The sequence below is a fragment of the Somniosus microcephalus genome, unplaced genomic scaffold (assembly GCF_052327205.1).
Source record: "Somniosus microcephalus isolate GS21.2 unplaced genomic scaffold, FLI_Smic_1.0 unresolved_chr1, whole genome shotgun sequence".
Classification (NCBI taxonomy): domain Eukaryota; kingdom Metazoa; phylum Chordata; class Chondrichthyes; order Squaliformes; family Somniosidae; genus Somniosus; species Somniosus microcephalus.
In genome coordinates, this window is record NW_028225179.1 from 95,828,775 (window position 1) to 96,117,132 (window position 288,358).

Sequence of the window (288,358 nt, forward strand, 5' to 3'; positions counted from 1 at the left end):
AGCTCTATCCCACCGGAGTCCAGGATGGATCAGTGTACTACCTGCCACCAGCCCGATTCGCTGGAACACCATAGACAGGATAACCAAGCCCCGCACTCGAAAGCCTCTCCTTCAAATCTGCAAATCCAATGAATCAGAGGCGGTTGCCCACGGTCGACGCCCGTTTCTTCTGTTTTTTTTTTCTTTCTTCCTTCTTGCCTCGACCTCTGACAACTTCGCTTCAGGGATGGATCCCCATGAGGTGGTGCAGACTATAGGTAAGTTTGGATCTGCACATCGCCAGTATTTTGTCCATGTGTAATTGAGACACGGACTGCAGGAGTTGGTTACAACAGGTATTTACTGAGTGGAGACAAAACTGGAACTACTATGCAAAGTTACTGCACAGGCTTATATACAGGGGTGGTCACTACTGGTACTGCAGTATACAGGGGCTGCAGAATATAGTTCCTTCTGCAAAGTACATACACTACAAATCCCAAGAAGAGAGGCACTCACCGACCCTCAGGAAATATCACAGCTCAAAATTAATGTGTGGAACATACAGGGAGGGGATATTTTCCAACTGTACCTGGAGCTGTTTCTGGAAACAACTCCACACTTCTGTAAACACAAGATGAATTATGACAGGACTTTCTCAGTTTATCGAGAAACTCTGCATCACAATGAATCCAGCACATTTAAAATTATTGTAAGACACAAAAGGTTATTAGTTGGACGAATACGCTCGGACCATCAGTCTCCCAGAATCTGGTGCTTCTTTGAAATGGAGCGATGTGATAATTTACGTCCATCTGAGAGGCAGTAAAGGACCTCAGTTAACATCTTCATGCAACAACTTCTGCATGGTGCAGTGTCAGGTAGTGAGAGAACCAACACGAAGGAAAAATACAATTGACTTCGTCCTCACCAATTTACCTGTCGAAGATACATCTGACCATGAAAGTATTGGTAGCAGTGACCAAAGCGCAGTCCTTGTGGAGACAAAGTCCGATCTTCACACTGAGGACATCCTCCATCGTGTTGTGTGACACTAACACTGTGCTAAATGGGATAGATTCAGAACAGATCTAGCTGCTCAAAAGTGGGTATTCACGAGGCACTGTGGGTTATCAAAGGCAGCAGAATCCTACTTCACCACAATCTGTAAACTCATGGTCCGGCATAACCCTCATTCTACCATTACCATCAAGCCGGGCGAGCAAACCTGATTCAATGGGGAGTGCATGATAGCGTGCCAGAAGCAGCAGCAGGTGTAACTAAAAATGAGATGCCATCCTGGGAAAGCTGCAAAACAGGACTACCTACATGCTAAACAGCTGAAGCAGCATTTTATAGATAGGGCCAAGTGATCACACAACCAGCGGATCAGCTCAAAGTTCTACATTCCTGCCACATACAGTCGCGAATGGTGGTGGGCAATTAAACAACTATTGGGAGGAGAAGGCTTCATCACATCCCCATTGCAATGATGGCGATTCCCAGCAGATGAGTGAAAAAGAGAAGGCTGAAACGTTTGCAACCATCCGAGTGGCCAATCCATCTCATCCTCCTCCTGAAGTCCCCACTATCACAGAAGCCAGTCATCAGCCACATTGATTCACTCCAAGTAACATCAAGAAATGGATGAGCACACTGGATACAGCAAAGGCTACGGGCTCTGACTTGTGCTCTATAACTAGTCACCCCTCTAGCCAAGCTGCTCCAGTACAGCTATAACACTAGCATTTACCTGACAAAGTCAAAAGTTGTCCAGGTATGCCCTATCCACAAAAAGCAGGGCAATTCCAAACCAGACCCCTGCTCTGCACCTCGCCCCCGGTGCCTTTTGGGAAGCGGGCCCTCCCTCTGTGACACTTCCACCGGAGTTTGTCTGAGGGAGCAGTCCCCCGATCTACACACAAACCCCGGGTCTGTCTGGGGGGCCAGAACCACCCTCTATACCGCAACACAGGACTGTCTGTGCGAGCAAGTCCTCTCTTTACATCACTCCCCCGGGACTCTCATTTTCAACAATCCTACAACACCAACAGTAAAACCAATGAATGATTCGGCAGTGAGTCAGTCGTTAGCCTAGAATATGTTCGGATGAAGCAGAGCAGATCATAGCTCAAATCGTCCGGATTCAAAGACAGAAATTTTAGACATTTAATAATCTACAATCACCACAATACCAAGTACAGAGACAAAGATGTGGAGCCGCCATCAGTCACTCGCCGTCACCTGGATGAAATCAAACCATCACCGATATTCTCATCAACTCCTTCAGCTATTCTCTGTGAACTGAAGTCCCTGGAGTACTAGCCGGTTGCGGGAGGCCACTGGGGAAGAGGAACAAATAGATGGTTGCAGAGCGAGGAAAACCCATCAAACCCACCGCACCGCCACAAACACCAGCAGCAAACCCATCAGACCCAGCACGAACTCACAAGCACCAAAAGCAACACTCTTGAGACTCATTTCCACACAGGAGCAGCAAACCATTCAGACCCAGTACACCCCCACAAACACCTGCAGAAAATATCTTCGCATCCACTTCACCCCAAATTTGTCTGCAAATAACCTATCAGACGCAGCACACACCCACATAAACAAGCATTAAAACCCTTCAGGCACCCACCACAAAAAGCACCAGAATAAAAACCCTTCAGACACAACGCACCCCACAAACACCAGCAGCATAATCCATCAGACCCAGCACACCTCCACACACCAGAAAAAACAATCAAACCCAGCACAACCCCTAAAAAACCAGCTTCAAAACCCATTAGACACAGCACACCACACAAACACCAGCAGCAAAACACACCAGTCCTCCAAAAACAGCAGAATCACAATGCATCAGAAGCCCCACCTCCCACAAACAGCAGCAGCAAAATACACCAGACACTCCACCCCCACAAACACCAGCAGAAAAACCCATCAGATCAACAATTCAACACAACCAGCAACTGCAAAACTAGTCAAACCTATCACTTCCCCAGAAACACCGGCACTAAAACGCATCAGACCAAGCACTCACACATGCAGCAACAAAAACCAGTCAAACCCAGCACACCCTCTCAAACACTAGCACCAAAAACCATCAGAACCAGCACACCCTCACAAACACCAACAGCAAAACCCTCACAAACACCTGCACCATAAACCAACAAACCGCTACAAAATAAAACACCACCAACAACACCAATCAGGCCCAACCTCCACCCTGGTCTCCTCACCCAGCCCCCGGAGATACCGAGAGAGAGAAACGGGGCGATGGGGAGGAAGAAACAGAGAAAGAGACAGCGAGAGACAAAGAGAGGGAAGAAGACAGTGAGAGGGAGATAGAGAGAGAGCGAGAAAGTGGAAGAGAGATGAAGAGAGAGGGAGAAAACGAGAGAGAGAGCACGTGAAAGGGAGAGAGTGAGAGGGGGATGAAGAGACAGAACAAGACAGTGAGAGAGAGAGCATGAGACAGGGAGCGCGAGGGCAAGGGTGTGGAAGAGGGCGAGAGCGAGTGAGGGCGTGGGCATGTGAGAACTCGAGGGAAAGAGAGTGTGAAGGTGAGGGCGAGGGTGCATGCATGGGAGGGAGTGCGAGGATGAGATTGAGGGAGAGCGCAGGTGAGTGAGGGAGAGATTGAGAGAGATTGTGGGTGGCGGAGGGTAAGCATGAGGGTAAGGGTGAGGGAGTACGTGGGAGATGGAGAGGCAGAGGGCAAGGGATGGTGAAACTTACGGTGAGTAATGGCGAGGGTGAGCGCAAGCTCGAGTGAGGGTGAGGGATGATGAGGGCGGCAAGGTCTAAGGAGGGTGAGGGTGGGAGCGAGAGAGGGCGAGCAAGGTAAGATCGAGCGAGGGTGAGTTCGAAAGAGGACGAGGGAGATGGCGGGCGATTGAGGTGTGGGCGAGGGCAAGGAAGAGCATGAGGGAAAGAGCAAGGGTGAGGGTAAGTAAGTGTGTGAGGAAAAGGCCGAGGACACGTGAGAGGGAAGGTGAGGAGAGGGACAAGAAGGGCAAGGCAGGATGAGGGCTAAGAGGTGGCAGAGGCAGAGGGAGACGGAGATGCAGGGAGCTAGCCCATGCGGGAGAGGGTGTGCAGGAAAACGGGGAGTTAGGGAGAAGGCATGTAAGGGAGAGGGCTCTCCAGAGGTAAAGCGCATGATAGAAAAGGTGTGCGAGGGAGGTGGTGCATGGGGGAGAAGGCATGTGAAGGAAAGGGCACATGAGCGAAAGGCATGCAAATTAGTGGGCTTGCGCGAGAGAAGGCACTCAATGGAGAGTGCACATGATGGGCAGGGCACATGAGAGAGAAGGGGATTTTGGAATTGGCACATGAGGAAGAGGGCAAATAAGTGAGATGGCACACAAGGGAGAGGGTGCTCAAGAGGGGTTGTGCACGATAGAGAAGGTGCTTGAGGGAGGTGCTGCATAAGGGAGATGGCCCGTGACTAATGGGGCGAATAAGTGAGATGGCACATAAGGGAGAGGGTGCTCAAGAGGGGCAGTACACGATAGAGAAGGCAATTGAGGGAGGTGCTGCACAAAGGAGATGACCCGTGAGTAAGAGGGCGAATGAGGGAGATGGCACACAGGGAGAGGGTGCTAAAGTGGGACAGCACGTGATAGAATAGGTGCTGCCCGAGGGAGATGGTGCGTGAGGGAGAAGGCAAATGAGAGATAGGGCTTGCAAATTACTTGGCCTGCGAGAGAGAAGGCACGCAATGGAGAGTGTGCACGGCAGGTCACAGGTACGTGAGGGAGGGTTCGCAGTAGGAACAGGGCACATGAGAAAGAGTGCACATGAGGGAGGAGGGGAATGAGGGCAATGGTGCGTAAGGGAGATTTTGCTCTACTGGGCGAGTGTGCGATAGAGAAGGTATGTGGCTGAGATGGTGCACAAGGGGCAGCGCAATGGAGGGAGGAGACAAATGATGGAGAGGGCAAGCAAGGGATGGAGTGCATGAAGGACAGGGCACACAAGGGAGGGAAGATGAGCAAGGGAGCGGGCGCATGAGGGAGAAGATGCCTGAGGGAATGGGGACGTGAGGGATAGTGCATGTGAAGGAGGTAGAATGTCAAGTAAATCTTGAGAGGGAGAGACAGAGGCAGAAAGAGACAGAGAGAGGTAGGCATTGGTGGGCGAAGGCAAGGGAGAGGGCAAGGGAAATGGTGCGGTCAAAGGCGTGGTAGTAGCCGAGGGAGAGGGAGGTCGAGTGCAATGGAGAACGGGGGCAAGGGAGGTGGAAGGAGAGGGACAGGGAGGGAGCACAGGTATGTGTGAATAAAAAGGGTGTGCGCTCGAGGGATAGAGGCAAGTGTGCTTGGGTGTGCGGCTCACACCTGAGTGTGAGGGGGCGCACAAACGATGGAGAGAGTGTGCATGTGCGAGGGAGATGGAGCAAGCCAAGGGATAGGTGCATGCAAGAGGAAGTGGGGTGCATGCAATCTGTAGAGGGACTTGCGGGAGTGAGTGATGCATGTGCAAAAGAGGGATGGGTTGCACGGGTGATGGGCCACCCGCACGTGGGAGAGGGGGGCGTTTAAGTGAGATGGCTTGCGAGGGAAGGAGAGGGTGCACAATAGTAGGCATGGAAAGGAGGGGATGCACGAGGGAATGGGTGCATGAGTGAGAAGGTACACGAGGGATATGGCACACTAGGGAGAGGTCACTAGACAAAAATGGACCAGGAGGGAGAGTGCGCAAAAGAAAGAAGGCATGCGAGAGAGTGGGCACATGAGGGAAAATGCATCTGTAGGAGAAGGCTCAGGAGGGAAAGGAAACACAAGTGCGAGGGTGCACCAGGGAGAGGACACGATTTAGCGAAGGTGCATGAGGGAGAGGGTATATGACAGGGAACATACAAGAGGGTGAGGGCACATGAGGAAGTATTAGCATGAGGGAGATGGTATGCAACAGAGAGGGGAAGCAAGGGAGTGGGCGTGCGAAGAAGATGGCACACAAGTGGGAGTGTTCACGAGAGAGAAGGCATGCAAGAGCGAGAGTACCCAAGGGAAATCAACAAACATACCTGCTGTTCCTGGAGATAAGGAGACTTTCGCTCCTGGGCCTCTTCTGGAAATGCGCAGAGGCCCACATGGGCCAGCTCAACCAATTGAAGAAGGGAATCCTCCTTCATAACTTTGACAGTTCTGTTCGCACAAAACTGTCAAAAGTATGAATGGGGATGACTAGAAAAATGCACCAACACTCTGAATTAAATAAGGAAAAACATAACATATATAAAACTAATTAAAATGGCATTTAATTAAATATGTTCAACAAAAATTAATATTTTTGAATTTTTTGAATATATTTTAACGAGGCTTAATATATACTTCGCTTATTGGACAGGGTTTTTAATTTATAAGTGAGAGATAAAATCTTATTTTTCTATTTTTTTAAACTCTTATGCTGGTAAAAGCAGGCACTACGTTTTTACCAGGCGTAAATATTCTATGGCCTTTCAGTGGGTGAAGGTTGAGCAAATACCACAACTCTCCACCAGCAGAGGCATCTTTCTTGGGCATGCATTGGATCTGTCAAGATAATTCTGGACAGATTGCAGGTTTCGGGTTTCAGCGCATGTGTCTCGCATGCCTGATCCCGAAACTTGCGGGGCGCCTGTGGGTGCGTGGGCACCTCGTACGCACCCGTGTGGGTCCGAAAATATGGGCCCATGGCTGATTATCGACCTCAACTCCACGTTCCCGCCCGACCTCCATATCCCTTGAGTCGCCTGGAGACCAAAAATCTATCTATCTCAGCCTTGAATATATTCAAAAAGTCAGCATTCACAGCCTTGTAGGACAGAGAATTCCAAAGATTCGCAACCCTCTGAGTGAACAAATTCCTCCTTATCTCGGTCACAAATGGCCTACCCTATATCCAGCCAGGGAAAACATCCTCTCAGCACGTACCCTGTCTATCCCCTTCAGATTGTTTCAATGAGATCACCTCTCATTCTTCGAAACTCCAGAGAGTATTGGTCCATTCTACATAATCTGTCATCATAGGACAGCCCTCTCATCCCAGGAATCAATCTAGTGAACTTACGTTGCACCGCCTCCAACACAAGTATATCCTGCCTTAGCTAAAGTGACCAAAACTGTGCACAGAACTCCAGGTGTGGTCTTACCAAGGCCCTGTATAATTGTAGCAAGACGTCCTTACTCTTATACTCCAACCCCCTTGCAATAGAGGTCAACATGCCATTTACCTTCCTTTTTGCTTGCTGTATCTGCATGCTAGCTTTCTGTGTTTTTTGCACGAGGTCACCCAAATCTCTCTGAACAGCAATATTTGAAAGCTTCTCACCATTTTAAAAATTCTGTTTTTATATTCTTCCTACCAAAGTGAATAACCTCTCATTTCCCTATATTATACTCCATCTGCCACCTTACTGCCAATTCACTGTATCCAGCTATATCACTTTTCAGATCTTTGCGTTCTCCATACAGCTCACTGCCCCACCTAGCTTAGTATTGTAAAAAAAGTGGATACATTACACTCGGTCGCTTCGCCTAGGTCATTCATATAGATTGTAAATAGCTGAGGCACGTCCTTAGTTACAGACTGCCAACGTGAAAAAGATCCGTTTATCTCTATCTCTGTTTTCTTTCCGTTAATCAATTATCTATCCATGCCACTAAATTGCCCCCAACCCCATGAGTCCTAATATTTTATGTGGCACCTTATCGAATGCCTTATCGAAATCCAAATATGCTATATCCACTGGTTCACCTTTATCGACCCTGCTAGTTACATCCTTAAAAAAGCTCTAATAAGTTTGTCAAACAGGATTTCCCTTTCATAAAATCATGTTAACTCTGCCTAATCATGTTATGATTTTCTAAGTGCCCAGATACAACGTTCTTAACAATGGAATCCAGCATTTTCCCTACGACTGATGCCAGGTTAACTGGCCTGTAGTGCATTGCTTTCTCTCTCCCTCCTTCCTTGAATAGCGGTGTTACATTTGCGACCTTCCAAACGGCTGGGACCATTCCAGAATCTAGGGAATCTTGGAACATCAAATCCAATGCATCCACTATCTCTTCAGCCATCTCTTTTAGAACCCTAGGCCGTCAGGTCCAGCGGATTTGTTGGCTTTTCGTCCTATTAGTTTCTCTAGTACTTTTTCTCTAGTTATATTAATTACGTTTAGTTCCTCACCCTCATTAGACCCTTGGAACCCCACCATTTTTGTATGCCTTTTGTGTCTTCTATTGTGAAGACAGACACAAAATATTTGTTTAACTTTCCTGCCATTTCCTCATTCCCCATAATAACTTCAGTTATCTTAGCCTCTAAGGGACCAGTGTTTACTTTTGCTACTCACGTCCTTTTAACATACTTGTAGAAGCTCTTACAATCTGCTTTTATAATATTTGCTGGTTTACTCTCATTCTACTTTTCCCTTTGTATCCATTTTTGGTCATCCTTTGCTGGTTTCTGAAACTCTCCCAATCCTCAGGCTTACAACTATGCTTCACAACATTACAACTTTCTTCTTTCAAGCTAATGCTATCCTTAATTTCTTTAGATAGCCACTGTCGGATTGCTTTTCCTCTGGAGTTTTTGCTTCTCAATGGAATGTATTTTTGTTGAGAATTATGAAATATTTCTTTAAATGCTAGACATTGCTAATCTACTGCCATAACTTTTAATCTATTTTTCAAATCTACCTTAGCGAACTCGCACCTGATACCTATGTAATTTGCTTTAGTTAAGTTTACAAATTTAGTTTATGACTTAGGCATGTCACTCTCAATCTTAACGTGAAATTCTATTATATTATGATCAGTCTGGCCCAGAAGATCCTTTACTATGTGATTGCTAATTAACCTTGTCTCACTACATAATACAAGTTCTAAAATAACCTGTTTCCTGGTTGGTTCAATGACGTATTGTTCTCGTAAATTGTCCCGAATGCATTCCATGAACTCGTCCTCGAGACTAACTTTGCCAATTTGATTTGTCCTGTCTATATGAAGATCAACGTGACCCACGATTATTGAATTACCTTTGTTACAAGCTCCTACTATTTCTGATTATATTCTGTCCAACGATATTGCTACTGTTAGTGGGCCTATATACTGATCCTACCAGTGTTTTCTGCCCCTTGTTCTTCCTTATCTCCATCCATACTGATTCTACCTCCTGATCTTCTGAGCCTAGATCCTTTCTCTCTACTGTCCATATGACACCCTTTATTATCAGGGATTCACCCCCTCCTTTTCCATTCTGACTGTCTTTTCAAAACATCAAGTACCCTGGAACATTTAGTTCCCAAGCTTGGTCACCTTACAACATCATCTCTTTAATGGCTATTAGTACAAATCCATTTTGCTAATTGTGCAACTTTTTCATCTATCTTGTTTGGAATGCTTCATTCATTCACATAAAGAGCCTTTAATTTAAAATGTTCACCATTATTCCCTGCTTTGACCTTATTCTCTGCTGCACTGCTACTGTTAAGCTTTCCATCCCTTCCTGTTACACTCTGCATATTTTTACCCAAATCGCTACACTGCTGTATTGACTAGATCTTTCTCTTTAGATTTCTGAATGTCCCCTCACCTGAGCCCTCGCCCCCTTTTTTACTTTCAAGCTATATCTACAGCGCCTAGTTATTCAATTTGCCAGGACACTGGTCCCAGCCCTGTTTAAGTGGAGCCCGTTTCGAAGGAACAGCTCCTTCTTTCTCCACTGGTGCCCGTGCCCCATGAATTGAAACATCTTCTTCCCACAACACTCTTTGAACCACTCATCTAACTCTCTGATCTGCTTGACCTTATGCCAATTTGTACATGGCTCGGGTAGTAACCCGGAGATTATTACCCTTGAGGATCTGCATATTAATTTAGACCCTAGCTTCTCAAATTCGCTCAGCAGAACCTCATTCTTAGTTCTACCTATGTCGTTGATTCCTACATGGACCAGGACAACTGGATTCTCCCATCTCACTCCATGTTGTTCTCCAGCCACGAGGATGTATCCTTAACCCTCGCACTGAGCATGAAACTCTCTTTCACGGCAGCCGAGAACAGAATCTATCCCCCTGTCTATACTGTTCCCTACTACTAGCACATTCCTTCTTTCTTCCCCTAATTGGATGGCCCCCTGTACCACGAAGCCGTGGTCAGTTTGCCTATCCTCCTTGCAGTCCTTTTCCTCATCCATACAGGTAGAAAGTACCTCATACCCATCACTACATCATCCTGGGTACCCATAATTTCCTGACTCGTGGTCACACCCTTCTGTCCCTGACCACTGAAGAACTCTAATGTACTACTTAACCTAAAGGGTGGAGCACAGTGTCCAGGTAACTCACCCCTCCTTGAGGCATCGCAATGTCTGCAGCTCGTACTCCAGCTCAATAATTCTGAGCCAAAGTTCCTCGAGTGGCTGATATTACTGCAGATGTTGTTGCTCGGGATCACAATGCTCTGCACAAACATCTGCATACTGCATTCACGACACACCATCTGCCCTGCCATCGCTAAACTTGTTTTATTTATTAATTAATTAATTCGTTAATGCTTTTACTCAATCGATATTTTAGTTTTATTGTTTGATATTTTATCTAGTTTAAATCATTCATTTACTAATTGTTAGCAATTTACAGTTTCTCAGCTCTTAATTTAACCCCCTTCCCAAACTTAAGAGCAAGAAAAAGCTGTAATACTCACCAGCCAATCATCCACCTGCTCTACGGTGCCGTCACTCTTTGTTTTATTTTATTTGTTGTTTTTCAGTGGGAGCCTCGCAGCTGCTTTCATTAGGCTCTGCTCTCGTGTCACTCTTAATCCTCTCGCCACTGCCACTGCTTTAACTCAGGTCCGCTCTCGGTCGCTCTTTATCGTCTCGCTGCTGCTGCAGCTTTAATTCAGTTCTGCCCCTGGTCGCTCTTTATCCTCTAGCTGCTGCCGCTGCATTAATTCAGGTCTGCTCCTGGTTGCTCTTTATCCTCTCGCCGCTGCTGCTTCTTTAATTCAGGTCCACTCTCAGTCGCTCTTTATCATCTCGCTGCTGCCGCTGCTTTATTTCAGGTCTGCTCCTGGTCACTCTTTATCCTCTCACCACTGCCGTTGCTTTAATTCAGCTACAATCTCGGGTCACCCTTTATCCTCTTGCCGCTGCTGCTTCTTTAATTCAGGTCTGCTCTCGGTCGCTCTTTATCCTCTCACCGCTGCCGCTGCTTTAATTCAGGTCCGCTCTCGGTCGCTCTTTATCCTCTCACCGCTGCCGCTGCTTTAATTCAGGTCAGCCCTCGGGTCACTCTTTATCCTCTCACCGCTGCCGCTGCTTTAATTCAGGTCAGCCCTCGGGTCACTCTTTATCCTCTCACCGCTGCCATTGCTTTAATTCAGGTCAGCCCTCGGGTCACTCTTTATCCTCTCGCCGCTGCCACTGCTTTAATTCAGCTCCACTCTCGGGCCGCTCTTAATCCTCTCGCCACTGCTTTAATTCAGCTCCACTCTCGGGCCGCTCTTAATCCTCTCGCCACTGCTTTAATTCAGCTCCACTCTCGGGCCGCTCTTAATCCTCTCGCCACTGCTTTAATTCAGCTCCACTCTCGGGCCGCTCTTAATCCTCTCGCCACTGCTTTTATTCAGGTCCACTCTCGGGTCGCTCTTTATCCTCTCGCCACTGCCACTACTTTAATTCAGGTCCACTCTCTGGCGCTCTTTATTCTCTTGCCGCTGCTACTGCTTTAATTCAGGTCCACACTCGAGTTGCTCTTTAAATCACACCGGTGCTGCTGCTTTAATTCAGGTCGGCTCTCGGGTCGCTCTTTATCCTTTTGCCGCTGCCATTGCTTTAATTCAGGTCAGCTCTCGGGTTGCTCTTTATTCTCTCGCTGCTGCTTTAATTCAGGTCCGCTCTCGGGTTGCTCTTGATCCTCTTGCCACTGCTTTAATTCAGGTCCACTCCCAATTCGCTCTTTATCCTCTTGCCGCTGATGCTGCTTTAGTTCAGGTCAGCTCTCGGGTCGCTCTTTATCCTCTCGCCGGTGCTGCTGCTTTAATTCAGGTCCGCTCTCGGGTCACTCTGTATCCTCACGTCACTGCCGCTGCTTTAATTCAGGTCCGCTCTCGGATCGCTCTTTATCCTGTTGCCGCTGCCGCTGCTTTAACTCAGGTCAGCTCTTGGGTCACTTTTTATCCTGTTGCCGCTGCCGCTGCTTTAATTCAGGTCAGCTCTCGGGTTGCTCTGTATCCACTCGCCTCTGCTTTAATTCAGGTCAGCTCTTTGCCCACTGTTTAAGCTCTCACCGCTGCCACTGCTTCAATTCAGGTCCACTCTTGGGCCGCTCTTTACAATGAAGAGGCACAAAGGAGCGGGCGTGTGAGGGAACTGCATGCGAGGAAGAGGCTACATAAGGGAGAGAGGGAGTGAGATAGAGGGCACTTGAGGAAAAGGGTTTGCGAGGAAGAAGGCGTGCAAGTGTGAAAGCATGTGAGGGAGAGGGCACGCATTGGTGAGGGAGTATGCTGGTGAGGGCACATGAGTGATAGGGTGCACAAGGGTGTGAGGACATGCAAGGTAGAGGACATGCAAGGGAGAAGGCTCGTGTGGTAGTGGGCTTGCGAGTGATGAAGGGGATTGTGTGTGATGGATCAAGCATGCAAGGGACAGAGCACCTGAGGAAGAGGGTGTGCAAAGGCGAAGGCATGTGAGGGAGAGTGTGCACGAGTGAGCTAGAGTTTGAGGGGGAGAGCAGGTGAGGGAGGGACATAATGGAGAGGCAGAGAGAGTGAGAGGCAGAGACAGGTAGAGATGGAGAGTGCGAGAGGCAGAGACAGGGAGTGTGAGAGACAGACAGGGAAAGAGAGAGAGACTGAGACAAAGAGAGGCAGGGAGTGAGAGTTGGAGAGTCTGGGGGAGAGAGAGACTGAGGCCGATGGAGAAGCTTGTGCCCAGAGAGAGAGGATTAGCACCGTACTGGCTTTACCCAGCATCATACCCCATAGAGAGGTCACAAGGTTTTGTGCCGACCTGGGGGGCACATGGTGCCATGCCCCACCAGCTGGCCCATTCTTTGCAATGGGTTCAGATCAGTCACTATATGATATATTCTGTTTCTATATTTTTGTTAATTACGTCTCTTCTTTCGAATGCCATTATTTCAAGTCTAATTTGTGCAGTTATGCCACCTCCTTCGTCATTCCCTATCCTTTATAATTATGTTATAACCTGCAATATTTAAATGCCTTTCCTGGTCTTTCTCAGCCATGATTCAGTTATCCCTAATACACCTGAAACCTCACTCCAATTATTATCTCCAGTTCATCCATTTTATTCCAGATAGTTTACAGGCCATTTAATTTGTTTTTATTAGTCATTCCTCTCGCGTTATTTTTAAAAATCCTTTTATATTTCTGTGCTATAACTATATGTGTTCCCTTAATTTTTATGTCATCTTTATTCATTACCTTGGCCTGACCATTAACCTCATCTCCTCTTTCCTTATGTTACTTGTAGCATAACTCTCCCCCATCCTATTAGTTGGAAGCCTTATCCACGGCCCTATCGAAGCTTTCTGCTTGGATTCCAGTTGCATTCCGGTTCAGGTGGAGCCTACCCCAGTGGTACAGCTCCTTTTGGTTACTGTATAGAAAGTACAGATTGGCTGTTCATGGTTGATATCTGGAAGCACTTCTTCACACATAGGTTAGTAGAAAGTTGAAACTTTATCCCCCCAAAAGCTGTTGAGGCCAGCTGAAAATTTCAAAACTGAGATTGAAAGATTTTTGTTAGGCAAGGTTATTAAGGGATACAGGACCAAGGAGTACAGATGGAGTTAAGATACACATCAGCCATGATCTAATTGAATGGTGTGGAACAGGCTCGAGGGATTGACTGGCCTGTACCTGTTCCAACGTTCCAGTAATCCTGGAATATATCATTTTATGTGAAAGATTAAAAAAATAACTTAAAATATGATAACATATCAACATAAGAATTAAGAGCACGAGTATGGCATATGGGTTCCGAGCCTACTCCGCCATTCAATAATATTATGGCTGCTCTGCGGCCTCAACTCCACTTTCCCACCTGGTTCCCATATCCCTCGATTCCCCTAGAGTCCAAAATTATTTAGATCTTAGCCTTGAATATACTCAAGCACTGAACATCCCACAGCCCTCTGGGTAGATAATTCCAAAGATTCACTACCTGCTAAGTGAAGACATTTCTCCTCGCTTCAGTCCTAAATGGCCGAGCCCTTTTCCTGAGATGATGCCATCTAGTCCTAGACTCTCCAGCCATGGGAAACAGCCCATCAGCTTCTACCCTCTCAAGCCATTTGTTGAACCTTCGTGGCGCCTCCTCCAACGCAAGTATAGCCTTCGTCCTCAGGTACGGAGACCAAAACTCTACATAGGGCTCCAGGTGTGTTCTTACCTAAGCCCTGCACAATTGCACTTCCTTAGACTTGTACTCTAACCCACTTTCAATTAAGGCCAACATATCATTTGCCACCCTATTGCTTACTGTACCTGCACATCAACTTTCTGTATGTCATGTACAAGATCACCCAAATCCCTCTAAACACCAATATGTAATAGTTGCTCACCATTTAAAAAATATTCTGTTTTCTTTTCTTCCTTCCAAAGTGAATAAACTCAAATTTCCCCATATTATACTCCATCTGCCACCCCGTTGCCCACTCACTTAACCTATCTATATCAATTTGCAGCCTCTTTGCATCCTCCTCAAAGGTGACTTTCCCACCTAGCTTTGTATCATCAGCAAACACTGATATATTGCACTCGGCCCCTTCACCTAAGTCATTAATATAGAATGTAATAGCTGAGGTCCCAGCATTTATCCACTAGAAGCAGCCTGTAAACCTAAACATACACTGAGTATTTCTACACTCTGTTTTCAATATATTGCCCCCAACCCCATGAGCCCTTATCCTGTGCAACAACCTTTCGTGTGGCACCTAATTGAATGCATTTTGAAAACCCAAATATACTACATCAACTCGGTTTCCTTTATCTACCCAGACAGTTACATCCCCAAAAACACTAATAGATTTGTCAAACACGATTTCCCTTTCATAAAACCATGTTGACTAGGCCTAACCACATTATGATTTTATAAGTGCCCTGATACCACTTTCTTAATCATGGAATCCAGCATTGTGTTGATGACTGATTTCAGGCTAACCAGCCTGTAGTTCCCCGTTTACTCTCTCCGTCCTTTCTTGAATAGCGGTGTTAAATTAGCTACTTTCCAATCCACTGACATGATTCCAGAATCTAGGGAATTTTGGAAAATCACAACCAATGCATTCACTCTCTCTGCAGTCACCTTTTAGAACCCTGGTATGTAGGCCATCATGTCCAGGAGATTTGTCGGTATTCATGTTATATTGATGGCATTTGAATATTCGACTGTAGAAGTGGATCAGGGCGCACTTTTCCAGCAAAATCAATACAAAGTTCATTACGAATGTCTGTTTTAGAAACTACAACAGTATGGACAATCTTCGTGTAAAAAGTGTACATTATACAAATATAAACAACATAGGCAGCAACTGCTTCATTCCGGGATTTTGTTCTGAAACAGGTAATTCTTATTCCATAACGTTTTCAACAAGGAGCGGCTCCGGTTGCCCTTCTGACGCTTGCAGTTGGCCAGCAGCGTGTTAGCAAGTCTGGAAGCCGAGCTGCATCTAGCATTTCTTGTATGCAGAACACATTTTGGGTGTAAGTCGATGTTTTCAGTGTATTTACACCATAACCATATCCTATGGTATAGATTTTGGTCTGTACCACCTGGTCATTTGGAATCACCCTGGTGGAGCGCAGAGTGGTGCAGGAGATGTTAATGGAAATGTAATTTGGGTAAAATGTGATGCCAATTTTTTTTTCACCGGTTTTATGTCATTGCCCAAAGCAAATTTCACGCTCCAATTGTCACTAATCTTCCGATATGGGACTGGAACAATAAGTTATATCACTGCTACTGGCCATGGAAATCCGCCAGGCCAGGCAAGGTCATTGAGCTCAGGCAACAACTCGGTAATAGAGCTTATAGAGCAACCTGAAGCGCTTGATTCTGAAATTGTGCGATGTATTGTGTTGCTTTAATTTGGAGTCTGTTTGTATTCTGACGCAACAAAGCAAAATGGGACAAGTGCGATTAAGCACGTCCAGCTACTGCTGCACCGTTGTAATTCTAAATCCAAGTGGTCATTTCCCAAGTTACCATGGGATTGATTTTAGTCTTTACATCCGGGGTGTTCGGCATCGTCTGGGCCAAGCACAAAAAGCCAAGCATCCGCGGAGCATGGGCTTCCATAAAAACAGCGGATTGTCCTCAATTATTGACAATGGAAAAAATCCGGGCAGATTCTGTTAACACCAGTGGTCACAGCTGCCATATTTTCCTTTATGCATACAGAGGTAAAACGCTGCTATTCTGTTTGCCTCTTACTGTGTCTCACTTGTGTCAGACTTCAATAAAACTGAATATCAATTGAGGCGCATAACAGGCGGCCGATGCACTAACTCCTGTTCAGCGCTACTGCCCAAAACCAATTCCTACCCCACAGATTCGGCCGATGTTTAATGTCCAGGCAACAAATACTACCATCTATCCAAAGTTTCCTATGTCTGGCAGAAGTAAAGTGATTGGAATTATCATCCGTGTGGTAAAGCTGAAAGTACCCACTTTGCTACTGGTCCTTTCTTCACGCTTGAAAAATCAAGACAAAAATAGTTCAAATCAATATTGGCCCAGAAATTCGGGACTCCACGGTTGAGTACATACCGGATACGCACCCGTAAGCCCAATGGAAGTGCCAGTTTCCTGCATGTACTGCGCATGCGCTGGAAACCGGCACTTCCATTCCCCTGAATGAAGGGTTCAGTGGTCAAACACGTGCATGGGAGAGGCTGAGCATCTGCATTGAACTTCATTTTTTTTTACAGGTTTTCCCGGGAAGGTAAGTCTCGAGAAGTTAGACATGTAAAAAGCATGCGTAAGGCATGCTTTTTCCAAGGTAAGTGGTGAATTATTTCAAATTACAAAATTTTTTCTACCGGTTTATTATGTTTAATATTTTAAAGCAAGGTAAGTTTATTTTTAGCCCCGTTAGAAAATAAATTTATTTTTTTCAAAAATTTAAATTATTGTTTAAAATAGTTATTTCATGTAATTTATAGTTTATTTTAAAAATGTGATTTCAAAAAAAAATTATTTGGAGATTTAGTGATGTTTTGTGGCCGTAGTATTCTAATCCTGTCAATCTTATGAATGGAGCATTCCCTGCTCCGATTGGCTCCCCAAGACCCACGTGATCCCAGGGGCCGCACCGAAGTAACTGCACCCCTGGGATACACAAGCACTGTGCGCCGGCATCTGGAGCAGTCCCCGGATTGGAATTCCATGCGGGCCCACAGCTCAATGGTTTGCGCGCAAACTAAGTGCAGGTCGGGGGCTTGCACCCGCAGGAAGCCCCCGACCCGAATTTCTGGGCCAATAGCCTTTAAACCATCTGTTGGTAGATTGCTTTTACAAAAACTGGAGGAAAGAGAAATACAGTGTCACACATCAAGTGCAAAATAGGGAAAGGATAGATTGTGAGATGGTAATTATATAGGTTGTCCGTATAGTCACAGGGAATTCCAATTCTATATTCATACAAGCTACAGTTCCCAAAGTTAAGATTACACTCCTGACAGAGATTTGGATCTGAGACATAAACTGTTGGTTTTTATATCATAATCATAATCATAATCATAATCAACTTTATTGTCATTGTTAGTGCACAAGTGCACTACAACGAAATGTAGGCTTGCGGCTCCCGAGAGTGTACATTTTGATTCAGACATTTAACATTCAACATTTATTTGGCTTGTAATACATAAACATAAACATAATAAAGTGCATTGGCAGATATGCAGGCTTTAGAGTTTATTTGTGGAGTTCGGTAGGATGACAGCCCTGGGAAAGAAGCTGTTCCTAAACCTGGTCGTTCTGGTGCGAATGCATCTGTAGTGTCTCCCAGATGGCAGGGGGGCGAACAAACTGTGGCTGGGCGTCAAAGACACGTTTTTATGTCATCAAATGGGGACAATATTTATACTTGGATTCAAATACACAGCTTGAAATATATCTGGGAGAAATGTTGAGAAATTACTTAAGGAGAACTACTCATGTAGCAGCAGGTATCTGGTGTAGAAATCCTTGGGCAGAAAGGCACGGGCTGCCTGTTATCCGTCCTTGCCGATATTCAGCTCCAATGGTCTAAGAAACTGGACATCGAGCGGGCAGATAACGGGCCCGCGCATTACCATCCAAGACACTCCTGGTCCTGTTTGCAAAATACAGACATTCTTTCCAGAGCCTGCAGTGAGCCAGTTACCTAATCTGCTTGTTTAATTACTGTAACTAATGCCAATTATCCTGTAGACTTGAGATTTCTCTCTGATATGAAGGAAGATTTGACCTGAAGATGTTTGATCTGTGTGTCATCATGCAGACGGGCAACATTACCTTTCAGAGTAAATGGAGCGGCCAATAATTGGTCAGCTATCAGCAATTTACTATCCAATTCTGATAGTGGTTGGTTTCACTGGTAAATCACAATTGTTATCAACCTTTGTCTGTGTTAATTGTATTATAGCTCTTGCTGTTTGTCAAAATAATGTCATTTGTTTGTTTGATATCACCAGTTTCTGATATCAGTTCAAAGAGAAATTTGATCACAAATTCCAGCATGTTCTCAACATAATCCTTAGACTATTAACAGGATTTGTTTCTGAAGTTCCAAACAGTACAACCGCATCAATTTGTTCTAGTAATAACATTTGGGAAGTTTATTGCCTCTCTTCTTCCAGCATTCGACGGAAGTAGCCCAACTAAACAGCACTTTTGCTTTACAGCTGTGGAGTCGCCACGCATGGCTGTCAAGGCCGCCTAAATGATGTGTGGACATCACACAACAGGCGTGTCCCCGATGGGTAATACAAGACAAGAGAGTCCTGCAGGACCTGCAGGTTTCTGGCCGTCTGGATCAGCGCCACATAATACTGATCTCCACTAACAGCCTAGGGTTCTCGCTTAGGCTTCAGGATTCTGGCAAGGGAGTAGACTAACTTTAGAATACTAGTTTACAATCTTCAGTCTTTCGCCTTTATCCTGAGACTTGGGTCAGGAGGAATCTGAGGAAGATCATGGTGCCTCTTCCAGTGGTCCCACCACCCAATCCCCTGCCCTGTGTTGTGGCACAGCACATGAGGTATACCAGGTAAAGACAATCCCAGCCTCATTACCATAAAAGCCTTGGACATGTGCCAATTGAATGCTCATGACAGGCTGCCTGGCACATCCCTGAGCAGAACTAAAGTGGTTGGAACATGGCGGGCAATAGCCCTGAGAAGAACCATCGTTCTGGAGTGGGGCAGATGCAAGGATTTGGATAAACAGCTGTATTGAGGATCACGTTCACCTTCCCAAATAGCGCAAAAAGAATTAATTGCGGTAGTAATTCGGCTTAGCCTGTAGTTCCAATCCATCGCCCATATCCACCCGACCAGATAATCAGTCCCATTAAAGTCAACGGCACTGAATCTCGGATGAGGCTTATGACTTGCGACCTGCTCTATTTCATCCTCTTTGTGCTACCAGCTAAGACGGATTCCTACCTGGTAGTGAATTGTTGACCATGTGTTATCGTCCGTTTCCCGCTAACACCCAAGACGAATTTTACCCCCATGCAGCAGCGCAACACCATTCTAGTGGCTTCCGTCTGTTTCCTCAACCACTGCATCAAGTGTCACTTTGTGAGCCCTGTTATCACACAACTAAATGGTACATTGCTGTATCATTCAGGCTATGTGTAACAAAGGTAGCAGGTCTGTGTGGATGGTGCACATTCTCACTAAGGTTATTCATGATAAAGTCTCAGGGTAAGTATGGATGTTGCTCTAAAATATCTGTATTTCCTACAGCATTGTGTGAAGAGACATTTGCAACAAAAAAGATAGAGATTGAATTACGTCTGGGAAATCACTCGGAGCCATTCCAGCATTTATCTTTTTCTTGATGGGAATATATTAATGTACCTGGAAAAGTAATTGTTTTGTTCTTGAATTATTCTGTTAATTAACGAACAGACAGAACGGGTTGAGTGGAAGCAAAAACCATCCAACATAATCTGTTTTCATTTTAATACAATGATATACCTTCTCTTGTGAAAATCACTCTCTTCATTTTTTTCCTCTTTCCTGCAGCAAATTTAATGACAATTGTGATTCTTTCATGAGGAAAGTGTGGTCTGTCCAAATGCATCACTCGTTACCTGGTTGCCATTGACATAATAAAACTCACTGTGCACTTGGTTTGAGCATAAGCAAGGCTTTAATCAACTTGTTTCATAACATGGAGGTCTAGTTGTACTTCACTAGTTCCTTGTATTACAAAATGTCCTGGTCAAACTGGGGCCGACGCCCGAGTATTTATACTCTTGGGCGGCGCCACCAGCTGGCCATCCAGCATTGTTTCACAAGTAGTTTCTTGCTGAATGATGAGATTTATAACATTCATCCTGCCTAAAAAATTTGGTAGTCCGACGACTTCCTCGTAGCAGGTCAGGCAGACCACGAATAGCCGCAGTCCTTTTGATTTTAGTTTATGGCTGGAAGGCACAACTCCCTGGACCATGTCTTGGTCGCTGGGCCGCTTGATCCATACCGGTGGATCGACAGAAACCGTGTTGCTCTGATCGACCCGAGGGAATCTGGGGAGATCGTGACTCTGGGAGCGGGTCCACACAGGTGCAGAACTGGCTTCATCCTGTTGGAAAGCCAGGGATTGGCCGGCATCCTGGCCTCGGGTGGCCGTACCACGGGGAGCACTCAGCTCCCCGAGTGGATCCAGTGGGGCAGCTGGCAGATCTCTCGATGCCCCAGGTAAGGTGTCATCTTCGGGGGAGCACAGTGTGTCGGCATCATCCCCGTGGGTCCCTCTATTTGTTGGGTCCGTGGAACCGGCCGGAGAGGGAGCCAGGTCCCGGAGATAACTGGTGGACTCCCGGCCATCAGGGTACCACAAGTGTGCATACGTGGGTTTGACATCCGTGAGTTCTACATTGTCGATGAAAGGATCGGTTTTAGATGATTGGATGAATCTTCGGAGCAGCACGGGGCCGGGAGCTGCCAACCATGACCATGGAGACGTCCCATGGGTGGAGAAACGCTGGAAGCTGAAGAATCGCTGATGAGGTTTGACATTGGTAGATGTAGAAATGAGAGCCCTGATGGAATGCAACACGTCAGGGAGCATAGTATCCCACTGCTGGTCTGGTAGGTTGCGTGACCTCAGCACAAGACCAACAGCATTCCAAATGATAGCATTGTATCCCTCAACCTGTCCATTACTGATGGGATGGTACGGTGTCATTTTACTTTTGGCGATTCCCCGTTGGGACAGATAACTTTTGAGTTCGCTTGACGTGAAGGAGAGACTCCGATCAGAGTGGATGAAATTGGCCGTACTGCAAAGGGAAATGATTTGATCAAGGCTTTTGATCACAGTGGAAGTAAGCATATTTCGACAGCGGAAAGCAAAGGGAAAGCGTGAATATTCGTCCACTATAGTCAGTAAGTAGGTGTTTCATGTGGAGGAAGGCAATGGCCCTTTAAAGGCAATGCTGAGTCACTGCAGAGGCTGCATAGCGTGTATGAGCGAGCCATCCGATGGACGGAAGAATTGTGGTTTTAATTCTGCACAGACTCCACAGGAGGAGCACGTTCTTTTCACATTTTCCATAGAAAATGGGAGATTTTTATATTGCACAAAGTGCAACATACGGGTAACGCCAGGATGGCATAAGTCAGTATGAAAATCCACCAGAGTCGAAGAGCAGAAGAGCAGAATACCTGCGTGAGTGTATCCGGGGCCACATTCACTTTGATGGGTCGATAATGTATTGGGTATCCAAAGGTGGCCAATAACATCCTCCAGATTCGTATTTTTTTATTCTTGATCTTCGTGCGTTTTGGCTAATCCAGCATAAAGGCCATGGAGCGCTGATTGGTTATAAGTGTGAAATGGTGACGAGCGAGAAAATGACACCATTTATGTACCGCTTCGATGATGGCCATAGCCTCCTTCTCGGCAGGAGGATAATGGAGCTCGCTACTGTGCAAAGTTCTGGACAGCAATGCAACGGGTCGACCACCTTGATTCAAGGTAGCAGAGATTGCGACATCCGATGCATCGCACTCGACCACAAAAGGAAGATTTTCATCAATGGAATGATGCATGGCTTTTTCCAGTTGTCGCTTGAGGAGGTGGAAAGCTGGAATAGCCATTGGCTATAATGGAAATGACTTTGCGTGAAGCAGGGGCTGGATCTTGTCAGGGAAGTGGGGTATACATTTCGCAAAACAGGCGAACATCCCGAGTGCCCAACAAAGAGAACCGAGATTCGAAGGGGGAGGGAGCTCCTCAAGTGGAAGAATTCGCTCCAGATCCAGTTTGATGCCACCGTTGCTCACCCAGTAGCCAAGGATGTTGACTGATGGTGCTGATTTCACAGGTTTGGACTCATTCAAGTTTAAGTTGTGCCAACGGAGAATGTCAAAAAATATCTGTAGGTTGGCATCATGCTCCTTCTGCTCATGACTAGCAATGATGTTATTATCCAGATATGGAAAAGAGTCCGTTCAGTTCTCCTGTTTGACTCGGTTATCCATTGCCCGTTGAAAGACGGCCACCCCATTGGTGACCCCAAATGGAATGTGATAAAACTGGTAAAACCGACCATTGGCCTCAAAGGCCATATACTTCTTGTCAGATTCCTTTAACGGCAGTTGATGATATAGAAACATAGGAAGATAGGAGCAGGAGTAGGCCATTCGGCCCCTCGAGCCTGCTCCGCCATGTAATCAGATCATGGCTTATCATCGAAATTCAGTACCCTTTCTCTCCATATCCCTTGATACCTTTAGCCTTAAGAAATATATCCAACACCTTCTTCAATATATTTAATGAACTGGCCTCCACCGCCCTCTGTGGCAGAGAGTTCCACTGGTTCACCACTCTCTGGGTAAAGAAATTCCTCCTCATTTCTGTCCTAAATTGCTTACCCCTTATCCTTAGACTATGACCCCTGGTTCTGGATTCCCCGGCCATTGGAAATATCCTTCCTGCATCTAGTCTGTCCAGGCCTGACAGAATTTTATAGGTTTCGATGAGATCTCCTCTCATCCTTCTAAACTCCAGTGAGTATAAGCCCAATCGATGCAATCTCTCCTCGGCCATCATTCCTGCTATCCCAGGTATCAGCCTCGTGAATCATCGCTGCACTACTTCCATGGCAAGAACGTCATTTAAGGCGCCCAAAACTGCACACAATACTCAAGGTGCGGTCTCACCAAGGCCCTGTACAGCTGCAGCAAGACATCCTTGTTCCTGTACTCGAACCCTCTTGCTACGAAGGCCAATATTCCATTTGCCTTCTTAAACGGCTGCTGCACCTGCATGCTTACCTTCAGCGACTGCTGCACAAGAAAACCCAGGTCTCTTTGCACTTCCCCTTCTCCCAATCTATTGCCATTCAAATAATAGTCTGCCTTCCTGTTTTTGCCACCAAAGTGGATAACCTCACATTTATCCATATTATAGTGCATTTGCCATGTTTCTGCCCAATCATCCAACCTGTCCAAATCGTACTGGAGTTTCACGACATCCTCCTCACAGCATACCCTCCCACCCAGCTTTGTGTTGTCTGTAAATTTGGAGATATTACATCCAATTCCTTCGTCCAGATCATTAATATATATTGTGAATAGCTGGGGTCCTAGGAACGACCATTGCGGTACCCCACTAGTCACTGCCTGCCACTCGGAAAATTTACCGTTTATTCAAACTCTTTGCTTTCTATCCACCAACCAGTTCTCTCTGCAAGTCAATACCTTGCCCCCAATCCCATGTGCCTCAATTTTGCACGCTAATCTCTTATGTGGGACCTTATCGAAAGCCTTCTGAAAGTCCAAATACACCGCATCCACCGATTCTCCCTTATCTATTTTACCAGTTACAGCCTCAAAAAATTCCAGTAGATTAGTCAAGCACGATTTACGTTTTGTAAATCCATGTTGACTTTGTCCGATCCTGTCACTGCTTTCCAAGTGCATCGCTATTACATCTTTTATAATGGATTCTAGCATTTTCCCCACTACCGATGTGAGGGTTACCGATCTATAATTCCCCGCTTTTTCTCTACCACCTTTTTTGAATAGTGGGTTAAAATTAGCAATCCTCCAATCCATGGGTACTGTTCCAGAGTCTATCGAGTTCTGGAAGATGACCAGCAATGCATCTACTATTTCTAGAGGCACTTCCTATAGTACCGTAGGATGCAGATTATCTGGACATGGGGATTTATCAGCCTTCAGTCCCATCAATTTTCCTAACACCATTTCCCTACAAATAATGAATTCATTCAATTCCACCCTTTCATCAGATCTTATGTTCCCTGGCATCTCTGGAAGGTTATTTGTGTCCTCCTTTCTGAAGACAGAACCAAAATATGTTATCAGTTGGTCTGCCTTTTCTTTGTTCCCCATTATAAATTCCCCCGATTCTGACTGCAAGGGACCTACGCTTGACTTCACCAATCTTTTTCTCTTCACATATATATAAAAGCTTTAAAGTCAGTTTTTATGTTCCCTGAAAGTTTACACTCATATTCTATTTTCACTTTCTTAATTAATCCCTCTGTCCTCCTTTGTTGAACCCTAAACTGCTCCCAATCCTCAGGATTATTGCTTTTTCTGGCCAATTTATATGACCTCCCCTTGGATATTATGCTATCCCTAATTTCCCTTGTTAGCCACGGTTGAGTCACCTTTTTTGTTTTATTTTTATGCCAAACTGGGATGAACAAATTCTGCTGTTCATCCATTCGGTTTCTAATGTTTGCCTTTCCCTGTCCACCATCAACCCTTTGAGTGACATTCCCCAATCAATCCTACCCAACTCGCTCCTCAGACCAGCATAGTTTCCTTTATTAAATTTAGGACACTCGTCTCTGAGTCAACTATTTCATTCTCCATCTTATTGATGAATTAGATCATATTATGATCGCTCCAACCCGAGGGGCCTCGTATAACAAGATTGCTAATTAATCCTTTCTCGTTACATAATACCCAGTCTAAGATGGACTGATCTCTGGTTGGTTCCTCGACATATTGGTGCAGGAAACCATCCCGTAAACACTCCAGGAATTCCTCCTCCACAGTATTGTTACTAATTTGTTTAGCCCAATCTATATGTCGATTAAAGTCACCCATGATGACTGCTGTGCCCTTATTGCACGCTTCTTTAATTTCCCTTTTAATGCCATCCCCTACCTCTGCCTCACTGTTTGTAGGTCTATATACCACTCCCACTAATGTTTTCTGCCCGTTAGTATTTCTCAATTCTACCCATACAGATTCCACATCATCAGAGCTAATATCCTTCCTTACAATTGTTTTAATCCCTACTTTAACAAGTAAGGCTACCCACCTCCCTTTCAGTTTTGCATATCTTTCCTGAAGATCGAATACCCCTGGATGTTGAGTTCTCAGCCTTGGCCATCCTTGAGCCATGTTTCCGTAATCCCAACCAAACGATATTTGTTTACCTGTATTTGCGCAGCCAATTCATCCACTTTATTACGAATGCTCCTCACATTAAGACACCAAGCCTTCAGGCTTGTTTTTTTTAACGCTCTTAAACCTATTAGAATGATTATAAACTGTGGCCACGTTTGATTTAAACCTTTGATTTCCCTGACTGCCACTTTTGTTTTTCTCCTTCCTATCTTTGGCTTTTATCCTAGTTTCCCTTTTTTATGTCTCCCTCCTCAGGTTCCCAACCTCCTTCCGTTTTAGTTTAAACACTCCCCCAGAGCACTAGCAAACACTCCCCCTTGGACATCGGTTCCAGTCCTGCCCAGGTGCAAACTGTCCGGTTTGAACTGGTCCCACCTCCTCCAGAACCGGTTCCAATGTCCCAGGAACTTGAATCCCTCCCCATTGCACCATTCCTCTTGCCACGTATTCATCTGAAATATCCTTCTATTTCTACTCTGACTAGCACGTGGCACTGGTAGCAATCTTGAGATTACTACCTTTGAGGTCCTATTTTTTAATTTACCTCCTAACTCCCTATATCCTGCTTTTAGGACCTCATCCTGCTTTTTACCTATATCGTTGGTGCCTATATGCACCACGACAACTGGCTGTTCAGCCTCCTCTTCCAAGGTGTTCTGCAGCCGCTCTGAGACATCCTGGACCCTTGCACCAGGGAGCCCACACACCATCCTGGAGTCTCGTTTGCGACCGCAGAAACGCCTATCTATTCCCCTAACAATAGAATCCCCTATTGCCTATTACTATAACACCATTACTATAGCTCTACCCTTCTTTTTCCTCCCGTGCTGTGCACTCTTTATATCAAAATTTGAAAAAACTTATAGTTGGCAAGATTATTGACCAAGTGATCGATGTGTGGTAGTGGGTGTGCTTCCAGATCTGCATACTGTTTAGCAGTTTGCGAGTAATCGATGCAGAAACATTTCTTATGTTGCTTCAGAGGATTTTTAACAACGACGACTTGAGCCCGCCAGGAAGATAAGGATGGCTCAATGATACCATCAGCTAGAAGGCGAGAGATTTTTGTCTTGATAAAGGATCGATCATCTTGGCTGAAACGTCGTAATTTAGTTACTATGGGCTTATATCGGGGGGAAAGATTGGCAAACAAGGGGGGCTCATCGAGCGAAGCTGCAGAAAGCACACAAAATGGTACTTTGGAAATAGTAAGCTTCGGCTTTGACCCACCAAACTCGAAAGTGAGACTTTTGTGTTGTTTCTGGAAATACTGTCCCAGGAGCACATCACTGCATAGATTCTTGAGCACCCAGAGCCGGGTGGAGAAATAAGTGCAGCCATTGAGAATAAGGTCGACAAGACAAAGGCCAGAAGAATTGGTGGTCAGTGTCGTCAGAGCCATTGCAATTTCCATATCCGAGTTGTAAATACACAGTTTTATCTTACTGACAGCCCACTCACTAATGAATCTGTCAGAGCTGCATTAGTCGATTAGTGCGCTCAAAAAGTGTCCATTTACCGAAACGTTTGTGGCTGCATGGGACAGACTTTGGGGAAAAAAACTGTGATGGGAGCAGGGGCAGTTTTACCCTTAACAGCTGTAACCTTAGTAGTGGTTCTTGGGGGAGGAGCTGTTTTATAGATTGCAGCTCTAACCATAGTAGTGGCTCTTGCGGGAGGAGCAGTTTTATAGACAGTAGCTGCAAAACTGACAGGAGCTCTCGAGCGGTATACATTAGTAAAGTGGCCTTTCTTACGAACAGCAGCTCTTGACTGGCATACCTTAGAAAAATGACCTTTCTTGCTGCAATGATTGCAGGTCACATTACGAGCAGGACAAAATTTCCTATAATGGAACGCACTTCCATGGAAGATACACTTCCTTCCATATTGCCAAGATGCCGCTAGGGCGGGGTCATCATCAGTGTAGGTTTCTAGGGTTTCATTGTCATCACCCGGGATGCAGTTGTCATTCGTGAGGGCTTCCGCCCGAGGCCTATCGAAAGAGTCACTAAAAGAGATAGCAGCAGCCCGTCCACGTGGTGAAAGATAGGTGTCTGCATTCCTCTTTGCTATGTCCAGAGAACATGCCAGTTCATAGGCAGCCTGTAACTTGAGGGTTTTATTCTCCAACAGACGCTGACCTATGAAGGGAGCTTCATCCCATTAATAAAGGAATCACGAAATAACTCCTCCTGGTACTGCTCAGCTGTAACAGCTTTAAGATTACCATCCTTGCTGAACCTGCGAAGTTTCTGAAGGAATTCGCCAAGTGATTCCCCGAATTGTTGTCGAAGTGTTGCCAGTAGATGCCAAGCAAAAATTTCATTTGGGGACTTGGCATATAGCTGCTGTAGTATTTGGATAGCAGCATCATAGTCGACACAGTCTTCGATATAATGAAACACATGAGGGGATACATAATTAGCAAGCATTCGTAACTTGTTAGGAACAATCTCACCATACTCCTCAAGGAAGTTTCTAAAGGTACGATACCAGGGTTTCCATACCTTAGCGGCTGGAAGTGAATTCGGTCCAGGTCGAGACGGGTGGGTCTGAGTAGTTTCTCCATGATGAATCGATTACTTGTCTGAGTTCCCTTCTACGGTTCAAGTCATAGCTGGCTGTTCCCGAATCACCCAAAGTGTGGAGTCGATATCAAGTTGATTAAATTGACGTAATAAAACTCACTACGCACTAGGTTTGAGTATAAAGCAAGGCTTTAATCATCTTGTTTCAGATCATGGAGGTCTCGTTGTACTTCACTAGTTCCTTGTCTTAAAAAATGTCCCTACCAGCTGGCCGTCCAGCGTTATTTCACGAGTAGTCTCTTGATGAATGATGAGATTTATAACAGCCATGGCATCGGCAGATCTACAGTTCCTTTGATATTGTATGAGGTTAATAATAATTACGTACACAATTCATTATTGAACTACACTCCTGTCTGCACTCTCAGCTTCACCCTGGGTTTTGCTGCCAATGATTGTTCGGTCTCATTAACGGTCCCTTTCACCTTGGATCGATTTGTGGCCATTTGTTGCCAGAAGCTGAGAGTCAAATATTTCACCGAAAAAACTGCAGCCATCGTTATAGCAACAGTTTGTGGGCTAATCTTTGTAGAAAACATTCCAATTTTTGACCGTCGAGAACTAATTGAAAATGAATCGTGGTTCTGTGATGTAAAGTCCAGCTTCTATAAATCACCCGTGTGAATAACATTCCTCTGGTTTGACTTTGTTTTAACCCCGTTCGCTCCTTTGTTTTGATTATCATGTTCAATGCCCTGACCATCAGGCAAATTCTAGTGACCAGTGGAGTCAGGAGAGGATTCAGGGGCAATAACAATGCTGAGAATCACAATGATCCAGAAATGGCGAGCCGGAGAAAATCTATAATTTTACTGCTCGCCATCTCATGCAGTTTTATCCTGTTATAGTTTGTTCATTTTACACATTGTATCTGTATACAAATTACAGACATTCAATTTGTGCTTGCAAATCAGAGAGACCCTCTCAACATTATGGGAGAAATTGGGTATATGCTTCAGAGTTTGAGTTCCTGCACAAACACATGTATTTATGCAGTAGCACAGAATAAGTTTAGAGGGCAGCTGATGAATGTGATTAACTATCCCTTTGATCGAATTATTAAGTTAGTGCAACGGTTGAAATAACTGATCTCAATTCTACCTCACTGAGTCCTTAGACTGTACAATAGCAATCATCATTGATTGTTAATCTCATGTTTAATTTTGTGACACTTTAACATGAGTATCTATCTTTTTTTCTATCTATCTATCATCTATCTATCTATCTATCTATCAATCTGTCTCTCTTTATCTCTTTGTATCTCTCTGTATCTCTCTCTCTCTCTCTTTATATCGCTATCTCTCTCTCCATCTTTCTTTCTCTCTCTATCTCTCTATCTATCTCTCTCTTTACCTCTCTCTTTATCTCTCTCTTTACCTCTCTCTTTATCTCACTCTTTATCTCTCTTTATCTCTCTCTCTCTATCTATCCCTCTCTATCTATCTCTCTCTCTCTCTCTCTCTATCTATATCTTTATGTATCTATGTATTGGGCGCAATGTGAGGAACAGGCTGTGGACCCTCCGCTGACGGCCCTTCATCATTCGCTGTGATCTCAGCAGCCGCCATCACAAATGAGTGTTTAAAACGTTCCTGTGGAGCCAGGAGGAGAAGGAGTGCCCCTTCTGTCTGCACAGCACCTAACAACTTACAATCGCGGCAGGACAGCCTGTTTTCGAACCGCCCTCCAGGAGTTACAAGAGGCCAACCGCTCACAAGCCAGACTGCAGGAAAATGACATCCTTACAATTGACCAGCTGCCTCTGAAGACGCGATAGGCGCCGGCAGGGCGCCTATTTTTTGCTGTCTGCGCCCAGAAACGTGGCAAAATAATTATTTTATCCTAAGCTTTGCAAAGAGGTTGTGCATGTTGCAGAGCAGTGAGCATAGTCCGAGTTCAGTAGCTGCAGTACGGATTATCGTTCGATAGATTCCAAGGATGCAATGGACCGCCATTGGACTTTGCCGAAAGAGAGTTGAAAATGTACTGGTTTTAAACTTGGTGGAATATCTGTAGGTAGGATTCTGTAGGGAGAGATGTTTATAATGCTACAATTTCTGACATGTCCCCGCTACCAGATTCCCCTTATACTACCGATATACCCAATCTCACAGTAGATGCTATTCTTTATCAGAGGGTGGCTTTTTTTTCGACCTGGATGACCATCGTGTCCCACATGGCCCACGCAGCAGTCCACAACTGCTTTCTCGGACCTCAGCTGGCTGACATTCTAGACCTGACCCGCGCTGCCATTCCCTGCCTTGCTGTACCGTCATACACAAACTAACCACTGTTGCCAATTCAGAAAAAAATCACCAACTGGTATCTCCTTGTAGTTTAGCGATTTGTCATTGGTGCTGTGAAAATAAATAAAGATTTTCGACTTGATGAAAAATTTAGCCATGACTGCTTTAACAGAAAAATATTGGATGAATGTGGAAGGCTATTTAAGATGGTTAAATTATTTGATAGAGTAGGTAACGAAAATGTATTTCCTCTGGTGGACGAGTCGAGAACAAGGGACATAATCTTAAAACTGCATTGCTATCCATTCTGCTACATGTTCCCTGACTCCACATGCTCTGACCTTAATCATGAGTCCAGTACATGGTACCTTATCGAAGGTATTTTTAAAATCCAAATATATTAAATCGACTACCCTTGTCTATCACTTCTTCCAAAAATCAATATGTCTGTCCATGCATGACCTTCTCTAATGAAATCCGTGCTGACTAATCTTTTCTGTATATCCAGTTTTTTTCCTTTAACATCTATTAGTAAATATTTCATTATTTTTCTTAGTACCAATGTTAATCAATCTGGTTTATCATTCCCAGGACTTTTTTCTATTTTAATATAGCTATGACATTAGCTGTACGCCAGTCCTCTGGGACTATTTTTCTAATAATTCTTATACATAAGCAAAAGTGCCTCTTCTATGACTTCTGTGTGTTCTTTTAAATGCATAGATTCAATTAATCTGAATCAGGAGATTTATCGTCTGTAAGTTTGATTGTTCATCTATTATCTCTCCTCTTTCTTTCGTAAATGTATTTATATTTTTTTATCTCTTCTTCTTTTGTCATGTCCACTGTAGTCTCTCTGGTGAATACTGAGGAGAGGAAATTGTTCAATATCTCTGCCATTTCGCTGTCATTGACTGTGAATTTTTCTGGTGCATCCCGGAGTGGGCTTATCCCTATCTCGATTTTATTTTGTAACTTATGTGTATGTAGAATACTTTACTATTTCTTCTATATTCATTGATAATTTAATTTCGTACTTCATCTTTTCATGTATAATTGTTTTTTTGACTTCATAAAAGCAATGACAAACTAGTCAATAATGGCACACCGTGGGCGATTAAAGACATAAGAGCAAAATTTAAGCTAAATGAAAAGGGTTACAGTAGGTACAGAGAAAACAATTGAGAGGGTAACAAAAGGGAATACAAAGAGCTAGGAAAGAAGATTACGGATCATACAAAAAATGATAACATATTAAATAGTGAGCACGATAGTAGAAAACTTCAGGAGGACATAGACAGACTGGTGAAATGTGTAGATACATGTCAAATGCAATTTAATGTGGATAAGTGTGACGTGATGCACCTTAGCATAAACAACATGGAGAGGCAATCTATTCTCATTGGTAGAATTCTGAGGGGGGTTGCAAGTGCAGATAAACCTGGAGAGCAAATTGAAAAATCTTTGAAGTTAGCAGCGCAAGTTGTTATGGCATTTAGAAAAGCATATGGAATACTTTGCTTTTTAAATAGAGGAATTAAAAACAAAAACATTTGCTTAATATTTAGCTAGTTAAAAGCTTCTTTAATCCTCTAATGTTAAACAAGTGGTTAAAACCAGCTTCACATACAGAAATCATGCATCAGCTTTTCTTTGGACGCTTTTGTTACGAATGTTCGGTGTGCTGTTGGGCAATTTTTTTGTGGAAAGACACTCACTTCAGATTTGTTCAGGTATATTGCCATATGGCGGCTTTTGAATTTTAACAGAGGGTTCTTCAATTTCACGAAGAGTTCTGCAGGATAATCTCCACGGATTTAAATCAGAGGAAATTGCTACGATGGTTTCTAAAGAGGACAGTGGGCATATTCTGCCACTCCTGTGCCTGGATTAATTGGATAACCTGGGCACCGTGAACACAGGAAACCGGGCAGAGAGAGGAAAATGCCGAGAAAGCATCCTGCTCATTTTCTTGTTCATTTAATTCAATTAAATTTTTCGCTGCATAAGAAAAATAATTAAAGTGCTATTTTAACACACAAATTACAAACAAATATCTATGTTTTATAACACTAGGCAACTACACTAAAAAATCTTTGAACTTATTGCGGCTGTTTGCTTGTTCTATTAATGCTTCATAAATCTGTTTTAGAATTACCCGAAAACAATGTCCTGTGTAGTGTTATTTTGCCACTTTCCAAAGATAAGGAGGATTCCACAGATTCACAGGATAGAAAAATAAATATCTATGCCTCTCACTTTGTTCTTCTCATGAAAATAAGATCCTCTTGTCACCCACTGGGCAAAAAGAAGAAATCATTTTCCCGGTTTCATCTCATCCTAACTCTTCAGTATTTTGAACTTTTCCGATAATCACTGCTCAACCAGTTGCCTTAACTCCTCGTGTGAAAGGTCCAGCGCTATCGGTGGACAAAATCTGAGATACAGAGTTGTCCATCTCCCATGGCGTTACACATGGTGATGAAATTGGAGAGTGGCGAGGCCGTAAAACAGGTGGTAGCACATCAGTCGCCAGATATCCAGTTCTTTGGGAGGGTCAGACAACGGGCTATAAAAGTGATTCTGCATGTTTTGTTTCTCCACCCATTTCCAATTTCACCCCCTGACAGGCAAAATTAAAGGTTAGAAATTCGACTTGAATGATAGCGCAAAATGAGTGGTAACGCTCATAGGGCTAGCTTTTCAGTTGCTTGCGCCAGCAGTTAGCGCCTTAAGAGAAGTGATTTTCGGGCGCTATGCGTGTAGCGCCCGGGCGCAGCGCAGTTTGCGCCCCGCCCCAAATTAAGTTGCCCGTTAGCGCCGGCGCAAAGTTTAGCGGCCGCCCGGATGCGCACGCAGAAAATGACGTCACATCCTCGTGCAACGCCCTTTGGCCGCCCCGAATCCAAACTTCAGTCGGACCGCCCCATTGTGCGGCTGGCGTCCAGAGCGTTTGTAAAATGGAACGCAACACACCCTGGGGAGCGCAAATTAAAGGGCACTCCTCCTGCACTATAAACGGCAGTCTGCATGTGTTGTGTGGAAGGATGCAGTGTGTTGTTCTGAATGGCGTATTTATGTTTCCGGACACCACCACCACCACCACCTCCTCCTCCTCCTCCTCCTCCTCCTCCTCCTCCTCCTCCTCCTCCTCCTCCTCCTCCTCCTCCTCCTCCTTTCCCCCCAGACTCTGCCTTTGAAAACAACACATGCACCCTTCCCCTTTAAGAGCTCACTGGCACCAGAGTGTCTGCTGTGCGCTGCGCCCGAACTCAGGCGCTGCGCTCTGCACCGCCGGCTTAGCGCCTAAAGATAGTAGTGGAACGCCTCTTTTAGCGCTCCACCAACCTCTTAGGGCGAAGCCACTGAATTTCCGGCAACGGGGCGCTACTTTGGGGCGGGCGCTAACTTCGGGCGGGCGCTAAGGTTAGCGCCCCAAAACTGTCTATACTGAAAATCTAGCCCTTATACTTTCTGCCCAATATTCATTTCCATTGAAATCAGTGGAACTGTCTATCGGTTCGGGCATATAAATGGTGGCAGGTGTGGCATCACGCATCTTGCCTTAAAGAGAAAGATGATTTTTTACCGCAAATTTATTCTTCAGATGTAGCCGCGTTAGAGGAGAGTGATTAATTGTTCAGGGGATACAGACATAATAGACTCCCGACTGTAAAGACCTAGGGCTAGATTTTCAGTATAGACAGTTTTGGGGCGCTAACCTTAGCGCCCGCCCGAAGTTAGCGCCCGCCCCAAAGTAGCGCCCCGTTGCCGGAAATTCAGTGGCTTCGCCCTAAGAGAGTGGTGGAGCGCTAAAAGAGGCGTTCCACTCTTACCTTTAGGGGCTAAACCGGCGGTCCAGAGGGATAGCGCCCAGGCGGGCGCAGCACGGGTGCGGTCATTTTTGCACTGACAGCAGACCCCGTGGTGCCGACCAGCTCTTAAAGGGGGAAGGGACGAATTGGTCTGCTGCCACGCCCTGCACACTGCAGCCTTGCAAAGAGGCCTCAACACTGCTGCTCAGCCCCAGGGAGTCATGGCAACGCCAGAGAAGGCCCGTCAGCGTGCCCTGCGCTTCTCAGAGGGTGATCTGGACATAATGGTCACAGCTCTGGAGGTGAGGCGCAAAATCTTGTTTCCAGAGAGTGGGAGGAATCCAACCCATCATGACTACACCAAAGCCTGGAAGCAGATCGCCCAGAGGGTGACGTTCACCGGCGAGGCCCCCAGGACCCACAAACAATGCCGTAAGAAATACAACGATCTGACCAGGATTGTGAAGGTGAGTAGCCTTTCCAGTCTCCTCCTCATTCTTGCATGTACACCTGACATGATGGGCAAAGGGACCTGAAAGTCCTATTGGCCAGCCCTCAGCCAGCAGCATTGGGACAGTCATGAGCATCAAATGGCCATTCGGCACTCTACACTTTGGCCAAGCTATTCCACCATGGGAAGCAGTGCACACTACATCAGGGCTTCACTCTGTCCAAGCTATTCCACCATGGGAGGCAGTGCACACTACATCAGGGCTTCACTCTGTCCAAGCTATTCCACCATGGGAGGCAGTGCACACTACATCAGGGCTTCATTCTGTCCAAGCTATTCCACCATGGGAGGCAGTGCACACTACATCAGGGCTTCACTCTGTCCAAGCTATTCCACCATGGGAGGCAGTGCACACTACATCAGGGCTTCACTCTGTCCAAGCTATTCCACCATGGGAGGCAGTGCACACTACATCAGGGCTTCACTGCGCACTTACAGCCCGTCCTTTCTCTTGCAGGCTAAAGTAGCGTTTAATCACCAGTCCCGTGCCAGGGGTGGCTGCGCCAAGCTGCAGAAGCTCACTCGGCTGGAGGAGCGCATGTGTGTGCTCATGGGAGCCCGTGTGATTGTCCCCACAGCATGCGGTGTATCCGACCCTCCACTGCCCGGCAATGGTAAGGACTTCGCCTTTTGGCCCTCTCGCGTCGCACTGGCCCATCCGAGCTACCTCCTTTGCCACTGTCCCACCAATGCGCTGAATCCCACCAGTCCTAACTCCCTCGCTGACGCCGTCTCCTCACTCTGAAGCTACTCTTGTGCATTCCTGCTTTCAGCTGGTGACGACCAGGACCCTGAAGCTGCCAGTGACAGCACCTCCGACCAGGAGGAGGAGGAGGAGCAAGCCGGACCTTCGGGGGAACAGTCACGTCCCGCAGGAGAGGAGGAAATGCTTGACACCTCCTCACTGGACGAGTGCCTGGAGGAACTGTCGCAGGGCAATGCAGCTTCTGGGACCAGTGGCGTCCAGCCACCCAGCAGCCGTGCGCGTGGCCCGCGGCCTTCCCCCCAAAGGGGGGAAGGATCAGAGGGGAGTGCTGCTGCTCGGCACACTCGCCGTCACCAACGCGGCAAGGGTCCCCTAGTTCGGCCCCCTCCTCCCCAGCGGGAGAGTCGCGACTCCAGTCCGGACACCTTCACTTCGGAGGAGGTGCGGAAGCTGGATAAGATGGCCGACGACTCGGACCGGCGCCACACGGAGCTCATGAGTGTGGTGAGGCGCATGCCTGAGGCCATCGATTCGCTGGCGACCAGTGTGCGCGAGTTCGGGGCAGCAACTGCCGCGAGTGGTCGCATGCTGACTGATGCCGTCAAGACCCTGGCGGTTGTGATGCGCGCGCACACCAGGACCACAGGGCCACTCACTGCTGCCACACGCGCTGTCTCAGGCATGCATCGCCAGGGCAGGCGCCGCGCTGCACCATCCCAGCAAGCCGCCCGTCGGCTGATTGCTGCGGATCCTGCAGTGCGGGCCCGGCCGAGTGCCACCGGGCCACAGCACCAGCCAGCGCATCCCAGACGCCAGCTGGCCCACATTGCGCCATCCGTCGCTGCCATTCCCCCTCTGGGGCGTCAAGGGCAAGCGGCTGCAGCTGATGGTGGCCAGGCTCAGGTGCGCCACTGAGCAGACGGCCCCTCGAGGCCCAAACGCCGTGTAGGCCGCCCCCCAGTGGCATCTGGCGGAAGGGCATCTGAGCCTCAGGCGCCTTCCCCCAGCCTCGCAACAGCCACTGGGCAGAACTTGCGAAGGAGCAGCAGGCCGGGCAGGGGAGGCAAAATGCTGACAAGGTCTCGCCCTCGCGGGCCACTCAGTAGAGGGTGTGGGCAGCTTTCCTTTAATATGGCGGTGGCCATCTTTATTTTGCCCATGGTTGTGCTTTTGGAGGGCTTATTTTTTGCGTTAGGCCGACGTTGAGGCCCGGTTTGAATAAAGGTGGAATGGCTCCTCCCCAGTTTGTGGGAGTGAGTCGTTTGTTGGGCTTTTTGTGGGGCCCGTTTATTGTTTTTGGGGATTCATGTGGGAAGGGCTTTTCATTTTTGTGAAATAAAAAATTATCTTTATTCATGCAGTCTCCATGGTTGTTCTTCTTAGTGTTTGTTGGCTTCGCTGGCTGAGGGCTTGTGGAGCGGCTGCATTCATCTTCCCTCATGGCCCCTGGCCATTCCCTGACAGGGGGCTTAGAAGTACCGTGTAATAAGGTGGCGTCATGCGGCCCTTGGCCCTGGTCGCTCCCTCCTGGGAACGTACTCCTGCTCCTCCTCCTCCTCCTCCTCCTCATGCTCCTCCTGCTCCTCCTCCTGAGGTGCTGGTCCAACGTCAGGTGGCAGTGCCTGAGTCCTGCGGATAGCCAGGTTGTGTAGCATGCAGCAAACCACCACAAATTGGGAGACCCGGTCCGGCGAATACTGGAGAGCTCCTCCGGAGCGATCAAGGCAGCGGAACCGCTGCTTGAGGACCCCAATAGTTAGCTCAATGATGTTGCGGGTGGTTTGATGGCTCTCGTTGTAGGCCTCTTCAGCAGCGGTCCTGGGCGCGCGGAGCGGGGTCATGAGCCAGGTACACAAAGGATAACCTTTGTCCCCGATGAGCCATCCTCTTGGGGGAGGCTGTGCCGGGAACATGTCATGCACAGTACTCTGCCGCAGGATAAAGGCATCGTGGCTGATGCCTGGGAAGCTGGCATTGACTGCCATGATGCGCTGCTTGTGGTCACATACCAGCTGCACATTCAGAGAATGGTAGCCCTTCCTGTTGCGATACTGCTCGCCATGCTCCAGAGGGGCCCGCAAAGCCACATGCGTACAGTCAATGGAGCCCTGCACCAAGGGGAATTCCCCGAGTCTGGCAAATCCCAATGCGCGCTGATGCTTGCTCTCGAGGGCCATGGGGAATGAGATGAATTGGCTTCTCCTTCTGAACAGTGCTTCGGTCACGTGGCGGATGCAGCGATGCACGCCATACTGGGAGATGTTTGCCATGTCCCCAGCAGCGTGTTGGAAGGAGCCGGTGGCATAGAAGTTCAATGCCACCGTCACCTTCACTTCCACCGACAGAGACGTCCTGCACCTGAGCTTTGGCCGCAGATCTCGGCGAAGCAGGTGGCAGATCTCTGCAATCACCTCCTTTCGGAATCGGAGCCTTCTAACACATCGCGCGGCACTCATGTTTAGGTAGGAGCGCTGCTGGCGGTATAGCCTGACTGGGTAAGGCCTACGTGGCCGACGCCTGTAGCCCCTCTGCCTCTAGCCAGGGCTGCCCCTCTCACAATGCGTCTGCGAGCCCTACGGACATGGCGCTGCAGCTGCGCGTTGGCACCCCATGCAGCCCCCATCAAATCCTGGCAAACAGTCTAATTTCCAAATGGCCACTTGCAGCGCTATGGCCTGAGTCCAAAAATAACTGGCTCTTGCTGCTTGAAACCAGTTAGCTATCCTCCTTGTTGTGTCTCCAGAAATGCGTTGCACAAGACTGTTTTCTGAAAAAAGGATGGCCTTTATACTGGAGAGGACGTTCCCTTTAATTAGCGCCCCCCGGGGCCCGCGCTGGTTGTGTTGCGTTCCTTTTTCCAAACGCTCCGGCCGCCCGCCGCACAATGGGGCGGTCCGACTGAAGTTTGCAATCGGGGCGGCCAAAGGGCGTTGCATGAGGATGTGACGTCATTTTCTGCGCGCGCATTCGGGCGGGCGCTAAACTTTGCGCCGGCGCTAACGGGCAACTTAATTTGGGGCGGGGCGCAAACTTCGCTGCGCCCGGGCGCTACACGCATAGCACCCTGAAATCACTTCTCTTAAGGCGCTAACTGCTGGCGCAAGCGACTGAAAATCCAGCCCCTAGATTGTGCTCTTATTTCTATATATCTGATATATGTTTTGATGCCTACATTTGTAATAGAAACTATCTGTGCAAACTTGTCGTGTTGCAATTACATCCTCCAAGTCTCTAACTTTTACTTCCATTGCCTTCAATAGAGATGTTAATCAGGAAAAGTTGCTAATATGCAGCTGGTCCAATAGCACCTTTTTCACTCTAACACATAATGTTAAAATTATAAAAAGAACATGAGAAATAGGAGCAGGAGTAGATCATTCGGCCATTCGAGCCTGCTCCACCATTCAACAAAATCATGGCTGATCTCCTACCTCAACAATTCTTCCCTCCCTATCCATATATCCATTATCCCTTAAAATGCAAACATCTATCTAACCCCATTTTGAATATACTCAACGACGAAGCATCCACAGCCCTCTGGGGAACAGAATTACAAAGATTCATAACCGTTTGAGTGAAGACATTTCTCCTGATATCAGCCCCAAATGTCCGACTCCTTATTCTGAGACTGTGACCAGCAGTTATAGACTCCCCAGCCAAGGGAAACATCCTTCCAGAATTACTCTGTCGAGCCCCTGAAGAATTATGTAAGTTTCAATGATATCACCTCTAACTACTCTGAACTCTAAGGCATATAGACCTAGTCTACACAGTGTCACTATGTCAGGCTTTTACTTGAAGTGTCTGGAACTCAGGTTTCCGGACTTTGGCAGCCGGCCCCAGATGTTTAAGAGGAGCAGTAGGTATGGTACTCTAATGGTTAAGTTACTGGAGTAACAAGCCAAAGGTCTGAAAGTAATTGTCCACAGAACGCGAGTTCAAATACTACTATGGTAGTTTGTGAGTGTAATCTGTTTATTATTTTTAAAAAACGCTGGATTTAAAATGCTGGTAACAGTAAAACTGACCATGAAGCAGCCGAATTGTCAAAAAGCTATTGTCCTATTGGAAGGATAGCTTCTGCCCTTAACAGGTGTGGCCTAAACGTAGCATCAGTAAGCTCCCCGCTGGAGTGGAGCTAAGTTACAGAACAAACGGGAAACTGTTCACCCTCCATCGCCTCCAGTCCAGATCCAAGGTTGCACATCATCTGTCGTCGAATTACAGAATGCAGACATCAGTAACACATTAACGTGGCTGACAATTTTCTCCCTCCGCTGCTGATACAGCTTATCCATAAATGCCTCTATGCTACCTGCTTCAATTGTTCCTTGTGGCAGCGCTTTCCACCTTCTTGCCAATCTTTCCAGAAGTAAGTTTCTCCTGGATTCCCTTTTGGAATTTTAGTGACTATCTTATATTTATGCCGTACAGTTTTGGAACCGCCCCCACCCCACACACAAGTGGATACATTTTGTCAACATCTACCTTTCAAAACCTTACATTACCTTACAGGCGTCTATCAGGGAGACAACACAGGGAGCGAGTACTTTTTACATGGAATTTTCGCTGAAGCAGATTATCTTTCTTACCCAATAAATAAGTTGAAATAACTTTCCTGATCAATTAACTTTTGAACAGTTTTTACATTGATTTTCTTTCGAAATGATTTAATAAGATTATTGGTTATACACCGAGGAAACTAAAATTCAGCAGTTTGTAAACCAACCTGCCAGTGGCAAAACCGATGGTTTGGATCTACTGCCTGTTTACACCACGCCCGAATTACTTCCCAAGGGGCGGAAAGGGGCGGCCAATTCGATATCGTCAGTTTCCAATAGGTCGTGTTAAGTTAAATTTAACGGAATTTATTGTTAAACAATGTTGAATGGAAGCAGGTGCTCAGCTGGTCCAATCCTTCCACTGGACCTTATTAATTATTTTAACGTTCTCACTATGACGCCATAATGTGAGAATAACAAGCTATAATTGCTAACACATAGGGCTAGATTTTCAGGTGCTTGCGCCAGCAGTTAGCGCCTTAAGAGAAGTGATTTTGGGCGCTATGCGTGTAGTGCCCGGGCGCAGCACAGTTTGCGCCCCGCCCCAAATTAAGTTGCCCGTTAGCACCGGCGCAAAGTTTAGCGGACGCCCGGATGCTTGCGCAGAAAATGACGTCACATCCTCGTGCAACGCCCTTTGGCCGCCCCGAATCCAAACTTCAGTCGGACCGCCCCATTGTGCGGCTGGCGGCCAGAGCATTTGTAAAATGGAACGCAACACACCCTGGGGAGCGCAAATTAAACGGCACTCCTCCTGCACTATAAAAGGCAGTCTGCATGTGTTGTGTGGAAGGATCCAGTGTGTTGTTGTGAACGGTGTATTTATGTTTACCTCCACCTCCTCCTCCTCCTCCTCCTCCTCCTGTTTTCCCCCCCAGACTCTGCCTTTGAGAAAAACACATGCACCCTTCCCCTTTAAGAGCTCACTGGCACCAGAGTGTCTGCCGTGCGCTGCGCCCGAGCTCGGGTGTTGTGCTCTGCACCGCCGGCTTAGCGCCTAAAGATAGTAGTGGAACGCCTCTTTTAGCACTCCACCAACCTCTTAGGGTGAAGCCACTGAATTTCCGGCAAAGGGGCGCTACTTTGGGGCGGGCGCTAACTTCGGGCGGGCGCTAAGGTTAGCGCCCCAAAAATGTCTATACTGAAAATCTAGCCCATAGGCTTTTCCAGAAGGAGGTGCTGAGTTAATATTGGGCGTTAGTTAAAATGGGCAGAATGTAATTTTCTTACCATTATGCGTGTTGGCTGATTATTCTTTGAAGACTTCAATATAATGGCTGCTACTTTGATATCCTCCATTTAAATTATCGCCCATAACTGTGAAGTAATCTTGGGTGGAAATGGAAAAAAGACAATAGCCATTTGGTTGCAATTTTTCACTCTTTCCCATTTTCTGTTCCTTGACTTCAATTAAAACGAAAATCAGCGGGTATAAAAGTTTCGGTTTCAGCCAAAAAATGAAGATTCGTCCAATTGAACGTTTGTTAATTTTGTTTAAAGCTCTACTTATTTTAATGATTACTTCTTGAAATGCCCAGAGGATTTGTTCGAAAGGGCAGCCTGAGTAACCAGGATATTGACCTTGTTTTTCTTGTGTTTGTGATGAGTGGTGCCCTGAAGGGCCTTTGGGAACACAAATGTTTGACCTGCCTCCTAGGTCAAGACGGGCATTAATTCCTTATAAGCAGATACTTCCTGTGAGCACAATTTCAGGTATTCAGCTAATGTAAACCTCTCATTACATTGGCAACAATTCCCTTTAAATTAGCAATTTCAGATCTGCAGCAAAGACAGCCTGTGATAATCACTGCCACAATGCCCTTTAAATTGCCAATTGAAACATGCAGATGATAAGAGATGGTCCTGCTGTGTAACATTAAGCTGTTGGACCATAACCATATGGGTTGCATTTCTCGGGTGGGAAACCATATTAACCCCATTTGTTCCATTTGAGATGATTTTACTGCTCAATGCTCTGACCAACAGGCACATTATACTGCCAAATAGAATGAGGAAGCGTCACTGAGGAAACAAGAATGGTGAGAATCACAATGATTCAGAGCAGGCGGATCACAGATAATCCATCATTTTGCTTCTGTCCGCCTCTTGTAGTTTTATACTTTTATGGAATAAAGCTTATCCTATAGTGTGCAACTTACAGATGTTCAATATTTAGAAACAAATTTTTCTGATCCTCTCATCAACATGAAAGAAACTGGATATTAAGATTAGAAATTGAATTACTGCACAAACAAATGTATTTATCAGTGTCCCAGTGGAAATTCATAGCTGCATCAAAGTATATGATTAATCGTCTCTAGTTGCAATTTTAAGTCTATTAAATAGGTAATGAATTCATAGAATTAAATAAATTATATCTATTCAAGCTGAACATGGATTCTGCAGTACAATTAGTGTGCACACGCTCAAAGCTCACATGGCATGTAAAATAGTGCTTCCTCTTTTCCAAACATGCTTCATGGACGATGTTGTGCAGGAACCACCAAGACTTCATGCTTTCTTATACTCAAATTTGATTATCCCTTCCCTAAATGGGGTACCTATATGTATAATTTTACACTTTTTGGGTGCTTGAACAGCAACACGTATCAATATATTTTGTTTTTGTAAACAATTGCTGCACAGACTTGGTGGCTTTCCAGCAGAGACCGGAGGGCTCGCAGTTACATTTGGAGGTAATGCTCATGCCTCCCCCCTCGAGCACTCTGTCGTGGAACCTGAGATACGAAACTGAATTGGTTAAAACCGCTTCTTTGAGAAGCTAATCCTTGCTCCACCTTGTCACCAGACTGTGAGATTTGATGCTATTCCTCTGATAGCTGCCGAAAGCAAGAAAATCATTCGCATAAAAAAACCTGAGGCTGTCAACCTGACTTTTGAAGTTACAAAAATACTCTAATAGAATATGATCCCTTTACATTCAGCATTTTAACTAAGCAAAATTTTGAATAGTAAATATTCAACCTTAATGCCTTGAGAGAATAGAAGGAAGGGGTTAATTAATTCTTGGCTGCACAACGTTTGAGAAGAAACCTTGAGGTTGTACTCAGCTATCACAACAGCAGCTTCAGACTGGCTGGAAGAAAATTAATGAAGCAGTGATTTGAAGGAGTTCGAAAGAGTTTAAATCAACACATCATCCAATAACTGTAATTTTGTAATTCTCCACAGTTCCCCATTGTTTTATTTAACTCCTGTGCTTTTATTCATTGTATAACGCAACCTGTGTATTTATAAAAGCTGCTGCAATCAATTGAATGTAAAATAAAACTCCAGCAAAGATGAAGTTAAAGTCATAGATATGATGTATCCAATCAAAAAATAATTGTCGTCAAATAAATTTCAACCAAAAAGAATCTAGGCTAATCCATTTTTACTCCAAAATGTATAAGGACAATTTTCAAGCATTATCTGTGAAGGCACATACGTTTCGCAATCTCTACCATTGTTACCTCAAGTGACAATTTACGTGGTTTGACCCATATATTTCCTTCCTACAGCTCCCTCCCCCAGAATAAAGAAAAGAAAAAGGAAACAAAAGAAAAAGGAAAAGAAAAAATGCCTCCCCTGTGCCTTACATTTCATAACGTTCTTTGACGAAATCCCCAATGCCACATTCTCAGCAATGGGTGGAGTTTGGTTTGAAGCTGCTTAGTTGATTACCACACTTTTAGAAAGGCAGGAAAACGAGCAGAAAGGAATTTAAACAACACATATAATATTCACATGCTTTACTTTTAGCTTCCTCATTAAATCTAATAAGGAAAACAAATGCTGAACATCAGGAGCAGTTGATTGCCTTGACATCCAGAAATGTCTTGTTGTAAAAAGGATGATATCAGTTTAACCACTGATTATTAACTGCGTTCAATTTCCCTTTCTATTGAAGCCAATGGAAGGGGAAAGTGGGCGGTCCTATGAAGGGCGTCTAAGTCGATATCATCCATTTATATCATCGCCCAGAGTTAAATTACTCCATACATTATAATGCAGATGTTGGGGTTTCACTTCATCACACTGCACTTATAAAGGAGTATGGCCTTCAGCTGCAGCACAACTCGATAATACACCTTATTCTTAGCCAATCTGTATGCAATACAGCACCCGCATTGGAGAAAAAAGAATATGTCTCAGGACACCAAAAACATTAAAGTAGATAAAACATCCAAGACACCTGACAGAGGCTTAAAGAAAAGTAATAGCCAGGAGCCACAGCAGGTGATATTTAGAGGATTGTCGAAAAGCTTCATCGAGGTGGTGGGATTTAAGGAGGGTGCTACAGGAGGAGGGGGAGTAGAGAGAATGAAGGGATTGTAAAGTCCATTCCCGAGCGTGGGCTGTGGGCGGCCTGAGACAATGGAAAGTAAAGTCAGGCGGGTGCAAAACAGGCAGCCCAATCAATTTCTGCTGCGTTGGGTAGGTTAAAATCAGGGTTATGGGGCTACAATGATACAATCTAAACCAATTCAGTTACCTCCATTTTACACCGAAGCTTTAATTGTAATTTATTGTGGTTATGGATTCAATGCTGGAATATAACTCTCAATATTAGCAAATTAACAGTGAAAGCAACAAGTCAGCTGTTGTATATTTTTACAGTTTATTAATAATATTATACGAAATAACTTTGGCCGGTTGTGAATGAGAATAAGGACTCAAATGGACTGGACCTGTTTCTGGTTGGGGTGGATGTCACCAGTTGCAAAACGTAGTTACTTTAGGAAATGCAGTGTCAGAGCGATCAATGGAACTAGTTTCGATCGCCGAGATGAGTCGGAGAGGAAATTCCCAGATTATTTCACCCATATTGGCCTGTTATTTGTTACCTGTTTTTTTGCCTATACCATTAGCTCATAATGGCCCAGATATTCCGTTTGTAAGCCTCGTGCGGGCGGAGGCCTGTGATCAGGAAATTTCTGCGCCCTTACCTGACGTCTCCTGTGATGCAAACAATTCCAGTACTGTGCCTCTTGAAACTGCCAGTGCGCAGGGCCCACATATTCCAGAGGTGCAGGCAGTTCGCAGCATCCCTGGAATCACGTGGGCCATGGGGAGCCAAACACAGAAGGTAATCTCCCTTCATACAATAGCAAAATACTGCGGATGCTGGACAACTGAAATAACAAGAAAAGTCGCTGTAAAAACTCAGCAGGTCAGGCAGCATCCATGGAGAGAGAAACAGAGTTAACGTTTCAGGTTGAAGACCTTTCGTTAGAACTGGAAAAAAGCAGGAAATGGAACAGATTGTAAACCAAATTTCGGGGCTTGGCAATGGGGGAGTGGAGGAATGCACAAAAGGGAAGGGTCTGTGATAGGATTGAAGGCAAGAGAAGTAAAGAGGCATTAAGAGATATTGAAGGCAAGAGGAGATGATAATGGGACAGGTTAAGGAACAAAGAATGGCACTCGATGAAGTGTGAATTGCGCTGGCAGAATGAAAGATAGCTGCAATGTGGGAGAGAAGAAAAAAAGGCACAAACAAAACGTGTGGCTGAAAATAATATAAAATGATAGGGGCCGAGGTTATGGTCTGAAATTGTTGAACTCTATGTTGAGTGGGGGCTGTAAAGTGCATAATCGAAAGATGAGGTGCTGTTCCTCCAGCTTATGCTGAGCTTCCGTGGATCAATGCAAGAGGCCGAGGACAGTGAGGTCTGAGTGGGAATGGAGCAGTGAATTAAAGTGACAGGCAACCAGAAGCTCGGGGTCCCCCTTATGGACTGAATGGAGGTGTACTGAAAAGCGGTCACCCAATCTGCGGTTGGCCTCCCCAATGTACAGGAGACTACATCGTGAACTGCGAATACAGTATGATAAATTGAAAGAAGTACAAGTAAATTGCTGTTTCACCTGGAATGGATGCTTGGGGCCCTGGACAGTGGGTAGGGGGAGGCATAAGTGCATGTGTTGCATCTCCTGCACGGGATGGTGCCAGACCAAGTGAACAAAGAAGGTTCACTCGGTTAATCCCGGGGATGAGGGGATGGACATATGAGGAGAGGTTGAGTAGTTTGGGACTCTACTCATTGGAGTTCAGAAGAATGAGAGGCGATCTTATTGAAACATAAAAGATTGTGAAGTGGTTGGATCGGGTGGATGCGGGGAAGATGTTCCCGATGATGGGTGAAAATAGAACTATGGGGCATAGTCTTAGAATAAGGGGCTGCTCTTTCAAAACTGAGATGAGGAGGAACTACTTCACTCAGAGGGTGGTAGGTCCATGGAATATGCTGCCCCAAAAAGCTGTAGAAGCTACATCATTACATAAATTTAAAACAGAAAGAAACAGTTTCCTAGAAGTAAAGGGAATTAAGGGTTACGGGGAGCGGGCAGGAATTTGGACATGAGTCTAGGTTCAGATCGGTCATGGCCCTGTGGGTAGCGGAGCAGGCCCGGTGGCCATGTAGCCTGCTCCTGCTCCTATTTCGTGTGTCTAATTCTGTTAGATTCAGGAGATGGTTCTGTGATAGTGGATTGGCGGTTAGGATCAGATCAGCCATGATCTTATTGAATGGCGCATCAGGCTCGAGGGGCCGATTGACCTACTCCTGCTCCTATTTCTTATGTTCTTATGTTCTTATGAAAGAGGTGCTAGGGGTGATAGAGGAGTGTACTATGGTGTTGTGGAGGGAGCAATCCCTAAGGAATGCTGAAAGGGGAGGTGAGGGGAGATGCGTTTGGTGGTGGCATCATGGTGGACGTGGCAGAGCTCTATTGTGGTTCTGGGAGGGAGGGCAGATGTGAGGGCAGAACTGCGGGAGATAGAGCGGACATGGTTGCCAGCCATTTCAACCACAGTGCTGGGGAAACCTCGGTTGAGGTGAGAGGAAGACTTGTCGGAACTACTGCTGTGGAAGGTGGCATCTTCAGAGCAGATGCGGTGGAGATGGAGAAACTGGGAGAATGGAATAGAATCCTTACAGTAGGCGAGGTGGGAGGAAGTTTAGTTCAGGTAACTGTGGGAGTCAGTGGGTTGTAGTGAATGTTTGTCAATAACATATCCCCAGAGATGGTTACGGAGAAGCTGAGGAAGGGAAGAGAAGTGTCGGAGATGGACCATGTGAAGGTGAGCGAAGGGTGGAAATTGGAGGCAAAGTGAATGAAATTTTCTAGTTCAGGGCGAGAGCAGGAAACAGCACCGATACAGTCATTAATGTACCCGAAAAAGAGGTGAGGGAGGGGACCCGATTATGATTGGAACAAAGAGTGTTACACATATCCCATAAAAAGGCAGGCATGGCTAGGACCTATGCGGGTTCCCTTAGCAACACCTTTGATTTAGAGGTATTGATTGGAGTCAAAGGAGAAGTTGTTCAATTTTAGTACAAGTTCGGCCAGGCGGGGGAGAGTGGTGGTGCACCTATCAAATATATGAATGGAGAGCACCCCTTTATATTGTAAAACTTTAAATACGTTTTTAAAAATAATCACATTTTTAATATGGCTTGAAATTATAATAAATTAACTATTTTAAACAAACGCTTCCATTTTTGAAAAAAATAATTAAAGTTTTTTAAGGGGCTAAAATAAACTTACATTTTTCTAAATAATTTAAATAGTAAATCAGTGGAAAAATATTAATAAATACTTTTTCCGCTCTTACCAGGCTCAAGAATTGTTTTCTGTGGGTGGAGAGTCTCCAAAAAGCTGAACTCTCCACCCGCAGAGGCCTTGCTGCAGTGCAGCAGAGGATCTGTCAAGAGCTTTCTTGACAGATCGGAAATGCCATTTTCCAGCGCATGCGCTGTGCATGACTGAAAGCGCCATTTCTGATGTCCCTGCAGAGCATACCCACCCATAGGGATTGGAATATCCGGCCCATTGTTTAGGCAGGGTGGAGGGTGCATATATTGTGATACACGAGTTATCACAATCGTGTGGGAAAGTAGAAATGGACTAGAACCTCTTCGCATGTCCATCATTCCTCGTTTGTTCCTATTATCTGAATGAAGGTGGATGTCACAGCACCTATTTCCAATAGCTCTCAATGCAGCGAGTTGTATGTAAGGTTGGGAGGTTTATCTTAAATTGCTGGGGACATTAATGAGACTGAGATATATCGAAGATGGTTGAATTTCCAAAACTAATCTTTGGGAAGTTTGGATAGCATGCTGTTGAAGATGAACCCTAGGAACAAGAGCTCTGAGTAACTTTTCGGTCGGGCATGGAGAACAGTACACTATCCCTTGGCATAACCTACCCTTCACAGGGCCCATATCAACCAGTAGTGCCCAGTCTTTCCCGACGTATCGATAGACTGGAGATGGGACTACACCTGAATAAAGAGAACATTTGACATGTCAGCCCTGTGCTTATTGTGGCCAACAAATAATCACACGAAGGCACTTAGTAAATGAAGCATAGGCACAGGATGTACAATTCACGCTACAGCACTAAAATCACACGCACGAGTAATAATAAAGTCTAAATCAGAATAAATCCACTGCTATTGGGTAAGTTAGTTATTCATAATCTTCCACATCTACCTCCATCACTGCAGATATCGCTGAAAGAATAATAACGTCGTGTCTGGAGGGTGATGTGCACCAAATGGTAACAAAAGAGGATTAGCTATGAAAAAAAAACCCACAGATTAACGGAACAAAGACAAAGAGAAATGGCGGGGGAAAAATTCTACTTCGGCAGGATCACAAAAAGTGCGGAGGAGGATCGGCCGTCAGTTATGCACTCTGTCCGACTTTCCTTTCCAGTGATAAGTGATAACAAAGTTAGGCGGGGGCTAGAGCGTTCGTTAATCCCTCTACCACCCACTTGTTGCCAAACACAGTGGAAATTAACCGCTATAAACTTGTAAAATAAAAAGCAGCATTTCCCAGCCTACAATGGGACATGGTTAACATTCAGATACAAGAATACAAGGGGCAGGCAACATACATGAAAATAGAGAAAGACTACCACCCTATGCTGACCTTCAATAATGCGAACATCACTGAGTCCTCCTTCATACACACCCTTGGCGTTAGCATTGATCAGAAGATGAATTGGAATGACATATTTACACCGTGGTTACAAGAACAAGACAGAGTGTTTACCCTGAATTGAGTCGTCCATCTCCTAACCGTTCAATTCCTCTCCACCATCTTTAATGCATAATTCATGAGTGTGATTGTACGCTCACATCTCCTGGCTGGCCTCCTATCTACCACACTACATAAATTTAAGCTCAACCAAGACTCTGCTTCCCGTATCCTCACTTGCACCAAGTGCCGTGCACCCATCACCAATCTGCTTGCTGACCTGGCTTCTGGTCCCGCAATGCCTCCATTGTCATATTCTCATACTTATGTGGAAATCCCTCCCCAGCCTCGCACCTCCCAATCACTGTAACTTCCCCCAGCCCTACAACTCTCCGTGACCTTTGTCCTCCTCCAGTTTTGGCCCCTTGTGCATCCCCATTTTAATCACTGCACCATTGACTGCCCTGCCTTCAGCTGCCGAGGCCCTCAGCTCTGCAATTCCTTCCCTTAAACTCTATGCATCTCCACCTCACTCTCCTCTTTTAAAATGCTCCTTAAAACCAAGCCCGTTGCCCAAACATTTAGTCCTCTCTGCTACTATCTCCTTATGTCAAACCTTTTTTATAACATGTTGTGTCTGTGTGTTGAAAGAGACACTGAAGACAGGAGTTCGTTTCATAGGTGTTTACTAAACAAAGTCTGGAGGGGAACTAACTGATACAACACAATATACAGGCTTATATAGCCCGAGTGGCCATTACCTGCATTACAGTACACATGGGGCTCTTAAAGGCACATACACTACAATTCCTCCCCTTTTAGCCAACCAGTACATAATATTTTAAGTAATTATTAATTACATGTTATAAGAAAAATAATCTACACATTGCTGCAGTTAATTAATTATAAGTCAGTCTCTCTGGAGGCTTCCTGACTCGGTCTGGATAATGCCTCGGTGGTTTAGTAGTTTCTGGTGCTGTAGTAGCTTCTTTTGGTAAGGCTGATTCGGCTTGAATGCCAGTGTCCGGTTCATCGGGTTCCAGTATCACGGGATCGGAGGTAGATATGGGTATATCTACTTCATCGTTAGGCATATAGAGTTGTGGTGTAGGTTGTCCCTTTTCGGATGACTCTATGATTTGGTCAGCATGGCGCCTTATTATTACTTTCTCCGATGTCCACGGTATACATCAGCAGTCCTAGTCGTGTGCAGATAGTTCCAGGCTGCCATTTCTCGGTACGGTATTCTCGGGCCAAAATTTGTTGACCTATCTGGAAGGTTCTAGTTGGCCTTTCATTCATGCCTTGAAATTGCCGGTTCTCCACGTCCCTCCTGATGTTGGGCTTGATCAAATCCAACTGGCATCTTAGGCTTCTATTGAAGAACATCATGGCGGGAGTTTGGTTTGTAACCATATGTCTTGCATTCCTGTATGCGAACAAGAAGTTATCCACCTTGTGCTGAAGTTTTATGTCTTCATTACCCATGGCCTTTATGGCCTTCTTGAAGGTCTGGACAAACCTTTCAGCCAATCCATTGGTGGCGGGATGGTATGGGGCGGACGTGTAGTGCTTAACCACGTTGTTTCTTAATAACTTCCTGAATTCTTCGGTCACAAATTGCGGTCCATTATTAGAACTGATCTGTTCCAGCAGCCCATGCCTGGCAAATATGGTCCTTAATACTGTGATGTTTTTTTCTGTGGTGGTGGAGGGCATCTTTATTACCTCCGGCCACTTGGAGTGTGCATCAACCGCGATTAAGAAAATTGAGTCCATAAATGGACCAGCAAAGTCGATGTGTACCCTTTGCCAGGGAGATGAGGGCCACTCCCATGGATGTAGAGGGGCTTGGGATGGAGCGTTTTGGACCTTCTGTCATCCTAGGCAGCTCTTGGTCATTTCTTCGATGTCTCCATCGATACCTGGCCACCATACTAACGCCCTGGCTAGGTTCTTCATTTTCACTCCACCCAGATGCCCCTCGTGATGCTCCTTTACAACTTTATCCTGGCGTTTGGGTGGAACCACCACTCTGGATCCACACATCAAGGTTCCTCAGCACACTTACAGCTGATCTCTTCTTTGTGAGAATGCTGGCAGCAGTGGTTCGCCATGTGCTGGCTATCCCTTCACTGTTAAATCGTACACTCATGAGTGAGTCGGGTCATTTCTAGTTTCCCTTTCAATGGCAGAATTTGTTTCTGGTAGACTTTCGATTATGGTAGAGTGGAAAATCTCCACTGGGTCTACGGTAGTTGCTTCTTCTACCGTTGATAACGGTAGGCTCCATAACCCGTCAGCATTCCCATGTTGTTTTGATCCTTTGCATTCTATGTTGTATTGGTGTGCCCCTAGAAAAAGGGACCACCTCTGTAGCGTTTGCGCTGTCATAATGGGAACACACTTTTTAGGGTTGAATATGGAGATGAGGGGTTGATGGTCAGTCAACAAGGTAAATTTTTGTCCGTGTAGGTAATGGTTGAATATCTTCACTCCCCATACCAACTGAGTGCTTCCCTGTCGAATTGGGCATAGTTACGGTCAGCTGAGTTCAATGAGCATGACGCAAAAGCTATCGGCCGTTCCGAGCCATCAGGGAATTTATGCGATAATACTGCTTCTACGCCATAAGGGGATGCATCGCACGCCAGTCTGATTGGCAGTGATGGGTTGTAATGAGCCAAAACTTCTTTGGACGTGATTAAGTCTTTGCATTTATGGAAGGCACGTTTAAAATCTTCGCTCCATTTCCAAATTACTCCTGTTTGTAGCAGTTCATTAAGAGGGTGTAGAAGAGTTGATAAGTTCGGTAAAAATTTATGATGGTAATTTATTAATCCCAGGAACGACCTTAATTGTGAAACATTTTCAGGTGCTGGGGCTTTTATGACCACTTTAATTTTTTCAGGTGACTTATGCAAACCTTCCTTTTTAATTATGTGGCCACCATATGATATTAGATTTTGGAAAAATTCGCACTTGGGGTGATTTGCTCGTAGGCCCCGTTCATTCAGCCTAGTGAGCACCTGCTCCAAATTGGCAAGGTGCTCGTTGTCGTTTTCGCTGTTACAAGGATGTCCTTTAGGTAGCATTGAGTCCCCGGAATCCCTTGGAGGACTTGCTCCATAGCTCTTTGCCAGATAGCTGGAGCGGATGCTACTCCGAAAACCAGTCGATTGTACTGGTACAGATCTTTGTGTGATTTATCGTGAGATATTTTTTAGAGGCCTCTTCAACGTCCATCTGTAGATATGCCTGTGCCAAGTCAATTTTGGTGAAACGTTTCCCTCTGGATAGTGAGGCGAAAATATCTTCTATCCTCGGAAGAGGATACTGTACCGTGTGAAGGACCGGGTTTACATTCATCTTGAAGTCTCCACAGATGAGAATTTTTCTCTGTTCTTCAGATTTATCATTATTCAATGCTTTCTTCTTGACTGGAATGATGGGTGTTGCCCACACGCTCCAATCTATTTTGGATAATACACCTGCCTTTTCCAAATTTTCCAGCTCTGCCTCGACTGCTGGATGAATTGCGTATGGCACCGGTCTTGCCATAAAAATCTTGGGAATTGCTGCATCTTCCACTTTTATTGAGGTGGTGATACCTTTCAAGGTTCCGAGTTTCTCTTGAAACACTTCTTTTGCGTTGGCCAAGATGTCTTTTAATCATTCAGGTATGACGTCATGATCGTTTTTTTTCTTACTGGTCACCGTCAGTGCCTAAATGGAGTGCCAGTCTAAACGTATTTTCCTGATCCATTCACGTCCCAACAGCGGTGGACCACCATCTTGTAGAATGTATAAATACAATGTTTGTATGTCCTTGCCGTTGTATACAACAGGCACCCTTATTTTTCCTTTGGGGTATACTTTCTGCCCCGTATATGTTTTCAAGATAATGGATGTGTCTTTTAAATGTATATGCGGAAATAACCACTCGTAATCCCCTCGATTTATGACGGTCAGAGCTGATCCTGTATCTAGCTCCATTTTAACTGTGGACCCTGCTATCGTGAGGGTAACCCAAATGGTCTGGTAAGCATCTTTGGCAATTACATTATGTAATTTGAGACAGCTTAGTCTCTTGTTTTCGGAGTCACTATCGTTCTTCTGGTCTTCAGAGCTACTGTCCATCATCATTTGTACCTTTCTGTACTTTTCTTTATTGATTTTTTTTTCCTGTCTGTGGATTTTTTTTGTCCAGATGGGCATACCCGTGCAATGTGTCCAATCTTTCCGCATTGCCTGCATGCTTTGTCCTTGAACCAGCAGTCCCACTGGTCATGGGTGGATCTGCCGCAGCGATAACATCTCTCGAAACCCTGTGTCATTTCATGGGTGCCGAAGTCCTGTGTCTCTTGTTGTATCTCTGCAGCTCCTCTTGCAGCTGCTTCGTATGATACAGCCATACTGAAAGCCTTGTCCAGTGTTAAATCTTTTTCAGAAAGCAGCCTTTTCTGTGTTCCTTCACTTAAGAGATCGCAGACGAATTTGTCGCAAAAATAATCTGCTAGTCCTGCCCCGAATTGGCAGTGTTTTGAAAGCTTTCTTAATTCGGTGATTTAATCAGTGTTACTTTCATTCTTGTGTTGAATCATCTTGAAGAATTTGAATCGTTCCGCTATCAGCAGCGGTGTTGGGTTTAAGTGCTCCTGTAGGGTATCAATAATTTCTTTAAAATTCTTGTCCTTTGTGTTGTGTATCTACCTTTAAGAGAATAACTGGTCTCAGACTGCAGTACCGGCAGTGACAACCCCTGTATAAAAGGCGCTAGAGAGCCTCTGTTTAGTTTCGTGTATGCCTTTCACCAGTAAAGTTCGTTTTGTTTTCTCTCCTGCTAGTCCGTGTCTCAATCATTCACGGACTTAACACTGGTGACGAGTTAGAAAGGAACTTACCTGCAACTCAGCAGCATCTCCGACGACGTTGTTGAAGGTCGGAGCCAGAAGAAAGAAGAAAAAAAAAAATAGGCCATTGAAACTCGAGAAACGGGCGTCGACCGTCAATCATCGAGTTCAAAACTTGCAGGAGAGACTCTCCAGAGCCAGGCTGGATTCCTCGGTCCGTGGTTTCCCAGCTAATCGGGCTGGTGGCAGGTAGTGCTCTGATCCTTCCTGGGCTGAAACGGGGCTGGGCAGCGAGTCGGGAAGCAAGGAGAGAGAGAGTGGGTGGAGCATACAGGGCGCGGCCGGTGTTTCGAAGCTGGGCAGAGTTCGGACCTCAGAAGAGGGAGGGAAGTGTCCCAGAGGGTCCGCTCCATGACGGGGAAATAATAAAAGAAAAAGAATATGCGCAAGAAACCGTGGAAAGCAGCGCTAACAACAGCGGGGAAGAAGGGAAAGCGCGGGAGGCGCCATTTTGTTAAATCGGAGAAGGAGGCAAAGCGCGGGAGGTGCCACTATAGATTTGCAAGATGCCGAAGACTGGCTGTATCACTGCTTCTGATAACATATTAGAGGACTGCACCACATATGTGGAAAGAGTCGAGGTATATTTCGAGGCAAACGAGATAGCCGAGGGGAAAAAGGCATCGATATTGTTAAACTTAATGGGCGCTAGAACGTACGGCCTATTGCGGGACGTGATTACTCCTGCCAAACCGAAGGCGGAGAGTTTTAACGAAATTGTTGCTGTTCTACAACAGCACTTAAACCCTGCACCGCTGTTGATAGCAGAAAAACTTAAATTCCACAGGAGAACTCAGCACAAAGATGAGAGAAATGCTAAGTATCTTACAGAACTACGCAAGCTATCAAAGCACTGCCAGTTCGGAGCAGGACTGGCAGATACCCTACGGGAAAAATTTGTCAGTGGACTCCTGAGTGGAGGAACACAGAAGAAGTTACTCACAGAAAAAGAGCTGACGCTAGATAAGGCTTTCAGCGTGGCAGTATTGTATGAAGCAGCAGCCAGGGGAGCTGCAGAAATTCAACAAAAACCACAGGAATACGGCACCCACGAAATGACACGGGGATTTGCAAAATGTTATCGCTGCGGCAGAACTAACCATGACCAGAAGGACTGCTGGTCCAAAGACAAAATATGCAGACAATGCGGGAAGATTGGACACATTGCACGAGTTTGTAGGTCTGGGAAGAAGACCAGCGACAACAAAAAGGCTACTAAGGAACCGTACAAGAAAGTACAAAAGATGACGGACATTTGTTCCGAAGACCAGATGAGCGATATTAAATCAGGAAACAGAAGACTAAGCTGTCTCAAACTTCACAATGTAATCGCAAAAGAGGATCACCGAACCATTTGGGTCACTCTCACGATAGCAGGGCCCCAAGTTAAAATGGAATTGGATACAGGATCAGCGCTAACCGTCATGAATCGACGAGACTACAAGCGGCTATTTTCACACATACCCTTGAGAGAGACATCCATCATCTTGACGACGTATACAGGGCAAAAAGTATACCCCAGAGGAAAAATAAGGGTGCCTGTCGAATACAATGGCAAGAAAATACGGAAATTGTATCTCTACATACTGCCAAATGGTGGACCACCGTTATTGGGATGGGAATGGATCAGGAAGATAAACTTAGTTTGGCATTCCATTCATGCAATGACGGTGGATGGTAATAAAGATGAAGACATCACTCCTGGACGAATGTCAACAATCTTAGCTTACGCCAAAGACGTATTTCAACAAGAACTGGGCACGCTTAAAGGCGTAACCACCTCGATAAAAATAGAAGAGAATGCAGTTCCCAAGTTTTTCAAAGCGAGACTGGTACCATATGCAATTCGCCCAGCCTTCGAGGCAGAGCTGGAGAATCTGGAGAAGGCGGGCGTGTTGTCTAAGCTTGACTGGAGCGAGTGGGCGACACCCATCATTCCTGTCATGAAGAAAACGTTAACCAATAAGTCCGGAGAGCCAAGGAAGATTCGCATCTGTGGGGATTTCAAGGTGACGGTGAACTCTATCCTTCGCACAGTACAATATCCTCTTCCAAGGATAGATGACATATTCGCCCCGCTGTCTGGAGGGAAGCGTTTCACAAAAATTGACCTACCACAAGCATATTTGCAGATGGAGGTTGAAGAGTCCTCTAGGAAGTATCTCACGATAAACACTCACAAAGGTCTTTACCAGTATCATCGATTGGTATTCGGAGTAGCATCGGCTCCGGCGATATGGCAAAGAGCGATGGAACAAGTCCTGCAAGGGATTCCGGGGACTCAGTGTTACTTGGACGACATCCTTGTAACAGGTTAAGATGACAGTGAACACCATAACAACCTAGAACAGGTGCTCACTAGACTACGGGAAATTGGGCAGCGAGCCAACCGCCCCAAGTGCGAATTTTTAAAGAAACAGATATTGTATTGTGGCCGCGTGATTAATGAAGAGGGGTTACATAAGTCCCCTGACAAAATTGAAGCGGTTGTTAAGCCCCCAGCGCCTGAAAATGTGTCGCAGCTGAGGTAATTCCTCGGGTTGGTGAATTACTATCATAAGTTTTTGCCGAATTTGTCGACAATTCTGCACCCACTGAACGCCCTGCTATGAACGGGGGTAGCATGGAAATGGAGCGATGATTGTAAGCATGCTTTTCAGAAGAGTAAGGACTTAATCACTTCAAAGGAAGTATTGGCTCACTACAATCCAGCACTGCCAATCAGGCTGGTGTATGATGCGTCTCCCTGCGGCATTGGGGCGGTACTGTCACATAAATTCCTTGATGGTTCGGAGAGGCCAATAGCTTTTGCGTCACGCTCGTTAACTTCTGACGAGCGTAACTACGCCCAGATTGACAGAGAGGCCGTCAGCCTAGTGTGGGGGGTGAAGAAGTTCAATCACTATCTGCACGGTCAAAAATTTACTCTACTATCCGATCATCAACCTCTTGTCTCCATTTTCAACCCTCAGAAGGGCGTACCAATAATGACAGCACAACGGCTGCAGAGTTGGTCCCTTTTCCTCGGGGCACACCAATATGACATCGAGTACAAAGGAACTAAACAGCATGGAAATGCTGATGGATTGTCACGTCCACCGTTGCCAACGGTGGAAGAAGCAGACCTTGCAGTGGATCCAATGGAGTTATTCCACTCGACCATAGTCGAATGTCTCCCTGTGACGAATGCATACATAGAAAAGGAAACACGGAATGACCCGACACTATCATGGGTCTATGATTTAATGGTGAAGGGATGGCCAGCACATGGTGAACCACTGCAGCCGGCATTCTCGCTGAGAAGAGAACAGCAGTCAGTGTGCAGAGGAACCTTGATGTGTGTATCCAGAGTAGTAACTCCACCTAAGTTGACAGATAGAGTGCTCAATGAGCTTCATGAGGGTCATCTGGGTGGGGTAAAAATGAAGAGCTTAGCCAGAGCGTTTGTGTGGTGGCCGGGAATCGATAGAGAAATCGAAGAGATGATTAAGAGCTGTGCAGGATGCCAGAAGGTCCAAAACGCCCCACCACAAACGGCTCTGCATCCATGGGAGTGGCCCTCATCTCCATGGCAAAGGGTGCGCATTGATTTTGCTGGTCCCTTCATGGACTCGATGTTTTTAATTGCGGTGGATGCACATTCAAAGTGGCCAGAGGTAGTAAAAATGTCCTCAACCACCACGGAAAAAGCTATCACAGTTTTACGAACCATATTCGCCAGGAATGGGCTGCCTGAACAGATTTGCTCTGACAATGGACCACAGTTTGTGTCTGAAGATTTACGGTGGTTCTTAAAGAACAATGGTGTTAAGCATTACACATCTGCCCCATATCATCCAGCCACTAATGGATTGGCCGAGAGGTTTGTCCAAACATTCAAGAAGGCTAACAAGGCAATGTGTAATGAAGATATACCCCTGCAACACAAGGTGGACAATCCTTGTTTGCCTACCGGAATGCGACACATGCGGTTACCAACCAAACTCCAGCCATGATGTTCTTCAATCGAAGACTACGATGCCGTTTGGCTTTGGTTAAGCCAAACGTCCAAAGAGATGTGGAGAACAGGCAGTTTCAGAATATGAATGAAAGTCCGACCAGGAGTTTTAAGATAGGTCAGCCAGTTTTGGCCCGGGACTACCGCACTGAGAAATGGCAGCCAGGAACGATTTGTACACGACAAGGACCTCTCATGTATACCGTGGATGTTGGGGAGAGCATTGTAATACGCCATGCTGACCAGATTCTAGAGTCACTGGAAAACGTCAACTCCACACCACGATCTGATACACCTGGTAATGAAATCGACGTTCCAATTGCAGCTACCGCAGAACCGGTAATATTGGAAGCAGATGAAACAAACAACGACATTGATTCCGACTCAACATTGCCAGAAGAACCTGATACCCCAAATAGGCGTTATTCAGACAGAATCAGGAAGCCTCCTCAAAGACTGAACTTATAATTGCTTAAACTTAACCAATGTATCTAGCAACAGTAATAATTCGTTATCATTAGTTGTTAAATGAATGTTATGTACTGTTTATCTAAAAGGGGAGGAATTGTTGTGTATGTACCTTTAAGAGAATAACTGGTCTCAGACTGCAGTACCGGCAGTGACCACCCCTGTATAAAAGGCGCTAGAGAGCCTCTGTTTAGTTTCGTGTATGCCTTTCACCAGTAAAGTTCGTTTTGTTTTCTCTCCTGCTAGTCCATGTCTCAATCATTCACGGACTTAACACTTTGGTTTGGCTGGAGTGATTAAATTTCGTAACAGCCCATATCTCTTTGGCCCATTAGATTTAGCAGTACTGAAGCTTTTTTTTCATCTTCTATTCCATTTGCGGTGCAATATACCTCCACTCTTTCCACATATGTGGTTCAACCGTCTATCTCGTTATCAAAAGCATCAATATTGCCAGACTTAGGCATCCTAGAAATAAAATGGCGCTTCCCGTGCTTTTCTTTCTTTTCTGCAGAAAAGATATGGTGCTTCCCCCACTTCCCCGCCGCTGCTGCCGATGACAATGCTGGTTCCCGCGGTTTCCGTTCTTTTTATTTACATATTTACAGTTGGAGACTCGTTCCCGCCGGACTCCCTCTCTAGGTCTGAACGCCGACCTGCTTGCAGCGCCGGCCAACTCCCGAGTGCTCCCTCCCCATCTGTTACTGCTTGCCTCCGCTTTCGCTTCTTGGCCCAGCTGTAGAGCCAGCCGCTGGAGCCACAGCCCGACGCCCAGGAAGGATTATTGCAGTAACTTCCACCAGCTTGGCTAGCTGGTGAAACCACAGCTTTTTCTTTTTCTTGATTTCTCTTCAACTTTGGACGCCAGAGGAATCGATCTCCGTGAGGTGCTGCCGAATTGCAGGTCAGTCCGTTTCCAATTCGTCACCACTGTTGTGTCTGTGTGTTGATAGAGACACTGAAGACAGAAGTTGGTTTCATAGGTGTTTACTAAACAAAGTCTGGAGGGGAACTAACTAATACAACACAATATACAGGCTTATATAGCCCGAGTGGCCATTACCAGCATTACAGTACACATGGGGCTCTTAAAGGCACATACACTAAATAACACTCGTGCAAAGCGCCTTTATTTACGATATTGAAGGCGTTGTGTAACCACAAGTTGTTGTTATTGTTGTTGTTGTCTGGGTGGGTGCCACTGTAATCACACTGAAGCTGATCATCACCATCCAGGCCAGAGCTGTTCCCTTTTTCCCGCTGTCGTTGTACCCAATATCCACCCCTCCACCATCAGCACCCTGTTGCTGCAGTTTATAGCATCTACAGGATGCACTGCAACAACTGACCAAATTACTATAACAGCACAATTATCCCATTCAACTTCAGCCTCCAAGAGGAGCAACAGCATCAATGTTGTTGGAACCCATCAGTTTCAGGAACCACCTCCAAGTCACACATTATTCTGATTTGGATGTATGTCAGAATTCCAGAATTCCCTACCTCTCCCCATTGAAGACGCGGCATCACCAGGGTATTCAGAGGTCCAAGAAACACCACCTCCTCAATAAATAGAAACACAGAAGGTAGGAGCAGGAGTAGGCCACTCGGCCTCTCGAGCATGCTCCACCATTTAATGAGATCATGGATGATCATCCAAACTCAGTACCCTGCCCCTGCCTTCTCCCCATATCCCTTGATCCCTTTAGACTTAAGAAATATATCTAACTCATTCTTAAATATATTTAAAGAATTGGCCTCAACTGCCTTTTGTGGTAGAGAATTACACAGGTTCAACACTCTCTGGGTAATGAGCTTAATTAAAGGAGACTATGAAGGTATGAGAGTAGAATTGACTAAAGTGGACTGGGAAAACAGATTAAAGTGTAAGGTGGTACAAGAGCAGTGGTCTACATTCAAGGAGATATTTCACATCTTTCAAGATAAATATATTCCACTGACGAAAAAGGGGAGTAAAAGAAAAGACAGCCATCCGTGGCTTAGTAAAGTAATAAAGGACAGTATTCGACTGAAAACAAGGGCATATAAATTAGCCAAATCGAGTGGGAGGATAGAAGATTGGGAAGTATTTAAAAGCCAGCAAACAATAACTAAAAGATTAATTAAGAAAGGGAAGATATATTATGAAAGTAAACTAGCAAAAAATATAAAAACAGATAGCAAGAGTTACTACAGCTGTATAAAAAGAAAAAGGGTGGCTAAAGTGAACGTTGGTCCCTTACAGGATGGGACTGGGAAACTAGTGGTGGGGAACATGGAGATGGCATAGACGCTGAACAAATATTTTGTATCAGTCTTTACAGAAGAAGAAACCAAAAATATTCCAACACTGGACAAACAGGGGGCAATGGGGGGAGGGGTGGAGGAGCTAAACACGATTAAAATCACTAAGGAGATGGTACTCAGTAAAATAATGGAATTTAAGGCAGATAAATCTCCCGGACCTGATGGCCTACATCCTAGGGTCTTGAGAGAAGTGGCGGTAGGGATTGTGGATGCATTGGTGATCATTTTCCAGAACGCCCTGGACTCAGGAAAGGTCACGGCGGATTGGAAAACTGCTAATGTAACACCATTATTTAAGAAGTGAAGTAGACAAAAAGCTGGAAACTATAGACCAGTGCGAGTCAGCAGAGAGTGCTGTGAGTTTGGGTATGTGTGTGAGTTCTTTAATTGTTATTTCTCTTTAAATCATTCTTGATAAGATTACTTAAGCAGTTTAAGGAAAGGGGAAAAGTTAAATATTTGGTATTCTGTTGGTTTAAGAAGAGTAAAACAAGGTTACACTGCAGTAGGAGTAAATTGGCACAGCAGGCAGTGGAAACCAGTTTTCTAACCAATCAGCAGGGGTGACTCAGTTGGCTGTAAACAAACAGACCGTAAAAAAAGACCAGGCTAGTGCGAGCAAGCACTGAGTGCGAGTCAGCAGAGTGTGCTGTGAGTTTGGGTAAGTGTGTGAGTTCTTTAATTGTTATTTGTCTTTAAATCATTCTTGATAAGATTACTTAAGCAGTTTAAGTAAATGGGAAAAGTTAATTATTTGGGATTCTGTTTGTTTAAGAAGAGTAAAACAAGGTTACACTGCAGTAGAAGTAAATTGGCACAGCAGGCAGTGGAAACGAGTTTTCTAACCAATCAGCAGGGGTGGCTCATTTGGCTGTAAACAAACAAACAGTATAAAAAGACCAGGCTAGTGCGAGCAAGCACTGAGTGCGAGTCAGCAGAGAGTGCTTTGAGTTTGGGTAAGTGTGTGAGTTAGGGTAAGTGGGGTGGTTGGTGCTCTTTTCAAACTTTAACTCTGGGTTCTAGTTAATAAGGCGTTTCTGGTGCAGAGTGACTGTTGGTAAACCATTTAACTGGTGTAATTAAAGGGATTGATTTAAATTAAATCAAATTAATTAAAGGGGATACTAGCATCTATAATCGAGCAGAGGGTGTCCATAACTAACAACAAAAATTTAATTAATTACATAGAATGGAGCAGGTGATGCGATACTGTTGCGAGATATGGGAGCCGGTGAACCCCATTGAGGCTCACGGTGATAAAGTCAGTGACAAGTGTCTGCTGCTACAGGAACTCCAGCTCCATGTTGATGAGCTGGAGTCTGAGCTTCAGACACTGTGACACATCAGGGAGGGGGAGAAGTACCTGGACTCTGTTTATCGGGAGGTGATCACACCTATGAAGTTAATTAACTCAGATGTAGCCCATGGTCAGGGACAGAACGGTGTGGCTACGAGTGAGTTAGGTACGGGGATCCAGGAGGTAGAGCTGGAGGAGCCGCGGCCCTTGCTCTTGTCCAGCAGGTTCGAGGTTCTTACTCCCTGTGGGGACGGGAGCAGGGACTGCAGCGAGGATGAGCAACCTGGCCACAGCACCGTGGAACGGGGGGCTATTAAAGAGAGGGGAGTATCTAGAAATGTTGTAGTGGTAGGGTATAGTATTATTAGGGGGATAGATAGAGTTCTCTGCAGCCGAGAGCGGGAGTCCCGAAGGCTGTGTTGCCTACCCGGTGCCAGGGTTAAGGACATCTCCTCTGGGCTGGAAAGAAACTTGCAGTGGGAGGGGTTGGATCCAGTTGTCGTGGTCAATGTTGGTACAAACGACGTAGACAGGACTAGGAAGCCGGTTCTGTTAAAGGAGTATGAACAGCTAGGAGTCAAATTAAAAAACAGAACCTCAAGGGTAATAATCTCTGGATTATTACCTGAGCCACGAGCGAATTTGGCTAGGACAAATAAAATTAGAGTGTTAAATGCGTGGCTCAAAGACTGGTGTGGGAGAAATGAGTTTTGCTTCCTGGGACACTGGCACCAGTACTGGGGCAGGAGGGAGCAGTTCCGTTGGGACGGGCTTTACTTGGCCAGTGCTGGGATTAGAGTCCTGGCGGATCATAAAACTAGGGCTGCAGAGAGGGCTTTAAACTAAATAGTGGGGGGAGGTCCCTAGAGAGCAAATCATAAAAATGACAACAGATATGGTAGCAGTGGGGAAATTAAAAACCAGAGCATGTCAGGAAGGGGCAGAATGTATGGAGTAAAAGGTAAAGTAATAAAAAGGACAAAAGCAGGAACTAAGTGTCACAAAACATATTTGAAAGTTCTCTATCTGAATGCACGCAGCATTTGTAACAAAATAGACGAGTTAATGGCACAAATAATTACATATGAGTATCATCTTGTGGCCATTACAGAAACATGGCTGCAGGGTGACAATGCCTGGGAATTAAACATAACAGGTTATTTAACGATCAGGAAGGACAGGCAGGAAGGAAGGGGAGGTGGGGTGACTATGTTAATAAAGGAAGGAATCACTGTAATACAGAGAAATGATATTGGGTCAAACGATCAGGATAATGAAACAGTTTGGGTGGAGGTAAGGAATAATAAGGGGGAAAAAAAACTAGTGGGCGTAGTCTATAGTCCTCCCAACAGTGGCAACAATGTAGGACGGAGTATCAATCAGGAAATAGTTGAAGCTTGTAATAAGGGAACATCTATAATTATGGGGGATTTTAACTACCATATTAATTGGACAAATCAAACTGGGCAGGGCTGCCTTGAAGATGAGTTCATTGAGTGTATTAGGGATGGGTTTCTTGAGCAGTATGTAACTGAACTGACCAGGGGGCAAGCAACCTTAGATCTGGTCCTGTGTAACGAGACAGGATTAATTAAAAATGTCCTAGTAAAGGATCCCCTTGGAAGGAGTGACCATAACATGGTTGAATTCCATATTCAATTAGAGGGTGAGAAGGTTGGATCTCAAACAAGCGTGCTAAGCTTGAATAAAGGAGACTATGAAGGTATGAGAGCGGAATTGAGTAGAGTGGATTGGGAAAATAGATTAAAGGATAAGACGATACATGATCAGTGGTGTACATTTAAGGAGTTATTTTACAACTTCCAAAAATAATATATTCCACTGAGAAGAAAAGGGTGTAAAAGAAAAGACAGCCATCCGTGGCTAAATAAAGAAGTTAAGGATAGTATTCGACTACAAACAAGGGCATATAAGGTAGCCAAATCTAATGGGAGGATAGAGGATTGGGAAAACTTTAAAAGACAGCAAAAAATAACAAATGGATTGATTAAGAAAGGGAAGATAGATTATGAAAGTAAATTAGCAAAAAATATAAAAACAGATAGTAAGAGTTTTTATACTTATATGAAAAGAAAAAGGGTGGTTAAAGTAAATGTCTGTCCTTAGAGGATGGGACCAGGAAATTAATGGTGGGAAATATGGAGATGGCAAAAACACTGAATGAATATTTTGTATCAGTCTTTACAGTAGAAGACACTAAGAATATCCCAAGACTGGACAAACAGGGGGCTATAGGGGGGGAGGAGCTAAACACAATTGAAATCACTAAGGAAGTGGTACTCGGTAAAATAATGGGGCTCAAGGCGGATAAATCACCTGGCCCTGATGGCTTACATCCAGGGGTCTTGAAGGAAGTGGCAGTAGGGATTGTGGATGCATTGGTAATAATTTTCCAAAACTTCCTGGACTCAGCAAAGGTCCCGGTAGACTGGAAAACTGCTAATGTAACACCCTTTATTAAAAAGGGCAGTAGACAGAAGGCTGAAAACTATAGAAAGGTTAGCTTAACATCTGTGGTAGTTAAAATTTTGGAGTCCATTATTAAGGAGACAGTAAATGACATTTGGATAATCATCATTTAATAGGACAAAGTCAGCATGGTTTTATGAAGGGGAAGTCATGTTTGACAAATTTGCTGCAGTTCTTTGAGGAAGTAACATATAGGGTGGATAAAGGGGAACCACAGGACATAGTGTATTTAGACTTCCAAAAGGCATTTGACAAGGTGCCACACAAATGATTATTGCTTAAGATAAAAAATTACGGGATTGGGGTAATATTCTGGCATGGTTAGAGGATTGGCTATCTAACAGAAGGCAGAGAGTTGGGATAAGTGGTTCATTCTCAGAATGGCAATCAGTAACTAGTGGTGTTCCGCAGGGGTCGGTGCTGGTTCCCCAACTCTTTACAATCTACATTAACGATTTGGAGGAGGGGACCGAGTGTAACATATCATAGTTTGCAGATGATACTAAGATGGGAGGGACAGTTGTGAGTGAAGAGGACATAAAAAACCTGCAAGGGGACTTAGACAGGCTAAGTAAATGGGCAGAGATTTGGCAGATGGAATACAACACTGGAAAGTGTGAGGTTATGCACTTTGGCAGGAAAAATCGTAGAGCAAACTATTATCTTAATGGCAAGAAACTGGAAAGTTCTGAAGTACAAAGGGATCTGGGGATCCTGGTGCACGAAACTCAAAAGGTTAGTATGCAGGTGCACCAAGTGATTAAGAAGGCCAATGGAATGTTGGCTTTCATTGCTAGGGGGATAGAATATAACAATAGGGAGGTATTGCTTCAGATGTACAAGGTATTGGTGAGGCCGCACCTGGAATAATGCATACAGTTTTGGTGTCCATACTTAAGAAAAGACATACTTGCTCTCGAGTCAGTACAAAGAAGGTTCACTCGGTTAATCCCGGGGATGAGGGGATGGACATATGAGGAGAGGTTGAGTAGATTGGGACCCTACTCATTGGAGTTCAGAAGAATGAGAGGCGACCTTACTAAAACATATAAATTGTGAAGGGGCTGGATCGGGTGGATGCAGGGAGGATGTTCCCGATGATGGGTGAAACTAGAAGTAGGGGGCATAGTCTTAGAATAAGGGGCAGCTCTTTCAAAACTGAGATGAGGAGGAACTGCTTCACTCAGAGGGTGGTAGGTCCATGGAATATGCTGCCCCAAAAAGCTGTAGAAGCTACATTATTACATAAATTTAAAACAGAAATAGACAGTTTCCTAGAAGTAAAGGGAATTAAGGGTTATGGGGAGCGGGCAGGAATTTGGACATGAGTCTAGGTTCGGATCGGAAATGGCCCTGTGGGTAGTGGAGCGGGCCCAGGGGCCGTGTAGCCTGATCCTGCTCCTATTTCCTGTTTCTAATTCTGTTAAATTCAGGAGATGTTTCTGTGATAGTAGATTGGCTGTTAGATCAAATCAGGCATGATCTTATTAAATGGCGGAGCAGGCTCGAGGGGCCGATTGGCCTACTCCTGCTCCTATTCCTTATGTTCTTATGTTCTTATGTTAGCCTAACATCTGTGGTTGCCAAAATGTTGGAGACCATTATTAAGGATACAGTAACAGAACATTTGGATAAACATAACTTAATAGGACAGAGTCAGCATGGTTTTACAAAGGGGAAGTCATGTTTGACAAATTTGCTCCAGTTCTTTGAGGATGTAACACACAGGGTGGATAAAGGGGAACCAGTTAATGTAGTGTATTTGGACTTGTAAAAGGCATTTGACAAGGTTCCGCACAAAAGATTACTGATCAAGATAAATAATCACGGGATTGGGGGTAATATACTGGCATGGGTGGAAGATTGGCTATCTAACAGAAAACAAAGAGTTGGGATAAATGGTTCATTCTTGGGCTGGCAATCAGTAACTAGTGGTGTTCCGCAGGGGTCAGTGCTGGGAGCCCAACTCTTTACAATCTATATTAACGATTTGGAGGAAGGGACCGAGTGCAACATATCCAAGTTTGCCGACGATCTAAAGATGGGAGGGAAAGCAGTGAGTGGTGAGGACATAAAAAACCTCTAAAAGGACAGAGACAGGCTAAGTCAGTGGGCAGAGATTTGGCAGATGCAATATTATGTTGGAAAGTGTGAGGTTATGCAATATGGCAGAAAAAATCAAAGAGCCAGTTATTATCTAAATGGAGAGAAACTGCAAAGTGCTACAGTACAAAGGGGTCTGTGGGTCCTGGTGCATGTAACACAAAAAGTTAGTATGCAGGTGCAGCAGATGGTCAGGAAGGCCAATGGAATCTTGGCATTTATTGCAAGGGGGATGGAGTATAAAAACAGTGAAATCTTCCTGCAGTTATACAGGGTATTGGTGAGGCCACACCTGGAATACTGCGTGCAGTTTTGGTTTCCATATTTTAAAAAATATATACTTGCTCTAGAGGCAGTTCAGAGAAGGTTCACTCGGTTGATTCCGGAGATGAGGGGGTTGACGTATGAGGAAAGGTTGAGTAGGTTGGGGCTCTACTCATTGGAGTTCAGAAGAACGAGAGGCGATCTTATCGAAACATGTAAGATTGTGAGGGGGCTTGATCGGGTGGATGCGGTGAGGATGTTTCCACTGATGCGTGTGATTAGAACTAGGGGGCATGATCTTAGAATAAGGGGCTGCCCTTTCAGTACTGAGATGAGGATATATTTCTTCACTCAGAGGGTAGTTAATCTATGGAATTTGCTTCCCCAGAGAGCTGCGGAAGCTGCAACGTTAAATAAATTAAAATGGAGATAGACAGTTTCCTTGCAGATAAGGCAATTAGGGGTTACGGGGAGAGGAAAGGGAAGTGGACGAGAGTCTAGATTCAGATCAGCCAAGATGCTATTGAATGGCGGAGCAGGCCCGAGGGGCTGTATGGCCTACTCCTGCTCTTATTTCTTATGTTCTTATGGGTGAAGAAATTCCTCCTTATCTCTGTCCTAAATGCCTTGCCGCTTATCCTTAGACAGTGACGCCTGGTTCTGAACTCCCGCACAAACGGGAACATCCTTCCTGCATCTAGTTTGTCTAGTCCTGTTAGAATATTATAAGATTCAATGAGATACACTCTCATTCTTCTAAGCTCCAGCGAGTATAGCCCAATCGACAGAATCTCTCCTCATATTTCATTCCTGCAATCTCAGGTATCAGTCTTGTGAATCTTCGCTACACTCCCTCCATAGAAAGAACATCCTTCCTCAGGTAAGGCGACCAAAACTGCACAAAATACTCAAGGTGTGGTCTCACCAAGGCCCTGTACAACTGCATCAAGGCATTCTTGTTCCTGTACTCGAAACCACTAGCTACGAAGGCCAACATACCATTTGCCTTCTTAACCGCCTGCTGCACCTGCATGCTTACCTTCAGTGACTGGTGCACAAGGACACCCAGGTCTCGTTGCACTTCCCTTTCTCCCAATCAATTGCTGTTCAGATAATAATCTACCTTCCTGTTTTTGCCACCCAAGTGGATAACCTCGCATTTATCCACATTATACTGTATAGGCGATGCATCTGCCCAATCACCCAACCTGTCCAAATGATACTGGAGTTTCTTGGTATCCCCCACACAGCACACATGCCCACCAAGCTTTGTGTTGTCTGCAAACTTGCAGATATTACATCTATGTCCCTCGTCTAGATCAGTAATATATATTGTGAATAGCTGGGGTCCTAGGACCGACCCCTGTGGTACCCCACTAGTCACTGCCTGCCACTCGGAAAAAGACCCGTTTATTCGAACTTTTTTCTTCCTTTCTGCCAACCAGTTCTCTATCCAAGTCAATACCTTGACCCAATCCCATGTGCCTTAACTTTGCACGATAATCTCTTATGCGGGACCTTTTCGAAAGCCTTCTGAAAGTCCAAATACAGCACATCCACTGGTTCTCCCTTACTATTCTATCAGTTAAATCCTCTAAAAATTCCAGTAGATTAGTCAAGCACGATTTACCTTTTGTCTTTGTCTGATCCTGTCACTATTTTCCAAGGGCTCTGCTATTATATCTTTTAAAATGGACTCTAGCATTTTCCCCACTACCGATGTCTGGCTTACCAGTCTATAATTCCCTGTTTCCTCTGTACCGCCTTTTTTGAATATGGGTTAACATTAGCGACCCTCCAATCCATGGGAACTGTTCCAGAATCTATAGAATTTTGGAAGATGACCAGCAATGCATCTAATATTTCTAGGGCCTCTTCTTTAAGTACACTAAGATGTTGATTATCAGGCCCTGGGGAATTATCGGCCTTCAATCCCTTCAATTTCCCTAACACCATTTCCCTACAAATACTGTTTTAATTCAGTTCTTCCAGCTCATTAGACCCTATGTTCCCCGACATCTCTGGGTGGTTATTTGTGTCCTCCTTTGTGAGGACAGAATCAAAGTATGTATTGATTTGATCTGCCATTTCTTTGTTCCCCATTATAAATTCCCCTGATTCTGACTGCAAGGGACGTACGCTTGACTTCACCAATTTTTCTCTTCACTTATCTATAGAAGCTTATACTGTCAGCTTTTATGTTCCCCACAAGCTTACTCTCATACTCTATTTCGCCCCTCTTAATTAATCCCTTCGTCCTCCTGTGCTGAACCCTAAACTGCTCCAAATCCTCAGGTTTGCTGCTTTTCCTGGATAATTTATATGTCCTCTCCTGGGATGTTATGCTATCCCTAATTTCCCTTGTTAGCCATGGTTGAATCACCATTTTTATTTCATGTTTATGCCAAACAGGGATGAACAAATTCTGTAGTTCATCCATGCGATTTTATAATGTTTGCCATTGCTTATCCACCGTCAACCCTTTGAGTAACATTCCCCAATCCATCCTACCCAAATTGTGCCTCATACCATCTTAGTTTCCTTTATTTAAATTCAAAACCCTAGTCTCTGAGTCAACTACTTCACTCTCTATCTTAATGAAGAATTCTATCATATTGTGATCGCTTCGCCCCAAGGGGCCTTGCAAAACAAGATTGCTAATTATTCCTTTCTCATTACATAATACCCAGTGTAAGATGGCCTGATCTCCAGTTGGTTCCTCGACGTATTGGTCCAGGAAACCATCCTGTATGGATTCCAGGAATTCCTCCTCCACATTATTGTTACTAATTTTGTTAGCCCAATCTATATGTAGATTAAAGTCACCCATGATAGCTGCTGTGCCCTTATTGCACGCATCTCTAATTTCCCATTTAATGCCATCCCCAAACTCCGCATTTCTGTTTGAGGGACTGTATACAACTCCCACTAACTTTTCTGCCCATTCGTAATTCTCAGCTCTACCTGTACAGATTCCATATCATCAGACCTAATATCCTTCTTTACAATTGTGTTAACCACCTCTTTAACCAGCAATGCTACCCCACCTCCTTTTCCCTCTTGCCTGTCTTTCTTGAATATTAAATACCCTGGATGTTGAGTTCCCAGTCTTGGTCACCCTGGAGCCAAATTTATATCATCTCACTCATATCATATCCGTTTAAAACTATTTGCGCAGCTAATTCATCCACCTTATTATGAATTCTCCTCGCATTAAGACACAAAGCATTCAAGCTTGTTTTTTTAACACTCATAAACCTGTTAGAATTATTATGCACTGTGGCCATGTTTGATTTAAACCCTTGATTTCTCTGACTGCCACGTTTGCTTTTCTTCTTCCGGTCTTTTGCTTCTATCCTTATTTCCCTTCCGTCTGTCTCCCTGCACAGGTTCCAAATCCCCTGCCATTATAGTTTTAACCCTCCCCAACAGCACTAACAAACACTCCCTCTAGGATATCGGTCCCAGACATGCCCAAGTGCAAACCATCCAGATTGTACTGGTCCCACCTCCCCCGGAACCGTTTCCAATGTCCCAGGAACTAGAATCCCTCCCCCTTGCACCATTCCTCTAGCAACGTATTCATCTGAAATATCCTTTTATTTCTTCTCTGATTAGCACATGGCACTGGTAGCAACCTTGAGATTTCTACCTTTGAGGTCCAATTTTTAATTTACCACCTAACTCCCTATATTCAGCTTTTAGGACATCATCCTGGTTATTAGCTATATCGTTTTGTACCTATATACACCACGACAACTGGCAGTTTACCCTCCCCTTCCAAAATGCTCTGCAGCCACTCCGAGACATCCTTGACCCTTGCACCAGAGAGGCAACATATCATCCTGGAGTCTCGTTTCCATCTGCAGAAACGCCCTTCTATTCCCTTTACAATAGATTCCCCTATTGCTATAGCTCTACCACTCTTTTTCCTTCCGTCCTGTGCTGCAGAACCACCCACAGTGCCAGGAAGTTGGCTGCTACATTCTTCTCCCAATAGGCAATCTCCCTCAACAATATTCAAAGCGGTATATCTGTTTGAGAGGGGGATGGCCACGTTGTAACCCTGCACTACACACCTGCGCCTACTACTCTGCCTGGCGGTCACCCATTCCCTTCCTGCCTGTGCTGCCTTTACCTGCGGTGTGACCAACTCATTACATGTGCTATCCACAATGTCCTCAGCATTGCGAATGCTCCAGTATGTATCCATTTACAGCTCCAGTGCCGCAATGCGATCTTCCAGTAGCTGCAGCTGGATACACTTCCTGCACACATGGTCGTCAGGGACACAGAAAGTGCCCCTGATTTCCCACATAGTGCACGAGGAGCATACCACGGCGCCGAGCTGTACTGCCATGATTATGCTTTAAGTAATTCAAATTGAATTAAGCCTAATCAATCCCACCAATTACAATACAATTAAATGATATACTCAAGGGCACTTGGTTACCAGCAGTCCCCCCTACACAAAAGAGACCTAGAAACTATAAACCACAACATTTAAGTTTGGAAAGAAGCAGGAAAGAGAGAAATACTCACCAACCAATCACTTACCTGATTTCTGGTGACGTCACACTTCGATTACCTTTAATTCTCCCTCTCCTCTCGCTGACACTGTGCCTCTCAAAGGTCCACCACTCAGCTTCGGTCCCAGGCCTCCTCTCCTCGCTCTTTTTATCCTCCACTTGCTGACTCTGTGCCTCTCGCAGATCCGCCATTCAGCTCTGGTCCTACGCCTCCTCTCCTATCCTCCTACTGATGATTCTGTGCCTCTCGCAGTTCCACCACTCAGCTCTGGTACAGCGAGAGATAGTCAATATGTGCAGCTTCACCTGTTTTGTTCTGCAACTCAGGATGTTTTTTTGCCCAGTCAGAGTAATAGACTTGTCTCCAGATCCAGGGCCTTTCACCGTAGGCTTCCTGCCTGCTCAATTCGAGTTGCACGAGTTGCCACAATAGTCCATGCATTCATTTTAATGGAGAGAGAATCAGGCAGAGCTCAATGTCGATTTTACACATGTCATTTCCAACAGACAACTCCTACTCCCGAATTTAATGGAGAAATGTTGGAAAAATAACTTCCATGATATCTCATGGTGCTTATTGGAGCATATTGTAAGAAGAAGTAAAGTCAAGTACCTAGATAAAACGAAGATAGTGCTAATCTAGCATCAATAGGCAAAAATATGTCATTAAACTCTTCAATACATCTTTGAAAATATGTGACATGCTTTGCTTGTGAGTCTTGTCCAGCAAGGATCTGCACCAACACTGCACAAAGACACTTCCTAGAATAGTTTATTTTCTACATAAATCAATGTCAAATGGTAACCTTTAATATTCTTGCTATGCCGCTGGTACCTGTGAGTGTGAAACAGTCCCCTCCTCTCTGGTGATTGGAGGAAGGGCAGCTGCCTAACCTGTTTGTTCAATAACTGTGACTAATGTCAGTAATTGGGAAATCCTGACTGCCCCCATGGGCTCTCACTAAGGTATAAAACAGTGGTTTCTGAGAAGCCATTTAAACTATTTCTCAATCAAACCAGCCGGTAAGATCACAGCTCCTAGAAAATGGGGTGGCCAATCATTGTGCAGATAGAAGAAATTTTATACCCAATTCTTGCATCGATTGGTGTTCCTGGTAATTCAATTTGATCAATTGTTATTTGCCCTTACTGATGGTTTGCAGTATTATTGTTCTTACCTTCTCGCAGCATTGGGGTAGATCTTGCTTTTGTGCGATGATGTGAAGCGGTTGATGGGGAATGAGTCGTTTCCTTCTCATCTCTCCTGGCTTTTATTTCTATTGACTTCAATTGAACTCAAAATCGAGTGATGGAAAACTGGCTGTCGATTCGGTATCGCCCGTTTTACACCAAGCACTAAGTCATAATCTGCCCCAATATCTATTTCTGTTCCGATGTGTTGAGGCAGTCATTAATTACAGCAACTGCTGCATTAAAGTCAATGGAAGGGGAATCGGACAAGGTGAATAATGGGAGGTGAATTGGGCATCCACCATTTTACATCATTGCTCAACGTTCAGATTACACCCTGTCTGATTTTAGTTTCCATTGGGTGGATTTTCGCTTTTAGGTGCGAAAGGGAAACAGACAGTAGTGCTTTGGCCACCCATTTTACAACTCGCTCGACGTTCGTTTACATTGAAGTCAGGGCTGTGTAAAACAGGCAGCTGATCACTACAAGCCTGTTTCTACCACACGGTATAACTGAAAAATCACCCCTGGTGAAGTCTATGGAACGTAAAATCGGGAGGGGTGCAAAACTGGCCGGTTCAGTTTCCCACTCGGCAAATTAACTTTTATTCAATGTCTCATTTGCAAAATTAGGAGATGCCACATCGTGATCTGTGGCACTACCCCTGTACGGGACAATCTGTGTAAACAGTAAAAATCCTACACTGTGTGACCATGAGGCGCTGTGGTTCACAGTAGCAGTGAAATTGTTTACCACCACAGTCTCTGGCCCCGTGGTCTGGCATATCCCTCAATCTTCCATTACTGTCCAGCCAGGGTACAAACCCGGGATTAATGCTGAGTGTTGATAAATGTGCAACATTTGATGAGAAGCAAATTTCTTAACGTTGTTGTTGGGATGGGGGTGACGCTGTCAAGTCCATATTTATTACCCAGTATTGGTTTCCCCGCAAAGGGGTTAATGCGTATCATCTTGGTAGTGATTTCAATGAGGGTTATTTCAATCTTGGGCATTAGTGAAAACATGAGCAATGTCGAATTGATCTCTCATTAAGTGCTCGCCTGATTTTCCTTCCATTGACTGCAATGGATGGGCAGTTGGAAGTGGTGTATAAAGTGGGGATAATTTGTTATCTTCAATTTTACACTATGGCCCAACGTTAAAATGAACCCCAATGTATTTGGTAATTCTAACAGATGGATTAATACACTTTGAATAGTCACGTTATTAGAGTTCAGAACATTATCAATCTGAATATTTGTAATAAAGGTATTTGTTCTGTGTAGCTGATCCACGACAATGATAGAGTGTAAACAGAGCTCGGCCCATTTTCCACTCCAGCGAGTCAGTGAAAAGCCAGAGGGGGAGAGGTATATAGCGGACCATGGATCGACTTTCCCCTGTTTCACACTATCGCCGCAATTAACATTATTCCCAATGTGTGTTCTCTGAATTGGTGGTGACGACCTTTGTAACAAGTGGATATAAACTGATGCATTCTGGAGAAAATCACTTCTTGCTACATCAGTTTATTTTTTCCTTGAACTAATTGCAGAATAAATTCGATAGTGTGTGAACATACTGTAATCGTGTTGACATGATTTGCGATTTTACACGCTGTGGAGAAAGCAAGAATTGAGCGACAGGATTAGAAAAATCGGTATGATTTTACACATGCTGCTCATCCCTGTCTTAAGTCTACAGTGAGTCACTTTCACTTATTTTTTTTATCTCTTGCAGCTAATTTATTGACGATTGTGATACTCTCCCATGGAAAGTGTGGTCTCTCCAAATGCATCACTCGCTACCTGATTGCCATGGCAATTGCGGATCTCCTGGTCATGATATTTGATGTGATACTCTATGCGATATACGATATTTATTTCCCATATTCATTCCTGAACTATACCTCCAGCTGCAGAATCAATCTCTCACTGATTTATTGTGTCATTGATTGCTCAGTCTGGTTAACGGTGACTTTCACCTTTGATCGCTTTTTGTCCATTTGTTGCCGACATTTGAGAACTAAACATTGTACCGAAAGGACGGCAGCTACCGTTATAGTGACAGCTTGTGGACTGAGCTTTTAGAAAATGTTCCAATTTATTTTACGTTTGAACCCCGGGAAATAATTGACAGTACCTGGTGGTTCTGCACTGTTCAGTCTAGATGCTATACCTCTCCCCCCTGGGTGGCCTTTCTCTTGTTAGACAGCATTTTAACACCATTTGCTCCATTTGTTTTGATTTTATTCCTCAATGCTTTGATCATCAGACATATTTTAGCAGCTAATATAATCCGCAGGAGAATGCATGTCAGGAATTGTGAGAGTTACAATGATCCAGAGATGAGGAATCGAAGAAAGTCGATCAATCTGCTGCTAGCCATATCTGGTAATTCTATACTGTTGTGGATGTTAACTCTTATTTTTTACGTTTGTATACAAATTACGGACGCGCAGTTATTTCAGACAGATTACTCCGACCCTTTCACCATCATGGAAAAAGCAGGGTATCTGCTTCAGCGGCTCAGTTCCTGCAACAACACCATTATTTATGCAGTGGCTCAGACCAAATTCAGAGAGGAGTTATTCAACATGGTTAAAAGTCCCTTCACTCTAATCATTATTTCAATTAAACAGTGATGTGCACAAGAGTGTTCCATAGCTGACTAGAACCCACATTGGTTCATAATGTTACTTTAAAAAAAAGGGAGAATTGCACAACAATGGGGAGATTTTCAATCAGTCCGGTTCGATACTGGGCGGGTGATCAGCTCCATCACTCATCACCCACGGGTGAAAGGGTAAATCTACACCAAGGAGCCACATTGAAGCTTCAGATTGTTGCTCTTTTCAGAAGGGGTGATGGAAAATCTGCTCCTATTTTACATCGTGACAGATTCTCCTTTTCACGGCAACTGGGCACCTGTATCACCTGCCATTCACTACTGCCCATTTGGATTTACCGGAAAAGTCCAATCTCATCCCCCAAGTTTGTGTTCACAATATATTCCTCTCTGCAGAAATTTATCAGTGGTATCAATCTCTGCACAGTATCTCCTTCCTCTCATTCAACTCGTCATAAGCTCTTGATGAACAGGAATGACACAGGACGGGATTTGCGCTCCCTGCGTTGTAAAATGGAATTTGGTTGGGACGAAGGATTTTGCAGAGATGACTCAATTATAACCTGCCTCCCCTGGTGGGTAGTCCACGGCATCAGGTGGAACACTGGGTTTACAACCTGCTCGATATTACTCTCTGCTGACTCTAATGGAGAGCTTTTAACCCAATTCGATCAGTTTCCCGATGGGCGGGTCAGGTTAAATTGCAGTTGAAGCCCAGACTCGGAGGTGCGCTGCCAGTTTCACATCAGTGACTCGCATCGATGCCAAAGGTCCGATGTAAATGCAGTTTTAGAAATGTCCTTACAACTAGACCCTTAAAAACAAATGCATTTCGCAGCATTCTTATTATTCCTTTCTTCCAGGTGAAGCTTTATTCAGTAAATTGTTATTTGTTGAACCCACAGTTAAAGTTTAATGGATGCTCTGAGAAATCCGTCAATGGGATAGTACAGTTTATTTCAAGATTTGTTTCCACTTCAACTTGTCTGGGAGTAAAAGTAAGTTTGACTCAGGTGGATGAGTAACCCTGGTCTGGATATTAAACTTACACAAGGCATTAGCAGCAGTATGTGTCGTGCTGTCAACAACAGGACAGAAAAGCAAGGAGGATAATTTCCCCTTCTGACAATAATGTATAGCTGTTGATATGGCACGCCACGTTATATATATTGGCCGAGCTTCCTTCTGATTGAATTCCATGGAATATAAATTTGGGAGGATTAATGAGGAGCAGCCGATCACATATAGCCTGTTTAATATTATTGCCAACAGTTAAACATTGCCCAAATTAATGGAGAGCATAAAATGAAAGACATAGAAATTGGAACCTGCGTCCTTTTTATAAGCGCAAGTTGGGCCAACTTCAGAGAGCAAAGTCCTGCCTCTGATCAGCACCAGAGTCAGTGGCGCTGCTATATTTGCATAGTCAGCTGCCCAGGCGCCCGTTGCACCAGCCTAAATCAGTCATTCGGCTCGGTATATAGGTAAATGCAGGCCTGACGTCTGTTTGAGGACCCCTTAACAACATTGGGCGCAATGTGAGGAGCAGGCTCTGGAACGTCTCCGCTGACGGCCCTTCATTAGCTGCTGCGGCCTAAGCAGATACCATCAACAACAGCAGCAACAACAACAACATGCATTGTTATGATGCTTTTAACGTAGCAAAACGTCCCAAGGTGCTTCACAGGAGCGATTTTCAGACAAAATTTGACACGGAGCCGCAAAAGCAAATATTAGGTCAGGTGACCAAAACACTTCAAAGAGGTAGCTTTTAACGAGCGTCTTATAGGAGGAGAGAGAGAGAGAAGTGGAGAGGTGGCGAAGTTCAGGGAGGGAATTCCAGAGCTGAGGGCGTCAGCAAAAAATGTGCTTTTTAAACCGTTCATATGGAACCAGGAGGAGAAGGATTGCTCCTCGAGCCTCCACAGCACCTGAAAATTTACAATCTCGCCAGTTCAGTTATTTATGACCCGCCCTCCCAGGACTTACATCAGGGCAGCTGCTCACGAGCCAAACTGCAGGAATGTGAAATCCTCACAATGAATGATCTGCCTCTGATGATTCGACAGGCGCTGGCTGTTCGCCCATTTTGCACCTTGCGACTGTTTGCTCTCTGGGCCCAGAAACATGCAATAACCAATTTTTGGCTCAAGGCTTGGCAAAGAGCTTGTGAATATTGCAGAGCAGTGCATGTAGTCTGAGATCAGTAGCTAGAGTTGGGATTGTGGTTTGGTGGGTGCAATAGATGCAAGCGACAGCCATTTGACTTTGTAAAAGAGGATTGATGCTGATGTTTCCTCCAGAATTTTTGTACTGAGCATTCCATGAACTCCTTTGCGCGTGATCATTCTGTTGTGGCGAAATTAAATAATTAAGTCCGCACACTGGTCTGTAAATGGTAAAGAGATAAGTAGTTAATTTCAAACACAAAGTTATTCAAATGTACAATACAAACAGTCCTCTGAGGAATCCGAAGGCTGATCAGGGAGTACAGCTTAGAGCTCCTGCAACTCGTTCCTGACTGACTCGCCGATTGACTTTAGTTTCCGTTATTTAAGTGTACAAAAGCCGTGGATACCTCATGCAGAGCTCATGACATTGTTCTAATTGGCATGAAGCCCACACACAAAATTTGTTACATTGTTTTAATTGGCTTGAAGCCCGCATGCAGAATGGCTGATTATCACATGATCTTTATGATCACATCTGTTGTTCCCCACGTGGATTTACTTCCGTAGTTCGTGGCTGGTGATTCTCTCTCCGCTGTCACCCTGTGTGCAAGCTGCACTGTTAACCCCTTAATCCTGAAGGGCACCCATGTTACCCTTCACTAAAAATCCACTTCACCTTCCATCCGTGAGCAAATTTTACAGCGAGAACAACGTTTACATCAACAACTTTTACAAAAGTGGCAGCAACAGCAACCACATAAATGAATATATATCGTAATGCCTTATTGCCACCCTACAGTCTCAAATCATGAGACAATCAGACAAGGTTCTATTAAAGTTTAACATAACTTCTCTGCTTTTGAATTCTATTCCTTCAGAAATGAACCCCAGTTCTTCATTTGCACTCTGATGGCTTTTCTAACCTGCGTTCCTTCTTTTACTGATTTATAAATCAATACACCGACATCCCTTTTTATCTCTACTGCAGTTAGACTCTTATTTTCCAAGGAGTAGCTAACCTTTTTATTACTCGTACCAAAATGCTCCATCTCACGTGTACTTATACTGAAAGCCATCTGAAATTTGCATGCACATTTTACAAATTTTCTTACGGTTGAATTAATTAAAAGCTTTTAGTTCCTCAAGTAGAAACGCTATTAAAAAAAATTACTTGTCAGAAATGATATAAAAGAACTGCATAATAATGAATTAACACTTCAGACATGTCACTTATTTTACACAGTTATGTATCGACAAACATACCAAAAACCCAAGATGAGCTGAAAGTGGCATTTATTTTTGTACAATTTGTATTAATTTTAATGTTTTCAATTTTTTAGCCCATCCCTCATATTGCTATAGCAAAGGCTGCACAGCCAGCAGGAGCAGCGGCTTTCCTATGGGGCTGACCTGCTGTATGTCCAGATAGATAATTACAATATATATCACAATGCAACCAGACAGCCAACAAATATAAAGTGAGGACGTTCTTTAGTTGACTGTATTAAAAAGTGAACAAAACAGTATTTCGAAATTCAATCAGTTCTAATGAACGTGGTCTTCTTGAACCAGCACACCCCCATGTATCATGTTCGAAATGCACTTTTTTTAACAAGAGCAGAAAATACATACGCGATTTGCATCATTTAATTAAAAAGAAAAAGCAGGAAAAGCTATGATTTAACGGAAGTAGACATCCACCTTTCTTCCTGGACATGAGAACCAATCAGACTGCAACAGAAAATACTGGAAAACTCAGCAGGCTAGGCAACATCCGTGGAGAGAAATAGAGTCAACGTTTTGGTAAGTATAGGAATGGGAGGATAAAGCAGATGATTGCGTGGCTAAAGAGTTGGTGTAGGGGGGAGGGTTTTACTTTCCTGGATCACTGGGCCTGCTTCTGGGAAAGGTGGGACTTGTACAAGTCGGACGGGTTGCACCTGAACCAGAGCAGGACAAATATCCTTGCGGGGAGGTTTGCTAGCACTGTTGGGGGGGGTTTAAACTAACTTGGCAGGGGGACGGGATACAGAGGGGAGCTGAAGTAGGGGGTGATGTGCTGCCAAATATAGAGAAAAAAACAAGTCAGCTTGGTAGACAGGGCAAATATATAAGGGCAAGGCTGGATGGCATCTATTTTAATGCAAGGAGTCTTGCAAATAAGGTGGATGAACTGAAGGTGTTGATAAACACATGGGAGTATGATATTGTTGCTATCACGGAGACATGGTTGAGGGAGGGGCAAGACTGGCAGCTCAATATTCCGGTGTACAGAATCTTCAGGTGAGACAGAGGGGGAGGTATAAAAGGAGGGGGTGTCGCAATATTAATTAAGGATTCAATTACTGCAGTAAGGAGGGATGATATATTAGCAGGTTCCTCTAATGAGGCCATATGGGTGGAGCTGAAAAACAAAAAGAGGGCAAGCACTTTGCTGGGAGTGTACTATAGGCCTCCAAACAGTCAGGGGGAGATAGTGGAACAGATATGTAGGCAAACCTCAGAGAAATGTGCAAATAATAGTGAAATAATAATGGGGGATTTCAACTTCCCCAATATTAACTGGGATAGTCAGAGAGTGAAAGGCTCAGAGGGTGTAGAATTCTTAAAGTGCATCCAGGAGAGCTTTTTGAGCCAGCATGTAGAAAGTCCTACAAGAGAGGGGGCGGTACTGGACCTAATTCTAGGGAATGTGGCCGGCCAAGTGGAAAAAGTGCTAGTAGGTGAGCACTTTGTTGATAATGACCATAATATGATAAGATTTAAGGTGGTCATGGAAAAGGACAGGGATGGGCCGGAAATAAAGGTTCTAAACTGGGGGAAGGCTGATTTTAATAGGATAAGGTAGGATCTGGCCAAAATGGACTGGGATCAGCTACTTGTAGGGAAATCCGCATCGGAGCAATGGGAGGCTTTCAGAAGGTAGATTGAGATCATAGAATGGCAACATGTTCCCGTAAAGGTCACGGGTGGTTCCAAAAACCACAGGGAACCTTGGATGTCAGGGGATATACGAGAATGGATTAGGAAAAAAAGGAGGGTTTTTGGTAGATACAAAAGGCTAAAGACGGAGGAAGACCAAGAGGAGTACAAAAAGTGCAGGGGGATAATTAAAAAAGAAATTAGGAGATCAAGGAGGGGACAGGAAATAACACTGGCGAGCAAAATAAAGGAAAATCCTCAGATGTTTTATAAGTATATTAAGGGTAAGAGGATAACTAGGGAAAAAATAGGGCCCATTAGGGACAAAAGTGGCAATCTATGTGTGGAGCCGGAAGATGTAGGAGGGGTTCTAAATGAATTTTTTGCATCTGTTTTCACTATGGAGAAGGACGATTTAGACATAGAAATAGGGCGGGGGGACTGTGATATGCTCGAACATATTAACATCGAGAGGGAGGAGGTATTGGCGGTTTTAGCTGGCCTAAAAATGGATAAATCCCCAGGCCCGGATGAAATGTATCCCAGGCTGCTGTGTGAGGCAAAGGAAGAGATTGCGGGGGCTCTAACACATATATTCAGGACCTCTCTGGCCACAGGGGATGTGCCAGAGGACTGGAGAACCGCTAATGTAGTACCACTATTCAAGAAGGGTAGTAAGGAAAAAACGGGGAACTACAGGCCAGTGAGCCTAACATCAGTGGTAGGAAAATTATTGGAAAAAATTCTGAGGGACAAAATTTGTCTCCACTTGGAGAGACAAGGATTAATCAGGGATAGTCAACATGGCTTTGTCAAGGGAAGATCATGTCTGACTAATTTGATTGAATTTTTTGAGGGGGTGACTAGGTGTGTGGATGAGGGTAACGCAGTGGATGTGGTATACATGGATTTCAGTAAGGCCTTCGCTAAAGTCCCGCACAGGAGACTGGTCAAGAAGGTAAGAGCCCATGGAATCAAGGGTGCCTTGGCACATTGGATACAAAACTGGCTTAGTGGCAGAAGGCAGAGGGTGATGGTCGAAGGTTGTTTTTGTGACTGGAAGCCTGTGGCCAGTGGGGTACCACAAGGATCGGTGCTGGGCCCCTTGCTGTTTGTGGTCTACATTAATGACTTGGATATGAATGTAAAAGGTATGATCAGTAAGTTCGCGGATGATACAAAAATTGGTAGGGTGGTAAATAGCGAGGAGGGTAGCCTCAGTCTGCAGAACGATATAGATGGGTTGGTCAGATGGGAGGAGCAGTGGCAAATGGAATTTAACCTGGAAAAGTGCGAGGTGATGCACTTTGGGGGGACTAACAAGGCAAGGGAATACACAATGAATGGAAAGACCCTAGGCAAGACGGAGGGTCAGAGGGATCTGGGTGTGCAAGTACACAGATCCCTGAAGGTGGCAGAACAGGTGGATAAGGTGGTAAAAAAGGCATATGGGATACTTGCGTTCATTAGCTGAGCCATTGAATATAAGAGCAAGGAGGTTATGATGGAGCTGTATAAAACACTGGTTAGGCCACAGCTGGAATACTGTGTGCAGTTCTGGTCGCCACACTACAGGAAGGATGTGATCGTGTTAGAGAGGGTGCAGAGGAGGTTCACCAGGATGTTACCAGGGCTGGAACACTTCAGCTATGAAGAGAGACTGGGCAGGTTGGGTTTGTTTTCCTTGGAGCAGAGGAGGCTGAGGGTGGACATGATTGAGGTGTACAAAATTATGAGGGGCATAGATAAGATGGATGCTGAGGCGCTTTTTCCCTTAGTAGAGGGGTCAATAACTAGGGGGCATAGAGTCAAGGTAAAGGGCGGGAGGTTTAGAGGGGATTTGAGAAAGAACTTTTTCACCCAGAGGGTGGTTGGAGTCTGGAACTCACTGCCTGAAAGGGTTGTGGATGCAGCAACCCTCACAACATTTAAGAAGCATTTGGATGAGCACTTGAAATGCCATAGCATACAAGGCTACGGACCAAATGCTGGAATATGCGATTAGATTAGACAGGGCTTGATGGCCGGCGCGGACACGATGGGCCGAAGGGCCTCTATCTGTGCTGTCTTACTCTATGACTCTATGGATCAAAACCCTTTGTCAAGACTGACTTGTAAATGTTTACTAATATGTTGACGTACAGATGTTAATTTACGAATTTTGCGTCTAATATTTTTCTCTCAAATATTTTCCAAATTTTTTTTCCTGCTCTTGTCAAGAAAAGTGTCGAATTACTTGAGATACATCGCAATGGAATAGCGGGCAAAATGTTTCATTGTATTCTCAAATGTTAATCTATTTTTTCAAACATTTATACCAAATCGAAATAGTATATTATCAGTTTAATCGCAGTGTTTTCTGTGTCTCTCTCAATGAACAAATAATAGTATCTTCTAAAGTAGCTTTCTGAAATTTTTATACGTCGTTACATAATTCTTCTTTCTATTAACACTCCACTAAATGCTTAAGAGGAAATCTATATTACATTATCCCTGAGACATGTTCGGATTATGGAACAACAGTCTGTAAGACGTTCAGATTGTTGTAAGGATGTAAGAACATAAGAAATAGGAGCAGGAGTTGGCCATTTGACCCTTCGAACCTGCTCCGCCATTCAATAGATCATGGCTGATTTTGTACCACATCTACACTTTCCTGCACTATCCCCATATCCGCTTTTCCCTTAATATTCAAAAATCTAACGATCTCTGTCTTGAATATTCTCAAAGGCTAATCCCCCAGAGCCCTCTGGGGAGAAAATTCCAAAGATTCACCAACCTCTGAGTGAATAAATTGCTCCACAGCTCAGTCCTACATGGCCGACCCTTTATTCTGAGACTGTGACCCCTGGTTCTACATTCCTCAGCCATGGGAAGCATCCTCCCTGCATCTAACCAGACGAGCCCTGTAAGAATTTTGTATGTTTCAATGAGATTACCTCTCACTCTTTTAAACTCTGGAGATTATAGGCTACATCGACTCAATCTGTCGTCGGAGGACAATCCTCACATCCCAGGAACCAGTCTGGTAAACCTTCGTTGCACTCCCTCTATGGCAAGTATATGCTTCCTTAGGTAAGGAGATCAAAACTGTACAGAGTACTCCAGGTGTGTTCTCACCATGTCCCTATATAATTGCAGTAAGACGTCTTCACTCTTATATTCAAATCCTCTTGTAATAAAGGCCAACAAACCATTTGATTTCCTAATTGCTTGCTGTAACTGCATATTTCAGTGATTCGTGTACAAGGACACCCAGGTCCCTCTGAACACCAACATTTCCGAATCTCTCACCATTTAAAAAATGCTCTGATTTTCTGTGTTTCTTACCAAAGTGGATAAACTCATATTGCTCCACTTTTATTGCATGTGCCATGTGCTTGCCCACTCACTTACCCTGTTTATATCCCAAGAAGCCTCCTTGCATCCTCCTCATAACATACATTCCCACCCAGCTTTGCATCATCAACAAACTTGGATATATTATACTTGGACCCCTCATCCAAATCATTGATGTAGATTGTGAATAGCTAAGGCGCAAGCACTGATCCTTGCGGTACACCACTAGTTACAGCCTGCCAACCCGAAAAAGAGCCGTTTATTCATACTCTCTGTTTTCTGTCTGTTAACCAATCCTCAATCCATGCAATATATTATCCCAAATTCTATGAGTCCTAATTTTGTTTCATGTGCTCTTGTGTGGCCCCTTATCGAATGCCATCTGAAAATCTAAATACAACTCATCCACTGGTTCCCCCTCATCTATTCTGCTAGTTACAATCTCAAAAAACTCTAACAGATTTGTGAAGCACAATTTCCCTTTCATCAATCCGTGTTGACTCTGCCCAATCCTGCTATTATTTTCTAAATGGCCTTTTTACCACGACCTTAATAATAGAGTCAACAGGTTCCCTACTACTGATGTTAGCCTAACTGGTTTGTCGTTCCCTGTTTTCTGTCTCCGGCCTTTCTTAAATAGTGGGGATACATTTGCTACCTTCCAATCCGCGGGAACCATTCAGAATCTACGGAATTTTGTAAAATGTCAACCAATGCATCCACTGTCTCTATAGCCAACACTTTCAAACCCTTGGATATAGACCATCTGGCCCAGGGGATTTATTGGCTTTCATTCACATTAATAACTTCAGCACTATGTTTTAACTAATACTATTGGCCCAGAAATTCGGGTCGGGGGCTTCCCACGGGTGTAAGCACCCGACCTGCACTTACCTGCCGCGCTGGCGCTTGAGCTGTGGGCCCCCGTGGAATCGCCGTGCAAACCTGGGCCTCCTCGAACTGATGACCTGTCAAACCTATAAATACTATACGCCCCAAAGCATCAATAAATCTTCGAATAAATTTTAAAAAAACGTCAGATTTTTAAAATAAACTAGAAATTACATGAAATAACTATTTTAACCAATAATTTAAATTTTTAAAAAAGTAATTTTATTTTCTAACGGGGCTAAAAATAAACTTACCTTTCTTTGAAGTATTTAAAAATAATAAACCTGTGAAGAAATGTTTTAATTTTTATTAATTCATCATTAACTTGTAAAAAGCAGGCCTTGTGACTGCATTGTACATGTCTAACTTCTGGAGACTTACCTTCCCGGGAAAACCTGCAAGAAATACGTAAGTTCGATGCGCACATGCAGCCTCTCCTGTGCACGCATTCGGCCTCTGAATTCCTTCTTCCAGGGGAACGGAAGTGCCGGTTTCCCGCGCATGTACAGAGCATGCATGAAACCAGCACTTGCATTGGGCTTACGGGTGAGTACCCCATGCGTACTCACCCGTGGAGACCCGAATTTATTACAATTCCTCATTCTCGCTAGACCCTTGATTGTAAACTATTTCCTGGAATTCTTTTGCGTCCCCTTCCATGAAGACAGACGCTAAGTATTTGATTAATTTCTCTGACATTTCCTCATTCTCTATTATAATTGCTCCTGTCTCAAACTATAAGGAACCTACATTTACTTTTGCTAATCTTATCCTTTTTACATACCTATAGAAGCTTATATTGTCTGCTTTTATGCCTCTCGCTAGTTTATTATCACATTCTATTTTACATTTCGCTTTCAATTTCTTGGTCCTCCTTTGCTGAATTCTAAAATCCGCCCAATCCTCAGACTTACTACTCGTTTTGGCAGCATCAGAAGCCTCTTCCTTTGATCTAATACTAACGTTAATGTTTCTTGTTAATCACCGTGAGACCACTTACCTGTGGGGTTTTTGTGCCTTAAAGGAAGGTATAGTTGTTTTGAATTAAGTATTAATATTTTAAATGTTATCCATTGCTCCTCCATTCACTGTCGTTTTCCAATCTACCTTAGCCAACTCGCCCCTCATACCTACGTAGTTTGCTTTGTTATTAAATTGTATGAAAGTTTTAGAGTTCAGACCCGTGGAACAGACAACTCGGGACAAAGATTCAGGGTAAACTATTCTTTACTTAAAATCAGCAAGAGGTTACAAGTAAGCACATAAATATTACATGAGACCCTGTACTCAAGTACTTTACTTATTACAAGTAAGCATGCACGGATCTAATCATTTACTTTAAGTTCAAGTCATCATAAGCAGACACATACCTACTCACACCAGTGAGAGGACGGCTCGACCGTGACTAGGCATATGACATTAACTGGCAACTGAACAAGTTGCCCTCGACTGCAGCCTCGAATGTCTTCTTGCAGTGCTTTTTAATACCAAAAACTTGGGAACTCGCCCACCGCATTCATGTCCCGAACCATGTGAATAGCGTTGTTTTCTCACTCACTCACTTTCCTATTTGTTTTGACGCTTGGTGAACCAAGGCCTGAAGAAGTCCTTATTTTTGCACCTGAATGTTGACTCCTTGTTCTCATGGAATTTTCAAGGTCTTATCTTTTGGAGAAAAACAACAGCTTGCAAGAGCATCGCTTAGTTTATATATGTTTAACCAAGAATTCACTTGCCCACAAAGCCTTGTTGGTACATTAAATTTGATCACATTTGGTTCAGTCAAGTTTACCGTGATCAGTTTATTCTTACAGAGTCCACCCTCAAGTGGCTGTGTACCAAAATTTAAGGTCACAGGCACTTATACCACATCGTCATCTTATTCTTTCCGTGTCTTCTGTAACAGCTTGATCAATGCTTGCTGCTTGCGGCATCTGTTGACTCAACAAGTTATTATCAGAAAGTAAAAGAAAATTACAATCACCAACTGAACAATGACTAAATCATGGGAGATATTTCTTATCCAGGGGTGAACCTCGATATTCATTCCGATATTCCACCAAACGAATCATCGCCAAACTTTGATATTTTTTTGCACAGGTTTTGGTTCTTCTGGGTCAAGGTATAAAAGCGCTTTTGGGACTGACTAACGTGTTTCATTAACACTACCAAGTTTTCTGGCAGATGTGGAATGTCGTAGCCGAACTGAGTTATGTACTGATGAAATTTCTCTTTTAACTTACAGTTGTATCTACTTGCCTATGGGAATGGTTGTTTAATAAATCCGGTGCCCCAAGTCTCACAGGTCGGACTGGGGTAAAGCACAAATTTCCCGCCACAATGGGACAAGTCAGAAAGATTCCTTACTGGTATTCCGGGTACTTTGTACTGACCCAATATACACCTTTCCCTCGATAAGCAGATCGTATGGGGAAATGCTGTTCCTCGATCACTTTCATGATGCAGTTCCATGTTATAACATCCCAATCAAACCTGCAAGCTGGGGCTGCAAGTTTTACCACGTCATAAGGACAGATGAATGTGTCCCGAGCTTGAGCGCCCCCGGAAAGATCTAGGCCACCCACCTGGTCTCATTACTCGGGTCACATACTGTGGGAGTTCGTCATACCTCATTAATTCATCTCGCTGGCGCACCCCTATATTCTTCACGCGGAATAGAGGATTTGGGGTCGCCCTTTCCTGCAGCATTGGATAGTACAATACCATCCCTAACAGGGTGTGTTGTTCTGTCTTGCAAAAGGCATTCACGATTCACCGGGTACACCTGCAACGACATGGTAAATTGCTAAGTGGACATTGCCCTCAGGTGTCGATCAGTCACCCACGCAGGTAGCTTCTCCTCAGCAATGCTCTGCACGTTTTCACGGTTATTTTCCGCTAACCAAGATCCATACATTACACACACATCATTTTCTGCGGCCTTATTAGAGGCCTTCACATCTTCCTTTATAATCTGATTTATATTTTTAGCATGGGATTACAAGAACTTGACTACATCTTGCAAATGGATCGTTATAATTTGGTCCTCTTTCACTTCCTCATTTTCCAGCACATTCATTTCATCCAGAATTTTCTTTAAACGTTTTATGACTTCCTTTATAGATTGAAATAAGCTAGCCAAATCAAGGTTATTACTCAGGGTATTTCCAGTGTAGCATCATTTATCAAAATCCGCCGCTTTCTGATATGATTTTCTTTAATACATTCGGTAATTTTATTATGTGCACCGTTTAACACATCAGTCTCCCTCGGGTCTATGTGATATAAAGGCTCGAATTCTAACTCTGCTATTGATGTACTCCTTTTGCACCCAATATCTCTCTGTTAATTCCTGCATCATTCTCCCATATAAATGCGCTGTCTCTGGCTTCCACCAATTCGGCAATCCCACCTCGGGCAGATTTAATTTTACAGGTACCATCTCATTACGCACATCATGGTACTATATCCTCCGAGTTGGGATTACCACTAACTCATTTGTAGGCCCCGGAGTATGTTTGGGGCAGACAACCTGGTTTCCTATTTGTTCTTCCTGCGGTTGTGTTTTATTCATAGGGATGGGAAATTAAGGCCAGACTTTCAATTCTACCTTGTGTATTATTCTGTTTTTACATTCCTGCACATGATAATGTGTGCAACCCTTGGAATCCCTACACGTTCTTCCCACCCTGTCCACGAACGATTGGGAGGGATCCCTGTCATCTATTCTAGTCACTTGGATACCTTTTCCACCATCCAGAGGACTGGAGCTCCATAAAGCGGCGCTGTGGATAGAAATGTATGTTTAGATGGCGACTCTGAAGGGTTTACACACCCATAGATTGCATCATGCTCGTTCCACCACAGTGGCCAAAACAACACGGTTTCCCCATGATCTTCTGATTGAGTTGGGCTCCCATTATTCCGCAAAGGATCCCCTATCTGTTCATAACTAGTATTGTCTCCCGCTTTGGCCTGAAATAACCATATACATGACTGACTTATAGTACCACTCTTACACTTTACACATATTCCCATCCATTCTCGGGCCGCATATGTGCTTACCCATACCATTCCTGAACAACATGTCTCGCACGTGCCCTTGATGGATCGGAGGGTAACCTCCAGATTGGCGCCTCGGGGCGAGTTACGGGGGCAATGGTAATGATAATTTGAATCACTGGATGCTTCCCCAAGTGCTGGTGCTGCCCTTACGAGATGCAGCGCTATGCCACACAGCAATCAAATTAGCCTCTCCATCTTTCTCTGCCTTGCTCTGGCCTGTGGGAGCGGGTACAAAACGGAGTGTTTCTCCCGGTCCCGTCTCCCTGCACCCTGCCATTGTCTGCTTAGGCTCTGTTCTGATTATTCACTATACGGCTTTGGCCGTTTCCGAGGTCGTTGCCTCATATTGTAACCATACTGTACCTGGGGAGGTGTCTCATCATTTTGGGGTGCCTCATTGGTTGGGGGCGCCGCATTAGGCACCCCTTCTCCATCGCCCCATTGGAGTGGATGAGTCTGTCTCACCATGATCATGACCATGGCTTGCTCTATTCTTCTGCAACCACCTCCTTAATTGGTTTATCAATCTTGAGGGTGGACCAACAGGTGCATGGGATTTGCATGGGTCTCCCCATTACCAATTCATGAGGGGAGTGACCCGATCCTTTAGACGCTTTATTATGGATCACCTTAAGAAGTAGGAGAAGTACCTCATCCCACTTAGTGTCCTGTTCGTATAATTCCTTTTGCAGGGCCAACTTGAATGTACAATTAACTCTTTCCATAATCCCCAATGATTGTGGCTTGTGGGTCAAATGCCATTTCACTTCAATTCCAAGCAATTTCAGAGTGGCTTGCATTTCTCGCCCTGTAAAATGTCTTCCCTGATCTGACTATACCACGCAACGAAGACCCCATCAGGAAGATACCTCCCTAACTAGGGTCTTGGCCGTCCATAAGGCTGTGGCCGACTTGCACGGAAGGCCTCTATCCACTTGGTATTCTTGCACCATCAATATGCATCTGGCCCCCTGTTTCAAAGAAAAAGACCAATCAATTGCGACTATCCTACCAGCCCAATGGATTAATTCATCAATTCCTGATTCCCTTCTGTCACTGTGGGGAATCATCCACTCAAATTAAAATCCTTAAATTTAATAATGCCCAATATCCTTCAGCAACAATAATTGTTTGTTGAATTAACAAAAACAGCTGTCAGTGGACAGGGTTAACTCATTTCCATATTTTAAGAAGGCGGGGCAAATTGTCAAATGCACGCAATTTCATCACTTCAAGTAATTTAAATACACTTTCCCGATCGTAAAAAACAGTTGGGTTTTCACAATTTAATAGGTTAGTTTAAAACACAATTTAATAGTAAATTTAAAACTCGTCAATAAAAAAACTGTTACTTTTGCAAAATCTTTGCGTCTTTAAAATTTGCAAAGATTCTGATCAAGTCAATTCAGCAGGTACAAACATCAGACATCATAAACATGTTGTGAAGCAACTCTACACACAAGTCAATTGGATTCAAGGGGAAAAATCTCCATTGATTGGAATCATACCTAGCACAAAGGAGGTTGGCTGTGGTTGTTGGAGGTCATTCATCTCAATCACATGACATCACTGCAGGAGTTCCTCAGGGCAGTGTCCGAGGCCCAACCATCTTCAGCTGTTTCTTCAATGACCTTCCCTCCATCATAAGGTCAGAAGTGGGGATGTTCGCTGATGATTGCACACTGTTCAGCACCATCTGAGACTCGCCAGGTACTGACGCAGTCCGTGTCCATATGCAGCAAGACCTGGACAACATTCAGACTTGGGCTGAAAAGTGGCAAGTAACATTCGCACCACACAAGTGCCAGGCAATGACCATCTCCAACAAGCGAGACTCTAACCATCTCCCCTTGACATTCAATGGCAAAACCATCGCTGAATCCCCCACTTTCAACATCCTGGGGGTTACCATTGATCAGAAACTGAACTGGACCAGCCATATAAATATCGTGGCTACAAGAGCAGGCCAGAATCTGGGAATACTGTGGCGAGTGTCTCACCTCCTGACTCCCCAAAGCTGTTCCACCATCTCCAAGGCACAAGTCAGGAGTGTGATCGAACACTCTCCACTTGCCTGGATGAGTGCAGCTCCACCAACACTCAAGAAGCTCGATACCATTCAGGATAAAGCAGTCCGTTTGATTGGCACTCCATCCACCACCTTCAACATTCACTCCCTCCACCACCAGTGCACTGTGGCTGCAGTGTGTACCATCTACAAGATGCACTGCAGCAACTCGCCAAAGCTCCTTCAAAAGCACCTTCCAAACCCACGACCTCTACTAATTAGAAGGACAAGGGCAGCAGATGCATGGGAACATCTCCACCTACAAGTTCCCCTCCAAGCCACACACCATCCTGACTTGACCTGTATCACCGTTCCTTCACTGTCACTGGGCCAAAATCCTGGAACTCCCTTCCTAACAGCATTATGGGTGTACCTACACCATATGGACTGCAGCGGTTCAAGAAAGCGGCTCACCACGATCTTCTCAAGGGCAATTAGGGATGGGCACTAAATGCAGGCCTAGCCAGCCAGCGACGCCCACATCCCATCAATGAATAATTAAGAAAAATAGCAAATCCTTGTTCTTGCCTTGGTCACACATATTTGAACTTGGTAAGAAATCTTTAAAATATCAATTATTGATGTGATTACCTCATGTCCGGAACGAGAGGCCTTCACACAATTTACATCAACCAGAATTTCACAATAAAAGTCTGGTTAAAACAGGTTATTTAAGCTCAATAAGTCCACTTCAATTCAAACCTGTATCATTAACTAAGTAGTACCACTTGAAAAAGACTGAGGATTTTCCCACAGACTGTAGCTTCGAAACGTTCATTCAACTTTTTTTCAGACATCACTACACTGAAGGTAGAAAAAGCGACAGAATCTTTCCTTTCCTTTTTCTTTATTTCACCATAGGCTACTTGTCACAAACTTAGAAAGTGGGCGCCTTGGACTTGCAATAGCCAGATTAAGAAGACAGTGCTTTGTAAACGTTCAAATTGATTTAAAATAAAATCAAACAATATCTATTTTTAGTAATTCAATTAAATCAAAATACCTTCAAAAATTCCAGCTTCATTTTCTACCAGACTCGATCAGACACCATGGTAATCGTAACTTCAAGGCTGAAGCTTATCTTTTGTAAAACAAACTGCCTCTGATTTATAGTTTGCTGTCTAAGCCTTCCCCGTAAAAATATTTCCGCAGCAGTGTCTTTAACTTAAAATGCAAATCACAAAGTTTCTCACATCTCTAAGTGCACAATCTTAAATTGATATTAACAAATTTAACACACTTAAAACGTCCAACGTCCAACAAAGGGTTAAACGGCTTTTCGCTCCATGCAAAAAAAGTGGGTGGAGCTAAAACAAACACAACACACTCTTTCATTTTCAGACAAAAGAAATACTGTAACTCCTTAAAATTTATAGTCAGGAAATCTTCCACACTTCATCACACACATTCACACAAACTGACATTCCAACATACTTTAACGTTCCTTTCAATCAGCAAATCTTGTGTTTTATTTGTCTCGGCACAGAAGGTGATAGCTTCCACGTTGGTAAAACTTTTAAGATTCTCGTTTTTTACCTTATTATAAATCGTCATCTCAGCAGCTTTTCCTGGCTCCCCAAATCCTTGTTTTTTTCCCTTCCTATGCTGAGTTTTCCGACTGGGTAGCCTGCAACTTAGAACTTTTTCACTCTTTATCTACCACTCTCTCTCTCCTGCTCTTTATGTTTCAATTCCAGTTTCTTAATCCACTTATTACATTCAGTGTGGACCCCACGAGCACTCCGTTCTGCTAGAGCATATTTATGAGTGACCTTAAATGCAACATTCAGGTCCTCAGTGACATTTTTCTGCATTTTCTGCCCGCTGCCCCTTTCTGGATAATTCTTTTGACAAGTCATCGCACTGATCCTGATTATTTATACTTTGGTTTTCTTGGTATTGTTCCTTATTACACCTCAACTCCACCTGTTCCAACTTTTCCTCAACCCTTTTCCTACTTTCCCTTTCTTCCTCTGTTTCTTTCCTTAACTATATCTTTACCATTTCATCAGATATAACCTGCCTCTGGTATGCCAATAATCAAACTGATTTCCTTACACTTGCCCAACACATGGACCCTTGTGTCCACTGTTCAGCCTCCAACACTGGATAATCACCATCAATAATGAATGGTATCAATCCTTCTTTGAGGGGTACCTTCCCTGTAACATATGTCTTGACTAATTAATCCATCGTCTTTGCCATTGTTTGTTCTGAACTGGACCCAGTTCGGGCGACAAAATCTGTAGGACCTTCAGGTTGATTTTACCTTCTGTCTGACTGTATATAGTGGAACAGACAAATCGAAAAAAAGATTTCAGGGTAAACTATTCTTTACTTAAAATCAGTAAGAGGTTACAAAGAAGCACACAAAATATTACATGACAACCCATAATTTTTCCTTTTCATATTACAAGTAAGCACGCACGGATCATATAGTAAAACATCTCTTACTCAAGTTATTTACTAACTACAAGTAAACAAGCACGGATCTAAATATTACATATAGTAAAACCACCCACACGCAAGTCATTTACTTATTACAAGTAAGCACACACGAATTGAAACATTTACTTTAAGCTCAAGTGAGCGTAAACAATCACATACCTACGCACACCAGTGAGTGGTCGGCTCAGCCGTGACTAGATGCATGACTTTGACTGGCAACTCACCAAATTGTCCTCGACTGCAGCCTTGAATGTCTTTTAGTAGAACCTTTTAATACCAAAAACTTGCCAATTCGCCCACAGCATTCATTTCTCTAACCGTGTGAAGAGCGCTGTTTTCTCACTCTCTCACTTTTCTTTCAGTTTTGATGCTTGGTGAACCAAGGCCTGAAGAAGTCCTTGTTTTTGCACCTGAGGGTTGACTCCTTGTTATCACTGAATTTTCAAGGTCTTTTCTTTTGTAGAAAAACAATAGTTTGCAAACACATAATTTCTTTTAGAAATATTTTGCCAAGAAGTTTCTTGTGGTCAAAGCCTTTTAGTACAATAAATTTGTTCAATTTAAATTCAGTCAAGTTTACCGTGAACGGTGATATTCTTACAAGTCATTGCAGCATTGAGCAATATGCAGAAACTCTCTGTGCTGAGGAGATTCTTGATCACCAGTACCACAGGCTATCCAGGCACATGAAAATTACATGTGGATAAATAGGTTCATGAATTCTCCTCCGAATCTCACATGGAAGCTTTGGGCTTCCCCTAACCTGGCCTTCACCCCTTTCCTGAACACGTTCTCTGTCCATCCACTTACCTTGTGCCAGGAACCAACTCCTTGAAGGTCCCAGGCTGCACCCTCCTGACACCCGACTTTAATGGCCTGACAGCATCTTACAACAGATTTCCAGGGGATACTGCAAGAACGTAGAGTTAAGGTAGAAGATCCACCTTGATCTTAATGATGGGCTGAATGGACTACTCCTGCTCCTATTTCTTTTGTTCTTTCTGGCTGGGAATTCAGCAGGCTGCAGGCTAATCATTCCTGCCCATTAATATCGTCGGAGTTTGCCCACTGCTTCTCCCTAACACGCGTGCCACTGATTCTCCCGCCCTAGAATTAAAGTGCTTCCTACAAGAGATGTTATTTTCCACTTCTGCTCGGCAAAATCATTACTTGCTCTGTCATATGTGTCCAGCATTTAATATCCCCAGTCAGAAGCAGATTTATGAAAAACCTGAGACGTGATATGTGTCATTGAAATCGTCAAGCAACAGTGAATCCCTTGGATTCAACAAAATGAATGGTCGACAGACTTCACAGTTTATGAGATATTGTTTTAATGTCTAAATATTGGCTCCTTCCAATAAAAGATGTTTTAATTGTTCCCCATTCAGAGACGTTGAATCCACCGATTGTCAATCCATGCGCATTAAAATTCCATACAAGCTGTCTTTTCAACACACAAATGGTTACTTTTCTGCTTAATTTATTTACAAACAAAGGCACGGACAAAGACAAAGAAATTCCAATAAAGATTATATGACGTATATTTGTACACAGACTGATGGTCTGCACAATTAACGTCATCACTACAATAGGAAAAATGGAATTGAATGAAATTTCATGCTCACGTATAGCTATGCGTTTTAGAGGGTTTATTGGAATGACATTCGAGTGGACAAGCTGCCCAGATAACTGTTAATCCCTCTTTTACCTCCGCTCAAGGTCTGTTAATACCTCCATAAATCTAAAATGTCTGCATTTCAGCGAGGCTGCTCAGCTGTATACAACTAACTATATCGCTTTCTGTGTGTATCTGAATGTTCTTCAATCGCAACTGTAGCATTGAGGTCCCGTAATATAAATTATAACTCGCATTAATTAGAACAGCTAGGGAAACTTATTAATGCAACTAAGATCTAGAGATAGCAATCCATCATAAGTATGCATAAGTATTTCCTCAAATGCCTCAAATGTATTGCAATAATCTGTAAATGAATATCCTCGAATTAAGGAGTGTTTTACCATGACTGAAAGAATGGAGATGTGGAAAAAAAAATTTTGGAACGTATGATGTTAATAATATTGTAGAATCCTTATTCTTTCAGTGGACAAAATCATTGCAAAACATATCTGATCATTAGCAGTGAATATGACTCGCTTCAATCTGTTTGTTCAAATAACTGTAGCTAATGCTAGTCATTATGTAATGCTCATGTGTCACTTGAGGTTTCTTTCAGGTATTAATATGAGTTTGCTTTGAAAGCAGAAGTTCTGCGAGTCCACAGCACTAACAAGCAACGTTGCTTCTCTCCGAACATGGGACAGCCGGTGATAATACAGTTAGAAAACATTTATTATCCTATTCTTGCAATAGTTGGTCTTCCTGGTAAGCCGCTTATAATCTTTAACAGTGCTTCACTGTGTCACTATTCCTGCTGTCTGTGTAATGATGTTATCTGGTTGTTTTGATGAGCTTTATTTGGAAACACTGATTATCAACATCAAAGAAATAACTAAAAATGATCCAAGTATCTGTCATATTGTTAATGTAACAACCAGAGAAGAAGCACAGTTTACTCTGGCTATTAAAGTTCTGCAATTGAGCGGGAATTCCTTGTCCTTGATAGACAGTCTTGTAATTCTTTGTCAGGTCAAATTATTAGTATTGCATCGAGTAGCCAAACCAATAATTCTGAAAGCGATTCCCAGAGGCTGCTCAAGAAAAGGCAAAGGATATTTTTGTTATATATTTGTGAATCCAAGAGAAATAGAACAGATCCTCCCGCACCCACAATAGATGCTGGTGTATTGTGGCCTCCCTGAGATTGACTGCCACCCGTAGACCTAGTCGGCTGCCAGATCAGCGTCGGTGTTGACTGATTCCCCGCGCTTCCCACCCAGGAGCAGCGCCGGGCTCCCTCTGCCATATGCAGTTGGACAGCAGCGTGTAAACAAGGCTGAAAGCCAATCCTCAGGCACTGAAATTGGTCTTCTTCAGCAGTGCGAGATGGGCTGAGAGGGAAGGGGCAGCACATTTTACACCCAGTCTGATGTTCGTTATGAATGAGGTCAATGGAAGGGAAATCAGGCGCATTGTAAAGCAGACTGCCTGTGCACTATGAGCTCATTTCACGCTGCTGGCGAAGACCAATTTCACCGCTAAATCTGGCAAGTCTTGTGTCCTGAACACATTTTGGTGCAACTCCAATTGTCCATTCATTTTGAATCACAATGGTACAGTGCAGAGCAGTGCAGAGGAAGTCAATGGAATTGCAATTTGTGCATAACAGGCCACGAATTCGCTATCGCCAGTTTTACGCAACTGCCCAAGACCAGTGTCACATCCATGTTCACTAAAGTTCCAAGTTGCGACAGGAGCAATGAGTTTTAACACTGCTGCTGACTATCAAATCCATGGGCGTATGTGTTGGTGCCAGGCCCGGTCATTGGTCGCCTGTTACTACTCGGCAATAGAGCTTATACAGCAGCCTGATGTGCATCATTCTGAAACTGTGATTTATTATGTTGCTTTAAGCTGAAGTCAGTTAGAGTTCTGAGGCCGCAAAGCAAAATGAGAAAAGTACTACTAAAGCACGTCAAGCTACTGCTGTGCAGTTGTAATTCTAAATTCAAATGGTGAATCCTCCAGTAACCAAGAGATAGATTTTAATCATTACATCCGGGGTGTTCTTCGTCACCTGGGCCAAGCACAATAAGCCAAATCCTCCACGGAGCATGGGTTTCCCTAAAAACAGCAGATTGTCCTCCACTACATCAATGGAAGAAAATTGGGAGGGTTCTGTTAACACTTATGGTCAGAGCTGACAGATTTTTCTTTCTACACATAAGGGCTGCAATCTATCCCAATTTACTCGGCACTGTAGAAGTAGAGTGACTGAAATAGAATTTCAATTTGTCAGCTCCCTAAATCCCACCACGGCTTCGAACAAAGTTCTTTGTAATCCGGGAGAAACCGTATAAAGAGTTGAAATTACCACAGGAGATCGACAGATCGCTCACCAGTTATTGTATTCAATAGTGCTGCTGCAGACACTAAATCCCTGATGCAGGGGTCATTTCCACCATCAAAAATGGGATGATGGTCGGGTGGGCTTTACAATGAGCAGGTCACCCGTTCTTCACATTATCCTCCAGGTGGTAAAGGTGAAAGTTGCCGTCTTTACTGGTCCTCTCGTTCGTTTCGATAAACCAAGAGATAAATGATTCAAATCCATAATAGAATTCAATTTATCTGTTGGTAGATTTTTTTCAAAAACGTTTATTAGTTACGAAAACTAGAGGAAAGAGTAATATGGCATCACACATCAAGCACAGATGGATTATAGATAATTTGGGATATGTTAATTATATAAGATGTCCATAAAGTCATGGGGATTTCCTATGCTATGTTTATACAGCTAAGGTTCCCATAGTTTATGTTTCCACCTTTGACAGAGATTTGGATATGAGACAAGAGCTATTGCTGTTTACGTTATTCCTCTTAGATTGGATGCCAAAGGACCGTTTTATCTCGTCAAATGGGGGACGATAATTAGTTTGTCGGATATTGATGGGCCTGAAACGTTAATTCTCTTTCTCTCCCCACAGCAGCATTTTCTGCTTTTATTCCATTTCCGGGATCCACACTTTTTGCTTATGGCAATAATTATACTTGGATTCTAGTATACAGCTTAAAATATATTTAGGATAGTTGAGAAATTATTTAAGGAGAGTTTCTCATGTCGCAGCAGCAGAAATTCCGCCCCTCCCGACATTCAGTTCCATTGGCCTAAGAAACTGGACAGCGAGCGGGAAGATAAAGGGAGGCCTGCGAATTACCGCCCAAGACAATCCTGGTCCTGTTTGCAAGGTACAGTCATTGTTTCCATAGCCCCGCTTGATATTAAAAATATTGAACATTATTAAGGAACTACATTCAAATGCGTTTTAATCGTTTGCATCTGAGTCAAACCAGCGTCCACATTTCTAAGAATAATTAATATATCATACAATTCCCTCTGCCCATCCTCAGTCCCCACGTATCGCTGGTCCTTTAACTGGTTACTTTGATGTGTAAGCAATTCGAGTGGTACATAGTTGGTACACAATCCATAATGAAATGTTTGTCATTATATTGTGCACATGAAACAATGTATCACTGAGAAATTTCCTTTGCTCGTCATTTGCTGAGGAAAAGCACCTGCTTCCAGAAGACTAAACGAAACAATGGGCCAGAAATTCCAGGCCAGAAGCGTGAGTGCGGTCGGCTTACTCACGCTTCTGGCCGTTGGAAATGCCGGCGTTCAGCATGAACAGCGCATGCGGGGAACGCCGGCATTTCCAGACCTCTAGCGCGTGCGACTGCACAGGCAGCGCTTGCGCAGTGAACTTCGTGGATTTCATTCATGAAATCCGTGAGGTTAAGTCCTTAGAAGTTACACTGAAAAAAAGCAAGTGTAAAGTGGTTCATTGGCTGCGGAGGAAGATATATTTTATCGTGGAGTTTTTGAAATGCAATATTTTTGTTTCGGAAAGGGAGGGAAGTTATTTTAAGAAATTTTAAGTAAGTTTTAAAGTTAAAAATTTTTTTTTTTTAAAGGGTTTTCAGAACGTTAGTTAGAAGGAGCAATTGTGGCTGTGTGAATGGAATGTGAGAATGAGTTATGTATGTATGTCCACATATATTCCTTTACGTGTATGTATGTTTTATATTCCTTTACTATGAATGTATGTTTTTAATTATGATTTTCCAATAAGTTACTTTCTCTGAAAGTCATAATTAAATAATACATTCATACACATAAGCAAAGGAATATATACATAACATGCAAAGGAATATATACAGACATACATGCTTTCAGAAGCTCCACGATAAGAAATATCTTCCTCCGCAGCCTCTGTAGCAACTGTACCCATGCTTTTATCATGTGTAAGTTGTAGTGACTGGACCTCACTGAAAGCATTAATGAAAGCGGCGAATTATACTGCGCACGCGCTGCCTGTGCAGTCGCACGCGTTCTGCCTCTGAACCCCTTCGTTCAGAGGACAGTAAATGCCGGTTTTCCCCACATGCACTGTGCATGCTGAAAACCGACATTTCATCCGGCCAGATGCGTAAGTACCCCGACCGTACTAGCACATTTGGAAGGGAATTATTGGGCCAACATTTTACATGTCAATAAAATAACAAATTTAACACTTGCACGACTTGCCCCCTCGCATCTGCGACTGAGGGTCCAAGGAGGTGCATTGCGCAAGAGGTCATCATCGCACGTATCCTCACACTGTTCCCTTTGGGGAACTGTATGAAGTGGTGGAAGGACTTATGGCCGTGGTTAACGCTCATTCCGTGACCGTAACCATCTTTGAACCAGCCATTAGGGTGGTTAGTCCTATGGCGGGAGGGTTTTACGGGCTCCCACAACCCATCTGAGGGGGGGGGGGCACCAACACCCACGGACGCAAGTATCCCGCTGGATGTCCACCCAGAATTTAAAGTTGGAGCTCCGACTCCACTTGCCGGGACTGTCTGGAATGGGGTTCAAAACCCTACTCCTTCTGGCCCAGCAGCGGGGATGCTTACTGCTACGCAAAAGGCCCACTCCGCACAAAAGGTGACACCCATACATTTCCTGCGCCTTTTCCCTCCCCGTGACTGGAGCCCTATGCTGCCATTTCACGTTGCTAATCGGATTGGGCGTTTGTCATAGCGGTAGGATCCCCGCCGCTGGGCCAGATTAGGGTTTCGAACCCCGCTCCAGACAGTCCTGGCAAGTGGAGTCGGAGCTCCGGCTCCAAATTCTGGGTTGACATCCAGTGGGATATTTGCGTCCGTGGGTGTGGGTGGCCCCCCTCCTTGTATAGCTTGTGGGAGCCCGTAAAACCCTCCTGCCTTAGGACTAACTGCCCTAATGGCTGGTTCAAAGATGGTTACGGTCACGGAATGAGCGTTAATCACGGCCATAAATCCTTCCACCACTTCATACAGTTCCCCAAAGGGAACAGTGTGAAGACACGTATGACGACGACATTGCTAAATAAATAAATGGAATTTAAAAAATTCTTTTAGGGGTTTTAAAAGTCTTTAAATTGCTTTAATTCTCTTTAAAACTACTTCAGATTACTCAAAATAATGTAAACATTTTAAAAAGTTTATAAAAGTTACCAAAATCTTCAAAAAACTTCCAAAAACCTATTTAAACTGCTGCTTTGCATGTAAAAAAGCAAAGCAGCTTGACAGAAACATTGGGGGCGTGTCCAGTGAAAGTGAGACCTCAAGGGGCGTGTCTCAATTACACTGCACGCTCCTGGGTCCGCGCTGGCTGCACTCCTGGGCGGCGTGACGTCATACGCTGCCCGGGAATGTGCTTTCTATTTCTCCAAGTTCAGGCGTCCCTGGAGCTGATCGGCAGGAGCGCGGGGTAAGTGCAAATACGGGGCTTGCACGCGCTGCAAGCCCCGTTCTGGAATTTCTGGGTATTGCAATCAGAATCGTATTATGACGTTGAATACTATAATGCATTATAATTGAGGATATTTGAAATGAGATACTGAGTACATTTTCAATCAAAAGCTTTGCTTCAGTCTGGTGTTGCAGTACACCTGTCTGTTATTATCTGTTAGTGGATCCGCAACACCGATTTACACCAGGAAAGACAGATGGAAAGCTACCCCATGATGTGTATGGAGGGACAATGATAAGCAAATCAGCCGCGCTTTTGGATTTTTGCACCTAGCCGAAATTTCCTTTCTGTTGAAGTGAATGAAAATGAAAATAGGCCGGATTCAATTGTGGCCACCAGTCGGAAAAGCTAATTTTCGGTTCAGTGCAAAGTTGAAAATCCAACCAGGTCAGTCACTGCAACATTGCTTTTTTTTTGAAGTAACTCAGAATTAGTTAGTGACGTGTATGCATAAAGAAATGCATTATTTTATATAACTCGGCTCATCTGATCGATTGGAGGAAATAAAGAGAGAGAGAGATGTTTGAGTGAAACGAAAATATTCCATGAATTTCACACGTAGAATTGTCGACTGTTCATCCTCTCAGTGTAAGAAGAGTTATTAATTTAATACCTTCTTTTTTGCAACTAATTTGGTGAAAATTGTCATTCTCTCCCGTGGAAAGTGCGGTATCTCCAAAAGCATCACACGTGATCTGGTGGCCATGGCAGCAGCTGATCTAATGGCCCTGATATTTAATATAATTCTATATCGGATTAACGATGCTTATTTCCCATATTCATTGCTGAACTATACTCCGATTTGTAGTTTCAATATCGCCTTGTTTTATGCATCAATCTTTTCTGTCACCTGTTGCCAGCTGGCACTTCTGCTCTCACCCCTTCCCCTCCCTCCCAGAACCACCATAAGGGTTCCCCTTGATCTCACCTTTCACCCCAACAGAATCCACATTCAATGGATCATCCTCCACCAATTCCGGCACATCCAAGGTGTTCCCACCAGCAAACACATCTTCCCCTCACCTCCCCTTTCAGCATTCTGAAGGGGCCAATGCCTCCGCGACACCCTGGTCCACTCCTCAATCACCCGCAACAGCCCTTCTCCTTCACCTTGCTCCTTCCCATGCAAGCGCAGGAGATGCAACACATGCCCTTTTACCTCCTCCCTTCCTACTGTCCAGGGCCCTAAATAGCCCTTCCAGGTGAAACAGCGATTTACTTGTACTTCTTGCAATTTAATATACTGTATTCGCTGCTCACGATGCGGTCTCCTCTACATTGGGGAGACCAAACGCAGATTGGGCAACCACTTTGCAGAACACATCCATTCAGTCCGGAAGGGTGACCCTGAGCTTCCGATCGCCTTTCACTTTGATACACCGCTTCCCTCCCACTCCGATCTCTCTGATCTCGGCCTATAACATTGTTCCAGTGAAGCTCAGCGTAAGCTCGAGGAACAGCACCTCATCTTTCGATAGGGCACTTTGCAGCCTGCCGGACTCAAATTGAGTTCAACAATTTCAGATAATTATCCCTGCCCCCATTATTCTTTTAGTATGATTTTTGCCATTCCCATTTGCAACATTTTATCTTTCCTGCCTATTACAAAAGTACAGGGTGTTCTTTCAATTCCTTCCTCCCCTCCTAACCACCCCCACCCGTCTCTGCACCTGCTTAATATCTATTACATCTCCAGCTTTTTCCAGTTCCGATGAAGTGTCCCAGACCTGAAATGTTAACTCTGTTTCTCTCGCCACGGATGCTTCCTGGCCTGCTGAGTATTTCCAGCATTTTCTGTTGTTATTCTACAAACAGGAATCTCTAAAGCAAATGGAAGCGTCCATCTGTTACCCATATTCGATGTCAAAATGTAGGAGATGAAATGTTCTTGGGGTATTATATACTTTTGCTGATAATGTAAGTCAGGCAATATCGGATCGCACAACACACACAAGATTTTTTCAGATCCGAAATTAAATCAATTAGACAAACATATCTGTCGTTTTCACTGATCTAAATCCAACTCTTCTTTCCTTAACATAGCCCAGAACCCCTACTCCCGTCAGCATTACATGTTGAAGCAACCAGCTATTTTCATCATTGGATTAATTTTGTAAATGATCCCACTTGCGTTTGATTCTTACCGTGAATATGTCCTGCTGATCCTGCCCTTTTATTCACAAGTTGCGAATTTGCCACTTGTGTTCACAATTTATATTAACTATTTAGAAATTGGAACCATAAGCAGAATTTCTAAATTTGCAGAGGGCACCAAATTGTGCAGGGGAGGAAGGGGTTCTGGTGGCGAGGAGGTAGTCAAGTCTGTGGGGAACTGCAATAAAATACAAGAAGGCATCTACCAATTTGCAGAATTGCCATTCAATTGGCAAATTAATGTTAACATAAGTAAGTGTGAGGTATTGGCCCAGAAATTCGGGTCGAGGCTTCCCGAGGGCGCAAGCCCCCGGCCTGCACTTACATAGCACACCTGCCGTAGTGCTGTGGGCTGGCATGAGATTCCAATCCTGGGCCTCCTCCAGCTGCCGGTGTGCAGTGCCCCGCGTATCCCAGGGGCGCAGTTAATTCGCAGCATCCCCTGGGATCACGTGGGCCATGGGGAGCGAATCAGAGCAGGGAAACTCCATTCAAAGACTTGACAGGAAGACGTGTCAAATCTATGAATAGAGATCAGCCCCAAAACCTAAGTAAAATTTCAAATACATTTTTTAAAAATTACATTTTAAAATTAACAATAATTACATAAATTAACTATTTTAAACAAAAATTTAAATTTTTGTAAAGAATAATTAAAGGTTTTAACGGGGCTAAAATGAACTTATCTTTCTTTAAATTATTTAAAAATGATAAACCTGTGGAAAGAATGTTTCAATTTTACTTAATTCACCTCTTACCTTGATAAAAGCAGGCCTTGCGCCTACTTTTTTCACACACAGCTGCTAGGGACTTAACCGCATGGATAAACCTGTAAAAAAAGCAAAAGTTCCAGGTCTATGCGCTGACTGTCCAGCGCTCACGTTTGACTGGTGTACCCCTTCCTTCAAGGGAATGGAAGTTCCGGTTTCCATGGCATGCGCAGTGCATTCGTGAACCCGTCAGTTCTATTGGCCCTACGGCTGAGTACAAACATGTATTCACCCGTGGGGACCAGAATTTCTGGGCCATTACATTTTATTGAGAAGAATTAGCACCTACATATTATTTGGAAAATAAGAATCTTAACGGATCTGGGAATACAAATGCGCAAGCCATTAAGAGTTGCGACACAGGTCAATAAGGCCATAACAAAAACAAATCAATCACTTGGGTTTGTTTCTAGGGGGATGAAATTGAAAACTGGAGAAGTTACACTCAACTTGTATCGAAACATGTTTCGACCACAATTGGAGAACTGTGTATTGTTTTGATCGTCATGTTATAAAAAAGGATATAGAGGCACTGGAGAGGGTGGAATAAAACATTACTAAGATGATACCAGAACTGCGAGGATATACAGATCAGGAAAGGATGAACAATCGGCATCTCCTTTCACTTGAAATGAGAAGCACGAGGACTTACATAATAGAGGTCTTTGAAATTAGGAAATGTTTTGATGCAGTAGATATGGAGAGTTACCAGTTGTGGGGAAAACTAAAGGCCTTCACAAAGAAATACACTAAGGAATTCAGAAGTAACTTCTTTAGCCAGAAAGTGGTGAGAATAAGGAACTCGCTATCACAGGAATTACTGGAGGTGAATAGTATAGATGCATTTTAGGGAAAGCTAGCTAAGCATATGAGGGAGAAGGATATAGATGGTGATGCTGATGCATGTAAATGGGGCAGGATGAGAGGAGGCTCGATTGGAGCATTAACGCCGACATGGACTGGTCTGACTGAATAGCTTATTATGTGCTTTTTACTCTATGTAATTCTATATAAACCCAGATATAAGATGTCCAGTCAGCACGAAAGACAAGGCGAAGCTTAGACTTGTTACAGTAGAAATTAATCCGGCGTCAGAAATTCATTTGAAGTCAACAAAACGGGAGGTCATCCGACCCCTAGCTATTGAGGCAATGTCAAATGTATTGGTTCCTTCCACTGAAGTTGCCTGAAATGATCCAGAATTAGAGAGCTTAAAACCGCCAGCTACATTCGTTCTCAGTCCATGTTCATTCACTTCACAACTAGGCTGATCACTTCACTAAACATCATTTCCCCCTTAAATTTATTTCCAAAAAAAGGCACAAACAAAGCAAACAAACCCCGTCAGATTCGCTGTTTCTTTTTTCTCAGACTGACAGATCCGCTCAGTTCACGTCATCACTGTCAGGTCATCAATGGAACTCTGATAATGATGCAGTTTGCTCAATCTATCTATCAGTCATATTACCCATCCTACTTCAAAGCATGCAACTTAAAACACATAATCGTCTCATTTTGTTACAGAATCACGGAAAACACATCCCATCGAACATTCCCAACATGCACACTTTATGAGGGGCAGCTAATATGAATTTGGAGAGGGAATGGAGTCATTTCCCAAAATAATGGAAGGGATCTGAGGCGAATTGTAATGGCTGAAATCGCTGCCCTGACTGCGATCAGCGACCTCAGTTACTACTGAGGATGTACCTTTCGGGAAAATATTTGGATCGGACTTTTGGAAAGATAATGCAAATAGCATTCAAGCAGTATAAAGTGGGCAATCTAACTTTCATATACAAAACTTGCAGCTCGTCTCGCCACCCTTCCTCCCCAACTGCTCCCACCCAATCCCAGAACCTGTTGCTGTGACAATCGTAATCCCTTTGGGGAACAATCTGACTGTACATCATAATTTTAATATACATAGAAATATAGAACATAGAAGATAGGAGCAGCAGTAGGCCATTCGGCCTCTCAAGCTTGTTCTGTCATTTAATCAGATCATGGCTGATTATGCAAATTCAGTAACCTGTCCCTGCTTTCTCCCCATATCCCTTGATCCCTTTTGCATTAAAAAATATATGTAACTTCTTCTTGAATACATTTAATGAATTGGCCTCAATGGCCATCTGTGGCAGCTAATTCCGCAGGTTCACAACTCTCTGGGTGAGGAAAGTCCTCCTCATCTCTGTCCTAAATGGCTTACCACTTATCCATAGATTATGACCCCTGGTTCTGGACTCACCCGCCATCGGGAACACCCTTCGTGCATCTAGTCTGTCTAGTCCTGTTAGAATTTTATCAGTTTCAGTGAGATCCCCACACATTCTTCTAAACACTAGCGAATACAAACACAATCGACGCAATCTCTCATCATACGTCATTCCTGCCATTCCAGGTGTCAGTCTGGTGAATCTTCGCTGCACTCCCTCCATGGCAAGAACATCCTTCCTCAGATAAGGCGACCAAAACTGCACACAATTCTCAAGGTGTGGTCTCACCAAGGCCCTGTACAACTGCAGCAAGACATCCTTGCTCCTGTACTCGAATCCTCTCGCTATGAATGCCAACATACCAATTGCCTTCTTAACCACCTGTTGCACCTGCCTGCTTACCTTCAGCGACTGGTGCACAAGGACACCCACGTCTCGTTGCACTTCCCATTTTCCCAATCTATTGCAGTTCAGATGATAATCTGCCTTCCAGTTTTTGCCACCAAAGAGGATAACCTCGCAATTATCCACATTATACTGCATCTGCCATGCAACTGCCCAATTACCCAACCAGTCCAAATCATACTTGAGTTTCAGTGCATCCACCTCACAGCACAGACGCCCACCCAGCTTTGTGCCGTTTGCAAACTTGGAGATATTACATCTAGTTCCCTCGTCTAGATCATTTATACATATTGTGAATAGCTGGGGTCCTAGGACCGATCCATGCAGTACCCCACTAGTCACTTCAAAAATCTTCATTGTCCTAAAGGTGACATTTTGAAAAAGGTGATGAGCGTTAGGGGAATGTGCCATATATCTAAGATAACTGAGTTTCAGGCAGGTCCACTTGCCATTGACCGGAGGGGCTTAACCGTGTTTTGCTCCCAATTCCGACTACACCATCAGCGTGAAGTCTGCAAAGCCTTAGAATCTGACGTCCATAAACTCCCATAGCGCTTCCAAACAGTTAGTGACATGGTTATCCACATTTATCTTACTCACACCTGATATATATCGGACCAGACCCTGTCACTTTCCCCTCCTCCCAACGGCTGTTATTGCTGAAATCCAAATTCTCAGCATATCTGCGGGGCTGTTCAGCTGTATACAACTGACTATCTCACATTCTGTGTGTATCTGTGAACGTTCTTCGATCTAATGGGCACCACCTTATATTGATATTATATGGAAAAAAAATTTAAAAATAAAAATGCTGATGCGCCTATAATGTATATGGTGCTAATTTAACACTAATGCGGTAATCTACAAAAATCTTCTACAAGCCTATAAACAGTAAGCAGGTAGTCAGAGGCGGCGTGATGCCTATTTGGGACAAATAAGGTGATATATGATTAGAGGTGATTGGCAAGGCTGGAATACTCAATGGGTATTTTTATCGGTGCGTACTAAGGAGGTGGATGCTGCCAAAATATCGGTAGAATTGGAAAAGGTAGGAGCAAGGGAAGGGGTAAAAAATGATAGACAGGATGTACTAGGAAGACTGGGTATCCTTAGAGTGGATTAATTGCCTGGTCAGATTGTTTGCATCCCAGGTTGCTAAGGGAATTGGGGAGGAGATAGTAGAAGGGCTTGCCATAATTTTCCTATCTTCCCTAGATTCGGGTGAGGTGCTTGAGGATTAGAAAGAGGCAAATGTGACACAACTGTTCAAGAAAGCTTGTAAGGAAATGCTAGTAACTACAGGCTGTTCAGTTTACCATCAGTGGTGGGTATAGTTTTAGAAACAATAATCAAGGAAATAATTAACGGGCACTTGGAGAGGATTAAGCTAATTAAGGCTGGCCAACACGGATTTGTAAAAGGCAGATCGAGCTTGACTAATGTATTATAATTCTTTGAGGAAGTAACAGGTGGATTGATGAAGGGAATGCAATGGATGCTGTCTACTTTGAATTTATAAATGCTTCTGATAAAGTACCACATAGAAGGCTGGTTAACAAAAGTGAGGCTCATGGAATACTTGGGTCAGTGGCAGCCTGAATAATGAATTGGTTTAAGGGCAGAAAGCTGCGAGTTGTGGTAAATAGCTGTTTTTCAGACTGGAGGATGGTAGGCAGTGGTGTTCCCCAAGGGTCAGTGCTGGGGCCACTGCTTTTTTTGATGTATATAAATGACCTGTATATTGGTATACAAAGTAGAATATCTAAATTTGCCAATGCTACGAAACTTGGGGGTGTGGCAAATAGTGAGGATGATACCAATTGACTGCAACAGGACATAGAACGGCTAGGAGAATGGGCAGACAAGTGGCACGTGAAATTTTATGCCAAGAAGTGTGATGTAATGCATATTGGCAGAAGGAACAGTGCGAGGCAACATACACTTAATGGCACAGTTTTAAAGACTGTGCAGGGACAGAGGGACCTGGGAGTTAATATGCATATGTCCCTGAAGGTGGCGGGACATATTGAGAGAGTGGTTAGCAAAGCATATCGGATCTTGGGCTTCAGAAGTAGAGAATTGAGTACAGAAGTAGATCAATTATGCTGAAGCTTTATAAAGCGCTTTTAGGCCACAACTGGAGTATTGAGTCCTGTCTGGTCACCACGCCTTAGGAAGGATGTGAAGGCACTTGAATGGGTAAAGAGGAGATTTACCTGAAAAATTCCGGGGATGGGGAATCTTAGCTGCATGAACAGGTTGGAGAAGCTGGATTTATTTTCATTTGAGCAAAGAAGAATTAGGAGTCATTTGATAGAGGTGTACAAGATTATAACTGGTTTGGATAGGCTAGACGTGGAAAGGCTGTTCCCAATGATTGGTGGTGCAAGGACTAGGGAAACAGATGTTAGGTTCTGGGCAAAAGATACAGTGGGGATGTGAGGAAATACTTTTTTATGCAGCGAGTGGTGAGGACCTGGAGCTCGCTACCGACGATAGTGGTGGAAGCGGAGACACTCAATGTTTTCAAGGGGGGACTGGATAGGCACTTGAGGGAAATAAACTTACAGGGCTACGGGAATAAAGGGCAGGAATGTGACTGACTGGATTGTGCTACAGTGAGCCGGCACGGGCTTAATGGGCCGAATTGCCTCCTTCTGTGCCGTAATGACTCTGAGTCTATGGCTCAAATGCACAGTTATTTCATCAAAAGCATTCCATGAACCTAATATTGAATGTCCTCAGCTTCAGGAGTCTGTAACTTTACAGTAAAATATTTTATTTTACATCATTATTAAAGTAATATTTCGATTTTTTTTGGAATGTTAAATGTCCTGCTCCCTGGTCAGTAGGAGCAAATACGGCTCAGCTAAATGTGTTTGCTTAAATTACTTTAACTGATGTTGAATATGTAATGCACTTTTATCAATTGAACTTTCTCTCAGGGCTAAATAGGACCTCATTTTGAAAGCAGAATATCTGTGTGTCCATAACACTGAAAATAGCATCGCTTACTCCGTAAATAGGACAGTCGGTAATAATGATACAGATATAAAGCATATACTACAGTATTGTTCCAAAAGTTGGTGTTCAGAGTAAGCCGCGTACATTCAGTTAATGTTGACCTTTAGCTGTATATGACTGCATCACTGCTCCTGCTGTCGGTGTAATAATATTGGGCCTGATGTTCCGATCGCAGGCATCCCGTGGAAGGAAGCCTCCGACCACCAAATAAGATCCGCACCTACCTTCAGTCTCTGCACGCATGGAGAGTTGCGCTCTCATTCTGAGGACTCCAGGGCAGCGTATGATGTCACTCCACCCAGGAGCGCAGCGTGAGTGGAGCCTCGGCCTCCATTCGTAGGTGTGACCCCTCCACAAGACTTGTCAATCTTTGAAATAAAAACAGAGAATGCTGGAGATACTCGGCAGGTTCAGGCAGCATCTGTGAAGAGAGAAACATAGTTAATGTTTAAGGTCGATGACTTTTTGTCAGAACTGGAAGAAAGCAGGAAATGGAACAGCTTTTTAAGCAAGTGTAGAGGCTGGGAAAAGGGGAGAATGAAAGAACAAAATGGAAGGTCTGTGATAGTATAGAAGGCAGAAGATGTTAACAGACATTAAGAGATATTCAAGGCAAAAGGTTTTGGTAATGGGACAGGTTAAGAAACAAAGGATGGCTCTAGATGAAGTGTGAATTGCGCTGGCAGAATGAAAGACAGCTGCCATGTGGTAGATAAGAAAAAAATAGACAAAGAGTGTGGATAAAATATATATGTATATATATGATAGGGGCCGTGGTTATGATCAGAAATTGTTGAACACTATGTTGAGTCCAGAAGGCTGTAAAGTGCATAATCGAAAGATGAGATGCTGTTCCTCGAGCTTATGCTGAGCTTCCATGGAACAATGCAAGAGGCCAAGGACGGCGACGTCTGAGTGGGAATGGGGCGGTGAATTAAAGTGACAGGCAACCGAAAGATCGGGGTCACCCTTACTGACTGAACGGAGCTGTTCTGATAAGCAGACATCCAATCTGCGTTTGGTCTCCCCAATGCAGGGGAGACCACAAGTGAGCAGCGAATACAGGATACTAAATTGCAAGAAGTACAAGTAAAATGCTGTTTCACCTGGAAGGGGTGTTTGGTGCACCGGACAGTGGGAAGTGTGGAGGTATAAGGGCATGTGTTGCATCTACTGCACTTGCACGGGAACGTGCCAGACGAAGGGGAAGGCTTGTTGGGGGTGATAGAGGTGTGGACTATGGTGTCGCCGAGGGAGCAGTCCCTAATGAATGCTGAAAGGGGAAGCGAGGGGACGATGCGTTTGGTGGTGGGATCACATTGGAGGTGGCGAAAATGGCGGAGGATGATCCGTTGAATGTGCAAGCTGGTGGGTTGAAAGGTGAGGACAAGTGGAACTCTGTCATGGATCTGGGAGGGAGGGGTACGGGTGAGGGCAGAAGTGCGTGAGATAGATTGGACACGTTCAAGGACCATGTCAACCACTGTAGAGGGGAATCCTCGGTTGAGGAAAAAGGAAGACATGTCAGATGCAATGGTATTGAAGGTGGCATCATCACAGCAGATGTGGCAGAGATGGAGAAACTGGGATAATGGAATAGATTTATTACAGGAGGCGGGGTAGGAGGAAGTGTAGTCCAGGTAGCTGTGGGAGTCCGTGGGCTTGTAGTGAATATTTGTCACTAACTTATCCCCAGAGATGGAGACGCAAAAGTCGAGGAAGGGAAGGGAAGGGTCGGAGATGGACCATGTGCAGGTGAGGGAAGGCTGGAAATTGGAAGCAACGTGAATGAAATTATCTAGTTCAGGGTGAGAGCAGGAAATGGCACTGATACAGTCATCAATGTACCGGAAAAAGTGGTGATGGAGTGGACCTGCCTATGACTGGAACAAAGAGTGTTCCACATATCCCACGAAAAGGCAGGCTTTTCTAGGACACATGCGGGTTCCCTTAGCAACACCTTTGATTCGGAGGAATTCAGTTGGGTCAAGGGAGAAGTTGTTCATTTTGAGAACAAGTTCAGCCAGGCAGAGGAGGGAGGTGGTGGATGGGGACTGGTTGGGTCTGTTTAAGGAAAAAGCGGAGCGCCCTCAGGCCATCCTGGTGTCAGGTCGAGGTGTAGAGGGATTGTACGTCCATAGTGAAAAGGAGACGGTTCGGGCCAGGAGACTGGAAACTGTTAAAGTGGTGGAGGGCATCAGAAGAGTTGCAGATGTGGGTGGGAATAGGCTGGACAAGGCGCAAAAAAATAGAGTCGAGATAGGAAGACAGCTGCCAAGTGGGGCAGGAACAGGCTGAAACGATGAATCTACCATGAAAGTCCTGTTTGTGGATCTTTAGAAGGAGGTAGAAGCGGGCTCTGCGTGGTTGGTAAACTATATGGTTGGCGGACGTGGGGGGAAGATCTCCAGAGGAGATGAGGTCAGTGACAATCTTGGAAACGGTGGCTTGGTGTTCGGTGGTCTGGTCGTGGTCCAGGCGGAGGTAGGAGGAATTGTCGGAGAGTTGGTGCTCAGGGTATGCTAAGTAGAGCTCGGTTCGCCAAACAACAACAGCATCACCCTTATCAGCAGCTTTAATGACAATGTTGGGGCTGGATCTGAGAGAATGGAATGCTACAAGTTTTAAAGCAATCTAAAGATTTTTAAAAGCCTTGAAATAATTTTCATTAATTTTAATTAAACAGCAAAGTAAAATCGAAGGATCAAGCATAATTTGACGATGAAGAGAGCTCAGAATATTTTATATTTGCATAGGCCACGCCGCCGATGTTTTTTTACCTCTCCAGAGCCTTCGCCATTCAACGTAACTGTTAATGTTCATGGTAAGTACATTCTTTTTAATTTTTAAAAATATGTGTAAACTTTTAGAAATACTTTTCCATGGATTTGAAGAATTTTAAACAGTTTTAAAGAATTCTAAAGAGTTTTAAAGCAATCTAAAGAGTTTTAATTTAACCGCAAAGTGAAATGGAAGGAGCAATCACAGTTTTGAAGATGAAGAGAGCTCGGAATTTTACTGATGATGACATCAGCATGCTCCTCAATGAGGTTGAGGTGCGGCACCTGCAGATCATTGGGATGGCAAAGTCCAGAGTGCCACGCAAAAAGGGCTTGGCAAAAAGTTGCCCAGGCCATTCGCGCTAACACCACCATTCCATGGACATTGGGAAAATGCCGCAAAAGATTGAATGATTTGATGCAATCTGTAAAGGTCTGTAATTTATTGGAAATGTCAACTGTAAAATTTGTTACAATTAAACTTTACTATTTTAAAACATGTTTAGTTGCATAGCTGTTGTAAAGTGACTTCATTATCCAGGCATCTGAGCTAGTCGTAAAAGACAATGGGCCGCATTTTCTTATCGGAGGCCTCCTGCGTGCGGAGGCCTCTGACCTGGAAACAACTACGAACATACCTGAGGGCTCCCAGAGCGATTACACTTCCGATCCTGGGCTTCTCCAAACTCCAAATGCGCAGAGACTTCGTATCCCAGGGGCACATGCGGTTCTCAAGCGTCCCTGTTATCACGTGTGCCAGGCCAGTCAACAGAAGAAGGGAATCTCACTTCATACACTTGACAGAGACCTGTCAGATATATGAATGGAGTTCAATGAAAAAACATAGTAAAACTTTAAATATATTTTTTAAAAATCCATCACCATTTTAAAATTAGTTGAAATTCCAATAAATTAAATATTTTATACAAAAATTTTATGTTTTGATAAAAATAATTAAAGTTTTCTACGGGGCTAAAATTAAACTTACTTTTTTTTTTAAAGTATGTTAAAATGATAAATGACTGAAAAATCTTTTTTACTATTTCAAATCTTAATGTGGTAAAAGCAGGTCTTACCAGGCTTAAGGGTTTTCAGTGGGTGGAGGGTCACCAGAAATCAGAAGTATCCGCCCACAGATGCCCTTCTCTGGGGCAGGTGTCTGATCTGTCAGGAGCATTCTTGACAATCAGAAATGCTGCTTATCAGCTCATGCACTGTGCATGCCTGAAACCGGCATTCCTGATCTCCCTACGGGTGGGTACACAGCACGTACCCACCCGTAGGGACCAGAATATGTGGGCCATTGGCTTTTGAGCACGTATGTGTCATAGATTTTATTTGTAAACATCTTATGTGTACTTCACAGATTAGAGTTGAGAAATTTCAATTAATGAACAATACCCTGCCTCCAAAGCAGCATCTGGTCCTGTTTCCAAAGCAGGTGGGTGGCTGGGTTGATGGTCTCTGCAGGAAAAATGGAAGTATCATTTTCATTTCTGTTTTCAATTTAGAGTAAAACGGCACCCTCAGGCACAGATGCGAGGGGGTATATCTGTCAATTCTTAAGTGTTTGATATTATTTAAATGCTGGCGTTGTATTATTTCTTGTAATGTATATTTGTGACTGCTAGTGTAACTGATCATTTCGTTTCATATGTGTAGCCTGTCATCACTTTAAAATGTTTTTCAACTTTCTTTTATTAACAACCAATTGAACATAACAACTGTTTAAAAGTATAAAATAGCTTGTTTACATCTTGAATGTCATTATTGCACTAAGAAACCCAAAAAGTCACTTTAATCCGTTTACATTTTTTTATCAAACAATTTATCTTTGCAAATGTTTACAAGGTAGAAAGTAACTAGAAAACAATTAGTATTTAAAGACTTCGAACAACCAAATATTACATCAAATGTCTTTGCTGCTGCAAGAAAAGTTCAGTGTTTCACTTTAAATTGTCTGTGTTCTTTTCTGGGCGAGGGGGAGGGGGAGGTGCAAGGCGAGACTCTCATCACCTCGTAAACGCATTGGCTACTAACTGTTCCTGGCAGACTTGCTTTCAGCAGCACTTGGATTCTCCAATATCAGGCCAGGCCACAGGCGCATTGACATCGTCCTTGTCCTCCATTTCAGCAGGAAGTTCCTCTGCAGGGTTAACGGTCAGTCCTTCCAGCAGGGCAAAGTACTGCAAAGCGCAACAGGCCACCACAATCCTTTACTCATTCAGAGGATAGTACTGCAAGGTCCCCCCTGACCTGTGCAGGCCTCGGATGCATGATTTCAGAAACCCGATTGTCCTCTCCACCACTTGCCATGTAGATATCTGTGCTTGGTTGTATCACCCCTGAACCTCATTATTCATCCTGCGTTAAGATGTCATCAGCCACAGTTTTAGCGAGCCGCTCTCGTCGTACAAAACCCATGCCAATCCTGGAGGCAATGTGTTGAGGGCGCCATATAAGTCCGAGTGAAGGAGGACGAAGGAATCATGAGCACTTCCCCAGTAATCTGCATTCACCAGTAGGAGCCTGAGTTGCGCATTACAGACTATCATAACATTTAATGAATGAAATCCCGTCCTCTTGATGTATGTCACAGGTGCATCAATTGGTGACTTCAATGCAACATGAGTTCCATCGATGTGCCCAATCACTTTGGGGAAGCCAGCAATCCTATAAAATGCAAGGGCCCTCTCCTTTTGCTGCCGAGTGGACAAGTCGAAGTCAATCAACTCTGAAGCCCTGTGGAAAATGGCAACTGTGCCCTGGTGAATGCAGGCCCTCGCTGCATTCTGGGTGATGTTTGAAATGTCACCGGTGCCGGATTGAAATTATCCGCATGCAAAGTTCAATGCTGTGGTTACCTTCATGGACACTGTCAAGGCAGTGCAGGCCTTCGAGAGTGTTTGAGGGTCGTCCTTTAACATGTCACCTAGTCAACCGATTGCCTCTTTACTAAAGCGCAGCCTCCTCACACAGAACTCCTCCAACAGCATTTCAAGTGTCAGCCTCTCCCTCTACACTCTCTGCGATGGGTAGTAGTTCCACCTGGTCAGGCGACGGTGATGATTCCTCAGTCTTCTTTGTTGTTCCCTGGCGTTTCCGATTCTATGTGCCTGAATCACACAGAGCTTCTGGGCAACATTCGCATGAGGCATGTTTCTCCCTCACAGGCTTCCTCTTTATACAAATGAATTACATGTAGGGAAATAATGGAAAGAGTTGTAAAAGTCATTTTAATAAAGTGAGTGAGTAGAAATTCACGTCAGGCTGTGGTGCGAAACGGGCGGTATCGGATCGGGCACCCATCATAACCGGGTGACGAATACCACCACCCGAGATGAATTTCTGAGAACTTTAAAACTTTCACAAAGTCATACATAAAATTTTTAAACGGCATAAATAATTTGTCATTTAAATGATTCATATATTCTGGCATAATTAATTTAATACTAGTAAGTGTGGAATAAATCATTTAAAAAAAGTAATTTTTTAAATTTAAAGAAATGAAAACTAACTGAATAGAATGTTTACCTTGCCCACAACGAGAGTTCTTCTTTAAATATTTAACAAAGTAAATTTGTTAAAAACTTATATCAGGCATTGTACAAAGAACTTTGTTCACTCTCACAGCTAAAAATGTCCCGTTTCACAGCCCCCCCTCCTGCTTTCTTCAGATAGAATGCCGGCTGCACGGCTGCCTGTGTCTGTCACACCTGTTTTGTATGTAGCTGAAACGCAATAGTTGTCAAATTCTTGCAAGTCTGTGCCAGCTGTGCGACCTCTCCTGCGCATGTGGAGGATTTGTCCAGATGATTTTTGACACAGAAACAGAAAATGCTGGAAATACTCAGCAGGTCAGGCAGCATCTGTGGAAAGAGAAACAGAATTAATGTTTCAGGTCGGTGAACCTTATTCAGAACTGGAAACAACTGGAGATAGAACAGGTTTTTAAGCAAGTGCAGGGGCAGGGAAAGGAGGGTGGGGAGGAAAGAACATAAGATCTATGATAGATTGGAAGGCAAGAGTGATTAAGAGACATTAGAGAGATTAAGAGATGGTGCAAGGCAAAAGGAGATGGTAATGGGACAAGTTGAGAAACAAAAGCTGGCTCTAGATGAAATGTAAATGGCACTGGCAGACTGAAAGACAGCTGCCATGTGGGGGAGAGGAAAAATGTATAATAAATAAAATAAATGGAAAGAAAGGGTAGGAGCTGAAGTTATGGTCTGAAATGATTGAACTCGATGTTGAGTCCAGAAGGCTCTAAATTGCCTAGTCGAAAGATGAGTTGTTGTTCCTCGAGCTTACGTTGAACTTCCTTGGAACAGTGTTAGAGGCCGAGGACAGAATGGCCAGCATGGCAGTGGAGATGAGCATTAAAGTGACAAGCTCGGGGTCACTCTTACGAACTGAACTGAAGTGTTCCGCAAAGGGGTCACACAATCTGCATTTGGTTTCCAATATGTAGAGGAGAACGCATCGTGATCAGTGAATACAGTATACAAACTTGCAAGAAGTACAAGTAAATCGTTGTTTCACCTGGCAGGAGTGTTTGGGGCCCTGGACACTGGGACCGGTGGAGGTAAGAGGGCATGTGCTGCATCTACTGTGCTTGCGCGGGAAGGTGCTGGGCGAAGGCGTGTTGGGGGTGATAGAGGAGTGGACCAGGGTTTCGGGGAGGGAGCGGCTCCTTCGGAATGCTGAAAGGGGAGGTGAGGGGAAGCTATGTTTGGTATGGGCTTAACGCTGGAGGTGGTGCAAATGGTGAAGGATGATCCGTTGAATGTGGAGGCTGGTGGGGTGAAAGGTGAGCATAAGGGGAACCCTACATTGGTTCCAGGAGGGAAGGGGTGGGGTGAAAGCAGAGTTGCCAGAATTAGAACGGACATGGTCAAGGGCCGTGTCAACCACAGTAGAGGGGATTACTCAGGAAAAAGTTTGATCTGATTTTTGACAAATCGCAAGTGTGGGGTTTCAGCACAGGTGCTTTGCCTGCCGAAATCCGGCACTTGCACGGCCTCTACGGGTGCGTGCTCACCCGTGGGTGTCGCAAAATATGGGCCAATATCAATGTAAGAAGGCTCCATTGTCCACGTTAGATCGAAGAGCGTTTACACATACACACTGAACGTGAGATAGTCAGCTGAATACAGCTGAGCAATCCTGCGGATATGCTGAGATGCAGGATTTCAGCATCAACAGGCATTGGGAGGAGGGGAAGGAGACAGCGTCTGGTCTGACACATACCGGGACTGAGAAATAAAAATGTGGATAACCATCTCAGTAGTTGCTGGGAAGGCCTATGAGAGTTTATGGAGGGTAAAAGCGGTCTTGTCACTGGGTGTGTAACCAGAATTTGGAGCGGGACCCGGTTACACCTCTTGTGACAATGGCAAGGAGCCGATTTATTTTGGAAATACAGCACAGTCCCTAATGACTGTTACATTTTTGGATATTTCACCATTAGATCAACGTTGCATTTCATGTGATTTATATTAAAATTATGACGTACAGTTAGATTGGTCCCATAGTGATTGTGATTGTCACAGCAGCAGAGACTGGGAATTGGAGGGGGTGTTGGGCGGGTGGCGGGATAAGCTGCCAGTTTTGTTGATGAAAGTTAGACTATCCCCTTTGTGCTAATTGAATGCTGTTTTCATAAACTGTACAAAAGTCCTCTCCAAAATTGATCCCGAAAGTTGCATCACCAGTTAGAACTGAGGTCACTGATCCCAGTCAGAGCAGCGATTTTAAGTCTTTACATTCCGTCTCACCTCTCGTCGATGATTTTGGAAAATCTTCTCTGTGTCCTTCTCCGAATTGATATTAATGGCCCCTCATAATGTGTGCATGTTGGGAAAGTTTTTTTCAGTGATTCTCTGATTCTGTGATGACGTAGTCTGAGCGCATCTGTCAGTCTCAGCAAAAAGATTCATCGAACCTGATGGGATTCCTTTCATTTGTTAGTGATTTTGTTTGGAAATAAATTAATGGGGAAATGATGTACAGTGAAGGGAACAGCCTAGTGGTAAAGTAAATGCAGATGGACTGAGACGCAGTGCTTTTGTCATTTTTAAGCTCTCTAATTGTGGATCAATAATGCCACTTTTAGTGGAACGAGCTAGTCCATTGACTCAATAGCAAAGGTCGTCATCAAGGTAATTTCTGTAGTTGGGTTAATTTCCTCTGTAACAACAAGTCCCACTCTTCCAATGTTTTTAATGCTGACTGGAGATTTGAACTCTGGGTTTATATAGAACTACTTACAATACGCAGCACAGAAATGGAATATTCGTTCCGACCAGTCCATGCCGGGGTTATTGCTCCATTCAATCATCCTCTCATTCTTCTGTATCTACATCTATCAGCATAAATCTCTATATCCTTCTCCCTCATATGCTTTTCTAACTGTCCCTGAGATGCATCTATACTGTCCCGAAGGCTGTGTTGCCTACCCGATGCCAGTGTTAAGGACATCTCCTCTGGGCTGGAAAGAAACATGTAGTGGGAGGGGATGGATCCAGTTGTCGTGGTCCATGTTGGTACAAACGATGTAGATAAGACTAGGAAGCCGGTTCTGTTAAAGGAGTATGATCAGCTAGGGATCAAATTAAAAAACAGAACCTCAAGGGTCATAATTACCTGAGCCACGAGAGAATTTGGCTAGGACAAATAAAATTCGGGAGTTAAATGCGTGGCTCAAAGACTGGTGTGGGAGAAATGGGTTTTGCTTCCTGGGACACTGGCACCAGTACTGGGGCAGGAGGGAGCTGTTCCGTTGGGACGTGCTGGACTTGGCCTGTGCTGGGACTAGAGTCCTGGCGGATCATATAACTAGGGCTGTAGAGAGGGCTTTAAACTAACTAGTGGGGGGGAGGTTCCTAGAGAGCAAATAATAAAAATCACAACAGAGAAGGTCATAGACTTAGGTAGCAGTGGGGAAATTAAAAACCAGAGCATGTCAGGAAGGGGCAGAAGGTATGGAGTAAAAGGTAAAGTAATAAAAAGGGCAAAAGCAGGAACTAAGTGTCACAAAACATATTTGAAAGTTCTCTATCTGAATGCACGTAGCATTCGTAACAAAATAGACGAGTTAATGGCAAAAATAAATACATATGGGTATGATCTTGTGGCCATTACAGAAACATGGCTGCAGAGTGACAATGCCTGGGAATTAAACATACCAGGTTATTTAAAGATCAGGAAAGACAGGCAGGAAGGAAGGGGAGGTGGGGTGGCGATGTTAATAAAGGAAGGAATCAATGTAATACAGATAAATGATATTGATCAAAAGATCAGGGTAATGAAACAGTTTTGGTGGAGGTAAGGAATAATAAGGGGAAAAACGCAAGTGGGCACAGTCTATAGGCCTCCGAACATTTGCAACTCTGTTGGACGGAGTATCAATCAGGAAATAGTTGATGCTTGTAATAAGGGAACATCTATATTTATGGGGGATTTTAACTATCATATTAATTGGACAAATCAAATTGGGCAGGGCTGCCTTGGGGATGAGTTCACTGAGTGTATTAGGGATGGGTTTCTTGAGCAGTATGTAACTGAACCGACCAGGGGGCAAGCAACCTTAGATCTGGTCCTGTGTAAAGATACAGGATTAATTAAAAATGTCCTAGTAAAGGATCCCCTTGGAATGAGTGACCATAACATGGTTGAATTCCATATTCAATTAGAGGGTGATAAGGTTGGATCTCAAAGAAGCGTGCTAAGCTTGAATAAAGGAAACTATGAAGGTATGAGAGCGGAAATGAGTAGAGTGGATTCGGAAAATAGATTAAAGGGAAAGACGATACATGATCAGTGGTGTACATTTAAGGAGTTATTTTACAACTTCCAAAAAATATATATTCCACTGAGAAGAAAAGGGTGTAAAAGAAAAGACAGCCATCCGTGGCTAAATAAAGAAATTAAGGATAGTACTCGACTAAAAACAAGGGCATATAAGGTAGCCAAATCTAGTGGGAGGATAGAGGATTGGGAAAACTTTAAAAGACAGCAAAAAGTAACAAAAAGATTGATTAAGAAAGGGAAGATAGATTATGAAAGTAAATTAGCAAAAAATATAAAAACAGATTGTAAGAGTTTTTATAGTTATATAAAAAGAAAAAGGTTGGCTAAAATGAATGTTGGTCCCTTAGAGGATGAGACCGGGAAATTAATGGTAGGAAATATGGAGATGGCAAAAACACTGAATGAATATTTTGTATCAGTCTTTACAGTAGAGGACACTAAGAATATCCCAACACTGGACAAACAGGGGGCTATAGGGGGGGAGGAGCTAAACACGATCAAAATCACTAAGGAAGTGGTACTCGGTAAAATAATGGGACTCAAGGCGGATAAATCACCTGGACCTTATGGCTTACATCCTAGGGTCTTGAGGGAAGTGGCGGTAGGGATTGTGGATGCATTGGTAATAATTTTCAAAAACTCCCTGGAATCAGCAAAGGTCCAGGCAGACTGGAAAGCTGCTAAAGTAAAGCACTTATTTAAAAAGGGCAGTAGACAGAAGGCTGGAAACTATAGACCAGTTAGCCTAACATCTGTGGTAGGTAAAATATTGTAGTCCATTATTAAGGAGACAGTAACAGGACATTTGGATAATCATAATTTAATAGGACAAAGTCAGCATGGTTTTATGAAGGGGATGTCATGTTTGACAAATTTGCTGGAGTTCTTTGAGGAAGTAACATAGAGGGTGGATTAAGGGGAACCAGTGGACGTAGTGTATTTAGACTTCCAAAGGGCATTTGACAAGGTGCCACACAAAAGATTATTGCTTAAGATAAACAATCACGGGATTGGGGGTAATATTCTGGCATGGCTATCTAACAGAAAGCAGAGAGTTGGGATAAATGGTTCATTCTCAGACTGGCAATCAGTAACTAGTGGTGTTCCGCTGGGGTCAGTGCTGGGTCCGCAACTCTTTACAATCTATATTAACGATTTGGAAGAGGGGACCGAGTGTAACATATCAAAGTTTGCAGATGATACTAAGATGGGAGGGAAAGTAATGAGTGAGGAGGACATAAAAAACCTGCAAGGGGACATAGACAGGCTAAATAGGAGGGCAGAGACTTGGCAGAAGGAATAAAATACTGGAAAGTGTGAGGTTATGCACTTTGGCAGGAAAAATCGTAGAGCAAGTTATTATCTTACGGCAAGAAACTGGAAAGTAATGAAGTACAAAGGGATCTGAGGGTCCTGGTGCACAAAACTCAAAAGATTAGTATGCAGGTGCAGCAAGTGATTAAGACGGCCAATGGAATGTTGGCTTTCATTGCTAGGGGGATAGAATATAAAAATAGGGAGGTATTGCTTCAGTTGTACAAGGTATTGGTGAGACCGCACCTGGAATACTGCATACAGTTTTGGTGTCCATACTTAAGAAAAGACATACTTGCTCTCGAGTCAGTACAAAGAAGGTTCACTCGGTTAATCCCGGGGATGAGGGGATGGACATATGAGGAGAGGTTGAGTAGATTGGGATTCTACTCATTGGAGTTCAGAAGAATGAGAGGCGATCTTATTGAAACATATAAATTGTGAAGGGTTTGGATCGGGTGGATGCAGGAAGGATGTTCCAGATAATAGGTGAAACTAGAACTAGGGGGCATAGTCTTAGAATAAGGGGCTGCTCTTTCAAAACTGAGATGAGGATGAACTATTTCACTCAGAGGTTCGTAGATCCATGGAATATGCTGCCCCAAAAAGCTGTAGAAGCTACATCATTACATAAATTTAAAACAGAAATAGACAGTTTCCTAGAAGTAAAGGGAATAAAGGGTTATGGGGAACGGGCAGGAATTTGGACATGAGTCTAGGTTCGGATCGGTCATGGCCCTTTGGTTAGCGGAGCGGGCCCAGGGGCCATGTAGCCTGATCCTGCTCCTATTTCGTGTGTCTAATTCTGTTAGATTCAGGAGATGGTTCAGTGATATTATATTGGCGGCTAGGATCAGATCAGCCATGATCTTATTGAATGGCGGAGCAGGCTCGAGGGGCCGATTGGCCTACTCCTGCTTCTATTTCTTCTGTTCTTCTGTTCTTATGTTCACCTCGCTTGTCCCTGTGATAGCGAGCTCCTTATTCTCACCAGTCTATGGGTAAAGATGTTCCTTCTTAATTCCCTCTTTGATTTCTAGGTGACTATCTTATGATGACGGCTTTTAGATTTGTTCTTCACCACAAGTGGAAACATAAACACACTCTCTCTGTCTACTGTAGCAAAACCTTTCAAAGCTTCAAAGATCTCCATTGTGTAACCCCTCAGCCTTCTATTTTCAAGAGAAAAGATACACAGCCTGTTCATCCTTTCCTGATATATACAACCTCGCAGTTCAGCTATCATCCTTTAAATGCTTTTTGCACCATCTCAAGTGCCTCTATAACTTTTTTACATAATATGAAGACCAAAATTGTGCACAATACCCCATGGGTGTTATAATCAAAGTCCGGTACATGTTTAGCATACTTTCACTACTTTTCAATTCTATCCCCTATAAATAAACCCTTGTGCTTGGTTTACATTTGTTATTAAATTTGCCTTATTGACCCACGTCACAACTGTTAGTCATTTGGGTTTTTAAACTCCCTGAGCCCTTTGCTCCTGTAACCCACTTAGATTATTTTTTTACAAATCATATGTATCCTCCTAATTCTTCTTACAAAAATGTGATACCTCACACTTACCTATGTTAATATGAATTCTCCAAATGTAAGACAATTCTGCAAGTTCATTAATGTCTTCTTGAAATTTGTTAAAGATACCCTCTTTATTGACTAACCTCTCTCCCCAATTTGGTGCCCTCCATAAATTTAGAAATTGTGTTTTTGATTCCGAAGTATGAATTGCTAAAATAAATTGTGAACAATTGTCGTAAATTCACAACTGGGGAACAAACTGGCAGGACAGGAAATAACTTTTTACTGAAAGAATCATACATCGGGGGCTCATTTGCAAAATGAATCCCTTGATGGGAATAGCTGGCTGTTTCAGCAGATGTGTTACTGACGGGAGTAGGGCTTGTGGGATATGTTAAGAAACCGGTGTTGGGTTTAGATCATTTAAAAGCAACAGATATGTTTGTGTAATTGATTTTATTTCGGATCTCAATACTTATTATGCGTTTGTTCAGATCAAATGCTTGTCTTACACTTTCGACAAAAGTTAGTAATATCCCAATCATCTTTGATCTCCTACAATATAACATCTAATATGGGTCAGATGGCAGCTTCCATGTCCTTTAGAGGTTCCTGTTTGTAGATGTCAATTGAACAACTTCTGGTCGCTTCCTATGGATCGAATTGCATGTTAGTTCTGTGAATCCATTTAACTGATTTGATTAAACTAGTAATGACAGACATGGGCGATTAATCACATTCTTCAATTCCTCTCTGAATTTCCTCTGAGAAACTGCATAAATAAACATATTTGTACAAGCACTCAAACACATTAGCATATACCCGGATTGTTCCGAAATGTTGAAAGAGTCGTTGTAATTTGCTTCTAAATATTGTGTATCTGTAAATTGCACGCATAACAGAAATATGAAATTTACCATCTATAACAGTATAAGACTGCCAGATATAGCGAGCAGTAAAATTATGGATCTCCTTCGGTTCTCCATCTCTGAATCAGTGTGATTCTGAAACTTGTTTTTCATCAGAGACCATTCGTCACTCCATTGGCCAGTACAATATACCTGATGTTCAGGGCATTGAGCAGCACGATCAATATAAATGGTGCAAATGGGATTAAAATGGTTTCCATCCACAAAAATGCTACCCATATGGGTGAGATATAGAAGCTTGCTTTTAAATAGCAGGGCCATGAGTCATTGTCAATTATTACCCGAGGTTAATATATAAAGCAGATTGGAACATTTTCTAAAATGCTTAAGGAAAACACCACTGCTTTCACCACAGATGCAGTTTTGTTGGTGCAATATTTTGTTCGCAGTGTTTGGTAATAAATAGCGACTAATCGATCAAATGTGAAAGGCACAGTTAGCCAGACAGAGCAGTCAAGGAAAACATATTGCAGGACGGTATCGATATTACAAATAGGAGTGTAATTCAGGAATGAATATAGGAAATAAGCAACATTAATCTCACACAGAATACCATCAATAATCAGGAACATTAGGTCAGCCGCTACCATAAACACCAGGTAATGGCTGATGCATTTGGAGAGACCGCACTTTCCACAGGAGAGCATCACAATTGTCACCAAATTAGCTGGAAAAGGAGGAAATTAAATTACTAACTCTCCTCACTCTGACAGTTCAACAGTTCTTTGTAAGAAATTCAAGTAATGGTTTCTTTATGCTCAAATCTCTCTCTCTCTATTTCCCCCAAACTTGCCGATAAGCCTAATAATTCTACAAAGATACGTTTTTATATAGCTACATGTAGCTAACTTATTCTGAGTTACTTCAAATGAAACCGATGCTGCAGTGAATGCCAGACCTAAAATGGGGTTACAGATTGGTGGCCGCAATTGAATCCAGCTGATCTTCATTTTCATTCACATCAACAGAAAGGAATGTCCGGCTAGGTGCAAAAAAGCTAAAAGGGCGGCAGATCGGCTATCCCTCTGCATTCATGCACAGTGTTGGGTAGCTTTTTATCTGTCTTCCTTGGTGTAATCCGGCGTTACTGATCCACTAAAAGATAATGGGCCAGAAATTCGGATCAGAGGCTTCCCGCAGGTGCAAGCCCCCGACCTGCACTTACCTAGTGCATCTGCCATTGTGTGTGGGCCCACGTGGGATTACGATCTTGGGACTCCTCCAGCTGCCGGCGCGCTGTTCTTGCGTATCCCAGGGGCGCAGTTAGTTCAAAGCGTCCCTTGGGATCTCGTGGGCCATGGAGAGCCAATCGTAGCAGGAAATCTCCATTCATAGATTTTACAGGAAGACCTGTCAAATATATGAATAGAGATCGGCCCCAAAACCTAACTAAAACTTGAAATAAATTTTTAAAAATCACATTTTAAAAATAACTATAAATTATATGAAATAACTATTTTAAGCAATAACTTAATGTTTTGAAAAAAATAATTACAGTTTTAACGGGAATATAAATAAACTTACCTTTCTTTAAATATTGCAAAATAATAAACCTGTGGAAAAAATGTTTTAATTTTACTTACATCACCAGTTACCTTTTTAAAAGCAGGCCTTGCGACTGTTTTCTTCATGTGCAGCTGCTGGAGACTTAGCTTCCTGGATAAACCTGTTAAAAAATTTGGAAGTTCCGGGCTTACGTGCTGCCACTCTGGTGCATGCGTTTCACCTCTGCACTCCTTCCTTCAAGGGAACGGCATTTCCTGTTACCAGCGCATGCGCAGTGCATTCATGAAACCTGCACTTTCGTTGGCACTACGCATGAGTAGACAACGCATACTCACCCGTGGGGACCCGAATTTCTGGCCTGACGGTCGAACCTCAACATCAGGTTTAGCCCAAACGTTCGTTTGAAATGTACCCCAGTATCTCCTCATTTCAAATACCCTCACTCATGAAACATTGTCCGTCTGAGTTGGATAACACGACTCTGACTGTAATATTCTACCAATTTGTCCTCTGGAAGCAAGTGAACATTCTTACGTGGTATCCTTCCCGTGCCTTTCTTCTGCAAATGACAAGGAAAGAAAGAATTCTCAGGGATACATTGTTTCATGAGTACAATATAATGGAAAACATTTCATTTTGGATTGTGCCCCAACTATGTAACGTCCGATTTGCTTACATCAAAGCAGCCAGTTAGACGACCGGAATTATGTGGGGTCTGAGCATGGGCAGAGGGAATTTTATGATATATCAGTTATTATTATGAGCGTGGATGCTGGTTTGCCTCAGGTGCAAACAGTTAAAGTGCATTGAAATATTGTTTATTCATAACGTGCAATAGCTATTACTATCAAGCAGGGCTCTGGAAAGAATGACTGTGCTTTGCAAACAGGACCAGGATTGTCTTGGGTGGTAATGCGTGGGCCGTCCATTATCTGCCCGCTCAATATCCAGTTTCTTAGACCAATGGAGCTGAATATCGGGAGGGGCGTACAACAGGCAGTCCATGCCATTCCTCCCGTGAATTTCTACCCCAGATAGCTGCTGCTACATGAGAAACTCTCCTTAAATATTTTCTGAATAATTGCCCTAAATGTATTTCAAGCTGTGTATTTGAATCCAAGTGTAATTATTGCCAAAAGCAAGACACTGTGGATGCTGGAAATCTGAAATAAAAGCAGAAAATGCGCGAAATACTCAGCAGGTCAGGCAGAATCTATGGAGAGCGAAGCACAGTTAATGTATCAGGTCGATCACATTTCGACAAAATAATTATTGCCCCCCATTTGTCGGCATAAAACGGTTCTTTTGCCTCCAGCCTGAGACGAATCATGTAAAAAGCAAATATCTCTTGTCTAAGATCCAAATCTCTGTCAAGAATGGGAACGTAAACTTTGGGCACTGCAGCTTGTACAAACATAGCACAGGAAATCCCAGTGACTGTACAGACATCCTATATAATCACCATATCCCAGTTTATCGATCGTCCATCTGTGCTTGATGTGTGACATGGTATTACTCTTTCCTCCAGTTTTTGTAAATTATAAAAGTTAAAAACACTCCCAACAGGTGTCTATTATTGATTTGAACGATATTTCTCTTGGTTTATCGGAAGTTACGATAGAACCAGTAAAGAGGGTAATTTTCTCCTTTACCACATGAATGATAATGTGAAGAACGGACGACCTGCCCATTGTAATCCCCGCCCGACTTTCAGCCCATTGTTGAAGGTAGAAGTTATCCCAGCATCAGCGGTGTCGTATCTGCAGGAACACTATTGAATACAATTCTGGGGAAGGGTCTGCCGAAATTCTGTGGTAAATTCAACTCTTGATTCGATTTTTCCAGAATGACAATGATCTTTTATAGACATTGTGGTGGGATATCGGGAGAAGACCACTGAAAATTCTACTGCAGTTACTCTACTTCTACCATGCATAGGAATCTTTTGATAGATTGTAGACATTATCACCTGGGCATTAAACATCGGCCGACCTGTTGGTGAGAAATTTGTTTTGGGCAGTGGTCTGAACAGGAGGTAGCTCATGGGCCGCCTGTTATATGCCTCGCTTGATATTGAGGTCTATTGAAGTTAATTTAACTGAATATCAGACGGGGAGTGAGAGGCAGACACGATAGCGCCGTTCTACCCCGTATGTAGAAAGGAGAATGTGGCAGCTCTGACCGCAGGTGTTAACAGAACCCGCCCGAAATTCCTTCCTTTGACAATAATGGAGGATAATCTGTTTTTGGGGAAGCGCGTGCTCTACGGAAGATTTTGCTTTTTGTTCTCAGTCGGATGTAAGGACTAAATTCTATCCCATGGTTACTGGAGGAATCATCACTTGGATTTCGAATTACAACAGTGCAGCAGTAGTTGGACGCACTTTAGCAGCACTTGTCTCCTTTTGTTTTGTGGCCTCAGAACACTAACTGACTCCACCTTAATGCAACCTAATATATTGCACAGTTTCAGAATCAAGCGCTTCAGGTTTCATTACAAACCTTATTACTGAATATTTGCCAGCGATCTATCACCTTGCATGGTAAAAACACATACACCCACGGATTTGCATAGTCAGTAGCAGTGTTAAATCTCATTTCCCAGTCACAACTCGGAAAATTAGTGACCATGGACGTGAACTTGGTCTTGGTCAGTGGCCCAAAACTGGCGGTATCAATTTGGCGGCTCGTTTTGCACATTTCCATTGACTTCCCTGCAACACTCTGCACTCCAACAATGTGAATCAAAATGACCAGCTGGTGAAGACTTAAATCTATACTATAATCTATAGTTATGGAATAAATACACCATAATATTTGAGTTGTACCCAAGATCTGTCCTGCACGCAAGACATCCCAGATTTATAAAAAACCTGCAAAAGGACATAGACAGGCTAAGTGAGTGGGCAGAGATTTGGCAGATGAAATATATAATGTTGGAAAGTGTGAGGTTTTGCACTTTGGCAGAACAAATCAAAGAGCAAGTTATTATCTAAATGGAGAGATACTGCAAAGTGCTACAGTACAAAGGGATCTGGGGATCCTGGTGCATGAAACACAAAAAGTTAGTATGCAGGTGCAGCAGGGGATCAGGAAGGCCAATGGAATCTTGGCTTTTATTGCAAGGGAGATGGAGTATAAAAAAAGGGAAGTCTTGCTGCAGTTATACAGGGTATTGATGAGACCACACCTGGGATACTGCGTGCAGCTTTGGTTTCCATATTTAAGAAAATATATACTTGCTCTCGAGGCGTTTCAGAGAAGGTTCACTCAGTTGATTCCAGAGATGAGGGGGTTGACGTATGAGGAAAGGTTGAGGAGATTGGGACTCTACTCATTGGAGTTCAGAAGAATGAGAGGCGATCTTATCGAAACATATAAGATTGTGAGGGGTCTTCATCGGGTGGATGCGGTGAGGATGTTTCCATTGATGAGTGAGATTAGAACTAGGAAGCATAATTTTAGAATAATGGGCTGCCCTTTCAAAACTGAGATGAGGAGAAACTTCTTCACTCAGAAGGTAGTAAATCTATGGAATTTGCTACCCCAGAGAGCTGTGGAAGCTGCAACATTAAATAAATTTAAAATGGACATAGACATTTTCCTAGCAGATAAGGGAATTAGGGGTTACGGGGAGAGGGCAGGGAAGTGGACGTGAGTCTAGGTACCGATCAGCCATGACCCTATTGAATGGCGGAGCAGGACCGAGGGGCCGTATGGCCTACTCCTGCTCCTATTTCTTATGATCTTGTTCATATGAAATTGGTCTTCGCCTTTAACGTGAAATGAGCTCATGGCGCACAGCCAGTCTGCTTTACAATGCACCTAATTTTCCATTCCATTAACCTCAATAGAAAAGATCTTCAGGCTGGGTGTAAAATGCGCTGCCCATTCCATCCGAGCCCCTCTCGTGCTGCTGAGGAAGACCAATTTCAGCGCCTGATACTCGACTTTGAGCCTTGTTTACACACTGCTGGCCAGCTGCATGAGCCAGAAGAGCGCCCGGAGCAGCTCCCAGGTGGCAAGCGCGGGGACACAAGCAGCGCCGATGCTCAGCTGGCAATGGGCAGTTATCAATACCGGGGAGGCTACAACACGGCTACTGATCAGGGGTATTTTTCAATGATATTGTCCGTAGAAAGAGTAAGGACTCTGGAATATTATTGTCATCATACGTTGCAAACAAAATATTTCGACATCTCCATTATTGCAGTCATGGTAAAAGACTCCTGAAGCTGAGGATATTAATTTATAGATTCATGCAATGTATTTGATGGAATAATCGTGCATTATTTTGATGGATTAGCTTTCTATAGATCTTAGTTACATCACGAATGGTCTCTACATGCTTAATTTATACTATACTAGCTGGAGTGCCCGGCGGTGCCGAGGCTTTTCGAGGGGATGTTGTTGTTGGAAGAGAGAGAGAGCGCGACTGGGGGGGGGGAAGAGAGAGAGCGACTGGGGGGGGGAAGAGATAGAGCGACTGGGGGGAGAAGAGAGAGAGAGAGCGACTGGGGGGAGATGAGAGAGAGAGAGCGGCTGGGGGGAGATGAGAGAGAGAGAGCGGCTGGGGGGAAGAGAGAGAGAGAGAGAGAGAGCACGACTGGGGGGGGAAGAGAGAGAGAGCGACTGGGGGGGAAGAGAGAGAGAGCGACTGGGGGGGAAGAGAGAGAGCGACTGGGGGGGAAGAGAGGGAGCGATGGGGGGGAAGAGAGAGAGAGAGAGAGAGAGCGACTGGGGGGGAAGAGAGAGAGAGAGCGCGACTGGGGGGGAAGAGAGAGAGCGATTGGGGGGAAGAGAGAGAGAGAGAGAGAGAGAGAGAGCGATGGGGGGGTAAGGAAGGAGAGCGCGATTGGGAGGGGGGAACGGAGGGAGGTGATTGTGGGTGACCCAGGAGTGATATCACAAAGTTTCAGTGTGAGTTGAATAGCAAAATAAAAGATTTTATCTCAGTCATTTAGAGGTCAGTTTAGAAATCTACAGTGAACATTTATGCCAATAATAATGTAGAACAATAGAACATTTTACAAAATGGTGGAGTTACAACCAAAGACTGAGTGAATACTTGTTCTGGTAAAGTTTTGCAAACCCAATGGATTTGGTATTATACAGTGATTTTAGAATCAATATAAAAGTTTTCAACATTTCACTGTTAAATGTGTTATCTTGTAGTAGGTTTGCAGCCTCTCATGTCTTGTAGAGTGCTTGTGAGTTCTTCAAGTGCCCTCTTGTGGGTCTTTGTACACTCATCCCACACAATGACTTTAGACTTTGGAAGCAGCTCAGCAGTTGCTGTGCTAATCTTACACACTGGGTGTTGTTGTCTATTCAGATCCAGAGGTACAGGAAAGTTTGAGTGGGCAGTGCGACCTCCTTCCAGAAGAGTTGCAGCAATTCCTGATGAGGCAACAGCGAGTGGAATGAATCACTTAGAGCAAAGGATCACCACAAAGAGATGTCGTAGCCTTTTCCGGCGGGTAAGACAGAGCAGCTTCTGTGATCGTTGGATGCCAACGAGTGTGATCCTGAAGGAGTGCTCTGCTGCTGCAAGCTTTTACAAAGCAGGCACAGAGATGGCTAGTGAGAGTTTTGAGGTAATTAAATGAGGTTCAGTCAGCAACCTGATGGGAGGAGTAGCTGAAGGTGGGAGCACTCCGTTATTCGAGAGCCTGTGGATAGACAACATTGTCTGTTTTTCCTGACGGGGTTAAAATGAACAGATTCTTGGGTGCACCAACTCTGGAACATGCCACGTACAACTGGCCATGTGAAAAGCAGGGCGTGAGTAAGTGGATGCCAGCAACCTTCAAAGTCTGCCCCTGGGCCTTGTTGATGGACATAGCAAAATAAATTTTCACAGGGAACTGTTGCCTTCTGAATTGAAAGTGTAAGTCAGTTGGTATCATAGGAATTGGAGGAAGGAGAACATCCTCCCCCCTGGCACAGCCTGACATGATGGTAGCCTCAATCCAATGATCCATGAGCTTTTTGACTGCCAGTCTGGTTCCATTACACAACTTTGGTGGAGATAAGTTTCTTAGGAGCATGATGGGGGTGCCTTCCTTCAGTACCAGTTTGTGAGGAGGCGTTCCTGAAGCCTCCATTTTGTTGAGGAACTCAATGGGGTAATTTACCGCATCATCAATGTCATAAACAGTATCAATGCTTTTGTAAATGTGCTCTTGGCCAGGCAGTTTTTCAAGAAGGATCTCGTTTATCTTGTTGACAATATGATTCCTGGGTGCAAGTATTGACCGTTCACACAGCCAGTTGTGATCTTTGAAGTTATTCACAAGGTTTGGATACACGTTTGATATCAAGTCATCAACTGTATTTACTTGAGTGCCAAAGTCTGGAGGAATTGTGATTTGTCGACTGCTGTCAATGGGCAACTTCGCTTCTCCCAATTGTAGTAGAAGTCGCGCAAACGATTCTGACATCTCATCACCATGCATATGAACACGCATGTTTGTCGTCAAATGGACTGTTTGCACACCTTGCCACAGATGGGATTTCTTGAGACATGCATTGATTTCATCCGCTGCTGTTCCTCTGGGGACAACTGGCAGGATTTGACAGAAATCACCTGCCAGCAACAAGGTGATGCCACCCATCAGGATATCGTTGCCTCTCAGGTCTTTAAGAGTTCTGTTGAGTGCTTCAAGTGCCCTCTTGTGGGCCATTGTACACTCATCCCACACAATCAATCGAGACTTTTGAAGCATCTCAGCAGCACCAGTTCCTTTGCTAATGCGACACACTGGTTCTTCTTGTCTTCTCAGATCCAGAGGTAGAGCAAAGGTTGAGTGGGCAGTGCGACCTCCTTGCAGAAGAGTTGCAGCGATTCCTGATGAGGCAACAGCCAGTGCAATGAATCCCTTAGAGCGAACCGTGGCCAGCAAAATATTGATCAGGAATGTCTTTCCTGTTCCACCAGGGGCATCGAGGAAGATAATGCCAGGAGTGTTGTTTTGCACCATATCGAGGAGCAACCTGTAAGTCTGCTTCTGCTCTGGAAGCAATTTAGGCTCAGTGACTGTAACAAAGGAAGTCAGTTCCTCAACATTGTAGGTGGTTTCTCTGAGGACCTCTCTGCTGAGACCTGGAGAATCATTCCTATTGGGAGATGGAAGGTTCAACTGAGTCAGGGACTTGCCAGACAATTTTAAAGTCTGGTCCTCCAAAAGGATCAATGCCTGATTGTACATCGAAGCAGTGTAGTTGAGTGCCATTGTGGGGTTGGCTCTGGCGTGTTGGCGTAAGATGTCTTCTGTGAGGCAGTCTTTGTGATCTGCCCACAATTGATTTGGGTTGGAAGGTGTGCAGAAGGCAATTATAAGGGCAAAGAGTTTCCGTAGGCGATTGGCGGGGTAACACAGAGCAGCTTCTTTCATCGTCGCATCCCAATGACGGTCACCCTCAATGAGTCCTCTCATGTGGCAAGCTTCTTGAAAAGACTCACAGAGATGGCCATCGACAGTCTTGAGATCATTAAATGATGTGGGGCCAGCAACCTGATGGAGGAGTAGACGAAGGTGAAAACACTCTGTGTTGTTTGGATGCACCGTGTAGACTCTGCCAAGTGCATCTGATGAGTACACGCCTGTATGACCAGGAACTTCCTTCTGACCTGCTCCACAGCGCCGAGGCCGCCATGTTTTGTTTGTCTGCCATGTGTAGTACTTCGGCACCTGAGGATAGAGAAGTGTCTTAGCAAAGTCTTTCGTTTGGCACAACTGAAAGAATGCTGTAAGTTTTGTCTTTGGAGGTTGGTCGGCACGTTGGCTGGCATATTCAGGTCAGAATAAAACCCTTTCTCCATTTTCCAAATGAACATCCAATTTCGTGACAGTGGGGTAACGGTTGTGGATGTCAAATCCAAAAGTTCGCCAGGCTGCCTCATTGCTGCAGATGTAACGGCCCATCAAATGTGTGGTGATCTCATCATTTGGTTTCTGCTGTCCAGCCGCTTCAAGATCAAAGACAGCCTGGTCACTGCCCTTATGGAGGTACTTGCACACATATTTGATAGACTTAACTGAGTGGCAGTACTCCACATTGATGTGACATTTGAAGAGCCTGGATAGGAGTGGACGGTAAGGAACAATCCAACGGTTGTCAACTTCAAATGTCTGTCTTTGCTGTGTTGTCTGAGTTGACGGACCAGGTTGACTCGAGCGGCTAGATTTTTTAGTTCGCATTCTTATCTCAGTGCTGAAACCTCCACTCTCTTTGCCCCTTCTCCTGTACAAAGGATAGCCATCATCCCCATGCTGAGTTTCTTCACGGAGTGGCTTTGGGTGCCGTTATGTACATGCATTGTTTTTCATGCAGGGCGAAAAAGGGTTGTGTCGCCCACAAGGACCGTGAATCATATGTTTTGCAACAACATCAAACAGTGCTGGATCCTGGTCCTTATCGGGTGGCTCTGCAGAAATGAAGGAATCAACTTGATTGGGGCGAGTCTTTGCCTGAAGCCAGAGTAACAGATGAACATGAGGAAGTCCTCTCTTCTGCCACTCAATGCTGTACATGTAGCAATTGTGTGCACCAAAAAGTTTGCCCACAGTCAGCAGTCTGAGCAGTATTTTAACTTTGAGGTTGAAGACCCGTGCTATGAGGTCATGCCTTTCAGTACCAGCTTTGTGTGGGAACTCCTGCCATTGGGGATTGCAAGTCATGGTGATGAAGAGGTCAGGACTGCCATAGTTTCTGACATAGGTCATGGCATCTTGCGTGTGCTCATGCATGTACCTAGGACCTCCAACGAAGGTGGATGGTAGGATGACCAGTTGACCAATGTCCTCAGTGTTGCCATCATTGACCACAGCATCTCGTAAGTGTATATAGTCTGCGACTCTCAAATGATTTGTGTTATGCCGGAACCAATTAAGCCGCTCTCCTTCTATTTCCACAAACATGTCAGTGAGGAACTGCTGCAGAAGTGGTGCACACTGAAGCAGGGGGTTTGAAGCAGTTTGTCGTTCCATCAGCCTGTATGAATAAAATTCCATGGCAGAAACCATCTTTTGCCTTTGGGCTGTAGGTGGCACACCAGTTTCGGGGTCAACATATGGGATCTTGTTATAGACATCGTATCCATCTCCCCCATGGCAAAACAAAAGCGGGTATTGCAGAGGATCATATGACCTGTGAAGCTCAGAAATTCTTTTGAGTGGACCACCTCTGAAATGCAAGACAATGTCCCGTTGTTCAAATTCTTGGCCCACAATGACAATGGCTACCTCATTGGTGGTCGGAGCATTGAAGCGTCGCTCATGTTCACCTGCAGGAGTCTTGCTTCGACCCAATGATTCAAAATGTCAGATGTGGCAATAGCCCTGCGTCTACTATCGGATTGGCGACGTGCCTGACTTTGCTGCGGAGTCTCGGAGGCTCTGGCTCGGGTATGGGTGGCCCGATCAGAATCTTGGCGTGCCTGACGCTGCTGAGGAGTCTCGGAGAATTTAGATTGGGTATGGGCCACCAGATCAGAATGTTGACGTGCCTGAGTCTGCCGAGGAGTCTCGGAGGCTCTGGCTCGGGTATGGGTGGCCCGATCAGAATCTTGACGTGCCTGAGTCTGCTGAGGAGTCTCGGAGGCTTTAGATTGGGTATGGGTCACCCGATCAGAATGTTGATGTGCCTGAGTCTGCTGAGGAGTCTCGGAGGCTCTGGCTCGGGTATGGGCCACCCGATCAGAATGTTGACATGCCTGACTTTGCTGAGGAGTCTCGGAGGCTCTGGCTTGGGTATGGGCCTCCAGATCAGAATCTTGGCGTGCCTGAGTCTGCTGAGGAGTCTCGGAAGCTTTAGATTAGTTATGGGCCACCCGATCAGAATGTTCACGTTCCTGAGTCTGCTGAGGAGTCTCGGAGGCTCTGGCTCGGGTATCGGTGGCCCAATCAGAATCTTGACGTGCCTGAGTCTGCTGAGGAGTCTCGGAGGCTTTAGATTGGGTATGGGCCACCCGATCAGAATGTTGACGTGCCTGAGTCTGCTGAGGAGTCTCGGAGGCTCTGGCTCGGGCCTGGGCCACCCGATTAGTAGCTTGACGTGCCTGACGAGTCTCGGAGGCAGTGGCTTCGGCATGTCTTTGTCTGTCAGCAGTAAGGCATCCCTCAGAATGTTCAGAAGTGTCAGCTGATCTAGCAGCAGCATGTCTGGCCTGATCAGCGTGAAGGCGAGCCTGTCTCTGCTGCGCAGTTTCAGCAGCTCCCTGCTCCTTTTTCTGGGAAGCATCGGAAGGTTTGCGTCCAAGTCTTGTACGTTTTCTTGGGGGCATTCTGTTATGAAAAAAGAAAAAATAAGTTTTCTATCTAGAATTATTAAGTGTGTGTGTCTGTCTGTCTGTGGGGGGGTGGGAGAAACGGAGAGACCTGTGGGAGGGCGGGGGGCAGGGAGAGAGGGGGGGCAGGGAGAGGGGGGGCAGGTAGAGAGGGGGGCCAGGGAGAGAGGGGGGGCAGGGAGAGAGGGGGGCAGGGAGAGAGGGGGTGCCAGGGAGAGAGGGGCGGTGCCAGGGAGAGAGTGGTGCAGGGATAGAGGGCGGGGAGGGAGGAGGGGAGTGGGAGTCAGGGAGGAGGAGGATCAGGGAGGGGGAGGAGGGGGAGTGGTGGGGAAGAGGGAGAGTGGGGGGGGGAAGAGGGAGAGTGGGGGGAGGGAGGCGGTGGGGGAGAGGGCGGAGGTGGGGGACGGGGGAGGTGGGGGGAGGGCAGAGGTGGGGGGAGGCGAGGAGGTGGGGGAGGGAGGAGGTTGGGGGAGGGAGGAGGTGGGGGGTGGGAGGAGGTGGTGGGGGGGAGGGAGGAGGTGGTGGAGGAGGGAGGAGATGGTGGGGGGGAGGGAGGAGGTGGTGGGGGGAGGGAGGGACGAGGTGGGGGGGAGGGATGAGGTGGGGGGAGGGGGGAGGTGGTGGGTGGAGGGAGGGAGGAGCTGGGGGTGGGGGGAGGGAGGGAGGAGTTATGGGGGGAGGTGAGTGTGGGGGGAGGGAGGAGGTGGGGGGAGGGAGGAGGTGGTGGGGGAAGGGAGGGAGGAGGTGGTGGGGGGAGGGAGGGAGGAGGTGGGGGGAGCGAGGGGGTGGGGGGAGGGAGGGAGGAGGTGGGGGGAGGGAGGAGTGGGGGGTGAGGCATATTGGGGGAAGAGGTGGGGGGAGGCAAGGTGGGAGGAATAGGGGGAAGCGAGGAGAGGGGGTGGGGGGAAGCGAGGAGGGGGGAGAGGAGAGGGGGGAGAGGAGAGGGGGGAGAGGAGAGGGGGGGAGAGGAGAGGGGGGAGAGGAGAGGGGTGGAGAGGAGAGGGGGGAGAGGAGAGGGGGAGAGGAGAGGGGCGGAGCGGAGAGGGTGGAGAGGAGGGGGGAGAGGAGAGGGGGAGAGGAGGGGGAGAGGAGAGAGGAAGGGGGAGGGAGGGAGGAGGTGTGGGGGCAGGCGAGGGAGGGGGGAGGGAGGAGGTGGGGGGAGGGAGGAATGTGGTGGGGGGAGGGAGGAGGTGGTGGGGGAGGGAGGGAGGAGGTGGGGGGAGGGAGGAGGTGGGGGGAAGGAGGGAGGAGGTGTGGGGGAGGGAGGAGGTGGGGTGTGAGGCAAGGGGGGAGGAATTGGGGTAAGCGAGGAGAGGGGGTGGGGGAAGTGAGGCGGGGGAGAGGGGGGAGAGGAGAGGGGGGAGAGGAAAGGGGGAGAGGAGATGGGGGAGGAGAGGGAGGTAGAGGAGGGTGGAGAGGAGGGGGGAGAGGAGAGAGGAGGGGGGAGAGGAGGGGGGAGAGGAGGGGGGAGCGGAGGGGGGAGAGGAGGGGGGTAGGAGGAGGGGGGAGGAGGGGGTGGAGAGGAGGGGGGAGAGGAGGGGGGAGAGGAGGAGAGAGGAGAGGGGGGGAGGGTGGAGAGGGAGGGAAGGAGAGGGAGGGGGGAGGGAAGGAGTGAGAGGGTGGAGGGAGAGGGAGAGAGTGGAGGGACGGAGAGGGGAGGAGGGAGGGGGAGGGAGGAGGTGGGGGGTGAGGCAAGGGGGGAGGAATGGGGGTAAGCGAGGAGAGGGGGTGGGGGAAGTGAGGCGGGGGAGAGGGGGGAGAGGTGAGGGGGGAGAGGAGAGGGGGGAGAGGAGAGGGGGGTAGGAGAGAGGGGTAGAGGAGGGGGGAGGAGGGGGGAGAGGAGGGGGGAGAGGAGAGAGGAGGGGGGGAGAGGAGGGGGGGAGCGGAGGGGGGAGAGGAGGGTGTAGGAGGAGGGGGGGAGGAGGGGGTGGTGAGGAGGGGGAGAGGAGGGGGGGAGAGGAGGAGCGAGGAGAGGGGGGAGGGTGGAGAGGGAGGGAAGGAGAGGGAGGGGGAGGGAAGGAGTGAGAGGGAGGAGGGAGAGGGAGAGAGTGGAGGGACGGAGAGGGGAGGAGGGAGGGGGAGGGAGAGGGGGGAGGGAGGGGGGCAGAGGGGAGGGAGGGAGGGGGAGGGAGGAGGTGGGCGGAGGGCGGGAGGAAGTGTGGGGGGAGGCGAGGGAGGAGGGAGGGAGGAGGTGGGTGGGGAGAGAGGAGGTGGTGGGGGGAGGGAGGGAGGAGGTGGTGGGGGGAGGGAGGGAGGAGGTGGGGGAGGGAGGGAGGAGGCGGGGGGAGGGAGGAGGTGGGGGGTGAGGCGAGTGGGGGGAAGAGGTGGGGGGAGGCAAGGTGGGAGGAATGGGGAGAAGCGAGGACAGGGGGTGGGGGGGAAGCAATGAGGGGGGAGAGGAGAGGGGGGAGAGGAGGGGGAGAGGAGAGGGGGGAGAGGAGTGAGGGGGAGAGGAGAGGGGGGAGAGGAGAGGGGGGGAGAGGAGGGGGGAGAGGAGAGGGGGGAGAGGAGGGGGGAGAGGAGAGAGGAGGGGGGAGGGAGTGAGGAGGTGTGGGGGAGGCGAGGGAGGGAGGAGTTGGGGGGGAGGGAGGAGGTGGGGAGGAGAGAGGAGGTGCTGAGGGGGATGGAGGAGGTGGTGGGGGAGGGAGGGAGGAGGTGGGGGGAGGGAGGAGGTGGGGGGAGGGAGGGAGGAGGTGGGGGGAGGGAGGAGGTGGGGGGTGAGGCAAGGGGGGGAAGAGGTGGGGGGAGGCAAGGTGGGAGGAATGGGGGGTAAGCGAGGAGAGGGGGTGGGGGGGGAAGCGAGGTGGGGGAGAGGAGAGGGGGGAGAGGAGAGGGGGAGAGGAGAGGGGGAGAGGAGAGGGGGGAGAGGAGAGGGGGGAGAGGAGAGGGTGGAGAGGAGAGTGGGGAGAGGAGAGGGGGGAGGAGAGGGGGGGAGAGGAGGAGGGAGAGGAGGGGGGAGAGGAGGGGGGAGAGGAGAGAGCAGGGGGGAGAGGAGAGAGGAGGGGGGAGAGGAGGGGGGAGAGGAGGGGGGGAGAGGAGGGGTGGAGAGGAGGGGGGAGAGGACGGGGGGGAGAGGAGGAGAGAGGAGAGGGGGAGGGAGGAGAGGGAGGGAAGGAGAGGGAGGGAGGAGGGAGAGGGAGAGAGGGGAGGGACGGAGAGGGGAGGAAGGAGGGGTGAGGGAGAGAGGAGGGGGTAGGGAGGGGGGGCAGAGGGGAGGGAGGGGGTTAAGAGAGAGGGGGGAAGCAGAGAGGAAGGAGGAAGAAACTGGGCAGCCCAGACTAAAGATGGCGCTGTTCGGGCTCACATTGAAGTTCCGCCATGATCAAAGATGGCGTCACGAGGAAATTGTCATGCCACCAGGATTAAATATGGCGCTGTGGTGTCGCTGCAGTGAACTGCTGCCAGGATGAAAGATGGCCGGGCCCAGTTGCCGGGGTAACCCTCCTCCCCTCCCGATCTCCAGAGCCGGTTGCCGGGTTAACCCTTGAGAGGGGCGGGGCGGGGGGGAGGGGATAGGGGGCGGGGGCAGAAAGAAAAAGCTGTCTGCGAGCCTTCAGGGCGGGTGCAGAAGGTGCATGAAGAAGCCGGCGGCCATTTTCTCATGTTGGTTGGAAGCAAAATTTAATTAAAAACTGCAAAATCTGTTTACTTTTAAAAAGCTGCAAGGTAGAAAATCGGAAATCTAACTTTATATCTTCTTTCCAAAAATCGGAAATGTTGTTTACTTTTAAGAAAAGTAGCTCCAAGGTACAAAAATCGGAAATGTAACTTTATATATTCTTTCCAAAAATCGGAAATGATCTTTACTTTTAAAAAAAGTAGCTCCAAGGTACAAAAATCGGAAATCTTCTAACTTTATATCTTCTTTCCTTAAAAAACTTTCGCCTTTTGAAAACCGAAAGTGTTTAAAGGAAAGAAGATACAAAGTTAGAAGATATACAAAAGCCGAAAGTTAATAAGCAAAGAAGATTTTAGCCCGGCCGAAACGTAAATATGCTTAAAACCATCTCGGAAGCGTAAGCTTTCTTTGGAGGTAACGCGCGCATAGGTATGCCCTGTAACTTTCGAGCGCATAGCGTGCCAGACGCACACTCAATGACAGACAGAATGACAGAATGACAGATAGACAGAATGACAGAAGGACAGACAGACAGATTGACCGATTTATATATATAGGTATAATTTGTATTAAGGGGTCTCGATGCTCCTTGTGAGATCGAAGAACATTCAGAGACACAAAGAAAGTGATATAGTCAGTTATATACAGCTGAGCAGCACCACGGATCAGCAGAAATGTCAGATTTCTGGATGTATTAACAGACCTTGCACAGAGTTAAAAGAGGGATAAACAGTTAGATAGACATATGTCCAATCGAATGTCGTTTAAATGAACCCTCTACAACACTTGGCCGTACATGATCAGGAAATTGCATTAAAATCCATTGTTCCCATAGTAGTGATGACGTTAACTGTGCAGATCTCTCACTCTGTGTAAAAATATACATCATATAATCTTGATGGTGTTTTCTTTGTCTTTGTCCGTTCCTGTGTTTGCAAATTAATCAAGCAGAAAATTAACAAGTCGTGTGTTGAAGAGGACTGTCTGGTTGGAATGTTGATACACATGGATTGATAATCGGTGATTCTAATCTACCTGATTGGCGAACAATTAAAGCATCTTTTATTGGAAGGGACAAGTGTATAAAGACATTAAAACAATGTCTCAGAAACTCTGAAGTCTGTCAGCTTTCCACTTTATTGAATTCGAGAGATGCACTTTTACCTGTTGATATTCCCTTACACACATGAAAGCCTGGTTTTTCATAACTTTCGTTCTGACTGGAGATCTGAAATCCTGGACACAGACCGAAAGAGCAAGTAATGGTTGGGCCAGAGCGTTAGGGGAACATGGCATCTCTCCTGGGGTCTATTTTAACTCCAGGGAGGGAAACTGAGAGGTGCACATGGCTGGGAGCATCAGTAGGCAGGCTTCGCCGATTTTACGGGTACAGTAGCATCGTGGTTACCTTACTGGAATAGTAATCCATAGTCCTGGACTAATGATCAGAGACGTGATTTCAAAACCCACCACGGCAGCTAAGAATTTAAATTCAGTTAATTAAATAATTCAAGATGAAAAGCTTGTATCAGTAATGGTGACCATATAGCTATCGGTTTCCCAGGCCAGTCCTCCTCACTAACATCTGTGTACTTGTGCCAAATTTGGGATGAGTCAAGCAAAAGCCTGACAGCGTCGTACTCACAGAATCATGTCTGTCAGCCAATACCCCAAACTCCCCCTTCATCATGTCCTGGTGAAGCCCTGTACCACTGGCAGGCGAGACCCACCAGGAGTGGTGGCATTGTGGCATACATTCGGGAGGGAGTGGCCCGGGGAGTGATCAACATTTACTCCGAACCCCATGAATTCTCATGGCTTCAGGTCAAGCAAAGGAATGGGCTATGTTAGCATAGTGGTTGTGTTACTGGACTATTAATAAAGAGGCCTGGACTAATAATCTGGAGACAACACAAAAACCCACAACGGCAGCTGGGAACTTAGATTCAATTAAATAAATCTGAAATAAAAACTAGTAATGATCATGAAACTACGGGATTGTCGTAAAAACCTAATTGTTTCACTAATGTCCAGTCGGGAAGGATTTCTGACGTCCTTAACCTGTCTGGCCTATGTATGACTCCAGACCCAAAGCAATGTGGTTCACACTTAACTGCCCTCTGAAATGGCTGAGCAAGCCACTCAGTTATATTCAAGTGGGGAAATAAATGGCGGACCTGTTGGCGAATTACACATTCTGTGAATGAATAAAAAAAAAATATTCCTGCTGAATCCCAGCTACCACACTGCATCAGCTGATGAATCTGTATACCTTCATGTTGAAAAATACTTCGAGGAAGCACTGAGGGTAGCGATGGCACATAACATACTATGCATGCGGGATTTCAATGTTCATCACGAAGAGTGGCTCGATAGAACCAGTACTGACCGAGTTGGCAGAGTTCTGAAGGACATAGCTGCCAGTCTGGGCCTGCAGCAGGCGATGAGAGAATCAACACGAAGGAGAAACCTACTTGACCTGGTCCTTAGCAATCTACCTGTCGTAGAAGCATCTGTCCATTACAGTATTGGCAGGGTTGACGACCTCAAAGTCCTTGTGGAGATGAAGTCCCGTCTTCGGACTGAGGACACACTCCATCGTGTTGTGTGGCAATCCCAACTAGCGTTTCAACCATTTTCAGCCAGACGTGCCCAGTGGATGATCCATCTTGACCTCCACAATCACAGAAGCCAGTCTTCAACCAATTCGGATTTACCCCACGTGATATCAATAAAAAGCTGAATGAATTGGATGAGCACCGACAACATCTCAGCTATCGTACTAAAGACTAGGGCTCCAGAACTATCCACGCCTCTAGTCAATCTGTTCCAGTAAAGCTATGACACTGGCATCTCCGAATGTGAAAACTTGCCAGCTGTGTCCTGTCCACAAAAAGCAAGACAAATCAAATCTGATCAATTACCGCCTGATGATTCTACTCTAATTCATCAGAAAAATTATGGAAGGTGTCGTCGAAAGTCCCTTCAAGCGGCACTTTCTCACCAGTAACCTGCTCACTGATGCTCAGCTTGGCATTTTATAATAGGGCTCAAACACCATCAAAAAATGCACAATGTGCGGTTTTACTGAGTACAAACAGGTATTAGTCAGGATTGAGCTCTGAGTGTCATGGAGACTGTTCCACCATGTTAGCACCACACACTGATCGCAGTATAACTGCAACCAGATTAAAGGCAACTTAGTAAACCTCTTGCGAGTCCCTATCATGTTTTCAATGCCAGTAATGAGCTGAAAGGACAGTCCACACTTCGCAGAAACTAAACACTTTGACGACACTAAGAATGCGATGAATATCTTTAGATACATGTGCACCGTCCTCGGCTTCCCTAGTTTGACATTGGTGTGCAGTTGGCAGTATAACTCAGAGCTTTGTTTACAGATGTTACTGGGGTTACAGACAGTTGTTGCCAGGCACAAGTAAGGAGTGTGAGGGAATACTCCCCACGTGCCTGGATGAGTGCAGCTCCAACAACACTCAAGAAGCTCGACACCATCCAGGACAAAGCTGCCCACTTGATTGGCACCCCATCCACCACCTCAAACAGTCAGACCCTCCAATACAGGCTTACCGTGGCTGCAGCGTGCACCATCTACAAGCTGCACTGCAGCAACTCGCCAAAGCTTCTTCAGCAGCACATCCCAAACCCGCGACCTCTTCCACCTAGAAGGGCAAGTGCAGCAGGCGCATGGGAACACCACCACCTCGAAAATCCCCTCTGAGTCACACACCAAACTGACTTGTAAGTTTTTTGCCGATCCTTCATTGTCGCTTGGTCAAAATCCTTGAACTCCCTCCCTAACAGCACTGGGGGAATGCCTGCACCACACAGACTGCAGCGTATCAAGAAGGCGCCTCACAACCAGCTTCTCAAGGGAAATTGAGGATTGTTAATAAATGCTGGCATTGCCCGTGACGCCCAGATCCCATAGGCGAATAAAAAAAAAGCAATCACTGTGTTTCCCAGCACCTGGATATGAGAGTTTGAGTGAGGGAGAGATATTTACCTTGTCCGGTCACTCTAATCCTTACACTGTTATTACAAGCCACGCACTGCATATCAACATCGATCAATGCATCATCAATCGACTCACCATTCGAAAAACTCCTATATGTTACCATTGTTCTTTGTTCAGGTTAAAGTTGGTCTCCTCTCATTTCTCTCCCCTTCTCTCCTGTCCTGAAATGAGTGACAGGCTGGGGTACAGTCCCATTGATACTACCCTTTCTTTGCCCAAACACTGAGCAACAGTAGGTTACTTGACTGTGTGGAAATCACACTGAGCCTAATCCTGATGGCGCCTGATGTGGACACTGTTTAATTTTGCCCCAGCGCTGCCTGGAAGTGTCCAGGAGCTGTTACAGAGGCTGCTGTCTCCCTTTCGAGGGGATGCTGAGGTTAGGTACAACACCACTGACCCCAGCTCAGGAACTCACAGACCAGGTTAAGCTCTGAGTTACTGGGAAAATAGAGACCAGAAATAAAAGGAACTGATCAGTGAGCCTTCAAAGTCTTCAGCAGCAGAGGAAACCGTGGCAAGTGTGTTTTGGGGGTAACGGGCGTGGTTTCACATCACTGCAGCCCGTCAGTGAAAACTCCACCCAGATCCCTTCACATTTTACTAAAACCACTGATTATACATCATCATGTTTGACAAACATGTTAGGGATTTTTGAGGTTGGAACTAGCAAGGTAGATAAGGGGGAATCAGTGGATATGTTGATTTACAATAAGCATTAAATAAGGTGCCACACAGAGCTTTTTGCACAAAATTGGGGCTCATGAGATTGGGGGTAATTTATTAGCGTGGATTCAGGATTGGATAACAGACAGAAAACAGAGAGTAGGAATAAACTGGGTATTTTCGGCTTGGGTTATAGTGGGGTCACTCATGTAATTAGTGGGGCACTGCAAGGATCAGTGCTTGGACCTAAGCTACTTACAATCTATTTTAATGACTTAGATGAGGGTACAGAGTGCAATGTGTCCAAGGTTGCTGACGATGCAAAGTTAGATGGGAAAATAAGTTGTGAGGAGGATGCAAAGAGGCTGCAAGAGATAGCTTAGACAGGTTAAATGATTGGGCACGAGCACTGCAGATAGAATCTAATGTGGAGAAGTGCAATGTTATCCTCTTTGGTAGGAATAATTAAAGGGAGGATATTGTTTAAATAGTGAGAGATTGGAGACGTTGGTGTTCAGAAGGGCATGGGTGGCCTCATACACGAATCAAAGAAAATTAACTTGCAGCTACAACAAGTAATTAGGAAATCCAATGGATTTTTGGTTAGTAAGGGATTTGCGGATAGTGATTTAGACGATCCTCCATGATCTTGAAGAATGGCAGAGCAGGGTCTAAGGGCCGAATGGCCTACTCCTGCTCCGATTACTTATGTTCTCCTGTTTTTTTTAAAACATAAAGTCTCAATTGTACAATATGTTTATTGAAATGTTTCGTATTCCCTGTCTTGCATGAACAGAAAAAATTGAGAGAAACGTGAGTATCAAATCCAAACCCACACATGGTCTGGCACTGTGATCAGATTTTATTTCCTGCAGTGAGTGACTAAATCAATCCCATTCAAACAGGTACCTACTTAAGGCTGAGGAAGGTAAAGATGCAGAGAGAGGTGAAGATGAAGAGATCCTGGTGTCTGCAAGTCTGAAATACACAATGTTTCGATGGCCATTACTCTATGCAGTTTGGAAGGAAATGAAACACATCATCTCTCCACGTAAGAAACTTCACAGCTTTATGTCCTCTTTCTGTATTGCCCTGGTCTCTTTCCCCTCTCTTGAAGGTTCTGCCTGTTGCTAGTGCAGATCACTGGGGCAGCTGCCTCTGGGGCCTCACTCAAGGCAGCGTTCTTTAAGTGGGTCCTTAGATTGAGCGATTCAAGCATGATGGCTTTCCTGATGTTAATCCTGGATTGTGCGATAAGGTTACAAATTCTGCTCTTCTTTAAGTGCGTCATTTCGAATCGTAGGTTCCTATACTGATGTGCCAGTGTACAGTGAGAATGTGTCCACTGCTGGGTGAATATTGCACATCCCACAATATAACTTCCAGTCACAGCAGGAAAAACTGGGAAAGGGTCTTGGAAATAAATGGCGGGGTTGAGAGTGTTGGGCTGGTGAATTGTAAGTGTTCCTTGCACTGAGCTCTTGGGCTGTGATCACGGACTGTGATGTGTATTACTGTGCAGGGTGATGCAGTTAAAACGTGACCTCCTCGCTGCTCGCACTAGCTGTCCAATCTGGAACTCTTCACTCCTGGTCATTCCACCGTGAGTGGCCCTGCTGCTCTTTGTGAATCCAGGGTCCATGTTAACAATTCCAGCAGAGCCGCTCACCATCAGTAAACCGGAGTAACGGGATCCTGGAGTCACATTGCACTGTTCACACACACACAGGAGTTAGCAGTTGTAAAAATTCAAAAAATATGTAACAGTTTTATATAAATGTGTAACATTTTTTGCAGGCTGGTTGAAGCAACAATGGTTCGCTGAGTTACTCCTAATGGTTGTACTATGAGAAGAGGAACTTGCATAAAATGGCTCCAGACCAGCTGAAGATCGACATCATCTGGCCACAGACCAGGTGCTACAACACTACCAGGGGTCACTGAGATATTTTCAGGGCCTCGGCATGTCTGAGCCAACAATGTGCAGATATTGTAGGAACGGTAGTTCCTAGCGAAAAGACTGAGTTCTGCTCAGGCGATCAAACAAAATGAACTTCAATAAAACAAACTAGTTTTAACAAGAAACTGCAGGATAAATCAAATACAGGTCTGCTCTCTCCAGAGGCTCCATGAGGACTGCTGGGTCCGGCCCGTGGCTAACGTCATGACGCCATCACGTTTCCCGCCAGTTGGGAATTACGTGACGATGGTGTGACGTCATCACGTTTTGGCCGCGGTGTTACCGTAACTTCGCGTCGTACAGTTAAACAGCATAATTAAACATACAGACCCAGACTGTAGCTAACATGTTGTTAAAGGAATTATATACAAACGATCTGAGTCCTTTGGTGGTTCTGCCACATGCGCCCCCCCAGAATTGTCTTTAACAACAAAAGTGAGATGTCGAGGAGGCCTGACATGCCTATCCGAGCTACTTCGGTATCCCTGCGGAGGAAGCTCATGGACGGTGGTGGAGCTGGCAGGCAGCTGTGGATGAGCTGGCGCAGTGGGTGTGGTCGAGCTGGTGGACGGCAGTGGTTGGTCTGGCATGGCAGATGTGGGCGGTCAGCTCTGCTTCGGTGGTTGTGCGATGATAACTGGACGGTTAAGGTCCAAGTGAGCTGGCTTCAGCCGGTCTACCAAAATGTGATCTGTTTTTTCTCCGACATCGACTGAGAAAGATTTGCCCCCTGATTCGATGACGCGGAAAGGACAATTGTAAGGAGAATTTAGCGGGTCCCGGTGAGCGTCGTGATGAATGAAAATGTACTCGGAGCTCTTCAGCTCAGCCGGCACATGGAAGGTCTGTAGGCCGTGGTTTGATGTCGGAACCAGAGCGAAGCATCTGGCTGCTTCCTGATGACTGATGAGTTGCTGGGAGGTGGACCATGGCTCGGTGGAAGAAGGGAGGAAATCACCTGGAACTCAGTGAGGCTGGCCGTAAACGAGTTCAGCAGAGGAAGATTGCAGGTCTTCTTTGGGCGCTGTATGAAGACCCAAAAGGACCCATGGTAGCCTGTCCACCCATCCCGCACCTTGAAGACTGGCCTGTAAGGCGGCTTTAAGCGACCTGTGGAAATGCTCGCATAGGCCATTCACCTGTGGATGATAGGCGGTGGTGCGGTGAAGTTTGGTGCTGAGCCCATGAGCTACGGCGTTCCACAGCTTCGAGGAAAATTGTAGCCCACGATCCAAAGAGGTGTCCGCCGGAATCCCAAAACGAGCGACCCAGCAGGAGATGAACGCTCTTGCGACGTCTGCCGAAGTCGTGGAAACCAAAGGAATTGCCTTCGGCCACCTGGTGGTGCAATCCACTATGGTGAGGGGCAGAGTATAACCATGGGATGGCGGAAGTGGACCCACCAGGTCAACATGCACATGGTTGAAACGACGCTCCGGAACCGCCAACGTAGCCACTGGAGTTTTACATGAAGTTGGACCTTGGCCTTTTGGCAGACCGCGCTGGTGTTGGCCCAGACACGAACATCCAGGTGCATACCTTTCCAGATGAACTTCTTCGACATTAACCGCTGTGAAGCCTTCATGCCAGGGTGTGACAAACCCGTGTATGGTGTCAAAAACTTTCTGGTGCCATGCGACTGGCACGATAGGGCGGGGAAAACCCATGGAGACGTCGCAAAGGAGCGTGGTGCCTGCGGCCTGAAAACTGACGTCAGCCACTTGTAAAGTAGATGGTGCAGTTCTGTATGATTGGACCGTGGTGTCCGAAACCTGATCTGCAGCCATGAGGGCATAATCAGTCCCAAGATGAACCACCTGGACTGACGCACGGGAGAGGCAATCTGCTTCAAGGTGGTCTTTACCAGACACAGATTGGCTGTCCGTGGTAAATTCGGAAATAAACGTCAAATTACGTTGTTGATGAACTGACTATGGTTCGGTGGTCTTGGCCATGGCGAATGTCAGAAGTTTGTGGTCGACAAAGGCCGTGAAGGGGCGTCCTTCCAATAAAAACCGGAAATGGCGGATGGCGAGAAAACGGGTCAGCAACTTCCGATCGAAAGTGGTGTACTTTTGTTCCTTTTACTGTAGTTGACGGCTGAATAATTCCAGCAGTTGCCATGTGGCAGTGACCCACTGCTCCTACACTGCGCCGATGGTGCAGTCTGTCATATTGGTGTTAAGGGCGATGGTGGCACCTGGAAGCAGATGTGCCAGCATGATTGCATTGGCCTAGGCGCTCTTGGTGTGGATGAACACCTGGTCCATCTCGGCAGTCCAGCTGATGGGATCTTTACCGGACTTGCCCCTGAGGGCCTCGTACAAAGGCTGCATATGCAGAGCCGCCTTAGGGACGAATTGGTGATAGAAGTTGACCATCCCGAGGAACTCTTGCAGGGCCCTGATGGTCTGTGAGTGCCGGAACGAGGTAACAGCCTCCACCTTCGTCTGTAAGGGGACGGTGCTGTCTGACGTAATGCGGTTTCCCTAAAAATCGATCCGCTGCAGGCCGAACTGGCACTTGGCCGGGTTGATGATGAGACCATGCAGCTAACTCTGATGCTGATCGAATGCAGGACTTAGCTCAGTGAAATTGGCCCTCCTTGCACTTGTGAAATTGACACAGGGTCAAATTTCTACCTCTTTTTGTTTATTTTCTGCACTAATTTGGGCAATGTTTAACTGTTGACAATAGCATTAAACAGGCGATATCGGATCTGCTACACATCAAACACCCTCCCGATCTTCCATTCCACGGAAATCAACCGGAAATAAGCTCGGCCGAGTTGTATAGCCAGCATTAATTTAATGAAACATTAATGTGAACAAGAGGAAGGCCGATAGCACCAGTTCTACATTATTGTCAAAAGGGAAAATTATCCGCCTTGCTTTTCTGTCCTGTTGTAATGAGGGCAGGACATATATTGCTGCTAAAGGCTTGTGTAAATGTAATATTGATACCAGGATTACTCACTCGCCTGAATCAAAATTACTTTTACTCCTAGACGAGTTGAAGTGAAACTAATCTTGAAATAAACGATAATATCCAAGGGAAGGTATTTCCAGAGCGTCCATTAAACTTTCAATGCGGGTTCAACAAATAACAATTTAAGGAATAAATCTTCACTTGATAGAAATTAATTGTAACAAGGCTGCGAAATTCATTTGTTTTTAATTGTCTAGCTGTAAGGACATTTCTAAAGCTGCATTTACATTGGACCTTTGGTGTTGATGCGAGTCACTGATGTGAAACTGGCTGCGCTTCTCCGTGTCTGGGATTCAACTGCAATTTAACACAACCCGCCCGTCGAGAAACTGATCGAATTAGGCACAACGCTGGTTTTCACTCCTCATTTATAAAAACTCTACATTAAAGTCAACAGAGAGTAATATCGAGTGGGTTGTAAACCCGGTGTTCCCCTGATGCCGTGGACTACCCGCCAGGTGAGGCAGGTTAAAATTGAGCCATCTCTGCAAAATCCTTTGTCCCAACCCATTTCCATTTGACAACGCAGGGAGTGACACCCTGTCCCTGTTCCTCAAGAGCTTATGGCGTGTTGAATGAGAGGAAGGAGATACTGTGAAGAGATTGACACAGCTGATAAATTTCTGTGCGGTGGAATATTTTGCGAACACAAACTTGGGGGAAGAGATTGGTCTTTGCCGATAAACAGAAACGGGTGATAGTGAATGGCAGGTGATACAGGCACCCAATTTCCATGGGAAAGAAAATCTGTCACGATGTAAAAGAGGAGCAGGTTCTCTATCTGGAAAGAGCAACTTTCGGAGTCTACAATGTGGCTCCTCGGGTTAGATTTACACTTTCACGCATGGGTGATGAGTGATGGAGCTGATCAGCCGCCCAGTATCGAAGCGGACTTCCTTTTGAAATAAAATCTCCCTGTTGTGCAATTTACTCTGTTTTGTGAAGGAAACATTGTGAACCAATGTGGGTTCTAGTCCGCCATGGAACACTCTTGTTCGCATTAATGTTTCATTAAATTACTAATTAGAGTGAAGGGCCATTTAAAGATGTTCATTAACTTCTCTCTGAATTTGGTCTGAGCCATTGCATAAATCATGGTGTTGGTGCAAGAACTGAGCCGCTGAAGCAGATACCCTGTTGGTTCCATGACGGTGAAAGGGTCGGTGTGATCTGTCTGCAAAAACTGCGAGTCTGCAAATTGTACCCACATGTAACATATAAGAGTTAACATCCACAACAGTATAAAATTACCAGATAAGGCGAGCAGTAAGATGATCGACTTTCTTCGATTCCTCATCCCTGGATCATTCTGATTCTCACCATTGCTTCCTTGCATTCTCCTGCGGATTATATTAGCTGCTGAAATATTTCTGATGGTCAAAGCATTGAGGAGGAAAATCAAAATAAATGGAGCCAATGGGGTTAAAATACTGTCTAACCAGAGATAAGCCACCCAGACGGGAGAGGTATAGAAGTATGGAACGGAATAGTACAGAACCACCAGGTATTGCCAATTATTTCATGGGGTTCACACAAAAAATAAATTGGAATATTTTTAAAATGCACAGTCCACAAACTGTCACTATAACGATTGCTCCGGTCCTTTCGGTACAATATTCAGTTCTCAAATTCCTGCAACAAATGGCTACAAAGCGATCAAAGGTGAAAGTCACTGTTAACCAGACTGAGCAATCAGTGACTCAATAAAGCAGAGAGAGACTGATTCTGCAGCTGGAAGTAAAGTTCAGGAATGAATCGGTGAAATAAATATTTTTGATCGCATACAGTATCACATCAAATATCATGACCAGCAGGACCGCGATTGCCATGGCAACCTTATGGCGAGTGATGCATTTGGAGAGACCACATTTTCCCCGGGAGAGAATCACAATCATCTATAAATTCGCTGCAAGAGAGAAAAAAATAAGCGAAAGTGACTCACTGTAGGCTTAAGACAGGGATGAACAGCGTGTGTAAAATTACATCGAATTGTCTATTTCTGTTACTGTCGCAGCATCCCTGCATTCTCCATAGCTTATAAACACGCAAATCCTGGCAACACGATTACAGTATGGTCACACACTATCTAATTTATTCTGGGAATTAATTCAGGTAAACACAATCTGATGTGCCTTGAAGTGATTGTCTGCAGATTGCATCCATCTGTATCCACAGCGGAAAACATCGCCACCACCAATTCAGAGAACACACATTGGGGACAATGTTAACTCCGGTGATAGTGAGAAACTGGATCCGTGTTCTGCTATACACCCTCCCGATATTGATTTTCACTGATTCGCTGGAATGGAAAATGGGCCGAGCTGTGTTTGCATTCAATCATTGTCGTTGACCAGATACACAGAACAAATACCTTTATTACAAATAATCTGATTGATACTGCTCTGAACTCCAATAACGTCTGGATTCAAAGTGTAATAATCCATCTGCTAGAATTAGCAAACACATTGGGCTTCATTTTAACTTTGAGCCATAGTGTAAAATGGACGATATCAAATTAGCCCCCCTTTATACACCACTTCCAATTGTTCATCCATTGGAATCAATGGAAGGGAAATCTGACGAGCACATAATGTGCGGGCAATTCGATATTCCCCATTTTTTCGCTAATGCCCAAAGTTCAAATATCCCTCGTTGAAATCACTGTCAGGATGCTACCCAATAGCTTCTTTAAGGGGCAACTAGAGCTGGATAATAAATGTGTCCTTGCCAGCATCACGCACATTTCAACAACAAATAAACATATTTGTCTCATCAAATGTTGATAGTGTTCCTGACGTACATTTTTCAACACTCAGCATTAAACCCCGATTGGTCACCTGGTGGGATGGTGATGGAGGAGTGAGGGATGTATGAGGCCATGAGGTCGGAGGGTGGTGAACAATTTCACTGACACTGTGACCGACAGAGCCTCATGGACACCCAGCATAGGATTGTTATTGTTGTACCAAGACTGTCCCCTACAGGGGTAGAACCATAGATCACGTTGGGGCATCTTCTCATTTTGTAGAAGAGACTTTGGGTAAATGTTAAGTTAACATGCCAAGTGGGAAACTGACCCGACGAGGTTTTACCCCACCCGATTGTACTTTCCATAGACCTCACTAGGGATGATTTTTCACTTATACTGCCCGGCAGAAACCGGCTTGTGGCGATCAGCTGCCTGTTTTACACAGCCCTGGACTTTCATTTCCACTGACTTCAATGTAAGGGAAATTCCAGCGAGTTGTAACACGGGCGACCAATGCGCTCCTGTCTGCTTTCCATTCGTAACTAAGAGCGGAAATCCACCCAATGGAAACTAAAATCAGACAGGGAGTAATCTGAATTTTGAGCAATGTTGTAAAACGGGGGATATCCAGTTCACCTTCCATTATACAACTCGTCCAATTCCCTTTCCTTTGACTTTTTTTTGGAACGGTTGCTGCAATTACTGACTGTGTCTACACATCGGAAAAGAAATAGATATTGGGCCAGATTGTGACTTAGTGCGATGGTGTAGAATGGGCGATAGCAAATCGGAAGCCGATTTTCCATTTCTCGATTTTTAGTTCAAATGAAATCAATGGAAATAAAAGCCAGGAGAGATGTAAAGCACACGGTTCATTCCCCGTCACCTGCTTCACACCATCGCTCGAAGTCAAGATCTACCTCAGTGCTGCTAGAAGGCAAGAGCAACATTATTGTTAAACGTCAGTATGGGCAAATGACAAGGGATCACATTGACTTACCAGGAACACCAATCGCTGCAAGAATCGGGTATAAAATGGCATCTATCTGCACAATGATTGGCCACCCCATTTTCTAGGAGCAGTGTTCTTGCCGGCTGGTCTAGTTGAGAAATAGATGAAGTGGCTTCTCAGCAACCACTGTTTAATACCTGAGCGAGACCCCATGGGGGGCAATCCGGTTACCCAATTACTGACACCAGTCACAGTCATTGAACAAACAGGTTAAGCAGCTGCCCTTACTCTAATCACCAGAGAGGAGGGGGCTGTTTCACACTCATAGGTACCAGCAGCATAGCAAGAATATTAAAGGCTAGAATTTGACGTTGATTTAGTTAGAAAACAAACTACTTTAGGCTGTGTCTTTGTGCAGTAGTGGTGTAGATCCTTGCTGGACAAGACTCACCCTCAAAGCATGTCACACATTTCCAATGACGTATTGAAGAATTTGATGAAATAGTTGCGCCTCTTGAAAGTAGATTATAATTTCTTTCGTTTTATCTCGGTACATGTCTTTGCTTCTTCTTCCAATATGCTCCACAGTGTTTCAGCAGCATGAAGTATCATGGAAATAAATCTACCAACATTTCTCCACCATTATTGGGGAGTAAGATCTGTCTGTCGGGGATGCTTAGCGAAAAACTGTGCATGAACTATAATTGGTTTATGGAATATTGCGGCAACTCATGCCCGAATTTAGCAGGAGAGCTGCCCGCGGTGAAATGCCTGGGATCTGAAGAAAAGTCTATTACACTGACTGAGCTGAAATCCGTCCTGAGTGGCAGCGCAAAACAGGTGATAGCAAATCAGCAGTGCAATTTATACTCCACCTGATTTTCTTTCCCATTCAAATGGAGCAGAGAGTGAAATGCGTCGCTAATTCACTGTCACAAGCTTTGCACCACTGCACACTACAAATTCCAGCACAGCACCCGTGTTCCAATTGTGGTTGAACTCTGCGAGGTTAAAAGGCAGTGAGTTGAATCCATTACAAGAGAACTTCGAGCGTTTATTGCCGTCCATGAAGCCCATAGAGTACAAGGAGCTGTACTTCTACGTAGCTATAGTACTGACTGGAGGGATGCCCGAATATTACTGCAGTAAGGGACAAAGAGCTACTGGAAGCTGCATGCTGCCCTCAATCGTAATTAGCTGAACAGGCAGCTCAATAAATATAATGCCCTTTCATATGAACTTGGAATTGGAGACCTGATGATCTATCGCTCACTCTGGAGGTGCAGGAAAAGTGTTATTTCTGTCTTATTGCTTTTGTTTCAGTGCTTTCTTTTCGATGGGCTCTTAGCATTTCTTGGTAAAAGTCTGAAGTATCTAGGAGATCGGCGCTCCAGATCATGTTCTCTTTTCAGCTCTTGATATATGAGCAATACTAGTAAAGCTCCAAAAATTGACTAGCTCTGGCTTTATTGATAATGTGGTGGTGCTTGGACCACTGAAATCCGTGGTGATGGTGCACCCACAATGAGGTGTGTTAGGGAATTCAGGGATGATGAGACATGTCCATATCAGAGTAGTGCCAGACTTGGAACGGAACGTGAAAGTGATGGTTTCCAACACATTTATGCTTTTAGAACGTAATAACATAAGCATTAGGAGCAGGTGTAGGCTATATGGCCTACTGAACCTGCTTTACCATTCAATAATATAATGGATCATAATCTAACGCAACTCCACTGTCCAGTCCAATCACCATATCCCTTGATTCCCATAGAGTACTAATATTTATTAATCTCAGCCTTGAATATACTCAACGACTCCGCATCCAGAGCTCATTGGGGTAGAGAATTCCAAAGAATCACAACCCTATGAGTGAAGAAATGCCTCCTCATCTCAGACTTAAAGGCCAACCTCTTCTCCTGAGATTAAGCCTCTAGTTCTAGACTCTCCAGCCAGGGGAAACATCCTCTCAGCATAAATCTGTCAATCCCATTTACAGAACTGTATATATATCACGGAGATCATCTCTCATTCTTTTAAAATCCAGTGAGTATTTGCCCAGGCTATGCAATCTCTCCTAATAGAATAAACCTCTCATCCCAGCATTCAATCCTGTGAACGTTTGTTGCACTGACTCTAAGGCGTGTATATCCTTCCTCAGATAATGAAACCAGAACTGTGCAAAATATTAAGGGTGTGGTCTCAACAAAGCCCTGTACATTTTAAGTAAGACTTGCTTACTCTTCTACTTCAACTTGCTTGCAATAAAGGCCAAAATGCCATTTACTTTCCTGATTGATTACTCTACCTGCATGTTAGCTTTGTGTGTTTCCTAAATCTCTCTGAGCACCAACATTTAATGGTTTCTCACTATTTCCTAAATATTCTGTTTTTCTATTCTTCCTACCAGACTGAATAATCTCACATTTCTTCACATTATACTACATCTGCAAGCTTATTGCCCATGCACCTAACCAGTCTAAATCCCTTTTCAAGCTCTGCGTGTCCTCCTCAAAGCTTAATTCCCCACATAGCTTTGTGTCATCCGCAAACGTGGAGACAATATACTTGGCATCTTCATCAAAGTTATTAATATAGATTATAAATAGCTAAGGCCCAGGCATTGATCCTTGCAGCACCCCTTTAGATACAACTTGCAAAACTGAAAATGACCCATTTACCCCTAGTCTCTCTTTTTTGTCAGTTAACCAATGCTCTATCCATAGTAAGATATTAAACCCAACCTTATGAGCCGTTGCCATGCATAACAAACCTTTATGTGGCACCTTATCGAATGAGTTTGGGAAATCCAAATATACTGTATCCACTTGTTCCCCATTATCTGCCCTGCTAGTTACATCCTCAAAAAACTCTAATAGTTTGTTAAAAACGATTTCCCTTCCAAAGAACCATGTTGACTTTGCCGAATCATATTATTATTTTCTGAGTGCCCTATTACTACTTCCTTAATGATGGATTCCAGCATTTTCTCCATTACCACTGTCAGGCTACCTGGTCCGTAGTCCCCTGTTATCCATCTTCCTCCTTTCTTCAGTACGGGGCTATATTTGCTACCTTCCAAACCGCTGGGACCGTTCTAGAATCTATTGAATGTCGAAAGATCTCAATCAATGCATCTGCTATCTCTGCAGCCGCCTCTTTTAGAACCCTAGGATATAGCCATCATGCCCAGGGGCAGTGTTGTGTTTTTGTCCCAATATTTTCTCAAGTATAGCTTTTCTATTGATATTATCGGCCCAGAAATTCGGGTCTCCACGAGTGAGTTCGCATGGGGTACTCACCCGTAAGTCCAAAGGAAGTGCCAGTTTCCTGCATGCACTGTGCTTGGGTGGGAAACCGGCACTTCCGATCCCCTGAAAGGAAGGGTTAAGAGGTGCAATGCGTGCGCAGGAGAGGCTGCGCGTGCACACCGAACTTCGTTTTTTTTTTAACAGGTTTTCCCGGGAAGGTAAGTCTCCAGAAGTTAGACATGTAAAAAGCAAGCATAAGGCCTGCTTTTTACAAGGTAAGTGGTGAATTAATTAAAATTAAAACAGTTTTTCCACAGGTTTATTATTTTTAAATACTTTAAAGCAAGGTAAGTTTATTTTTAGCACCGTTAGAAAATAAAATTATCTTTTCAAAAACTTAAATTATTGTTTAAAATAGTTATTTTATGTAACTTATAGTTTATTTTAAAAATGTGATTTTTTAAAGATTTATTTGAAGATTTAGTGCTGCTTTTGGGACGCAGTATTTATAAGTTTTGACAGCTCTTCCTGTCAATCTTATGAATGGCGCATTCCCTGTACCGATTGGCTCCCCATGGCCCACGTGATCCCAGGGGCCGCATCGAACTAACTGCACCCCTGGGATAAGCAAGCACCGCGTGCCGGCAGCTGGACCAGGCCCCGGATCGGAAATCCACGGGGGCCCACAGCTCAACGGCCGGCGTGCAATGAAGTCCCCGACCCGAATTTCTGGGCCAATTACTTTATGTTCATCACTCTCAATAGCCCCTTGGTTCCACACTATTTCTGGTATGCTTTATGTGTCTTCTACAGGGAAGACAGATATAAAATATTTGTTAAATCCCTGCAATTAACTTATTCCCCATTATAATGTCTCCTATCACAGCCTGTAAGGGGTAAATGCTTACTTTTGCTACTCTTCTTTTTACATTCTTTTAAAATCTCTTAGATTCTGTTATATTTCTTGCAGGTTTACACTAATATTCTATTTTCTCCGTTTTTATCAATTTTTGGTCATCCTTTGCTGGTTTCTAAAGGACTTCCAAACCTCAGGCTTTCTGCTATTCTTCACAGCATTATAAGCCTCTTCTTTTAAACCAACACTATACGTATCTTCTTTACTTTGCCACGGATGGAACACTTTTCCCGTGGAGTTGTTAATTTGTCAGTGGCATGTATATTCGTTGAGAAATTTGGAATTGTTTTAAAATTTCCACTGCTTATCTACCGTCATACCTTTTGTTATAATTTGCCAATATATTTTATTCAACTCTCCCCTCAACCTACGTTATTGACTCTAGCTTCGTAATTAGGTATGTCACTCTCAAACTTAATGAGATATTCTATGATATTATCATTACTCTTCCACAGCGGATATACTATGAAATTACTAATTAAGCCAGTCACATTACATAACACAAGATCTAAAATAGCATGTTCCCTGATTGGTTCAACGACACGTTGTTCTAGGAAACTCTCTCAGATGCATTCCATGAAATTGTCCTCCAGACTACCTTTGCAAATTTGACTTTCTCAGTCTATAATATGTTTAAACTCCTCGTGATAATTGCAATACCTTGTTGCAAGCTCCTATTGTTTCTTGATTAATACTCTGTCCAACGATATAGCTACTGTTAGGTGGGATATAATTGCTCCCACCAGTGTTTTCTGTAACTTGTTGTTTCTTGTCTCCACCCATATTAATTATACTTCCTGATCTTCCGAGTCAAGATGCGTTCTCACTACTGTTCTTCTATTATCCTTTATTATCAAGGCTACCCAACTCTTCTTTCCAGTCTTCATGTCTATTCAAAACGTCAAGAGCCCTGGAATAGTTTGTTCCCAACCTTGGTCACCATGAAGGTCTTTTAATCGCTATTCGATCAAATCTAGATCTATATCTGTGCGACTAATTCACCGAGCTAATAACGAATGATGCTTGAATTCAGCTTAAGATCCGTTAATTTTATTTGTTTTACTGTTATTCACTGTTTTCCACTTTATTCGCTGATGCACTATTAACATGAAACTTTCTGTCCTTTCCTGTCACACTCTGCCTATTTTTAATCACATTATACACCGCTCTATGCCTTGACTTTTCTATTTAGATTTCTAAATTTCCCCATACCTGACCCGTCACCTTTAAGTTAAAGCTTTTGGTGGCTGTGGTTGAATGGGGCGAAGGTGCTGTCACAGTACAATTGTGAAATTAATTAAGTAGATCGCATATCCTGCAGCAACAGGCCGCTGATGGTGGAGAGGAGTCATAGAGTCATAGAGTCATAGAGTTATACAGCACGGATAGAGGCCCTTCGGCCCATCGTGTCCGCGCCGGCCATCACACCCTGTCTAATCTAATCCCATATTCCAGCATTTGGTCCGTAGCCTTGTATGCTATGGCATTTCAAGTGCTCATCCAAATGCGTCTTGAATGTTGTGAGGGTTCCAGCCTCCACAACCCTTCCGAGCAGTGAGTTCCAGACTCCAACCACCCTCTGGGTGAAAAAGTTCTTTCTCAAATCCCCTCTAAACCTCCCGCCCTTTACCTTGAATCTGTGCCCCCTAGTTATTGACCCTTCTACTAAGGGAAAAAGCTCCTTAGTATCCATCCTATCTATGCCCCTCATAATTTTGTACACCTTAATCATGTCCCCCCTCAGCCTCCTCTGCTCCAAGGAAAACAAACCCAATCTGCCCAGTCTCTCTTCATAGCTGAAGTGTTCCAGCCCTGGTAGCAACCTGGTGAATCTCCTCTGCACGCTCTCCAAAGCTATCACATCCTTCCTGTAGTGTGGCGACCAGAACTGCACACAGTATTCCAGCTGTGGCCTAACCAGTGTTTTATACAGTTCCATCATAACCTCCTTGCTCTTATATTCTATGCCTCGGCTAATGAAGGCAAGTATCCCATATGCCTTTTTTACCACCTTATCCACCTGTTCCGCCGCCTTCAGGGATCTGTGTACTTGCACACCCAGATCCCTCTGACCCTCCATCTTGCCTAGGGTCTTACCATTCATTGTGTATTCCCTTGCCTTGTTAGTCCCCCCAAAGTGCATCACCTCGCACTTTTCCGGGTTAAATTCCATTTGCCACTGTTCCGCCCATCTGACCAGCCCATCTATATCGTCCTGCAGACTGAGGCTACCCTCCTCGCTATTTACCACCCTACCAATTTTTGTATCATCCACGAACTTACTGATCATACCTTTTACATTCATATCCAAGTCATTAATATAGACCACAAACAGCAAGGGACCCAGCACCGATCCCTGTGTTACCCCACTGGCCACAGGCTTCCAGTCACAAAAACAACATTCGACCATCACCCTCTGCCTTCTGCCACTAAGCCAGTTTTGTATCCAACGTGCCAAGGCACCCTGGATTCCATGGGCTCTTACCTTCTTGACCAGTCTCCTGTGCGGGACTTTATAGAAGGCCTTACTGAAATCCATGTATACCACATCCACTGCCTTACCCTCATCCAAACAACTAGTCACCCCCTCAAAAAATTCAATCAAATTAGTCAGACATGATCTTCCCTTGACAAAGCCATGCTGACTATCCCTGATTAATCCTTGCCTCTCCAAGTGGAGACTGATTTTGTCCCTCAGAATTTTTTCCAATAATTTTCCCACCACTGATGTTAGGCTCACTGGCCTGTAGTTCACCGGTTTTTCCCTACTCCCCTTCTTGAATATTGGAACTACATTAGCGGTTCTCCAGTCCTCTGGCACATCCCATTTGGCCAGAGAGGTTCAGAATATATGTGTTAGAGCCCCCGCAATCTCTTCCTTTGCCTCACACAGCAGCCTGGGATACATTTCGTCCGGGTCTGGGGATTTATCCATTTTTAGGCCTGCTAAAACCGCCAATACCTCCTCCCTCTCGATGTTAATGTGTTCGAGCATATCACAGTCCCCCCGCCCTATTTCTATGTCTACATTGTCCCTCTCCATAGTGAAAACAGATGCAAAAAATTCATTTAGAACCCCTCCTACATCTTCCGGCTCCACACACAGATTGCCACTTTTGTCCCTAATGGGCCCTATTTTTTCTCTAGTTATCCTCTTACCCTTAATATACTTATAAAACATCTTAGGATTTTCCTTTATTTTGCTCGCCAGTGTTATTTCATGGCCCCTCCTTGATCTCCTAATTCCTTTTTAAATATCCCCCTGCACTTTTTGTACTCCTCTAGGACTTCCTCCGTCTTTAGCCTTTTGTATCTGCCAAAAGCCCTCCTTTTTTTTCTAATCCATTCTCGTATATCCCCTGACATCCACGGTTCCCTGTGGTTTTTGGAACCACCCTTGACCTTTTCGGGAACATGTTGCCATTGTTTGATCTCAATCTCCCTTCTGAAAGCCTCCCATTGCTCCGATGTGGATTTTCCTACCAGTAGCTGATCCCAGTCCATTTTGGCCAGATCCTGCCTTATCCTATTAAAATCGGCCTTCCCCCAATTTAGAACCTTTATTTCCAGCCCATCCCTGTCCTTTTCCATGGCCACCTTAAATCTCACCATATTATGGTCACTGTCACCAAAGTGCTCACCTACAAGCACTTCTTCCACTTGGCTGGCCACATTCCCTAGAATTAGGTCCAGTACCGCCCCCTCTCTTGTAGGACCTTCTACATGCTGGCTCAAAAAGCTCTTCTGGATGCACTTTACGAATTCTACACCCTCTGTGCCTTTCACACTCTGACTATCCCAGTTAATATTGGGGAAGTTGAAATCCACCATTATTATTACCCTATTATTTGCACATTTCTCTGAGATTTGCCTACATATCTGTTCCTCTATCTCCCCCTGACTGTTTGGAGGCCTATAGTACACTCCCAGCAAGGTGCTTGCCCCCTTCTTGTTTTAAAGCTCCACCCATATGGCCTCATTAGAGGAACCTGCTAATATGTCATCCCTCCTTACTGCAGTAATTGACTACCTAATTAATATTGCTACAGCCCCTCCTCTTATACCCCTCCCTCTGTCTCGCCTGAAGATTCTGTACCACGGAATATTGAGCTGCCAGTCTTGCCCCTCCTTCAACCATGTCTCCGTGATAGCAACAATATCATACTCCCATGTGTTTATCAACACGTTCAGTTCATCCACCTTATTTGCAAGACTCCTTGCATTAAAATAGATGCCATCCAGCCTTGCCCTTGTATATTTGCCCTGTCTACCAAGCTGACTTGTTTTTTTCTCTATAACTGGCAGCACATCACCCCCTCTTTCAGCTCCCCTCTGTATCCCATCCCCCTGCCAAGTTAGTTTAAACCCCCCCCAACAGTGCTAGCAAACCTCCCCGCAAGGATATTTGTCCCGCTCTGGTTCAGGTGCAACCCGTCCGACTTGTACAAGTCCCACCTTCCCCAAAAGCAGGCCCAGTGATCCAGGAATGTAAAACCCTCCCCCCTACACCAACTCATTAGCCACGCATTCATCTGCTCTATCCTCCTATTCCTATACTCACTAGCATGTGGCACTGGGAGTAATCCAGAGATTACAAACTTTGAGGTCCTGCTCTTTAATCTGTTACCTAGCTCCCTAAATTCTTGATGCAGGACCTCATCCCCCTTCCTACCTATGTCATTGGTCCCAATGTGGACCACGACCTCTGCCTGCTCACCCTCCCCCTTAAGAAAGCCCTGTAGCCGCTCAGTGACATCCATGATCCTGGCCCCAGGGAGGCAACAAACCATCCTGGAGTCACGTTTGCGGCCACAGAAACGCCTATCTGTTCCCCTTACGATAGAATCCCCTACCACTATTGCTCTCCCACTCTTTTTCCTCCCTTTCTGAGCAGCAGAAGCGTCCCTGGTGCCAGGAAGCTGGCTGCTGCTGCCTTCCCCTGGTGAGTCATCCCCCTCAACAGTATCCAACTTGGTATACTTGTTTGAAAGGGGGATGTCCGCAGGGGGCCCCTGCACTTCCTGCCTGCCTCTGTTGCTCCGCCTGATGGTCACCCCCTGTGCAGCCCTAACCTGAGGCGTGAACAACTCGCTAAACGTGCTATCCACGAGCCTCTCAGCATCGTGCATGCTCCAAAACTCATCCACCCGCAGCTCGAGCGCCACAATGTGGTCTACAAGTAGCTGCAGCTGGATGCAATTCCCACACACATGGTCACCAGGGACACTGGCAGCGTCCCTGACTTCCCACATAGAGCAGGAGGAGCAGAACACGGGTCTGAGCTCTCCTGCCATGACTTACTCCTTTAATTAATCTAAAAATTTATTCAATACCCCAGTTACAGGTATACTCTAGGGCGCTGTATTTACCAACTGTCCTCACTACAACACAGAGCCCCTAGAAATTTAACACCACAGAATTCAAGCTTGTAATGAAAAGAGAGAAATACTCACCAACCAATCACTTACCTGCTCCCTGGTGACGTCACACCCCGATTACTTTTTACCTCTCTGCAACTTCTGAGCTCGCAGACTGGAGTTTGGTATGCCTCTCCTGGCCTCGCTGCCGCTTTTATTGCCGCCGCCGAGTCTCCCACAGGTCCCGCCTCTCGCTGCCTGCCTGCCGCCGCTGCTCTGAGGCCTCTCCTGGCCTCGCTGCCGCTTTTATTGCCGCCGCCGAGTCTCCCACAGGTCCCGCCTCTCGCTGCCTGCCGCCGCTGCTCTGAGGCCTCTCCTGGCCTCGCTGCCGCTTTTATTGCCGCCGCCGAGTCTCCCACAGGTCCCGCCTCTCGCTGCCTGCCGCCGCTGCTCTGAGGCCTCTCCTGGCCTCGCTGCCGCTTTTATTGCCGCCGCCGAGTCTCCCAAAGGTCCCGCCACTCGCTGCCTGCCGCCACTGCTATGAGGCCTCTCCTGGCCTCGCTGCCGCTTTTATTGCCGCCGCCGAGTCTCCCACAGGTCCCGCCTCTCGCTGCCTGCTGCCGAGTCTATTGAGTCCTGTGGCAGCGGCATAATGGGAAGAGCTTTCGTCTGGATGGTGCAGCTCTGCTTGAATGTGATTACAGAGGCACTCATCCAAGCAACAGTAACAACAACAACTTGCACTTACACCGCATCTTAAATTTCATAGAAACAGGTGCTGCACAGGAGCGTTCTGAAATGAATTTTGCTACTGAGCGACATAAGGCAATATGAGGACAGCTTGGTCAAAAGGCATGTTTAAAAGAGTATAGAGTAGAGAGAGGAAGAGAGGTGGAGAGGTTTACTGAGGGAATGCCAGAGATGAGGGCCTAAGCAGCTGAAGGCATGACCACCAAATGTGGAGCGATTATAATTGGGAATAACCATCGGCCAGAATTAGAGGAGCACAGAGAGCTCAGAGGTTTATTGCGCTGGAGGAAGTTAAAGAGAGAGGGAGGGGCGAGAACATGGAGGGAACTAAAAACCAGGATGAGAATCTTAACGTCGATACAATATAGGCCAGTGAGCCAAGGGATGATGGGTGAAAAGGACTTAGTTCTTGTTAGGATATGGGAAACAGTGTTTAGATGAGCTGAAGTTTACGTATTGTGGAAGAAGGAAGGCCGGACTGGAGAGGTGAGCATTCCACCACACTCACAGATTAAGCATTACAGATGGTGGAGAGGCATTGAGATGTCAGGAGATGGACGACTCAATTCAGGATACACCCACTGTCCTGTTCTTGTAACCACGGAGTTAATCGATAATTCCAATTCACCTTCAGATAAATGCTAACGCCCAGGATATGTATGAAGGAGGATTCAGTGGTGGTCACACTACTGAAGGTCAGCAGAGGAGAGCTGGTCTTTCCCTTGTTTGAACGGTCATTGACATTCAAGTATATGGTGTATGTGTTGCCTGTCCCTTCCCTGGTGTATCTGAATGTTATCTTTGTTTCATTTTCGGCTGCAAAATGCTGCATCATTATTTCAGAAGTTTAGAAACATAGAAACATAGAAGATAGGAGCAGGAGTAGGCCATTCGGCCCCTCGAGCCTGCTCTGCCATTCAATGCGATCATGGCTGATTAGTCAAATTCAGTACCTGGTCCCTGCTTTCTCCCCATGCCGCTTGATCCCTTTAGCCTTAAGATATATATATCCAACTCCTTCCTGATCTTTTTAATGAATTGTCCTCTACTGCCTTCTGTGCTAGTGAATTGCACAGGTTCACCACTCTCTGGGTGAAGAAATTCCTCCTCATTTCTGTTCTAAATGGCTTACCCCTTATCCTTAGACTGTGACCCCTGGTTCTGGATTCCCCGACCATCGGGAACACCCTTCCTGAATCTAGTCTGTCCAGTCCTGTCAGAACTTTATAAGTTTCAATGCGATCCCCTATCATTCTTCTAAACTCTAGCGACTATAAGCCCAATCGACCCAATCTCTCCTCATACGTCGTTCGTGCCATCCCAGGTATCAGCCTGGTGAATCTTTGCTGAACTCCTTCCATGGCAACAACATTCTTCCTCAGGTAAGGCGACCAAAACTGCACACAATACTCAAGTTGTGGTCTCACCAAGGCGCTGTATAATTGCAGCAAGAGATCCTTGTTCCTGTACTCAAACCCTTTCGCTACGAAGGCCAACATACCAAAAGCCTTCTTAACCGCCTGCTGCACCTGCATGCTTGCCTTCAGTGACTGGTGCACAAGGACACACAGGTCTCGTTGCACTTCCGCTTCTCCCAATCTATTGCCATTCAGATAATAATCTGCCTTCCTGTTTTTGCCACCAAAGTGGACAACCTCACATTTATCCACGTTGTATTGCAAAAGCCATGCTTCCGCCCAGTCACCCAACCTGACCAAATCATCCTGGAGTATCTCAGCATCCTCCTCACAGCACACACGCCCACCCAGCTTTGTGTCGTCTGCAAATTTGGAGATATTACATCTAGTTCCCTTGTCTAGATCATTAATATATATTGTGAATAGCTAGGGTCCAAGGACCAATCCCTGCGGTACCCCACTAGTCACTGCCTGCCATTTGGAAAAAGACCCGTTTTTTCCAACTCTTCGCTTTCTTTCTGCCAACCAGTTCTCTATCCAATTCAATACCTTGCCCCCAATCCCAAGTGCCTTAACTGTACACGCTAATCTCTTATGTGGGACCTTATCGAAACCTTCTGAAAGTACAAGTACACAACCTTTACTGTTTCTTCCTTATCTATTTTAATAGTTACATCCTCAAAAACTTCCAGTAGATTAGTCAAGCACGATTTACCTTTTATAAATCCATGTTGACTTTGTCCGATCCTCTCACTGTTTTCCAAGTGCTCTGCTATTACACCTATTATAATGGACTCTAGCATTCCCCCCCCCCCCCCACTGATGTCAGACTTACTGGTCTGTAATTCCCCGTTTTCTCTCTACCATATTTTTTGAATCATGGGGTAACATTAACTACCCTCCAATACATGGGTACTTTTCCAGATTCCATCGAATGTTGGAAGATGATCAGCAATGCATCTACTATTTCTAAGGCAACTTCCTTAACTACACTAGGATGTAGATTATCAGGCCGTGGGGATTTATCGGCGTTCAATCCCATCAGCTGCCTTAACATCATTTCCCTACAAATACTGATTTCATTCAGTTCCACCCTCTCATCAGATCCTATGCTCCCCGACATCTCTGGGAGGTTATTTGTGTCCTCCTTTGTGTAGACAGAAACAAAATATGTATTTAATTGGTCTGCCATTTATTTGCTCCCCATTATAAATTCCCCTGATTCTGACTGCAATGGTCCTACGCTTGACTTCACCAATCGTTTTCTCTCCACATACCTATAAAAGCTTTTACAGTCACTTTTTATGTTCCCTGAAAGCTTACTCTCGTATTCTATTTCCCCCTTCTTAATTAATCCCCTTCTTAATTTATGGCAGTTAAATTCACTGTGGGAGCACTAAAATTTGTGGTATAGGTATTACCGCCCGTTCTACATCCCGCTTGACATGTTTTTTGATGCACAGGGCTGACATGACTAATATTCTCTTTAATGAGGTTGGAGGTCCATCTCCAAATTATCGATATGACGGGGAAGACTGCGCACTACTGGTGTTCTGGGCACTGTGAAGGGTCGATTATGCCAAGGGATATCGTACTTGCCTCAGTGCCCAACGGAAACGTTATAGAGAGCTGTTGTTCCAAGGATTCATCTTCAAAAGCACTGCAGTCCAACATCCCAAATAGTATGTTCTTTTGAAAATTCAAACATTATCGATATACCTCGCTCTGATCAATGTCCCCATTAACTTAAGTGACGTCTCCAAACCATCCACACACCTTGCTACATAGAGAGATATTGGAAGCAGTGGACTTTGCTGTGACATCTTCCTATATTCAGATAATATGAACAAACTAAAAATGACGGCCAGGTGAAGACCCACTGGTCTATTTCGACTTTCCCACAGGATTGTGTTACCTCGTTTATCACAATATATACACTCTCCACCCAGCCAAAGCAATGTAATCTAATGGTACAGGCGAAAAATCCAGAGGAAAAAAGCAGGACAATTTGGGAGAAATAATCTGGGAAATTCCTTTCTGGCCCATCTAGGTGATCGAAACTTGTTCCGTTGATTGATCTGACCCTGAAGTTCCTGAAGTCCGTTCCTTTTCTAAGAGGTGGCATCCGCCCCAATTAGAAACAGGTCCAATCCATTTGAGTCCTTATTCTCATTCACAACTGGGCAAAGTGAGTTCATATAATAGTATTATTAAGCTGTAAAAATATACAGCAGCTGACTTGTTGGTTTCAGTGTTAATTTGTCAGTATTGAGAATTATATTCCAGTATTCATTCCATAACCACAATAAATAACAATTAAAGCGTTGGTGTATAATGGAGGTAACTGAATTTCTTTAGATTGTATCATTACAGCCCGGTAGCCCTGATTTGACCTACCGGGCACGGCAGAATTCTGTTGGGCCTCCCGTTGTGCACCCTGCCAGACTTTACTTTCCATTGTCTCAGGCCGCCCACAGCCCACAATCTGGATTGGCCTCTCTCAATCCTTTCATTCTCTCTACTTCCGCCTCCTCCTGTAAAACTCTCCTTAAATCCCACGACATCGATGAAGGTTTTGGAATATTATCTGTATTTTTCTTCTGTGGCTCCTGATTATTATTTTTCTTTAAGCCTCTGTGAAGTGTCTTGGATGTTTTATCTACGTTAAAGGAGCTATGTAAAGGCAAGTTGTTGGTGTCTTGAGACATATTCCCTTTTCTCCAATGCTAATGCAGTATTGCACACAGATGAGCAAAGAATAACGTGTATTATCGATTTGTTTTGCAGCTGAAGGCCCTCCTGCTTTATATATGCGCTGTGTTGAAGTGAATTACCAACATACGCATTATAATGCAGGGAGTAGTTTAACTCTGGGATATTGACTACATGGAGATAAAAATTGAGCGTGGTTTATAATCGGTGGTTAACTCCATATCATCATTTTTACAACAAAACATGTCTAGATGTCAAGACGATGAACTGCTGCTAATGTTCATCTTTTATTTCCTTATTGGATTTAATGAGGAAGTTAAAAGTAAAGAATGTAAATATTTCTTGAGTTGTTAAAATGGCTTTCTGCACTTTTCCTGCCATTCTAAAAGTGAGGTTAGCAACTCAGCAGCTTCAAACCAATCTACAGCCATTGCTGAGAAGGTGCCATTGGTGATTTCGTCACAGAATGTTATGAAATGCAAGGCACGGGGGAGGGAGCTGAAGGAAGGAAATGTGTAGGTCAAACCACGGAGATTGTCACATGGGTTAACAATGTTAGAGATTGGGAAACGTATGTGCCTTCTCGGATAATGTTTGAAAATTGTTCTTATAAATTTTCAAGTAAACATGCATTAGCCCAAACTCATTTTGGCTGAAAATTATTTGACAACAATTATTTATTTGATTGGATAAATAATATGATCATTAAGATGGAGAATGAAGTAGTTGACTCAGAGACCAGGGTCCTCAATTTAAATAAAGTAAACTACGATGGTCTGAGGAGCGAGTTGGGTAGGATTGATTGGGGAATGGCACTCAAAGGGTTGACGGTGGATAGGCAATGGCAGACATTCAAATACCGAATGGATGAGCTACAGGATTTGTTCATCCCAGTTTGGCATAAAAATAAAACAAAAAAGGTGACTCAACCGTGGCTAACAAGGGCAATTAGGGATAGCATAAGATCCAAGGAGAGGACATATAAATTGGCCAGAAAAAGCAATAATCCTGCGGATTGGGAGCAGTTAAGGATTCAACGAAGGGGGACAAAGGGATTAATTAAGAAAGGGAAAATAGAATATTAGAGTAAGCTATCAGCGAACATAAAAACTGACTGTAAAAGCTTTTATAGATATGTGAAGAGAAAAAGATTGGTGAAGTCAAGCGTAGGTCCCTTGCAGTCAGAATCAGGGGAATTTATAATGGGAAACAGAGAGTTGGCAGACCAACTAAATTCATACTTTGGTTCTGTCTTCACAAAGGAGGACACAAATAACATCCCAGAGATGCCGGTGAAAATAGGTTCTGATGAAAGGGTGGAACTGAAAGAAATCAGTATTTGTAGGGAAAAGGAGTTAGGAAATTGATGGGACTGAAGGCCGATAAATCCCCAGAGCCTGATAAACTACATCCCAGGGTACTTAAGGAAGTGGCACTAGAAGTAGCAGATGCATTGCTGGTCATCTTCCAGAACTCGATAGACTCTGGAACAGCACTATGGATTGCAGGGTAGCTAATGTTACACCACTATTCAAAAAAGGTGGTAGGGAAAAAGCGGTAAGCCTGACATTGGTGGTGGGGAAAATGCTAGAGTCTATTATCAAAGATATAATAGCAGGGCACTTGGAAAGCAGTGACAGGATCGGACAAAGTCAACATGGATTTACAAAAGGTAAATGATGCTTGACTAATCCACTGGAATATTATGAGGATGTAACTGGTAAAATTGATAAGGGAGAACCAGTGGATGTGGAGTATTTGGACTTTCAGACGGCTTTCGATAAGGCCCCACAAAAGAGATTAGCGTTCAATATTAAGGCACATGGGATTGCTGGCAAGGTATTGACTTGGATAGAGAACTGGTTGGCGGACAGAAAGCAAAGAGTTGGAATAAATGGGTCATTTTCTGAGTGGCAGGCAGTAACTAGTGGGGTACCGCAAGGATCGGTCCTTGGACCCCAGCTGCTCACAGTATAAATTAATTGTCTGGACGAGGGAATTGGACGTAATATCTCCAAATTTGCAGATGGCACAAAGCTCGGTGGGAGGGTAAGCTGTGAGGAGGATGTCGTGAAACTCCAGTACGATTTGGACAGGTTGGGTGATTGGGCAGAAACATGGCAAATGCACTATAATGTGGATAAATGTGAGGTTATCCACTTTGGTGGCAAAAACAGGAAGGCAGATTATTATTTGAATGGCAATAGATTGGGAGAAGTGGCAGTGCAAAGAGGCCTGGGTGTTCTTGTGCACCAGTCGCTGAATGTAAGCATGCAGGTGCAGGAGGCGATTAAGAAGGCAAACGGTATGTTGGCCTTCGTAGCAAGAGGGCTCGAGTACAGGAACAAGGATGTCTTGCTGCAGTTGTACAGGGCCTTGGTGAGACCACACCTTGAGCATTGTGTGAAGTTTTGGTCGCCTTACCTGAGGAAGGACGTTCTTGCCATGGAGGGAGTGCAGCGAAGGTTCACCAGGCTGATACCTGGGATGGCAGGAATGACGGAGGAGGAGAGATTGTATGGATTGGGCTTATACTCACCGAAGTTTAGAAGAGTGAGCGGAGAATGCAGCGAAGATTCACCAGGCTGATACCTGGGATGGCAGGAATGACGTAGGAGGAGAGATTGTGTCGATTGGGCTTATACTCACTGGAGTTTAGAAGACTGAGCGGGGATCTCATCGAAACCTATAAAATTCTGTCAGGCCTGGACAGACTAGATGCAGGACGAATGTTCCTGATGGCCAGGGAGTCCAGAACTAGGGGTCATAGTCTAAGGATAAGGGGTAAGCCATTTAGCACTGAAATGAGGATGAATTTCTTCACCCAGAGAGTGGTGAACCTGTGGAATTCTCTGCCACAGAGGGCGGTGGAGGCCAGTTCATTAAATATATTCAAGAAAGAGTTGGATATATTTCTTAAGGCTAAAGGGATCAAGGGATATGGGGAGAAAGCAGGGACAGGGTACTGAATTTGGATGATCAGCCATGATCTCATTGAATGGCGGAGCAGGCTCGAAGGGCCGAATGGACTACTCCTGCTCCTATCTTCTATGTTTCTATGTTTCTATATCTATGACTTTAACTGCATATTTGTTCGAGTTTTATTTTATATTAAATTGATTGTAGCAGATTGTATAAATACACAGGTTACGCTTTACAACAAATAAATGCACTGGAGCTAAACAAACGTACTGGGCAGTTGTGGAGATTTATACATTTACAGTTACACGATGATGTCTTGCTTTCCAAATATTCAAACTCTTACAAATCACTGATTTTTTAAATTTTTTTCTAGCAAGTCGGAAGCTGCTGTTGCGATAGCTGACTGCAACCTCACGGATTAATTTTCAAAGGGGTCAATTTTCTGGCCGCCGTCGGGCGGTTTTCATTCGGCCAGGGGCCGAAAATCGGCGAAAAGCGGGTCAGGACCTCCCCCCTCCCCCCCGCCTGATTTCCACCCCGTCTTCAAGGCTTAGGCACAGCTGTGGAAGGTTGCAGCCTCACACACTTCACCAATGCAAACTCCTGGGAAGCCCCTCTCACAACTCTCACTCAGCGCTTCATCAGCAGAGCCATCTACGAGAAGCATGGGACACCTTTTTTTCCATCCCTTCTTGCCATTAGAGGATCTGCAGGAGCAGAGGCGGCAGCAGCAGAACCAGGAACAGCAGGATCAGCAACAGGAGCACCAGGCTTCTGCTCACTCACCTGAAGCTGCACAGGCCAGGAGGGGCCAGCGCTTGGAAGTGGCTTGAGATCACACTGCTGCGCTTTAGGTGGCCATGGGGACCCGTTTCTGCACTGGCAGGCCTACTCAGAAGGACTTCCATGAAGATCTGGTTTCTCTGTTGAACAGATGGCCAACGCTCCTCAAGAGATGCCATTCTCTTATGAGCACTCACCATGGTTTCTGTACCCTGGCGAGTTATCTCCTCCATGGAGGTTGCCAACCTTTCCATGGTGATGCATTCATGTGTCAATGACTCCACAAAGGTTCTACTCATGGTCGCTATGGACTCCTCCATTCGCTCCGCACTCGCAGCAACCCTGGAGACAAAACCTGCCAGAGACTCCTGCATTTGTGCATGGAGATCCATCACCTCTTCTCTTACGGATGGACCCAGAGGCAGAGGATCGACATGCAGCGCAGCTGAGCTGAGCTGGCAGAGTCCTGCGCACTCCGACGAGGACTCTCCACTGCTGTCCCTGTCTCCAGAATCTACTGATGCTCACTTGTAAGCTGTGAAACACCAGGTGACAACAGTATTCAATGTCCCGAAGGTCCCCCCGAGGTGTGAGTGTCTGCGCTGGTGCTGGGTGTGCTTACTTCTGCTGATGCTGCGCCCTCAGAAGTTGCAGCTTCCTCTGAGGAGTCTGGCTGCACAGCCTCTTACTCCTCCACCGTGAGGACGGGGGCTCTGAATGGTACAGTGGGGGAGTAAAGGAAAGAGTTAGAGCTATAATGCCACGGTTCTTCTGGTGAATCCCAGCTAGTTGGCATCTGCTGGCACCTGCATCCATGCAGCATTGGTCTCAGTGGGAGGCTTCTTCCTCACTGACCTTGGGAAGAGGACCTCCCTGTGGGCCCTAACCCCATCAAATAATGCCTGCAGTGAAGCCTCATCGAATTTGAAGGCAGCTCGAGTTCTGGTACTGGCCACAGCTGCTGCAGGCTCCTCTGCAATCCTTTATCGTTCGTTTGGAAGCCTTCAGAGGATGCAGTTCTTGCTATGGACCTTGAAAGCACCACGAATGATGACATCATACTGTGGGGATTTCTGACTGGAATTGGACATTTAGCAAGGCTTCCCACAGCTGGGAATTAATTGGCCACTTGAGGGAAAATTGCGTGGAGTGTGTCAGAAACCCCACATTCGGGGAAACCCGACCATTTCCCACACAAGCCGAAAATCGGGGCCAAAGTGTGCACAACCAAAAGCAATTAAACTCATACTTTTATTCTCTCAAGTTATTAAGCTTGAATATTTACGAATCAAAAATTTGATTAGTTGCAATGCTGAATGTAAAGACAACATAATCTATTAGATCTTTTATTAATTTCAGGACTCATGATGACTGAAGATTGATTTATGCTAACGAGTAAATTGCTTTCGGAAGATACCAGAAGAATATCATCAAATATGGCAGTATTGTGGCAAGGTGGAGCAAGGATTAGCTTCTCAAAGGCGTGATTTTAACCAATTCAGTTCCGTATCTCAGTTTCCAAGACAGAGTGCTCAAGGCAGGAGGTGTGCGAGTTACCTTCAAGCGTAACTGCGAGCCCTCCATTCTCTGCTGTAAAACACCAAGCCCGCGCATCTTTTGGTTACAAAAAAAACTATTGATATATATTTCTGTTCAAGCACCCAAAAAGTGTAATATTAAATATATAGGTTTTCAATTTAAGGAAGGGATCATCAAATTTATGTATAAGAAAGTGTCAAGACTAGTTGGTTCCTGGACAGCGTCGTCTATGAAGTAAGCTTGGAACAGAGGAAGCATTATTTTCCAAGCCACGTGATTTTTGAGAGTGTGCACGCTATTTCTACTACAGAACCTATGTTCAGCTTGGATGGATATAATTTATTTAATTCTTTGAAGCCACTAACTATTTAATTGACTTAATAATTGCAACCAGGGGTGATAAATTATGTTCTTCAATGCATCTCTGAATTTCCACGGGGAAATGATAAACAAACCTGTTTGTGCAGAAACTCAAAGTTCAAATCTTAATATTCAGTTTCTTAGTTGGTGTTGATAGGATCAGAATAATTTGTCTCTAAATATTGAGCATCTGTAAATTGCACACATATCTACAATAGCCGAAGTTATCTTCCATGAAAGTATAAAATTACAAGAGGTGGACTGAAGTAAAATGATGGATTTTCTTCTGTTCGCCAGCTCTGTATCATTGTGTTTCTTCACCATTCTTTTCTCCTTGGAGACTCATCCTCATTCTACTGACCAGTATAATGTGCCTGTTGATAGGAGCATTGAGTAGCACAATCAACACAAATGGAACCAGCAGGTATAAAATGGTTTCCAACCAGAAGAATGCTACCCATATGATACTGTCTGACAGCTTGATATTACATAGCAGGAACACTTCTTATGTTCTGCAAGTTCCAATTGGCAACGAAAGGGAATTGTGGCGCTGATTATCATAGATTGACATTTGCTGAATACCTGAAATTGTGCTCACAGGAAGTATCTTCTTATAAGGAATTACTTCCTGTCTTGAACCAGGAGACAGTTCAAACATTTGTGTTTCCAGGTGCCCTTAAGGCCATCAGTCGTCACAAACACAAAATAAATAAAGTCAATATCCTGGCTACTCTGGCTGGCCTTTCGAACAAATGCTTTGGTCATTTCAAGAGTTAAGCATTAAAAGAAATGGAGCTTTAAACAAAATTACCAAATGGCCAATTGAGCCAATCGTCATTTTCGGGCAGAATCCGAATCTTTTATACCCGCTGATTTCCGTTTTAATTGAAGTCAAGGAAATAGAAAATGGGAAAGAGTGAAAAAATGCAGCCAATTGGCTGCTGTCTGTTTTCCACTTCCGCCCAAGATTATTTTACAGCTTTAAAGGATAAATGGAGGATATCAAAGTAGCCAGTATTATATTGAACACTTTAAAGAAAAAATAGCCGACACGCCTAATGGCAAGTCAATACCATACCGTCCATTTTACACTAATGCCCAATGTTAACTCAGCACTTACTTCTGGAAAAGCCTGTGTGTCAGCAATTATAGCTTGTATGTCTCACCTTATTGCGTTATAGTGAAAATGGTAAAATAATTAATAAGGTCTAATGGAATGATTGCAATATATGAGCACCTGCTCCCATTGAAAATTGTTTAACAATAAACTCCATTAAACTTAGCTTAACACGATCAGTGGGACATGACCATATAGAATTGGCCGACCTGTACACCACTTTCGAAGTAAAATCGGGTGCAGTGTGAAACAGGCGGTCGTACCAAACCATCGGTTTCCCCTCTGGCCGGTTAATTTACAATCTGTTGAGTTGTAGTTTTCCCTGTGTATAACTAATGATTTTATAAATTATTTCGAAAATAAAATAACGTACAAAAGTTTGTGCAGCCAATTCATCAAGAAGGCAATGTCAACTTCCTTTATTGAGTAAGAAAGTTAATCTGGCTCAGAGAAAAAATTCTGTGTATAGTACTCGCTGACTGTGTTGTCTCCCTGGCTGTAGTTTTTAAGATAATGTATGGTTTTGATAGGGTAGACGTTGAGAAAATGCTTCCATTGTGGGTGGGGTGGGGAGGTTCCAAAACTATAGCTCATAAATATAAGATAGTCACTGAAATATCCAATAGGTAAGCCAGGAGAAACATACGTATGCCAAGATTGGTATGAATGTGGAAAGCGCTACCACAAGGAACCATTGAAGCAGGTAGCACAGATGCATTTAAGGGGAAGCTGGATATGCACAGGAGGGAGAATATTGTCAACTATGCTGATGGGCAATTGGCCTGAGTTATAAACCAGACCTGGTAATGTCAGAAGCTATCCTTCAAATGGACATTACTTATTTTGACAAATCGACTGCTTCATGTTCAATTGTACTGTTACCAGCATTTTAAATCCAGCGTTATTTTAAATAATAAATTAAGATTAAACTCACAAACTACCATTGTGCAATTTGAACTCGTTTTCTCTGAACCATCACTTTCACACTTCTTGGTTACTACTCCAGTAAAGTAACCACTGTGGTACCATACCGACTGTGCCTCATAAACATCTGTGGCCTGCTGCCAAGGTTAAGAGACCTGTGTTCCAGAGAAGTCCAGCAACAGCCTGACATCGCGAGATTGAGCAGACTAGGTCTATATTCCCTAGAGTTTAGAAGAATTAGAGATGAGCTCATTGAAACGTACAAAATTCTTAAGATGCTTGACAGAGTAAATACTGGAAGGATGTTTCCCCTGGCAGGGGAGTCTGGAACTAGCGGGTCAAAGTCTCAGAATAAGAAGTTTCATTTGGAACTGAGATCAGGAGAAATTTCTTAACTCAAAGGTTATGAGTCTTTGTAATTCTGTACCCCTGAGGGCTGTGGATGCTCCGTCGTTGAGTACATTCAAGAGAGGAATCAATAGATTTTGGGATGTTAATGTAATTAAGGGATATGTGGATAATGCGGGAAGATGCTGTTGAGGTCGAAGATGAACCATGACATTATTGAATGGTGGAACAGGCTCCATTGGCCGAATGGCCTACTCCTGCTCCTGCTCCTATTTCTTATGTTCTTATTATGATTGTAACATGTGGTGTTAGAGTGAAAAAAGTGATATTGAATCAGCTGTGCATTAGCAACTTTTCCAGATATTCATCGCTATTGAAGACAATGGAAGGAAAATCGAGAGACATGGAAGGATGTAATTACAACATGACAAGATTGCACAGCGAGTTTCCATTACAAATGTAGACATCAAAACTTAAGTCAGAAATATAGAAAGAAGAACACAATGTAGGTCTTTGCATTCAGGATTGAATTATGTCTTCTTCCCCTGAACAAATAATCCCTCTCCTCTAACCCGACTACACCTGAAGTACAAATGTGGGGAAAAATTCATCTATCTCTTCATGGAAAGAGGGGTGGTGCCATACCTGCCACGATATATATGCTCCAACCGATAGACAGTTTCACTGACTTCAATGGAAATGAATTAAGGGCAGACATATAAGAGGCCCAATATGCGATCACACTCGTTTTGTGCTAACAACCTAGTCTAATTTCTAACCTTTAGCTTTGTCTCTCTGGGGGTGAAATTGGACATGGGCAGACAAATAAAACATGCAGAATCGCTTTCGTAGCCCGTTGTCTGACCCTCCCAAGGAATTGGATATCAGGCGACCGATGTACTATCACCTGTTTTGCGGCCTCACCACTCTCCAATTCCATCCCCATGTGTAGCGCCATGGGAGATAGACAAGGCTGTAACTCAGATTTTACTCACCGATATCACTGGACTTATCACACGAGGAGTTAAGGCAACTGGTCGGGCAGTGATTATCAGAAAAGTTCAAAATACTGAAGAGTTAGGATGAGTTACACCCGGGGAAAATTATTTCTGCATGTTGCCCAGCAGGTTACAAATGGGTGTGATCATCATCAAAAGAACTAAATGAGAGGCTTAGCTGGTTGGGCAGTGATTATCAGAAAAGTTCAAAATACTGAAGCGTTAGGATAAGGTTAACCAGGGGAAATTATTTCCACATGTTGCCCAGCGGATTCTTAAAGAGCGAAAATGTATGACCATCATCAAAAGAATGAAGTGAGAGGTTTAGAGGTTCTTTTTATATTGTGAATCATTGAAATCCTCTTCCTCTTTGAAAAGTGACAGAGTAATACTACACAGGACATTGTTTCCTGCTTAATTCTAAAAGAGATTTATGAAGCATTAATAGAACCAGGAAACAGCAGCACCATCTTCAAAGATTTGTACAGTGGTTGCCTCGTGTTCTAAAAAAATAGTTATATGTTTGCAATTTTTGTTGTAAAATTGCACTGTAATTAATTTTCTTATGCAGCGAAAATGTTACTTAATTGAATGATCAGACAAGTGGGCAGGACCCTTTCTGGGCATTGTCCACTTTCTGCCCGGCTTCCTGTATTCAGGGTGCAAAGGTTATCCAATCAACAGAGGCACTGGAGTGGCAGAATCCGGCGGCTGTCCTCTCTAGACACGTCTTAGCAATTTCTTCTGATTTAAGAACCGCGCAACTGAAACTCCACAAGTCTTCGTGAAATTGAATAACTCTCTGCTACAATTCAAAATCGCTCTACAGCCATATACCTGAAGTGAGTGGCTTTCCTCAAAACCAATGCCTAACAACACACTGAACATTCACGACAAAATGGTCCTAAGAAAAGCTGATGCATGATTACTGTGCGTGAACCTGGTTTTAACCTCTTGTGTACCATTGCAGGATTGAAGAAGCTTCTAACAAGCTGAATCTTAGGCAAATGCAATGCTTATTTAGCCCACAGCAAACACTTACATCTGTCTAAATCTCTAGTGGAAGTTATGTAAAGATGACAATCTATTCCCCAATTGTCCATGTCTCTGTCTGAATCTGAGAGCAGCCTTTGGTTATTTAACGGCAGGACGCTAGTTCAGGCGAATCCAGAGCTCTTCAGAAGTGCACAGCTGCTTAGTTCTATTAGAACATGGAGCCCAGGTTGATTTCTCCCTCACTAACCCAAGGTTGCTGCTGCGTTTTATCTCATCCCAACAGCTGCCCAGGCTGTTTGTGAGATTCTGAGCAATACAAGATGGCGGTCTATAAAAGACACTCACTCATTATTGTTATCGAAGCATTTTGAGATATTTATCAGAAACATGATGGCCCAGAATTTGCGGAATTCTCGCGAGCTCTGTTGCGAGAAGTCTGCTTTTTTCGATGTACAACTGATTTCAGCGATCCGTAGTGGGAATCCCTCGTGCGATGCTGCTGTGTCAAAAAGCTGACTCAGCAGCTAATCACTTTGCAGAATTATCACTGACAGGGATCAAGGGAATGAGAAGCTGCTTGGATCCGGAATTTTAAAAAATGTTACAGGGAGAAAAACAAAGATTGGGATAAGGCAGAACATGAAATATCACGGAAAAAATTATTAAATAATAACATGGCAAAATGTACTGCAACCAGCGAATGAATGATTGCAGCGGTTCATTAGAATGCCCGATGTCCGTTAAAATTCCACGAGTTTTGCACAGCAACTTGCTGCAAGTGGGACATCGAAACGGCGCGGTGCTGTCTACCGGGCATCAGGGACTTTTGTGACCAGGGAAAGTCACTGTGCACCACATTAAGCAAATCAGATGGAAGAATTGTTAATGAGCAGCGCAGAGATTGAACCAAGAAGTGTAAGTCGGAAAAGGGAACTTAATGTCAAATCAGGTGCCGAAAAAGTAACAAAGAGAGAAGCAGAAATATTAGTTTAAAAGAGAGTGAGAGACAAGAACAAGTAAACCAAAACACATGTAATAATGTTTTTTAAATGCCCAACAATAATCAAAAGCTGAAGGAATGAAATCCACATTTCTAAAAGTTAATTTTCAGGGCCAGAGCGGTTGTTTGGCAGGAAGTAATACTAATGTTGCCGTTAAAAATTGTACTTAGAATGAAATGGACAAGCTCTCAATGTCTTTGGCGAGTTTAGACCGTATCTATGACGTTAAGCATGCCGTGCAATTCATTTCAATGGGGAGGCATGATGGCAAGGTGTCGTTTTCAAGCAGCTTACAGCAGAGCAGTGCACCTTGAACAACTTCCGCAATTTCCAAATTAACTCCGGATCTGCGCTCGCCTGAAATTGCTGTCTGATTTGCACATGAATAAAGGTGAGAGCCTTTAGCCTCGCCGTTATTTTGACGAATAATTCTGGTCCTTTTTCTTGTTTTAAATGAGGACTACTAATTCTGCTTCTTCATATTTTCTTCGAGCTAATCTGAAGCTTCTGTTGTGATACCTAACTCCACCCTGAAGGTTTAATTTCAAAGGTTGCAAGCCAACAAGTAATTAACCCCTTCCATATATTCTTTCAAGTCATTAAGCTTGGATAGTTACTAATCAAAATGTTCTAAGTGGCAATGCCGAATACAAAGGCTCAAATTGTTAGATTTTTTTTAAAGTTTCAATACTCAAGTTGAGTGTCTCAGGTTTTGTTTTTGGTAGTGAGTTAATTGTTTCGTCAGAGAACAGAAGAATATCAACAAACCTCACAGTATGGTGACAAGGCTGAGTAAGAAATGACCTCGCAGAAGCGCGGTTTTAACCTATTCAGGGCCTTTGCTCACTTCCCAAGTCGGAGTGCTCGAGGTGGGAGACATGGTCGGTACCTCCATAAGTAACTACGAGCGCTCCTGCGTCTGCTGTCAAAGCACTAAACCTGGGCATCATATTTTCTATTGATATGAGCCGTTGCTCAAGCACTTGAGAAGAGTAAAAATATACCTGAAGAGTTTTCATTTAAGGACATAGAATAACATATGTTTTAAGAGTCCAGTCGAGGTGGATCCTTCACAACGCTTTGTGTAATTTAATATTGGAACAGAGGAAGGCATTATTTCCCACACCACGTGAGATTTGCGTGTATGCACACTCTATCTAATCCTGGTCTAATTTGTTATAACTGAGGAAGTAATGACTTACTTGAATGACTTACTGATTAAAGCCAGTGGAAGCTTAGACATGTTCTTCAACAACTCTGTGAATTTCCTCCAGGACACTGCATAAATAAACGTTTTGTGCAACATCTCAAAGTCCTAATTATATATCCCGTTTCTCCCATAATGCTGAGATAATCCATGTAATTTGTCTCTAATTATTCAGCATCCGTAAATTACACTCATATGTAATGTAGGACATGTTCCATTCATAACAGTAAAACATTACAAGAAGTGGGCAGCAGAAAAATAATGGATTTCCCTCAGATCTCCGTCTCTGTATCAGTGTGATTCTCGCCATTGTTGTTTCCTCGGAGACTCTTCCTCATTCTATTGCCCAGTAGAACGTGCCTAATGATAAAACATTGAGCAATAAAATCAGTAAATTTGGATCCAATGGGGTTAAAATGCTATCCAATGGCAAAAATGCTACCCATGTGGGTATGGTATAGAAGGCTGATTTTACAGAGCAGTACCACCTAACTCATCCTAATGGTCTGCTAATAACCTTTGGCACTTTAAAGAGAATTGTTACAACGATTATCAAAGGCTTTGCCTTGCAGAAATTCTGTTCACAGGAAGTACCTCCTTATAAGGAATTGCTTCTCATCTTGACCTAGCAGGCAGGTCAAACATTTTTATTTCCAGCTATCTTTCAGGCCACCAATCGTCATATATACAGGGGGAAAAACCCAGTGTGTTCTTACTCAGAATACACTGGCTGTCCCTCAAACAGATGCTCTGGTCATTTTCGGAAGTAAGCATTAAATGGAAAAGGCCAATTGTTTGAATGATCATTTTCTGATTGAAACAGGATCCGCCGACTCGTTTATACACGCCAATTTTAGTATTCGTTGAAGTCAAGTGACAGAAAATGGGGAAGAGTTTAAAATGACATTATCTTTTTACTCTTTTTCCCTCCGCCTAAGAAAAATTCACTGCAATCAAGCCCTTGGGGCAATTTTCTCTCCCGAGGACAGTGTAAAATGGGAGATATAAGTTTAGTCTCCAATTTTACACGGGGCGCGATTTTAAATTTCATTGAAGTCCATAGAATATAAATCAGATGATGTCATAATGAGATGCCAATTCAATGCTGTCTATTTTACACTGACACCAATGTTAACTTAGCTGTTCATCCGGGAAAAGCCCATGTGTCAGCAACTGCTGCATGGTATTCCCACATTTTTATATCATAGAAGAAATGATCAAATAATTAATAACCTCCAATGGAGTGTTTGCATCGGCTGCGCCTTTGTTATCATTCAAATTTGTTGCTTTTTAAATATTTAATTAATTTTAACCCAACACGACCAGTGAAGTGACGGGGTCGGATCGGCCAACCCATTATATTCCATTATAATAGTGGGGTGCAAAACAGGCAGTCGGTCAACCCCTCAGTTTCCAGCCTGGCAACTCACTTTAAATTCTGTTGAAGTGTGTTTTACTCTGTGTATAACTGACCCACTTTTTCAAATTACGTTGAAACAAAATCAATGGAAGAAATGTTTTGAAGTTATTTCAACAGGAAAATATTTACAACTTATTTTATTAGGTAAGAAAAATAATCTGGCTCAGGGAAAATTCCCTGTATAAAGCATTTGCGGCCAGTGTTGCTTACGTTTGTATAGTTTATTATTTTTACACGATGATTATCTGTACAGTTCTTAAAACATTCTTTAATTTTAATAAAGGTTTTTGGTTGAATCTTTGAAATGAAATGATACCCTGATGATTATGTAATCATTCAATAATTGCATTTTTAAGCATTCATTTGTTGTTAAAGTCACAAAAGCTCGTCATTTTCAATGAAGCAAAGAGAATCTCTGACTTCATAATCTACAGAGAAATTTCTGAGAAAGTTCATTTCACATTCATGGCCAGCACCCGAAGGGCTGTCAGATCCTGGGATCCTCCCACTCCCACCCATGGGCTCAGACACTTCCTCCTCCTCCCCCCACCAGTAAACACATTCCAATCCCGCGTTCAAATATTTCTATTGAATTGTGCCTTATCGAGAATATCCCATCTGCAGCTCAAAACAGCAGAGCTGGGGAATTCAATTTGAGCGCTCTCGACCCCTCATCCCCTTTTATTCAACTTAATTGACAAAGAAAGCCTGATGAGCGCGGAAACACGAAGCACATGCTTCCACTGAGTGCATACAATTCGAGGGGAGTTTCCTGTGTGCATATGTCATTTCTATTGAAGTACTTCTCTTGCAGTTGGGGGATGGATTTGGTTAATTTCCTCTTTAGGCCGCAGTGTAAAATGGACGATACCGAATTCGCTCCCTTTATGCACCACGTCTGATTGTTCTTTCCATTTAACTCAATGGAAGGGAAAATTGGCTGAGGTCCCTCATGATCACACAGTTCCATAGGACCTGTTTTGCAAGATTTCCCAAAGTTAATATTCCCATTTTTTTATATCGGTGAAGCTATTTAACTTAGTTTAATGAATACGTAATTGAAGCCAGGGAACAGTTATTCATATTCCAAAGATCATCTCTGAATTTTCTCAATACTATTAACCAACCTAAACCAAGCTGCCATGCTAATACTTGTCTCCAAAAGAAAATTACAAGACTTTCTACGAATGTGACAAAATCCCCACTAGATTAGTTAATTTAAAACTTCTGAACAAATTGTACTGCCCATTCAGTTATCACATTAATAATATGGTGGAAACTGGGTTTACTAATTGTGATTTATTTGCCGGTGGTAATTAATGTCTACACATCAACAACATCAAAACAAAGAGTACTGTTATTAGACCGCTATGGAAACATAGAAACATAGAAGATAGGAGCAGGAGTAGGCCATTCGGCCCCTCAAGCCTGCTCCATCATTTAATGAGATCATGGCTGATCATCCAAATTCACTACACTGTCCCAGCTTTCTCCCCATACCCCTTGATCCCTTTAGCCTTAAGAAATATATCTAACTCCTTCTTGAATATATTTAATGAATTGGCCTCAACTGCGTTCTGTGGTAGAGAATTCCAAATGTTCACCACTCTCTGGGTGAAGGAATTCCTCCTCACCTCTGTACTAAATGGCTTACCCCTTATCTTTAGACGGTGATCCATGGTTCTGGACTCCATCGCCATCGGGAACATCCTTCCTACATCTAGTCTGTCTAGTCCTGTTAGAATTTTATAAGTTTCAATGAAATCCCCTTTCATTCTTTTAAACTCCAGCGAATATAAGCACATTCGACCCAATCTCTCCTCCTACGTCATTCCTGCCTGGTATCAGCCTGGTGAATCTTCGCTGCACTCCCTCCATGGCAAGAACATCCTTCCTCAGGTAAGGCGACCAAAACTGCACACAATACTCAAAGGTGTGGTCTCACCAAGGCCCTGTACAACTGCAGCAAGGCATCCTTGCTCCTGTACTCGAATCCTCTCACTACGAAGGCCAACATACCATTTGCCTTCTTAACTGCCTGCTGCACATGAAAGCTTACCTTCAGCGACTGGTGCAGAAGGACACCCAGGTCTCGTTGTAGTTCCCCTTCACCCAATCTATTGCCATTCAGATAATAATCTGCCTTCCTGTTTCTGCCTCCAAAGTGGATAAACTCGCATTTATCCACATTATACTGCATCTGCCATGCATCTGCCCAATCACCCAACCGGTACAAATCATACTGCAGCTTCTCTGTATCCTCCTCACAGCACACACACTTTCTGCCTCTCCCTCCACACTCGCCTTCCCCCTCCACTCTCTGTCTCCCCACCACACTCTCCCTCCACAATCCACTCTCTCCCTCCCCTTCACACTCTCCCTCCCCTCCACACTCTCCCTCCTCGCTCCACTCGTTCCTGCCCCTCCACTCTAACCTCCCCTCCACTCTCTCCCTCCCACTCCATTCTCTCCCTCCCCTTCCACACTGTTATTATTGAATAAAAGTCAAGAATATTACATTGATCAGATTTTAAAATATAATATTTATGAAATCTGCACTCCTAAAGTAAAGGTCCAGACTCCTGAAGCTCTGGTCATTCCATTATAGGTTCATGGAAGGCATTTGATGAAATAAGTGCATATTAGCGGAAGATAAACCCAAAATTATTTTAGGTGCATCTTCATTTTGTTTTGTTAATTTCTACTCTATATAATATCAGTATAAGGAGGCTCTATGGTGCACGTTAGATGGAAGAGCGTTCCCAGATACACATAGAAAATGATATAGTCAGTTGTATGCAGCTAAATTGTTCCCAAAAGTGATTACGATTCTCAAGATGCTGGGATTGGGGGCATGGTTTGGATGGCGGGAGGAGGGACCGGTTTTGTAAATGAAAGTTCGGTTCTCCACTTTGTGCTATAGGAATGCTATTTTCATAAACTTTCCTAAACTCGTATCCAAAATTGTTCCCGAAAGTTGCATCCCCAGTTGGAACTCAGCCGCAGATGCCAGTCAGAGCAGTGATTTCATCCATTACAATCCGTCTCAGCTTCCTATGATTCTTTGAGAAATCTTCTCTGCTTCAATCTCCGAATTGAAATTAGTGGCCTCTCATGAAGTGCGCATGCTGCAACAGTTTGATGGGATTTGTTTTCGGGGATTCTGCAACAAAATGTGCTTTTTTGTGTGTTTTAAGTTGCATGTTCTCAAATACGAAGGAGAAATATGACTTATATCGGTTGACCAAACTGCATCATTACTTGAATTTCATTGTTGCCATTATGAATTTTCGATAATCCAAAGATGACGCTAACCTTCATGTTGTGCAAGAAGAAACATCGAATCTGATGGAATTTCTTTGCTTTTGTTTCTGCCTTTGTTTGGATATAAATTAAGGGGAAATGATGATTAGTGAGGAGAACAGCATAGTTGTAAAGTGAATGCATAAGGACTGAGAACCAATGTAGTTGGCAGTTTTAAGCTCTCGAATTGTGGATGAAATATTGTCATTTTTAGTGGAAGGAGCCAGTACATTTAACATTGAATCACTAGCTAGGGATCAATTAGCCTCACAATTTGTTGACTTCAAGGTAATTTCTGTAGCTGGATTATTTTCCACGGTAACAGCACATCTCACGTTTCCCTTGTCGTTAATGCTGGCTTGGAATTCTGAACTCTGGGTTTAGATAGAATTACATAGAATACACAGCACAGAAATATTCGATCCGACCAGTCCATGCAGGAGTTAACGCTCCACTCGAGCCTCCTCGCATCCTTCCTTATCTATGTCTATCATCAGAAACCTCTATACCCTTCTGCCTCATATGCTTATCTAGCTTTCACTGAAATGCATCTATATTATTCACCTCAACTACTTCCTGTGAGAGTGAGTTCCTTATTCTCACCACTCTCTGGGTGAAGAAATTTCTTCTGAATTCCCTATTTGATTTCATGCTGATTATCTATGATGACTGCCTTTAGCTTTGCTCTTCCCCACAAGTGCAAACACTCTGTCTCTCTCTGCATACTCTATCAAAACCTTTCAGTATTTCAAATAAGGGAACACCACCAGCTCCAAGTTCCACTCCAAGTCACACATCCTCCTGATTTAGAAGTATGTCGCCGATCCTTCATCGTAGCTGGGTCAAATTCCTGAATCTCCCTCCCTAACAGCACTATGGGGGTACCTTCAGCACACGAACTGCAGCGGTTCAAGAAGGTGGCTCACAACAACCTTCTCAAGGGCAATTAAGGATGGGCAATAAATGCTGGCCTTCTCAGCGATGCAGACATCCCATAAACAAATACAAAAACCTCTGTTATGTAACCCCACAGGCTTCTCTTGTCAAGAGTAAAGAGACCCAGCCTGTACATCCTTTCCACGTACGTATAATCTCGCAGTTCCGCTAACAAATTTGTAAATTTTTTGCACCCTCTCCAGTGCCTCTATATCCTTCTTCATAATATGACGACCAAAACTGTACACAGAACTACAAGTGTGGTCGAATCAAGTTCGCTACAAGTTTCACATACTTTCTCTACTTTTCAATTATATCCCCATAGAAATAAACCCTAATGCTTGGTTTCCATTTGTTATGGCCTTCTTTAGCTGACCCACATCTGTTAGTGGTTTGTGTTTTTGTTCTTCCTGATCATTTTGCTCCTCTACCTTATTTAGATGGTTATTGTTCAAGTAATATGTAACCTCCTAATTCTTCTTACCAAAATGTGATACCTCACACGTAACTACGTCAAAATTACGTTGCAAATTGCATGCCAATTCTGCAATTTCAATAATGTCTTCTTGTAACTTGTTGCACTTTCCCTCAGTATTGACTCATTTGGTGCCCTCTGCAAATTTGGAAATTGTGCTTTTGATTCCAATGTCTGAATGGTTAATAAAAATTGTAAACAACTGTCGTAATTTTTCAACTTGGGAACACATTGTCAGGTCAGGCAGGATTCTTTCACTGAAAAAGCAGATGCCCGGGAGATCATTTACAAAATGAATCTGTTTATGGGAATAGATGGCTAGTTCAACAGTTAACTTCATGTGTTACTGACAGGCGTAGGGGTTTGAGGGGTATGTTAAGGAAACTGGTGTTCGGTTTGGATCTGTAAAAAACAACAGATATGTTTGTCTAATTGATTATATTTCGGATCAGAAAATGTATTAGCTGTTTGTTCAGGTCCGATATCGGCTGTCTTACATTGTTTGCAAAAATTAAGAACACCCCAAGCATATCTGATCTCCTACAATGTGACATTTAACACGGGGAACAGATGGCATCTTCCATTTCATTTAAATGTTCCTGCTTGTATATGTTAACTGATATACTTCTGCTAACTTACGATGGATGTAATTGCATTTGAATTCTGTGAATCCATTAATGGTGTTCGGGAAATTGATGGGACTGAAGGCCGATAAATCCCCAGGGCCTGATAATCTACATCCCAGGGTATTTAAGGAAGTGGCCCTAGAAAAAGCTGATGCACTGCAGGTTATCTTGCAGAACTCGATAGACTCTGTAACAGTACCCATGGATTGGAGGGTAGCTAATGTTACCCCACTATTCAAAAAAAGAGGTAGAGAAAAAACAGGGAATTATAGACCGGTAAGCCTGACATCGGTAGTGGGGAAAATGCTAGAATCTATTATAAAAGATGTAATAGCAGAGCACTTGGTAAGCAGTGACAGGATCGGACAAAGTCAACATGGATTTCCAAAGGTAAATCATGCTTGACTAATCTACTGGAATTTTTTGAGGATGTAACTGGTAAAAAAGATAAGGGAGAACCAGTGGATGTGGTGTATTTGGAATTTCAGAAGGCTTTCGATAATGTCCCACATAAGAGATTAGCGTGCAAAATTAAGGTACTTGGGATTGGGGGCAAGGTATTGACTTGGATAGAGAACTGGTTGGCGGACAGAAAGCAAAGAGTTGGAATAAATGGGTTGTTTTCCGAGTGGTGGGCAGTGACTAGTGGGGTACTGCAAGGATCGTTCCTCGGACCCCAGCTGTTCACAATATATATTAGTGATCAGGAGGACGGAATTGGATGTAATATCTGCAAATTTGCAGACGACACAAAGCTGGGTGGGAGTGTAAGCTGTGAGGAGGATGTCGTGAAAATCCAGTGCGATTTGGACAGATTGGGTGATTGGGCAGAAACATGGCAAATGCACTATAATGTGGATAAATGCGAGGATATCAACTTTGGTGGCAAAAACAGGAAGGCAGATTATTATTTGAATGGCAATAGATTGGGAGAAGGGGAACTGCAAAGAGAGGTGGGTGTTCTTGTGCACCAGTCGCTGAAGGTAAGCATGCAGGTGCAGCAGGCTGTTAAGAAGTCAAATGGTATGGTGGCCTTCGTAGCAAGAGGGTTCGAGTACAGGAACAAGGATGTCGTGCTACAGTTGTACAGGGCCTTGGTGAGACCACACCTTGAGTATTGTGTGCAGTTTTGGTCGCCTTACCTGAGGAAGGACGTTCTTGCCATGGAGGGAGTGCAGCGAAGATTCACCAGGCTGATACCTGGGATGGCAGGAATGACGTATGAGGAGAGATTGCGTCGATTGGGCTTATACTCACTGGAGTTTAGAAGATTGAGAGGGGTTCTCATCGAAACCTATAAAATTCTGTCAGGTCTGGACAGACTAGATGCAGGAAGGATGTTTCTGATGGCCGGGGAGTCCAGATCCAGGGGTCATAATCTAAGAATAAGGGGTAAGCCATTTAGAACTGAAATGAGGAGGAATTTCATCACCCAGTGAGTGGTGAACCTGTGGAATTCTCTGCCACAGAGGGCGGTAGAGGCCAGTTCATTAAATGTATTCAAGAAAGAGTTGGATATATTTCTTGAGGCTAAAGGGATCAAAGGTTATGGGGAGAAGGCAGGGACTGGGTACTGAATTTGGATGATCATCTCATTGAGTGGCGGAGCAGGTTCGGAGGGCCGAATGGCCTACTCCTGCTCCTATCTTCTATGTATCTATGTTTCTAGGTTTCATAGTGTGATGGAATGTCAAATTCAGTTGGAGGGTGAGAAAGTTGTTTCTCAAACCAGTGTCTTGATCTTAAACAAAGGCAATTACAATGGCATGAGGGCAGAACTGGCAGAAGTGGATTGGAAAAATAAATCAAAGGGTAAGACAGTTAAAATTCAGTGGCAGACATTTAATGATATATTTCATAACTTTCAACAATAATATATTCCAGCGAGAAACAAAGTTTTTTAAGAAACGGGAGCACCATCCGTGAATTACTAAGGAAGTAAAGGATGGTATCAAATTGAAAACGAAGACATACAATTTTGCCAAGATTGCTGGGAGGCCAGAGGATTGGGAATTGTTTAAAAACTAACGAAGGATGAATAAAAAATAGTAAGAGTGTGAAGATGAATTATGAGAGTAAACTGGCAAGAAATATTAAAACAGATGGTAAGAGTTTCTACAGGTATATATAAGTGATGGGAGTAGCTAAAGAAAACGTTGCTCCCTTAGATGATGAGACTGGGGAATTAAAAATGTGGAACGGGGAACTGGCAGAGAGTCTGAACAAATATTTTGTACCTGACTTCACGGTAGAACACAATAACAACATCCCATAAATGAATAATCAAGGGGCCACAGGGAGAGGGGAACTAAAGGCAATCACTATCACTAAGGAAAATGTGCTTGGTAATATAACGTGAAAAAAGACGTCAAGTCCCCTGGACCAGATGGCCTGCATCCCAGAGTCTTAAAGGAAGTGGTTGCAGAGATAGTGGATGCGTTGCTTGCAATGTACCGAAATTCCCTGGACTCTGGAGAGGTCCAAGCGGATTGGATAACCGCAAATGTAACACAATATTAATGGCCCAGAACTTCGGGTCTACACGAGTGAGTATGCACAGCGTACTCACCTGTAAGCCCAATGGAAGTGCCGGTTTCCTGCATTATCTGCACATGCACAGGAATCCGGCACTTCCATTACCCTGAAAGCAGGGGTTAAGAGGGTGAACACATGCGCAGGATAGGCTGCACGTGCGCATCGAACTTACATTTTTTTTGCAGGTTTTCCCAGGAAGGTATTTCTCCAGAAGTTAGACATTTAAAATGCAGTCGCAAGGCCTGCTTTTTACAAGGTAAGTGGTGAATTAATTCAAATTAAATCATTTTTTCCACAGGTTTATTATTTTTAAATAATTTAAGCAAGGTAAGTTTATTTTTAGCCCCGTTAGAAAATGAAATTATTTTTTCCAAAAATTTAAATTATTGCTTAAAATAGTTATTTCATGTAATTTATAGTTTATTTTAAAAATGTGATGTTCTTTAAATTTATTTGAAGATTTAGTGATGTTTTGGGGCTCGTAGTAGTTCTAATTTTGACAGCACCTCCTGTCAAACCTATGAATGAAGCATTCCCTGCACCCGATTGGCTCGCCATGGCCCACGTGATCCCAGGGGATGCATCGAACTAACTGCGCCCCTGGGATACAAAAGCACTGCGCGCCGGCAGTTGGAGCAGGCCCAGGATTGGAATTCCACAGGGGCCCACAGCTCAGTGGCCGGCGCGCTAGGTAAGTGCAGGTCGGGGGCTTGCACCCGTGGGAAGCCCCCGACCCGAATTTCTGGGCCATGAACTGCAGTTCTTTGAGCGTGTAACGATCAATGAATGTGGTGTATTTGGATTTCCAGAAGGCATTCGATATGTTTCCACATAAAAAGGTTACTGGATAAGATAAAAGCTCATGGAGTGGGGGGAAATATATTAGCATGGATAGAGAATTGGCTCACTAACAGAAAGTAGAGAGTCGGGATAAATGGGTCATTTTCCAGTTGGCAAACGGTAACTGGTGGGGTGCCACAGCGGTCGGTGCTGGTGCCGCAAATATTAACAATCTACTTTAATGGCTTGGATGAAGGGTCCGAATGTAATGTATCAAATGTGTGGAGGTTAAAAAGAAGGTGGGAAAGCAAGTTGTGCAGAGGACTCAACAAATCTGCAAAGGGATACAGGTAGGCTACGAGAGTGGGCAAACATTTGGCTGATGGAGTATTATGTGGGACAGTGCGAGGTTATCCCCTTTGGCAGGAAAAATAAAAAAAGTAAATTATTATTTAAATGGAGAGAGATTACAAAATGCTACAGCTCAGATGGACCTGGGGGTCCATGTGCATGATAAACAAAAAGTTAGCATGAAGGTACAGCAAGTAATCAAATGGACAAATGGAATCTTGGCCGTTATTGCAAGGGGATTGGAGTATAAAAGCTGTGAAGGCCTGCTACAACTGTGCACGGTATTGTTGAGACCACATCTTGAGTACTGCGTACGGTTTTGGTCTTCATATTTAAGATACGATATACTTGCATTGCAGGCAGTTCAGAGATGCTTCACTAGGTTAATTCCAAAGTTGAGGCGGTTGACTTATGAAGAAAGGTTGAGCAGGTTGGGCCTATACTCATTGGAATTTCGAAGAATGGGAGGTGATCAAATTGAATCTTAAAAAATACTGAGGAGGCTCGTCAAGGTGGATGCAGAGAGGATGTTTCCCCTCGTGCGGAAATCTAGAACCCAGAAGCATAGTTTCTGAATTATGGGTCGCCCTTTTAGAACTGAGATGAGCAGGAATTTCTTCTCTCAGATCTTCGTAAATCTGTGGAATTCTCTGCCCCAGAGAGCCGTGGCGGCTGGGTCATTAAATACATTTAAGGTGGAGATAGATATTTGCAAGATAAGGGTGTGAAGGGTTATGGGGAGCGGGCAGGGAAGTGCCTTTGAGCCCAGGATCAGCCATGACCTTATTGAATGGTGGAGCATGCTCGAGGGGCCAACTAGTCTATGCCTGCTTCTATTTCTTATGTTCTTAAGTCCCAATATTGCCAGGCTATCAGAAACATTATTCTTTCTGTAGCCAAATTATCAAATATCTCCAGAGGAAAACTGTCAATCAGTAATACCCACCTACACTTTCCCGACTTTCAATAGCATGTACATCGATACCAAATTGAAATCCTTTCAGGAATCATGCCCAAGTGATTTATGTTACTCAGGGATAAACTCAAAATTCTTTTCACTATGCTTTGCTAACACGATAATGCAAAGCTATCCTGTATATCTTGAATGAACTGTTGTTCCAGGATGCAAATAAGTTCGATTTTAACCCTTCACTCCCCAAGATGTCCAACATAAATCTCTCCAGGATGTCCAATGTTCATAATGCTTTTGTAAAACGAATATTATTTTTATTTCCACCCTGCCCAGCTTTGGCGACTACACTCTTCATTATTAATGTACTTCATCATACTTGCCTGTATGGTTGCTTCCGTGGCAGTATGTTCAGAGGGGATGGCTGATGCCTTGCAGCAGGAGCCGCCTGGAAATGAAATGGCCTTTGCCTCATGGCAGCTGTGAACCACAAGAGATCAGCTGGTGGTTGAATCTCCAGTGTCAAAGTAAAATCTGGAAAGTGGTGTGTGAATGGAGTCCTGTTGGAAAAAGCAGATATAAGGGCGAGGAAGCCGGTGGCAGTGGTTAAGGTATTACACTAAATGTCTCTGAAACTGATATCACATTAGTTAACACTTGCAGGCAGTGTCCAATAAAGCAGATGTCTATAAGAAGGAAAGACTTGAAATTATATAGCAACATCTGCGACCCTGTGACAGAATTTAGGGTGGCTTCAGGGATCATTTTCAATTCCAGCCCCCCCCCCCTTCCAGGACTGATAATCCACTTGAAATACGCAGCAGCCCAGAATTTTGGGCACCCAAAGTCTGATTGAAAGGCAAGCATGCCAACGACTGCACCAAGGTGGCCCTCTAGAGTGAGATTGATGACAGTTTGGGCCACTTGTTTGCTGTGGTCTAAAAGAGGAAGAGCCTCTCTCCGCTAAACCAAAGGAATCAGGGGGAAATACAAATTAATGTTAGAGCTGGGAACTGAGTTTGAGCTCTTAGTGAATCACTCCCACCTCTGAATTTTAATGCACTGAAAATAACTTTAAAAACTATACTTAACCATTGAGCAGTTTTATTGATGTACACGGGTCAGTTTCTTAGTAAATCAGTGTTTTTAACTAGAAACTTTTATACCGAGCCGACTGGTGCCTGTGCGCCTGAGAAATGCTCAATTAGAAGATCCTCCTGGAACGGACGCAATGGGCGGAAACTCGCCGAGCTCATTAGTTCGATCTGGGGGCGTGGCCAACTTTGTGGGCGGGACCGGCATCGGGCAAAATGACTTTTTAACCAGCGTTAACGATCGCGGAAAGTCTGTTTAGGCTGATGTAACTCACGAGATTTTGCATTGGTTCAGCTAATTTAACCCGGATTGCACTGATAAAACCAACAGAATCTCTCCTTATTTAAGTTTAAATTTGTGGTTCCTTTTGCTAATAAGGCACTTCAGGCATAACCCTTGGCTTTATAAAGAAAAGTGTGATTCATTATATAGCAGAAAAATGCCGCAAAAATATTAAACGATATCCACAATTGATGCGGGATTTAGAATTGTAGTAACAACAATAAGATCTCCCAAAATGGGTTCCATTATCTGACAACAAAGGCCAGTCCCAGAATAACATTTAATGAAAAATTTCCATCTACTCATGATTTGCTCAGACTTGCGCAGGCCCTCACAATATCTCGTTGAAACGGGGATGTGACGTGGCACCTGGTCTGGAGGCAGCTTATGGAGATCTTCAGCAGGTCTGGAGCCGGGTTATGGAGATCTTCAGCTGGTCTGGAGCCAGCTTATGGAGATCTTCAGCTGGTCTGGATCCACGTGATGCAAGTTTCTACGGTAATCTGTTCTTGTCATATTACAGCCACGAGAAGTAACTCAGCGACCCCTTGTTGCTTCAGCCAGTCTGGAATCAAGTTTACGCATTTATATAAAACTGTTGTATATTATATGTATTTTTTACTACTTCTAGCCCTTGCGTGCATGCAAACAGTGCAATGTAACTCCGGGATCCCGTTACTCTGGTTTGCTGACGGTGAACGGCACTGCTGGAATTTGGAACATGGTCCCCGGATTCACAAAGAGCAGCAGGGCCTCTCACGGTGGAATGACCAGGAGTGAAGAGTTCCAGATTGGAGAGCTTGTGTGAGTGGCCAGGAGCTCACGTTGGGACCTCTTCACCCTGCAGAGTAACACAAGTCCCAGTCCATGATCACAGCCCACGAGCTCTGCGCAAGGAACACTCACACATCATCAGCCCAACACTATCAAACCCACTATTTATCACCAAGCCTCTTTCCCAGTGTTGTTTCAGGCTGTGTCTCAAAGTTACTGTGTGAGATGTGCAATATTCGCCCAGCAGTGGGCAGATTCTCTCCGTACTCTGACACATCAGTTTAGGAACCTACGATTCCAAATGACGTACTTTGAGAGGAACAGCATTTGTATGCTCATCGCACATTCCAGGTTGCAAAAAATGAAAGAATTTACCGGTGAATGTTCCAGTGAAAATGTAGAGATTGGACAAATCATCAGCATTGTAAAAGGATACCTGTCCTCCCACGTATTCCAAGTAAACTGTGATGGCCCTGGGCTTCACACTCGGGGTCAGTGCGATTAATGAACTTTCAACTGCTCTATCTTCATTCCCATTTCACGGATGCAGAATCCAGTATCCATGTTCAGGCCCCAGCTTTAACTCTCCTTTCCAATTGGATGACTCTCTGCCACACCCAAAGTTCACTCAATCTTGTATCTGAACTCTACCGCCCAGTAATGTTTCCCTGATGTGAATCCCTATGACCCCAGGACACAGGCAGCTAAATTGAATCTCTCTGGGTTATCAGGAAGTAGTAATTCTCTCTCACCGATTCTCACTCTGGTCCGGTCCTCAGACAGGATAAGCTTACGACGTGCTGTATTTGGTTCCAGCGTCAGTGAGGCTGGGACTGGGGGAAATAAAAATGGCATAAAGTAAAATACTTCAGACAGAGGAAGATGGACGGGCACAAGTGATGTCTGATGTCTATTTTATTGGGCTCTGAACAAGCCATCTAGTGGCACTTTAGAATGACTTCCAATGTTAATGCAAACAGTGGCCTGGCACGGCTTGATGTTAAAACACCACATGGTGCTGGTGATCTTGTTCCCCGCAAATCACTCAAAATGCTATCTGAAAAGTGTTAAGCTGCAGTTTCCACTCAATAACTGAAATTTCCCAAATTAAGTTTTAAACAAACTGAAAAAATATATAATTCACAAAAAGATAAATATATGTATCCCATGTGTTGGTAAATGCCTTCATTAAAGTTTTTATTTGAAGGCCTCAGTGTCTCCCAAAAGCTGGGCTTGGAGTTGATAATTTTTGCCTGGAGTTTTGATTCTGATTGCTGAATTCATATTGCGTGGTATGCGCAGGCGCAGTGAACCCAGTTTCACAGCGAGCATCATTATCGTTCAGACAGGTCACTGGCTGAAATATTTTTCTGCAGCTCGAGCAGTTTCTGCTCTGCTGTGTCCTTTTTCTTCAAAATGATATGGCGAATAGCGAGCAGACAAATGTCAAATGCTTTAAGCTGAAGGTTATATTGAGTCAATTATAAGCTCACGCGAGTGACCGTGTTAAAGAAAGAGAGTGAGCTGCAGAGAAAATCCCTGAGATTCCTGAGCATGTGAGGGAAATTGCTGGCTTCCATAGGGAGAGGGAACATTGGAAATATCGGGAATGGTGTGAGCATCTGCCAGAAATATGATTCCCATATAGTTATTGAAGTTAAATATTGTAATAAAACTGATGATCATAATGTTATGTAAAGTAAATATTGTAATGAAATTGGTTCCCATATAGTTAGTTAATTTACATATTATAATGAAACTGATTTCCATATAGTTAATTAATTAATTTTACATTAAATAATTATAGGGAATAATGTTCATTGCAGCATTTAATTTAAATAATATAAGGAATCAGTTTCATTGCACTCTTTAATTTAATTAATTTTATGGAAATCAGTTTCATTACAATTTTTACAGTAAATAACTATATGGAAATCTGTTACATTACAATATTTGCAATACATGTCTATATGGGAATCTGGTTCATTGCAATATTTACATTAAATAACTATATTGGAATCAGTTTCTTTACAATATTTACGTTAAATAACAATATTGGAATCAGTTTCATTGGAATATTTACCTTAAATAACTATAATGGAATCAGTTTATTTACAATAGTTACGTTAAATATCGAAAAGAAAGCAGTTTAATTTCATTTGCCGGGAATTTGAGGACCTGATGATGGTGAACTGGCAGCGTTCGTCGTCTTTCCACCTTTGAAACCGACTGCAAATTCGAGGTTTGTTCATGTGAAAATCCTGAAGTTGTGGTTTGCTTTTCACTCCTCCGGCACAGGCTGGGCTGTTCCCACCACCACTTCCCATCCCAGCCCCCAACCCACAGAGCTGGGAATTAGTGTAATCTCTCAAATCAGGGAAAATGACAGAACCTTTGGCACTTCCGCAGTAATTACGCTGTTAAATTTGCCACTGAAAGGCAAACCCAAAGGGATTAGGTGTAACTGGGGTTTTAACAGTGTGTTGACTGTTAAACAAAGGTTATGGGCCTCAAAAAAAACAATTTAGTTTTGCACACTGTCAATATATCGAATTTAATAAATAATAATACTTTTTAAAAAATTGATAAAAAATTATATATTTTTTTAAGGTTGTTCATCTTTATATCAACTTTGCCTTTCCTTCATGTGAGCGCCCCAATCTTTGTTTTACTCACTCTAACTTTTTTAATAAGTTCGAATTTTAAGATTTTACCCACTTCCTTGCTTGCTGTCTTTGCGAATTAGACAGCTTGTTGAATTCACAGCAGCTCGCTCTAGGGGATAACTCACTATATGCTGTAGATTTGAATTATTCTTTGGAAAACCCCAAATTCTCAACACAGAGCGTCTGCCAGGCCGGTAAAACAACGTGGCAGAAGGATGCAGCTTGGGACCTTCAAGGAGCCGCTTCCTAGCACAAGGTAAGTGGATGGAAAGAGAACGTGTTCGGGGAAGGGAGGAGCCCAGGGCAGGGGAAATGCAAGGAATCCTTGAGTGACTCAGAGAGAATTCCTGCTCCTAATGATCCACAGGTAAGAGCAACTTTCAGGTGCCTGGATAGTCTGCGGTACTGTTCATCACAATTTCCTATAACAAAGGGACCTGTTGCATGTTACACAATGCTGCAAACACCTCAGTGATTCCGAATAGATCCGATATTATGCCCCAAGATATCATCGTCAGTAGACTGATGTCACAGAGCCAGGGTAGAAGGCTGAGCTTGTGGGACAAGTCTGGGATCCTGGTCATGCACAGAGGCAACAACAGCTGATTAGGAACAACTCCACCTGAATAATTTCCAAACCCTAAGCAGTAACAGTCCTAAAATTATAGTGACCCCCGTGAAAACAGTTTGGTCTAAGTCACACTCACACTGGTGGCTCTTTCAAACCAGTACGCTTTCAAAAGCCCATGTTATTAATCCCTTACATTAGATCAATCTCATTAATCACTTGCAACAAATGAATTTAGTGGTAAATGTTAGCATTCAACTACCGGCCTTCTATGATTCACAACAACACTTTTTGAAATAGCAAGAGACAGTTGATGAAGGAGTAGACAGAACAGATGTTATTGATTTACAGCACTGTGATCAGCCGAACTGTATACAGAGAGAGCAGTATTTCGGTTTCTCTGTCTTTCGAGCTCTCCGAAGAACTACTGAAAACCGTGCTCCTTTCTACACCATATTTTGCCTACGTCACATGTGCATGTCAAAGATAAGAGTTCACGTTATTTCTATTCTCAAATCCTTTAAAGACAGTCTATTCATTTAAACGGTTGCAGTTGCTTATTCAAAAGTTATTTCCCTCAACAAGATTTCCGGATGTGACTTTTCTTCTTCTCGCAGAAGAACAGGCGTCATTAATAGAATAATTATTTTTCTATACTAAAGCTAATGGATACATCTGCTTATGTTTATTATCCCATGCCCTAAAGTTAGAATTACTCACTCATGGCTGACGTCATTACTGTCACTTATTTCCTTACATAAGCATTGTACATATCGGAAGACAAACTATGCATTCCTCACAAGATACGCCACCCTGTATATCTTGGATGAACTGTTGTTCCAAGTTACAAAGAAGCTCGACTATTAACAATTAACTACTCAAGATATCCAACGTACAGCTTTTCAGGGTGTCCAACATATCCACCATTGATTATTTCTAATGATGCATGCTCATATAGTGAACTTGACTTCCTATATTGTATAATTCTAGTTCACTGTGTTGAACTATTTTTTAAACTCTCAGCCACCATTCATGATTTCCAAAGGTACATGCTCCATTTTCAACGCCAACACTACATCGTTTAATATACAACATCAGTCATTTAATATTAGGGTTTTTAATCTACAGAAATAAAACAAGATAATTGTTACCTTTACTACTCAACCTTAATCCACAGCAACTCCTGGCGGTCCCTCGTGGGCCTAGTTAAGGTTTAAATATTATTAGCCTCACATATTTATCTCGATCAATTTTCTCATCTAACGTAAGTTTCATTTGGATATCATCACACATCATAATACAGACAAAGAAAATCGTAACACATTGCACAGAACACTACAGTGTACCGAAATATTAAGAAATCAAGAACTTGAAAAATTATCCCGCTCCCCTTTTAACAGTATCCATCTCGTAGATATTCTTGCTAAGTGTTAATTTCCACTATTTATAATCATCTCAGCTTCATTGACAACTCAAAGGAATTCACCCCTGAATTTTAGAAATTTTAATTCTATGTCCCTCTTTACTTTAATTCCCATCCATCTACTTGGCACCAGTGTGTTTAGCGCTATATTGCTTCATTGAAAAGTTAGTTTCACTATGGAACTTATATCAGTGCCTTTAAAATGAAATGCTCACATTACTGGACCACATTAACCATTTCATGTGGCATTGTTATCAAGTAACTGAGCAGTTCTGAAAGTCACTCTTCAGTGCATCTTTACCTTTCATTAGCACATGATAGTTGCCTCTTGCACAATATATCAAATTTACACACACAGATATCATACCACACTTAAATTCGCATACAAGCCATTCCTGGGCTTTTAAATTATCTGAACAAAAGATCGGATTTCTTTCTCAGCACCCTTGCATGTTCCCATATTGATTGGACAAATCAAATTGGCCATGGTCGTCTTGAGGAGGAGTTAATTGCGTGTATCCGGGATGATTTCCTAGAACAGTATGTAATGGAACCAACCAGCGAGCAGGCTATCTTGGATCTGGTACTGTGTAATGAGACTGAATTAATAAATGATCTCATAGTAAAGGATCCTCTATGAAAGCATGATTGAATGTCAAATTCAGTTTGAAGGGTGAGGAATGTGAATCTCAAACCAGTGTCCTGATCTTAAACAAAGGCAATTACAAAGGCATGAGGGCAGAACTGGATAAAGTGGACAGGAAAAATAAATCAAAAGGTAAGACAGTTGAAATTCAGTGGCAGACATTTAAGGAGATATTCCATAACTCTCCACAAGAATATATTCCAGCGAGAAAGAACGATTTTAAGAGAAGGGAGCACAATACGTGGCTTTCTACGGAAGAAAACGATGGTATCAAATTGAAAACGAAGGCATACAATGTTGCCAAGATTGGTGGCAGGCCAGAGGATTGGGAAATATTTAAAAACTAGCAAAGGATGAATAAACAAATTATAAGAGAGAGAAAATGAATTATGAGAATAAACTGGCAAGAAATATTAAAACAGATGGTAAGAATTTCTGCAGGTATATAAAAATGAAGGGTGTAGCTAAGTAAAATGTTGCTCCCTTAGAGAATGAGACTGGGGAATTAATAATGTGGAATGGGGAAATGGCAGAAACTCTGAACAAATATTTGTACCTGTCTTCACGGGAGAAGACAATTAAAACATCCCAAAAATGGATAATCAAGGGGCCACAGGGAGGGGGGGAACTAAAGTCAATCACTATCACTAAGGAAAAAGTACTTGGTAATATAACGCGAAAGAAGACGACAAGTCCCCTGGACCAGATGGCCTGCAGCCCACAGTCTTAAAAGAAGTGGCTGCAGGGATAGTGAAAGCATTGTTTGTTATGTACCGAAATTCCCCTGACTCTGGAGAGGTCCCAGCGGATTGAAAAACCACAAATGTAACACCCTTATTTAAGAAAGGAGGGAGACAGAATACAGGAAACTATAGAGCAGTTAGCCTAACATCTGTAGTTGGGAAAATGCTGGAGTCCTTTGTTAATGAAGCAGTAGCAGGGCACTATGAAATTCATAATGCAGTCAAGCAGATTCAGCATGGTTTTATGAAAGGGAAATTATGTTTAACATATTAACTGGAATTCTTTGGGGATGTAACGAGCAGTGTGGACAAAGTTGAACAAGTAGATGTGGTGTATTTGGATTTCCAGAAGTCATCCGTTAAGGTTCCTCATAAAAGGTTATTGCATAAGATAAGAGCTCACGGAGTTGGGGGGAGTTTGCAGACTAGACAAAGCTGGGTGGGCGTGTTTGCTGTGAGGAGGATGCAGAGAAACTCCAGTACGATTTGGACAAATTGGGCGATTGGGCAGATGCATGGCAGATGCAGTATAATGTGGATAAATGCAAGGTTATCCATATCGGTGGCAAAAGCAGGAAGGCAGATTATCATCTGAACAGCGATAGATTGGGAAGTGGGGAAGTGCAACAAGACCTGGGTGTGCTTGTGCACCAGTCGCTGAAGGTAAGCATGCATGTGCAGCAGGCGGTTAAGAAAGCAAATTGAATACCTGCCTTCATAGCGACAGGATTCGAGTACAGGAGCAAGGATGTTTTGCTGCAGTTGTACAGGGCCTTGGTGAGACCACACCTTGAGTATTGTGTGCAATTTTGGTCGCCTTATCTGAGGAAGGATTTTCTTGCCATGGAGGGAGTGCAGCGAAGATTCTCCAGACTGATACCTGGGATGGCAGGAATGATATATGAAGAGAGATTGGGTTGATTAGGCTTATATTCGCTAGAGTTTAGAAGAATGAGAGGGGATCTCATTGAAACTCATGAAATTCTAACAGGACTAGACAGACTAGATGCAGGAAGGCTGATCCCGATGGTGGATGAGTCCAGAACCAGGGGTCACATTCTAAGGATAAGGGGTAAGCCATTTAGAACTGAGATGAGAAGGAATTTCTTCAGCCAGACAGTGGAGAACCTGTGGAACTCTCTACCACAGAAGACATTAGAGGCCAATTCATTAATATATTCAGGAAGGAGCTAGATATATAGCTTATGGCTAAGGGGATCAAGGGATATGGGGAGAAAGCAGGGACAGTGTACTGAATTTGGATGATCAGCCATGATCTTATTGAATGGCGGAGCAGGCTCGAGGGGCCAAGTGGTCTATTCCTGCTTTGTAGTCGAATAAACTTATATCTCCAGACGATACCTATCAATCAATGATTCCCACCTATACTTTCCCGACTTTCAATAGAATGTACATCGATACCAAATGGAAATCCTTTCAGGATTCATGCCCAGGTGATTTATGTTACTCAGGGACACACCCACACATCTTTCCACTATGCATTCCTCTCACGATATTTCAAAGCCATCCTGTACACCTTGACAGAACTGCTGTTCCAAGATGCAAAGAAGTTCGATTTAAACTCTTAACTCCCAAAGATGTCCAACATAAATCTCTCCAGGATGTCCAATGTTCATAATGCTTTTCTAAAACGAAAATTATTTTTACTTACAGCAAACACAGCTTTGGCGACTAAACTCGTCATTATTTAACGTCCGTCATCTTACTTCTCTGTATAGTTACGTCAGCGGTAGTATGTTCAGAGGGCATAGCTGATGCCTTGCAGCAGGAGCCGCCTGGAAATGAAAAAGCTTTTGCCTCATGGCAGCTGTGGACCTTGGGAGATCAGCTGGTGGCTGCATCTTCAATGTCAAAGAAATGTCTGGAAAGTGGGGTGTGAATGGAGTCCGGTTGGAAAAAGCAAATAAAAGGTGAGGAAGCCGGTGACAATGGTCAAGGTATTACACTAATAGTCACTGAAACTGATATTACATCAGCTAACACATTGCAGGCAGTGTCTAATAAAGCAGGTGTCTAAAGAAGGAAAAAAAACTTGAAATCATTTAGCAACTTCTGCGACCCTGTGACAGAATTTAGGGTGGCCCCAGGCTTAATTTCCAATTCCAGCACCCCACCCCCTTCCAGGACTGGTAATCCGCTTGAGATATGCACCAGCTCACGAAGTTTTGGCACCCAAAGTCTGATTCAAAAGCAAGCAAGCCACCGACTGGACCAATGTGTCCCTCTAGCATGAGATTGATGCTAATTTGGTCCACTTGGGTGCGTGGTCCAAACCAGGTAGAACCTCTCTCCTCTGAACCAAAGGAATCAGGGGGAAATACAAATGCATGTTGGAGCTGGGAAATGAGTTTAAGCTGTTAGTGAATCACTTCCACCTCTGAATTTTAATGAACTGAAAATAAATTAAAAAACTATACTGAACCATTGAGCAGTTTTATTGGTGTACAAGGGTAAGTTTATTAGCAAATCAATGTTTTTAACTGTGGAAACTTTTCTACTGAGCCGACTGGGGCCTGTGCACCCGAGAAAAGCCAAATTAGAAGAAGCTCCTGGAACAGACGCAGTGGGAAACTCGCGCGGCTTATTATTTCGATCTGGTAGCGTGGCCAACTTTGTGGTCGGGGCCGGCTTCGGGCTAAATGACTTTCAAACTAACGTTAAAGATCGCGGAACGTCTGTTTACGCTGATGTAACTCACGAGCTTTTGCACTGGTTCAGCTAATTTCACCCGGATTGCACTGATGATACCAACAGAACCCCTACTCCTTGTAATTTAAATTAGTGGTTCTTTTTGCTAATAAGGCACGTCAGGCATAACCATTGGCTTTATAAACAAAAGAGTGATTTATTATATAGCAGAAAGATAAAGCAAAATAATTAAATAATATCCACAATTGATGCAGGATTTAGAATTGTATTAACAATAAGAACTCCCAAAATGGATTCCCTTATCTGAAAACAAAGGCCTGTCCCAGAATAACATCTTAATGAAAAATGTCCATCTACTCATGATTGGCTCAGACTTGCGCAGGCCCTCAAAATATCTCGGTGACACCAGGTTGTGACGTAGCACCTGGTCTGGAGACTGCTAATGGAGATATTCAGCTGGTCTGGAGCCAGGTTATGGAAATCTTCAGCTGGTCTGTGGCCAGGTTATGGAGATCTTCAGCTGGTCTGGAGCCAGTTTATGAAATTTCTTACGATAATCTGTTCTTCTCTTATTACAGCCATGAGATGCAACTCAGCGACCCCTTGTTGCTTCATCAGTCCGGAACCAAGTTTACGCATTTATATAAAACTGTATGTTTTTACTATAGCTAGCCCCTGGGTGTGTGTGAACAGTGAAATCTGCCTCCAGGATCCCGTTACTCCGGTTTCCTGATGGGGAACGGCACTGCTGGAATTTGTAACATGGACCCCGGTTTCACAAAGAGCAGCAGGGCCTCTCACGGTGGAATGACCAGGAGAGAAGAGTTCCAGATTGGACAGCTGGTGCGAGCGGCCAGGAGCCCACTTTGGGACCACTTCACCCTGCACAGTAGCTCTCGTCCCAGTCTGTGGTCGCAGCCCAAGAGCTCTGCACAAGGAACACTCAGAAATCATCAGCCCAACATTCTCATCCCCACAATTTATCGCCAAGCCTCTTTCCCAGTGCTGTTTCCAGCTGTGTCTCGAAGTTACTGTGTGAGATGTGCAATATTCGTCCAGCAGTGGACACATTCTCTCCATACTCTGAAACATCAGTTTAGGAACCTACATTTCCAAATGACGTACTTTAAGAGCAGCAGCATTTTTACACTCATCGCACATTCCAGGTTACAATAAAGGAAAGTGTTTATCGGTGAATGTTCCAGTGAAAGTGTAGGGATTGGACAAATCATCAGCATTGTAAAAGGACATCTCTCCTCCCTCGTATTCCAAGTAAATTGTGATGGCCCTGGGCTTCACACTCGGGGTCAGTGAGACTAATGGATTTTCAACAGCTCTATCGTCGTTCCCATTTCAAGGATGCACAATCCAGTATCCATGTTCAGGCCCTAGCTTTAACTCTCCTTCCCTATTGGATGACACTCTGCCACACCGAAAGTTCATTCAGTCTTGTATCTGAACTCCACCACCCAGTAGTGTTTCCCTGATGTGAGTACCTGTTACCCCAGGACACAGACAGCAACATTGAATCTCTCTGGTTTATCAGGAAGTAGTAAATCTCTCTCACCGAATCTTACTCTTGTCTGGTCCTCAGACAGGATAAGCTTACGATGCGCTGTATTTGGTTCCAGCGTCAGTGAGGCTGGGACTGGGGGAAATAAAAATGACATAAATTTAAATATTTTAGACAGAGGAAGATGGATGGACAAAAGTGATGTCTGATGTCTGTTTTATTGGGCTCTGAACATGCCATCTAATGGCACATTAGTAGGACTTCCAATGTTAATGCAAACAGTGGCCTGGCACGGCTTGATGTTAAAACACCACATGGTGCTGGTGATCTTACTCCCAGCAAATCACTGAAAATGCTATCTGAAAAATATTAAGCTGCAGTTTCCCCTCAGTAACTGAAATTTCCCAAATTAGATTTTAAACAAACTGAAAAAATATATCATTCACAAAAACATAGATATATGTATCCCATGTGTAGGTAAATGCCTTCATTAAAGTTTTAATTTGAAGACCTCAGCCTATCCCAAAAGAGGGGCTTGGAGTTGAAATTTTTTGCCTGGAGTTTTGGTTCTGTTTGCGGAATTTATAGAGTGTGGCCTGTGCATGCGCAGTGAACCCAGTTTCACAGCGAGCATCAATACCATTCAGTCAGGTAAATGGATGGAATATTTTTCTGCAGCTCGAGCAGTTTCTGCTCAGCTGTGTTTTTTTCTTCAAAATGATATGATGAATAGTGAGCGGACAAATGGCAAATGCTTTAACTGAAGAATATATTGAGTCAATTTTAAACTCAAGCGAGTTAAAGAAAGAGAGTGATCTACAGAGAAAATCCCTGAGATTGCTGAGCATGCGAGGGAAATTGCTGGATTCCATAGGATGAGGGAACACTGGAAATATCGGGAATGGTTTGAGCATCCGCCAGGAATATGATTCCCATATATTTATCCAAGTTTAATATTGTAATAAAACTGATGATCATAAAGTCATGTAAAATGAATATTGTAATGAAATTAAGAACATAAGAACATAAGAAGTAGGAGCAGGAGTAGGCCATATGGCCCCTCGGGCCTGCTCCGCCATTCAATAGAATCTAGACTCACCTCCACTTCCCTGCCCTCTCCCCGTAACCCCTAATTCCCTTATCTGCTAGGAAACTGTCTATCTCCATTTTAAATTTATTTAATGTTGCAGCTTCCACAGCTCTCTGGGGTAGCAAATTCCATAGATTTACTACCCTTTGAGTGAAGAAGTTTCTCCTCATCTCAGTTTTGAAAGGGCAGCTCCTTACTCATAGATTATGCCCCCTAGTTCTAGTCTCACCCATCAGTGGAAACATCATCACTGTATCCACCCGATCAAGCCCCCTCACAATCTTATATGTTTTGATAAGATCGCCTCTCATTCTTCTGAACTCCAATGTGTCGAGTCCCAATCTACTCAACCTTTCCTCATAAGTCAACCCCCTCATCTCCGGAATCAACCGAGTGAACCTTCTCTGAACTGCCTCGAGAGCAAGTATATCTTTCTTAAATATGGAAACCAAAACTGCACGCAGTATTCCAGGTGTGGCCTCACCAGTACCCAGTATGACTGCCACAAGACTTCCCTGTCTTTATACTCCATCCCCCTTGCAATAAAAGCCAAGATTCCATTGGCCTTCCTGATCACCTGCTGCACCTGCATACTAACTTGTTGTGTTTCATGCACCAGGACCCCCAGTTCCTTTTGTACTGTAGCACTTTGCAGTCTCTCTCCATTTAGATAATAACTTGCTCTTTGATTTTTTCTGCCAAAGTGCATAACCTCACACTTTCCAACATTATATTGCATCTGCCAAATCTCTGCCCACTCACTTAGACTGTCTATGTCCGTTTGCAGGTTTTTTATGTCCTCCTCACTAACTGCTTTCCCTCTCATCTTTGTATAGTCGGGAAACTTGGATATGTTGCACTCGGTCCCTTCCTCCAAATCGTTAATATAGATTGTAAAGAGTTGGGGTCCCAGCACTGACCCCTGCGGAACTACACTAGTTACTGATTGCCAGCTGGAGAATTAACCATTTATCCCAACTCTTTGTTTTCTGTTAGATAGCCAAACTTCCACCCATGCCAGTATATTCCCCCCAATCCCGTGATTTCTTATGTTGATCAGTAATCTTTTGTGTGGAACCTTGTCAAATGCCTTTTGGAAGTCCAAATACACTACATCCACTGGTTCCGCTTTATCCACCCTGTATGTTACATTCTCAAAGAATTCGAGCAAATTTGTGAAACATGACTTCCCCTTCATAAAACCTTGCTGACTCTGTCCTATTAAATTATGTTTATCCAAATGCTCTGTTGCTGTTTCCTTAATAATGGACTCCAACATTTTGCCAACCACAGATTTTAGGCTAACTGGTTTATAGTTTCCAGCTTTTTGTCTACTTCCCTTCTTAAATAAAGGTGTTACATTAGCAGTTTTACAATCAGCCGGGACCTTTCCTGAGTCCAGGGAGTTCAGGAAAATAATCACCAATGCATCCACAATCCCTACCGCCACTTCTGTCAAGCCCTAGGATGTAGGCCATCAGGTCCGGGGGATTTATCCGCCTTAAGTTCCATTATTTTACTGAGTACCACCTCCTTAGTAGTTTTAATCATCTTTAGCTCCTCCCCCCCATTGCCCCCTGTTTGTCCAGTGTTGGGATATTGTTAGTGTCCTGTGCTGTAAAGACTGATACAAAATATTTGTTCAGCATCTATGCCATCTCCATGTTCCCGACCAATAGTTTCCCGGTCCCATCCTCTAAGGGACCAACGTGCACTTTAGCCACCCTTTTTCATCATATATAGCTGTAGAAACTCTTGCTATCTGTTTTTATATTTTTTGCTAGTTTACTTTCATAATCTGTCTTCCCTTTCTTAATTAATCTTTTAGTTATTGTTCGCTGGCTTTTAAATGCTTCCCAATCTTCTATCCTCCCACTAGATTTAGCTACTTTATATGCCCTTGTTTTCAGTCGGATAATTTCCTTTATTACTTTACAAGCCACGGATGGCTGTCTTTTCTTTTACTCCCCTTTTTCCTCAGTGGAATATATTTATCTTGAAAGATGTGAAATATCTCCTTGAATGTAGACCACTGCTCTTGTACCGTCTTACACTTTAATCTCTTTTCCCAGTCCACTTTAGTCAATTCTACTCTCATATCTTCATAGCCTCCTTTATTTAAGCTCTGTACGCTGGTTTGAGTTCCAACTCGTTCACCCTCATACTGAATTTGGAATTCAACCATATTATGGTCACTCATTCCAAGGGGATCCTGTACTAGGACATTTTTTATGAATCCTGTCTCATTACACAGGACCAGATCTAATATTGCCTGCCCCCTGGTTTGTTCAGTTACATATTGCTCAAGGAATCCGTCCCTACTACACTCTATGAACTCCTCCTCAACGTTGCCATGCCCAATTTGATTAGTCCAGTCAATATGAAAGTAATAATCCCCCATAATTATAGCTGTTCTCTTATTACAAACCCCAATTATTTCCTGATTTATACTCCGACAAACAGATTTGCAACTGTTAGGAGGCCTATAGACTATGCCCACTAGTGACTTTTTCCCCTTCTTATTCCTTATCTCCACCCAAACTATTTCACTATCCTGATCCTTTGACCCAATATCATTTCTGACTATTGCAGTGATTCCGTCCTTGATTAACATAGCAACCCCACCTCCCTTTCCTTCCTGTCTGTCCTTCCTAATTGTCAAATACCCTTGTATGTTTAGTTCCCAGTCATGATTATCTTGCAGCCATATTTCCGTAATGCCCACCAGATCATACCCATGTGTAGTTATTTGTACCGTCAACTCATGAGTTTTGTTACGAATGCTGCGTGCATTCAGATAAAGAACTTTCAAATATGTTTTCTGACAATTTATTCCTGCTTTTACCCCTTTTACTACTTTACCTTTATCATTATACTTTCTGTCCCTTCCTGACACGCTCTGGTTTTTAATTCCCCCACTGCTACCTTGCTCTATTGCCTTATCTGCTGTCATTTTTATTTTTCGCTCTCTTAAAACCTCCACCCCACTAATTAGTTTAAATCCCTCTCTACAGCCCTAGTTATTCGATTCGCCAGGACTCTAGTCCCAGCACTGGCCAAGTGAAGTCCGTCCCAACGGAACAGCTCTGTCCTGTCGCAGCACTGATGCCAGTGTCCCAGGAAGCAAAACACATTTCTCCCACACCAGGCTTTGAGCCACGCATTTAACTCTCTAATTTTATTTACCCTAGCCAAATTTGCACGTGAATCAGGTAGTAATCCAGAGATTATTACTCTTGTGGTTCTGCTTTTTAATTTGGTCACTAGCCGCTCAAACTCCCTCAGCAGAACCTCCTTCTTTTCCTATCTATGTCGTTGGTACCAACATGGACCCCGACAACTGGATCCACCCCCTTCCACTCCAAGTTTCTCTCTAGCCCAGAGAAGATGTCCTTAACCCTGGCAACGGGCAGTCAACACAGCCTTCGGGACTCTCGCTCTTGTGTGCAAAGAACTCTATCTATCCCCCTAACGATACTACCCCCTACCACTACAACATTTCTTTTAACTCCCCCCCACTTGAATGGCCCCCCACTCCACGGTGCTGTGGCCAGGTTGCTCATCCTCACCGCAATCCCCGTTCCCATCCTCACAGGGAGTAAGAGACTCAAACCTGTTGGACAAGAGCAAGGGCTGCGGCTCCTCCAAAACTACCTCCTGGATCCCCGTACCTGCCTCACTTCTAGTCACACCATCCTGACCCTGGCCACGGACTACATCTGAATTAATTAATCTAATTGGTGTGACAACCTCCTAATACACCGAGTCCAGGTAACTCTCCCCCTCCCTGATGTGTCTCAGTGTTTGAAGTTCGGACTCCAGCTCTCCAACACGGAGCTGGAATTCCTCGAGCAGCCAACACTTATTGCAAATGTGATCGCTGTGAGCATCAATGGTGTCCACCAGCTCGCACATATTGCAGCAGCAACACATCACCTGATCTCCCATTCTATGTAATTAATTAAATGTATTAATATTATTCTTAAATACCCTCTGCCCCGATTCTAGACGATGAATATCGCACCTTAGAAACTATAAACCACAGAGTTTAAGATTAAAAAAGAGAGAAATACTCACCAACCAATCACTTACCCGCTTTCTGGTGCCGTCACACTTGGATTACTTTTTATCTCTCCCCTTCCCTCTGAGGTCCGAGACTGGAGATTGGTACGCCTTAACTGGGCTCTGGAGCCTTTATACAGTCGCTCAGCTCGCGATTCCCGCCGATTCTCGCACTGAGGCCTTACCTGGGCTCTGGAGCCTTTATACAGCTGCTCAGCCCACGATTCCCGCCGATTCTCCCACTGAGGCCTTACCTGGGCTCTGGAGCCTTTATACAGCCGCTCAGCCCGCGATTCCCGCCGATTCCCATATAGTTAGTTAATTTATATATTACAATGAAACTGATTTCCATGTAGATAATTAAATAATTTTACATTAAATAAGTATAGGGAATAAAGTTCATTACAGTATTTAATTTAAATAATATAAGGAATCAGTTTCATTGAACTCTTTATTTTAATTAATTTTATGGAAATCAGTTTCATTACAATTTTTACACTAAATAACTATATGGGAATCTGTTTCATTACAATGTTTGCAGTAAATCACTATATGGGAATCTGTTTCATTACACTATTTACATTAAATCACTGTATGAGAATCAGATTCATTACAATATCTATTTTAAATAACTATATGGGAATCAGTTTCATTACAATATTTACATTAAATAACTATATTGGAATCAGTTTCTTTACAATATTTACGTTAAATAACTATATGGGAATCAGTTTCATTAGAATATTTATCTTAAATAACTATATGGGAATCAGTTTACTTACAACAGTTACGTTAAATATCGAAAAGAAAGCAGTTTAATTTCAGTTGCTGGGAATTTGAGGACCTGATGATGGTGAACTGGCAGCTTTCGTCATCATTCCACCTTTGAAACAGACTGCAAATTCAAGGTTTGTTCATGTAAAAATCCTGAAGTTGTGGTTTGTTTTGCACTCGTCCGCCACATGCTGGGCGGTTCCCACGAACACCTCCCATCCTAGCCCCCAACCCACAGAGCTGTGAATCAGTGTAATCTCTCAAATCAGGGAAAGATACAAAACCTTTGGTTCTTCCGCAGTAATTACGCTGTTAAAATTCCCACTGAAAGGCAAACCCAAAGGGATTAGGGCTAACTGGGGTTTTAACAGTTTGTTGACTGCTAAACAAAGGTTATGGGCCTGGAAAAAAACTATTTATCGATTTTAATAAAAATTACACTTTTTAAGAATCTTGATTAAAAAAATATATTTTTTTAAGTTTGTTCATCGTTATGTCAATTGTGCCTTTCCCCATGTGAGAGCCCCATCTTTGTTTTGCTCGCACTAACATTTTTATTACGTTAGAATTTTAAGAATTTACCCAATTCCTTGTTTGCTATCTTTGTGAATTATTCATTTTAATTGGATGCTTAGACAGTTTACTGAATTCACAGCGGCTCTCTCTAGGGGATTCCCCACTATACGCCGTTGATTTGAATTATGCTTTGGGAAACCCCAAATTCTCAACACAGAGATCGTGAGCTCGCGAGACCCTGCATGGATCCTAGCTATAAAAAAAACAGAAAATGCTGGAAATACTCAGCAGGTCAGGTAGCATCTGTAGAGAGAGAAACAAAATTAATGTTTCTGTTCCATGACACTTCCTCAGAACTGAAAATAGTTACAGGTGTAACAGATTTTTAAGCAAGTGTCGGGGCAGTGATAGGGTGGAGGGGAAAAAGAACAAAAGGGAAGGTCTGTGAGAGGACGGAAGGCAGGAGTGATTAAAAGACAAATGGGTCCTAGCTATGCCTGCTCTTTCGTGTGATTTGTGGAACATTCATTGCTCCAGTCCTACTCAGGTACGCTCCCTCACCTCTTTATCTGGTACATTGATGACTGTATCAGGGCAATTTCCTGCTGACGCCCTGAACTGGAAAGTTTAATTCACTTTGCTTCAAATTTCCACAGTTCCCTCACCTTCTCATGATACATCACCAACGCGTCCCTTCACTTCCTCGACTACCCTCTCTCCATTTCTGGAGATGGGCTATCAATTGGCCTCCACTATGAGTTCACTGACTCCCACAGCTACCTGGACCACACTTCCTCCCACCCCACTTCCTGTAAAGAATATTTCCCGTCCCTGTGTTTCCGTCTTTGTCGCATCTGTTCTGACGATGCTACCTTCCATATTAGTGATTCCGATATATGTTCCTTTTTCTTCAACCGACGACTACGATGTTAGACATGGTCCTTGACAGTGTCCTTTCCATTTCCCGCACTTGCGCATTTCACCTCCCTCCCAGAACCACGATAGTGATCCCCTTGCCCTCAACTTTCATCCCACCAGCCTGCACATTCAATGGATCATAATCTGCCATTTCCGCCACGTCCAAAGTGAACCCACCACCAATCACATCTTCCCTCCTTCGCCGTCCAGCATTCCAATTGGACCACTTACTCTGTGACGCCCTGATTCACTCCTGAATCAGCCCCAACTGTCACTCCCCTTCCCACGACAACTTCCCATGCAAGTGCAGGAGATGTAACACGTTCCCTTTTACCTGCCACTTTCCCACCTTCCAGGGCCCAAAACACTCCTTCCAGGTGAAATAGCGAATTACTTGCATTCCTGCAATTTAGTATACTGTATTCGCTGCACACGATGCAGTTTCCTCGACTCTGGGGTGACCAAAGCTTACCGGACAGTTGTCTGTACAGTTGTATATTTAAAACAAACATTCGTTAATTTACGTTGAATTTTTGCCTTTTCTGCATCTCAATATTAACATTCAATCAGTGTAAAACATTGTTAACATTTTTATTGAATCTTTGAAATTAAATGATTAGTTAAGTGGTTCTAAAATTATTCAACGTTTCTCTGTTAAAACAGTCAGTTGTTGTTAAAGTCTGAAACACTTCATGAATTTTCAAGAACCGATGAGAAATCGCTAACTTCAGTTTCTACAGAGAGATTTCTGACAAAGTTAATTTCACATTCATGGCCATCGAAAGAAATGTTGTCAGATCCTGGGATCCTCCCACTCCCACCAATGGTGTCAAACATTTCCTACTGCTCCCCCACCAGAAAACAGATTTCAGTAACCGTTTCTACAGGACTCCCGTTTTACCTCTGCGGTACTGCCAAAGGAATGGATTCACCAGGGACCTATTCTCCGAATACCCCATTTCCAGCTCGGCATAAACCAAAGTACCCTCCCTACTACTACCCTTTGTCAATTAAACTCAGAACCGCTCCTGCAGCTTTGCAGAACGCGGGGCCGCCCCGCCATCCCATCAGGGATTTGACCAGCAGATGTTTCCCACTGGCACTGAGGGGAAAAGGGAACTGAAGCCATCCAACCTCTTGCAGTGTAACTGGTTACAGAGCAGCAAAAGCAGAGGATTGGGAAACGACCGCTTTAAGGGCTGCATTGTGGAAGCTAACAGAGAGCTACCTGTAAGGGGAAGAACCATGAAAAGAGAATGAACAATCACGTCATTATCTACACTGTGCTCTGCAGCATCATTTCAGGATGTTCTAACATTTGGAATTCACTCCCTGGATTAAAACGTTGTTTAACCGGAACTTGAGAAGTCCAAACACCAGATTGCATTGGATCAATGGACACGCTGAAATAGTCATCGTGAATCAATTGCTTTATTGCTGAAACAAATGTATTTCCAAAAGCATTTCACCCATGCCTTATATTTCAGTCACTGTATTAAAATATTACTAATTTTCTTAACATTGAAGGAACATTGTCAAATCTTATGTACAATTGCGCTAACTGGCACTTTAGACATTACATAACGGCTGCGTGGAATAAAGGCACACCAGGGATTTTAAAATAAGTTTTGTTAATGTTGATATATTCGTAATTACCACAAACTTCACTTCAATATCAATTCAACTCTTGAAGGCTTGACTCCGACTTTGGCCTCAGGTAAGCAGTCTCCCTTTGTAAGCAGGAACAGTGATTACGTCGGCTTTATCCTTCCACAGGACTTCTGAATTTGAGCCCGGTCTCCCTACTTTTGTCTCCAACCTATTCCTTGCTACCAGAAAAGATGTATCACAAAACTTACTACAACTAAACAGGCCTATGTAACCTGAGCTTTTCCCGTGTCCATTTGCATGCGCGCTTTGGCTGCCGTTATGGACCCAAGCCATTCAATAATATTCCACTTGACCACCCTTCTCCTTTTCGCTCTATCACTCCATAACCACTCGCTCCTGTCGTCATGCCTCCTTTCATCCCTCCTCTCTCGGATACTCAGCTCTCCCAAATCCCTACCCCAATCCTTCATTACTCTGGCCTCCCTATGCTTCTGCCGGCGTAGAAGGCTTTCCTCCCTCTTAGGTAAGCCTACACCTTCACTCTGTGCCTGTCTTTCCATTGTACGAATGGCCCGTCGAGGCACTCGTCGCTACCTCCATATGAGCAGCCACCCCAACTGTCCCATTATCCTCTCCCGTCGACCTTCCCACCCAGCGGGCCAACTGGGGGCTAATCGTGGCAATCTCCTCCCCGTCCAATGCATTCCCCCCGCAGCACTGACCCTTTGGATTCGAGCAGTGGGGCAGACATCACCGACCCTCTCCGCATCTCTCTCCAGAATGTCCGTTCACTTGTGAACAATGCTCTTGCCATTCATGAGCTTATCGTGGATGATTGCATTGACATCATGGCCTGGACGGAAACCTGGTTGAGGGGTGATAGCACATTACTCTTAAATGAAGCATTCCCACCTGGCTATACCTCCCACCACTTGACCCGATGAGACCACTGTGGTGTCGGTGTGGCTCACATCACCAAATCGCATTTGGCCTGTCCCCCTACTCCTCAGCCACATTCTCAAATTTTGAGCATGTCCTCTTATTCCACCTCTCACACCTGTCATTTAAAATTTTCATTGCCTGCCGCCAGTCACACTGTCACACCTCAGCACATTTACTGCAAAACTGCTGCCATTTAATCCTGGATTCATAATCTTATTTTTCTAAATCTAAAAATCATGTCCCATCATTACTAAATGTTAGACCTCCGCCTCCATTGGGCACAGTCTAAGCTCGCCCACTGCCCTGCAGTTGAGCCGCAGAACTCCCACACCAGAGCTCTGATATTGTAGAACACCAACAATGTTACCAAAATCTGTCCCACCCTCCTAATCCTGCCGAAGCTCACAAGTAACATCCAACCCCAGCATTATCGTTAAGTGGTGGAGACAGAGCTTCATCGTGTTTATCTCTTCTCAAACACTTTATTGTGTGCTAGGAGTTGTAAACAGGTAAGCCATGGATTCAGATCGTAGCGCACAATTTTGAAATAGGAAATAAGCCCACGGAATCCGTGTTCAACCAGGAATGGACAGACTGAGTGAATTATTTGCCTGAATACAAGTAAAAAACAAGGATATCATTTAATAAAATTAAATTACTCAGTCAACTTTAAACCAGTAGCCATGAGAGTATGGAATTATACTTATTGAGATTATCACCTCTGTAATTCTAAACTACCAAGGCCGGGGATTGCAGCATCCGCATTCTCGAACCAGCACGACCTGTACCCCGTTTATTTTCATTTTAATTGTAAATAAAATCAGGCTGGCGAGCGCAGAAAGAGGAAATGCCAGTCGGTATCATTTCACTGGGTGTGAGAAATTCGACGGGAAATGATTCTGTGCATATTTCTATTGAACAATTTGGGTCCATTTGCAGGGCTGTAATTGGAGTATTTTTATTTGGGACGATAATGTCGCATGGATTCTATCATATTAGCTGCCCTTTATACACCACTTCTTGTTCCCTTTGCATTTCAGACAACACTGCCTCGGTTTCGGTCAATTAGATAGCACCCCTTTTGCATTCATTCCCACAGTTAAAATGATTCCTGTTGTGTTTTAATTCGTTGAAGCCATTTAAGTTACTTAAATAAATGCCTTATTAGTCCCAGGGGGCGCTTAATTATATTTATCAGCTCATCTCTGAATTTGCTCTCGGACAATGCATAAATGAACGTGTTGGTGCAACAACTCAAAGTGAGAAGCATATACCCCGATTATTCCATTATAGTGAAAGGGTCGTTGAAATTTGCTTCAAGAAATTGAGTATCTGCAATTTGTACAACTATATAATGTATGAATCTGACAAACCATAAAAGTATAAAATTGCCGGATGCGGTGAGCAGTAAAATTATGGATTTGCTTCAGTTCTCCATCTCTGGATCATTTTGATTCTCAGCATTGTTGTTTCCACGAAGGTGCCTTCTTACTCAGTATAATGTGCCTGATGGCCAGTGCATTGAGAAGCAAAATGAACAAAAATGAAGAAAATGCAGTTAAAACTGTTTCCAACCATCAATATCTTACCCATATGGGTGACGTGTAGAAGCTTGATTTTAAGTAACAGGACCATGGTACATTGCCAATTATTTCCCGAGGTTCATATACAAAGTAGGTTGGTACATTTTCTAAATCGCTCATCCCGCACGCCACTGCTATAACAACAGCTGCAGTTTCTTTGGGGCGATATTTTGATCGCAACCTTTTGCAACAAATGGCCACAATCGAGCAGAGGTGAAAGCAACAGTTAACCAGACAGAACACAGAGCAGAAGCAAAACATAAGGATAGATTGAGACGTCAAATGGGAGTGTAGTTCAGAAATGAATATGGAAAATATGCATCTTTAATTTGATACAAGATAACGGCAAATATCAGGACCAGTAGATCAGCCATTGCCATGGCCACCAGATAACTGGTGATGCATTTGGAGAGACCGGGAGAGAACCACAATTGTCGCTAAATTAATGCAGAGAAGAGGGAGATGAATTTACTGATACTCCTTATATTGAGAGGATGATCACTCGCCAGTGTATTGGTATGAAAATTCATGAATTGCTAACCTTGGCCCTCCAAAGTCTCTCCGGGGTTGTTTTAATTGAACACGCAGGGGGAGAAACCCACGGGATCGAGGGCAATGCTCGATTTACTACCCGCCCAATATTACTCTCCTTTATCTTCAGTAGGGAGTAGATTTGGCACATGAAGCCAGCGTTGCTCCCGATCCTGTCAGTTTACAGAGGGGCGGATTAGGTTAACATCGCCCCAAGCGGGAGGTTTATTGGCTGGGGCGCTGAAAGGAAATTCTGGCCAAATACCACTTGATAACACAACCTGCCTAATTTTCCTTCGTTTGATATTGACAGGAAAATCCATCAGATTATCCAAAGGCGGTGGTTCCTGCAGGCAATGTATTCGTATCTGCCTGACCCAGACGATAAAAATAAAATCTCCCCCATAGCTGCCGGTGCGATCATTACAAACTCTGCCGCACCTTGACTTTGGGATTCAACCAGCGTGTTGACCATTACTCTGTTGGCTCACACCATTAACTAGCATCAATTTAAAGCAGCATCCAATATCGCTCAGTTTCACACTTGCAGCCTTCAAAGTTGCCCTGTGAGTGTAAGCTTTCCGTGTAGTTGCCGCTTTTCAAGATCTCACCTTTCACCAAAATACAGTTTACCGAAAGCTGGTAATAGTGACAAACAATCGCTGCTGCGGGCACATTCCCAGACAATTAGTGGGGAATCAAACATTGATGAATATTTTGAAAATTTCAAAAATATTAGCCAACCAGAATCCAGGTGCGATGTTCGTATTTGACTCTGATTGAAAATCACATATAATAATAGAAGATCTGTAAATGTTCAGCAGGTCAGACAGCATTTGTGGTGAGAGAAACATAGTTAAAATTTTAGGTGGATGATCTTTCATGAGAACTGGTAATCGACCTGAAACTTTAGCTGTGTTTCTCTCTCCACATGTGTTACCTCGCCTGCTGTGGTTTGCAGAATCCACAGTGCTTCCCTTCTGAAAATTACAACAATCTCTACAAAGGAGACGCAATTCCACTTAATTTTTTCATTTAATATTCCAGAAGAAATTGTGCTGCCTGTCAGATTATTACATTTATAATATGTTGGAAACTTGGAGTTTTCTAATTATTATATGTTTGATGGTGATAATCAGTGTCGTCACATCAATCACATCAAACCAAACAAATATTATCAATACACCGACAGCAGGAACAGTGACACACTGTGTCACTGTTATAGATGAATATTAACTCATTAGAAGCAGCTTTTCAAGAACACCAACTATTGCAAGAATAGGGTAGTAAATGTTTTCTATCTGTATGATCACCGGCTGTCACATTTTCGAAGAGAAGCCATGTTATCTGTTGGTGTTCTGGAGATGGAGCTCTAGTGCTTTCAAAATAAGATCTTATTTATACCTGAGGTAAACCTCGCGTGACACACAAACATTGCACAATGGTTGGCATTAGTTACAGTCTTTTGAACAAACAGATGCAGCTGAACCGTATTTACTGCTGCAGGTCAGAGAGTAGGATATTTTGCAATAACTTTTAACATCGGAATTTCTTTTATAAATGAAAACTTTTGAAATCTACACTCCCAGGTTAATGGTACAGACTCATGAAGTTGAGGATAATCATTTATAGGAGCACAGGAGACATTTGATGAAAAAATTGCGCACATTTGTGATAGATTAGCATCATCTACAATGGCGATACAACACATATTTTGCTTTTTTAAATAATACTCTGCATAATATAGATATAAGGAGGCTCCATGGTGCACTTGAGATCGAAGAGCGTTCACAGGCACACACAGAAAGTGAGATAGTCAGTTGTATACAGCTGAACAACCCCGCGGATATGCTGAGATGTTGGATTTCAGCATCAACAGGCGTTGGGAGGAGGGGAAAGAGACAGGGTCTGTTCTGACATGTACCGGGTGTGAGAATGACGAATATGGATACGAATCTCAATAGCCATTTCAAAGGGGCGTGGGAGTTTATGGCCGTTAAAGTTAAAACATTGGATGGTGAAAAGGAGACTTCCGGCTATCGAGGTGGTATTTGGAGCGGGACTTGGATTATATAATTTATTCTCAGTTTCGAAATTTCAATTGACCGAAACTCAACAGCTTGAAGAGGAGAGACTTCCCGATTTCCGCTACAGTTTGTGTGAAGAAGTGATTCTGGAAATTACCCCTGAACGGTGGAGTTCTAACTTTAAAGTTATTCCCCACCAGAAGAAATCGCTTCTCTCTATCTACCCTCACAACACCTTTATTTATTTTGAACACCTCTCTGATAAATCACCCTTATCTTCTATATTCAAGGAAATACAAGCCTAGTATGCACAACCTTTCCTCATAATTTAACCCTTTTAGCCTCAGCAAGATGCTGCTAAATCTGTGCTGCACCCACTCCAAGACCAATATGTGCTTCCTCAGGTGGGGTGCCCAGAACAGAACGCAGTGCTCTAAATGGGAGTTAACCACATTTTTGTATAACTGTAAAGTCACATGCCCCCTTTACCATTACAGGATTTCCTTTGCTCCCATGGCAGTGGTGAACATAACTGTGCAGACCCGTCAAGCTGTGCAAAAAGAAGCATCAAATTTGCATGGTGATTATTTGCTTTTCTCCGTGCTTTTGTATGGAAATAAACTAAGAAGAAAAAATAGAGATTAGTGAAGAGAACAGCCAGGTTGTAAGGCGAGTGCATATAGACTGACAGCTGATAGAAGCAAATGATGTAATCTTTCTGATTGTGGCACAAAATAAGGCAAACTTTAATGAAAGATGCCAGTATATATAAACATTAAAACAGTGTCTCACAAGCTATACGTTTTGTCCACCTCCCATTTTTTGATTAAAGGTAATGTCTGTAGCCGGATACATTACCAGTGCCACATTCTAAGTGTTGTCTTGCCTTTAAATCTGACTGGAGAACTGAAATCTGTGGGTTGACTCGAAATTTTCATTATCCAGCCTGGGGAAAGTCTAGGTAAGATTTTTTTCATTTCAAAATCGCTGTGCCTTATAAAACTATATAAGGTACTCTCCTTTGGGTGGTTAGATTGCCACTTTCTGAGTAAATATCTGGTTATATTAATGTACATTACACGGCATCCTGTTATGGGTTACCCAGTTGATGTATGTTGTAGACTGTGATTAAACTCTGAGCGTTGGATTTAGCTTGTCAATTCATCTGACAACTGTTACTTTACGCTTTTCGAATAATCAGATATAATCAGATGAATTTGGTGGGAGCCCCACGTGATTTCTAGTGTTCATTCTCAAAATCGGTGTGTAATTATTAATCCTGAGCACACGCAAGTTAGAACAAGTAGTGGTTGGGCCAAACCAAAAACAGAGAATATCAACACCTGAGCCATATGCCTAAGGGAGCTGATCAAGTGATCACTTTATCAATGCCTTGGAGCCAAAGAAGGGTTGATAAAATCAGCAGGCCTGTATGAATCGACAGAGAGCTATTTCACCAAACCAGCTGACCAGCTGAAACCCAATCAGATCAAACTGCGCAATTCAGAAGATCACTAAACGACAATTCTAGGTTCATTTGATATCATAAATGAAACCGATTGGACACAAAGGAAGCGGCTTCAGCTCCTTAAGTGTGACAGCGCCACCAGTGGAGAGAACATAGTTTGATTCTGAGTTTATGGTCTGTGAGACAAGAAATGGTTGATCAATGTGAAAGGGGGAAAACTGCTGATTTACTAAACCAAAAAACATGTCTTTGAGAAAGGTGGAAGTAGGGTATCTAATGTCAGCGGTAGAAGTGCCACTGCACCATGCTGAAGCTGTTAGCATGAAGATGTTGAACCGAGGCCCCTTTCTAGACTCTCAGATGGACGTAAATTATCTCATGGCACCGTTTCGATGAAGAGCCAGGTTTTGTGAGTCTGATGGTCCGATCTTTTTGAGCCAACTGATGACCCTTTGGCCTAGAAATTCATTATAGCCACTTTTGGGGCGGTAAAGTCGGGCGGTCGCTAAAGTTTGCGCCCGGCACAAATTCGAGGCCACTTCACCGATATTCATTAGCTTCGCCTTAAGAGTTTGCTCGAGCACTAAAACTGGCGATGCACAGCTCTCCTTAGGCGCTAAGCCGGAGGTGCTGAGCGATACCGCTGAGGCTGGGCGCAGCGCAGGTGCGGCCATTTCTTGATTGACAGCAGACACCCTGGCGCCGGCCAGCTCTTAAGAGGGAAGGGTCGACTTGGTCTGCTGCCACGCCCTGCACACTGGAGCCCTCCAGCTAGGACTGAACACTGCTGCTGGACACATATAGCGCCTCAAAGTATGGAGAAGGCCCGTGAACGAGCGCAGCGCTTCTCAGAGCTTGATCTGAGGGTGCTGGTTAGCGCTGTGGAGAAGAGACGCCATATTTTGTTCCCAGATAATGGGAGGAAGCCGCCAACCCGCATCTACCGGAGAGCCTGGAGGCATGTCGCCACCAGGGTGACATCGAACAGTGAGGTCCCCAGGAGCACGGTACAATGCCACAAGAAACTAAATGACCTCGCCAGGATTGTCAGGTTGAGTACCCTTTCCAGTGTCCTCCTCATCCTTGCATGTGCACCTCACATTATGGGCAAAGGGACCTGAAAGCCCTAATGGCCAGCCCTCATGCAGCAGCTATGCGTCAGTCATGAATATCAATTGCACATTGTACACTTAAAACACTGGCCAGGCTATTCGACCATGGGAGGCAGTGCACACAAGATTAGGGCTGCACACTGGCCAGGCTATTCGACCATGGGAGGCAATGCACACAAGATCAGGGCTACACAGTGGCCAGGCTATTCGACCATGGGAGGCAGTGCACACAAGATCAGGGCTACACACTGTACTTAGAGGCCGTCCTTTCTCTTGCAGGCCAAGCTGGCCAATAATAAGAGGAGCCGGACTGTGGCCAGGGGAGGCAGACCCCAGATCCAGACGCTCACCGAGCTGCAAAAGCGCGTGGAGCGCATCATGGGTGCCCGGTTGATTGGCCCCGTTGCATCTGGAGATGCCGACACTGTTCTGTGCACCAATGGTAAGGACATCATTTTTTGGAACTCTCTCGTCCCACTTGCGCATCAGATCTACATCCTTTGCCACTGTCCGACCAATGCACTGAATGCCACCACTCATGCATCCCTCGCTGACGCCCTCTCCTCACTCTAAAGCTACTCTTGTGCCTTCCTGCTTTCAGATGGTGAGGAGGAGGTCCCTGAAGTTGCCAGTGACAGCCCCTCATAAGAGGAGGCGGAGGAGGAGCAAGAGGAAGGCGGCCCATCAGGGGAACCCTCAGCCGCGACAAGCCAATCTACTGTAGGGGAGACGTCTTCCCTGGAGGGGAGCGTGGGGGAAGGGTTGGAGTGGATTCCAATTGCTGGGCCCAGCGGCATCCAGCAACGCAGGAAGGGTCGGCCAGTTCGGCGGCCTTCTCCCCAGAGGGAGAGTCCGGCCTCCAGTCAGGGGACGGTCAACGCCGAGGAGATGCGCCGCCTCGAGGACATGTCCGCGGACTCAGAGCACCGGCACACGGAGCTCATGGGGGTAGTGGGACGGATGCCTGAGGCCATGCAGTCCCTGTCTCGGAGTGTCTCCGAATTCGGGGCCTCTGTGGCAGCGACTGGCCAGGTGATCATTGGTGCCGTGCAGTCACTGGCTGCTCTGATGCGGTCACAGAACAGGGCAACACAGGCACTCACTGCTGCCACACTCGCTGTGTCAAACCCGGCATCGCCAGGGCACCCGGCGCGCTGCAGCAGCACAGCGGTCTGTCCCTCAGCAGATTGCTGCGCATGCTGCAGTGCTGGCCCAGCCGAGTGCCAGTGTCTCAGGCGACCAGCGAGCGCCTGCCATCTGCCAGCTTGCCCCCATTGCTCCAGCTGCCACTGCCACTCTCCCAGTGGAGCTGCCACGAGCTGCTGCAGCGACTGATGCTGGCCAGCCACAGCTGCAGCATTCACCAGCCTGCCCCTCGAGTGTCAGACCTCATCTAGGCCGACCCCCAAGTGCATCTGCCGTCACAACATGTGCCCCTCAGGAGCCTTCCCCCAGCCTTGCAGCAGCCACTGGCCTCACTTTGAGGAGGAGCAGCAGGGCGTCCAGGGGCCGGCAAAGTTTGCAGAGGGCATCGCCCTCGCGAGGCACAAAGTAGAGGGTGTGTCCAAATGTTGTGTTTTGAGGAATGGTTGTTTTTTGAAGGCCGAGGATGAGGCCATTTTTATTTACATCTTTGGTTAATCCTCCCCAGGTTGTGGGTGTGACTCATGTGTGTGAGTGTTTTTTGGGGGTTTCGTGTGTTCTTGGTTTTCATGTGGGAAGGGCCCTGAGATTGTACAATAAACCATTTTATTTTTCTCACATTGTCCATGTTTGATCTTTGAAGTGTTTGTTGCGTTAACCAGCTGAGGGCTTGCGCAACGGCTGCAATCATGTTCTTTCATTGGCACAAGCCATTCCCTGACAGGGGGCCTAGAAGTGACGTTCAATAAGCCGCCGACGGGCGGCCCTTGGACCTTCTGCCTCCCTCCTGGGCTGGTACTCCTCGTCCTCCTCCTCCTCATGCTCCTCCTGCTCCTCCTCCTGAGGTGGTGGTCCAACGTGAGGTGGCAGTGCCTGAGTCCTGCGGATAGCCAGGTTGTGCAGCATGCAGCAAACGACGACGAATTGGGAGACTCGCTCCTGCGAATACTGGAGGGCTCCCCGGAGCGATCCAGACAGCGGAACCGTTGCTTCAGGACGCCGATTGTTTGTTCGATGATGTTCCTGGTCGCTTGATGGCTCTCGTTGTATACCTCTTCAGCAGGGGTCGTGGGCGCGCGGAGCGGGGTCATGAGCCAGGTACACAAAGGATAGCCTTTGTCCCCGATAAGCCATCCTCTTGGGTGAGGCTGTGCCTGGAACATGTCAGCCACAGTTGTCTGTCGCAGGATAAAGGCATCGTGGCTGCTGCCTCTAAAGCGGGCATTGACAGCTAGGTTGCGCTGCCTGTGGTCACACACCAGCTGTACGTTGAGGGAATGGTAGCCCTTCCGGTTGCGGTAATCCTCGGCATTGTCGAAAGGTGCCCGCATAGCCACATGCGTGCAGTCAATGGTGCCCTGAAACATGGGGAAGCCGGCTATTCGTGCAAATCCCACTGCACGCTGCTGCTGCTTGTCCAGGGTCATGTGGAAGGAGATGAATTGACGTCTCCTTCTGAAAAGGGCATTGGTCACCTGGCGGATGCAGCAATGCACGGCGAACTGGGAGATGTTAGCGATGTCCCCAGTAGCGGATTGGAAGGAGCCGGTGGCATAGAAGTTGAAGGCCACCATCACCTTCACTGCCACCGGCAGAAACGTCCTGCGCATCAGCTGTGGATGCAGATCTCTGTGAAGCAGCTGGCAGGTGTCTGCAACCACCTCCCTTCTGAATCGCAGCCTCCTAACACACTGCGCAGCAGGCATGTTGAGATAGGAGAACTGCTGGCGGTATACCCTGGGTGGGTAAGGCCTCACTTGGCGACGCCTGTTGCCCCCTCTGCATCTAGCCAGGGCTGCCACTCTCTCACGGCATCTGTAAGCCCTTCCGACATAAGGCTGAAACTCAGCGTTGGCACCCAATGCAGCCCCCATAATATGCTGACAAACACTGAGATCTCAATGAAGGCAAAGAGAATTGCACAGCTCTGGCCTAAAGCCAAAAAGACCTGTCCTAGTGTTGGGCCAATGCAGTAAGCTCTCTTCCTTGGTCTCTCTCCAAAAATCCGTTGCACAAGAGTGAATGCTGCAAAATGGCTGCCATTTATAGTGCAGGGTAAGTGCCCTTTAATTTGCGCTCCCCGCGGCCCGCCTCGACTGTGTACCGTTCCACTTCACAGTCGTTAGGGCCGCCCGGCGCACAATGGGGCGGCGCGGGTGAAGTTCCGGTTCTGGGCGCACAAAGGGCGTTGCACAACGAAATGATGTCATGATCTGCGTGCGCAGCTTTGTTCTAGGTAGGAATCCAGCCAGTGATGATTTTCCCCTGATTCCCATTGATTTCACATTTTACTAGGGCTCCTTGGCGCTACACTCAGTCAAGTGTTGGCTTGATGTCAAAGACAGTCATTCTCACCTCACCTCTGTAATTCAGCTCCATGTCCATATTTGCACGAATGTTGTAATGAGGCCTGCATTTGAGTGGTCCTGGCGGAAACACAACAGAGCGTCGGTGAGCAGGTTATTGTTGGGTAAGACCCACAGAAGCTGAATTATTCTACTCAGATATTTAGAGAAAAGAAATCGGATCAGTCACTTTGGAGTTTGTGCAAAATCTAGTATTGCGACCAGGAATATGCGGGGCAAATTGTGTGCATTCAATAACACACTAGACTTCATTGACAACTGCCTTAAGAAACAAATATTCGGGGTTATCACGCTGTTGTCCACCAGGAAAACCATTCAATTGCAGACTTTAGGTTGGGCAATATTGCTGAGCTCCCTGAATTAGCCTACAATAGGGGAGCAATTCGGCTCTGCAGCGCTGCTTTTTAAGTGTTGTGCGGCCTCCAAACTCACTAAAATGGCTTCCGAGATGTACGCACCGAGTTCCGGCAGGAAATGCGTCAGGCGCCACTTTGGTAAAACAATTTGCAGGGCAAGAACTGCATTGTCTGCGGCTGTCAAGGTGACAATGATTCTTAATTTATATGCAGCTTGGTCCTTCCAGGCTGCTGCTGTTGATAAACAAGCTCTCGCAGTTTGCAGTACACTGCTGCATAAAGGAAGTCAGTGAGGCTCCCCATACGAAGACAGACCGCCTCATCTCATTCCCTCTTGCCACAATCAAGCAGGTGGAGAGAGCATGAGTGTTTGCTCTGATGACAGGCTTGCCCCTGGGGCAGCGTGCCATTGAATACACCCACAATGCCTTGTGTGAGCCTGATGTGAATTCACCCACTTTCAGGAACGAAAGAGATTCCACTCCCTTAGTGTGCAGCTGTTGTTCGACCGTAGGCCTCGCTTCATGCAAGTGAATGCCCGTCAGCTGAGCGGGTATCTAGGTGTGGGTTTGTGCTGCATGCTGAACATCTGTGCCACCACGAATCAGGTGAGAAGCTGAGGAGACTGAACACGAGGAAGAGAATGACGTGGAGGAGGTAGTGAAGGAGGAGGAAGTGGAGTAGGAGTAATTGAAGGAATGGAAATGAGTGGAGGAGCAAGAAGTGGAGGAGAAGGAAGAGCAACAGGAAGTGAAGGAGCCGAAAGAAGAAGGGAGGCTACAAAATAGATAGGCCCTCTCTGCCCAGTCTCTATGTGATCAAACTATCAATGAGTGATACCAATAAACTCACAAACACCTCCTCATTCACCAACAGTCCCATGCTCCTTACGTTTCCCCTATCACATTGTCATCTTTCCGACAACACAAAAATTAAAACAGCCAGACAAATCACATTTCAAATAAAAACCGAACTTATTAATTTAACCACATCACAATCATGCAAAAATATAACAATAATTCTCGGTCATTGCCTTAGTGTCTGTTGTTCCATATACTTTAACCTCTCCTGCTGCTCCTATGGGTTCCTTCACCAGTGCCTGCAGTATGCGTGGTAGAACGCTGCTGACCTTCAACTGAGGAGATTGCAGTTGGCCTTCGAAGACACCACGAGCAGCTCTGGGACCAGGTGTCTTGGTTTCGGACTGCACAATCTCGGTCTGTGCTGCAGCAGTCTGGGCTGACTGCCTGACTGGCAATTATATGGGCACTAGCAGAGTGGCATGGTGGGGCAGAAACGCTGTCATCCTGAGAGAGGAAAGAAGGTTCCTGCTCTTTGGAGCCACTGACACACACCCGGGCGGCGTCTCAGCAATCCAATAATCTGTTAGATGACAGATTGATTGACAGCTGTGAGGCCCTGGAAGACCCTTTCAACAGCGGAAACCAGGCCAAAGAGGGCACCATTCTGAGCTTCCACTGCAGAACTCAAACCTTTAATGGAAGCAGCTTCTGCTGCAATAGAAGCTGTGAAATCGACCATCAGAAGCTGCATCATGGTGTGTTCCACAGGAGCACTGATGAAGGTGGCCACCCGTTCTACTGCCTGCTGTTATGTTGGAAAGGATGTGCACCGAGCATTGCGCAAACCCGTGCCAAATTGCTGCTGGACTCCTCACTGTTTCTTGACATTGAGGGCATGTTTCTGGCCAGCTTTCCGATGCAGCTATTCTTTGGGTGTATACACCCATCAGATTTCTTCTACAACCTGTCCCATTGAAGTCCTCATCTAAGTCCTCTGCAGCAGAACTAAAGTGTGACCTTTCCCTCCAGCGAGTTGGTGCCTGCGCTATTCTCACTCAACCCTAACTCCTGCGCATAGAAATCGGGCAAGGGGACTGTGACATACTTGAAGATATTAGCATCGAGAGAGAGGAGGTGCTAGCGGTTTTAGCAGGACAAAAAGTGGATAAATCCCCAGGCCCGGACGAGATGTATCCCAGGCTGCTGTGGGAGGCAAAGGAGGAGATTGCAGGGGCTCTGACACAGATTTTCAGAACCTCTCTGGCCACAGGGGATGTACCAGAGGACTGGAGAACAGCTAATGTAGTACCATTATACAAGAAGGGTAGCAGTGATAAACCAGGGAATTACAGGCCAGTGAGCCTAACATCTGTGGTAGGGAAATTATTGGAAAAAATTCTGAGGGACAAAATTAGTCTCCACTTGGAGAGGCAAGGATTAATCGGGGATAGTCAGCATGGCTTTGTCAAGGGTAAATCATGTCTGACAAATCTGATTGAATTTTTCGAGGGAGTGACTAGGGGGGTGGATGAGGGAAATGCTGTGCATGTGGTTTACATGGACTTCAATAAAGCTTTTGTCAAAGTCCCGCATAGGAGACTGGTCAAGAAGGTAAGAGCCCATGGGATCCAGGGTGCCTTGACGTGTTGGATCCTAAACTGGCTGAGTGGCAGGAGGCAGTGGGTGATGGTCGAAGGTTGCTTTTGTGACTGGAAGCCTGTGTCCAGTGGGGTACCTCAGGGATCGGTGCTGAGTCCCTTGTTGTTTGTGACCTACATAAATGATTTGGATGAGAATGTAAAAGGTATGATCAGTAAGTTCGCAGATGACACAAAAATTGGTGGGGTGGTAAATTGCGAGGAGGAAAGCCTCAGGGTACAGGACGATATAAACGGGTTGGTCAGATGGGCGGAAAAGTGGCAAATGGAATTTAACCCTGAAAAGTGCGAGGTGATGCATTTTGGACGGACAAATAAGGCAAGGGAATAGACAATGAGTGGTAGGGCCCTCGGAAGTACAGAGGGTCAGAGGGACCTTGGTGTACATGTACATAGATCCCTGAAGGCAGCAGAACAGGTAGATAAGGTGGTTAAAAAGGCATATGGGATACTTGCCTTCATTAACCGAGGCATAGAATATAAGAGCAGGGAGGTTATGATGGAGCTGTACAAAACGCTGGTGAGGCCACAGCTGGAGTACTGTGTGCAGTTCTGGTCACCTCACTATAGGAAGGATGTGATTGCTTTGGAGAGGGTGCAGAGAAGATTCACCAGGATGTTACCTGGGATGGAGCGCCTCAGCTATGAAGAAAGACTAAACAGGCTGGGGTTGTTTTCCTTGGAGCAAAGAAGGCTGAGGGGGGACCTGATTGAGGTGTACAAAATGAAGAGTGGCATAGATAGGGTAGACAAAGAGGAACTGTTCCCCTTAGTAGGGGGGTCAATAACAAGGGGGCATATATTCAGGGTAAGGGGCAGGAGATTTAGAGGGGATTTGAGGAGGAACTTTTTCACCCAGAGGGTGGTTGGAATGTGGAACTCAATGCCTAAAAGGGTGGTAGAGGCAGGAACCCTCACAACATTCAAGAAGCATTTGGATGAGCACTTGAAATGCCATTGCATACAAGGCTATGGACCAAATGCTGGAAAATGGGATTGGACTGGACAGGGATGGATGGGCGGCGCGGACACGATGGGCCGAAGGGCATCTTTCTGTGCTGTAAAACTCTATGACTCTATGACGCTATGACTCTATGACTTGTTCCATGTGTCTCACCACATGCAGATTCCTCCTCTACCACAGCCTCTAAAGCGCCAATATCTGAGCTGCTGGCTGCGACTGTAAGATGGATTGATGGTGTCTGTTCATCGCAATTTTCTCCTTCCTCTCCCTCCACTGACTGGGCAGGATCCAGTTCTTGGACATCTTAAATTAAAAATGGACAAATGTTGTGTTGTGCTGATGAGAGTGGCGAAGTAACAAGTGCATTCTTACACACTCTGCATCTTCCCCGCCAGAAGAGATTGAGGAATGAGGGCGAAGTGGGATGAGAGAAGGACGAATAGTTATGCTTATAGCCTCAACAACAATTGTTTCAGCCGTGCCAGTGGCCATGGCTTCAGTGATGCCCTTTCCCATGATGGCCAGCATTGTCTCCTCCATGGGGGTTAAAATATGCAGGCGCAATTTGTCCACATCAAGCTCTTTCCAGCTGCCTGCTATTAAGTGCCACCCCCTCATGTAAGAAAGAGGAATTGTATCAATGAGTGGCGTGCAATTTGTTAAATGGATGTGGCTTTCATGTTGAATAGCTGCCAGTGTGTGCGAGCTGTGAGCTGCTGTTGCGATGCCTTCAACAGTGCTATGTGCATGAGGGTAGGGTAAAGCATATGAATTGAAGGATTGAGTACATATTGTTAGAGCTTGTTGGTAGGTCGATGTTCGGCTTTAGTGAATTGAGCAATGGATGAGGCTAGAGTTGCAGGTCGCAGAAGGTGCCATTTGAAGAAGAACTCACTGACCTTGAAAACTCGTGTGAGATCATTAAACTGCTTCCTGCACTGCATCCATGTTCTTAGAGCAACACTCCTGGTATTCGACTCCGCAGCTACTTCTTCCCACCTCCTCCTGTGCATCTGTCGAGAGACCCTTCTGCAACCCTGCAGATACAGGATATCTCTCCTTATTTCCATCTCTTCCACCAAGACAAGTACAGTGTCTGAAAACCTTGGTGCACGCTCTTTAGCATTTTCAGCTCATGCTCAAACTACCAGAGGAAAGAATTAGTTTTCAAATGACGCGCAGCACTTCATCAAGCCACAATGTACCTCCCATTTAAAAGGTGGAGGCTGCCTTTAAGTAGCGTTAGGCAATGGCGTAATTGCACCCCCTGCTGATGCGTGAATCCATGAACAGCACGGGTGTGCTGGACGCACTCTGAACTTATGTAAAGCAGTAGGGAGCACACATTTATCATGCTGCCTGCAACACAAAGCACGGGCGTGGATTAATGGCGTATCACGATCCTCACATCTATTTTGGGCGATAGCCAATTTCCCTCCCAACACGTGTCTGAGGTGAAATAAGTTCAGAGCTGATGTGCCCTTTGCTTTCTATGGTAATGCCGTGCCTTTCCTTATGTTTGGCTTGGGTTCAGTGCAGAGGGTCTGAAGCAACGCTGCTATAGTTCTCCTATTGGGTGTGGAATTGGAAATGGGCAGAGAAAAATAAAGCAGAACCACATTTGTGGATCGTTATACGACACGTCTGATATTCAGCTATATTAAATCAATGTAATTGAATATCAGACGATACATATAACGGGCGTCCAATGTGATACCACCTGTTTTACCTTCCCACCCTTGTCCATTTGCACCAATCAAAAAGCCTCAGCATGTCTTTCAGCTGAGATAAATCAAATTATTCCCGAGTTGTGGTGAAAAGTGTAATGACGGCCCACATTACAGTTAGAGTTTCAACTTGCATCTGCCAGGTAAAATATAATTTTTGGCTTGGCCGCCCATTGTGGAAACACCAAATCATTTTATTTCCAATGAATTCAATGGTGATGAAAATCAAACGATTTCTACAATGCAGGTATTATCTGCAACACCAGCTTCATGGTGTAAGTTGAAAATCGACCACAACGTGATCTATCATGAGACACCAAACTGTCCTATTCTATTATTATTGCAGCAGTTCGTTAAGTGAATGCATAAATATATTTAAGTATATATACAAACATATTTACGTATACTTAAAAAATCCCTCGGACAATATTGTACTGCAATGTGATAAAAGTGTGTAAAATGATTAACGTTTGGTTAAGGACAGATATAAGCAGCGTATCGCCAATAGTTCAGGGCCAACAATGAGGAGTCATCGATACAAGATTAAATGTAAGAGATTTAGAGCAAAGTGCAGCAGAAAGTTATTTACATAATGGGTTGTAAGGCTGTGGTGCTCAATTGCAGGGTTAGTGTTTCAGATACAAAGAATGTCAACGTTCAAGTCTATATTGGACAGGTGGATGAGGAAATATCAGACAATATTCATATGGTAGTTGTACAGTCTTAGTGCAGCAACAAACACGAATTTACTTTTATAAAAAAATTATATACCTTGTCAAAGCTTCTATAGCTATTTTAAAAGCTTCTACTGGTATGTAAAAAAGGAAAAGATTAGTGGAAGTAAATGTGGATTGCGTACATGTTGAGACTGGAGAATCTATAATGGGGAATACAGAAATGAAAGAGAAATGAAACAAATATTTCATATTTGTCTTTATGGAATAAGAAGCCAAAAACTTCCGGGAAATAGTACAGAACCAAGGGTCTAGCGAGAATGAGGAATTGAAAGAAATTAGTAATAGTTAAAAAATAGTAAAGGAGAATTTAATGGGACTGAAAGCCAGTAAATCCCCTGAAGCTGCTGGCCTACTTCCTAGTGTTTTGAAAGATGTGGCTTAAGAGTTAGTGGATGCATAGGTTGTCATTTTCCAATATTCCATAGATTCTAGAACGGTTCCCGTGGATTGGCAGGTACCAAATGTAGCACCACTATTTAAGAGAGGAGGGATAGAGAAAACCGTGAACTACAGGACAGTTAGCCTGACATCAGTAGTAGGGAAAATGCTGTAAACTATTATTAACGACGTGGTAGCAGGGTACTTAGGAAATAATAATAGGATTGGGCAGAGTCAACACGGATTTAGGAAAGGGAAATCGTTTTTGACAAATCTGTTAGAATTGTTCCAGGTTGTAACTGGCAGAATCGAAAAGGTCGACCAGTGGATGTGGCGTTTTGGGATTTTCAGAAGGCATTCGATAAGTTGCCAGACAAAAGGTTATTAAACAAAATTAGGGTTCATGTGATTGGAGGGTAACATACCAGTGTAAATTGAGGATTGGTTTTGGACAGAAAACAGAGAGTCGGAAAAAACGGGTCATTTTCGAATTAGCAGGCTGTAACTAGTGGGGTGTCGCAATGATCAGTGCTTCGGCCCCAGCTATTCACAATCTACATCAATGATACAAAGTTGTGTGGAGGTTGCAAGAAGGCTTCAAGGGGATATAGACAGGCTAAGTGACTGGGCAAGACAAGAACATGGCAAATGGAACATAATGCAGAGAAATGTGAAGTTATCCAATTTGTTAGCAAAAATAGAAAAGCAGGGTATTGCTTCAATGGTGATAGATTGGGAAATGTTGGTGTTCAGAGGGACTTTATATCCTTGTACACGAATTACTGAAAGTTAGCATACATGTACAGCAAGCAATTAAGAAAGCAAATGGCATGTTGGCCTTTATTACGAAGATTTGTGTATAAGAGTAAAGACGTCTTACTGCAATTATATAGGGCACTTGTGAGAACACACCTGGAGCATTCTGTACGATTTTGGTCCCCTAACCTAAGGAAGTATATACTTGCCATAGATGGAGTGCAACGAAGGTTCACCAGACTGGTTCGTGGGATGGGGAGATTGTCCTTTGAGGAGAGATTGAGTAGACTTGGCCCATATTCTCTAGAGTATAGAAGAATGATAGTGGATCTCATTGAAACATACAAAAATCTATAGGGCTTGACAGGGTAGATGCAGGATGGATGTCTCCCCCGGCTGGGGAGTCTAGAATCACGGGTCACAGACTCAGAATAAGGGGTCGGCCATTTGGACTGCTTTGAGGAGAAATTTCTTCACTCAGAGAATGGTGAAACTTTGGAATACTCTATCTGATCAAATTATTCAATTATAAATAATTGGTTTCTCTGGCTGGCCCCCATAAACAACTCCTTACGTGATTATGTTAACAGTCTCGTGTTTGTGGAATGTGCTTGTCGTGCAACAATTGGCACATGAGTTCATCACTCATAACAGGGAAAATAAATGAATCAGGGCCAAATGTTGACTATAAATAAGGTGACCGTAGTAGTTCTATCAGAGAACACGAATAGAGTTGACATATAATGAAGTCCAGTTAATGACAAGGCATTAATTACTTCTAGTTTGAGATTGTGCCCGCAAATCTCGGAGCTTTAATGAATTCTTGCTTTGTCTCAGTCACTCTGGTCGATTTGTAAAGAAATTACATTTACTTCAGCCGGGATGTATTGGATTAACTTTGGTGTGAACAGCAGCCATCGGAATCTGGTGACTGACTGTAGTCAAAAAGTGCATTCAACTGTAAAAGGTTGACACAAGCGCAAAAGGTTCCGTCATTTGGTATTAATTAAATCAAAATTATACAGGGTGCGCATTCAGTCAGTGTAAAATCAGTATAAAATCGGTATGTAATCTTGCAGGAGGCTGGGAACTTCATGAGGAGTAAAACTAGTGGCAAAACATTCAAGGGGTGCAATCAGTAGGTCTTTAATCAGGACTAAATCAGAAATGGGAGCATTTATTAGGTTCAATATCAGTAGTTTAAGACGTTTGGAAGTCCCCCCTCGCCCCGTCCAACAGCTTCCAAAGTTCAGACCCGTCCAACAGACAACACAGAACACAAGGAACCTGTGAATATCTTCTTTTGCTTAAAAATCAGCAAGACATTACGAGCAAGCATCCGACGGTTATGTCGTGTATAACAATTTCCAATTATACTTTAGCATACACAAAGCAATCCCTTTACTTTAAGCTGAAGTGATAATAAGCAAAACACGACATACCCACTAACACCACGATTGGTCAATTCCGTGATGACTAGACATATCGTTTCTGACAAATGCCCAGCTGCAGCCCCAGTGTCTGTTTACAGCAAATTTTACACCTTTAATCTAGCAACCCGCCCACAGTATAAATATCCCAAACTTATACAAAGAATTGTCAGTAGTTGTTTTTCTCTTCTTCATATAAGTGGTCAGTCAGTCAATGGGCCGCAAGTCCGGTTACATCCCAAATTCTGAGAATATTCCTGTTGTTGCAACGGCTTAACTGTTCAATAGTTTCTTCTCCCCAGAACTGTAAATCTCTGTTTCTCTTATCTGTTAAAAGGCAACAGGCAGCCTTTACATCTTACAACCGTAGCAGTCTGCATAACATTCCAGCAGAATGTCTCTGGTACTGTCCAACGCCTTCATTACCTATGAACAATTTCCAATGAACAGGTATCCCACTTTGGTAATGATTGGGGGGAGAATGGCTTACCAGTGGAAGGCAGCAGCAGCCAACTTCCTGGCACCAGGGGTGGTTCTGCTGCACAGGATGGAAGGAAAAAGAGTGGGAGAGCTATAGCGATAGGGGATTCTTTTGTAAGGGGGATAGGCGTTTCTGCAGCCGCAAACGAGAATCCAGGATGTGTGTTGCCTCCCTTTTGCAAGGCTCAAGGATATCTCAGAGTGGCTGCAGAACATTTTGGAATGGGAGGGTGCACAGCCAGTTGTCGTGGTGCATATAGGTACCAACGATATTGGTAAAAACAGGGATGAGGCCCTCAAAGCTGAATATAGGGAGTTAGGAGGTAAATTAAAAAATAGGACCTGAAAGGTAGTAATCTCACGATTGCTACCAGTGCCACGTGCTAGTCAGAGTAGAAATAAAAGGATACTTCAGCTGAATATGTGGCTAGAGGACTGGTGCCAGGGGGAGGGATTCAAATTCCTGAGACATTGGAACCGGATCTGGCAGAGGTGGGACCAGTACAAAACGGATGGTTTGCACCTGGGCAGTGCTGGGACCGATTTCCTAGGGGGAGTGATTGCTAGTGCTCTGGGGGAGGGTTTAAACTAAAATGGCAGGGGGTTGGGAACCTTAGCGGGGAGACAGAGGAAAGTGAATCAAGGATAAAATCAAAAGACAGGAAGGAGAAAAACAAAAGTGGCAAACAAAGAAATCAAGGGTTTAAATCAAACATGGCCACAGTAAATAATAATTCTAATAGATTTAAGAGCGTTAAAAAAAAAAGCCTGAAGGCTTTGTGTCTTAATTCGAGGAGCATTCGTAATAAGGTGGATGAATTAGCTGCGCAAATAGAGGAAAACAAATATGATATGATAGGGATTATTGGAAACATGGTTACAGGGTGGCCAAGGCTGGGAACTCAACATCCACGGGTATTCAATATTCAGGAAAGATAGGCAAAAAGGAAAAGGAGGTGGGGCAGCATTGCTGGTTAAAGAGGGGATTAACACAATTGTAGGAAGGATATTAGCTCTGATGATGTTGAATCTGTATGGGTAGAACTGAGAAATACCAAGAGGCAGAAAACGTTAGTGGGAGTGGTATATAGATATCCAAGCAGTAATGCAGAGCTCAGGGATGGCATTAAAAGGGAAATTGGAGAAGCGTGCAATAAGGGCACATCAGTTATCATGGGTGATATTAATCTACATATAGATTGGACTAACCAAATTAGTTACAATACTGTGGAGGAGCTATTTCCTGGAGTGCATACAGGACGGTTTCCTGGACCAATATGTCGAGGAACCAACTAGAGATCAGGCCATCTTAGACTGGGTATCATGTAATGAGAAAGGATTAATTAGCAATCTGGTTGTGCGAGGGCCCTTGGCTCGGAGCGATCATAATATGATAGAATTCTTCATTAAGATGGAGAGTGAAGTAGTTGACTCAGAGACTAGAGTCCTGTATTTACATAAAGGAAACTACGATGGTATGAGGCGCGAGTTGAGTAGGATTGATTGAGGAATATCATTCAAAGTGTTGACGGTGGATGGGCAATGGCAAACATTCAAAGGTCGCATGGATGAACTACAGAATTTGTTCATTTCAGTTTGGCATAAAAATAAAACAAAAAAGGTGACTCAACCGTGGCTAACAAGGGAAATTAGAGATAACAAAAGGTCCAAGGAGAGGAAATATAAATTGGCCAGAAAAAGCAGTAAATCTGAGGATTGGGAGCTGTTTAGGATTCAACAAAGGAGGTCGAAGTGATTACTTAAGAGGGGGAAAAGAGTATGAGAGTAAGCTTTCAGGGAACATAAAAACTGACTGTAAAAGTTTTTATAGATATGTGAAGAGAAAAAGATTGGTGAAGTCAAGCGTAGGTCCTTGCAGTCAGAATCAGGGGAATTTATAATGGGGAACAAAGAAATTGCTGACCAATTAAATACATACTTGGGCTCTGTCTTCACAAAGGAGGACACAAATAACCTTCCAGTGATGTCGGGGAACATAGGGTCTAATGAAAGGGAGGAACAGAAAGAAATCAGTACTTGTAGGGAAATGGTGTTAGAGAAATTGACGGGATTGAATGCCGATAAATCATCAGGGTCTGATAATCTACATCCTAGGGTACTGAAGGAAGTGGCCCTAGAAATAGTAGATGCATTACTGGTCATCTTCCAAAATTCGAGTCTCTGTAACAGTACCCATGGATTGGCAGGTGGGTAATGTTACCCCACTGTTCAAAAATGATGGTAGAGGGAAAACGTGGAATTACAGACCAGTAAGCCTGACATGGGTAGTGTGGAAAATGCTAGAGTCCATTATAAAAGATGCACTTGAAAAACAGTGACCGGATCGGACAAAGTCAACATGGATTTACAAAAGGTAAATCGTGCTTGACTAATCTACTGGAATTTTTTGAGTGTGTAACTGATCAAATAGATCAGGGAGAACCAGTCGATGTGCTGTATTTGGTCTTTCAAAAGGCTTTCAATAAGATCCTGCATAAGAGATAAGCTTGTATAGTTAAGGCACATTGGATTGGGGGCAAGGTATTGACTTGGATAGAGAACTGGTTGGCAGACAGAAAGCAAAGATTTGGAATAAAAGGCTCTTTTTCCGAGTGGCAGTCAGTGACTAGTGGGGTACCGCAGGGATCAGCCCTTGGACCCCAGCTATTCAGAATATATATTAATTATCTGGACGAAGGAACAAGATCTAAAATCTCAAAGCTGGGTGGGCGTGTGTGCTGTGAGGAGGATGCCGAGAAACTCCAGTATGATTTGGACAGGTTGGGTGATTGAGCAGAAGCATGGCAGATGTAACATAATGTGGATAAATGCGAGTTATCCACTTTGCTGTCAAAAAGAAGAAGGCAGGTTATTACCTGAATGGCAATAGATTGGGAGAATAGGAAGTGCAACGAGACCTGGGCATCCTTGTGCACCAGTCGCTGAAGTTAAGCATACAGGTGCAGCAGGCGGTTAAGAAGGCAAATGGTATGTTGGCCTTCGTAGCGAGAGGGTTTGAGTACAGGAACAAGGATGTCTTGCTGCAGTTGTACAGGGCCTTGGTGAGATCACATCTTGAGTATTGTGTGCAGTTTTGGTCGCCTTATCTGATGAAGGATGTTCTTGCCATGGAGGGAGTGCATCGGAGATTCACCAGGCTGATATCTGGGATAGCAGGAATGACGGATGAGGAGAGATTGGGTCGATCGGGCTTGTACTAACTGGACTTTAGAAGAATGAGATGGGATCTCATTGAAACTTATAAAATTCTAACAGAACTAGAGAGACTAGATGCAGGAAGGATGTTCCCGATGTTCGGGGAGTCCAGGAGCAGGGGTCCCTGTCTAAGGATAAAGGGTCAGCCATTTCGGACAGAGATGAGGATGAATTTCTTCACCCAGAGAGCGGTGAACCTGTGGAATTCTCTGCCACAGAAAGCAGTAGAGGCCAATTCATTAAATATATTCAAGAAGGAGTTGGATATATTTCTTTAGGCTAAAGGGATCAAGGGTTATGGGGAGAAAGCAGGGACAGGGTACTGAATTTGGATGATCAGCCATGATCGCATTGAATGGCTGAACAGGCTCGAGTGGCCGAATGGCCTACTCCTGCTCCTATCTTCTATGTTTATATGTACAACTTTCCTGTCATAAAGCGCAACTTCTACAAGAAGTAACTCAGGAAGTACTACTAACGGCCAGCTGAGCTCGCCGCCGGAGCTGTATAAGTACTCGGGCGTGGGCCCAACTTGGCAAGAGACAGCCTGGAAACAGGAAGCTAGTGACTACTAAGTACACCTCCATGTTTTGTTACAAGTCAATTAAAGCCTTGTTTTATGTAGAACCAAGTGCATAGTGAGTCTTTATTACGTCAATTTAATCGACTTGTTATCGTCTCCATGCCTTGGGTGATTCGGAACAACCAGCTGCAACTCGAACTGCAGAAAGGGACCTGGGCAAGAAACTGATCCATCATGAAAAAACTCCTTAGACCCGCTCGTCTCGACCTGGACCCGAATGCACCTGCGGCAGCGAAGGTATGGAAGCATTGGTTTCGTACCTTCAGCAACTTTCTTGAAGAATGTGGGGCGGGTGCCTCTAATAAGTTACGAATGCTTATTAACTACGTATCCCATCATGTGTATGATTATATTGAGGACTGTATAGACTACGACACTGCTATCGAAATTTTACAGCAACTATATGTCAAGTCCCCGAATGAAATCTTTGCTCGACACCTACTGGCCTCAACTCAGCAGCAGCCTGGGGAATCATTCGATGAATTCCTCCAGAAACTTTGCAGGCTCAGCAAAGATTGTAACCTTAAAGCAGTTACAGCTGAACAGTATCAAGAGGAACGAATCCGTGATTCCTTTATCAATGGGATTGCGTCCCCTTTTATGTGTCAGCACCTGCTGGAAAATAAAACCTTCAATTTACGGGCTGCTTATGACCAGGCGTGTTCCCTGGACTTGGCCAAGAAGAATGCAAACACTTATCTCCCATCATGTGCACGGGCAACGGCTATCACTCTTAATAAGTCTTTTGATAGGTCTCGGGTGGATGCCCCCGCTGATGATGACTCTACTCTAACGGACGACGACCCTACCCTAGAGACCTTTGCTGATGACGACCCCGCCCTTGCAGCATCCTGGCAATCAGAAAGAAAGTTTTCTTTTGTGGAGGTACGTTCCATTACAGAAAATTTTGCCTGGCTCGTAATGCGACCTGCAATCATTGCAGCAAGAAAAGACACTTTTCCAAGGTATGCCAGTGACGGGCCTCTGTTAACAAGAAAGGCCATTCCTCTAAAGTATACCGGTCGAGAGCTCCTGTTAGCTTCACAGCTGCTATCTATGGAGCTGCTCCTCCCCCAAGCACCACTGCTAAGGCTATCGCTGCCGAAGGAAAAATTACCCCTCCTCCCATCACAGCTGTTTTTCCCCAAAGATTGTCCCATGCAGCTACGAAGGTTTCAGTAAATGGGCACACTCTAAGTGCGCTAATCGACTCCTGCAGCTCTGACAGCTTCATTAGTAAGTGGGCTGTTAGCAGGTTTAAAATGCACATTTATCCTTTGGACAGGGAGATTGCAATGGCTCTGACGACTCTGACCACCAATTGCTCTGGCTTCTGTCTTTTCAACCTCATCCTCAATGGTCGCACATAACCCTCCACCCGGCTCGGAGTACTCAAAAACTTATGTAGCAATGTGCTTCTGGGACAGGGCTTCCAGAAGCAGCACAAAAGACTCACTTTTGAGTTTGGGGGGTCGAAGCCAGAGCTTACCATTTCTAAGGTGCCGTTTTTTATGCTCTCGGCGGCCTTACTCGGTGAGCCCTCCCTGTTTCCCAATCTCTCCCCCCGCTGTAAACCCATAGCCACCAAATCGCGGCGCTTGAGACAAGATGACCGAGCATTTATCGAGGCAGAAATCTCTCGCCTTTTAGCTGACGGTATTATCGAGCCGTGTTCATCCTCCTGGCGGGCTCAAGTCGTCATTGTGGAAAACCCTTTAAATCAACATAAGAAACGTCTCTGTATTAGTTATTCACAGACTATTAATCAATATACCGATCTGGATGCCTACCCACTACCACGCATAGATGACATGGTCAACAACATTGCCAAATACAAGGTATATTCAACCTTCGATTTAAAGAGCATGTACCAGTTTCGTTGCATTTAATTTGAGGTCACCAATGGGGTGGCCATCTTCCAACGGGCAATGGATGGCCTAGTCTGTCAAGAGAACTTGACGGATACCTTTCCGTATTTAGACAATATCACTATTGCCGGCCATGATCAAAAGGAGCATGATGCCAATCTTCAGAGATTTTTTGATGTTCTCCGTCGTCGCCACTTAACGTTAAACAAATCCAAATTGGTTAAATCGGTGCCATCAGTGAACATTATAGGCTACTGGGTCGGCAACGGTGTTATTGAACCAGACCCAGAGCGACTTCATCCACTCCCTCCCCCTACAAATCTCGGCTCTCTTCGTCGGGCACTTGGCATATTTGCTTATTAGGCAAAGTGGCTACCTCACTTCTCCGATAAAATACAGCCCCTGCTTCATGCAAAGTCTTTTCCATTAGATGCAACGGCGATTTCTGCCTTCAGCATCCTCAAACAACAGTTGGAGAAAGCCACGCTTCACACCATTGAAGAAAACCTTCCTTTTGTGGTCGAATGCGATGCATCGGAGGTGGCGATTTCGGCTACCTTGAACCAAGGTGGTCGGCCCGTGGCATTTCTATCCAGAACCTTACAGTGTAGCGTGCTCCATTACCCCCCCGTCGAGAAGGAGTCTACAGCCATCATCGAGGCTGTACGCCAATGGAGTCATTTTCTTGCTCGGCATCATTTCACACTCATAACTGACCAGCGCTCCGTGGCATTCATGTTGAATAACTGGAAGCGCACAAAAATCAAACATAATAAAATTCAACTCTGGAGGATGGAGCTGGCCACCTTTGGATACACTATCCGTTACCGACCCGGCAAACAGAATGTGGCCGCAGATACCTTCACACGGGCATTTTGCTCTTCAATGTCGACGTCGACTTTGGCGGATCTGCATATGGACTTATGCCATTCTGGTGTTACCCGTATGTTGCATTATGTGCGCTCCAAAAATCTACCATTCTCAACGGAGGACATAAACTAAACATGCTCCTACTCTAGGATTTGTGCAGAATTGAAACCACAATTCTTCCACCCATCAGATGACTTACTCATACATGCAATGCAGCCTATGCAGAGGCTCAGCATAGACTTTAAAGTGCCATTGTCTTCATCGACGCGGAACACCTACCTACTTACGAAGGTAGACGTGTATTCACGCTTTCCCTTTGCCTTCCCCTGTCCTAATATGCTTACCTTGACGGTAATTAAATGCCTCAATCAGGACTTTTCCCTTTGCGGGACAGCCAATTATATCCACACAGATCGGGGTCCCTCCTTTATGTCGAGTGAGCTTAAAAGTTATCTTTCCCAACGGGGAATCACATCGAGTAAGACAACAGCATATCAACCAATCGGCAATGGACAGGTTGAACGATACAATGCAATCATCTGGAACGCTGTCCGTCTGGCACTGAGGTCACGCAACCTACCAGAACAGCTGTGGGAAACTGTGCTCCCCGACATGTTACACTCTATCTGGTCTCTTCTCTCCACATCCACTAATGTCACGCCTCATGAGCGATTCTTCAAGTTCTGGCGTCGCTATACACATGGGACATTTCTACCATCATGGTTGGTGGCTCCAGGCCTTGTGCTACCCCGGAAGTTCGTCCGGTCGGCCATGAACGACCCTCTTGTTGATGAGGTGGAGTTAATGGAAAGAAAAACCATATATGCGCACGTGCGGTACCCCGATGGCCGGGAGTCCACCGTCTCGCTCAGAAATCTGGCTCCCTGCCCAAATGGTCACACGGGCCCGAATGATGTAGGATCCCACGACAATGACGTCAACACTTTGCAACACTATGAAGATGAGGCCCTACCTGGGACATCGAGGGATCTGCTGGCAGTGGTACCGGATCAAATCAGGGAGTCGAACGCTCGCCGTAGGATGGCCACCCGAAATCAGGATGCCGGACAATCTCCGGCTATGACCCAGGATGAGGCCAGCTCTGGCCTGTGGGGACCCGCACCCAGAGTCATGATATTCCCAGGCCTCCATAGGATGATCAAGATGACGCGGACTCTACCGACTTACCGGTACAGGCCAAGTGACCAAGGGACCAGGACACGGTCTGGGGAGACGTGTCTTCTGGTCACAAGCAGAAAGCTAAATGACTACGGTTATTTTTGGTCCGCCTAGTCTGTTAAAGGAAGACTGGACTTCCAAACCTTTTAGTGAGGCAGAATGTCGTAAATCGCAACTTCTACAAGAAGTATCTGAGGACGTAATACAGAACGGCCGACTGAGGGCACCGCCCGAGGAGTATAAATACTCGGGCGTGGGCCCAACTTGACCAGAGACAGTCTGGAAACAGGAAGCTAGTGACTACTAACTAGACCTCCATGTTTTGTTACAGGTCGATTAAAGCCTTGCTTTATGTACAACCAAGTGCGTAGTGAGTCTTTATTACATCAGTTCCCATAGGAACCAATCTCTCAGCGTCTTGAAGCATGCTGGTATATTAAACTTGGTCAAATTTAAGTTTGATTAAGTAATAGCAAAAGTTACAGCATATGGTTTATTCTTACTGTCCACCCTCAAGTAGCTGTGCACTCCAATCAGCAGTCACAAACACTTACACTCTGTAGGCATTGTCTTCTTCCTTTGGCCTCTTCTGCAACAGTTGAACCCACTCTTGCCGCTTGCCACTCCTGTTGATTCAACACGTTATTGTTAATAAAAATAACACAATCACGAACTGAAGAATGAGTAACACGTGGGAGATCATTCTTATCGAGGGATGAATCTCAACAATCATGTCGACATCCCTCCAGGACGAATCGTCTCCGACCTTAATTACTGCTTTCTGCAGTTCACGGTTGTCCTGGGCCAAGGTAAAAAATTGCTTTTGGGACTGACTAACGCATTTCATTAACGATACAAAGTGTCCTGGCAGAGGTGGAATGTAACAGCCGAATCGAGTCATGTACTGGTGCAATTGCTCTTTATTTCATCTTCTACAGCAATATCTACTTGTCTATGCGAATAAATGCTTAAGAAAACCCGCACCCCAAGTCTCACAGATTGGACGTGGGTAAAACAAAAAGTTCCCATCCCATTAAGACAAATCAGGATGTTACCATACCGGTATTCCCAGTGCATTGCAGAGACATAATATTCACCCTTCCCTTGATAAGCAGATCGTACGGGAAAATGCTGCCCTACAATCACTTTCAATGTGCAGACCAATGTTGTCCCATCCCAATGAAACCTGCAACAAGGGGCTGCGTGTTCTACCACATCATAAGGGCAGATGAATGTGTCCCGACTTTGAACGCAGCTGGTAAGATCTGGGACCATCCATGTAGTCACATCCACTCGGGCTAGATACTTCGATGTTCGTCATACCTTATTAAATGGTCTCCCTGGCGCACTCCTATATTCTGCACACAGAACAAAGGATTTGGGATGGCCCTTCTGCGCAATATTGGATAATATAATACCATCCCGAACAGGGTGATGTTGTTTTCTTCCAGCAAATAGCATTCATGTTTCACCGGGTACACCTGTACAAACCACCTGACTTTAAACATATTCCTTGTAATTTGGTAAGTGGACATTGCCCTCAGGAGTCGATCAGTCACCCACGAGAGTAGCTTCCCCTCAGCAATGCTCTGCAGGTTTTCAGGTTTTTTTTCCACTTTCCAAGCTCCTTATATTACACACACATCATTTTGTGCGGCCTCACTCGAGGCATTCCGAACCTCCATTAAAATTTGATTATATTTAAGCATGGGGTTCTAAATATTTAACCACATCCTGCAGAGGAATAGGCATAATTTTGTCCTCCTTCAAATTCCTTTTGTTCCAGACCATTTATTTTATTCAAAATTTCCCTTAAAAGATTTATCACCAATTTTACAGATGGATCAAAGCTGACCAAATCCAGTCTATTAACGAGGAAGGTTCCAGTGTTAAAAACAGATGCTGCCTCATTCATCACTGCCCGTCACCTACTGATATGGTCCCCTTTAACACCGTAATCGACTTAGTTTCCTTCAATGATCTCTGTACTATTTTCCACAAAGTTATTATTAAATCCATTACCCTTCTTAGGGCCCATGTGATATAACGGCTCAAATTATGACTCCGCCAGTGTAATGCTGGCTCTTACCCACAATACTGCTATTAATGCCAGCATCATCCTCCCATATAACCGTGCTGTAGCTGGCTTGCACCAGTTCGGCAGTCCCACTTCAGTCAGATTCAATATTACAGGCAACACTTCCTGATGCACATCATAGTACAATATCATCGGAGTTGCGAATACCACTAGCTCATTGGTCGGTCCCTGGCTATGCTTAGGGCAAGTGACCTGGTTTGAATTTTGTCCTTCCCATGATTGTGATTTATTTATAGGGAGGGGAATTTTCGGTGGAACATTTAATTCCACTGATGTATAAATGCACTTCCTGTACCAGATTCCCTTACCTGAGAAGGAGCCTTTGGATGTATACACCCATCAGTCTGCTTCTGCAGCCTGTCCCATTGAAGTCCTCATCTAAGTCCTCTGCCACTGAACTACTGTGTGACCTCGCCCTCAAGCGAGATGGTACCTGTATTACACTTTCCCCCTAACCAGAGCTCCGTGCACTTGTGTCTGGTGTCTCACCAGATGCAGACCACTCCTCTATCCCAGCCACTATAATATGTGCTGTGCCAATATCTGAGCAGCTGGCTGCGACTGTAAGATGGATTGCCAGTTTCTGTTCATCTTCACTTTGTTCTTCCTCTTCCTCCACTGACTGGGCAGGTTCCAGTTCTTGGCTATCTTAAATGAAAAGCGGACAAGGGTAGGTTTTTGGTGATAAGAGGGGAGAAAGTAACAAGTGCATTCTTACACCCTCTGCAGCTTCACAGTCAGAAGCGATTTTGGAATGAGGGTGATGCAGGTTGGGAGAAGGTGGATGAGTTATGCTGATACCATCATCATCAATTGCTTCAGCCCAGCCAGTGGCCACGGCTTCTTCAACGCCCCTTCCCATGATGCCCTAAACTCTCTCCTACTTGGGGTTAAAACATGCAGGCGCTTGTCGTGCTCCAGCTCTTTTCTGCAGCCTGCTGTTATGCGCCAACTCCTCATGTAAGAAAGGGGGAAGAATGTCAATGAATGTCGTGCAATATGTTTGGTTGAGGTGGCTGTCATAGTTGATTAGCTGACATTGTGTGCGAGTTGTGATTTGCGGGTGCAAGGCTTGCAACAATGTTAAGTGTGAGGTAAAGCATATGAATTGAAGAGTTGAGTACTTTTGATCCAGATTTTTGGTAGGTGCGTGATGGAGTTTACTGAATTGAGCAGTGGATGAGGCTAGACTCACAGTTCGTATGATGTGCCATTCGAAAAAAACACACTGACATTGAAAACTTGTGTGATATCGTTAGATTGCTTCCTGCACTGTATCCATGTCCTTTGCGCAGCATTACTGGTATTGCCCTCCACCACTACTTCTTCCCATTGGCTCCTGAGCATCTGTCTGGAGAACCTCCTGCCCCGCTGCAGATGCAGAGTATCTCTCAAGATTTCCACCTGTTTCACCAAGACCAGTGCAGTGTCTGAAATCCTTGATGCACGCTCTTTAGCATGTTCAGCTAATGCTCACACGATGAGCGCAAATAATCAGTCTTCAAATGGTTCCCAGCACTTCTTGTTGCCACAAAGCATCTTCCATTTAAGAGGTGCAGGCTGCTTTTAGGTAGCGCTCGCCAATGGCGTTACTGAACCCCCTGCTCATGTGTGAATCCAATGAAAAGCACGGGTGCACTGGCTGCGCGAAAAAACTTTTGTAAAGCAGTAGGCAGTATAAATTTACCATGCTGCTTGCAAGGCAATGAAAGGCTGTGGGTTATTGGTGTACCGCGATCCCCACACCAATTTTTGGGGGTTAGTCAATTGCTCCCACTGCAGGTGTTTGAGGTGAAATAATTTCAGGGCTGTCATGCATTTTGCATCCTCCGGTAATGCTGTACCAGTGCTTATGTTTCGCATGGCTTCAGTGCACACGGTCTGGTGAAACGGTGCTATTGTTCTTCTATTGGATTTGAAATTGGACATAGGTGGGGAGACAAAACAGGCGGAATCAGATTTGTGGAGCATTGTAGGTCACGCCTGATATTCATGTCAAGGAATGACAACGGTACTGAATATCAGACGGTGAGTACAGCAGGCGACCAATGCAATACCATTGGTTTTGCTTCCCCGCCCTTGTCCATTTCTACCAATCGAAAGGTCTCAGCATGTCTTTCAGCTCAGGTAAATCACATTATCCCGCGTTGTGGACGGGCAACATGACAGTTAGATTTTCATCTTGCCTCTGCCAATTAAAAGTTATTTTAGGGATTGGCCGCCCATTGTGGAAACACCCGAATTTTATTTCCAATGAAATGAATGGTTCTGGAAATCAAACGGTTTCTACAATGCAGGTGATATCTGCATCTCCAGCTTCATGGCATAATTTGAAAATCGAACATAATGTAATGTAACATGAGGCACCAAAATGTCCTATTCAATTATCATTGCAACAGTTTATTAAAGGAATGCTTTTAATGTCCTGGTACATGGCTTGGTACATGGATTGCTTAAAATTATATCTTATTGGGGATACCCAGAGATATTTAAGCATGCTTAGAATAAATATTGATTCAGTTGGACAATATTGAACGGCAATCTGATACAAGTGTTTACAATGATGGAAGTTTGGGAAAGTATAGATATAAGCTGTGTGTTTCCAGTAGTTGAGTGGCCAAGAATGAGGAGCCATCGACAGAAGATTAAATGTAAGAGATTTAGAGAAAAGGGCAGCAGGAAATTCTGTACATAATGGGTTGTAATGCTGTGGGACTCACTTGCAGGGTTAGTGTTTGAGGCATAAACAATGTCAACATTCAAGTCTAAATTGGCCGCATGGATGATGAAATATCAAACAATTTCATAACTTAGGATTAGAGGCTCAGTCCAGTAACAAACACGAATTGACGTTTATAGAAAACTTGATGGAGTTTGAAGTTTCCTTCGATAAGAGCAGACATGGAGCCACCTAATTGGATTGTCGAACACCATGAAGGCAATGAGCAAATATATTCAACCAAATTATTCTATGTGGTGAACATTTCAAATTTCATGTTACATGTTGAAAGTTTGCAACTTTGGAGCAAAATATCAGGTCACTGAAAGGATCAGACACCCGTGGCATAATTTGAAAGACTCGCCAGTTGAAGGGAATAGTTAGTGGTTTCAATTGAAATCTACACATGTTTCTGATGGAACGAAGAGGATCAGCGAAAAACTACAGATAAATTTTTGTAACTGATTTTCTTAGTTTCTGCAAAAGATGTTGTATGTTTGATCCAATCCTATAAGGCCTGTATTATTCTACAGCCAGACATTAATATGAACCCAATAGTAAAACACTGTGGATGCTGGAAATCTGAAATAACAATAGAAAATGCTGGAAACACTCAGCAGGTCAGGCAGTATCGTGGAGATAGAAACAGAGTTAACGTTTCAAGTCAATGACCCTTTGTCAGAACTGGAAAAAGGACACGGAACAGATTTTTTTCTCCCCTTTTCCATTCTCTTCTCACCTACATTTGCGACTCTTCCGACACTCTCCGCCACTTTAACAATTTACATTTCATTGGCCTGAGCTTTCTCCTGTTCGCTATGGACGTCAAATGCCTCTACAACTCCATCCCGCACCAGGATGGCCTGACGGTGCCCCGCTTCTTTGTTCAACAGAGGCCCAACCAGTCCCCATCCACCACCGCCTCCCTACATCTGGCTGAACTTCTTCTCACATTGAGCTACTTCTCATTTGACTCCACTCCCTTCTACCAAATTAAAGGTGTTGCTATGAGGACCCGCATGAGCCCTACCTATGACTACCTCTTAGTGGGATATGTGGAACATTCTTTGTTCCAGTCCTAATCAAGTCAACTCCCTCACCTTTTGTCTGGTACATTGTTGACTTTATTGGTGCCATTACCTGTTGTCGCCCGGAACTAAAAAATATCATACACTTTGCAACCAATTTTCACTCTTCCCTCACCTTCACATAGTCAATCTCCGAGTCTACCCTACACTTGATTGACTTCTCTTTCACCATTTCTGGGAATAGGCTATCGACAAACATCCACTATAAGCCCACTGACTCCCACAGCTAACTGGACTGCACTTCCTCCCACACTGGTCCCTGTAAGGACTCTATTCCGTTCTCTCAGTTTCTCCGTCTCCACTGCATCTGTTCGAATGATACCATCATCCACACTAGTTCCACCAATATGTCTTCCTTTTTCGTCAACTGAGGGCTACCCCTCTACTGTAGTTGACATGGCACTCGAAAGTGTCCATTCCATTTACTGCACATCAGCTTTCACCCGTTCCCCTCCCTCAAAGAACCACGATAGGGTTCCCTTTGTCCTCACCATTCACCTCACCAGCCTCCACATTCAACGGATCACCCTCTGCCATTTCCAGAACCTCCAGCGTGACCCCACCACTGAAGAAATATTCCCCTCCCCTTTCAGCATTCCAAAGGGACCGCTCCCTCCGCGATAACCTAGTCCACTCCTCTATAAAGCCCAAAAACCCTTCCCCTTCACACTGCAACTTCCCAAGCGCAGGAGATGCAACACATCTCTTTCACCTACTCCCTTCCCACTGTCCAGGACCCCAAACACTCCTTCCGGGAGTAACAGCGATTTGCTTGTACTTCTTGCAGTTTAGTATACTGTATTCGTTCCTCACAATGTGGTCTCCTCTACATTGGGGACACCCAACGCAGATTGGGTGACCGTTTTGCATAACACCTCCGTTCAGTCCGGAATCGTGACCCCGAGTTTCTGGTCGCCTTTTACTTTAGTTGCCCCCTCCAACCCACTCTGAAATCTCCATTTTCAGCCTTTACACTGTTCCAACAATGCCCAACGTAAGCTCGAGGAACAGCACCTCAACCTTCGATGAATCACTTTAAAGACTATTTGACTTAACATCGATTTCAAAAAAAGGCTATAACGTCGGCCCCCATGATTTCTTTTCTCTCTCACATGGCAGCTGCAGCTGATTTTACCATTGTCACCTACACCTCTTCATGATTCATCTTTTGTTTCTTAACTTTTCCCATTACCATCTCCGTTTGCCTTGCAATTCATCCCTGTTGTCTTTCAATCTCTCCTGCCTTCCTCCCTATTACAGATTTTCCCTTTTGTCCTTTCCTCCGCTCCTTCCATTCCCTGCCCCGCATTTGCTTAAATATCTGTTACTTTTTCCAGTTCTGACGAAGGATCATCGACCTGAAACGTTAATTCTGCTTCTCCCTCCAAGATGCTGCCTGACCTGCTCCGTGATTACAGCATTTTCTGTTGTTGTTTAATATTGACCCAGTCATCTTTCATCTCATACAGTATGACATTTAACAAAGAGGCCAGATTGCAGCTTCCCATTGCCTTCAGAGATTCCAGTGTGGACATGGGAAGTGAACAACTGATGTTAGGTTCGAACAGGTAAAGGTGCATTTAATTCTGTGAAGTCATTTAAATTATTTGATTAAATTAATAATTATAGAGAAGGGATTCTTAATCACATTCTTCAATTCCTCTCTGAATTTACTCTGGGACACGGCATAAATAAACGTGTTTGTGCATGAACTCAAATTTCCAAGCATATACCCACACTGTTCCATAATGGCGAAAGAATCATTGTAATTTGTTTCCAAAAGATGAACATCTGTAAAGTGCACACATAAGTAATATATGAAAATTACCATCCATAAAATTATAAAATTGCCTGAGATGGCAAGCAGTAAAATGATGGATTTTCTTCGGTTCTCTAGCTCTGGATCGTTGTGATTATCTCCACTTTTGTTATCTTGGAGTCTTTTCCTCACTCTATTGGCCAGTAGAATGTGCCTGGCGGTCAGGCCATTGAGCAGTAAAATCAAAACAAATGGTGCAAATGGGATTAATATGTTTTCTAACCACAAATATGCTGCCCATAAGGATGACGTGTAGAAGCTTGATTGCACAGAGCAGGACCATGGTGCATTGTCAATTATTTCTCGCGGTTCAAATAAAAAGTAGATTGGAGCATTTTGTAAACCGCTTAAGGAACACACCACTGCTATTAGCACAGCTGCTGTCCTTCCAGTGCAATATTTTGCTCGCAAACTTTGGCAACATATAGCAACAAATCGATCAAAGGTGAAAGCCACAGTTAACCAGACAGAGCAATCTATGGAAAGATAATGCAGGGCGATAATGAGGCTACAAATAGGAGTATAGTTCAGGAATGAATAAGGGAAATAAGCATCTTTAATCTGTGAGAGAATGACACCAATTATCAGGATTTGTAGATCAGCCACTGCCATGGCCACCAGGTAACGGGTGATGCATTTGGAGAGGCCACACTTTCCACGGGAGAGAATCATAATAGTCACAAAATTAGCTGCAAAAAGGAGGAAATGTCATTACTACATCTCCTGATATAAAAAGGATGATCAGTCGACAGTATTTGTATGAAAATCCATGATTATTTTCTGTCGCTCTACAGTGTATCCATATCTTTCGCCCACACCATCGGACAAGATAGGCATTTCTGACAGGATAAATTTGCATATCGAAATACACCACAAAATTATTCTGTGAGTTACTTTAACAAAGCAAAAATCTGCTGTGAGATTCAAGGTTATATTTCAGCTTTCACAAGACTAAATTTGGCCTTTCAGACTGGCGCCGGTAATAGCATCAACCTGATTTTAATTTCCATTGACCTCATCAGAAAGGAATCTCAGGCTGGGTACAAGGAGTGGGACAGATATTCTCATCCCTAACACTCCATAAATATAATCGTGGTTAACTTTGCAACTGTCTTTCCTTCCTTTAAACCAATATTGCGGATCCACTAGTTGACAATAATAGGCGGCCGAACCGCAACGCCAGTTGTAAACCAAACTTCATGTTGAAAGTGTACCCCAATATCTCATCATTTAAAGCCTCCTAAAAAATCATAAAATGTAAGTTTCACTGTGACAACATGATTCTGACAGCAATATTCCATCGCTGTGGTTTCTGGAAGCAGGTGAATATTAATATCAGGGGTTGATCACGTGATTTTCCTCAGGAAATAAAAACAAATTATGATTTCTCAGCGATTCATTGACCATGTGCACAATATAGCAGCAAATATTTCATTGTGGATTATGCCTTAAGTATGTACCAGCACAGTCGCTTACATTGCAGCAGCCAGTTAACTGGTGAGAGTTACATGTGCGGAGGGAACTTTGGAGATATATCAGAGATGCGTCTGGTAAAACAATAACATCACAGTTATTATTACATACTTGGTAGCTGGTATGGATCTGACACAGACATTTAGAAATGCATTTGAAATGTAGTTTTTTAATAAACGATGGCTATTAATATAAACAGGAGGCTCTGAATAGAATACCTGTTCTCTTCAACCAATAGCTTGTTCATATTGGGCGATGATGTGCAGGATATTCACTTTTCCAGATCAATAGTGCCTAATATCGGGAGGGGCATCACATACGATACAGAACAAGAATATATACCCGTAGATAATGGTGGCTTCCCGAGTAACTTAAATCATTGCTCAGCTATTTATCCCATATGTATTTCAAACAGTTTATTTTAAACCAAGTATAATTATTGACCCCATTTGACAACATGGAAACTGTTCCTTGGCTTCCACCCTAAGCCGAATAATGTAAAATGCATTATCTCTTGTATCAGGTCCAAATCCCAGTTAAGAGTGGATGTTTAAGCTTTGGAAAATGTGTCGTTTCCAAACATGAAATGGAAAACTCCTGTGACCAAAATGATAACCCATATAACAACCATATTCCAATTTCACTATTCCCTGTTTTGGGCTTGATGTACCACACAATGGCCTAGAAATTCAGTATAGCCACTTTTGGGGAGGTAAAGTCGGGCGGCCGCTAAAGTTTGCGCCCAGCGCAATGTCGCGCCCCCTTCGCCGATATTCAGTCGCATTGCCCAAAGAGGTTGCTGCTGTGCTAAAACAGGCAATGCACGACTATCTTTAGGTGCTAAGCCGGCGATCCGGGGCGCTAACACCGAGGACGGGCGCAGTGCAGGTGCGGCGAGTTGCTCAATGAAGGCAGACATGCTGGCGCCGGTCAGCTCTTAAAGGGGAAGGGTCGACTTGCTTTGCTGCCATGCCCTGCACACTGCAGCCCTGAAGCAAGGCCTGACCATTGCTGGTTCATCTGTTCTACGCCCTCAACCATGGGGAAGCCCGCTATTCTTCCAAATCCCATTGCACGCTCTTGCTGCTTGTCCAGGGTCATGGGGATGGAGTTGTACTGATGTCTCCTTCTGAAAAGGGCATTGTTCGCCTGGCGGATGCGGCAATGTAACGCGAACTGGGAGATGTTGGCAATGTCCCCAGTAGCGGATTGGAAGGAGCCAGTGGCATCGAAGTTGAGAGCCACCGTCCCCTTCACTGCCACTGACAGAGACGTCCTGCTCCTCAGCTGTGGCTGCAGATCTCTCTGAAGCAGGTGGCAGATCTCAGTGACCACCTCCCTTCGGAATTGCAGCCTCCAAACACACTGCTCCTCAGACATGTTGAGATAGGAGAACTGCTGGCGGTATACCCTGGGTGGTTAAGGCCTCCTTGCCGACGCCTGTTGCCCCCTCTCCGTCTAGCCAGGGCTGCCACTCTCTCACGGCGTCTGTGAGCCCTTTGGATGTAATTGTGAAAGCCACCGTTGACACCCATTGCAGCCCCCATAATATGCTGGCGAACAATGAGATCTCAATGAAGGCAAAGAAAATTGGAAAGCTGTGGCCTGAAGCCAGAACTACCTGTCCTAGTGTTGGGCCAAAGCAGAAAGCTCTCTACCTTGGTCTCTCTCCAAAGATCCGTTTCAAAAGAAGGAGTGCTGCAAAATGGCAGCCGTTTATAGTGCAGGGGAAGTGCCATTTAATTTGCACTCCCCGCGCCCCGCATCAGCTGAGCACCGTTCCACTCAACAGTCGCTAGGGGCGCCAGGCGCACAATGCAGAGGCGCAACTGAAGATCCGGTTGGGGGCGCACAAAGGGCGTTGCACGAGGAAATGACGTCATAATCTGTGCGCGCAGCTGAGTGCGCGCAAAGACTTTGTGCCAGCGCTAAATCTCTACTGAAGTTGGGGCAAGGTGCACATCGTGCAGTGCCCGGGTGCTAGCCGCCTAGCGCTCGACATCTACTGCTCCTAAGGCGCTAATGGCTGACGCAACCAACTGAATTTCTAGGCCAATATTTCTATTCCCTCCAGTTTTCTGAGTAACAGTATTTTTTTAATCTATCACCAGATGGATTGAAGTTTATTATTGAGTGTAACTAATTATCTCCTGCTTTATGAAACGGGATTAAACGACCAGTAACAAAGAAAATGATTTTCACCATCACCCGCAGGACGAGAATCTGAAGAACGGGTGGCCTGAAGCCCGCCGCCCCTTCATGGCACTGCTGAATCTCCCCTACAGAGCTGTGTCTCCAGCGACACTTTTGCGGGGATTTCCTGTGGTAACTTCAAACCTTTAAATCATTTCTCCCAGATATCCAGGATCTTCTATCCAAGTTTTGATGGAACATCGGGAGAAGGCCCGCGGAAATTATATTCCGGACACTTTGTTGCTGCCATGCAAATAAAACTTGGGGTAGATTGTAGTTTTACCCGCCAGGGCATTAACCATCACCTGACTATATCGGTAGATAATGGTCTTGGGGCTTACTGCTATCGCAGGGGCCGACTGTTATACGGCTTGCTTGATAACCAGTTCTGTTGAAGTCAATGGAACTGAACGTCGGGCGGGCAGCGAGACGCAGATACGATACCTCCATTCTGCCCCTACATGTAGAAAGGGAAATCTGGCGGCTATTATCATGGGTAGCAACAGAATCCACAGGATTTTTTCCATTGACAGTAATGGACCAGGATCTGCTGTTTTGTTAGGGAGGGGATAACTTCCGGAGTATTTTCCTTTCCGTGCCTAGTTCAGAAGATGCAGAAAGTCACCCACATAAAGATTACAATCTATCGATATTTTCTGGAGGAATCACCAGGTACAGCAATTTGGCATTAGAATTACAACACCACAGCATCGTTTGGAATCATTTTAGTATTGCTTGCCGCATTTGTGTAGTCACAACAATAATTGGCTCCAGCTGAACGCAGGGTGGGATTTTGCACCGAGTGTCAGCTGTTCATTAGATTTACAATTGGTCATAGACTTTCTGTAGGGTTTTGTACTGGAAGTTCCTGTCAACTATAATCAATAAAGCGCAGCACCCTCTACATAGCTTCTGGGACTTGAGTGAACAGGGTGAGCAACTGTGTATCTCCTTAACCAATCAGATTGAAGAATCATTTCAGAATGCAGCACAATGTTTGAACCAGAAGTAAAAGGTGGAATTCAATGTAAAAACAAGTATTGAAGCGAAACAAGGAAAGGGAAACTAAGATTGGATTAAGAGAGAGATTGTTAAAAGAATTAGAAAGAAAATGTAAAAAAAATATTTACTCTCGAACAATATTTAATAGCTGAAGAAATGAGACTCCACACTTTTAAATTTAACTTTCAATGCCAGAGAGGTTGTTTGACAGTAATTAGGACTTACCACACCGTTAAAGGGGCACTTACACCGGAATGGGCAAGCCGTGCCTGTTCCTGGCGAGTTTTGTCCGTTTCTATGGGGCAAGTACAGTAACTTCACGCAGTTCAATGCATTTGAATGGTAATTCAGACTGCGAGATGACGTTTTGGGGAAGCTCTTGGCGCAGCACTGCATCTCTGACAGAAACTTCCAGATTTCTACGTTTAACTGCGCATGTGCAGTCGCCAGAGTTGCTGTCCAATTTGCACATAAATAACGGTGATCGATATAAGCCTCACTGTTATTTTTACAACAAAATCCAGCTCATTTTAAGATATCACACAGTCTCAGAATCACGCCTGCAGGAATGCACTATAAGCGCAATTTTAAGTCTACTTGCCCGCAGGAAATGACCTAACCCGGCATCAACACACAGCGGGCAGTTATTTATCAAGTATGTACAGCAACCTCACGCCATTCAATGTATTTGAAAGGCGAGTCTCTAGGCGAGAGATTATAATTGCGGAGCCTTTGGAGGAGCAGGACATCATGGACAGCAACTTCCTGAATTCCGCACTTAACTGCGCATGTGTGGTCAATGGAATTTTCGGTCCGACTTCACGAAAATATGATAAGCGCTGCTAGCGTCACTGTTATTATTAGCGCAAAATCCTGCCCAAGAGGAATATGGCAGAATCTTGGAGCATTTTGTTTTATTTCTTCGATGGCAGTATTCAATGCCCGCAAAACAAGCACATCAGAACAAACAGATGATATTAATGGAGCGACTGCGGGAGCAGTGATACAGTTTAAACACCGGTAAAGATTAATATAACTGGTTATAAGCATCTTACCAGGAACACCAATCACTGCAAGAATCGGATAGTAAATGTTTTCTATCTGTATGATTACTGCCTGTCCCATTTTCGGAGAGATGCGACCTTGTCTGTTCGTGTTGTTGATGCGCAGAACTTCTGTTTTCCAAACAAAGCCGTATTTATACCTGAAAGAAACATCAAGTGACAAAGAGCATGACGTAATGATTGCCATTAATTACAGTAATTTGAACAAACAGATTAAGCTAAACCATGTTGACTTCTATTGGACAGGGAGTAGGATAATTGGCAATGATATTGCCCATTGATAGAGTAAGGCATCCAGGATATTAGTTTCATCATACTTTCCAAACTGAATATTTCACAATTTCCACTTCTACAATCGTGGTACCAATCGCTTCAACCTGAGTATATTTATTAAGAGGTTCACACAAAGACATTTGATGTAATAAATGGACACATTTGTGATATATTAGCTGCATCTAGATCTCAATTACATCAAGATTTGTCTTTACCTGCTTTAACTTTTGTTAAATTTAATTTATATTCGGGGATTCCGTGTTGCACGTGAGGTCGAACAAAATTGACTGATAAACACAGCAAGTGATAGTCAGTTCTGCGCTTCTGTTCAGCCCCACAGATATGCAGAGAATCTGGAATTTTGGAGGTATTAGCGGATCTTGTGTGGGTGTAAAAGAGGGTATAACAGTGAGAATCCTCGAATGATACAACACATGTCTGTGCCGGCTCTTTGAAAGAGAAGAGCATTAAATTAGACCCACTCCCCTGCTCTTTTCCCATAAACCTGCAGAAAGTTCTCCTCAAGTATTTATCTAATTCACTTCTGAAAATTATTATTGAAACTGTTTGCACCACCCTTTCAGGCAGTGTCGTCCAGATCACAAATACTCGCTGTGATTTTTCCCATCATGTCGTCTCTGCTTCTTTTGTCAATTACTGTAAAGCTGTGTATCTGGTTACCGACCCTGCTGCTACTGGAAACAGTTTCATCTTATTTGCTCTTAGAAAACACATTTTCATGATTTTTAAATTTATCAAGTCTCCCCTTAGCTTCTCTGCTCTGAGGAGAAAAACCCCAGTTTCTCCCGTCATCCACGTAACTGAATTCTTTCATCCCTTAGAATTATTTTAATAAACCTCATCGGCACTATGTCTAAGGCCTTGATATCTGCACTGAAGTTTGCTGCCCAGAATATGTGACAGTACTTCAGCTAAGGCCTAACCAGTGTTTTACAAAGATTCAGCATAAATTGCTTGTGTTAGTGCTCCGAGGCTCTATTTAAAGAACCATGGGGCCTGTTTGCCTTTTTAACAAGTCTCTCAACTTCAAACACTTGTGTACGTACACCTTCAGGTCTCGTTGTTCCTGCCCCACCTATTTACTTCTACCATTTAGAGTTATGTTGTCTCTCATCATTCTTCCTACCAAAATGAAATACTTCACACCTCTCTGCGTTAAATTTAATTTGTCATGTGTCTACTTATTCACCAGTTTGTCTATATCCTATTGAAGTCTGTCACTATCCTTCTCACTGCTTAAAACATTTCCGAATTTCGTGTCATTTGCAAAGTTTGAAAGTATGCCCTGCATATCCATTTCCAGCTCATAAATATATATCGAAATGTGTAGTGGTCACAACATCGAGCCCTGGAGGATGCACAAGACCCTCCTGTCTGAAAAAACAAATGATTACCCAAACACTCTGCTTTCTGACCTTCAACCAATTTCATGTTGATCAAGCCACTGCCCCTTTAATCCCATGGCCTTCATTGTTGCTAACAGGTCTATTTATGTGGTGCTTGCTCAAAAGCCATTTTAAGTCCATCTGCGCCACCTTCATTTATTCACTTCATTAAAAATTTAGATGAATCTGAAATAAGGGGAGGTGCCAGCGCCATTGGAGCTTCATCTACTATTGGCTCACGATCTTAAATGTCACCTGTGAGGAGCAATTACTCTGGAAGCAACATGGGCTAATGGTCACAGCAAAACCAATGCCGAATCAGCACAACAGCTTCCACGCATGTTAGCTGTATTGTGCTGAGGCAAGGGATTCAGAAACATTAACCAGGTCAAGATGAGAAGTTGCTGCTGCAAGGTTCTGAACTGAACTACAGTAATTGATGCGAACTAATGTGAGTTTACAGTCTCAGAGTCTGATCAAATTATTAATTTATGAATACTGGTTTTCTGTGGCTGGCCACCATAAACAACTGGTTAAGTGATTATGCCAACAGTCTCGGGTTTGTGACATGGGACAGTCATAAAACAATTGGCATATGGGTTCATCACCAATAACAGCGAAACTATTTTAAGCTTGATTAGGACCTAATGTTTCATATAAATAAGGTGACTACAGTTATGTCAGAGAATGTGAATAACGTTGACATCTCAGAAAGCCTAGGTAAATACAGGCCATTAATGCTGTCAAGGTTAAATTGTGCCCGCAAAACAAGAACATACGAATTAGTAGCAGGAATAGTCCATAAGGCCCCTTGAGACAGCTCCACCAATCAATAAGTTCATGGCTGATCTTCGACATCAACTCCACTTTCCCGCCCATCACCCATATCCCTTGATTCCCTAGAGTCCAAAAATGATCTATCGCAGCCTTGAGTATACTCTACGACTGAACATCCACAGCCCTCTGTGGTAGATAATTCTACGGATTCACAAACCTCTGATTGAATAAATTCCTCCTCAACACAGTTTTAAATGGCCGTCCCCTTATCCAGAGTCTATACCCTCTAGTTCTAGCTCCTCCAGCCAGGAGAAACAACCTCTCAGCATCTACCCTGTCAATTCCCTTCAGAACATTTTGCGTTTCAATGAGATATTCTCTCGTTCTTCTAACCTCCAGAGAGTACAGACACAATCTAGTCAATCTCTAGTCCCAGGACAACCCTCTCATCCCAGGAATCAATCCAGTGAGCCTTTGTTGTACCTCCGCTAAGGCAAGCTTACCTTTCCTCAGGGAAGGAGATCAAAACTGCGCACAATACTCCTGGTGTGATCTCAACAACGCTTTGTACAATTGTAGCAGGACCTCTTTACTCTTGTACTCCAGACTCCCTGAAATAAATGCCAACTGGCCATTTGTCTTCCCAATTGTTTGCTGTACCTGCATGCTAATTCTTTCTGCTTCTTGTACGAGGGCACCTAAATTTCTCTGAACACCAAAGTTTAATATTTTCTCAACATTTAACAAATATTCTGTTTTTCTATTCTTCCTGCCATAGTAAATACCCTCACATTTCTCCACATCATACTCCATCTGCCATTTAATTTTTGACTCAATTAACATGTCTGTATGCCTTTGTAGGCTGTTGTGTCCTCCACATAGCTGACATTACTACCTGACTTGTTAGCGTTTGCATACTTGGATACATTCCACTCGGTCCCTTCATTTGAGTCATTCATATAAATTGTAAACATTGCAGGCGCATGCTCTGATCCTTGCTGCACCCCAATAGGTAAAGCAAGCTCACCTGAAAATTATCCATTAAACCCTTAGTCTCCTGTTTTCTGTTCGTTAACCAATCCTCTATCCATGAGAATATATTACCCCAACCCAATGAGCCGTTACCTTGCGGAACAAACTTTTTGTGGCACTGAAGGGGTAATTATTAGTCTTAGCCCCTTTAGGGCTACCCCGGATCAGGCGTATTCCTCAGATGTTTAATTTCAACCAAATTATGAGGTAGCCGAATCGTAAAGATGATTAATTGAGTCTCAAGGGTTAGACTATCTCTCCCTAAAGGAAAGGAACAACCTGAAAATGTTACCGTCCTCCAGATAGCACTTTTAATACGTTTAGCTAGACTGTAACATTCCAGATATTATGAGGATCGGGAAAACTCCCGCAGACTTCTGCAACTCCTCACCAAAGAGTGTACAGAGATTGAGTTCGTGAGTTTAATAATGAAGTCTTATGCGAGATAATTCTTAAAATATATAGCTTTATTAAAGAACCGCCATGTAATTTAGAGTTGGTGAGTCAATCGGAACAGTAACAGTTACAAAACGAGAAAGCTTACTGTTCTAATATCAGAGAACGTTACTCTCGAATCTTAACTTCGCTACAGTTTTACAGTTCATAAAGTTCTAATCAGGATATCCACCAAAATCCAATAACTTTGATCCCCAAGCTACAAAGAGTTGGAAACTTACAGAGCCGCCTCCAAAGCCAAGAATTGTTCTGCCTCTATAAAGCGAGCCTGTTATCCCATTTGAGAGTTCAATGTTTATACCCATTTCCAGTGGTATTTCCTTTAAGCTTCTCTGCTGATGAAAGCTAATTATCTCTAGTCATTTTTCTGCTGACCCCTGCAATTCTTACAGTCACCTCAGCTGGTAGCATTACACAAATATGTCTCTTCTCTAGGTGTTCTAAGTTTACCATAAAAGGCTGTGTTACGGCAGCTGTGTTTTTTACTTGATGTCATTTTTACCAAGGCAGATGTTTCTTACTTTTATGTGCTTCTTTACAAAATGTAAGTTGGAACACCAATACAAGGTGAACCATTGTTTCATTCCGAAAGGATCAGCCTACGAGAGCCTTTAACCTTTTGTTTCAATAAGGTTATTGATTCAGTGTCAACAGCTATTTTATCTCTATAGCCAGAATGCTTTCACCGCTTTTTCATAGTCAGGTTTGTAGAATTCCAAACCCAGTTTGTCATGTTATCATAAGGCCAGAATCCTTTCATAGAATGGTGTATTTTTCTGAATAATTTATATGGCTTATTCCTTCACAGCACTGTACCGAATGCTTTTTCGACGAACAAATATTGTATATCCACTAGTTCCCCTTCAGCTGCCTTACTGGTTTCATCCTCATTAAACTCTAATAAATTTGATAAACACGATTCTCCTTGCAAATAACCATGTTGAGTCTGCCTGATCATATAATGTGTTTCTGAATGCCCTGTTACCGCATCCTTAATAATAGATGCCATCATTTTTCCGGCAACCTTTTCAGGCTATTGGCCTGAAGTTCCCTGTTTTCTTTTCCCTCCTTTCTTGAATAGTGGGGTTACATTTGTTACCTTCTAATCCGTTGGGACCTTTCTAGAATATAGGGAATTTTGGAAGATCACAACCGATGCATCCACTATCTCTGCAACCTCGTGTTTTATCACCTAAGATTTAGGCCAGCAGGTCCAGGGGAGTTGTCGGCATTTAGTTCAGTTAAATTCTCAAATACTTGTCTCCACTGATCTTAATTACTTTATGTTCCTCACTCTTCGGCCCCTTGGCTATGCTTTGTTTTTGACATGTTTTTGTGTCTTCTACTATGAAGACGGATACAAAATATTTGTATAAAATCTTTGCCATTTCGTTATTCTCCACTTTAACCTCTCCTGTCAGCTCCACTTGTGGAACAGCACTTACTATTGCTACTCTCTTCATTTTTACATAATTTTAAAACCTCATACAATCCGGTTTCATATCTCTTGTTAGTTTACTCTCATATTCTATTTTCCCCTTTTGGTCAATTTTTGGTCATCCTTTGCTGGTTTCTAAAGCTCTCCTAATCCTTTTGCTTACTATTATTATTTGCAACATTATAAGCATTTTTTCTTACTCTAATGCTATCCTTAACTTCTTTAGTTAGCCATGGATGGATCACTTTTCCCTTACCGTTTTTATTTATCAAAGCAATGTATATTCGTTGAGAATTTTGCAATATTTCTTTAAATGTTTGCCACTGCTTAAGTACTGTCATACCTATTAATCTAATTTCCAAATCTACCGTAGCCAACTCACTCGTCATACCTATATAATTGGCTTTATTTAACTTTAAGACACTAGTATCAGAATTAATTATTTCACGCTCAATCTCAATTTGAAATTCTACCATATTATGATCACTCTTCCACAGAGGATCCTTTACTGTGACATTTCTAATTAACCCTGCCTCATTACCGAATACAAGATCAAAAAAAAACTTTTAAAAAAATATTCATTGATGGGATGTGGGCGTCGCTGGCAGGTTAGGCCTGCATTTAGTGCCAACCCTAATTACCCTTGAGAAGATGGTGGTGAACCACCTTCCTGAACCGCTGCAGTCCATATGGTGTAGGTACACCCACAATGCTGTTAGGAAGGGAGTTCCAGGATTTTGGCCCAGCGACAGTGAAGGAACGGCGATACAGTTCCAAGTCTGGATGGTGTGTGGCTTGGAGGGACACTTGTAGGTGGTGATGTTCCCATGTGTCTGCTGCCCTTGTCCTTATAAGTGGCAGAGGTCACGGGTTTCGAAGGTGCTGTTGAAGGAGCTTTGGCGAGTTGCTGCAGTGCATCTTGTAGATAGTACACACTGCAGCCACAGTGCACCAGTGGTGGAGGGAGTAAATGTTGAAGGTGGTGGATGGAGTGCCAATCAGGCGGGCTGCTTTATCCTGAATGGTGTCGAGCTTCTTGAGTGTTGTTGGAGCTGCACTCATCCAGGCAAGTGGAGAGTATTCCATCAAACTCCTGACTTGTGCCTTGTAGATGATGGAAAGGCTTTGGGGAGTCAGGAGGTGAGATACTCGCCGCAGAATTCCCAGCCTCTGGCCTGCTCGTGTAGCCACAGTATTTTTAGGGCTGGTCCAGTCCAGTTTTTAATCAATGGTAAATCCCAGGATGTTGATAGTGGAGGATTCAGTGATGGTAATGCCATTGAATGTCAAGGGGAGATGGTTAGATTCTCGCTTGTTGGAGATGGTCATTGCCTGGCAGTTGTGTGGTGTGAATGTTATTTGCCACTTGTCAGCCCAAGTCTGAATGTTGTCCAGGTCTTGCTGCATATGGACACGGACTGCGTCCATGTCCATAAGACAGTTCCCTGATTGGCTCCATGAGGTATTGCGCTAGGAAACTGTCTTGAAAGCATTCCATGAACTCTTCCTCCAAATTAGCTTTCCCAATCTGATTTGCCCAGCCTATATTAGTTTAGATCAAGAGGTTAGCAGAAAGAGAGAGAGAAAAAGGCAAATTAATGAATAAGTGTAGAGGCACAATGCACAAAGAGAGAATGAGAGATCTAACTGAAAGAGCGGAGTGCAGGAGAGGAGAGGCGAGGCTAGGAGTGGAGGAGAGGAGAGGGGAGAGATTGGAAACGGGAGTAGAGGAGAGGGGAGCAGATTAGAGGAAAGGACTGGACAGGAGAGTAGAAGGTAGGTAAGAGGTAAAGAGAAATGAGAGCAAAGAAGAGGACAGGAGGGCAGAAGATAGAAAAGGGGTAAAGAGCAATGAGAGGAAAGGAGAGGACAGGAGAGCAGAAGATAGGAAAGAGGAAAAGAGAAATGAGAGGAAAGTAGAGGGAAGCAGAGGAGAGAATAGTGCATGGTGTGAAAGGAGAGAGCATGGAAAGAAAGGAGAGAGAGGTCTGAAGAAAAGGATAGAAAAGTAAAGAGATAAAGAGAACAGAAGTGATTGAGATGTAAATTGCTCGGCTCAAAGATTATAATAAATATGGTTTTAGATTTGGCTGGGCCTGCTCCAGTGGCTCGAGGATCAGTTGGGCCCAGCCAATTCAAACCTGCCAAAAAATCCAGTTTGTCACCTGCTCTAAACTTGCTGAAACGTGCCGATTTGCTGTCAACTCCACATGTGTCACAACCTCCATATCTGCCACCGGATCATTTCTGATACCAACTTACTGACTTTCAGTGTACCCTGGCATCTGGAAGTGAACAGGGACGAGAGGTCGGAGAAGAATTAGCAGCATTCATTAAAGCGACAGCTGGTTAAATAATTCATTTGTCTGATGTTGCAATTGTTATTTCGCTGTTACAATATTATGATCAGAACCTGTGCAGTCACTTGATAATGTTGGTGGTGACCTGTTACAACTTCTCATATAGCTCCTTAATTCGAGCGCCACCTCGGGGATATGGTTATCATTACAATTGAAATTCAAATCCACACCTCCTTTTCTCTGCTGTGAGGTGCGGGTCTCTCAATATAGCAACAAGATGTGGAACAGGTCTTTGCTGCTCCGGTCTGAGTGTTTTGAAAGGAGGAATTGAGAAAGGGCCGATTGCACTCACAAACAATAATGTTATGCAGAGCCCAGCTCCAGTGCTCAATACTCCAGAGGTCCAGAGTGATAGAGGTGGATTATAGGAGGCTGACCCCTCTTGGAAAGTTGGAGCTATGTTATAATTCTGGCGACAGGTAGCAGCAACAAGACGTGTAGGCGGCAGGAGACAACATTTATATTCCTCATCTGCCCCATTGTCCCAACACGGACACACTGACCCACTTGCTCATATGAATATATACGATTAACATAGGGAAGGATCTCCTTTATAGCAGCTGTTATTTGTATTTTCTTCTTTAAACCGCCTTCCTCAAAACCACCTCCCTCAACAGCACCTCCCACATCACCACATTTCACTGCTCCACCTCACACAGCATTACTTGTCAAGGCTCAAACTCGCACAGGACCACCTCCCTCATCATCACATCCACCTACATCATCTCACACAGCAGCACCTCACCCACATTCACCTCCCTCACCATCAGCTCATACAGCAATACCCAGCTCACCATCACCTCACGCAGCTCCAACTCCCTCCCCACCACCACACATATCAAGAGCTCACAAGTCTCCGCTCACAAAACACCACATCCCTCATCAGCAACTCCCTCACCAACATCGCACACAACACCACCACCTCCCTCTCCATCCCCTTCCTCAACACCACCTCACACCGCACCATCTCTGATTCAGCCATCAGTTGTTCAGGTGCTTGCTTTCTCCATCGCATACCTGTCAACCCATGCCTGCATCTTGGCTTTCTTTCCAATCATGTTTGCTTTTTTGTTCTTAATCCTTTAGTCCTTCAGCCTTGACCAAGATGGATTGAGATGGGTTGTGTGAGGTAGATGTGTCTCAGTTGGAGCGCATTTGCTTTTGACTCAGCAGGTATTGGGTTCAAGTTCAACTCCCGAAGCTTGAGCACAAATTCTAAGCTATCACTCCAGTGCAATACAGAAGGAGGGCTGCACTGTCGGAGGGGCAGTACTGAGGGAGCGCTGCACAGTAGGTAGGGCAGTAATGAGGGAGTGCTTCACTGTCGAAGTGCCAGTACAAAGGGAGTGCTGCACTGTCATAGAGGCGGTACTATGGGAGTGCTGCACTGTCGGAGGGGCAGTACTGAGGGAGTGCTGCACTTTCGGAGGGGCTGTACTGAGGGAATGCTACACTGTCGGTATGGCAGTGCTGCGGGAGTGCTGGATTGCCGGAGGAGCTGCAGTGAGGAAGCGCTGCACTGTAGGTGGGCATTTTGTGGTCGTGCTGCACCGTCAGAGGGCAATACTGAGGGAGAGCTGCATGGTCAGAGTGGCGGTACCGAGGTAGTGCTGCGCTGTTGAAGGGGCAGTATTGAGGGAACGCTGCACTGTCAGAGGGGCAATAAAGAGGGAGTGTGGCACTGTCGGAAAGGCAGTACTGAGGAAGTGCTGCACTGTCGGAGGGGCAGTACTGAGGGAGCGCTGCACTGTAGTGGGCACTACTGAGGGAGTGCTGCACTGTCGGAAGGCAGTGCTGAGGAAGCGCTGCACGTTCGAAGGTGCAGTTCCAAGGGAATGCTGCAATGTTGGAGGGGCAGTACTGAGGAGGTGCTGCACTGCCAGAGGGGCAGTACAGAGGGAGTGCTACACTGTCGGAGGTGCCGTGTTTTGGAGGAGAGATGTGAGAAAAGGAGAAATCTTCAATTCAGAGTCTCCCTACTAACTAACTGGACTAAATGAAACAAGCATTTTTGGTTGTAGGTTCAAGTTTGTATTGGCCCAGTAATTCCATTCCAAACGCATGAGTATGGTCGGGGGACTCACGCATCTGGCCGGAGGAAATGCCGGTTTTCAGCATGCACAGTGCATGCGGAGAAAACCGGCATTTCCAGTCCTCTGAACGAAGGGGTTCAGAGGCACAGCGCGTGCGACTGCAGAGGCAGCGCTTGCGCAGTGAACTTCATCGATTTCATTCATGGATTCAGTGAGGTTATGTCCTTACAAGTTACACTTGAAAAAAGCATGTGTAAAGTTGCTCCAGAGGCTGCGGAGGAAGATATATTTTATCGTGGAGCTTCTGAAAGGCAATATTTTTGTTTGGGAAAGGGAGGAAAGTTATTTTAAGAAATGCTGAGGTAGGTTTTAAAGTTTAAATTTTTTTTTTAAACGGGTTTTCAGTACTGAAGGTAGAAGGAGCAATTGTGGCTGTGTGAATTGAATGTGAAAATGAGTGTTCTAAAATGAGTAATGTAACATTTCCAACACTTTTAAGACAGAAACTTTTCATCAGTAATAAGTAATTATGTATGTATGTCCGCATATATTCCTTTACGTATATGCATGTATGTTTTATATTCCTTTACTTATGTGTATGAATGTATGTTTTTAATTATGATTTTCCAATAAGTTACTTTCTCTGAAAATGATAGTTAAATACATACATTCATACACATAAGTAAAGGAATATATACATACACGCAAAGGAATATATACAGACATACATACATAATTACTTAAAAGAATATATTACTGATGAAAAGTTTCTTTCTTAAAAATGTTGGAGTCATTTTTACATTTAATAAACACAGCAAATTCAATTCACATAGCCACAATTGATCCTTCTACCTACAGTACTGAAAACCAGTTCTAAAAAACAAAAATAAACTTTAAAACTTACCTCAGCATTTCTTAAAATAACTTTCCTCCCTTTCCCAAACAAAAATATTGCCTTTCAGAAGCTCCACGATAAAAAATATCTTCCTCCGCAGCCTCTGGAGCAACTGTACTCATGCTTTTTTCATGTGCAAGTTGTAAGGACTTAACCTCACTGAAAGCATGAATGAAACCGGCGAATTTTACTGTGCACACGCTGCCTGTACAGTCGCATGCGTTCTGCCTCTGAACCCCTTCGTTCAGAGGACAGGAAATGCCGGTTTCCCCTGCATGCGCTGTGCATGCTGAAAACCGGCAATTCCTCTGGCCAGATGAGTGAGTACCCCAACCGCACTCGCGTGTTTGGAAGGGAATTACTGGGCCAACATTTTACACGTCAATAAAAAGAAAAATTTAACAATTGCACGATTTGCCCCCTCGCATCTGCGACTGAGGGTCCAAGGAGGTGCATTGCACAAGAGGTCATCATCGTACGTATCCTCACACTGTTCCCTTTCGGGAACTGTATGAAGTGGTGGAAGGATTTCTGGCCACATCAACACTCCTTCCGTGACCATAACCATCTTCATACCAGCCATTAGGGTGGTTAGTCCTATGGCACAAGGCTTTTACGGGCTCCCACAACCCATCCGAGGGGGGGGGGCATCCACACCCGCGGACGCAAGTATCCCGCTGGATGTCCACCCAGAATTTATAGTTGGGGCTCCGACTCCACTTGCTGGGACTGGCTGGAGCGTGGTTCGAAACCCTACTCCTTCTGGCCCAGCGGCGGTGATGCTTACCGCTACGCAAAAGGCCCACTCCGCACAAAAGATGACACCCTTACGTTTCCTGCACCTTTTCCCTCCCCATGACTGGAGCCCTATGCTGCCACTTGAAAGACAAAGCTATCATCTGTCCTTTTTGCGGTGCCTTGGACTTCTCATTGCCAATGATGAGCAGGCGCTGCACTTCCACCTCATTGAGGAGATTGCTGAGGTCATCAACAGTTCATTTGTGAGTTCTTTTAATGCCGTGAATTGCGCTCATTCCAGCCATTTCACGTTGCTAATCGGAGTGGGCCTTTGGCGTAGCGGTAGGATCCCCGCCGCTGGGTCAGACAGGATAGGATTTCGAACCCCGCTCCAGACAGTCCCGGCAAGTGGAGTCGGAGCTCTGGTTCTAAATTCTGGGTTGACATCCAGTGCAATATTTGCGTCCGTGAGTGTGGGTGGCCCCCCCTCCTCTTATAGCTTGTGGGAGCCCGTAAAACCCTCCCGCCATAGGACTAACCACCCTAACGGCTGGTACAAAGATGGTTACATTTACAGAAGGAGCGGTAATCACGACCATAAATTCATTCCACCACTTCATACAGTTCCCCAAAGGGAACAGTGTGAAGACACGTATGACGACGATGTTGCTAAATAAATAAATGGAATGAAAAAAATTCTTTCAGGGCTTTTAAAAGTCTTTAAATTGCTTTAATTCTGTTTAAAACTACTTCAGATTCTTCAAAATAATGCAAACATTTTAAAAAGTTTATAAAAGTTACCAAAAGCTTCTTAAAAATACCAAAAACCTATTTAAAATGCTGCTCTACATGTAAAAATGCTTTGCAGCTTGTGAGAAACATTGGTGGCATCTCCTTTTAAAATGAGACCTCAAGGGGCGTGCCTCACTTGTACTGCGCGCTGCAGGCTTCGCGCTGGCTGCACTCCTGGGCGGCGTGACGTCAGACGCTGCCCGGGAGTCAACATTTTAAAACCGCAATTCCAGGCGTCCCTGAAGCTCAACGGCCGGCGCATCGGGTAAGTGCAGATCGGGGGCTTGCACGCTCGGCAAGCCCCCGACCCGAATTTCTGCCCCATTATGTAACTGATACGCAATGCACAACGATGCTCGAATAATCATGCTTTTCAAACTAATGTAACAAGTCCCGGGTATCATAGAGTCAAAGAATTTTGAAGCACATAATGAGGCCACATGGCCCATCTGGTCCATGCCGGCCAACAAAGAGCTATCCACCCTAATCCCACTTTCCAGCACTTTGTCCGTAGCCTTGTAGATTATGGCACTTCACGTGCATATCCAAGTACTTTCTAAATGTGATGAGGGCCTCTGCCTGTACCACCCTTTCAGGAAGTGATTTACAGATCCCCACTACTCTCTTGGTGAAAAGAATTCCCCTCAAATCCCCTCTAAACTGCCGACTAAGTACTTAAATCTATGCCCCCTGGATATTGACCATTCTGCTCAGGGAAATCGTTCCTTCCTATCCACTATATCTAGGCCCATCATAACTTTAAAGAACTCAATTATGTCCCCCCTCAGCCTCCTCTGTTCCATAGAATACAGCCCCAGCTTCTCCAATCTTCCCTCAAGGCTAACATTCTCCAGTCCAAGCAACATCCTCGCAAATCTCCTCTGTATATCTCCAGCACAATCACATCTGTCCCGGAATGTGGTGACCAGAACTGCATGCAGTATTCTGGCTGAGACCTATCTAGCGTGTTATGCAGTTCAAGCATAACCTCCCTGCTTTTATATTCTATGCGTCAGCTAATAAAGGCAAGCATCCCATATGCCTTCTTAACCACCTTCTCTACCTGTCCTGCTACCTTCAGGGATCTGTGCATGCACTCCAAGGTCCCTCTGTTCCTATGCACCTGTCAGTGACCTACCATTTATAGTGCATACCCTTGCCTTGTTAACCCTCCCCAAATGCATTAACTCGCACTTGTCTGGATTGAATTCAATTTACCACTGATCTCCGCACCTGAGCAGTCCATTGATATCTTCCTGCAGTCTGCAGCTTTCTTCTTCATTATTCACCGCACAGCCAATTTTTGTGTCAACTGCAAACTTCTTAATCATAATCCCTACAGATCCGGTTAGATAATAAAAAGGAAGAAATTCAGGAGCTGTGCCTCCCTTGACAAACATTTTTAAAGTGATTGTCAGCAAACTTATTAATTAAAGCAGTCGAAATTCTGTGGGAAAAGACTGAAGGAGGTAGTGGAATTCCAGTGACTTAGATAAGAGGCAAGGGGGGTCCGATTTTTCATGTCTCAAACTGAGATAATTGATGACAGGGCCGCCACCATCTTCTTCGAGCGAGGCTTTACATACCATCGGTATGTTAGCGAGCTGATCGGGGTCCAAGGTTAAAAAACAGATGATGTCAGGGTGTCATGAGATGAGGACATGACTAGGACAGGCGGAGTCATTATGTACGTGGCATCCCTGTAAATGGACAGGGGATTTCAGTTGTGTGTCAATGATTGGGTTAACTGGTCTTCATATGCTTTGCTGGGAAGAAGAAATGTAAGAAGGGGTCTCTCAAATATTTTGTTTGTAGAGGCACTCGGCAAGGAGCTTGGGAACATCCACCAGACGAGCCAAGGAGGGATTCGCGTTGGTGCATGACCCACACGCATCACACCAAGCAAGCCTTAAGGCCAAGGCCGACAGGAGCTGACCTGTGGACATCGTGTCTTCTACCCAGGGCATAACTGGCAATATAAGCATTGATTGCACCTTGTGTAACTAGTGCTAAGATGCTGTAATATATTGTGTCTCACTTACACTAAATAATATATAATCACTGTCCCCAATACGGGTCAAGACGTATCTTTCGGAGCTTAGGGATGAGGGGTTAATTGGCAAAGACCCAGAACCTCTACAGTCGTTAAAGCGAGGCCCCATCTGTCCTCGCAGGTGGATGTATATGATCCCATGGCACTATTTCGAAGAGGAGCAGGGGAGTTCTGCATGCTGTTCCAATATTTATCCCTCACCAACAATTACTATAAAACATAAGATTTGGACATTATCACATTGCGGTGTGCAAATTGACGGCCGGGTTTCCTACATTGCAAGTGTGACTACCCTTCAAACGTACTTTATTTGTGTAAATCGCTTTTTGCTGTCATGATGTCGTGAAAGGCGCTATACAGGTGCAATTTACTTCTTCAATGCCTTCCGAGGCCCGACGGGAAATTTCAGAATTCTTACCTCCCTATTCGGACACTCACATTTCATTGATCCCATGCCTTTTATTTGTTTGAAAAGCTTTTCCGTCCCCACCGCTATTGCCCTGCCAAATCCGTCCAACATGTAGTTAGGGTAATTAGTAGAACGGGAAGAAGTGATTAGCATCTGGTTGATGCTGTTCCCCCTCACTTTATGGCCAGGATTTATCTCTTAGTTCAGACCAGAAAGGCAGAGTGAGAGGGACAGAACTGTTTAAATAAGCACAGAAAGAAAGTGATGCATTTTAAGAGAGACAGGAGAAACACAGATATAGGGGAAAAGAGAGAGATGGTCAGAAACAGGGATTGAGAGCTATAAGTAGATGGAAAGCTATTGCTCCGGAATTGAAAAAATGTGCTGTAGCAAGGGCAGTCTCAACAAATGTGGCTGCCATGGCAGCAGCAGATCTACTTATCCTGATAGTTGATGTAATTTTGTATGAGATGGTCACCCCCAGGATGTTGATGGGTGGGGGATTCGGCGATGGTAATGAAGTTGAATGTCAAGCAGAGATGGGTAGAATCTCGATTATCAGAGCTCATCATTGACTGACACTTCTGTGGCGTGAATGTTAACTGCCACTTATCAGCCCAAGCCTAAGCATCGACAAGGTCTTGTTGCATGCGGGCATGGACTGCTTCTTTATCTGAGGAGATATGAATGTGGCTGAACACTGTGCAGTCATCAGTGAACATCCTTATTGCTGATCTTATGATGGAGGGATGGTCATTGAAGAAGCTTGGGACACTGCCTGAAGAAGTCCTGCAGCAATTCCTGGGGATGTGATGATTGGCATTCAACCACCACCACCATCTTCCTTTGTGCTAGGCATGACTCCAGCCAGTGGAGAGTATTCCCCTCGATGCCCATTGACTTCAGTTTTCCGAGGGCTCCTTGATGCCACACTCGGTCCAATGCTGCCTTGATATCAAGGGCAGTCACTCTCACCTCACTTCTAGAATTCATCTCCTTTGTCCATTTTTTGACCAAGGCTGTAATGAGGTTGTCAGCCAAGTGGTCATGATGGAACCAAAACTGGGCATCAGTGAGCAGGTTATTGGTGAGTATGTTCCACTTGATAGCACTGTGGATGACAACTTTCATCACTTTGCAGATGATTGAGAGTAGACTGATGGGGCGGTAATTGACTGGGTTGGATTTGTCCTGCATTTTCTGGACAGGACATACGTGGGCACTTTTCCACATTGTCGGATAGATGCCAGTGTTGTAGCTGTACAGGAACAGCTTCTCTAGAGGCGCGGTTAGTTCAGGAGCACAACTCCTCAGCACGATAGCTGGGATGTTGTCGGGGCCCATAGTGTTTGCTGTATCCAGTGGATTCAGCCGCCTCTTGATATCACGTTGAGTGAATCGAATTCGCTGAAAATTGGCTTCTGTGATGGTGGGTTCCTCAGGAGTAGGCCGATATGAATCACCCACTCCGTACATCTGGCTGAAGATGGTTGGAAATGTTTCTGCCTTGTCTTTTGCACTCATGTGCTGGGCTCCACCATCATTGAGGATGGATATATTCATCGAGCATCCTGCTTCTGTTAGTTGTTTAATGGTCCATCACCATTCCCGATTGGATGTCGCAGGACTGCAGAGCTTTGATTTGATCCTTTGATTGCGGGATCGCTTAGCCCTGCCTATAACATGCTGCTTCAGCTTTTTAGCATGCATGTAGTCCTGTGTTGCTGCTTCCCAGGTTGGCACCTATTTTTAGGTACACCTGGTGCTGTGAGAAAGAGGTGTTCCATTTCATGGGACACTGGCACCAGTACTGGGAGAGGTAGGAACTGTACCATTGAGATGGGCCCCAGATGAACCAGGCGGGGACCGGGGTTTTAGCAAAAAGGATGAATAGGGTGGTCATAGGGCCATTAAACTAGTAAATGGTGGAATGAGAGGGCTCAGTTGGAAAAGTAGTATAAATATTAACACTAAAACAAACGAAAGAGAAGAGAGTAGAGTTATTGTTAGAAACTTTGCGTTTGGCACTACAGATAAAGCGATCATTAAAAGATGGAAAGTAATTAAAATATGAGAAAGAAATAAGAAATGTGAGAAGAACAACATTAGAGCAGAAGGACAGGTTAGTGCGTGTGGCCTAAATCAATGTCCTTTATGCAAAAACACGAAGTATAAGAAGCAAATTGAATGAATTGTACGCACAAATTTATGTTAGAGTGTACAACATGGTTACACTATTAAGACACGGTTGCAAGACGGTCAGGACTGGGAATTGAACATAATTATATAATTATAATGAGTCAGGTGTTGTGGTCGGCGGTGTACCTTCGGAGTACAACTTCGTCAACAGCATATTCTAGGGCAGACTAATAGCCCACAGGTCCCAGGGGTGCAGCATGCACGGGAGCATACCTGGGAACACGTGGGCCTTGTGCTCCGATCATCAAGAAGAATTAGATTTTAGATCATTCAGAATCAAATCCCGAAATCTGATTTAATTACAATTAATTTGCAGGATTGGAATTTAATTCCGAAATTGTTTCATTCCACCAACTTCATTACATCTTAGTTCTGTTAGTAAAAAAATTAATTTGCTGGCAATAATTATCAACATCATTAACACTCCAATTTTTGCATAAACATGAAATGAACTCATTTGATACAGATACAGCAGTGTGTAAGAACAGAGGAGCAGATTATACTTTGTGAATGTTTAGTTAACGAAGTTGAGATATGAATGGAGATGGCGATCTATGGTTCAATTCAAACACCTCAAACGCTACACTCAGACTATAAAAAAATTAACAGTCCGATTTCTGAGATGAAAATGTTAAAACATGCCTGAGGTATCCCCTTGCAGGGTGTGTTTGCATCAGCCATAAACAGGTCGTTCGTAATTGCTGGGCAGTTTCTGGACATTTTGCCACAATCTGTGTAAGCAATTGGGATTTCCAAGGTGGTGTTGATGATCTGTCAGTTGACAGATTGCAAGTTGAGGACTTAATGCATGTGCAAGAGCATGCGGAAATCACAAAATTGCAGTCCATTTCAAAGGTGGTATGCCACCGAACTCGCACAGTGTGCCATCACACCCACTCTAACTTCTGGCCAATAATTATGAGGTCTGCAGGAAGGATAGGGAAACTGGTAGAGGCAGGTGAGGGGTAGGTGAGCAGCATTAATGATTAAGGATGAAATTAATTTAATGATAAGGGAGGATATAATGAGAGGTAAGCAGGCATGGGAGGCCTTATGGGTAGAAATAAGAAATAGACAATGAATTAATGCTATCGTGGGAATTGTATATATTTCACCTGATAACAGCTGCGAAATGACAGAATGTATAAATACAGAGATTAAATAAGTATGTAGTAAAGACAGAGTGGTTTAATGGGGGATTTTAACTTCCATATATATTGGGATAAGCAGACTAGCTCATGTCAGAAAGATAATGAACTTTTTGACTGAATACACAATAGATTTCTGCAACAAAATGCCCTATAACCAATAAGGAGGAAGGCTATATTAGGTTTAATAATGAGTACTGAGTCAGATTTAGTTAATAGCCTAACGGTGCATGAACATTTATTTAATAGCGATCATAATATGTTCGAGTTAAACGTGTGTTTGAAAGGGAGAAACACGAAACAGCTACTGAAGTTTTAGATTTCGTTAAGGCCAAGTTCATTGGGATGAGGCAGAGACTGTCAACGGTAAATAGGGCAAATCTGTTAATATGTAAATCGACAGAAAATCAATGGTAGGTGTTCAAATATAAGTTAAAGTGATAGAGAAACTATTTATACTCCGAGGGGCAAAGCTGTACTTGCCAAAATTAAAACGCCCTTGGCGAAAGAAGAGGTATAGTACAACATAAAGCTAAAAGAAAAAGCAACAAAATACAAATTGATCCTGGCAACGGGGAAAGATACGAGCAACAGCAAAAGAAGGCAAAATAGATAGTAAGATCCACAAAAAGGGGAGTATATAAAGAAACTTGCAATGGATATCAAAATCAACACAAATTTCTTTTACATTTATATTAGGAAAATAGGGTGGTCAGAAGCAATGTGGGCCTCTTGACAAATGATAATGGTGATATTGTAAGTGAAAATAAGGAAATGTTGGCCATGATGTATAAATATATTTTGTTGGTGAAAACATTGCAGATGCTCCAACTATAATCACCAAAGTTCTCTCGATTCATGAACCGTTCCTTTAGATTAGAAAAATGCACATGCCAAGCCACTATTTAAGATTGGCAGGAGTGGGAAACCAGATAATTACAGGCCAGTTAGCCTAACATCCATTTTCGGGAAATTACGTGTCTATATGGAAGGATAGAGTGACTGAACATATTGAAAATTTCCCGCTGATCAGAGAGTGCCAGCATACATTTGTAAACGGTAGGTCATGCCTGACTAACCTGAATTATTTTTTTGAAGATGTGGCTGAAGTAGTGGACAGTGGAGTGTTGTTCATTTGATTTTCTTATTTTAATTAATGATGCAGCTAGAAGTAATGGATGCAATTGTGATTTCAGTTTCTTTAAATGACTACTATTATTGCCATTCAAGATGGGATGCAATCATATAAGCAGAGAGAACCAAGCTCCATTCATTGCCTAGAATGTGGATTTGGGGATTTCGTCACAGAGCAGTATGGAATGAGAGGCACAGGGTGAGGGAGCTGTAGGAAGGAAATATGGAGTTCAAGCCAAGCCATGCAGTATTGTCACTTAAGGTAAGAAAGGTAGAGATTGGGAAGACGTTTGCGCCTTCATGGATAGTGCTTGAAATTTAAGTACATGTGGAGCATTTCGGTTGTAATTTAATTGACATGTATATGCATTTGTTTGCATTACGCATACCTATGACATTAACTATATCATGATATTCGTGCGAGTACTGAATACTGGTGAGGGGGATGGTTCCTCTGTGGACTACAGCCAAAGACAAGTCCACGGCAAGGGCGTGGCTCAGCTTTACGGAGGCATGAGCAAGATCGGGGAAACAATAGTGTTAGTGGATTCAATAGTTAGGGGAACAGACAGGCGTTTCTGCAGCCACGGACGTCTCTCCAGGATGGTATGTTGCGTCCTTGTTGCCAGGTTCAAGGATGTCACTGATCTGCTGCAGAACATTGAGGGGGGACGGTGACCAGCCAGAGGTCATGATCCATATCAGTATCAATGACACAGTTAGAAAGAGGGAAGAAGTCCTGCAGACAGATTATAGGGAGCTTGGTAAGTGATTAAAAAGCAGGACCACAAATGTAGTAATCTCCGGATTACTCCCGGTGACACGTGCGAGTGAGTATAGAAATAAGAAGATAGTGCAGATAAATGCGTGGCTGGAGCGATGGTGCAGCAGGGAGGGCATCAGATTCTTGTAATATTGGAATGGGTTCAGAGGGAGGTGGGAGATTTACAAGCCAGACGGGCTGCACAATAAAAGAGCTGGGACCAATATCCTCGCTAGGGGAGGGTTTGCTCGTGCTGTTGGGAGTTATTAAACTAATTTGGGTGGGGGGTGATCACCAGGATGTAGCATTAGAAAGGAGAAACCAGGATTGGGAGAGACAGATAGGCCTAGAGTAGGGAATAGTGCGGAATTAGGTGGGGTCAGACTAATAGCGAATATCAGAATGTATAAGATAGGTTTACAGTGCATGTGTGTAAAGGCACGAAGCGTGGCAAATAAGGTTGGTGAGCTGCAGGTGCAACTAACCATATGGGAATATGACGTCATGGCAGTAACGGAGACCTGGCTCAAAAAAGAGCATGATTGGGTTTTAAATATTCCTGGCTATAAAGTGCCCAGGAAAGATAGGGAATGAAAGAAATGCGGTTGGGTGGTTGTATTGATTAACGAGAATGTTACAGTGCTGGAGAGAGAGGACGTCCTGGAGGGGATAAGTAAAAAATCGATTTGTTTAATGCTAAGCGGCAATAGGGGTGGCATTACACTCCTAGTTGTATTCTATAGGCTACCAACTATTGGGAAGGATATAGAGGAGCACATTTGCAGGGAAAATGCAGGGAGGTCCAAGAACTATAGAGTAGCCATAATGGGGGACTTCAACTATCCTAATATAGAGTGGGAGAGTAATAGTGTAAAGGGCAGAGAGGGGGAAGAATATCTGAAGTGTGTTCACGAGAAATTTCTTGATCACTTTCTGTCCGAATGGGGAAAGAGAGGCATTGCTGGATCTGCTTTGGGATAATGAGGTGGGTCAAGTGTCAGTAGGGGAACAACTAGGGAAAAGGCATCCTTGTATCATAAGGTTTGGAGCATCTATGGAAAAGGACAGCGAGCAATGTAGAGTAAAACATATTTATTTGGAATAAGGCCAATTTCATTGTGTTGAGAACGGATCTGGCCCAGGTAAATTTGAATCATAGATTGGCTGGCAAAAATGTAAACGAATAATGAGCTGCCTTTAAAGAGGTGATGGTTCCCATACAGTCGAGGTACATTCCCATGAGGGGGAATGGTGTGGAGATGCCGGAGTTGGACTGGGGTGGACAAATGTTAGAAGTCACACAACACCAGGTTATAGTCCAACAGCTTTATTTGAAATCACAAGCTTTCGGAGCGCTGCTCCTTCTTCAGGTGAAGTGGAGAAATCATAAAGACACAGCTTATGTAGTCAGAGAATCATGTCAGATGTTTACAGGTAACCTTTCCAACTGCAATTTACCACACTTCGGCAGAGAGATAATCACAGCAGTCAAAGGTGTGAATGGTGTCCAAACAGGTCAGTCAGGGAAACATTACATCAAAGAACAATGAGGTGGGGTCACAGGGGGTCAAATATTGCAGATGCTGGGGTCTGTATGAAAAACAAAAAAACAGACAAAAAACATTTTTTTTGGGCGGACCCCCTGTGACCCCACCTCATTGTTCTTTGATGTAATGTTTCCCTGACTGACCTGTTTGGACACCATTCACACCTTTGACTGCTGTGATTATCTCTCTGCCGAGGTGTGATAAATGGCAGTTGGAAAGGTTACCTGTAAACATCTGACATGATTCTCTGACTATATAAGCTGTGTCTTTATGCATTTCTCCACTTCACCTGAAGAAGGAGCAGCGCTCCGAAAGCTTGTGATTTCAAATAAAGCTGTTGGACTATAACCTGGTGTTGTGTGACTTCTTACATGAGGGGGAAAGCAAGGCAACCAAATTCTGAGCTCCCTGGGTGACGAAAGATACAGAGAGTAAGATGAAGCACAAAAGGGTGCGTATGACAGGTGCCAGGTTGAGAATGCAAGTGAAAACCAGGCTGAAGATAGAAAGTTCAGAGGGGAACTGAAAAAGGAAATAAGAGTGTCAAAGAGGAAATTTGGAAATCGAATGGCAGCTAACATAAAAGTGAGTCTAAGTGTCTTCTATCACCATTTAAATAGTAAACAGGCAGCAAGAGGAGGGGTGGGGCCGATTAGGAACGAAAAATGAGAACTAAACATGGAGGCAGAAGGCATGGCTGAGGCACTAAGTCAGCTTTTTGTAGCTGTCTTTACGAAGGAAGAAGATGCTGCCAAATTCATAGTGAAAGGAGTTAGGTGAGATATGGGATGGGATACAAATTGATAACGAAGGGGTTCTAGGAAGGCTAGCTGTACTTATCCTAGATACGTCATCAGATCTGGATGGGATGCATTATAGAATGCTGAGGGAATTAAAGGTTTAAATTGCAGAGCTACTGGCCATAATATTCCATTCCTCCTTATATACGGGGGTGATGCCAGAGGACTGGAGCATTGCATTTGTTACACCCTTCTTCAAAAAGTGTGTAAGGGTAAACCCAGCAACAATAGGCCAGTCAGTTCATCCTCGGTGGTGGCGAATCTTTTAGAAACAATAATCCAGGACAATATTAAAAGTAACTTGGACAAGTGTGGATTAATTAAGTAAGTGCAGCACGGATTTGTTCAAGGCAAATCGTGTTTAACTAACTTTATCGAGTTTTTTGATGAGGTAATAGAGAGGGTTGATGAGGGTAATTACGTTAATGTGGTGTGCATGGACTTCCAAAAGGTGTTTTTAAAAGTGCCACATAATCGCCTTGCAAGCACAGAAGAAGCACATGGAACACACGGGACATTGGCAGCATGGATACGAAATTGTCAAAGTGACAGGAAACATAAATTAGTGATGAACGGTTGTTTTTCGGAATGGAGGAAGTTTTACAGTGGTGTTCCACAGGGGTCAGTACGAGGAACAGTGCATTTCTTCATATATGTTAAAGATTTGTCTTAGGTGTACAGGGCACAATTTCAAAATTTTCGGAAGACACAAAACATGGAAATATAGTGAGCAGTGAGGAGGATAGTGATAGACTTCAAGAGGACATAGGCAGACAGGTGGAATGGGCGGGCACATGGCAGATGAAATTTAACGCATAAAATTGCGAAGTGATATATTTTAGTAGAAAGAACGAGGAGAGGCAATGTTAACTAGAGTGTACAATTCTAAAGGGGGTGCATTAACAGAGGGACCTGGGGATATATGTGCACAGATCTTTGAAGGTGGCAGGGCAAGTTTTGAAAGCGATTCAATGAAGCATAAGGGATCATCGGCATCATAAATAGAGGCACAGAGAACAAAAGCAAGGAAGTTATGATGAACATTCATAAAACATTGATTCGGCTTCAACTGGAGTATTGTGTCCAATTCTGGGCACTGCACTTTTGGAAGGATGCGAAAGCCTTAGAGAGGGTGCAGAAAAGATTGATAAGGATGGTTCCAGGGATGTGGAACTTCATTTAAGTGGATGGACTGGAGAAACTGGGGTTATTCTCCTTAGAACAGAGAAGGTTGAGAGGGGATTCGATAGAGGTGCTCGAAAGCATGAGGGGGTCTAGACAGAGTTGATACAGAGAACCTGTTCCCATTGGTGGAAGTGTCGAGAACTAGAGGACACAGATATAATGTGATTGGCAGAAGAACCAAAGCCGACATGTGTTAAAACGTTTTTGCATGGTGAGTGGTTAGGATTTCAAATGCATTGGTAGAAAGGGTGGTGGAGGCAGATTTAACCATAGCTTTCAAAATTAAATTGCATAAGTACCTGAACGAAAAATATGTAGGACTACGGGGAAAGGGAGGGGAGTGGGACTAGCTGAAGTGCTCTTGCAGAAAGCGTACACGGGCTCGACAGGCCGAATGGTCTCCTTGTGTGCTGTAACCACTCTATGATTCTATGATACTATTCTAATGTAATGTGACATTAATTTGATTGCAGCACGTTTCATCAGTCCGCAGGTATGATTTTCCAATAATAAAATCACGTGAAATTAAATAAGCATTAATTTTGAGTTTTGGAGATCTATAACTTTGCAGAGCTTTTTTTCCTCTCTAATTTAGGGAACTAGGTTAAATTACGAGCTGGGAGAATAATAACTGCAATCACTTTATCATTAATAACTTAAACTAGCTTAATAATATAAATAAAATAAGGCTAGATAGAGATGGCAGTGCAGGCAGTGTTTTGTAACTGCAGAATGTGGGAGTTGGTGGAGACCAATGAGATCCCGAGCAACCACATCTGAAGTAAATGACTGCAGCTCGAGCAAATTCGGTTCAGAGTTGTTGAGCTGGAGTCCGAGCTGCAGACATTGCGATGCATTAGGGTAGGGGAGCGTTACCTGGACACTTTGTTCCAGGAGGCAGGCGCACTCCTTAATTTAGGCAGCACTTTAATTTAGTCACTGTTCAGGGAGAGGAAGATGTGACTGCAAGTCAGGTATGGGGACCCTGAATATAGTGATGGAGGAGCCTCAGCCTTGTCAAACAGGTACGAGATAATTGTTACCTGTATGGATGATAACAAGTACTGCATGGAGGATGGGCAAACTGCACACGGAGAGCGAGCGTACAGAAAATGTCAAAAAACTATAATGGCCCAGAATTTGCGGTCCAGATGATGGTGAACTTGCAGCAATTGCCGTCACTCCACCAGTGAAACTGAAATTTTCGGGATTTCGTGCATGAGCGTTCTGTCCCTGACAGCTCCGGCACAGGCTAGGCTGTGCCCACTACCCCCGCAGAGATGGCAATCTGCGTAATCAGCCAAATCAGGGAAATAGACAAAAATGTTGGCTCTTCTGCATTAAGAGCGCTGTTAAATTCCCCACTAAATGCTGGACCCAAAGGGATTAGTTGTAACTGGGGTTTTAACAGGAGTCTTGTGACTGCACAAATGTTAAGGGCCTGGCAAACTAATTCTAACTTTGTGCAGTGTGAAATTTGTCAATTTTAATAACAATTAAACATTTTAAGAAAGTTTACTGAAATTGTTTTAAAGTTATTTTTTAAATATTTCTCAAACTTTATTTCGGGTTTGCCTTTTCCCCATTTGAGAGCCCCAATCATTATTTTGCTAGCTAATATTTTTAAAAATTAGCATTTTATGAGCCTACTCACTTCCTTCTTGGTTGTCCCTGAGAAATTGGCCTTTTGATTGGCTGCTTAGATAGCCTGCTGACGTCATACCAGTTCGCACATGGGAGTCCTCACTAACCTTCGTTGATTTGAATTGAATTAAAAAATAAACGATGTATGCGACTCAGGGATTGCGAGATGCTTGTACAAAGCATACTTTGGGGTGAGCTACGAATGCCTTCACTTCACCACTGACCACAACTTCCGGGCCAACATCAAATACCATATGGGAATCAGTTTTGTTAGAATATTTACATTGAATAACTAAATGGGAAACAATTTTAGTACAATATTTACATAAATAACTGTAAGGAAATTGTTTAGTTACATTATTTAAAGTTACTAACGATGTGTAATCAGTTTTATTACACTTTTTACATTAAATAACTATATGGAAATCGATTTCGTACAATAATTACATTAAGCAACTATATGGAAATCAGTTTAATTAGAATATTTGCATTAAACAACTATGTGGAATCAGTTTTATTACACTTTTTACATTAAATAACTATATGGACAGCAGTTTCCTCATAATATTTACATTAACTAATTAAACGGGAATCAATTTCATTGCAATGTTTACATTAAATAACTATAGGGAAGCTTTTTCATTAAATATATAATTAAAATATCTAGATGGGAATCAGTTTTGTTACAATATTTAAGTTAAATATTGAAATCATATTCCTGGAGGGTGCTCACGCCATTCCCAATATTCACAGTGTCCCCTCACCCTATGGAAGCAAAACATTTGTTTTCGCTCCCAGGCTGAGGAATCTCACGGATTCTACCTGTAGCTCACTCTCTTTCTCTTTTACACACACTCACACATGCTGTTTAACAATTACGCAGTATAACCTTCAGCTTAAAGCTTTTGAAATTCGTCCTCCCACTATTCTTCATATCATTTTGAAAAAACAGCTGAGAAGAAACTGCTAAAAGCTACAGAATAATATTCCATCCAGTTAACTGACTGAACGGTATTGATGCACATTGTGAAATTGGATTCACTGCGGTTGTGAAAGCCACACAATCTGTACTCAGCAAAAAGAATCAAAGCTCTGGGCAACAATAGCAGCTCAAAGCCCAGGCTTTAGGAAGAGGCTGAGGCCTTCAAATAAAACACTAATGGAAGCATTTAAAGACACAATGGATACATTTAAATATGTTACTGCAAACTACGTTTTATTTTCATAGTGAAACTTGGGTGTAGCCAGTGAGCCAGCCAATAGGAAAGGAGGGTTAAACATGGGGCCTGACCATGGATAATGGATTGTGCATCTGAGAAATGAGAATCAATATAGAGCTGTTGAAAGTCCATTTGTCCCACTGACCCCGAGTGTTAACCCCAGGACCATCGCAGTTTACTTGGAATGGGATGGAGGACAGGTGACCTTTTACAATACTGATCATATGTCCAGTCTCTACACTTTCACTGACACATTCACAGAGAGATTCTTTCCTTTCTTGTATCCTGGATTGTACGATGAGGATAAAAATGCTGCTACTCTTAAGCTGCGTCATTTTCAACTGTAGGTTCCTAAACTGACATTTCAGAAAAAGGAGCGAATATGCCCACTGCTGGGCGAATGTTGCACTTCCCACACAGTAACTTCAAGACATCACAGGAAACAGCACCGGGAAAGGGGCTTGGCATTAAATGGTGGGGTTCAGAGTATTGGGCTGATGAATTGTAAGTGTTCCTTGCGCTGAGCTCTTGGCTGTGATCATGGACTGGGACGTGTCTTACAGTGCAGGGTGAAGAGGACCCAACTTTAGCTCCTGGCCGCTCGCACCAGCTGTCCAATCTGGAACTCTTCACTGCTGACCATTCCACCGTGAGAGGCTCTGCTGCTCTTTGTGAATCCGGAGCCCATGTTACAAATTCTAGCAGTGCCGTTCACCATCAGGAAACCAGAGTAACGGGATCCGGGTGTCTGACTGCATTGTTTGCACACACTCACCGGCTAGCAGTATTAAATCATACATAGCATATATAACAAATGGCCAAAATTGGTTCAGGACGGGCTGAAGCAATAAGCGGTCATTGAGATACACCTAGTGGTGTAGTAAGAGAAGAACGGATCACCAGAGGAACTTACATAACCTTGCTCCAGAACAGCTGAAGATTTCCATAACCTGGCTCGAGAACAGCTGAAGATCTCCATAACCTGGCAGAACTGCTGAAGATCGCCATAACCTGGCTCCAGACCAGCTGAAAATCTCCATAACCTGGCTCCAGAGCAGCTGAAGATCTCCATAACCTGGCTCCAGATCAGTGGAAGATCTCCATAACTTGGCTCCTGAACAGCTGAGGATCTCCATAACCTGGCTTCAGACCAGCTGAAGATCTCCATAACCTGGCTCCAGACCAGCTGAAGATCTCCATAACCCGGCTTCAGAACAGCTGAAGTTCAACATAACCTGGCTCCAGGCCAGCAGAAGATCTCCATAACCTGGCTCCAGACCAGCTGAAGATGTCCATAACCTAGCTCCTGACCTGCTGAAGAACTATATAATCTGGCTTCAGACCAGCTGAAGATCAACATAAACTGGCTCCAACCCAGGTGTTATATCACAGCCAGGTGCCACCGCAATATTTTGAGGGCCTCTGCAAGTGTGAGCCAACCATGGGTAGATTTTAAACTTACATAAAGATGTTATTCTGGGATAGGCCTTTGTTTTCCGATAAGAGAACCCAATTTGGGAGTCCATACTGTTTTTAAATTTGTTCTAAATCGTGCATCAATTGTGGGTATTCATTAATTCTAATGCAGCATTGTTCTGCCATATAATCAATTATTTTTTTGTTTATAAAGCCAAGGGTTATGCCTGAAGTTTCTTTTTAGCTAAAAGAGCCACTAAGTTAAATTTAAAGCAGTACAGTTTCTGCTTGTTTTATCAGTGCAATCCGAGTGAAATTAGCCGAACCAGTGCAAAAGCTCATGCAAACTCAAATGTGAGTTACGTCAGCGTAAATATACTTTCCGCGATCCTTAACGCTGGTTTGTAAGTTTTTTTCCCCCGAAGCCGACCCCGCCCACAAAGCTGGCCACGCCCTCATATGGAAATAATGAACTTGGCGAGTTTCCGCCGAGTGAGTCCGTTCCAGGAGGGTCTTTGATTTAAACTTTTCACAGGCGTGCAGGCACACAGGCACCAGTCAGCACGGTATAAATGATTCTACAGGTTAAAAAAACTGATTTACTAAGAAACTGACTAGTGTACACCACTAAACCTATTCAATGGTTCATAGAATCACAGCCAAAGAGTCATAACGGCAAAGAAGGTGGCCATTTGACCATCGATTGGTTCAGTATGTTCAGTATGTTTAAAAAAATAATTTTTAGTGCATTAAAATTCAGAGGTGGGAGTGATTCACTAACAGCTCAATCTCAATTCCCAGCTTCAACATTAATTAGTATCTCCCCCTGATTCCTCTGGTTCAGGGTAGCGAGGGTATTCCTGGTTTTGACCTTAGCAACCATGTGGTCCAGATTGGCATAAATCTCACTCTAGAGGGGCATTTTGGCCAAGTCGAAGGCACTCTTGACTTTGAAGCAGATTTTGGGTGCCGAAAATTCCTGGGCTGGTGCGTATCTCAAGCTAGTCTGGGAAGGGCTTTAATTGGGAGTGGACCCTAGATCCATCATAAATTCTGTCACACGGTCGCGGAAGTTGTTACATTAATGCAAGTTATTTCATTCTTATATACATCTGCTTCATTGGACATTGCCTGCATACTGTTAGATAATGTAAACGGCCCATCCTGTCTGTGCCGGCCAAAAACGAGCTATCCAGCCTAAACCCACTTTCCAGCTCTTGGTCGGTAGCCCTGGAGGTTACGGCACTTCAAGTGCATATCCAAGTACTTTGTAAATGTGGTGAGTGTTTCTGCCTCCACCACCCTTTCAGGCAGCGAATTCCTGAACCCCACAACAATATGGGTGAAGACAGTTCTCCTCAACTCCCTCTAACCCTTCTAACAATTACTTTAAATCATCGATTCTCATTGTCTTTGACGGTCAAAGTCATTCAAATACCCAATTATTAAAAATAAAAATAAAAATGCTAGAAATACACACCAGGTCAGCCAGCACTCATAAAGAGAAGGGAACAGTAATATCAATTTCAGAGACTATTCGTGTAATAACATGTCCATTGGCACTGGCTTGCTCACCTTTATATCTGCTTTTTTCCAACCGTTATCCATTCATGTCCCCACGTTCCAGACCTTACTGGAGATGCAACCACCAGCTGATCTCTCGTGTTCCACAGCTGCCTTCAGGCAAGGGCCATTTCATTTCCAGGGGGCTCCTGCTGCAAGGCAGCAGCCATCCCCATATGAACACACTGCCACTGAGAGATCTTTAAAGAGGAGTCAGATAATGGACGTTAAATAATGAAGAGTGTAGTCGCCAAAGCTCGGCATTGTGAAAGTAAAAATAAAACTTTTACAAAAGCGTAATCAATATTGGGCACCCTGGGTAGATGTATGTTGGACATCTTGGGGATTTAAGGGTTAAATGCGAACTTCTTTGCATCTTGCAACAACAGTTCTTTCGAGATATACAGGATGGCTTTGAAGTATCGTGTGAGGGATGCATAGTGAAAAGATGTGTGAGTGTGTTCCTGAGTAACATAAATCACCTGAGCATGATTCCTGAAAGGATTTCAATTTGGTGTCGATGTACATTCTATTGAAAGGCGGGAAAGTGTAGGTGAGAATCATTGATTGATAGGTTTCCTATGGAGATTTTTGTATATTACCTACAGAAAGAATAATGTACTGGATAGCCTGGCAACTACCCGATATTGGGACCATGCAGCGAGGCTGAGAAAGAACGCCAAACTTTTAATCAGATAATTTAAAAGCCCAGGAATGGCTTGTATCTGATGTCAAGTGTGGTATGGTATTGGGTTACTGGTGTGTGCCAAATTTGATATATTATGCCAGAGACAACTAGCATGTGCTAATGCATGGTAAAGAAGGACGTAGAATTTCAATTTCTAAAATGCAGGGTTGAATTCCTTGGAGTGGACTGTAAAACAGTGGGAGATATTACTTAGCAAGAATGTCTACAAGATGGATACTGTTAAAAGGGGAGCGGGATAATGTTTTAAGTCCCTGATTTTATTGTTATTACGTTACACTATAGAGTTCTGTGCAATGCATTGCGACTTTCTTTGTCTGTATCTTGATGGGTAATATTAACCAAATGAAACTGATGCTAGTCGATCAAATTGATAGATATAGATAAGTGATGCTAATAATATTTAAACCTTAAATATGGCCACCAATGATCGCCAGGGGCTGTTGGAGATTTAAGTTGAGTCGTAAAGGTAAAGATTGTCATGGATTACTTCTGCAGTTTAAATACCCTGATATCAAATGACTGACGGTGCATATAAAATAATGCAATATTGGCGTGGAAAATGGGACATATACCTTTGGAAATCATGAATGGTGGGTGATAGTTTAAAACGTAGTTCAGCCCAATGAACTAGAATTATACAAGCTCACTATCTGAGCATGCATCATTAGAAATAATAAATGGTGGATATGTTGGACATCCTGGAGAGCTGTCTGTTGGACATTTTGAGGAGCTAAGGGTTAATAGTCGAGCTTCTTCGTAATTTGAAACAACAGTTCATCCAAGATATACAGCATGGCATTGAAGTATCCTGTGAGGAATGAATAACTTTTCTTCTGATATATAAAGTGATTGTGTATGGAAATACGTAACAGTAATGACGTCAGCCATGAGTGATTAAATCTAACTTTAGAGGTTGGGGTAATAAACATAGGCAGATGTATCCATTAGCATTAGCATAGAAATATAAATGTTCTTCTGCGAGATTGAGAACTGTTACATCGGGAAGACTTGCTTGAGGGAAATAGCTTTTGAATAAGCAAATACAACTGTTTAAATTAATAAACTGTCTTTAAAGCATATGGGAATTTAAACTTCATGAGATCTTATCTATGACATGCACATTTGATGTAGGCAAATAACGTGTATAAAGGAGAACGATTTTGAGTAGTTCTTCGGAGAGCTCAAAAGATACAGAAACCGAAAAGCTGCTCTCCCTGTATAAAGATAGGCCGATCACTGTGCTGAATATCAATAAAATCTCTTCCATCTACTCCACCATCAATTGTCTTTTGCTAATTGAAAACGTGTTGTTGTGAACCATAGAAGGGCGAAAGTTGAATGCTAATACTTAGCACTAAAATGATTTGCAATTGATTAGTGGGATTGGTTCAATGTCCGGGAGAAATAACATGGGCTTCTGACATGGTGCTGGTTGTAAAGAGTCACACGGGAAAATGTGAATTAGATCAAACTGTTGCCACGGGGCTCATTATAATGTTAGGACTGTGAATGCTTAGGGTATGGGAATTATTCGGGTGAAGTTGTTCGTAATAAGTTATCATCGCCTCTGTACATGACTAGGCTCCCTGGCTTGTTCAGCAAACTCCTTCATCAACTCTTGCTCTGTGACATCAGTCTACTGACCCTGATTACTTGGGGCACAATCTAGGACCTCTTCGGAATCGCCAGGCTGTTTGCAGGATTGTGTAACAGGCAACATACCTCTTTGCTGTAGGAGATTGTGATGGCCGGTACTGCAGGCTATCCAGGGGCCTGAAAGATACTCTTACCTGTGATTCAGCGGGAGCAGGAATTCTCCTCTGAGTCGCACAAGGAACCCTTGGATTTCTCCGACATTTGGCTCCTCCCTTACCTGACCACGGTCTCCGTCCATCCACTTACCTTATGCTAGTTAGCGGTTCCTCGATGTTCCTAAGCTGCACCGTTCTGCCATGTGGTTTTTCCGGCCTGGCAGTAGCTTGCCACCAACTTCCCGGCAGTTTTGGGAGGAAACACCGCAGGGGAAAGACTAATTATTCCCTTCCATTAGAATGGGCGTTGGCTGCACACTGCTTCTCCCAAACACGCGGGTCACTCACTCTCCCGCCCTTGAATTAAAATAAAGGCCAGAAGCAAAATCATTTGCGCTTCTGCTCTGGCCCAAACATTACTCCCTCTGTAGTTTGTGTCCAGCATTTCAGATCTGCACTCAGAACTGGAGACACGAAAGCCTGAGACGTGATGTGTTCAATGTATCCCTTCAATTCAACAAAGTGCTAGCTCGACAGACTTCACAGTTTATGTGGCATTGTTTTAATACCTCTATATTTTGGCTCCTTCCAATAAAAGATACTTTAATTGATCCCCAATCAGAGACATTAAATCGACCGATTGCTAATCCATGTGTAGTAACATTCTAAATAGAGGGTCCTCTTCAAAGCACAACTGGTTACGTTTCTGCTTCATGAATTTCCAAACAGAGGCATGGACAAAGGCCAATAAAACGCCATAAAAATGACACGTTGCTTTTTTCTACACAGAATGACAGCTAAGCACAGTTAACGTCATCAGTGCCATGAGAACAATGGAATTCTCTTAATGTAATTTCACGATCACGTATGGCTCAGCATTTTAGAGGGTTTACTCAACTGACGTTCGACTGGTCAAACTGCCCAACTAACTGATAATCCTTCTTTTATCTCCGAACAAGTCATGTTAATACTTCCAGAAATTTATATTTAACATATCTGTGAGGCTGCTCAGTTGTATACAACCGATTATATGACGTTCTGTATGTTTCTGAATTTTCTTCAATCTCACATGTAGCATTGAGCCCCTTAATATAAATTATATATGGTATAGTTTAAAGAAGGTAGAGTACATTATTTATGTAACTAAGATTCAAACAAAGCTAATCCATCAAAATATGTGCATTTACTCCAACAACAGTCTTGCATGAATCTATAATTTAATATCCTCAGCATCAGGAGTCTTGTACCATGACTGCGTTAATGGAGATGTCGAAATAGTCTGTTTGGAACGTATGTTGACAATAATATTCTACCGTCCTTACTCTTTCAATGGACAATATTTTTGCATAATTTCCCTGAGCAGTAGCAGTAAATATGATTCGCCCCAATCTGTTTGTTCAAATGATTGTAACTATTGGGAATTATTATGTAATGTTCGTGTGTCACTTATGGTTTCTCTCAGGTATCAATAAGCCCTTATTTTGAAACCAACGATCTGCCTGTGCATAACTGTTACAACCAACGTCGCTTCTCTCCAAATATGGGACAGCCTGCGACCACCCAGATCGAAAACATTTACTATCCTACTCTTGCAATAGTTGGTGTTCCTGGTAAGCCGCTTATGACCAGTTAATACTCATCTTTAACAATGCTTCACTGTGTCACTGTTCCCACTGTCGGTGTAATAATATTATCTGCTTGTATTGATGTGTTTGATTTGCAGAGACTGATTACCAGCAAAAAAGAAATAATTCAAATGGCTCCAAGTTTCTGTGTTTTTGTCAATGTAAAAACCTGAGAGGAAACACTGACTATTTAATATATAGCTATATTATATTTAATTTATATTAAGAGGGCTCAATGATACATGTGAGATTTACACTGACTATTTAATTTCAGCAATGTATTGGGGATGTCTCGGGCTTGGTAGATTTTCTTTAGTTATGTGTCTGGTCCAAGTGTCAATATCGGATCGAGTAGCCAAATCAAAAAAGTTTTAAAGGGATTCCTGGAGGCTGCTCAAGAAAAGGCAATGGAAATGTTCTGTTCAATTTTTGTTAACCCTGGAGAACCACAAAAGATTCTCCTGGACCCGCAAATAGACTCTGGTACACTGCTGGCTTATTGTAGCCTCCCTGGGACTTTATCCTGCCCGCCGACCTAACCAGCTGTGAGATCAACATCGGAGCCAACTGATAACCCACCTTGTACATTAAGGAGCGGATCTGGGTGCACTTCTGGCGCATGCAGCTGGCCAGCAGCAGGTCAGCAAGGCTGAAAGCCGAACCTCATCTGGGATTTGTTATGTGCATAACCAATTTTTGGTGCACCCGAATTTCCACTGTATTTATACCATATCAATAGGCTATGATGTAGATTTTGGTCTTTACCTCCTGGTCATTTTGATTCACCTTGGTGGAGCGCAGAGTGGTGGGGGTAAGTTAATCAAAATGTAATTTGGGGAAAATGGGCTGCCAATCCGCTATCGTCAGTTTTATCCCACTTCCCAAGACAAACTTCATGCCCCGATCACTAGTTTTCCAAGTTGGGACTGGTGCACTGAATGTTCTCACTGCTACTAATGATGGAAAGCCGTGGACGCAGTCGCCATAATGTGCTGCTGCCATTGGAGGTCACTGATCTCAGGCAACCTCGCGGTAATAGTGCTTATAGTGAAACGTGAAGTGCTTGATTCTGATGCTGTGCGATATATTATATTGCTTTAAGGTGTAGTCAGTTAGTGTTCTGAGCCTGCAAAGGAAAATGAGAAAAGTGTTACTAAAGCCCGTCCAGGTACTGCTGCGATGGTGTAATTCTAAATCCAAGTGGTGATTTATCCGGTAACCTTGGGATTGAGTATAGTCTTTACATCCGCCGTGCTCAGCATCGCCTGGGCAAATAGTAAAAGGCCAAATCCTCAGTGGAGGAGAGGCTTCCCTAAAAAACAGTGGATTGTCCTCCATTACTATCAATGGGAAGAAATTCGGGTGGGTTCTGTTAACACCTCCGATCAGAGCATGCTTCTATTCACTTCAATAGAACTGAATATCAAGCGAGGCCTATAACAGGCGGCCCATGCATCTTGTTCAGTGCCACTGCTCAAAACCAATTTCTATCTCACAGAGTCAGTCGAACTTTAATGCCCAGACGATAAAAAATATATATATCCCAAGTTTCCTATGAATGGTAGAAGTAGAGTGACTGCAATAGAATTTCCACTGGTCTTCTCCCGATATCCCAACACAACCTTGATAAAAGATCTTTCTAATCCGGGAGACACGCTGTAAAGAGTTGAAGTTACCACAGGAGACCGGCAGATCCCTTCCCAGGAATTGTATTCATTATGTTGCTGCAGATACCACACCCCTGATGCAGTGGTCATTTCCA